Source organism: Lampetra planeri, chromosome 16, assembly GCF_965212315.1.
Source record: "Lampetra planeri chromosome 16, kcLamPlan1.2.h2, whole genome shotgun sequence".
NCBI lineage: Eukaryota > Metazoa > Chordata > Hyperoartia > Petromyzontiformes > Petromyzontidae > Lampetra > Lampetra planeri.
Genome location: NC_136122.1, coordinates 7,947,511 through 8,201,214, shown reverse-complemented (window position 1 = coordinate 8,201,214; position 253,704 = coordinate 7,947,511). Strand labels below are relative to the sequence as shown.

At 45.4% G+C, this 253,704-nt stretch overlaps 3 protein-coding genes across 4 annotated transcripts; 2 read left to right on the top strand and 1 right to left on the bottom strand.

Moving 5' to 3' along the window:
• Positions 1-2,145: 2,145 nt before the first annotated feature.
• LOC144722993 (SPRY domain-containing SOCS box protein 4-like) lies at positions 2,146-7,796 on the top strand. The gene is made up of 3 exons (XM_078601480.1): positions 2,146-2,248; positions 3,014-4,358; positions 5,663-7,796. Exons 2-3 carry the CDS (start codon positions 3,668-3,670, stop codon positions 5,788-5,790), a joined length of 819 nt encoding a protein of 272 aa, XP_078457606.1. The 5' UTR covers positions 2,146-2,248; positions 3,014-3,667; the 3' UTR covers positions 5,791-7,796.
• Positions 7,797-10,816: 3,020 nt separating this feature from the next.
• On the top strand, positions 10,817-84,926 carry EXT2 (exostosin glycosyltransferase 2). Its single transcript, XM_078601479.1, has 15 exons — positions 10,817-10,983; positions 13,883-14,196; positions 20,237-20,488; positions 23,198-23,287; positions 28,298-28,414; positions 39,505-39,700; positions 41,791-41,930; positions 46,420-46,513; positions 51,134-51,265; positions 57,904-58,093; positions 61,231-61,397; positions 74,745-74,888; positions 75,261-75,389; positions 81,824-81,906; positions 83,914-84,926. The coding sequence occupies exons 2-15, from the start codon at positions 13,910-13,912 to the stop codon at positions 84,050-84,052; spliced, it is 2,160 nt and encodes a 719-aa protein (XP_078457605.1). The 5' UTR covers positions 10,817-10,983; positions 13,883-13,909; the 3' UTR covers positions 84,053-84,926.
• A 5,949-nt stretch (positions 84,927-90,875) lies between these two features.
• ALX4 (ALX homeobox 4) lies at positions 90,876-151,044 on the bottom strand. Of its 2 annotated transcripts, XM_078601477.1 has the most exons (5): positions 150,429-151,044; positions 143,598-143,890; positions 108,327-108,461; positions 104,310-104,363; positions 90,876-93,917 (listed from the first exon to the last, which is right to left on the bottom strand). In XM_078601477.1, the coding sequence occupies exons 1-5, from the start codon at positions 150,517-150,519 to the stop codon at positions 93,522-93,524; spliced, it is 969 nt and encodes a 322-aa protein (XP_078457603.1). In that variant the 5' UTR covers positions 150,520-151,044; the 3' UTR covers positions 90,876-93,521. The 2 variants fall into 2 exon arrangements, with proteins under 2 accessions (XP_078457603.1, XP_078457604.1); XM_078601478.1 differs by lacking the exon at positions 104,310-104,363 and having other exon boundaries at positions 90,876-93,920.
• Between the last annotated feature and the right edge of the window lie 102,660 nt (positions 151,045-253,704).

The window sequence follows — 253,704 nt, the reverse complement described above, 5'->3', positions numbered from 1 at the left end:
GTTGTGGTCGAAACGTCGTGAGAATTGTATTTTATTATGTTTAATTTTTATTATTTTATTATTTCCCTTCTACGTGACTTTACCGAAAGAACCAAGAAGATGAATCCCTGCAGTCACGAAAGCTTTAAATCGAAATTTGCACTGATTCTTTGACGGGTCGCTGGTAGACTGGATTAGGAACGAGCTGCAGTCATAGTGAGAGTCATACTGGATGCTGTGTGACGGGTGCGTAAATATTGTGTGGATTGCCGACCCATACCCAGCTGAAATGAAGTCCCGGTTGTATTGCTGCGTTCCTGGTGGGTTTATTTTTAGATTTCAGTTGTACGAAGTATTTGGTTAAGAATTATTTTTATCATTTTACCTTTCATCTATTTTTCTTACATTTTACGAGCGATATGGTCTGTTAGCATTATCTCTAGCATTATCAGTTTGTACTGCGTCAATAGCGTATTACTGAAGAAACAAAACAGCCCTTGATCGCTCGCCTTACCAGCAGAGCGGATGTAAATAGTCTGGGGTGAATAACCTGCCACTTTCGATCTTATCACATTGCTCACGCTAGGTTTTACTACACATTGGCCAGCACGTGGATGAATCACAAATGTATTAAGCAATTCAGTTCAGAATCATTGACTCACTTAGCTTCCGGTGTTATCTGGCGAGAGGAACACGTTGTCCTTATACCTGACATAGCATGCCATCGGCTGCAAAGCTATTTTTAAGCCGTAAAAAATGAAATGTGGTACACTAACGAGCATAAAGAAGAACAGTTTTAATCAGTGTCTACTAGCTGCTATTGCGTGTGGTTTAAAATCGTGGTAATAAAAACATATACGGAACAAGAACAAACGCTTGAAAGTGTTTGTTGGATTTGAGAACATGCTCGGGCTTCATGATGTAATTCAAATTGTCAATAGTCGTCTTGGGCAGAAGTTGCCGCCAAAAGGAATGATGGCAGATGGTCGAGAAGAGTGCAGAGTAGCAGCAAAGTGATGGAACTTGTTCAAGAGGATGCCCACAGAGGAGATGGAGCAATGAAATCAGGTGATTAAAATATACTGGTAGTAACCTCCTGGTTACACCAGCCCACAGGGGATTATTGTGTCCGTCCGTCGTGCAGGGAGGAGCTGGGTGGGGAGAGAGGGGCTGGGTGCGGAGGGTGAGGCTGGGTGGGATAAGGCTGGGTGGGGTGGGGCTGGGTGGGGAGGGGCTGGGTGGGGAGGGGCTGGTCACCCCGTGGTGCCCTTATAAAACTCAACGTTTAACCTACTTACGCCGGCTTGTGCCCGCCCTAACAGTCGGCCATATTTGCGGAATACACCACGCCGCCGTTGACCCTGGCCATTGACCGAGCAACCCAACGTTCCTAACAGCTCCCTCCGCAGGAATGTGTTATATAGTAAGATCATGCGTGATGGACACAGAATGGGAAGGCCGTTGTCCAGCAGTTGACTGGCATTGGCAGATGAGGACCAAATCACCTGATTGTGCCCGATCTCATCAGATCTCAAAAGCTAAGCAGGGGGTTCAACCTGTCGAGGTGTTTGGATTGGCGACCACCTTGCATACCAGGTGTTACAGGCCATGGGGCTACTTTTGTTTGGGCAGCAACATTCAGTGGTGCAGAAAGGTTCACTGTTGTACTTTAATTCGGTGTGTTCCCACATCTATGCTTCCGGTCTACATGAACCTGCATTGACCAGCGAGGTGAAGTATGGTCAAATAATCCCTGCACCCACCACGTCGAGAAGAGGCCTTCGTCCAGAAGGGGATTTACAATGTCCAGGACATAATGAGGGATCATGGACCATTGCCATGGTCTAGATTTACCAAAAATGTCGTTCTGCAATTACGTGTCATACAATGCCATTGGATGATGATTTTTTTATACTGACTGTCATTATTTATGATGACATAGTCATTATAACGCTGGCCAGCATTGTAAAATGTATAAACAAAATAAATCATCCAGCAGTAGATTGACTAAGCCACATCTACAACTGTGGCATTACCAACACTTTTGTAAGGGTAAAAACAAAGTTGATATCACATTGACAAACAACAAAATGACCTTTATATCTATGGCTCTATAAAAGTCTGGGTTAATATATTGCAAGGGGAAGTTGTGACATCCCCTCATTCGGGTGATGCACAGAGAGTGTGGCTTATAAAGGCAACTGGCTGCACTCTACAGACTGGGACGTGTCACCAGGACCTCGTAGCATACACAACCAGAGCGCACAAGGTAAGCTTTGTTAAAAATTTACCACTGATGGATTGTGTTTTGTCTTATGCTGTGTTGGCAGTGGTGCACAAGCACAAATGCTGTATATATATTTAAAAAAACTCTACATATTTAGTTATGAATAACACTGCTCGAAAAGAAAAAAAAGAATTTTCTTGGAAATGGCCCTTCTTAATATCATATCTTTCCTCAGCTTTGAATAGAGCCCTCTGCTATAAGGAATGGCCATTACCCAAAACGTCACATATGTTTCCTTTAAAGGCAGTGTCATTGATGACCTCTTACTGGTAAACATGATAGCGCAATTCGTATTGCTGTATTTGAATGACAATCCTGACACTTGATTGCATTATATTCTATCAGTGTTTTTCTCCGTGTATGATTGCCTCGTTTTCTATATAAATACCACCACCTTTGAGATGTGGCGCAGGAGATTGCACACTGCGGCGGTGAATCCACCGACCTGAGTTCAATTCCTCGCCATGGCTAACATCAGTGCCAAGTGATATCTGAACCAGACTTGTTCCCATCGTTCACCAACTTGCACTATTCAGTGCGGTGAAGAAGTATGGTAAAACAGTCTCCCACGACCAGTGGTGAATTTACGCAGTGCTGTAATTTTGTTTTAACTACCGTATTGTATATCATATGTAAACAAAAAACCAACACGGCTATGATGAGTGATAGAAGCACAAAACAATGTAATTTAACATGCACTCTTTATGAACGTAACAGTGTGCTTCTGTGTCTTTCCATCTTTTCCAGATACTGCAAAAAAAACCGCCAGTCACGTGTGATGAATGTAATCTAATTTATTCTTCTCACTTTGTCATCATCAAGACATTTCATTGATTAAAATTCTGCTCTCACTGGTTAGCTCGTTACTCCCTCGCCCATTGTTTCGATATCTCCGTCGCTTTTACCAAAGCGGCCGATGGTGTTTTACCCGAATAACCGCAACGCGTAACACCACCACCTGCACAATCTAAAAGCTCGTCCGCACGGATGACTCAGACGGGCCCCTAGTTTACATTGTCGTCACACTCTACGACGGAGCAGATTTATTCCTCATTCTCATTCTTACCACGCACAGCTCCATCCAGTTCGCCAGCCTAAGAAATCCACCCTGAACTCAAGAAGCTTGTTAACCCCCCTAACATAACGAAACCTTCATTCGTCGCCGGGGTAAAGTTTGCGTAGCTACTCCCACCTCTTTCCAAGCCGTCTGTCTTGCCAGCGTGGAATAGCAGGCGCAAATACTCCCCTTTAACTCGCGGGAGCCTTTCATCCACCAGCCAGTGGTGTGAACCAACAAGCAAAATCGCACGGCTGTACCGTGAACTTTAATTCGTGGCCACAGTGACGGTACACACTATACCGCTACAAAACCCGTGCAAGCAAGCACAGCCGTATATAGCCATGGGTCTCGGCTTGGGGAAGGCGATTAAGTCCACGCTGGGCAAGGACTTTGACCTGGAAATCTTCCGCCTGGAGCCACCGGGGCAGCGGACGATGCCCCCTCAGCTCGCCTTCCTGCTGTCCCAACCTGCCGCACCGCGTGGCCTTCAGGTCCAGCACGGCTTCAGCAGCACGGACCTCTCCCCGTCCATGTCCCTCAAGGAGGGAGACGCGCTCACCGTGCATCGCAGGCAGACGCGCGACACGACCGACGCGGCGCGCGGACGCACCGCCTACCGTCGCGGCGTGCACACCTGGGAGATCACCTGGCCGACCGAGCAGAGGGGCACTCACGCCGCGGTCGGTGTTGCCACGTCGGACGCTCCCCTCGAGGCCACGGGCTACGTGGCCCTGGTCGGCCGGGGACGCGAGTCTTGGGGTTGGGACCTGGGGCGCTGCAAGGCGTACCACGACGCCGTCGACTGCCCGGGCCGGCCCTACCCGGCTCACCTGCTGCCCTGTGAGAGCTTCCACGTGCCCGAGCGTGTGGTGATGGTGTTGGACATGGAGGAGGGCACGCTGAGCTTCGTCGTGGACGGGGAGTACCTGGGAGTGGCGTTCTCCGGGCTACGCGGCAAGACGCTCTATCCGGCGGTGAGCGCCGTGTGGGGCAACTGCGAGATCAAGATGCGCTACATCAATGGGATTGAGCGTAAGTCCAAATGCATTTGAGTTAAGAAAAAAAAACTATTAAAATTGTGAAACAATTTTGTATTTATTTTACCAAGTAAAGACCACTGAGCTGTATGGCTCTATTTAAGAAGTGACCTGGTCACAAATGACTGCCCAATGAAGTGGCTAATCACGTGGCAATGTATAGCAGCCAAATCCTCCAAGCGCGTATTTTCTAAATGTGGAGGAAAAAAACGGGAGGAATCGGTGAAAAATCCACGCGACCACACGGGGAGAACTTGCAAACTGAAAACACACAGGCGTCAGGGTCGGGGTCGAACCCACGCCCTCCTGCATACTAGGCGAGGTGGTTAACATTTCGCCACCATGGCACCGTTCCGTGTGAACTCTGTGTGTCCGCCCGTTTATCCGTAAGAGGGGGAAGGGCACGATAATTCCCGTGAAGTTTCACGTAAAGTTGTGTTGCTATTGAGGACTTTTCCTGTTGAGGACCAGTTAAATTGGTCAGAGGCTTGCTCCAAACTTGGAGACACAAACCAGAGAAAAATAGAACAATATTTTCCAATATGCAAACGCGTTTTGCTGTAAAGTATAAAAACTATGAATGTCCCTCATATTTCCTATTTTTTTAAAATTAAGTATAGCAATTTGTAATAATGCGCAGTATATGCAGTAACAGTGTAGACTGTACACGAGTATATAAAAGGCATATTTACATTTTGGGCTGCAGATAGCCGTGCGGCAAATGTATTGTTGTACTGTTCTATGATCTCACATTCACCAACCCGAACTGACAAGCGCAGTGAAGTACTGTTACATGAATTGCTACTGATATTAGCCATGAGCAGGAATCGAATTCGAGATGCTTGTTTCATAGCGTCGTAAGCAAGCCACTTCATCACCGTTCCCCATACACGACCATACAAACAACAACAACAACCACCATTCACCACTAAGTAGCAGTGATATCACCAGAAAAATGTTGGCAGGAAATGTGCAGTTCGTTCTGCACAGATGGGTTCACAAACCCGCTTCCTGTACTGTCGTCGTGTTGCGTGTTTAGTTTGTTGTCCTTCCCCAGCACAGTTGGCTACGTACGGTGCGAAAGAAGTTAAACATACCCACACAGCGTTTTTTATTTGTTTATTTTAAACATCGGTGTGACACGCTAACCTTCGCCTTCCGAAAGCGTTAGTGTACAGATGCGGTTGTGCAGCACAATATAATTCGTGGACAGCATCGAACACGACGCGTGTACAGCAGTGTCTACGCTAACTCATTCGGCTTCTGCCTTACGTTGTTGTTATTGTTGTTTTTCTGCAGCTGGACCCTTGCCACTGGATGAGCTGTGCCGACGCTCGATAAGAAACTGTCTTGGAAATGACCGTCTGGAAGAGATCAATGCTCTCGCCCTACCGACTCTCATCAAGAGATACCTGCACTACAATTGAGTCACCTTGGCTCGCACCTTATCGTGCTCCTCTGCATATTTTGAGCAGAAAGTCACAAGTTTAGGGGATCGTCGCATTTCATGAAAGCCGCGGCACCGTACCAGACCGTACCTTCGTAGCATTACGTTTGTGCAGAAGTACACATCCATAAAGATTAGACTTTGGACAGAAGCCTTGGACAGCTTCATAATATTCGACAAAGTTAAGCAATATGCATTATCTTTAAGCATTAACTTTCCACGATATTGTCAATGTTTTGGTGAAACAAGGATAAGAAAAGACCACATTGTGAAATGAAAAGCTGTAAATGTTATCGTGAAAAATGTGTTATTGTGCTGGTCACAAAACTCGACTTTCATAGAGTGCTTGTATTTAGTATATAGTGTATTTTATATTTATACCTGAAGCAGAAAGGTCTTTGTATTAGATTGGCGCCTTGGACACAGATGCTAAATGTACTTAAAGCGTAAAGGTCGCACAACGCTTTTTTGCTAAAACGTGGTGGTATTACCCATTCGGGAACACTTTTCGCACGATGTGGAACGCACGCCGTTAGAACGTGGAACGCGCACCGATATAACGCAAAACGTGCTCGTTATGATGCGGAACGCGCCCATTATAACGTGGGACGCGCCCGTTATAACGCAGGCCGCACCTGTTATAATGCGGCACGTGGCCGTTATAACGTGGAACGTGCACCGATATAACGTGGAACACACCCGTTATTACGCAAAACGCACCACGTTATAACGCAGAACGCCCCCGTTAAGACACGGAACGCTCGCCTCAACGCAGAACACGCCACACCTTAATGCGGTTTAAAACTATTTTCTTGAGCTGCATTGGTGATCGGTACGATCGAGTACGCGGAGTGATACAGTAACCCTCACTTCTTTGTTGCACCATCTCACTGTGTGTGTGTGTACATCGTATCTCACCAAACGTTATCGTTACATTATTTGTGAGAGAAAATGTTTTGCTTAACGTGGCACTTGTCAAGAATGCATCTACCGGCTTTAAACGAGGGCTTACTCTAAGCCTTCACACTGGTCAAATCCTTTCATACAGTATCTTAAAATTGGCTTCATCTCTCCGATGCTCCCATCTGGTGACCCCATTCAGAGCCGGCCCAGCCACTAAGCGACCCTTGCAATTGCAAAGGGCCCCGTGGCCAGCAGAGGGCCCCCCTAGAGTCACTGCTAGCTAGTGGGTGAAAAAAATCATACATCAAAGGGGCCTCCAACCAAATTTTGCTTAGGGCCCCCAAAAGTTTAGGGCCGGTTCTGACCCCACTTAAACTTGACATCTGTTGGCCAATTTCTCTTCTTCCAGTGGCGAGTACATTACTGCAGAACATTGCAGAGAGGAATATTTTGACTCCTCTGATCTCCAGCAAGTATCTGACAACCAGTTTGAGTTTCACAAGTTTCACTTTACACATTTCTGCAGGGAGTACATCAGTGCGGGGTCAGGTAGCAGGTGCTGTCACCGCGGACCTCATTCTATTCTGCGAGGCACACTTCAAAAGTTTGTTTCAATTCGGCTTTCAGTCGGTACATTTAATGCATTAGCACTTGCCTGGGAAAAAAAATCCGTGTGGTCACGTCTGATCAATTTCTCACTGGGTATGGCTCAGTGATTGGTTCTCTGGCCATTATTGCTGTACTGTGCACAGCTGTTCGGGAATAATGTGTGCTGAAGACGTCACCATCTATGCGAGTATATCCATCAAGGCCGTAGCCATGGAGTCAACATTGGGGGGGACCAAATCTTCCAGGGGGTCTGGGGGTCCGAACCAAGAAAATATCTAAATTTCAAAACTAATTTCCTGCCTAAAATATTAAAAAATTCACTAACACATGGGATGGACTTTTTATTTATTTTTTACAATAATGTCTAATAGTGTATTGTATTACATTGCTCTGTTGTTACTGTTTTACCATTTCTTGTTGCATTGTATGTAATGTTTGAGATTAGGGATTAATAAAGTACAACCGTAACCACAATCATATAAACAGAAATCTATGCATTGATTTATATGAAGACAAGTCCAGATATTGTGGCCAAGGTTTAGCAAATTGTTGTTTTTATTTACATAGCATAACAATTATTATTACTTAAAAAAAAATTATAGCAATATATTGAGGGGGGGGGGGCATTTTGAGCATATTTGAATATTGGGGGGGATGGTTATTTTGGGTTATATTATAATTACGGCCTTGATATCCATCTCATTTGAGCTGAATATAATGGGATCAAACGTGAAGCCGTCTGTTGTATTGGCTTTCTTTCAACAGACTGTAAACTTAAATTCTTTTTTATGACAATTGTCAAATACTGATGCGTAAACAAATTTGACTGGAACAGTCAAACTCATCATTCTTCATCAATTTTCTTTCCAACGCCCATCAATGAAACGTGATGGCAACGAACATGTTAACCCATTACGAAATAAGTCCGTGTATTCCATTTGTCTCCTATAACATGCCAATCGTCTGGGCACTGACGTCCCCGGTGCATTTCCCTCATTGGCAGTCATCTCAGCTGCTGTGATATGTAGGAGAGCTTCAACAAAATCAGATGTCAGTCAGCTGTGGCATCTGCGAAAACGAAGCCTCTGTAAGGTGTCCTGCCAAACTCTGACTTCTGCAATAAAGAAAAACAACGACTCTAGACTCTTGGTTTACCTGCATATTAAGCACTTGTCCCATGAACTCATGCTCACATATACATCTACTATATATTCATAATAAAGGTTATTTTGGGTTAGATCGCGTAAATATAAATGTGTCGTTAAACCCGCCACCACCTGACACACCAATTAGTAAGGTTTGTCATGTTAACGAAACGTGCCAATTAGTTACTGCTTCAGCATCCCGGTGTGCTGGAGAGTAAACGCACAACATTTATTCGAGTACGACGTTTCAGCAGGTTTAACGACACATTTCTATTTGCGCGATCTACCAAAAAAAAAACATTTATTATGGATAATATTGGTAGCGAAAGGCCTACGTGTTCAAATGTACTATGTATGTATAAACAGCTCCCAGTTGTGCTGCGTGAGAGATTTGACGTTTTCTCGAGCCGGTTACCCTGCTAGGTAGACTGAGCATGTGTTTGTGTATGGACGTGCTTAAGCCTGGAATGCACGGTTTGTTAGTGTGTCTTGCCCTTTCTCACAACAGCGCTCTTAAAAAAAAATATCTGTGAATGTCGACCTTACAAGGAAATGTAATTGCCTTTTCAGCTGCTGCGTGCCCTGATTAACTTGTATTACTCGGATGCGTTCATTTGGTTCTCTGCGCTTAAATGATTTCCTCCGTATCTTGAGATAGAATGTGAAAATTAGTAAGTTCGTTATCCGTGACAAATAAGGCCAGAGACGCTAAGCCACAAGCGACCAGTGAAGCAGGCGCTACAGACTAATATTTAGAGTAGCACAAACTAAACACTTTTGCCAATAACACAGCCCTACAGAGACGAACGATATATAATCAGGAGACATTTTGGGCAACGTCCCTTCATCATAGCAGAGGTTATTTGGTGATATTGGCAGTGGTGTGCAGTCTCTACCTCTCTACTACATCTCTCTATGTGCTGTTGTTGAAGGATGGCCTTCGTCCAAATACGTTGCCTACACACGTTTTATTTTCTTTTTAAAGGCAGTGTTATTGATGGACATGTTGAGTTTTCTGTTGTTGTTCAAAGCAGAGAGGTAATCTCAGGCAATGGCCCCTTTCAGTTGTTATATGTCCTTGTGCACCACTATTAACACAGTTTTGTATTGCATTGATAATAGTACAATGTTCATAAGATATATGTGGCAATTTTATACTGTACACGTGCTGTGCGTGTAATTTAACGTACTGCATGTAACATGTTTACAAGATGTAATGTACTGAATAAACCTTCGGATTTTGATGTAAAAAGTAGCCGTTTCATCTAAGTGCAGTGTGGATTTTTATATGCTTAATAAAAGTTTGAAGTGTATCTTTTTTGTCCAGGTGAGAAGTCAGTAGACCACGAGCATCTCATTTGCAAGAGTTACCTGGGTCGCCAAAATGACAAATGCAAAACGAATAAGATAAAGTATCGAACTAAAATAAAGTACAGCAATAATTATAAGTGTTATGCATCATGCACTAAACAAAGAGACTGCCCACAATGTAGTCACACAGCCTATCACACCATCTTTAAGACATGGTGGCCACCCATCCAAGCAATCTTCAGACTCAAAACCTGTTTAGCTTCTGAGATCTGATGGTATTGGGTGGATTCGTCACACGGCGTCACAAAAAGTCAGACCCCCCCCCCCCTCAAATATGACGTCACAAAGCTCTGCCCCCTCCCCCAAAAACAAAACATGCTTCAAATCGCTTTAAACTATTGTCATTGTAGTGCGTATTTAATGCGGCGCTGCACTCTGATGTTGTAGGACAACATATGTATTAAAAAGTCTATTTAATTAAGTAGAACGTGTTGTCTATATTTATTTAAAGTTATTTCGGTAAAGTCACGTAGAAGGGAAATAATAAAATAATAATAATATAAAACAATAACAATTCTCACGACGTTTCGACTGCAAACACAAGCAATCGAAACGTCGTGAGATTTTTTTTTATTTTATATTTGTATTATTTTATTATTTCCCTTCTACGTGACTTTACCGAAAAAAACAAGAATATGAATCCTTGCAGTCACGAAAGTTTAAAATAAAAATGTATTTAAAGTTGTGCATTTTGATTTGACGTCACATTTCTCACCCCCCCCCCATCGTCGCACATCATCACAAATGTCTTACACCCCCCTAGGTGTGTGACGTCATTTATGGACGGCCCTTAAACCTCTTCAGGTAAACAACACAGAACTTGCTACAACAACAAAACATTCCCTCTGATCTGGCACGACCAACGAGCCAGGGGCGGGACTTAACGGCAAGGGGCGTGACCTAAACGTATTGACCACGCCCACTTTTTTTTACCGCCTCCGCCAATCGGAGTGCGCGCCTGCCGACCACGTGGTGCCTCTGGACGGAAGGGGGCCCCTCGTGTCGGGAACGAGAAGGGGTGGCCTTGCTGCCAAAGCTGTCGTATATCGCGATTATCGCGGCATTTACCACGAACTTTGATTGCTATGATTGTGTAAACTCACGTAATGGATCTCCAGCCCCTGCCGTCCATCGTTCACTAAGAGGTACGTTCGTAGCGGCGTCGAATGCGGCGTTTTTTTGAGGAGGAATTTGCCACTTGCGTGGCCCGCGTCTTGGTTTCGAGGCCTCTCTCTCTCTCTGCTCCCCGTTGTGGACGGGGTCCCATTGTAATGTGGTGGTGATGATGTTCGTCTTGAACCACGTAAAACACACGGCAATCGCTGTGGTACAACGACTGCCGTGTGTTGGTCTCTGTGTGTGTGTGTGTGAGGTCGACTCAGCCTCAAATGAGTACCTGGTGCGGTGTGTAAACATCGCCACTGGGGAGACAAAGGCGGCCGGGTGTGGTGCCGTGCTGGCCTTCATAGGTGCTACTCGCTAACCACTTGCACCAAAAGTCTTTGTGGGGGAGCGGTGGTGGAGCGGTTAGCGCGCTGTGCTACGAACCTGGCGACCCGGATTCGATTCTCGCTCACGGCCAACGCCGGTGACGATTATCTGAACTGGTCCTGTGCCTCCCCTAGGTCGACTCAGCCTCAAATGAGTACCTGGTGCGGTGTGTAAACATCGCCACTGGGGAGACAAAGGCGGCCGGGCGTGTTCTTGGCCACTCACCCCCTTTGGTGTACCGTGCCGGCCTTCATAGGTGCTCGCTAACAGCACTTGCCCCTACAGTCTGGTAAAGGGATGTAGTATTTTGTGTATTGGTGTGTGCGTGTTGGTGTGTGTGTCTATGTGCCGAGTGCCTCTGCATTGGCTGTCTTCGTGTGTTTGTTCTCGGTGTGGGTAGTACATACAGTACTGTACGTGTATGTCAATGTGTCTGTATCTGTACGTATAGTGAGCGGTGGATGAGTGGTTAGCGCACCAATGAACAATTCTATGAACCAGTCCAGGGCCTCCCCTAGGTCGACTCATCCTCAAATGAGTACCTGATGCGGACTTCATAAATGCTCTGTAACAGCACTTGCCACAACATTCTGTACGGCGATCGGGGTGTTTTTCATTTGTTTTGAATGTGTGGCCGGATATGGAACTTGAGCCCATGAATTGTTACAGGCAATTTCCAGAACGAGATCCCCCCATTCTGCACATAGCACAGCTGTTCATTGTCACACATTGGTCATTTGTTGTGCAGTCCTGCGAGGTCGTTGACTTTCACCTGCTTGTAAATAAAGTTTGTCTTGTTTTGAATGTTGTTCGACCAGCATATAAGGATATGGGCCGCTCGGCTCTGGTAAATACTGTTTTATAATATGCACTGGTTTACCATGGACTATATATAGACATTGGCGTCTAGTTCCTGAATATACTGCCATACGCCAGAGTAGAACGGCGATATGCTGTCAGTCAATACAAAACACTTGCACTATGAGAGGCAACGAATGAAGGCTTGGTAGGGCAGTGTGAGACATGAAAGGTTTACATTAAACACATGCGTGGAATATCAAGAATCAAAATCTTTATTTTTACTGGAGGAGGAATCCGATGAGCTATGAAGCTCTTTTTCACAGATGCCCAGTATGGGCGGGTCAGCAAGTTCAAATCACAAACAATAAAAAACAACTATAGGAGTGAAAAATTTCGAAAAAACTAAGCAAGTCACTAACAAAAGCTTTTGCAAGGCCGCAAAAGCAACTTGAAAGCAGTCCCAGACCACACCAGGATAACACAGTCCCTCAATACAATAGACGGTATAGGATTGGGGCAGTCAATAAAACATTGAGAGGAGCAAGCGGTGCAGAATGAGAGATGTGAACAAGGGAAGGGAGTTCCAGTCGACAAGGATAGCAGAGGAGCAAAGAGTAAAGCCATCCTTGAGCAGGGATACTTATCCCTTTCCCCCCACGTCTACTGAAAACTTGCTCTGTTGAACTAATTTTGGCCACTCTTTTGTACAGCGTCTAGAGATGCGGTTGCATTTAGATGTTGCATAAATTCAAATTGCATTTTTTAATCAACAGAAGACCTTGGTTATTGTCATTTGAAACCGGGGCCACGGGGAAGGAGAGTAGAGGAAAATTAGATGGGAGTAGGTAGACAGGCACAAAGCCATGATGGCCTTTAAATACTTTACTGTAAACCTTATGTTGTAAATAACAGCACTGGCCCTGGAAACCATTTTTAAGTCTTAAAATGCAATGGAGGCACTGAAGCAATTCACTGTGCATGAACCATTGCCTGGCAAACTAATCTGGATATAGGGGCTGTCCAGCCAGCCATATGTTAGAACAAGACTTGTTATTATCATCATTCCTGTAGGAGAGCTAACATTATCAGCACTTTATGCTGCTGCGGTTATTAGGTATTACTTGAAAGCTCATTAAAACTATGATAATATTTTGAGAGGGATGCTTTGTTAGGAGGTCAATCTCGCCGTTATGTTACGGAAGGAAAAGTCCCATTGCTCGTGGCCTAGGATAGCAGGACGGCTCTCACCACTGCTAATAGTATTTGTGATTGTATAGCCCTTTTGTCAATTCACGACTGGATGAGAGCCTATTCCTGGTGGGTCGTTGGGGCTTCTTTGACAACACTTCACCATGCAGGTCAATGTGAGTTGTTGAAGGTAAGGAAGCATAGACTTTGGAGCTTTACAAGTACAGTACAACAATTGTTTTTTCTACACTGCTCTCTGCTGCCCACAAAATATCCCAGAACCATTACAAGGCATGTGTTATGCATGGTGGTTACCCATACAGACACTATCCAAGCTCAGCTCTGCTTAGCTCTTGCGATATAATGAGATTGGCTGCATTCTGGGCGATTTAGGAATAAACACAGATAAGTACACCGATGGAAACGGCTTTATTGTACCGTAGCAAAAATCAGTATGCCACTTTTAAACAATATCCAATGTGAAAATCATGCTCTCTCATTGCAACCCATTTCTTCTCTCCGTTAATATTTTCTTCCAATGTTTTTTGTCCCCCCCTTTCTCAGTTTAACCGACCGCAAGACCCTTCGACTATGTTCACACCGTCTGGCAAGCCAGCGCGGGGCCCCACTCTGATCCCGCGGATGAAGAGCAAGCACAGGATGTACTACGTCGCCCTCTTCTCGCTGCTGCTGCTCGGGCTCCTCTCCACGGGCATCCTGCAGTTCTGGCCACGGCGCGGCGGGGAGGCCGAGGGTCACACCGCGGCCGAGCAGCGCGACATCAACGATGTTCCCGTCATTGGTCTCGGCGACTACAGCCCCATCCCGGAGCGCGGAGACCTCAGCTGCCGCATGCACACGTGTTTCGACGTCTACCGGTGAGCGTCGTGGGCCGCGGCGGGCACATTGATGTTATCGCAAAAAAAGAAATCTGTTTTGTTGTATGAACATCTTAACACCTGTTTTGTGGCCAGAAAGGGTAAAAAAACAACTTTTGTTTTCATCATTTTGATACTGAAACAAAAAGTCCCATAGATGTTATTGTTATTTGTCACCATGCTGCCGTGGTGTAACGCACTCTCAACATCATGCTGATGACTCTTACTTTATCGCACATGGATGTCGTCATATGGATGACTCGCATATGCAAATGAGCAATGTGGAGCTCGTTTACCTGCTCCACTTCCAGTGTCAGCCAGAGAGAAACACACATAATCCTTTCCCCCCTTTGCATTAGCATGCCATCTGCTTTTTGATACTGCCATGGTGTAATAGTTAAAAGTCAACTTCTTGTCCAGTGATACATCGGTTCGATTTGATCTCCCCACGTCATTTTTAACCGTGGGCAAGTTTCTTAAATCCCTCCGCCTCTCTCCATCCAGCAGTATTAATGGGTACACACCATGGTTGATGACTAGATCGTGTGTGGTTGAGTGAAGTAGTAGGTACACGCCACTGCTGTTACGCCAGCAGTGGTTCGAGTAGCTCTTCACCTTTATTTCTTAACCATAAACAGTATTTCCAGCACTGCTGTTTTCATCGTCGTCAACATTATTATGGCACTGTTTAACATCTGCATTGCATGTGAATTGGACACTTGGCTTCTGACCTGATGGCGATGTGGTTGAATCGCTTCACACAGTTGTAAGGTTCATGCGACAGGCGGTGGCGACAGCGTCGCAGTGCTGGCTGCAGTCCCGTGTCGCCCCCACTCTTTATCTACTGTTACCACACCTCTTTCTTCACTATCCCCTGCTCTTTCTTATTATTTATTTTGTTTTATTATTTTCCTCATTATTACTTTGGGAGGTGGCAGAACCCTGCCTCCAACCCCGCCTGCCTCCGCCCGCACTGCACACACCCCGCGGCGCTGCGACAGCTGACAAATGCCGGCTGCGGTGTTACACAGCCCGGCTGACCTGCCGCCTCGCACAGCCGAGGGGCTGTGCGGGTGAACGATGCCGGCTGCTCCCACGCACGAGGCTGGAGGACGATGGCTGCACTGTTTTCTGCCAGCGACGTCCTCACAAGGCACCTCTCCCGCCTCTGTCAGTGAGTGGGAGCTCCACGTGTTCCATTCACGTCTCAACACCACCAGCGAGTGGGAACGTGACGCAGATTGTCCACCGCTCAACATAAGAGAGTGGGTTTGCCTGCTGCCCAGCACCACCAGCGAATGGGAGCTCGGCGAGGTTTATACACCCTGCTGCATCACCTGCGAGCTGGAGCACAGCGCGTGATCAGCTACTCCACTAGACCTCGTGTTCCTCTGGCCGCTCCATCGTACGCGCCGCGTGCGTGCCGCGTCCGCACCCGCCGCGTGCGTGGGAGCGCGTGCTGACGGCGTGTGTCTTGGCCACCACCACCTGGACTTGCTGCTCTGGGCAGCACAGCCGCTGATCGGAGTCCTTCCGAATCCTGGCCCCCCCCCCAACACCACCAACCGTACTGCGTGGGCTGATATAATAGAGCTTCGACATGCACCATTTCTTCATCAGCCGCACCTGGAATCCGCGCTCCTGAGGACGCTCTCTGGCCTCGGGCTTCTTCGCGGTCAACGTCAGAGACTGCATCGGCACCGTGGTTGCAGAGGCGGTTGGGGTCGCTGTTCACAGGTCAACCTTCAACCAGCTATTTCCTCTGATCTCTTGATGCCGCGCCTCTTCGGATCTTCACATCCACCTTTACCTATCCACCTCGGTCTACTCAACTCACGCTCCATTACCGACAAATCAGCCCGCATTCACGATACCAGCTCGGACCACCACATCGACCTTTTGCTTATTACCGAGACCTGGTGCAGGCCAGACTCCCCCACCAGCTATCTCTTTGGAAGTTGCGCCCCCGGGATACAAGGTTCTTCGCAAACCTCGCGCAACTAACCAGCGGGGTGGTAGCTGAGCTGTTGTCTACAACGCTGACTTTTAAAGAGCTCTCTACTGATGGCTTCCGCCACCTTTGAGGTCCAGTCCGTGTCCCTCACTACTAACACCGAGTGCTTTTCCATCATTTCCATCTATCGCCCTCCAGGCTTGTGCTTACTGGAAACTTTAACTGCCCCGTCAATACTCCAGTCCCCATTGATAGCCACCTCGAGTCAACCTTGGCCTGCCATCACCTGGTCATCACCAACTCAGGCCCCATCAAAGATTCCTCAACAAATTTTGAGAGTATGCTCGACCTGGTGGTTCAGGAACCTGACCTGGATTGTCGCATCTCTCCACTGCAAGTTTTCCAAACTGGTTACTCTGACCACCACCTCATCCTATTTTCCCTCCAAATTCCAAAGCCAATCACCATCATAACCACCCACCACTCCCGTAATTTCAAGAGTATCAAGTTTTCCACTTTACAGCACCTCCTCGCAAATTCGCCTTCAATGTTATCCCCATCTTCCGATTGAACTGTCTGCGCTCTTCAGCTAGAAGCTGACCTGAGGGCGGCGCTGGACAAGTTGGCACCATCAAAACCACAAACCACTAGGCAGCCTTCCCACGACACTCTCTGGCTCTCAAGAGACGCCATCTTTCAAATGTTGCAATTGTCATCACCTTCATAATTGCATCATTATTTTCACTATGGGACTGCACGTCACAGTTCTGTACTTGCCATTTCTAGATATGGTCAGTTGCCGTGTGAGAAAAAAGTGTTGTGAGTAAACTCTGAAAAGAGGATTTAGGCAGGCTGGAGAGTGCATGGAATGCTCATGTAGTTTTGGACAAGGTCTTGATTTAACATCTTATGAGCAAATCGGAGCCTCTCACAGCTTGGTGACCCACTAACGCTCTACCTACCTACCGAGACATCTGTTTATATCTACACAAGAGGACAAATGTGTGCTCTTCCATTGGCAGTACCCATAATAAAGGATGCTTTGTGCATGAGACCTCATTCTTATTGTAAGGTTTTCGGTAAAGTTACGTAGGTAAAAAATTTAAATAAAAATTAATAAAAGTAAAATAAAAATAGAATAAAAATCACGACGTTTCGGAGGCAACACAAGCTTCCGTCTTCAGGTGGAACCGTCACAGCACGATAGCTGTATCAAGTAAGAGAAATTCCAAGAAAACAGTCCTTGTATATATACTGGTTGAGGGTGGGAGGAGCCAAGGCAGGCCCTGAATATTATTTGTGTGAGGTTCGGTGCGGCTGAAGCACGCTGTTAGGAATGAGCCTTTGTTGTGTAAACTCGGTGCGGCTGATGTAAAGGTGCGTGTAAAAGGGACTGAGCCTTTTGTGAGACCTCGGTGTTGTCTACGGTCTCCTTTTCAGTTCAGTCATCCTTTTAGCTCAACCACACTTGCATATGGAGGCAGCCAGGTAGCTCTTGCGTTAAAACACTAACCTGGGACACTGCCAAGGTTTTCATCCAGAGAGTGACATGCCATTCAACCGGATTCTTACGTTGTAAATTTATATCTTAGCTAGGTTGTCAAAGATTCTCTGCAAAATGTGGCATTAGCTTTGTGGTTTCTGGAAGAAAAAAATACAATTTAGGGTTGACTACCATGAGATGTAAATCTGTGTATCAGGGCGTCTAGAAGAGTACAACATTGCAATCCTGGCGTGTGGGTAAGAAGTCACCGGTGACGTCATCGCCTTGGCGTAAACGACTGTCATAGTTCACGCTGATGGTTTATTATCAAGTTTTGGTTGAACCTACGTGGCTGGTTTTTGGATTGGGTAATTCTCGAACAGTAGCTGAACTTGATACTCACATTTTATTTACAATGGATCATCTTCACGAGAGTTATCGTGGCCCTATTCTACAGACAGACGGATGGAGCGAATCCATTCTTTGGAAAGTGATAATAAAAAAAGTTAGGCATAGGTTTTCGAGCTCTTGCATAACACATGCAAATTATTGTATCCGGTTTGTCGGAGTTTGTTTCCAACTTGTAATCGCTATTATATATAGTGGGAGGTGTGTGTCTGCTTTTCCTTAATTATTTCCTTTCAAGACCCGACATGCAAACCTGAAAAACCTCCGCTGACTCATTTGGTTTGTAGGTGTGGAGGTCTCCGTGGCCGTATGCCAGACACCCCTGCCAAGGATTTGTCCAATGTATTGCTGGCGTGGTAAATATAGTTCATAATACATTTGATGTAGATTGTAAACTCGACAAGCATTGAATTACTTTCACTGGTGTGACCTGTTGTGCACAGTATTGAAAAGCCATTCCTGCTCATTTATGTAATTGAGATTGCCATCAGTTTATTGAACCGGCCTTGAGTTAATTCAAGTGAGTGCCCTCTATTACCGAAGCGACATCAACATCTCAATGAGCATTGCTTCTAATTAAAGATGCTCATCGATTAACATCACTTTTCAGGAAATAGAGAGTCGGTAAATGGATAGTGGGAAACGTGTGTGTGTGCACGTTGCATGAAGGCGGTCGGGCGTTGTGCTGGCCACCTACCCCCGTGTGTGACGTGCTGGCCTTCATAGGTGCTCGCTAACAGCACTTGCCCCAATAGTCTGTTAAGGCTATACGGGGGGGGGGTTCTTTTGTCTTTGTTGCATGAAGGCATAGACGAGAGTAGAGCAAGTCGAGTTGAAGGGCAAGGAGTCATTTTTGCATTCCCAGTGCTGTACTTTGTATGTCGAATTAGGCCCATTTATTGTGGTGAAGCAATTGCAGTACACTGTGCTACGAACCTGGCAACTAGGCGTTGGATTCAGGACCATTGCGGCTTAACACCAGTGGCGAGTTTTTGTCTGAACCAGTCTTGTGCTTCCCTGCTTCATTCACCTGCACGAAGCAGCAGTGCGAGTAGTTTGGTGAAAAACAAATCACTCGCGGCCTACACCGTGAGGAGGCCATCATCCAGAATGTGTGGGTATTGTAACTTAAAAGTAGGTCGTGTTTCCCTTTTTGGAAGCCAAAAGGCTTTTTGGCGTCCTCTGGTCTAACACCGTTTGAGACTAGGCTCCAAAGAAAGCTGTCTCTGGTGTGGACCAATCAGTTTCAAAGACGATGCATATATTATCAGTGTTTTATGTTTGCATTCTGACCACAAGTATTGTGGTTAATGCAGACATGATTCCTTGTTAAAGGTTTCATTTTGGTGTTTTAACATCTTAACACCTGTTTTGTTGCCATAAAAAAGGGGAAAACCTATGCTCACATTTAGTTATTGTAATTGCTGAGCAGATAAATATGGGATTTCAATGCCAGCCTGACCTTAGCTCAGTTGATTCATTTTATGTGTTTTTCAAATGTTGTATACTGTCCATTATAAGTTTTTGTCTTTTGAATAGAGTTGTTGAATCACAAGGTAAAGTAATCCTCTTATTCTCTCTTTTTCCATAGATAACCAGATAGCAGTAGCTATGAGTGTGGATAATAGGATTTGCTTCAGAATCTTTATTTATCCTGGAGGAATCCGATAAGCCAAAAAGCTATTTCACAGATGTCCAGTTAGGGGCGGGTCAGCAAGTTACAACAACAACCAACTAACAGCGTCCCCAAATCCATGTTAGATCTGTGGTCGACAACCAAAATGACAAATAGAGCCATTTTCTTCGATTTCGTTTCAAAAACGAAGTATTTCGAGCCGCAATGCATGTGAACATATGAAGGTCGTTAATGAATAACGTCAAAACAATGTTTTAAGTTATCCCTATTTTAAGAACAGCACATGCACAATGATTTTTAATGCCACATTGCAAATAATTGTTGGCCTTTTAAATGTTCAGCGTCTATCGAATATAATTAGGAGGGTTTCAATTTTTTACTTTTGCAACCATAGTGTTGCTACGAAGCAGTTATTAAAGAGCCGCATGCATCTCCGGAGCCGCAGGTTGCCGACCCCGGATTTAAACGGAAGGAGTTCGAGTCTAATGCCTTTTTTTGTCTCGCTAGCGGCCCTCACTTACGGGACGCTCGCTCATTCTCCTTTCGCTCGCCATTACAGGTGCGGACACAACGCCCGGAACAAGATCCGGGTGTACATCTACCCACTGGTGCGCTACGTGGACGAGCGGGATGCCACCGTGGCGCACGTGATCTCGCGCGAGTTCAACGACATGCTAGCGGCCGTGTCGGAGAGCGAGTTCTACACGGACGAGCCCAACCGCGCCTGCCTCCTGCTGCCATCGCTCGACTTCCTCAGCCAGGACCGCCTCAAGGTCAAGGAGATGGCGCAGGTGCTGGCACAGCTACCCGGGTGAGTTGAACTTCTTTACCTCCCCACTCTACATCCGCGCCATGCTGAAGCAGCTTGGCACAGCTCAGGAGGTTTTATTTTTCTATCCCCCCCCCTACTGCGGAACTAGAACCGTGCTGCTGATAGTACACTCAATGAATGAGTCAACACACGTAGACCATGCGGTAACGCAGTGTTCGAGTTGTATGAACTTGCGTAACACGCTATGAACACGTCCTTAGCGCCACCTCTGGCCCTGCTTGTACGGGCCAGCGGAACGCGGTTTGATTTCTGGCGTGGCTCGGCAAATAGACAGTGGAAAAACTGAATCTGGCCGTGAGGGCTCTGCACTGACTTGGCCATTGGAATAGGCGGGTTTAGGTTGAACAGCGAGTAGGGACCAGTCGGTGTGCTCGATGCGAGGCTGGTTTAGTGCAGAGCCAGTGGTTCCATTCCCCAAAACATGCGTGGTGAATGATACATGGAATCATTAAAATTGTGCTCACTGCTCTTAGGTGGATGCTCTTAATGGTGCGGTATGATATGTAAATGTAGCGCCATGGAATAGTTCAACCTGAACCCATTGCCTTGTTGAACATTACCTCCAATTAAATTATATGATGCGAGCAAGGCTTGGAGGCCTCAGAGGTCAGAGCACTGAGGTTCCACCGCTGAGATTCTTGGTTTAAACCAAGGCAGCCACCTGTTATTAAACAGTGGAGTGAATTGACGGTTTCTGCCTAATTACCAATGACTGCTTCACATGGCCCATGATTTAAGAGAGAGCGTTCCGAATGGGTACTTGGCCTCGTGACATGATGCCGATGCCGCGGTAATGATAACTAGGGGCGTGAGTTCACTTCAGTAGTTAACGCGACCCAACTGTGTACAGTGCACAACGTGGTCCTCGCTTTTACGACACAATTCAATCCTGGGAACCCCATCTTAAATTGGACCCTGTTTTCCCATTCACAGTACAAACGGTGTAAACATTCCTTGCCGATGTGGGTTTCCTTTTATCAGCCATATTTAACAGGGTTTAATAGGTAAAAAAATCCACAAAAAACACTTTAGAATAACAAAAGCTCCACGCTCAAGTCACATTGGAAACCAGGCTGGCCGTTCAAATGTTTCATTTCAGAAGATACGTCGTAAATCTAATTTCTGTGTCGTAAATTTATGCATGCTGGCATTCTATAAGCGTTGTAAATGTGGAACGTCGTAAATCTGACTTTCGAAAGCTGGAGGCCGCCTGTACATCAATCACAATAATCGATTCTCTGCTCCCACATGCAGTGTGAGATTCAAATGCATATTCCTAGTACCTACTCATTGTCTATGCCTAACTACTGTGAACGTTATTATAAATCTCAACAGGCTCTCGTGGTTAAATCAAAGAAATTATCAAATTAACCTTATGGCGGTTCCCAGGGGTACCATAGTACCCCGGCTTTTGCATAATGTCCGTGATGCAGTCACTGTTAGTCTGTTGATGGTCGGCGATGCGGCAATCGACTCATCTCGACGAGCTGTACACGATGCATCACCACGGTGCGTACGTGCGTTCAGGGTTTAAGGGCAATCGTCCTCGCTGCGTTTCGACATCGCGGAGTGGCAACGATTTCGGATTTATTGGTACCCCAGTCACGGAGTTAAGTACACCCCTGGGAAAAATAGTGTCCCAGAAATAACATATTTTATTGCCTCGGCCATTTAGCATTATTTGGTACCCTGGGGTACCGCCATAAGGATCAAATAAATAATGATCCGGGAATTTTTGAGGAAAGATGACTTGTTTCGTATTTAGGCGAGATACACAAATAGAATGCGAGGTTAATTTCTTGTTATTTTATTTAGATGTTTTTTTTCTCCCTCTGGCTTAATAAAATCATTTGGTGTTTGTTCTGAAACGTGTAAATATTTCAATGGAATTCACAGTGAAACCAATCACTTTATAAAGTGCACATATGCTGCCCCCTACTGTTGTTAGCCTCTCGTGAAAAATGCGTGTGCTTTCGTACCCCGTGCTGGAATTTTTATATTATGTCGCAAATTCAGGGTTATAAACCAGTTTAGCCCACGATTCTTCTCTTTATTTTATTTTTAGTTTTTTACCTTTTGTAATATTCCCCAATTGTATCTCGAGTGTGCTATGGACATCACGCCATGAGACCAAGCACCCATATGGATCTCCCGCAGAGCAGTGCAACCCTTGGTGTTGACAAATGGCCCATGAAAGTAGATACTTACAGAGCTACCGCTTGAGATCCCTTCAAGACAACTCTGACCCACACAGCAGAGGGCAGCACTCTCCGCGCCGGCAATGTTCTTTAAAAAACAAACGGTGATCCCAGTGGTTGGCGTGGTGGTTCTGGTGCTCTTGAATGGTAGTCCCAGCAGTCTTGAGTGATAGTTGCAGCAGTCTGCGTTATAGTTTTGGTGGTCAACTCCAATACCAGCCAACCGATTCGACCAGATATGCCACTCAAACTTATGACACAGAAATCCACACTCGGGCATTAGAATGACTGTTGTCGATTTTGTATTCCATGAATGGAAATGTGATTCCTAGGATAATAATCATGAGATCCCTCCAGCTCTAATGCCTAATCAGGAATATTTTTTTTTAAATGGTCAAAATAAAGTTCCCATTTTTTTCACAGACTTGGCTGTATATGTTATGGCCCTGCCTGGTTGCTCTTTTTGTTAATTTTCGTTTCCTTTTTTCAGATGGAATCGAGGGACAAATCATTTGCTGTTCAACATGCTGCCAGGCAGTGTTCCAGAGTACAACACAGCCTTGGATGTTCCCAGAGACAGGTAATTAATTATAAATGTGCTGCTGCTGCTTTGTTCAGAGACTCCAGCTATACTGACAAGCCAGCGTGGCTTCGCTCATGGTTCAGCAATGTTCACATCAATGAGCACAATTCTTACCCTGCCTTTCTGAGGGCAGCGCTTTGGGCTGTTTTAATTTACAAACAGCCGTGGACGAAATGCATCTCCTCCGATTAGCACGGATGGCCTCGTTCGGTGGGAAAGAAGTTATACAGACATACGACTAATACCCATAATTGCACCACATATCGCCATTGATTCTTTCAAACTGCTAGATCTTGTAGGCCTTGTAAAGTCGACTCCTGATCTCCAAGGTTTGCTCTTACAGGCTTCCTATCATCTGGCTTTAGGTCGACCTCTTGGTCACCAACTTTTGGGTGGCACTGAAATGCCTGTGTGTCACCTGCCCTCCTCCATCCAACACGTTGTGTCCCACCCATAGCAACTTCCTTTTTCTCGGCTATGTGATGGCAGTGAAGAGTCATATTTTGTTTTAATGCAATTTCCACGTTGTCACATCTATGCTCCCCTATTTCACCAAACAACACTGATCATCATGGTGAAGTATGGTTAAGTATCCCCCCATGACCCTCATCCAGCAGTGGATTGACAAAAGGGCCTTACATAATGTATTGTAAAAATTGACACCTGACCTCAAAAGGGTCTGCTCTGGCAGTGTGTACTGCCATCTGAATTTAGGTATTTTCCTTGGTCACCAATGTAATGGAACAAAGCAATGAATCTAAGAATTGTCACTGCTGCGAGTGCTTTATTTGTTGGCAAACTGATGTCTTAGCCGTACATTATTCAGCAGGGGGCAGTCACGCTCCTAGGTTTGCTCAGCTATAGTACATAATTCCTGTTCATTGTAAATCCGTGGGCCCACAGTTATTTCCAACAAATATAGAACCATAAGGCCGAGGTCACACTTTAATTATAACTCATTGACTTCACCTTTAACGTGCCCGTCACAAATTCAGTGACTTTTCATAAACACCGTGAAATATTGCGGCAGATTTTCGTTTTCGTCCAATTTTTTTGCAAAAATGTCTTTGTCTCATTTACCAACAGGGGGTGGGGGGGGGGTGGGTTGTTGTGTTTGGGAAGTTTTTCGCCAATATAGGAATCTGGAACCTTTATATGTGTTTGGTATTCGGATGTGTGAGTTACATGCAGCACAATGTTTACACGTGGCCACGCACTAAAAGACACGTGGCACTGAATAACGCGGTTACTGGCGTAGTGAAAATGTTTATTTTAACTGTTGAAGTGTTCACATCTGTGGCAGTTTCTAGATGTTGTTGAATTTATACAAACCTACGCGGATGTGCTTTGCCGAACACGTGCTATGTTGTGTGGTAGGCAATGTGCCCTACAGGTGTTTGAAGGAGAATCACGTGACAGTCCTCCCATGATGCAAGTGCACTCACTACTAGAGTGACAGATTGCATTGGTATAGTATTGTGTATGTACTTGTCCTGCCATTTGAGAATCCACCGCTGGCTGAGGACCCCTCCCGACACTGTCCGGGTCATGGCGGGATATTTGGCAGTGTTTCACTATGCCGGACAACGCGGGATGGAAGAATAGATCGAGGTGCATGGATATCCAGTACAGTGATGGAATTGCAGCACTGCCCTCTGTTGCCCGCCATGTATCCCCGCTGCTCATATTCTAACTCTGCATCTGTAGTAATGATACACTGCTACGAGAAAACATTAATCTTCCCAAATCCTATCCGAAACGTAACCTTTACACTTACTTGGCATCCCACAGCACTTAGATGATTGGCTACTTTGTTTCCATTTTGAGATAATGATTTATCCAAAAAAAGACTCACCGAGTCTCAAGATTTTTTTTTCAGGAGGGTCCTGCATTGGGATGTTTGACCAATACCATTTAATAGGTGTGTAGCATGCGAGAACTAACTCGGGTACCTTGAGAAAATGCACACACATGAGGGGATGACACTGCATTGCAATATCCTGCCCACACCTTGCAGCCCCATCCAGGCTCAACCCTCTTAGAGCTTCTAAGATCTCACAAGATCAATGCATTAATGGTGATTTGGTCTGTGGCAGCGATGGAGAAGCATGAAGAAACGCACGCTTAAAGATTTACATTGAGTGAGAGAAAGAGGAACGCGCGTATTAAAGGACATATGAAGGTTAGAGACATTTTTATTTTAAGAAAAGTAAGTGAGCTTGGGCTGGATGCCCCACTTAAAGGGATGTTGGCTGGTGGTCAAGACAAATGTTAGAATTGCAGTCAAAGGAGTGAATATGCCCGAGAGTACGTTTACTGTGGAGATTGAGCAATGAAATCAGTTCACGCATTGGTGCTAAATAGGTTGCTTCTTCGCAGGACTATGAGATATGACAGTGGCTTAGGGGAGGCCTTCATCCACCAGTGGATTTATCATGGCTGCTGATGAAGATGATGGCCTTAAGCAGATTATACGAGACTACATGAAGTGACTGTGCAGTACGACATAAGCATACATGTACATATATATTATTTTGGTTTCATTGAAAGTTATTGCAAATAAATGTATCACTGTCCCAGCAAATATAGTGCACGTGCGGCCAAAGGGAGAAAGAGGGGAAAAAAAAAAACTCTATGCACATGTGGGGCGTGGGTGGAAGGTGCCGTGTGTTATGGCGCCATGTGTAGGTGGTGAAGTTGGATGATTACCCCCCGCCGTGGAATGATAAGTGTTTTTAACACAGAAACGAGTGCTGTGAACGTGGCCGCGATTTCGGCTATGTGAGTCGCGTGCGTTTAGTTTTGCTTGCTCTACCACCTACGCGATTAGGATTTTTTCGCCAAGGCAGACTATGATGTAGCACCCATGTACGTGTGCCATACTTGCCAACTCGACGGATTTAAGTGGTACATTGCAGATTATAAACCCTTATTTACGCGTACCAAATTTCAAAGCTATTCTTTTTTTTTTCTTTACCCAGAAAAGCCTCACAGAGTGGTAAATTTTTTTTGCAGGAAGATCCTGCCAAGTTTTTACATTCAAGGGCTATAATTACTAAGTTATATTCCAACTTAGTAGTTTTTTGTCATATTTCTTTTTCAAATTTGGCTCATTTGGACCATGATGCCAGCACACAATGGCCTACTCTTGCGAATGACGTCATTGGATCTTAAACTCCACTTGAAAGCAGACGACACATGTTTGTACGATTACCGCACGGTATTAATCCGGGTAGCTACTGGAGTCGAACTGTGAACCTCTGTAACAATCGGTGACCTCGCCACCGCTACTTCAGGCCATATCACCGCTGAATCAGAATCTTTATTTATCCTGGAGGAATCCGATGAGCTATGAAGCTCTTCTTCACAGATCTCCCGTAGGGGCGGATCAGCAAGTCACAACAGCAAACAATAAAAAAACGATAGTGCAAAATAGAGAAAGGTAAGAAAGTCACGCGAAATAAATAAACAAGTGTGAATTACAAAAGTACATAACAATTTCAAATAAATATATTGCCTTGGAAAATCAGTGTGGCAAGATGGTTTAAAATCAGCAGCCTGCCGATTTAATTGGTAGCAATGGCAAGTGTGCCATACGTGTACCTCTCGTATCTATCCGCTGCCGAATAAGGGTCCTCATGCCGTGCCGGCAGGCGGGGTCATTCGACCATACTTCACCGCGCCGATCAATGTGGATTTGGTGAATGCGACGAGGACAGACGGGGGAAGCATAGAAATGCAGTACATCAATGGATTTTGCTGCACTACCCTCTACTGCTCACCTTGTAACCCACGGCCCTGTGACAAGCTGCATTTGCACGAAGTTCACACATACCAGCACTCTCTGGGGTTTGTTGAGCTTCCGAGATTTGATGAGATCGGGCACATTCTAGGTGAAGGCATGTACCACCCATTGCGCGTTAAATAGCTCACAGGGCACCTCGCAGGTGACAATTTTAGAAATGAATTCTGATGCTATTTGTCTTTATTGTCAGGGCATTGCTTTAGACTTTAAGTTGCACGTGTTTTTTTTTCCTGCAGTGTAAGTACATGGAGCTGCACAATGTACTGTAATGTGTTTTTTCTCAGCATTTTGTTTCTTTATTTTGGATCTTGTACCAATTTATTTTTCTTTCTTACAAATATATGTCGTCTTTTTATGTTTGTGTATTTCTCCTTCGGATTTTTTTTTCCAGTTCTCTCTTGGAAAGGGCGGATGTGTGGTTCTTTCGATGGATGGTTGATGATTAGGCATCTAACAATGCATTGATGCGTTGCTTCGCGGATTAAAATCGGTTATTTCACTCACGATACATGCGTTAATCTTGTCTGGGAGAATCGATCAAATATGATTTATGTCATCTGTAAATGATATGTGGTAATGTTAGAGTAAGGCTAATGGAATGAGTGAAACTGTACAAATGAGACAATAAAGAATGACAAAATCAAGAAAGTCTAACCGACAGAAAGAGAATGAATTACTCGGTTGATTTGTAAGTAACAATCCATTCAATCACCGAGTGAGTGGTTAGTTTACTTTCCTCATGATGAAGTTGATGATGATGATGCTTGTGATGGTGATGATACTAGATTTGAAGCTTTCGTGACTACAAGGATTCATACTCTTAGGTTTTTTCGGTAAAGTCACGTAGGTAAAATAATAATAAAAGAAAATAATAATAAATACGTTTTTTTGTTATTTTCAATTATTTTTATTTTATTAATATTTTACCTACGTGACTTTACCGAAAAAACCTAAGAGTATGGTGATGATAATTAACAAAACACATTTTATTAGGGCTGTGGATAAAGCAGATGATGGTAATCGTGGGAAATGTGGTTATTGTTGATTTCGATGGTTTAAGCTCATTAAGCGCATTCGTTCTGCATAGTACGTGACCAAAGCAACTCTTAATATTGCTGTTAAATTCAATGAACGTCTTGCGACACCAACACAGGTTGTCGCATGCATATTTGTCCTCAGTGCGTTATGTTTGTTGCATTCAGGGCTATACTGGCTGGCGGTGGTTTCTCGACATGGACGTACAGGCATGGCTACGATGTCAGCATTCCCGTATTCAGTGCTTTCTCCACGGAGGTGAACCTTCACGTCAAACCCCCGGGGTAAGTGCGGATCATCGATTGCCAGATTTTTCTTTGCTTCTCCGCATGCCGAGCGGATGAAAGGCTTTTTTTGCCGGTTAAATATTTCATTCCCGCACTCTTTCGTGGCAGGCGTCACATTCAACGCACGAGGCAGGTGGGGTGAAGCGATGCACTGGAGCAGGTTTGTAGATGTTGCCGAGTTGTGAAGTTTCCGTGAAGTCACCAAATCTGCTATTTGTTCAAGTGGGGAAAAACCGTACATTGAGCAAACTGTGTGTGTGTCCCTGTCGCTGCTTGAGCATTTCTCCAATATACTTTTTGATCTGTTGGGAAATTCATGCCATAACAATGTGATATTTTGTATTTTACAGTAACAAGCAGCTGTTTACATTTGGCCCTCCTTATTCTGAGATTTCTGTTTTCAGGGAATGGGAAAGCATTATTTTTGAGTGCACTGAAGGTGGCCAGAAAAGCCGCAATGCGTCCAGAGCCTTGTTAATGAATCATCACTTGCCACTTTGAAGTTGGAATGGAATGATGTCATGCCTTGACAATTTATAGCCCACGTTAAGACAGCTTGTGATGTGATATAGCTGCACTTTTTTTTCCCCGTCCGAGATTTTTCAAAGAAATGGTACCTATAAAGGATGACTGATTTTGGTTCATTCCTTTTTGGATGTATTTTTCTAAATATAAAGTGAGATGGATTTTCACAACGTTGCCAACATTCTCATCGTCTAATCGCGTGCAAATGGGGGGAAATGGGCCATCATGCAATCACATTTGTAAGCATAAGCAAAAGAGTAATGCTCGATTCCGCAATTAAAATCAATTCGTAGACTCTTGGTAAATCTCATTCTGTAATAATAAGTTATGTTTGATTCGTATATCTTGTATGTCATGGGTTCATTTGACAACTGCGGTCACTACTGGCTGCTGTATTCACAGTGATAAAAACAATTGAGCTAAAATCGAATTGCGAACCTGAATTGTGAAAGCTCATCCATGAGCAAGGCGGATGTATCATTGGCCTGTGCTAATTTAACATAACCCGATGCTATTTTTCTAATGTCAAGTGTGTAAGCAATATTTACCACAACCCTTGAAGCAAATTCCACTAATTTGTGTTCTCATTGTATTACGAACATTAGTAACTTTTTCCCATTCCGAGACGACTGCATGTTGCAGGGTGGTGGGTGTTCCGTTCACCGCTATACCTCGGGAATGCGCAAGCTGTTCAGCTTTAATTGTATTTATAGAGGAATAGTGCCATTGTTTTTAAGGACATTGTACTCACCGCAGAGAACTGTAGCCACACGGACCACACTCTTTGTTAGCTGGCGCCAAACTGTGCCACGCGCCCTCCAGCAGCGCGGCCTTGTGGGAGCCTCGGGTCCGAGAAAGTTGTTTTAATTTAATTTATCTTCCGGTTCTGTTCTGATGACGTAGCCCAGCAATTGCTTACTCATTCCACTGCTGGCATAAGATTCTCCACTAGATGGAGCTCAAAAGAGCCCCTCCAGAGGCTAGTTGGTCTTCTCTTTCACACTGACCAGACATTTTGGAATAGTGAGGAGCACCACTCGCACTTTATCCCACCGCACCTGACCTTATGATGTACTCTTTGGTGTACCCATTTTTCCTGCTGGGTGGACAGAGGTGGAGGGATTGACAAAAAAAACTTGCCCATTGTTTCCTCTGCCACTCGGGGAGATCGGAGCAGCAACCTCTGGATTGCAAGTCTAGCGTGCTAATTGTTAGACTGTGACTGCATCCTCGCTGCCGTAATTGTAATTTTAGCAAACTTGAGTTCTGGGCAAAAAAAACAAAATCCCTCCGTTTGTTTTTTTTGTGCCTGCGGGTCACTGCATGACGGAGGGAGGCAGATAGGGAGGACAGAGCGTGGCAGGGGCAGCGGCGCTGGCGGCGGTCTACTCACTCACGTGCGCACGCACGCGCACGCACACACGGGCAATAATCGTTTCCATGCGGCACTCACCGCGGCTTGGCGCCCTGCCCAGCAGCTGCGAGCCAGAGGGCAGTAACGCCACGAAGCCTTGCAGGGGAGTGAAGAGATTTGGAGGAAGATTGCTGATAGTAAACCGCAGCGTTCTTATGGCTTAGAGGCAGCCCTTTACATTTTGTTTGCGCGGCACCAGACATATTGGTTGTTTTATTGTTTGGGGGTACGTCTGAGCTTGGCTTTTAATTTAATTTAAAATTGCGCCACGTGCCCTGCTTTGATGCAGCCTAGTCGGTGGGATTCTTGTAGCAAGGGCTTTAGTATTTAAACGTGCCAGTCTTTTCGGTGATGTAATTTGTGAAGTGGGGTAGAACCGGGCACAGCAGTTAGCGCTGTGAACCCACTGACCTGAGTTTGATTCCGGGCTGCAGCTGTAACATACGTGGTGAGTGTTGTTCAAACCGGAGCGAGTCCATCCCCCTTGACTCATCTGCATTTACCAGCACGGTGAAGTGTGGTTGGTCAAACACCGACATGGCGTGGAGGTACCATTATCCAGCAGTATATTGACAATGGGCTGTACATTTAATAAATAAATAAAAATATAAACCTAGTATTAATGGTTGGGCATTTTGTAAAAATTTGAGCACAATGCTTTCTTCCTTAATGTTTATCAAATCTTAGTGCAACGTGTAACTTAATCTTCATGTAGGCTGTCCAAAAATTTAGTGAGATCAAAGAGCATGCCAGAAAGGTTACTTTAATTACGTTATTGATGACTTCGCCTGTGGTGTCGTATTGCCTGGTTTGATGAGAGCACAGGTACGTGTGATAGGAAAGGTGCCATATATGCCTCAGTGAAATGGTGCTCAGTGAAAACGATCCCAACGTAAAGCTTTCGTGACTGCATGGATTCATCTTCTTGGTTCTTTCGGTAAAGTCACGTAGAAGGGAAATAATAAAGTAATAAAAATAATAAAACAATACAATAATTATTTTTATTATTTCCCTTCTACGTGACTTTACCGAAAGAACCAAGAAGATGGATCCCAACGTAACCATGGATACTCAGGCCTTCCGTGGAAATTGTATGCTTGCGTATGGCAATATGTTCAAGAGCTAAATGCCAATGTCGAGGTCTGCTCGCCATGAGGTCACTTCAGCAGCGAGTTTGTGTGGTTTTTCTATTCCTCCGTTGAAGGAGCTCACTATAGTACAGTGGGTTACAATTTAGTCCACAGTTTGGGTTGCATGGGCACACTCGTACTGTGGCCTGTCCCCCATGGAAATTAAAATAATGAATCTCAATGTGTGCTGTCGTAGTCAAAGGACATTGAATTGATTTCATGTCATGGCTAAAAAACATTGGCAAAGCAAAGTTTATATTACCCCTGTAAGTTAGTTTTAGAATTTATTTATGCTTAGCAAATTTGCTTTCCTTGGGAACAAATATGTTATTTTAGATGGTTAAATTAAATAAATGCAGTGCGTTATACAAGAAACACATTTTTTTACAACGCATAAAGCAGAGCCCCTTATGATCATAAGATAGAACAAACGAATGCTGAACACATCGGCGAAGGCTCTCGTATCCAAAGCAAAGCGGAACCTATAAATCTGATTCTCGGTGTGTGTCTGCAGACGTTATGAGTTCAGTATGACTTCAGTAGCACTGTTAAGGAAAGCCTTTGTGTTTGTAAGCATGGCGAAAAAAAACATTCGTCACCCGGTGTGCCTTCGGCAGAATGACCCAGAAAGTTTTCCAGCACAAGAGCCTTGCCTTATGGAATGCCTTGACAGTGGTTCGGTAGGAGTAATGGCATAGAGTTCTGATGGATTAACAAGAAAGGAAAACGCCTATAATGGTTTTCCTTGTTAGGACGAGGATTATGCTAAGGAAATGTAGATTTGTTGTACTCGTGTATGTATGTGTATGTAGTCAATGTTTTTACGCCTGAATGCGATATACAAAACCATGCCTGCATTCATGCTCCCCTTAACTGCCTTTGTTATACTATGTGTTGGTGGTTTTGGAATATATCTTCCTGGAATGTGATTTCCAGTGTTATTGCCTGCCAGCACAGCTGAAAGCAATATCAAATGACTGCAGTTTTGGTATCTGTTTTACAGGCCGAATTTTAAGAGTATGCCATGAAGTCTGATGAATGTAACATTAAATGAACGGATTTTTGTTTATCTTCATACAAAACAATCACCATCTTTTTAACAAGGCTACTCATTTAAATCGTCGCCAGAAACGTGCAACATATGAGAAGTGCTCTTAAAGTATTTTACTGTATTATACAGGGTGTTTCAAAAAGATGGCCCAATTTCAAAGCAGTATATTTCACGATGCCAACATGTTACAATTACACAAAAGTTACAAACGGTTTAATGAGTTATCAAGTTTGACTAACCATATTATAAATGTTCTATGTTCCCTCCACCTTCTGTACGGACAACATCGAGACAATAGTTGAATTCGTCCCAAACGCCTCTCTTGTCACGTTTTCCTCTGAGGTGCGTGGTCGCCCTGTGCTCTTCCCCGCACATAAACAGCCTGTTTCCTCAAATTGTCGGTTCGGTACCAACGACGAATGCTCTTTGACATTGGAGTATCAATGCCAAAACGCCGTTGAAACGCACGCTGCACCGCAATTACGGTTTCAGTTTTGCTGAACTGCAGAACGCAAAACGCCTTGTGTTGCGGGGTTACCATCTTGCGAATGACTGAGGCTAGGGGCTGTGTGTGCGCTGGGAGAGGCATCGAGCGATAATCATTGGAAACTCTATGCCCCGCCCTCTCTATGCCCCGCCCTCTCTATGCCCCGCCCTCTCTATGCCCCGCCCTCTCTATGCCCCGCCCTTTCAAGTGGTCAGAGTTTCATTCATGGGCGGTTCGTGGTTGCAGAGATATAGCGATTTCACATCGGGTCCATCTTTTTTAAAACACCCTGTATAATCATAATTAAACTGCACACTTTCAATGTTGGCATCATATATCTTATATTGTCATGTCTTTTTAAACAAAAAATTTAGTGATCTTCAATTGCACAGAACAAGAAGCTCTCAACACGATCGCATCCGAGATGGTGGCGAACACCTGGGACACTCTGAAACCCCAAATTAGCTTTTTGCATTGCCAACGGCGTCGCGGGACACGTGAAGGTTTATTGTGCATCTGTGTCGTTTTATTGAACAAATGATTCGGTGATACTGCGTTGGCAGCGGGTGCACAAACACAAATAACACGAAGCGTGTTGTCACCCAAAGCTGCCCTAAAAAGGTACATTGTAGAATAGGTGATGTTTCAGGTCATGGCCTTTCCACACCACACGTCTTACACGTGTAAAAACAAAGCATTAGACATCACACTCCTACCTGCCGTGTACGCGTCATCCAAACCCCGCTCTCGCCTGGCGCGCGATAACGAAGCCGGTGTTGTATTACATTACATTTCTAAGTATACTAATTTTTAGTATACTAGATTTGTGTTTCTATTTAATTTATACCTGATGATGATTGCTTGTGTTGCAATCGAAACGTCGTATGCTAGTATTTAATTTATTTTATTATTTTATCTTTATACGTGATTTTACCAAAAGAACCCAAGAATAATTGGAGAGGTTCTTTATGCATGGGTGTCTCTCTCATTGGATCGTGTATTTGTTTCCCTAGCACGTTTGATTTCTCAGTAAAATTGGGACGCAAGCTCAAACAAATTTTCAAAATTACCCCACTCTCACCATAAATTCCTCTACCTCTCTTATAGGATTGAGGAATGTAAACAGTTTCAAGTCCCTTTGATCCATTTAACCCTTACATTTCTTAAGTGCTACTCTAATCCCAATGAAATTATAATTGGCCTCAGGAAATGCAGCACTGAGTGAGTTATGCATTGACCTCAGCAGTTCTACCCAGAATATGTTGCAGCAGCAACATTTTGCTACGTAAATTTCAATTATAATTATTTGTTAATGTTTGATTGTTGAAAGGGGCCTGTCTGCTACTCAGTAGGTGACTTCATATGCCAAATAAAAAAAAACTGTAAATCGGGAAACATTTTGCCAAGTTTAGTTTTTTGTCAGACCCCATAGTATGGCTTGAAGGCGACATAAGAAATTGGTGCCAGAAGATGCTCACGACTTGAGGATATTGGCACAGGACAGAGGAAAGAGGAAACAAATGATGAAGTGTGCACTGGATACTTACAGGCTATCTGCCCATGGATCGTGATGATGATAGTATAAAGTGCAGTTTCCAACTCGTATTCGCTTTATTACTCTGACTCTGGCAACTCTATTTACGTGATATGATGAATGTCCATTGCCAAGAAAAATGCCTGTTATGTATTTTTACTTGCAGAGCAACACACAGCATTATTGGCGAATGTGTTGTGTTGCTTGCTTTATGGACATCGTCAAACTGTCGTCTAATAATTATAATTCGTGAATAAGGGATGATTCATGTACAGACACGCTGTATAATGTTTCAGAAACTTGGACGCTGAGAGAGAAAAGGTGAACAAAACCTGAAACTTGTGCAAACAATCATGAGAGGCATGCACTTGGAATTCCACGGAGACACTGAGAGAGCAATACTTGGGTTGTGAAAGATACGAACGTTATACACGAATGTTATTAACTACACATATTTGGACCATCTTATTTGACAGGTACTATTCTACTTTACCGAGTGTTGACATCCCCAGCGTTTAACAGTACTGCCTTTTTTGTATTTGGATTGTCAGCCAACATCGGTTACAACAACAAGTGCACCTATTGTTCTCTTTTAGCCCCGCCCACCCCCACAACACGTTCCATTCATTGGCTACCACATTCAGATAAGCCCCTCCCCCCTCGTCCCCCCTTAACTTTTATTTAAGAGCTTGTCTCTTGGAATTTTGCCTCACTTGATACAGTAAATTTAGCTGTGACGGTCCCACCTGATGATGGAGACTTGTGTTGCCTCCGAAACGTCGTGATTTATAAAAATATATATATTATTTCTATTATTTTTATTTATTTTCACCTACGTGACTTTACCTAAAAAACCTAAGAGTATGAATCCTTGCAGTCACGAAAGCTTCAAATCTAGAACGTTTTAGATTTGTTTTAAATATAAAACAATTGGGATTGGGCAGGACAGGTCAACAGAAGGGCCAATGGCTGATGCCCGAGAGAGCGTTTGTGGCAGAGATGGAGTGACGAAATCAGCTCGTGTGTGAGGGCACTACATGGATCCAGTGGCGGCTCCTGCAAAATCTCTCAGGGGGGGCAAATGTCTGGATGATTGATAAGGATAAGGTCCACCCATGCAATGGATAAATTAACAGCTTAAGCATGTAAAGGCAACTTAACTTCTTTAATATTAATGAAAAATAAAGTGACTCTTACAATACATCTTGTTTGTTTCTATACTCACTATTAAAACAAACCACTCAAGTTTATTTTATTAAAGATTCCACTAGGTGGCGACAAATTATATTGTTGGATGAAACGTGCTTACGTATGATGACGTAAGCACGTTAGGGCGAGCCCTCCCGGAAGCCATAGAGAATGCATTGCAGCGCCCCCGTTCGAAAAAAAACATCTTTGAATGTAAGTCTATGGGACCACTCGGGGCGATTCTCAGCTGGAGGGAAATCGCCCAAAAAGAGGCGGTACTCCACAGAACGTAGCATGACGCTGATTGGACTATATCCAGAGGCACAGTGACGGCTAGCGTGACTCTGTGGTTGAATGACATTGGTGGTGCGTCGCCCAATGGCCCTAATGAAGAAACCGCCCCTGCATGGATCGTTACATCGCGGGACCGGGAGAGATTGTTACAGTTTGGGGAAGGCCTTGATCTGAAAGTGGATTGATCATTGGTGATGGTGATGATATATTTAAATGTTACCCATGGTGTGCGAGATCTGGCGTATCTTGTGTTGTAGTTTCAGTGGCCCCTTGGCGAGAAAGTGGTTGCATTTGATTTGTCTCTTCCGCTTAGATGGTGCAAGTGCATGACAATTGTCAGTGTCACTGACTTAAAACGGTGTGAAGTGAACATTTTTGTTTGCCATGGTGTCATATTTTGTTTGCGAAAATAACCGAGGAGTCTAATCTTCGCCGATATGAAGCAGATTTCAACTCCTGCATATATGTAAGAATGTGATTAAACAAGAACATGATTTCACATGAAGGTATTTATGCATGTCACAGTAACTAAAGAGTTGATTGAGCTGTTGACTTAACAGTATCAAGGGAGAGATGAGATTTTTTTTTTAAACTTAGTGTGGCAGTAAAGAGGCTGGAATGGCATTCTGGAATTAAGTTAAATTACAAAAGACACTCACTACTTACGGAGCCAAGTTTGCCAAATGACTCGTGCAATACTTTGTAATCAACTTTGAAGTGTACACATTTCCTGATGTGTTGAAAACATTAAAATTAGGGTTTCCAGCCAGGTGTTGGGAGGGTTTGCACATCTGTGAGAGAGCCAGGGTCTTGGCATCAGGACCCACAAGCAAATAAAACGGCCTTGGCCACTGCGTTGCGGAGATTAAGAGATTCATATTCTTGGTTCTTTCGGTAAAGTCATGTAGAAGGGAAATAATAAAATAATAAAAATATCGGGTTTTTTTCTTATTATGTTTTTTTAAATTTCCCTTCTACGTGACTTTACCCAAAGAACCAAGAATATGAATCCATGCAGTCACGAAAGCTTTAAATCGAAAGATTAAGGGATTGTGTCCCCACTCACGGCCGCGTGGCTGTAGGTCCGCGTCAGTGCTCTCTAAATGAAGACAATCCTCAGCTCTGCCGTGTCTTCATGTCGCACGGAGTTAAATATGTATCCTCCTAATGATGGAGAGACGGAAGCTGCTGTGCAGCAACCTGGACAGCACACGTAAACGTATTCTTAGGTTTTTTTTTCGGTAAAGTCACGTAGGTAAAATTTAAAATTAATAAAAGTAAAATAAAAATAAAATAATATAAACGTGCTTTTGTTGTGCACAATTAACTGTACCCTGAACCCTCAAGCAGGGGGGGCACGGCTGATAGCAATCCGGTGTCGATGCACGGCGGTGGGACGCACTTGCGACGGCACACGATAGCGATCACTGCAATTGATTAAACTCAGCCACTCCCAACTGTGTGGTCTTCAGCGGTCATGCAAGGGGCCAACTCCGAAGCCTGTCGCGTCTGCTCAATTTTAAGTCTCATCTGCTTCCCCTAAGCTGGCCTATTGGCACAATGTGTGAACTTGGTAGTGCACTCAATGGAGGGAAGGGGAGCGGGTGTTTGATTGTAAGTGCATTTGTGTGTTGAGTGGGTGTGCAGTGGTGAATTCACTGCACTATTGAAAGACACTGCGTCATCATGAAAAATATTTAATGAATTCAAAATGTTACTTGTTCCAGTGTGGCAGTGTTTATAATGGCATTTAATTCATTTGTTTTGTAGTTTTTATGCTTGAATGATTTTCTGCATTACAACCAGTGGTTTTATATATATACAAAACCAGTGGTGACTCCTTTTATCAGTATCTTCCTTGTCTTGAGTTCGAATCCCAGCCAGCAGTCGGCATAGCTCATCATCAACTCAGACTACTCGCAAGGTGATTTCCGTTTCTCAAAGGCGGAGGGGTTCCACTGCTTTGGAAGTCAACTGTGTTTCGCCTTTGAGGAGTTTTCCCCTCGCCACGGACACGTGGAATTTCCACCATGGACTCGGTACAGCCAATGGAGATGAGAACCGCCTGACACTTAGATGGCATTCGAGATGATCATTGTAGAGTAAGTCTGCCGTGCATTTTATTCATTTTGTGTTCATCTTCAATTGTTACCCTGGAAATGCATGTATTGAATCTCTTTTTACGTGACTTTGTTGTGCTGGTGTGAGCGCTGTGGTAACCTGTGATTCAGTCTTTCATCAAATCAAGTTTTAGTCTTCCATTGTTCATGGAACTGATACTCGCATGCTAGTGCGTGCCTTTTAATACATCCAGACTCGATTAATGCAACTCCCCCAACTCCTGTTCCCAAATAAATACAGTACTGTCTATTCATTATGTAAAATTACTCCAAGTTGCCACTCTCAGGATGATTACTGGCACATAGACAACTCATCGTACAATGCCGGTCCTGGGACTATTTGGTTGACTTCCAGCTCAATACTCGATGCAATTTAAAACTTTCCTCCTCGCTGTCAAAACAGTTCACAACTTTGTTCTGCATTACCTGCACTATGTGGTTACTCCCTTGTCGGCTTGCAGTACTCGAGGTTTAATGATGAGAATACATTGCCTTTGATGGCGTTTGTTATGGCCATTATAACTTCTTTCAGTTGATGTTTTTTTTACGTGGCTGTTCCCAATGACGATTGATGTTGTTTTAATTGCACTCTGCTGCACGTGTTTTTATTTGCTGTTTGTAAAATATCTTAGAATGAATCCTGCCTAATTATTTTTTTGGTGCATGTTTTTTTTTACAATTATGTTTCAATTGAACTATCAACACCATGTCATGAGATAAAGACATTTCTGTCAGGAACTATGCAGCTAGCAGTGCATTACCCTGTGTCAGTAAACGGCTGTAGAAGATGATCGCACAGAACTGACTGTGAGGTCTGATTAACTGCAATATGGGCATGCATAAAAATTCCTGGAAAGATTGTTCAATGCATTTAAATAAATGGGAATATTTTTTTCACGGGAGCTGAAACTTTTTCCAAATCAAGTAAAAAAAAGACAGGTTTAATGTTTTATTGCTAACTAGGTTGAGACCAGCAACTTACAAAACAATCTTGAGTGCATTATTTAATCATTGGTGGCTCAAACCCATATTTTAATCCAGGATCTCGGAGGTATTAACTTAGTGCTCCGTCTCCTGAGTCTTCCAACCACCGATTTTGTCTTTTATCTTACAACCGGTTACATTCATTACCTATTGAACTGCTTTTAGTTTATCCTCCACTACAGGTTGTATGTATGTTGAACTTATTTCGCACCATACGTAGCCAACCGTGCTAGTCGAAGATGCTGGGGAAGGACAGCAACAGGCTCTATAAAAGACAGAGACCCAGACCTTGAACCCAGGTTCTCAGTGGTGTTGGCTCTTATTATCGCAAGTACAATAATGTTATCGTTTTAACCGCAGGTACCGTGCCTGGTTTGTGGTATCGGCGCAAGTTGGGCTCCACGTGGAGCACCGTGCAGAGCTGGAGACAGTGGAGGCAGATAACGGAGAGCAGATGCTGCTGCTGGAGCGCTGTGCCATGCTGCCGCAGGGCTCCACGCACGCTCGCACGCGCTGCCGCAAGGACAAGACATACAGCTACCCCGAGATCCTGCAGGTGTGCGTCCGCCTTGGTGGACTCCCGCCATGCTTGTTTTTAACCCTTTCCTATGCCCCTTCCCACAACGTTTTTCTTCCGATTCCTTTCCCATGTCGTGCACATGATATCATTCTAACTCCCCCATTAGCGATCCTATGAATTATCACGAATCGACATGGTGGTTTGAGTCACAAACGGATGCTTTCTTGTCTTGTTTTTACAGTCATGGATGTTTTTGTAAATGTAAGAAAAGCACATTGATCAAATGTAAAAAAGAATAGTATACAGATTTTTTTGTCAATCCACTGCTGGATGACGACCTTCCATGCCATGTTAGAGAAAGGGCTTGTTTGACCTTACATCGGTCACTATGGGTGGGTCAATGCAAGGAGCATAGACATGGGTGCATAGAAGAGTATATCAATGGATGTTGCAGTGCTGCCCACGACATAGTTCCACGGCAGCCTAGAGTGCCTATTATTCATGTTGGTCGTCCATCCAAGTGTAATGACAGGGTGCCACCTGGCGGCCTGGAGGGGTAATCGCGGGTTTGGGCAAGTTATACAATAACATACTAGAAGGGGGGCGTATCTGGGGTAAAGGTGAAAGGCGGAGTCAGTCGGGAAGCTCCGGGAACCTCCTCGAAGGTTCTGGAAGGGGGCGTGGCCGGAGGCGGGGCTTGGCCACGCCGGGCGGTATATAAGATGGACGGAACCAGAGGTTCGGGGCTGTTGCGGGTCCTGGCTGCGTCGCTGCTCGCCGTCTTTTCTCTTCGTCGTCTGGCCCCGTGGCCGATACTCTGCACGGCTCTCATTGTCGTCGTCGCTACGCTAGTCACACAGTTGTGTAGTTAGACGCCGACGATGGAGTTGTGTAGACGGGTCGGCTACGTGTAGCCATGTAGATACGTTCTGTATAACGCCCAGTGTTGTGCCCAGTGTGAGAATAAATAAGAAGCTCTCTACACGACGTGTCTCGGAAGTCGCTCACTACACGAGCACTATCCTCACTCAAGCCTGCTTGTACTACATGTTCTGGCACATTCCAGGCGATTTGGTCATAAGCAGGCCTGTACGGATTGCCGCTAATATCACGTGCCCCTGTATGAGCCTAAATGAGGATTTTATTTACCCAACTTTCACTGGAAAATCTGTGCAGAGCATCACAGTTCACAGGTGGTTTTCCAATGGCTTCATTCCATGTCGAGCTGGAACCAAATCATGATTATTTATATAGTTGCCACCGATACGTTTCTGGGTAAGGTACAGATTAACTCCAGCTCTGTGCCGGACACCCAGAAACTTAAACTTCATATTTCAATATTACCTACGTGCGGGGGCGGGGGGGCCTCCCCGGCTCCCTTCTTCCCGGAAGGGGGGAGGGGTCGAGAGGAACCCTACCCACCTTGACCCCTCCACTGCTATTTCCTTCAGAGTTACGTTTCTGAGTTGGCAGTCAAGAGAGTTGTTGTTTCGTACGGTGCGAAAGAAGTTCAACACGCGTGCATCTCCCACTGGCGCAGCTTCCGTGATTTACGAAGCAGAAAGGGGTTGGGGACCCCCCCCCCCCCACCCCCCTTTGCTGTGGTGTCCACCATGTCGCCTTGGTTCCTCGCAGAAGGCCTCCAGGGTGGGCCTGTCAGTTCCTGCGCTGAAGGTCGGAGCTGTGGCTCAAATGGACCATGAAGCAGGACTTGAATAATCTTGTCACTTAGGAAATGGCGGTAGAGGGGTCGCATGGGCCAGTATGTATGTATAGTTAACTTTTTTTGCACCATACGTAGCCAACCGTGCTAATTGGAGGTGTGGGGGGGGGAAGGAAAACAAACAAAACCAAAATCTAGTTATGCTGGCCTCTCAAGATACCTGAATCTTGCTCGACACCAAGCATGTTCGGTTGCTGGCCAATCCCGTATATGTTGTGTTATTACATTTCCTGTGCAAACACGCTATCACCGCGCCATCTGTATGCATCGCTCCGCAGCACGGCTCAACTTCTGCAGCGGACAAACAACCTAGTGCCTTCCACACCATGCCGGGCTGACCTAGCATGACCCTGGCGTGGCTCGGTTTGTACAGTGGAAAAGACGTGTTGTTTTTGTCCTACAGGAGGCTACGTTCTGCGTGGTGCTGCGCAGGGCTCGGCTGGGCCAGTCGGCGCTTAGCGACGCCATGCAAGCCGGCTGCATTCCCGTGATCTTCGCCGACTCCTATGTGCTGCCCTTCTCTGATGTGCTCGACTGGAAGAGGTGAGACGCGTATCGACCGAGGGCGCAGCGCCAATCTTCCCAGTGGGCAGAGGAAGTGTTGTGTTTGTGTGCTGTGTAATAACCCAGCGCAACGTCCCATGAAACTTGTTTTCTGAGTTTCATTTCTGGCCACGGCTTTCATCAATGTTGAGTAATAACAGGACCAATCTTGTGCCACTCCTAGGTCGGCTCTGCTTTTTTATGTCGTGCCTGATGTGGGGTGTAAATACTAGCTAGCACTGGGGAGGCGAAGGCCGTCGGTATGGTGCTGTCCACACCCACTCCATGCCGTCCTGAATAGGTGCCTGTTAACAGCACCTTTCTTAACAACCTGTGCGGGCTACAGGGAGTGTCTTTGTTGTGCTTGTGTTGTGCCTTTCCATCTGTGACGGATAGTTGAATGTTCTCATTTGAGCAACTGGGCACTGGATAAAAGTACAGGATATGTGGTCCTTCCTTTGTTACTGACGCATTGGCCAACCCATTGTTTCCACTTGTCACAATCTTGTGTCATTAGTTAGAGGACAGCAGATAGGCAACGTTTAAATAAATGCTTCAAAGCAAAACTGATGTCGTTTTAGGGTGCCTCTCATTTGTATGGCCTCCTGTCTGCAAAATTTGCAGTTCACCATCTTGTTTTCTGCTCATGTCGGTGGCTAGGAGATGTTAACTACCTTGCCTGGTATACAGGAGGTCCCGGGTTCGATCCCGAACATGACAGCTGTATATTTGAAGTTTGCATGTTCTCCCTGTGGTCGTGTGGATTTTTCTCCGAGTCCTGCCGTTTATCCCTCTACATTTAGAAACATGCGTTAAGAGTATTTGTCTGCTATAAATTTCCACGTGATGAGCCTCTTCGTTGTGCTATCATTTGCGGCCAGGGCACTTTTGAAAAAGAGCTATACAGCTCAGTTGGCCTGACTTGGTAGAATAAAAATAGTTTTATTTTCATTTTTTAGTTTATTACACTGTCTTTGCTCCATTGCTTTGTTGTAGTGTTATCCGAGAGTGCAATTCTAAATGCAATTCTAGCCCAGTGTTCCGATTCTGAGACTTTTAGAGAGACGTACATTTTAAAAGCTGGGTTAGAGTGAAATGTATTAATGAATACAATTTTGCACGTCTGCCACATGTGGTGCATAGACAGGGCCTCGCTAGTTGGTCTGCTAAGTGACAACACGCCGTATTGCGATGGCACCCGCTTATTGTCAAGAGTTGGGAACACCAAATGAGCGGTTATTCTGCCTGCGTCAAGGCGGTTTGCTGTGCATAGAAAAGTGCCGCATGTCCAATTGAAAGCAGCAGTACTATGGCGCTTCCTTTTGACCACCCTCGATGCTTGCAGTGTTTTTGCGTTTCCCCCCCCCCCACTTTCAGCGTTACTTTGTTGTATGTGCACTGCTTGGAGAATAAAAGCATTTGCATTCATGCCCCTAAAAGCGAAACACATTGCTGGATATATCTACGTGCGTACATGCTTCATCCAGGCAGTGCTAGTGGTTTGATGTAGAGTTAAAATGTGGTGAAAGTAAAGGTGCACCCCCTGCAACTATCTGGTAGGAGGGCCTCCGTTTAAAGGGAACGCAAGAGAGTCTTGCAAGAGACTCCTTTTGTCCTGCTACTCCACAGTGGCCAAATGTCTTGGAATGGGTGAAGGTACCAACTAAATATCGAGTGCATTTCTAGATGCAATTCTAGCCCAGTGTTCCGATTCTGAGACTTTTAGAGAGATGTACATTTTAAAAGCTGAGTTAGAGTGAAATTTATAAATGAATACATCCATGCCCCTAAAAGCGAAACAAATTGCTGGATATATCTACGTGCATACATTCTTCATCCAGGCAGTGCTAGTGGTTTGATGTAGAGTTAAAATGTGGTGAAATTAAAGGTGCACCCCCTGCAACTATCTAGTAGGAGGGCCTCCGTTTAAAGGGAGCGCAAGAGACTCCTTTTGTCCTGCTACTCCACAGTGGCCAGATGTCTTGGAATGGGTGAAGGTACCAACTGAATATTGAGAGTAACTTATCAATAAACGTGCCTGGGTGGTGAGCAACAATGCAGACTAAGATTTTCAGATTTGAATATTGGAATTATAAGCCAGCATCTTCATTGGTGAAGCTGAAATATACTAAGTTTTCAGAAGGCTTCCATTTGAACAAATGTCCTTATTTGGTAAAAAGGTAAAAAGCAAAGCTCCTTTGTAGGTTATTCAGTTAAAATGTGACATTTATGTGTAAATAAAAAAAGTTTATTCTTCGCCATTTTACAGTGCCAACGATGGACAGTCAAGGCTGCGAAGGCTTTATACAGATACATAAAGCAAACCCCACTATTCTGAATCCAACCATTTGAAAGCCTCACCATAGCAGGAGGGTTTTTGTTACCATACTCTTACCACACTGGTAATTGTGGCTTGGTGAACGTTGGGGGTGGATAGGGGGGCAGGACAGAAACGGTTTGTATACCACTTGTCACTGATGTTAGCCATGGCCAGGAGTCAAACTTGGGTCGCCGGGTTTATAGCGCATCACACGTACCACTGTATTACTTACGTAGCAAATATATTTCACAATACAGTAAAACCTTGTATTGCGAGCATAATTCGTTCTAGAAACGTGTTTGTAATCCAAAGCACTCGTATATCAAAGCACTCGTGTATCAGTTGTGATCACGTGACGCTCGGCAGACAAAGCGTGTACACGTACTACTCGTATTGCAAGACCTCGCTCGTTTATCAAATTAATATTTATTTAAAATATGTGCTTTTCTTGTAAAACACTCGCAGACCAAGTTACTCGCAATCCAAGGTTTTACTGTACCTTATTTTCAGATTTAAGGGTGGTCACGGGTACTTCACATTCAAAATGCGAGCAGTGAGAAGCACACTTGGTTGGTACTGGCATCATGGCAGTAGGGGGCAGTGGCTGGGTAATTTTAAGCACCCTTCTTCAACATGTTGCAGTCGTTCTTTTGAGAAAGCATGCCTTTCTAGCAATTTGAAGTCCACGAATTACTGCAAATATATTGACACGCAATTTTATACCTTTTTGACGCGCAAATGAATTCGTATTGCGTTGAAATTTGAAGTAAAGAACCCCCAATCACTTATTTATGATGATTATTTTCGTAAGATCTTTTGTTGAAAATGTGCGCTCGTCTTCCGTGACCAACGACGGGACTGAACTCGTCACGGCAATGTGTTGCTGTCATTTTGGTCTTCAGATTTTTTATTTATTTAAGACTGCAGGAGGAATCCGATGAGCTATGAAGCTTTTTTTCACATATATCCAATATGGGTGGGTCAGCAAGTTACAACAACAAACAATACATTCATATTTTTCGATTTAAAGCTTTCGTGACTGCAGGGATTCATCTTCTTGGTTCTTTCGGTAAAGCCACGTAGAAGGGAAAAAAAACATAATAAAATAAGATAAAAAATAAAATAAAATTTTATTTTATTATGTTTTATGTTTATTATTTTATTATTATTTTATTATTTCCCTTCTACGTGATTTTACCGAAAGTACCAAGAAGATGAATACATTCATAATAAACGTTTTTGGGTTAGATCGCGTTATTTATAAATGTGTCGTAACCCTCCATCACCCGACACGGCCAATCAGTAAAAAAGTGTCACATTGACACTTTTTGGTAATTACATCCAACATCATCGGGCAATTCCAGCGAAACATCGTACTCAAAAATTGTAAATGTTGTGGATTCACTCTTCAACACACCGGTGGGCTAAAGTAGTGAACTATTTGTCTTTTGTCAACATGACACTTTTTTACTGATTGGCCGTGTCGGGTGGTGGAAGGTTACGACACATTTATAAATAATGCGATCTAAACCCAAAAACGTTGATTATGAATAATATTTGTCGCGTAAGCCTACGTGTTAAACTAACTAACAATACAATTACATTATGACAGGAGTGCAACATAGAGAAAGAGGTAAGCAAGTGACTCAATATAAATATATAATATATAAATTGTGTAAGTCCGATTCATCAAGTTTGGGCAAGGCAGCAACAACACCAATAAAATAGTCTCAGACTACATCAAGGTAACACCACACAGCAGTATTCTCTCAATTAAACAGCGCATTAACAATTAACTATCGATACACAGGTCATGATCAAAGTTACGAATCACACCGCAATGTTGTGTTATTGTACATGCATGTATTGCTTTTCATTTTCCATAAGAGGTTTTTGGGTTGGGTTGCGTGAACATAAATGTCGTTAAACCCTCAACACAGCCAATTAGTAAGGTTTTCCAATTCGTTACTAATTCTGCTGTACTAGTAATGAATTGGCACGTTTTGCTTACGTAACAAACCTTACTAATTGGCTTTGTCTGGTGGTGGTGGTGGCGAGGTTTAATGACGCATTTATATTTACACGATCTAACCCAAAACCCTCTATTATGGATAATGTCGGTCGCGAAAGCCTACGTGTTAAACTTGCTTTTCATTTGTCCGTTTTCAGGGCATCGGTGGTGCTACCAGAGGAGAAAATCCCTGAAATGTACAACATCCTGAAGACCATTCCCCACAAGCAGATTGTGGACATGCAAAGACAAGTGAGAGAGTGCATTTGTGGCAGTTCCTCTGGAACAATTCTCATGCAGCTGACCAGTGTGTCATTGAGATTGTGCATTTGAGTGATAATGTTCGTACCGCTATTTTCAAAACCCACATGTTTCAAATGTTTAAATAACCTAACGATTGTTAAAGTAAATGACTCAACCAGAATGTGTGTTAATGCTTAGTTACATACTTTTGTAGCGGTAAGACTTTAACAAGGAAGACATTTGTCACAAATAAATCTTGCAAAGCTAAATACTTTCACCTGCGATTAGCGCGGTTGGCTACGTATGTTTCGAAAGAAGTTCAGCACTCATACAAACAAAGCAGGACATGAAATAATACTCCACAAAGTTACTCTGAGACTAAGAGTGGAAACATTTGCCGTCTGCAAAAAGGCCTCTTTTTCTATTGGTTTCTTCTCCGAGCCAATGCCTGCAAAGCTTCTTGTGAACCCATTTAAATATTCAAGAAATAATTGATTGACCCCTTTCAGCCCTGACATTAATCACGGTTTGTGTTCACGTCACCCTGCCTTTAAGAAAGAAGCCATCACTTTTTCTGCGTAACGGGTCCGGCGGCGGGTAAATGCGTTGTCCTAAGCCCGCGGTCTATATATAACGAGAGAGGTCAAGCAGTTAGGAAAACCCTTTTAAGTGGGGCATGTTTCGGCAGCTCGTGGCCCCGCTTTATGACTGACGCCGTGGCCACGGGTCAGGGCCCTGTGTCATAAGGGCCCAGACGAAGCAACCTTCCACAAAGCGGCCATTGGAGCCCTCGGCAAATCGCTCATTCCCCCATTCGTGGTAACCGACGCATGCTGAAGCTAACAAAAAAAAAGAAGAGATTCAGGAGCAGGGAGTGGCCAGGTGGCTTGTTAAGCCCGGCTGCCGTGTCACGGACAGCGCGCTTTGAGTGTGCGCGGACGGCGTGTGCGCTGGGGGGGGGGATTGTCGGGGTTCCATTTCAGTGTTCACTCTGTGAGGGCGCTTTGCAGTCTTGAGGCTGGCACTGTTCACACCAGTTGTCATCACGCCTGGTTATGTTTAAACTAATCAGCACGTTTACACTCGCGCGCCACTCATGCCAGATGCAACGGGGGCGGCGAGGGAGGTTCAGTTGCACTCATGAGCATCAAGACGAAGCGGCTTTCATCTGATTGGCTTGTCAGTTTCCTGTGAATAATTAATCAGATAAATCGCATGTGGTTCATGTGATGCAACAATGAAAACAGAATAACGATATTAATGGCAGACAAGTGTAGTTTTGAACAGGAGCAGGCTTCTTGAATAAACTGGAGAAATCTGTCAACTGCACGCACAGGATTTGGTGGCCATTGCAGTGAACATTTTAGTTTTTCCCATTTTGAAAAAAACATTTTTTTGATTTTTATGAAAAATTCATTGAAAAAGTGCTGATTCTCACCTGGTATATAGGAGGGTGGATCACTCAAAGAGTTAACCAGACTGGTAAGGACTTTATCAAGATGACACCATCCTCTGAAACACCCATATGGTTGGAGAGCGAGCGCAAACAATAAAATGGACCTCTGTCATAACGTGTTAAGGGCCCGTTTTATGTTCCAACAAAAGGGAAAAAAATTAGAAAAATGTTCTGCAGACTGCTGTTGGCCTGGCGATCAGGCAGGGGGTGTGTGCTTTGAGTCTGTTCGGCCGTTGCTGACTGATAAGTTGGGCCCATGCAGACCATCGCAGCAAGGCAGGGCTTTTGTACAACCCATATCATCCATCAAACCCCCGGACATTGTCTCTGAGATCAAAGGGGGCCAGCCTCTTCTCCAGGGATCTGTGCGGCAGGGTCTGGCCTGCTCAGCTTGACGTGGTTTTTAGGCTCCAGAGGCCGTGCAGGACTCTTCTCCCCTCCCTCTCTCAATCTCACCCTCCCACTTACTCACTCTCACTTGCCCTCTCACTCTAAATCACCCGCTCATTCTTGCTCTCATGCGTATATCCTCGTGTCTATTATGCTCTTCCTTTTTTCTCTTCCCGTCACCGTCAGGCTGCCTTGTCTCTCACTCTCGTCGTCGCACGCTCTTCCTCAAGCTCTTATCCACCCTCTCCCATACACCTTCTCCCTCCCTGTCTGTCTCTCGTTCACTCCCTCTCAATTACACTCTCCGCCCCCCCGACTGCCTCTGTGGCTCCCTGTTTTCCTCCCCCATCCCCTCTCTCTCTCTTTCCCCATTCCTTTGCCTCATTCTCCCTGCTTCTTATCACCCTCTCTCCGTTTCTCTCACTCTCTCCGTCTCTTCATGTGACTTTCCCTCGCTTCCCGTCTCCCCCTTCGTTTTTCCATTCTCGGTCTCTCTCTCCCGCTCTCTCAGTCCCCATTTCTTACCTTCCTTGTCTCCCTCACTCCCTTCCTAATCCGCGTTTCTCTCTCCCCGTCATTAACCCTCTCCGTCTCTCTTGGGCCCCGTAGCCTCTCCCCTTGCCAGCCGCGCGCTTTTATTGGAGAGGCTGTCGCGTTGGCAGCGCCACTCACCGCTGTGCCGTGGGGTTGGGCGGCGGCGGTGGAGGAGGCAACATCTGTACAGCAGAAGCTGATCTCTGACTCAGCACCGAAACGAATGCGTAAATACCCATCCATGAGCAGCTGGGACCCATATCTGACAACTTCGTGAGGGATTATTCAACCCCCACGAAAGAAAACACATATATATTATTTTTACGATATTTATTGAGGTGTATTAAAATCTGGCTTGATAGCAAAGTTTACGAAATGGTAACGGTAACTTTGTTCCATTTAACTTCAATAGACTTTAAGCTTAATCAACTTTATTTGGTATGCTAATCAACCATGTTTGGTATATGCAGTGAAATTGGTAAGAAAAACATGTTTTTGTTGCATGTAGGCATGTAAGGAGAATTAACCGAAACTATGAAATCCCGTCAAGGGAACTGAGAGCAGACATTGCTGAATTGACCATGGGAGGAAGTAATAACTTGTGTTTGCATGGACATGTGGTGTTAAATCTGTGCGTTGTGGTTGGGACCTGCTCATGATTCATTATTGGATCATTAAGCATGAATCACAAACCTTTGTTGGGGTCATTAAGAATGGCACCAAGCCATTGCAAAATATTCATTTCATGTCTGGCTATTGAATGCATATTGCATCGCATCAGACCAAATCATGAGAATTGGAGTGATAGCATACCTTCAGAAACATCGGTACATGTACAGCCCTCTTGTAAATCTACTGCTGGATGAGGGCCTCCCTGCACCGTGCGGATGGTGGTTCTTTAACCGTACTTCAGCACGCTGGTCAGTGCAAGTTGGTAAAAGTTCGGTACAGCAAAGGATTGTGATTCACTGACCTCTGCTGCTCACGACGTAGCCACACAGCAGCAGCCGAAAACACCTGTGATGCTTGGTGGCTGCAATCTAAGCAATTTCCAGGTTCCAAAATCCCACTTAGCTTTTGAGATCTGATAAGATGGCATCTATTCCGGGTTATTTTGTCAAGAGGCAACAGAAACAAAGAATGTATAATAATTATCTGTGCGCCATGCATCACTTAATCAAGTTTGGTCAATTATTAAGCATTGATTGAATCTTGTAAGTCTATTCGTTTTTATCCATCTAACATAATTTGTTCATGTGACCCCCTCCAGCAACTAGGGGCTGCTATATTCACCACAAAAATAAACAATCTTGAATGAACACCCTTAATTGTGACAATTAATTCAATGCAATCCATTGAATTGTCACAATTAAGGGTGAAAGACCCAACACAGAAGATCCATGGGTTTGATCTTCCTCTAAGCTCATGGTCGACACTAAACCGCGTCCACGCAAACCATGGCATATGTGGATACCTGATGCACAAATGGAAAATTAAAACTTCTCCAGTGTGCGACTGGTCATCCAGATCAGACCGTACAACATATAACGGCGCAATGCCCGATCCACAAATACGAAGGAGATGTCACCACAGCGATACACTCCTGACACGGTTGTCTGGCTTGACCACCTGAATGTGAAATTGTAGTTGTTCCTTTGCATCGACATCAGCCATTTGAAAGAAGAGGAAGAATGGATTGCAGGGGCTTAAAATATTACGCCTCTGATAATCATAAATTACAGTGTACATTTTACACATTAGAAAATACATTGTTTAGGAGCAGACATTTTTTTATCCATACAGGTTTTTAGGGTTAGATCGCGTACATATGTAAATGTGTCGTTAAACCCACCACCACCCGACACAGCCAACTAGTAAGGGTTGTCACGTAAACAGAACGTGCCAATTCGTCACTAGTACAGCACGCCGGTGTGTTGGAGAGCCAAGCCACAACATTTACAATCTGAGTACAACGTTTCGCCAGTAATTACAACTAGCTTCATCAGGCGACAGCCAGATTAGTGGAGAAGTCCTCCACCTGTTTTGTTCCTTAAATAGAGGCGTAGATGTGATGACAACACTAATTAATTCCACGTGATGTAAAATACGTAAATATTAAAGCTATAGGTTATGAGAGTTGAATTGTATTTCAGTTTATCTCCTTAGACTACTAATGCCCCTTTTGTTGTTGCATCTGAATCCAACTACTCCGGCTCATGTGATGCTGCAATGTTTTTTTTATCAAACAGGTGAAATTCTACTGGGAGATGTACTTCAGCTCAGTCAAGGTCATCGTCCTGAGCACCCTGCAGATCATCAACGACCGCGTTTACCCTTACGCAGCCCGCTCCTATGAGGAGTGGAATGATCCGCCCGAGATGGTAAGTCACGACGCGTGGATTGCCGACCCCGGGCAAACGCCAAGCGCCATCATGATCGACTGTTATTTATGTTTTCGTGTCCTCGATTGGCACTGTGTTGTATTTATTGTGGATGTTTCTCGCCGCCTCATCTGCAAACTTAACAATCCCCGATGATTCTGCGCAGCGTATTGAGATGCCGTCACATTTTGGATGCTTATATTAATCCAATTTGTGTTGTAGTCAAACTTAAATCAAATCTGGTCTGCCACTTTCGGCACCAAGTGCAAATTTGGCAGAAATTCCCACTTTGGACTTATTTCGGTGTTATTTTAAAGGACGATTAATGCTAAGGTGCTATGGATGCGTGCAATGGCGGAGCCACGATTTTCAGGTAGGGGGGGGGGGCAACCCTTCCAGCAATGAAAAATGATAGAGGAGTTGTTAGTAAGTAAGGACTTGTCCCTTGCTTTTTATTTGACGCGTGTGCATCGATGGCGCAGCCATCGATCGAGGGTCGAATTCGAACCGCGTTGTGTGATCGGCATCGCGCTCGCTGAAGGTGAATGCCTTCGGGGAAGTCGTGTCCTGTATACGCAACTGCTCGCAATTCTGTGAGTCACTTATAACTGCTTTGCCGTTACTTATTGCCAATTATGGACTCAGACTATTGTCCTATTATCTCATAGAGTCCCTGGCACGTAATAATATGCTACACAGTGGCAGTGGCGGTCGCAAAATGCCTATTTATTACTAATAAACTCCAATGATCCGATCGAAATTAGGGATTTTGATCGGATCATTTGGGGGGCACGTGCCACCCCACCCCCCCCCCACTGGCTCCACCAGTGGATGCGTGAATTGTTGCACCACTGACAATAATATTTAAACTTGAAACTATGGTACTTGCAATTCATGATTTATGACCGAAGGATATATAAATACGCGAACACACACTGAACTTTAACTTGAATGCACGAGCCACACTCGGTCATTGGCTCTACTTGGACCTCCAATTGTATGAGATTAGCTCTTGTCACCCCCAGCAGAGATTACTTCATGAATGCCAGATCCCCTTATTAGAGTTTCATTTCTGCCAAGGGTCCAATTTGTGTTCATATGAAATGAAATATTATTGAAATAGTTTTTGGTGGCAGTAACCCCACTGACTGCAGTGTATAGACTCACTTGAAGAGTGACCTTCGCTTTTGACAACATTAGAGCGGCCTCAAAAATGACTGAATCGTTACGTTACTGTGCTGGTGAGATTTAGTTCCTCGTATGAGCATTCGCGACCTGAGTTCGATTCCTGGCATGGGTTTGACCGGCTTCCTCGCCCTTCACCAGCCTGCAATGACCAAAGTGGTGAAGTATGGTCAGACAAACTCCCACGATCAACATGGTGCAGGGAGGCCTTCATTCCAGCAGTTGATTGATAAAGAGCCCTACATTATCACTATTATTATGAGCATGAGCAGACCACGTTTGAATGCCACATACCTTAGTCTGTGGTCTCTGTGCCTGTGTTTCCCCTTCCCAGCTAAGGGGCTATATTTAAACAATGTATGGATCACATGCGTATTCAAGCAGTCTCCGATGCCCTGTAGTCATAAATCAACTCTGGAAACGTAGTTGAGGGCAGGGCTGTAATGAGGTGTGTTTGACTTTACAATCCCGTGGCCATATGCATGTGTCTAAACAAGCGATAACTATGTGCTGTGGTTCTCTGTGGTTCATACACATCTGGATTAATAACTTCCGTCTGTCGCTAGCTTGGCACACGTGATGTTGACATCAAAACTTTCATGACATCGCAGTGGCAGATATATTATACAATGCACGATGGCAGATATTATTACACATTCATTTGTGTTTTTGTTTCACGTTTATATTTTCTACTTAAACAGGAATGTGGGTTTGTGTACACACTGCACATCTTAGGTATACATACATGCACACGGAAATATATGCGTTGACACACAGAGCCATACTTGGCAACCGCTGGCATTCCTAGGTTTTAATCTGTGTACCTTTGGCTCGCAGCCAAACCAAGGCACCTGTATGATGCTTGCGCTGTGATGTTCATTCCCGATATAGCCAGTATCAAAAGTTGGATTTTGCGAAGCATATACAATTTTTCTAAAGGCCTTTCGTGGCAATGTGCTTATGAACTTTCTACTTACGCACGGAGATTGAATGCTCGAATCCTAAAAGTACAAAGAAACAACACGTACTCTCACCTCTGCATGCCTGTGCCAGAGACCATTGTTTTGAATTTCCAAGTCCAATACCCCCAACCCAGTTATCCCAGTCCTCAGCAGGACCTCTTTGCTCATTTCCATCGGGCCACGGCTTATTTTTGAATTTGTAAACTGATCTTTCCTGCCCATTATTCACTGCTTTGCGCTTTATACCTCTCTGAAAGCCCTTAGGATAACAGTGTTCTCCCCAAACATGAATTGCGTTCATCACTTCATAGACTCGTGGAGCATTTTGTTGCCTTGGGTTCTCTCGCTGCTAATCAAAACCACATTGACGCCGACCGTTATTTATGGACGGGAGCCCACTTGCTCAAAATACAAAAAAATACCGAGAGAGTGAGTGAGCTGAGTTTGTGGGGGGGGGGGGTGCGTGCGTGCGCGCACAAAGAAGAGTTGGGCAGTTAGGATCGCTGGGGTTGGAGCTGACGTCTTCTGCTATGACTTGGGGAGGATGTCATGCCTGTGGCTTGAAAGTGGAACAGAAGAGATGAGCCGTTTTTTTTAAATTTCTGTTTTTTATGGAGATCTTTCACACTTGCAAAACATCAATACTGCACTTGGTCGGGTTAGGACAGGGCTTCTAACTGTCTGGCATATGTTTTATTCAAATGTAATCTAGAAGTTTCCCCTCCGCCCCCATAAATGTGACCACATACACTTGGGCGAAAGGAAGTGCATTAGTTGGATGTGCTTGCGTTGGGAATTTTTTTAAATCTAGAATAAAATTTGTATAGGCCGTATAACGAACTGCTAAATATTAAAATGCAAGCATGATTTCCCAAGCGGGTGCAAGTAAGCAATACGGCTGTTGATTAATGTGTACAAGGTTATTTAATTTGGAAACATTTTCTTACGTCATCGCGTAATATTGGGTGTGCAAAAATATTCCAGTTTATAAGCTGCCGTAAAAACAACCACTCTTTCAAGTTTCCTTGGTTAATTTTTCATTATTATAAAAAATACGCATTAGTTCTGTGTGTATATGCCTGATATTGAAATGAATTATGGCATTTCTAAATACACTCGGATATCCGTAATTGTTAAGCGTAGCCTGCTATGCTATTTAAGTTTCAGTGTTGCGATTTTCTTGAATGCTCTTCCGCGCCAAGCCATGTAAGCGGCGTCGCATCTGGTGCTCGTACAATGCGTGTAGTGAGTACAACTTGCAAGCATTTCGTTTCAACGAGCGTGATGACCACTATGCATGGCGGAAGAATGTTGCAGAGATAAGAAGTATGTTCTCTTACGTGGCCAATGCGCGATTTCAAGACGAGTTGTGTTTTTTATTTCACTGCGTTGTGTCCAAATGAGGGGGGAAAAAATCCGTCTTAGAACATATTTCCGTCTTGATTATTATATACACGTTTATGAATGTTGTTTGCCCCATCTCCTCCGCTTCGTAATTTGAACGTTGCACATCCCTATTGTGTGTCGTCGTGAGTCCGACTCGTATATGTTTTTGCGCTTTGGTAAGTAAATAAATAAATAAACGGATCAAAGTGTCGCATTATAGCTCCGCAGCGCGGTCATAAATATTTGTTTCTTGGCGCTTTGCAGATCACGGCGACAAAAGTTCCACAGGAGGCCAAATGGTTTTAATCAAAGGCCAGTTTGCCGGGCAATGAAGCACAAGGTCACCTGGTTAGCTTAAAGCACGCTTGAACCGGAAGTGTCTCCATGGTGATTTAGCACCCATTGATCTTTCCCCATTTGCTCCCCCGGCGAGCACCAAAGAATGTTTTATTTTGATAGATCGTCTCTCAAGGGGAGAGAAACTGCTGTAATCACACGCGCAATTACGTGTGCTATTGTGTGCATTGTATATATATACACACACACACGTGCATGCAGGGGTGGAGCAGTGGCGCAGTAGTTAGCGTGCACTGCACCGTGAACCAGACGAACCGAGTTCAATTTCCGGCCTTGGCTTATGTCAATGGCGAACCGTATCTGAACCCCTTCATCAACTTGAATTGACCAGCATGGTGAAGTATGGCCAAATGACCCCCATGACCAACACAGTATGTCAAGGCCTTCATCCTGCAGTTGATTGACAGAGGACCACATTAGAAAAAATATGATAATCAAAGATGAAGTTGCAAGTACTATCCTCCCCTGCTTCAGCAACCTTCATTGACCTGCGTAGTGAAGTATTCTCAAACAATCCTTGTGTCCACCGAGGTGTGAGAGAGAGGCATTTGTCCAGCTGTGGATTGACAAAGGGTTGCAAAGAATGATATTATATCAGCACACGCACGCTCATACGGTACATGTACATTACATGCGATTCATGAGAAGGTTGTCTCTCTATTTCTTGAAAACGTGTTAATAGTGAGCTCACTCACACTCGGCTCCACTGAAATACTTATTCTGCATGGGTTTTTTTAAAATGTAAGCTTATTTTAAAGCCACACACAGAATAATACATATTTTAAAAAATATATATGTTTTTACTTGTGCAAACATCTATACACCTAACTTGCCATTTGTATTTTATTTCTTTAAGCCGATTTAATTAATTATTCACCAGCGGAACTCACCTCTTTTAGAATGTAACAACATTCACAGCGGTACGTTCGATTGGTGCAGCTCACGTTTGCTGTTAAAACTGCATGCGGGGCTAGCCGCGACATCCCCTGCTACTCGCCGCTCCATCGCAAGCAAAGTGGTCGCATGAAATAGATGTATCCAGCGCAAATAAACTACTAAACTAAGCAATGTTATTTTTTTTCACCAGGTAAGGCACGCTGAACCATGTAACCCTTTTTCAGAAGCCACAAATGATAGGTGAACGAAGTGGCTTGTCACGTGGAAATTTGTAGCAGCCAAATACTTTGAATGTATGAAATGGCGAATGTTCACGCTGTCCCTTGTGAGTTGCAGTTGCTGTAATACACAGCAGCGAGCAGATAAATATGAGACTTCAATGTCAGCGTGACCTTAGATGAATGCTCATTTAATTAATTTTGTGTGTTTCTCAAATTTTGTTTACCGTCCATTACAAGTTTCTGTCTTTTTGATAGAGAGTCGTTGAATCACAACATAAAGTCACCCTATTATCATGTCTTTTTACAGAGATAACCAGATATCCCCGCACCTCCGATTAGCGCGGTTGGCTGCGTACGGTACGAAATAAGTTCAACATAGGTGCATATAGCAGAAGTTAAGAGTGTGGATAATATTTTTTTCTTCAGAATCAGAGTATCTATTTATCCTGTAGAATCCAATGAGCTATGAAATTCTAAACTTTTACTAAACAACTTTTATTCTACCAATTAGGGCCCACTGAGCTATATATCTTTTTTTCAGAAACAACCTGGCCACAAATGATAGCTTAAAGAAGTGGCTTTTCACGTGGACATTTACAGCAGCAGCAGCCAAAAACTCTGAGCGTACGAAGTGGCAAAGGTCGCTGTAATGCACGGCAAAGGTCGCTGTAATGCACAGCAGCGAGCACGATCGCTCTGTAGGGGAAAGATCCGGCGTGTGTGACGCGCGCGGCAGGGATGTGCGCCGCTACACATCCGGCGTGGCGGCACGCTCTTTAGCGCTACGAAGCTATAGAGCGCTACGTTTGCGATTACAGCTTGGGTTTTTTTTTTATCGCGTCAAACTGACCTCCATCGCAAGACGCTGTGCACAAACGGTATTTATTTCTAGAGGGAGGCAGTCGGGCATAGGCAGAGGAAAAAAAGTGAAGTCTTGAGACTGGTCTTGTGCAGGGAGCCAACAGCATGGAAGAAATGGGAGTTTTAAGGCTTTGGGGGCAACAGAGGAAAATGAATGATCTTCTGAGAAAGTTAGTGATCTTCCTCCAAGAGAAGACTGACTGGGGACTTGGGAATAAATCCTTTGTTGTTGGTGCGGAGAGTGGGTAGAGATGAGTATAGACTGTTACAAGAGGGGAGACTGAAATGGAGTGTGGAGGGAAGTGAGATAAGAGTGGAGGAGAGGTAGGCAGGGGAAAGTTCATTTCAAATCTTGAAGAAGGTGAGTTAGATTGTTCAAATAGATCCGGGATCAGATTCGGAGCCATTGGAGGGATTGGAGTATTTGTTGAGCTATCATTCGTGGCCAGGTCTCTTAAAAATAAGTTAATATCTTCGTGGGCTTGATCTGGTAAGATAAAGAACCAAAAAAGAACCAAAGAGTAATTCCTGCAGTCACGAAAGCTTCAAATCAAGTAAGATCAAGATAGTTCAGTTTTATTTGTATATTTCAAAGTGACTTGTTTACCTTTCCTATACTTTGTGCTGCTATCGTGTTTTTGTATTGTTTATTGTTGTAACGTGCTGACCCACCCCGACTGGACATATGGGTGAGAAAGAGCTTTATAGCTCATCGGATTCCTCCAGTCTGAATAAATCGTCTGATGATTCTGACTCGTTTTGTTCGCAGAGGTGGAGCGGTGTGAACAACCCGCTCTTCCTGCCACTCATCCCGCCACGGAGCCAGGGCTTCACGGCGGTAGTGCTCACGTACGACCGCGTCGAGAGCCTCTTCCGCGTCATCACCGAGATCGCCAAGACGCCCAGCCTCTCCAAGGTGCTCGTCGTCTGGAACAACCAGAACAAGAGCCCGCCCGCAGGTACAACGCGGCGGGTTCCCGCAGTGCCTGGTGTCGGTGTGACGACGACGGTAGGAAGTGCTCCGCCAAGGCCAATGTGGAGTTTTTTCAAGGATAATGCAACACCGAAATATCAAGGTTGTATGGCCGAGGCTGTCCAACATGAGTTTAAAATGTTGTTGATCAGATGGGATTCTCGTAATGTCTAAACCCAGTGACCCGAGTTTGATCCCATTCACGGCTAACATCAGTTGACGATGATAGCGCAAATGATTCTGGGCCTCCCTTGGCAGTATCAAAACATAAGAATAGGTTTTACCCTCTCTGGCAATGAAACAGGTGTTAAGATGTTAAAACACCAAACTGAAACCTTATTGCCAGAAAGGTTAAAACCTATTCTTATATTCGATTGTGTGCCCACTGTTCACCAACCCGCACTGGCCAGCATGGTGAAGTATGGTAAAAAATTAACCCTCATGGCCACACGATGTGGGGGAGGCCCTTATCCAGCAGTGGAATGAGCAAGGACTGTAAGCATATTTTTGTCCTGCAATTCCTATGGCCTGACATGTTTTAGTACAAGGTTGCAATGATGTTACTCAAGCGAATGATGGACCACTTGACCGTGATTGTAGCGCTTGTTCTGTTATTAAGTTTTAAACTCAACTTTTAAGAGCACGGGGAACACATTCTATATGCCTGTCAACAACACGCGCATAGAGCTGGCATGAGTAAACAACACATTTGGGGAGACGGTAATTTGGCATGAACACTACCTTGATAGGAAAACTTATAATGGCATATTGCCCTTCTTCATATTGCATAACGAAGGGCCAGTAAGACGGGCCAGTTGCATACCTGCCAACCCCTTATCAGTGCCTATCTTATTATAGAGCAATTCAGACCATATTGGTCACCCCCGTGCCACTTATAAATCTCAACGTTCATCCTACAAAGTCCCATGACAAGGGAGAAACAAGCAAATAGACGAAAGTTTTTGCCCGTATTGGAACGGCTGTACGCCGTATGAACCTGAGAACTAAATTTTCCTGTACAAGAATACGGGTAAACCGTATGGGTTGACAGCTATGCAGTTGGGAAAAGTAAGAAATTAAGTCGTTTAATCGACGCAAAATTCTAATCCACCAATATTTTTGTGGTCGATTACTCGGGGGGTGGGGGGGGGGGCCCTTTGAAAATAGTGGCAGCCCGTACAAGCTACAAGCTATGGCCAACGTGATGTGGCTCATGATGCCGATGATGTCAAGCCCCCTCCTCCCCCACCCATTACCTCCTGTCCAGTGTCACAAGTGGGAACATTGGTCCTTTTTTTTGTATCCAATCTATATTCGTGTTATCCGGTTTGTGGCGTAATAGAAATCGGTAGAGCCATCGGACACTTAAATAATTGTATATCCCGGCTGCAGAAGTGGGGTTGAATCTTCAGTTTAGTGACCTGGAATATTGATGGCGATGCACATCTGAAGTCTCGTGACTTGGATTCTAGCTTGGTAGATCACCCTGGGATGGTGTTGTCATGTTTAGGAGGACCCCACCTGCAGAGCAATGAATTGGTGCCTGTTGGAGGCAGTAGAGTTAGAATTCAACTTGTCTTTGTGGCGTTTTAATGTTACCCCCTCGTGTGGCTTTATGGCATAAATTCTGCTTTTCCACCCGAAAAAAAATCCTAAGGAATGAGCCAAATATTTCAACCAAGATCCTCCTGAATTGTTTTATTTGAGTCCCACTGAGGCCTTGCTGGATAAACTGCGATGTTATATCATAAGATATCAAATGTGAGTTAATATCAGCTGTTAGTCTGCCAAAACATGTTCATAAAACAATATAAGTATTTTCAACAGAGCCTTTGGTAATGACACTTGTCTTGAAGTAATTGTAATAATTTACTGTTATGTTTGCCAGCACAGCCATAACTGTTTTAGTTCAACACACATTGTCTGTTTATAACAAAGAAACATGGAGGAAAGTATCTTCAACTGCACATTACAGTTTAAAAGGAGTGACACTTGGGAAGACTGAATGTTTCTTATCTGAGACGATCCGTTGGAAAGCGAGTAATAAGCCTAACGGTACAAACAAATACAGTTATCTATCCATAACGGGTCCACATACAGCTACATCTGCTTTTTGTGTGTGCGTTTTTCACAAAGTTAGCAGCAAAGCCCAGTTCATAATCACATGATTCCATCGGGCTCTAAGCATAGACGCACACTCACGCGGACGTCTGCGGGCGCGATTCGGGAGTAACCGGGGGAAAAAAGATCGCAAAGAATGGCAGAAAAGAGCAGGGTTAATGGCAGCCTCCATCCCTGCTGACCTTTGACCTCGCGTCGGGGAGGAAGTTTTCCTTTAGAAGGCGGAGGGTAGGGGGAGGGAGGGCAGCAGTGATTTAGGTAAGGGTGCGGAGTTCCATCGACATGCATGAAATAGTGCCTGTCTTACTGATTTAATTTGCGATGACGGCAACAGGGTAGGCTCAACGGTAGAACGCTTAACGGTAACAGTGCCCAGCTTCGGCATTTCTTTGAACCTTGGTCTAGGTGCATTAGTAACGTGCCGTTGCTCAGATGGGATTTCATTTGGTGTCCTGTCAATTCGCATTTACAAGAGGCTCTAAGGACATTGTTTTTTAATGTGACGTTTTGCTACCTTTTTGAAAGAGTATAGCTTGTTTGTATAGGTTTGAAATAATTAACTGTTACTCGAACAACACGATAAACTGTTGAACGGGGAGAATGATGTACACGAGTGATAATGTTGGTGATGACAAAAGTTTTGATGTTGGCGAAAGTGGTGGCGATAGTGCCAAAAGTAGTGATGGTATTTGTGGTGACACGGACAGTCGTCATGGTGATGGTATTAGTGGTGATGCTGACAGTCGTCATGCTTGGTGTTGATTATGGTGCTAGTGCTGATAGTCGTGGTGGTGCTGATCCTGTGCGTATGCATGCATGTTGAACTTCTTTTGCACCATACGTAGCCAATCTGGCTGATCGGAGGTGCAGGGGAAGGACAACAAACTAAACACAAAAAGCAGTTCTGAAGAACTGACAGTCGTCACGGTTTTGCTGGTGGTGGTTCCGTGTGACTCACCGCCGATGTCTGCCTTCCCGTGTTGGCCCTGCGCACCTCCGCAGAACCCTTGTGGCCTCGCATCACGGTGCCTCTCAAGGTGGTGCAGACAACGGAAAACAAGCTGAGCAACCGCTTCTTTCCCTACGAGGAGATCGAGACGGAGGCCGTGCTCGCCATCGACGACGACATCATCATGCTCACGCCCGACGAGTTGCAGTTTGGATATGAAGTACGTACGTGTGAATGTGTGTGTGCGTGTCGAACGTCTTTCGCACCGTACGTAAAGTCAACCGTGCCAATCGAAGGTGCGGATGTAAGCAAGATGCGTTTAATTCCACATTGTAAACGAGAACTAAACTATTTTATCTTACCAGGTAAGGTCCACTGAGCTATGTAGCTTTTTTCAGAAGCGACTTGGTGACAAATGATAGCTCAATGAAGTGGCTTATCACGTGGACATGTATAGCAGCCAAATGCTCTAAACACATTTTTACATGTGGAGGAAAAATCTAGAGGACCCGGAGAGCATGCAAACTCCAAATATACAGCAGGCGTCAGGTTCGGGATCAAACCCACGATCTCCTGTAAACCAGGCGAGGTAGTTAACATTTCACCACTGTTGTGCCCCATTGTACCGACCGCAGTGCCTTCAAACCTAACATTAGGCATATTACTCAGTGCTTGTGACTTCTGCCTTGATAACAATAGAAGTATCAGAATCTGAATCTTTATTTAGACTGGAGGAATCCGATGAGCTCGGAAGCTTTTTTTCACAGATGTCCAGTGGGGGCGGATCAGAAAGCTACGGCAAGAAACAACGCAACAAAAAACTATTAAAGAGCAAGATAGAGAAAAGGCAGGCAAGTCACGAAAAATATAAAGAAACAAAGCACACAAATATACATTTCTGCCTGTTTGGCAATACCAATTGCAAATTTGGGGTAGGCAGCATAACAACAACAATCCCAGACCACACACCAAGACAATACAGTCCCGCGATTACATTGCACGTTACATTTCAATAAGCGATACATTGGTAAGGTTCATAGCTATAAATCACGTTGGTAATTGTGGCCGTATATGGCAAAAAATTAACCCGTAAAAATAAAGTTTTTCACTTTAAATCCTTTATATGCGTGGCATCGGTTTTATTTTATTATTCATTTCTGTTTTTCTTGAGTAAGAGTTTCATTTTTATCACATTGGTATTTTAAATTAAATATGAAATTTTTTGTTTTCCTAAAAAGTGGAACATTTTTGAAAAAAAATTTCACGGAAATAAATTGTCACGCACAACGAGTCTGTGTGCAAAATGTCAGCTCGATTGGATCACGGGAAGTGGGTTAAAAAACGACCGAAAGATTTGCACGGTCGTAAGCGCGCAAGCAAGCAAGCGAACTTAATATAAAGGATTTAATAATCTTCTGCTTAAGGATATACTTTTGATAGAAGACGTCATGGTTAAGGGAGGAAACAAGGTTGTTCCAAAACGTTGATGCCGTAATAATGTTAATAATGCTGATGATGGAAAATTAATAATAGAGTAGCATTAATATTAGCCCTTCGTCAATCTACTGCTGGATGAAGGCCTCCGTACACAGTTTGGGTCACGGAGGTTGTTTGATCATACTTCTCTGTACCGTGGTCATATCACTCATCGCTGATGCTCGCTGTAGTTGGGAATTGAACCCAGGCTGATTCATAACGCTCTTTGCAAACCACTGCCGTAATACTCGGCCTCAATAATACTTTTAGAGATCTTGATTTGAAAAATGGCACTAAAATGTCTAATGTATATAGATTATAGTGACTAAGTGACTGATGTACATTCCAATCATGTTCTAGAATGGCTGGAAAGCTGAAATATGATCCAAATGTAATCGAATATAATGATAAAGGCCAAAAAAACATTATTTTACATTTTGAGCCCAAAACAAGAAAGGTCTGGAGGTTGATTTATTTCACTCGTAGACCAGGATCAGGGTAAGACTCGACATTGTTTTCAGTGTTATGCTAAATACTTACAAATATATGTCATCAGTGAACCAATTAATGTTGTCTCCCATTGAGGAGCAAGTAGCAACATAACACTATTGAAGGTACAATAGATAATACACGCATTTCTTGAATTGAAGAAAGGTTATAAAATCTTCTTCTTGGTTCTTTCGGTAAAGTCACATAGAAGGGAAATAATAAAAATAAAACATAATAAAATAATTCTCACGACGTTTCGGCCACAATGCAAGCATCCATCCTCAGGTGTTCTTCTTGAATGACACTTGTCTTTCCGACAGACCTGTTCTTCACCTACGGACGGCTGCTTGCGTTGTAGCCGAAACGTCGTGAGAATTATTTTATTATGTTTTATTTTTATTATTTTATTAATTCCCTTCTACGTGACTTTACCGAAAGAACCAAGAAGATGAATCCCTGCAGTCAAGAAAGCTTTAAATCGAAAGAAAGGTTATAAAACTTTGGTGGGGTGGTGGGATGGGGAAGATAACGGGAGGGAATTCCAAAGTCTGCCAGTGCTAGAGGAGGAGGAGGAGAAGCAGGAAGAGACGCGTGGAGTGATTCGCAGTGTGGTGGACGACTGATGTGGATGGGACGTGCAACGTTCACTCTCTTAGCTCCCGAGTCATCGTCATCGGTGGAGAAATCAACGAGTGAAATTCACGTGAACAGTAACCATGGTAGTATATTGAAAGAAGGGTGATGTTCATAATAATACGAAGCGATAGGTGTACTGTAATTCTATGCATTTTAATGGAGCTCTATAAGCAAAGCATCAAAAGGACTCTCGCATTTCAAGCTGCGATTCACAACATTGTCGTGAATGCAAGAAACTTGAATTCCTTCATCGTTTTTAGTTGTTTAGTTTTTCAGCCTAGTCCTTTCACCCAGTATCACACTGAATATATCAAATGTTCATCTATAGTGTGAGAGATCATTCGACATGTAAGCATGCCAACGTTTTAACAACTAAACTAAACAAGATGCTATTTGCCTCTCGGAAAATGTCAAGATGTTTGGTACATCGTTTGTGGTTATGTGTGTTTCTGTTGGCCAGTGGTTGTAGCTTACAGCGGCTATTTTTCTCGTAAATTTGACCTTAAAAAAAAAATCTACTCTGGAATGTGAAATGTCACAGTGAGAAACTCGCATCCGACTTCTTTTTTCGGTGCGTGTTTTTGTTTGTTAATTCTGAGCTATGCGTGATGTAAGCCATGATTTTAAATAGCAGTGTGAGGTCACAGATTTAAAATTGAGTCTGCAAATGTTTTCCTTGTTTTATTCTTAGAATACGTGTATCTGCGTACGCATGCTGGTCAAACGTTTGACACACTACGCATTGAATATGGCTGTGACGACGCGGAGATTCATAACTTTTTAGCTTCGTGATAGGTGCACCGAATCGTGCGCATGAGAATTGCCGTCCCGATTTGTTCAAGTTCAACGTGAAGGCTCCATGTGACCCTTCCAGCCACTAGAGGCCGCTACCTTCAGCACAGTTAAATCGAGACCATGCATTTCAATAATCCTTGAAATCATTGGTAGTGGGGTGGGCATAGAGAGCAACATTCTAACACACCTTATATGGAACATCCAGAACTGTCCGTGTGATTTGGAAAATTACTAATACCCAACGTAGAGCTTTAATTGGACTGATGCGTTCATAAATGCCTCTGCAAAACAAGTCGATTGTTAGATTGGCACACCTACTTTTCAAATTTCATTCCCAACCACCTTTGATGCCGATTTGCGTACCCATGTGGCTAGTTAAATGGAAATAGAAAAAAAAATATCTCGCTCCGTGGCAAAGTTAAAAAGATCTATATACGTGAGATTTTTGGTATCGTTAGCAGGAGCGGTGCGTGTACCCTCGAGTGTGTTTGAAGAATGTGCGCCGGTTCACAGGAAAGAGAGGGTTGAGCATCGTCTGGAGAGTTCATAAATAAGAAGTTTTCTCACGAAGGCCTTCGACTCAAATCCTTTGAAAATATGGGCGCAAAAATGTTTCAGTAAGCCCGCAAGCAAAGTGTCCTGGCAAGGCGAAGCCCACTGCATGGAAAGAGTTCCCTGTGTTTTCCCACTGTAGTTTGACTTTGGGGGAGCGGCGGCGGTGGGGGGGGGGCAGGGTGGGGGGGGGTGGTGGCTTTGCCAGTTCTGCGCCGCTTTGCTTTACCCCGAGTTTTCTCTCCCCCGCCCCGCAGCCCCGCACTCTTCAAAGCAAGAAGGCTCGCGAAAAAGTACTGCCTTCCGAAAAAAAAAAACCCCCTCCAAAAAAAGAAAAGTTTTTCCAGCCTAATTGAAATCATAACATGTTTGGAGACAGAGATGGATGCTGCGTGCGGAGCTGTCATAGAGGGACGGCTGTGAATGCCGCTGAGAGGGGAGACGTCGTCGCGAGGGTTGGGGTTGAGCATTCTTCCCCTCACGTGTTTCCAATGGAGGCTGGACGGCGCCAACGCCACCGCCCGCCAGAGAAACGGCGCCTGCCAGGAGGAAGCCATGTTGGCCGCCGAGAGAGGGGTGGGGGGGGGCGGCAGCGTGATGGAGGCTGGCGGAAACTGGGGGTGTGTGGCGGTGGTGGTCGTGGTGGGGGGGGGAAGCAGGGGGGGGGGGGAGATGGGGCAGCGGGTGTCCGGTTAATGGGGCGCATTGCGCTTGTGTCGTGCTCAATTACCGAAGGATGGGGTGGGGGGGAGGGGGCTGCGCGTTGGCCCCCGAAGTGCTTCTCGTTAAGCAGGCCGCCGCCGCACGCTGCTCGCCATCGTCCTGGCGGCGTCTTCCTCTTTTAAGTCTTTGTCAGCTCGCCTCGGACGCGTTTCAGATTGGTTTGGCCCCGATGCATCCTGGTTAACCGAATCCCTCCAGGGCAAGGAGGTGGGCGGGGAGCGGTGGGGGGTGGCGCGCGGAATGGTGTCTCTTTGCGAGCCCCCCGGTGTTGCCATCGCGTTGCGCGAGTCTCTCGTGGAGGTTTCTGGCGATAGGAATAAAAAGATTGATATCGCCGGCCAAAAGCTCTGCGGTGGCATACTAGCGATACTAGGGGAGGTGGATCCTGGGGATTGGACTGTCTCGATTACAGAACCCCACGTTTAATATAGAAAAGTTTGTTTGTTCAGGTGTTTGCTTGTGACGCCACTGTGACAGCTGCTAGCGCCCGGCGTGATGAGTGTCAAGCGAAAAATATCCTGCCCGTGGGTCAACAGCACATTGACCACGTGCAGCCTCCGACTATCGTCGTCCGCAGTGCTGCAAAGAGCGCACGGGGGGCGGGTTCTTGTGTCCCATCGCCCCCCTCGCAGGGAAGAAAAACACGCCGAAACCCTTTCATTTATCTCAACTTGATTTCTTTCGAGCCAGCTTCACTGTCACAGACCCGCCTACAGTTGAACGAAGCGACATTTAGATGGACGCCGGGTTTGTCTCGCAAACCGTGTGGTTATAGTTTAACGTTGCAAATTCACATTGTGACAAACGAATTATTTTCGGATGCCGCGTTGGCCGTGGTACACAAGCACCAATAGCAAAAAAAAAGAACTCGATATATTCGTCAATAACAATGCCTTAAAAGGCAGCGTATAATAGCCAACATTTGGCGCAATCGCATTTCTTCATTGCCCTCACAGTCTATTAAAACGTAGTGATTTAACGCGGCATTGCTGCGTGTATAAAGCTGTCGTTGTTGGCCAAGGGCACTAACACTGAAACCTACGAATCCCAAAATGTGCCTTGGTCTGGCTCTGTGAGGCTGGGAAACTCGCGGTAATCCCAAAGAACAACTAAAAGAGGCATCAGTCAGGTTCTCTCTGTCCTACTGCCTCACTCGGTACATGTATTGTATATTCTTGGTTCTTTCGGTAAAGTCACGTAGAAGGGAAATAATAAAATAATATAAATATAAAACAATAAAAATTCTCACGACGTTTCGACTGCAACACAAGCAATCATCATCAGGTGTGAAATCCACAGCTGTGGATTTCACATTAATATATTTTTATTATTTCCCTTCTACGTGACTTTACCGAAAGAACCAAGAATATGAATCCCTGCAGTCACGAAAGCTTTAAATAAAAATGTATTGTATATTCACATAACAACGGGTATAAAAACGCAAGTGATATTATGAATTTGTTGGAGCATAGCTTAATCACAGGCCGGCGTTGAAGCTCAGCGAGTAACATTGTTCACGGTAGCAACGAGCGGGAAGCAAAAGCGCTGTCAAGGAATGTGATGCAGGTTGCAGGGAGCAAAGACTCAAGATTAGACACTTGCGTGCCATTTCCACTACTCTAGGCTGTTTATTTTGCTACTCCGCATCGCTCTTCTCTGCTATTGATAGTTGTGAACCACCGTGCTCATCGCTCGCGAGCTTCAGTTCGGCAAAAGGACGCCGGCTGCTTTCCCATCAAAACAATGGACGGGAGAAATGGATTAAGCCGCCGGAGCATCCAGTCGTAGGCAGTCCGGGATACTCCACGAAGGTTGTTTTTCGCCAGTTGTTCTAGGGACGAAGTGAATGCCCATACATGGGTCAACATATCCATTGGTTCCACCTAAACTAGCAAAATTTGTCGTACCACACATCAGTTGATGCCAAACATTGACCACGCCAGGGCTGTAGGCATTGTTTGTGTGCTTAGACGACTTGAAAGACGATAGGTGATTGAGCACGCTAGAATTAGAAACGGTGCTTTTGCCAGGTCGAATATATATTGACCTCTGGTACTCGATTAGAGCAGTCGAGCTACTTGCTTGTGGTGACAGATGAAGATTGTTTGTGGCCCGTTTCAAAAGCGGTAGGTCTCATGTGACTGTGGGTGCCGTGTGAAAGTGAAGCTTAGCCTTGCGGCGGGGCCTTTGGTTCGTCCACCGCTGTTCTGTGACCGCGGTGCTCATTGCGTTGTTGTTCTGGAGACCAGGAGATCTGTGACCGATGTTCGGTCGTCGCGTTGACGGCATTCATCATGATTTCTCACTTAACAGAGTGGGCCGCGTGAAGGCTGCCATCTTCCACTAATGGTCCACCCTAAACCACGTCCGTACAGACTGTGGCAGATGCGGATGCCTGGTTCACAAAAAGAACGTTAAAACACTTCAGCGTGCGACTGCGTCCATCCAGAACAGGCCGTACAACGTGTCACGATGCAATGCCCCGATCCACAAATACGGAGGAGACATCACAGTGATACACATCGCTGCTCCTGATGCGGTTATCTGGCTTGACCCAAATTGGTGTGAAATTATAGTTGATGATCTGCATCGACATCAGCTCTACGAAAGAAGAAGTGCTCAGTGGTGCACAGCCACAAACCGTGATGCCACGCGGACGTTGCCGTTGTGAAACCGCTGGTTTCAATTAATGTCGGTGCCGTTAAGCTTTGCAGGTGTCATCGTCACATTGAGGCTTCAGGCCGGTTTTTGACGGCAGTGGCATGGAGCTGGTGAGTGGTTTGCAGCTGTGCGCTTGGAGGCCAAGTTTATATCTGGATGAGTGCGTAAAGAATGAATTTGTCATTATGATGAATTGTGGTGACTTTGGTCCAGCGTGGCTGGCAGCTGTGCAGCTCCTCTCTGGTCTGGCGTCGACGTCGACAGCCCACAATATTGCTCATGCGTTCCATTGCGATGCAAACTGGTGTGCACCCGTGCACGCACAAAGACAAAGGTCCCCGTTATAGCCTTTTACAGGCCGTTAGCGAGCATCCATGAAAGTTGGCCACGGCACACGGAAGGGGTGGAGTGTAGCCAGCACCACGCCTTTGTCTCCCCACTACTGATTTTTACACCCCAAACCAGATTTATTTAAGACTGAGCCAACATAGGAGTGGCCCAGGGCCAGTTCAACGCTTCGTCGATGATATTAACCATGAGAAGGAATCGAACTCGTTTGCGGGGTTCTTAGAACAGCGCGCTTCACCACTCCATCCCTGCTGCCCCCCCACCCACACGCACACACACATGCACCCACACGCACCCACCCACCCACACGCACCCTCACGCACCCTATCTGCAGGGGCGTGAAACAAATGCCCGCGTTCGTACCGCCCGCAGATCTGGACGCAGATCTAGACGCCCCAAGTTTTATTCCTGGTGACCCGTGCCCAGATTTTCCTGTGTCTCTCCCTGCGCGTCTCGCGGTTGTATTCTGTTCTCTCCCAGCTGACATGTCGCCGATAATATATTTGGCCATCTCCACCGGCCTGCATATGTTATGATGAGGGTCAAATTGAACTACTTTTGGCACTGGCTTATAGCGCATTTGAGTTATTCTTAATGAATGGACATGTTGCTCTAACATTAAATCTTGTGGACGGTAAAGGGTCAACCCTGCAATTGTTTGATCACACCATTGTTGGCAGATGGGTCTTGACCTGCGGGATGAGCCCCTCTCGAGAGGGTATTTTACAGCTTTCTCTTCCACACTGACCAAACCTTGTGGAAGCAGTGGGAGTAGTACCCAAGCATTATTCCATTGCATGTAACCGGCCAATCTACTTCCTGTGGTGTACTCAATTATACTGCTGGGTAAGGGGGCGGAGGATTTAAGAAACGTCAACAGTTGAACCGGGAGATCCAACTGCAGACTTCTGGATCACAAGTGCTAACCAAAAGCACCCTGCCAGTATCTCTATTGTGGACGGTGACACACTTTCCCAAAAACAGTGCCGCTCAATTCAACCCTTCACCCAGAGCCAATAACCCACGTGTCCTCCTTTGTTGCCTCCCATTCGTTATTTTCCAATACATATTTGGTTTTCTCTTAGCTGCAAAAGTTTACTGTGGTTTAACATCGGGACACATCCAGTAGGTTTTGAAGCAAAATTGGTCAATGTATTTTCTTTACAATCGTACAATTTAAAGAATAGTTTTATAGCGTCGAGAGGGGAGGAATGCCAACTCAGCTAAGAGTTGCGAGGCGTATGAACAAAAAAAAAGTGAATAATTTTGGAAGAGCTCATCGGACGCCTGCGGTTTGGACTGCCGCGCCTCGTGCAAGGGTCCAGGACATTATTTTTATATCATTTGCCAATATTCTGACACGCCGCTCAAAAATGATCCTTCTTGGCCACATCACAGCCCAGCTTTTGCCCCAAAAATACCAACTTCAAACATCAGTGTGAGCATAATAAGGTTTCTTTTGAGTTCTCACCAAGTAACGATTCCATAGGAGTTGGTTTAATCAACTCTTGTTTATTAGGTTATGCCTGGCTTATTTTTGTATGCGCTTCTTACCGCAGTGTTGTAGAACACATAAACCCTCATTGTGAGTCCCCGGAAAAAAAACAGCACAGAATGGCACCAAATATTTTGACGTTTAATGGCACTCGGTCTAATTAGACGCATCGCGAAATGAATCGGATACTGTGTACACACACGTCCTTTAAAATGAAGAGTGAATTGGAGCATACAGTAAACGTTATTAGTATTTGCTTGTGTTAACAAACCACATAAGTGTAGGCCACAGGCTTTGGGATATGCATGTATACGAAATTCCTGTCGCTGCAAAGTTCCGTCTTGAGTTTCATGGTGAGGCCACAGCACATGTTCTACTTGAGCGGTATAAGAAAGATTCTTTCTCTCCAACGTGGAACAAATGTGCGGATGGATGCCCAACATTCTGATAAAGATATACAGTACAACGTCGCGTGTTTGACTTTCACAAAGCTGCCCTGACCAATTAATCACCCACACCCTACTGGTTGTCGTCTGTGAAACGAGAGCTTTATAGGTAAATGGATTCCTCCAGTAGAAATCTGAGTATTTGTGCACGGTGCAATTATCATTTTCTACAGATGTTTACAAGTAGACTTTTTCACACACGAAGTAATGTCCTCTTAATCTCACGTACATTCGCTTACGTTCAAGAACGGTCAGGCCTTTTCCCATATTTAACGCGGTTTGTGGGTTATTTTTTTGTCCATTAACCTTTTTGTAATTTCATATAAATGTTCACATATTTGAGCTGTTGAAATATCCGCCTGTACCTCAGTCCCCCAGCAAGTCAGATATGTGAGTTTGCAACTGTACTTTATACGTTCCTTTATAAATTAAAACCTTGTAGATAATAGTAACGACACTGAACATTTGTATTTTGGCTGAAGGGAGTTGGTGTTAATCCTACTTGAGGCTGCCGTGTGGTTTTATTAACGCTGATACTCGCAGCGCACATTAATATCCGCAGCCAGAAATTCGCCGGGATACTGCACAGGCCTTGCGGCTGCCTCGCTTACGGACGTTACAAAATAGACAGGAATGCGGCAGCCTAAGAATCTGAAACCGTTACACGGTTGTACACAACGTATACAGTGCAACGTCACTCGCTGAGAACCGAGTTGTAGGTTGATGTCTGCAAGGTGTGAATATCACAGAACAAAGTCTGTTGCACCATTTACAAATAACACACATGCAGACAATGTCTCATTGCATGTGTCCGTCTCTCCACATACCAATTTTTTTAAAAAGTATATCTCACAAAACCCATCGGCCGCATGGCTTTCTGGGAGGGCATCATTTCAGCAGCATTTTTTTTCAAGACAAACTCGGTCAGATTGCTGGAATTAATGCTGGCCAACTGCCGATCTTACAGGCAAGGGACCTGCTCTTTATGTCACAACTTCTACTTGAAATGGACAAATAGGCTATTGGATCAAAATAAAGTGCCAACTTCTTTAGACTTCAGAAATGTTTTACAGTTTTGCATGTAAGTGATTGCCATGCGAGATTAAGAATGTTAGTGTCATGTGAAAAGGTTTGATTTGTGAACATCTTTAGAAAATGACTGACAGTTGCATTACGCGCAAAAGATTGAAAACTAATCTTTGTAGGTTTGCATATCAAGCTGATGATCACTGTCATTATATTAGGTTTTCGGTAATTGTCTTTTTGTGATGCTAGTTTTTCATGCTATGTTGATATCAATCGTTACATGCGATATTGTGCACTTGGGGAGCTGCATTCTGAATTGAAGCACCTCATTAATAATAGATTGGAGCAGTGGTGCAATGGTTAGCACAATACGCTATGAATCCCTACGCTATGAATCCCGCTAACCTGAGTTTGATTCCCAGCCGTAGCAAACATCACTGCTGAGTGATATAATCACCAGCCCTACGCAACCCCCACCCCGCCCCCCCCCCACCCCATTATTTCCAGATCCGCAGTGACCAGCATTGTGAAATATGGTCAGACAACCTCCATAAACCACCCAAATTGGCGAAGCCCTTCATCCCACAGTGGATAGAAAAATGTCGGTAAACTATTTTTTTTGGTTTTTTTTCGATTTAAAGCTTTCGTGACTGCAGGGATTCATCTTCTTGGTTCTTTCGGTAAAGTCACGTAGAAGGGAAGTAATAAAATAATAAAAATAAAACATAATAAAACAATTCTCACGACGTTTCGGCTACAACGCAAGCAGCCGTCTTCAGGTGAAGAATGAGACACTGCCAAGCTAGGAGCTTATATATAAGCTGAGTTGGAGGTGGAAGAAGAAGAGAGCCTTAACAAAAGAATGTGCATATCAAGAGGAATTTAGCATATTCATTCATTTTAGCATATTCATTTCCCATGAATATGCTAAATTCCTCTTGATATGCTGCTTGCGTTGTAGCCGAAACGTCGTGAGAATTGTTTTATTATGTTTTATTTTTATTATTTTATTACTTCCCTTCTACGTGACTCTACCGAAAGAACCAAGAAGATATTTTGTTTTGTATTGAAATAAATAAAAAAATTGTGATCATCTTATATAAATAAAGTCAACTTTATTGGAAAAGAACCCACGTGTGGACTCCTAGTGTGGACAAGATGCATGGAACATCCCTTTACTAAGTGGAGCAGCCCACAGTTAATACCCAGCACCTGTGCCTGACCCAGAGGCCGCTGTTTTCGACAGAGTTGATCGTCATCATTATTATTATTATTATTATTTCCTGTACAGTGCACTTGTTCCCAATCAAAATAAATTGTTTTACGTGTGTTGAACATTACACGCTTCCAATTACCAATATTGCAAAGCCGGTGATGGCAAAAATTCAGTTTATAATGATGGATACCCGTTCACAAGTTTAAGGTGTATTTTGTTTAACTGGGCGAGAACTCTAGAGACCAGGATAGAGAGTCCCATTTGCAAGATTGACCCTGGGGCATTTGCCAGTAGGGGGGCAATGATTGTTAGATGTATATTCATAATCAAGTTTTTTGGGTTAGATCGCAAAATTATAAATGTGTCGTAATCCACCGCCCGACACAGCCAGTAAGGTTTGTGACGTAAAGAAAATGCACCAATTGGTTATTAAATCAGCCCACCGGTGTGTTGGAGAGTAAATCCACAACATTTATAATTGTAAAGTTGTAACTAATTGGCCCGTTTTTGTTTATGTGAGAAACCTTACTGGCTGTGTCGGGTGGTGAATATTGGTCGCGAAAGCCTACGTATTAAACAGATATACATATATATAGCCCGTATTAAGTTATTTTCAGGTAATGTTTTTTTATTCGGTAAATTTTAACTCTTGACATTGGGTACACGATGGAAAATGACGTCAGGGGATCTTAAAAAAATTGTTTTTGTTATATTTCAATAAAAGACCGGTACAGAGCACAGACCACGACTCAGGGAGGGGCCTACAAATAAACTCCTTGGACGTAAGTCCTGAACTCTATTCTCCTGGGTTTAGATGAAGAAGGGGATTGAGCTCACCGCCCCACCCAAATGCGGACCGTGAGCAGGGTGCGTTGTTCTTTTGTGTGGGGAGGGGAAGAGAAGGGAAGAAGATCTTAAGGAAGAAGATCGAGGGAGCGGGGAGAAGGATGAGGGAGGGAGGGGTGGTCGTGAAGGAATTGGGGGGATCTATTATTTTTACATCGACTATGTAACAGACGGTGCGTATTATTGGGTTATTACGCTTGGGAGTGAACATCAGATTCTCGGTGTTGATTTCGAATTGACTTGCACTCGTTGACCTTTGACCAAAGCAACCTAAATGCGCCCGATCTCGTTTGACCCCTGGGAAATAAGCGCGCTGGGGGAGCCCTCGTCAGCTACCAGAAGAAGACCCGAAAACAGATCGCAGAGCTGTTCCAGTAAAATCATGATCGTTGCGTATTTCATTGCATCCACTAAGTTGACCCACCACCGCTGCTCCTTCTATCCCCTTTTGTTCCTCTTCCCTTATCTCCCCCCCCCCCCCCCCCCGGCATGTTAAAATGTCCACTCCTGCTTGTAGTCCTCGTTGTGTTTAGTTGTCCTTCCCCCGCACCTCCGATTAGCACGGTTGGCTACGCGCGGTTTGAAAGAAGTTCAGTGCACGTACGTACGGACATACGTACGTGAGCGGAGTACGGAGTCAAGTTTTCTTCCCTCCCCGAAACCCAGGAGAACTGAATTTGTGCTTTTGTCCGTGGAGTTTCCGGGCCTCCCACCCCCTAGTTACAGTTTGTGGTTTGTTGCCGAGCTCTTATGAAAAGTAAAAACAACACAACGCACAAACCAGTTCGTTGTCCCCTTGTACGCTGCGGGAGTCATTGACTGAGCCATCCTTGCCGTCCGTTGCGCGCATTCCACCAGGTGTGGAGGGAGTTCCCAGACCGCCTCGTGGGCTACCCTGGCCGCCTGCACCTCTGGGACCACGAGGCCGCCAAGTGGAAGTACGAGTCCGAGTGGACGAACGAGGTGTCCATGGTGCTCACCGGAGCTGCCTTCTACCACAAGGTAGTGAGGAGGATTTCTTTGTTTGCCGCACTGCTCTGTGTTGTCCCCCCCCTCCCTCACCCACCCCCACCACGAAATTCTGCGCACCTCTTTAACGCCCGTCATGCATGGTGGTCGTTAATTACAAGGAACACCCAGGCTCAAATCCCGCTTAGCTTCCAGGATTTCACAAGATTGGAGCAGCATTCCGAGTGATTTGGTCACGCTCGTGGGTCATAGATGATTTAATAACAGGATTGAATAATCCTCCTTGAAATCCCTCGCTCGTTCTTAAGTCTCATTTTCAGGTACGTCCTGATTTGGATGTTTGAGAATCGAATCTATTCACTGTGAACAATGAACCTCGTGTGTGTGTGTGTTTTGTTGTTGCAGTATTTCAACTACCTATACACCTACAAAATGCCTGGCGATATCAAAGGCTGGGTCGATAACCACATGAACTGTGAGGACATTGCCATGAACTTCCTGGTGTCGAACGTCACTGGGAAACCTCCCATCAAGGTCAGGCCACATGTGGTGGGGGGTTCATTGTTAACAATGCTGAGCACCTGCGCGCGCACTTTAAGTCCCAGCCTCGTGTCCCATAAACCAGCCCGATGTGGAAATCCCCAACGTGCCCTTGACCGCTTGGCTTCACGGTTCACTGGAATTGCCTTTACGATTATTCTTCCCCAGGTCATTGTATAGATTTTGTATTATTTCTTGGTTCCTTATTTGCTCCAACCGAGCGTTTTAATTGTAGTCCTCTGTCTTGCGTTGTGGCCGAAACGTCATGAGAATTGTATTTTATTATGTTTTATTTTTATTATTTTATCATTTCCTTTCTACGTGACTTTACCGAAAGAACCAAGAAGATGAATCCCTGGTAGTCACGAAAGCTTTAAATCGAAATGTAGTCCAATAGTTCGTAACGCATTGTTGCGCAGATTTTAAAGTAACATCACGCAGCTCTGGAAACATGTAACGAAAAACGAAATATGTATAGTGTCAAACGAGGTGGGGTGGTGGCGCAGTGGTTATCGCACTACGCTTTCAACACACCGACCGAAGTTCAATTGACGAGCAATACCAGAACCGGTCCTGAGCACCCACTCCCCCAACCCGCACTGACCAACGTGCTGAACTATCCATAATACAGGCTTTTTGAGTTAGATCGTGTAAATATATAAATGTGTCGTTAAACCCGCCAACACCTGACACAGCCAATTTAGTAAGGTTTCTCACGTAAACAGAACGTGCCAATTCGTTACGAGTACCGCGATCTAACACAAAAAAACCCGTATTATTGATGGCATTGGTCGCGAAAAGCCTACGTGTTAAACTGTGGTGAAGTATGGTCACCCCAACTCCCCGCGACCAACTTGGCGTGGGGAGTCCGTCACCCGCACCTCTGATTAGCGCGGTTGGCTCCGTACGGTGCGAAATAATTTCTAAATGCATACGTAGTGAATTGAGAAAGGACTGGAAAAGTGTCCTGATTATAAATGCCAAAACTGCAATCGAAAAATAAAGCTTGAAGTGCAGTAGGAGGTTGTCTAAACTGCCTCGAGGCAAATTGATACAGACTTCTGCAGTCCAAGCACCTTGTGTCATTTCCATTATTCCCATATTGAAAAGGCATCAACTGTGCGGTGGTGCCTGACATGCGATATTTTGCTCTGGCCGCACCCAGCATTTCATGTATATATATATATTTCCAGAAACGAGAGTTGCGTATGAGTAATGCAGCAACGTGTTTCTTAAAAATCCATTGATATATTTTCTGTAAAGATATTCCATTCCATGTAGCGTACACTTTATTTTGTCTCGGTGAATTGCTGCACGGACGTTATTAGTTGTATTTAACCCTCCTTTATTTGAAGCAAAGCTACATTTACTATATAGCTTTCTTGCCAGTGCACTCGATTGGTTTTCTGATGGTGCGACTAATTATAGCGACTCGAAGGCCAGGTTGTTTGGCATATGTGAGGGGTGTGTGTTCTGAATCGGAAGTTTTTAGCAATGAGCCATGCTTTGTGTGTTACTGTCTATAAAGGCAGTCTGTGTGTTTTTGTGTGTGATACCCAACTTCTTAGCAATGAGTCGGTGTCTGTAAGGGGCTCCGCAAAAAATAGCTTTCTGACCTTCTGCATAGGTCATTTCGGTTGTTGCTGTGCAAGCACTTCAATGTGTTTTCGGGTTGTACCCCGTGTTGTTCCTTGTGATGAACCAAAGAAGCTCCCAGCTCGTGGTGCGAAACGTCGGACGTCACGCCAAACAACACGCGGCACACTCCGATGACACATCGCAGAGATGTACATGCGGGTGTCTGACCCCTGTGTGTCGGGGTCAAAGCGTTCTCTCCTCTCTCTACGTCCACGTTCAGTTTCTTCCGGACACATCATCGCTTCTCGCTATCTTGCATTGAACTCGCACAGAAATTCTGCAAACATCCCAAGCAGGCTCTTATTGATAGCGATTCTGTATTAGCAAGCTAGAAAAACCTGTAAGGTGAATACGCACTCAGTTAGCAGTGAGATTCCTACACAGCGCTGTCAGAACTGCAGGTAGAGAGGCGTTCTGCACCCTGCCGAGGGGCATTTCTCCCACAATTTCCAGAGGACCGCAGGCGCGTCAGCGGATGGGAAGGTGGACCCATCATTGTCCGCACTCCCAATTCACCGCAAAACAAGCGTCCAGTTCGTTTTTACTGCGACAAGTACACACCTTTGTGAATAAAACAGCGGCGTGCGAGTGTGAAATAAATGAAAAGGCGTAGCCCCTGCAATTGCTCGCTTCTCTGCCTTTGCCCGCTGAAGGGACCTCCACTCGAGGATGTATAAAGTCCCCCCTCTAAAGGTATTTGGCCTACTCTTTCACGCTGGCCAAACATCCCGGAAGAGGCGGGGGGGGGGTAACCCACACTTCATCCCACCGCACGCGACCTGCCGGTCGAGCGACTGCGGTGAACACGTATAGAGGTGGAGAGATTTTAGAAACCTGCCCCCCCTTTGTTTCAACTGCCGCGCTGGGGGGATTGAACCGGCGACCTCTGTAATGAAAGTTCACCATGGCAGCATTCTCTCTCATGAAGTGTGTACAGACTAAAATATCAATATCAACAGCTTTTCTCGGGAGAGAAAAAATTGTTTCGGATGAATAAAAAGGGATAGTTGGGTAGGGGGGAGAAATCGTGCAGTCGCAGACCACATGAAAGTAGCTCTTGTCCAATAAAGTTTAATAAAAGCACTGGAGTGGGAATGTTTAAGACTTTCTTTTTTTTTAAGCCTGCTGCGCTGGGCGCCCGCGGGAGCGTTGGCCTGGAAGCAGAATGTGCACACGCAGTGGGAAAATCCAGAGTACAGTGAGACTGCTCATGGATAAGAACTTTACAGTGCCCCAAAAAATGTTAAAAGGGAAGAAGAAAAAGAAGACAAAAAACGTGAAATGAGAGAAAGGAGGGGGGGGGAAATTATGCTGGCACATTTTTGCAAATCGTTTCATCAGAGTAGTTGTAGATTTTGCGTTTTCTGTAATTGTTTGCGATTGTACAGGCGGTGTAATAGTGCGAACAACAAATTCGATACATTTCTTCGAAATTGTAAATGTTGGTTTTCTAAGTGGATGTGTTTCTGGGTTGCGACCACACGTTGTTCGGCGTGATGTCTGACGTTTTGCTCCACGTGCTTGGAGCTGTTTCAGGAACTTCAGTAAACAGCAGCTCCGATTAGCATGGTTGTCGACGTACTGTGCGAAAGAAGTTCTACATACGTACATACAGGAGCACAACCTCCAAAAAAACTATGCAAGAGGATTCCTTTGTTGATGTCATCAAATATTGTATTTGTTGAACTTCATGAGCAATTTCTCTTCTCGTTTACTAAAAACTTCGACAACCTTAAATCTTGACTTAAAGCTTTCTTGACTGCAGGAATTCATATTTTGGTCTTTCGGTAAAGTCACGAAGATAGGTTCAAAGAAAATAACAAAATAACAAAAAAATCTAAAAACTACAACGCGTTTCGATCGACACGAGCGGTGTTGCGATCGAAACATCGTAGTTTTTTTGTTATTTTTAAAATTTTCTTTGAACCAATCTATGTGACTTTACCGAAAGACTCAAAGAATATTCGACAACCTTATTTGATTATCCCTTGAAGATGGAGGGGGGGGGGTTAAATCGGTCCAATAATTGTTTTAATCTGATTTAATTTACTTCAGACAGCGGCTTGTTAACAAGTTAATGCACGTGAAGAGGTTGATATAGTAATTAATTCCTTGTATTATGATGTATTTCCCAGCGAAGTTTGATTGCTGCAACAAAGGATATTTTTATAGCCTGGCAGAGCAATGTTTATTTGTCTACATATTCAATTTCAACAGCATTCAGTTGTCATTTCAGTAATTGCATTATTAAATTCCTAGATCATCAACATGTGACTTAACTTAATAATTCCACGTTATCTGAATATTCAATGGAATGATTCGTAACCCCCTGCTATTGTATTCATTGCTTGAATAACGTGTGACCTTGCAATCCACGAATAGCAAGTAAGTAGTGTAAACATAGCACAGACCATGTAACATGCTTCGAGTAACTGTGTGTGCCTTGCTTGTTAAAAATGATTATTGCCTTGAGTGGCTTTTGTCTGTCTGAGATTGGGACCTGCTTGGTGGTTTTGCGTTGCTGGCCAATGGACAAGGCCAGCCAGTGAGACTTTTAAAGCCAAATTATTTATTGCCGCGTCTGTTGTGGGGGATTTAGTCTGCAGTAGCTATGATGCCTTTGAAGGCCCTCGTGCAAATGATTGGAATTCTTTTCTGGCCTGTTCTGGGTCTCGTCTGCGTACTGTTTGGCTGTGCTTCAGGATAGCCTGCTTCTTCTCCTTTTTTTTTTCTTTTCCGTAGCGCATGCTGGCTCGGCAGCATTTCGCGGTTTATTTAGGTTGTCAGAAGGTGGGAGAATTTCACGTCCGTTATTTTACTTGGTTCCGAGATCACAGTCCAATGTTGTTTGCGGCCGTTTGATTGTATTTTTTACAAAACACAAGGGAAAGGGCAATATTTACATTTTTTTTTTTAGTTTCTACATTTGTTGGACCGTGTACAGGCACGTGCAAGAAAGCCTAACGCCGCTTTCTTTGCCGTGCGTTCGATGGCGAAAAATCCGTGCATTCCAGGAAAAAATTAACTTCCGTGCCCTTGTCGGTTGAATAAAAGCAGCAGGTGCGGTTGGCAGAAAAGCATCGGGAATGCTTGCGGAATACTGTTCAAGCAACTAGTTTGTTCGACGAGATCTCGTGTGGACACTTTCCCAACGATGCGGCGCACATGGTTGATTGTGGATCGTTCAAAGGGTTAGTCTCAGGCCACTTAGAGATGTCTCTCTCGTCAGCTGTGCCGGTTCAAGAGTGCTAAAGAATTCGGTGGACAAGGGGTGACTTTTGAATGCAATGTTAAAATCGCAACAGCAGCATGATACGGTATTCAATTGTCCTGAAGCTTTCTTGATACTAAGCACACTTTTAGTGCCTCATTAGGGTGTTTGATCCAACATTCTTAAGTGTTTCAATGAAAATAAGTTTTATTTATAGTCACTTTGGTTGAAAATAGGCCTGATGCGTTTTCCATATGCTTATTCTGCTAGAGAGTTTATCTGGTTTGTGGCCTTTCAGGTCTAGAGGAATTATATTTTACAGGAGGGGAAAAAAGGAACCTCTTGGGGGAGGGAGAAAGGAAAAAAGTGGAAAATGCGTATAGGATTTTTTGCAGGATGTGTGGTGTTAAAAAAAAAGGAAGCTTATTGTAAAAACATGGTGCTGGGGTACTTGCTGGGGTGGCCTTGCATGTGTGTGTGTGTTCGTTCACACGCTCACCCTTGAGTCAGGGCTTTTGCTCTTCTGGACTCTTGTCCCGCCTGCTCCGGGCGCAAGCTGCAGTGGGAACGCCGCTAAAGAAGTGGCTGTGCGATATTGGCAGTTCTGGAGCGACGAACCAAGAGGGCACGCGCACCGCCCCTTGTTGATGTGTTAATCAGGCGCGGGCCCGTCTTGGGCTCGGGGGGGGATGTGTGATCCCTCTGTACGTGTCGTTGTCCGGTGCGTTTTAGAGTTGCGGCGCGCTGAAAACCTCCTCGGTGGTTGTCCCTCTGTCCGCGGGGAAGATGGTTTTTGTCGGAGGGGGCAAGAGCATTCTCTCCGCGCCGTTTTGATCGGCGCTCCTTGTGCGGATGTCAAAGCGGTGCAGTGTTGAGTGTGATGAATGGCAGAATGTTACTCCCCTGTCCACCCAGTTGGATTCGATGAATTGTGACAATTCAGGGCCGTAGTACCGCATGGTAAACATGCCCCACTGTGTTGTGTGTTGTGCGGTGTCCGGAGACGTGGTTGCGTATGAATGCCAGAGGACTCCAAAATGGTATTGTACGATTCTGTTTTAAGAATTTTTGAAACATTGCCACGAATGTCATTGCATACGTCATATGTGAGCGGAAAAACCATTGATACTTACACATTATTTAATTCCCATATCGTGAGCTTAAGACTCAAAGCAATTAAACATTCATCTTTCATTTATTTGCAACGATCTGCCATAATCGTTCCTCTATTTGAATGCCTCAATTGACGAAAAACGCCCTTGTTTGCAAGACAGCGAGGCCTTGATAATTGAATTTAGAAGAGCACTTGTGTGGTCTTAATTCTGAAGACCTTCCTATGCCGTGAATTACTCGTGACACGAAGTTCTCAACACATCTGCATATTTGAGTGCATACAAAACAACATTGCACGATGCATGCTTATCTGGACGATTGCGCGATGCGTGCAGTTGTAAACATAGCGCCACGAGCCTCAGGATACCCTGCTCCGTCATTGTCAACAAAGTTGTAATTCTTGTGCTGCTGCTGTTCTGTCCGTAGCCTCACACGCGCTCGCCGTTCCGCTCCGCTCTCTCCGCAGGTGACCCCGCGGAAGAAGTTCAAGTGCCCAGAGTGCACGGCGATTGATGGGCTGTCCCTGGACCAGACCCATATGGTGGAGCGGTGAGGCCCAACGCTCGCCCTCACGCACACAAATCCCCCATATAACCTTAACGGACTGTTAGGGCAAGTGCTGTTAGTGAACTCCTATGAAGGCCAACACGGCACACACGGGGGAGTGGGTGACCAGCACCACGCTCAGCCGCCTTTGTCTCCCCAGTTGGGGATGTTTACACACTGCACCAGCACTCATTTGTGGCCGAGTCAACCTATGGGAGGCCCAGGACCAGTTCAGATCACGGTTCAGATAATCGTCACTGTCGTTGGAAGCCGCGAGCGGGAACTGAACTCGGGTTGCCGGGTTCGTAGCGCAGCGCGCCAACCACCACACCACCGCTCCCCACGCACAACATAGACGCACGCACACGTGTACACGCACGTGCCACCACTCTCACCCCACGAGCCAGTGGGGCGAGCGGCTGATCGCTGACGGAGCGAGGCAGCTTCGCGAGCCGACAGGGCCTGTGCGCCGTGACGTATGGGGCACTTACCGGCAATCCTTCACCGGGGGAAGGGGTGTGGGCGGGGTGGTGCTCGCGCCCTTTGCAACATGTGGGCTCCGGAGTAGCGACGGGGTCAAACCGATATTTGCGCTAGCGTTTAATCACGAGTCGGGTGAAGGGGGCTGGGGGGGGTTTGGGCCGCTTTCATGTTGCGACTGTTGGCTGGGCGCAGAGAGCCTCAAACTATCATTTAAGAGTGAGCTTTTGATTTATGGGGGCACGAGGAATCCTTAGCATCTCAATTTATTTTTAAAAGGAAACTGGATGTGGTCATACTCACATCAATCTGTTTTCACATCCCTTTGGGATGCTGTGCATGCTTATGGGCAATTATGTAAAAATAACTTTAGAAAACATAGTTTAGTTTGTCAAAAAAAATTCGTAATTTTTGGACGCCACCCAAACTTTCTGGGGGCTTTTTTTAATAGGCCGTATTTTATTTTCCGTTTCGAGAAATAAATAAATATAGCCACACTCTTGTTAAGTTAAAACAATAGAATTTTTGCACAAAATATCAGCCGACTGTAATCTATAGCACTTGGTGCCAGAGAGCTTTAAAAAAAAAAAGTTCATTTCTAAGGCTAAAGTATGTTAAGTGCCAAATAAGAGAAATGAAAACATATTAATAAAAGAAAATCCAAGCTCACAGCAGTTTCTTTAAGAAAGTGGTGTGCAATGGTTATATTGAAAAACAATTACATTTAAAACTCACGCTTTGCAGTGGGTTCTTATAATAAAGCTTTGCCACATCTTCAACATTTACTTTTCCTTTTAACGCTGAATTGTCTTTCAGGTTATTCGTGACACTGATTCTGTGTTACAAATAACCCGAAAGACAGAACCCTCCCGTAAACATAAATTCCGCATAAGAAGGTACTCATTAAAAAAAAACAACCCCCTTGTAAGCGAGTTTTATGGAACTTAATGAAAGCCACCCTTTATGACACTGTTGAATAAAATAAACAGAGCATCCCGGTAAACGACTCGTGATTAGCCCAGCAGGGCTGCTCCTGCGAATGATGCAAGATGGAGTAGATTAATCCATTGTGTTCTAGTGCATTCTGGGTAAAAAATATGCATAAATAAACAGAACTATGTTCTGGATACATATTCTTGGTTCTTTCAGTAAAGTCACGTAGAAGGGAAATTATAAAATAATACGTGACTTTACAGAAAGAATCAAGAATATGAATCCCTGCAGTCACGAAAGCTTTAAATCAATTTATGTTCTGGATGTTTGCACATACATAAAATAAACTGTTCCTGTTGGAGTTCCAGACCAATATTACGGAGTTTACTTACCATACAAACTGCCCGGTAATATGGGCCTGGAAGGCCAAAATGGGCGACAGACTTAAAATGCATTTCCATGTACGTGTCGATACCCTTGTCCGTTTTTACCCAACATGGAGTGGGTGAAGCCCTCCGTGCGCACGCGCCGGGGTTCATGGCACAACCGTGGCGTTGTCTCACGTGGACTCCGCACCCCCCCCCCCCCCCGCCGTAGGTCGGAGTGCATCAACAAGTTTGCGTCGGTGTTCGAGACTATGCCCCTCAAGACCGTCGAACACCGAGCAGATCCAGTCCTCTACAAAGACGACTTCCCTGAAAAACTCAAAAGCTTCCCCAACATCGGAAGCCTATAATGTGACCATTGCACGCGCACGTGGCTTTGTAAAGTTCCACTGGATTTTTACTCTCCGTCGGTTTACGTATATTTTTCACAAACTCAGTCATTCCCCCCTCCCCCTTTATAAATGTTGTAGTTTCACATTTCATACCCATTACAACGTTCCTTAAATTAAAATAAAATGAATCTTGTCCACTTTAAGTAAAATGAAGTTGCAGAACATATGCATACTAATTGTATCGAGGATGGACGTTACAAGTAATGTAAGCGCCTGTTCATGTTATTACTGCGGCCAAAAGCACAATTGAGAGTAGAGCGCACGGCTCATTTAGTCCGAGCTTACTTTTTAAATAAATTAATACAAATCGCAGCAGCCACACAAGTAATGGACACGCGGGTGTAATATATGTGAAACACATGCAAATGTGTCCCTACACTCATTTAGCTTTCTCGTGCACATTCGTTTGGGCTATTTTACAAACACGTTTAAATGGTACGGGGTTTAAATAATAATAAAATGGTGGCATCAAAATTTGTTAATGTGAAGGTGAAGTTACGTGTCAGATTTTTTATTAACGCTATATGGAAACGTGTCCATTGATGTTAACCTCCACAGGCAGAGTCGAATCGAACCAAACACCAGGTTTGAGCGTTATTGTTCATAACCAAAAACTGAAATGTTTTTTTGGTGCTCCGGAATAAATAAAAAATATCCCCAAAAATGTTTTGCAGTTGCCATTTTAACCGGTTCAATAAATGGATATATTGTGCTTTGCAGCAACTTTGCTATTTGAAGAAAATCTATGATTTTTTCACAGTCGGTTTTACAAAGGTGAGATATAACGTTACCTGCAGGCTACAGCGATCATTAAACGCTATACAATGCTGAAGGATTTGTTTTATGGTTTGTGTCTATTATACATATACTTAGAATTTGCGAAAATACAAACACGCTGAAACAAAGCAGTAAACTGTGCAGAATGATCAAATTTGCTGCTATCCCTAATTTAAGGATTGTGTTGTGGAAACAACAGTTAATACTCCGCAAAACTCCCTTTTGCTATAAAATGTGAAGAATATTGATAATTTAATCTGGGAAAAAATACCTTTGTTAATTCAATTGTACTTCCAAATTTCGCCGATTACATGAATTTCAATACTCTGACTGCACCTTCGATGAATGCCCGGTACGATGTGCAGATCGCCACTGTCGAAGGCAAAGATAGCCGCCGAGTGTGATGGGTGCGGCCACACCACCCCTCGTGTGCAGTTCTGCCTCTAAATAGCAACGTCGCTCGCAGCACTTGGGCCGCCCATCTGCTAAGGGGGGGGGTGGGGGACGAGTGTGCACGTGGCAGTGTTTATCTGCATCATTCATATACGGACAGTCCTTCGGTGGGCATCCTCTAGACCCGTGCATATGAAGAGTTAAATGCTACACCACTCGTGCACTCTCGCACAGATAATCCTCATATCCACACACTCTTACACTCAGTCACACAAGACAGATACCCCCCTCCCTCCTCATGTAGCCGAAACAGACTTTGGGGGCAAGTGCTGTTTCCGAGCACCTTTGAAGACCGGCACAGCGCACGCTCACTACCACGGACTCACACTCACCTACAAAGACAAAGGTAGCACATCGAGCATCTAATTGTCTGTTGCCGCAAGTGCCTTCAGCGAGCACACGTCTAGATTGGCACGGAACACGAGGGGGTGTATATCCAGCACCTCACCAGACCGCTTTCGTCTCCCCCCGACGCCCGTGTGTTTACACATCGCACCGGGTATGCACTTAAAGGTTGAATCGAGCTTGTGGAGGGGCCCAGAAATCCTTCAGATCAACGTCACTGCGATCGGTCCTGGATGAAAGCCGCCCCAAGCCACTGCCACGCCTGCGGGTCTCAGCGCAACAATCCACCCAGCACGTGAACAGCTTTCATCGCTCCCATCATCTTTGATGGACATGCCCACAGATGCATTCCATCCTTTGACCGATATTCATGGTGGCCAACCGTAATCCCTTCTGGCGACATGTCTTACCCAAGCCACTTCAGGGAAAGGGTAAGAGTCCTCCATCGCCTTCATGTCCGAGTCTTTCTGAATCCGTCTGTCGATTTGCATCAGGTTTTTTTAATACCGACACGATGTTTATGTGTTTCTGCCCCACTGCTCATCGTGATTGCGTTATGTCCGTACTGTGTCGTTCAATGCATAGGGGATAAGCAATTAAACGCAACCAAGTATCGGACCGCATGTCTGCATCTACGTTTGCACCTCGATATTTCGGTTGGGAGCCGCTCACCGTTTCTTGCAGGAGGGGAGACCGTGTTTTAAGTGTAGCCTGCCATGGGGGGCTACACAGTAGGTCCTTTGTATTGCAAATATACAATTTTGAACCGTCTTCTTGGTTCTTTCGGTAAAGTCACGTAGAAGGGAAGAAATAATAAAATAATAAAAATTAAACATAAAATACAATTCTCATGACGTTTCGGCCACAACGCAAGCAGCCGTCATCTGTCTTGCGTTGCGGCCGAAACGTCGGGAGAATTGTATTTTTTTTGTTTTATTTATATTATTTTATTATTTCCTTTCTACGTGACTTTACCGAAAGAATCAAGAAGATGAATCCCTGCAGTTACGAAAGCTTTAAATCGAAATTTAATTTTGAACCGGTTTAAAGGTTTGGTAAATGGTTCAACTAAACCACCACGGTGGCGATATATTAACTACCTCGCCTGGTATACACGAGGTCGTAGATTCGATCACACCCAGCGCCTGTATGCCCAGATCGTGCATCTTCTCCCTTGAGTCGCGTGGATCTCTCCAGGTCCTCCCCCCTCCACTTTTGGCTGCAAAAACAAATATCCCACGGGATAGGCCACTTCGTTGCGCGATCATTTGTGACCAAGTCGCGTCTGATAAAGAAGAGTTGCATAGCTCGGCAAGACCTTACCTGGTAAACATGGGATGCAACCCAAAACCGCAACCGAAGACCAATCGGTTGGACTTCCTGCCCACCAGGCTCACCGTTTGCTGGGAGTAAAATTGCCCCCCCCCCTAAAAGAAACGAGGGGGGGGGCAATGATGAATGAACGTGCGTTGTGCTTAAAGTCAGTAATGCTACCTGGACTTTTTCAAAGAGACTGGGTGGGGGTGGTTGTTAGTTCGTCAACTTTCAAGTTTACAAATTGTGAACGGTACAAGAGAAAAAAAAGAAAAGAGTACCTAACGGTGGCTCGCTCAGCAGATTTTTACCGTGCGGTTAACAGGCAACGTGCAACAGCTATGACGACTGTTGTCTTAACTGGCATCTTCCTTTGAAGTTTTTGCAAACTGGTGGGCGCGCTGCAAGGCGCGTCCTTCTGGGGACACGCTTTTAGAGAGTTTCGGTCTGTAACCGCAGCATCGCTGTGGCTTTAGATGGTGGGGCATCCGTTTCACGCGACACCCCAAATGACCGTGCGCGGAATATCAAAGACCACGGCCGATATACTCCAGATTTAGTGGAGTTCACTTACAATGTAACCTTTATACAAGTTCTACATTGTTAAATAGTAAAACAGGCCATGTTACTTCTACGGAGTGCACACATCACAAGCAATTATAGAAACCCAAACATTGCTCTCGCAATAGCACAAACACAGCCAGTTACAACACAACCCGATGACACCACGGCTTCACAGATGTCCGCCACGAACGCTGGTGGGAGAAATCGGCCGACCAACCCCCGAAAGATCACCCGGCTCTGGAAGGGACCAAACAAAAAAGTTGCAAGCACCACACCTCAGGAGGATCACCTCGATTCCTCCTCCCCGCACATGTCCCAAATGTTGACACCACCCCGCAGTCATCACGATTACACTGGTAGGAACCTCTTGGTTACACCAGCCCACAGGGGATTATTGTGTCCGTCCGTCGTGCGTCAAAAAATTGGGAGGGGTGGGGCTGGGTGGAGAGGGGAGGGTGGGGAGTGGGGCAGAGCTGGTCACCCCGTGATGTCCTTATAAAACTCAACGTTTAACCTACTCACGCCGGCTTGTGCCCGCCCTCACAGTCGGCCATATTTGCGGAATACACCACGCCGCCGTTGACCCTGGCCATTGACCGAGCAACCCAACGTTCCTACCAGCTCCCTCCGCAGGGATATGTTTAGGCATGGCCCCGTGAGCCATGCGACACGAAGTCCCCTTCACGGCAGCAGCGGGGGGTGGTGGTTCCCCGGGTTGTCCCAGCCCTGGCTCCAAAGACGATGGTTGAGGAGGCCACCCACTGGTGACAGGACTGCAGAACCCCAGGTCGACCGCGCCCACCGACCAGCCAGTGGTCATCACCCCCCCAGGCTGGACTCCGAGGCGGCGGTTGCGGTGCCGACCCACCACCAACACGGCTGGGCTCCTGGGCCGTAGAGGGTTTTTTTTTCCCCCGTGGTACTGCAGTCTCGCGTCTACCAGCATAGCGGCCACCTCGAGCAGGACGAGACGCTGAATGGAATCTCCACCCCCCCCCCCACAATCTCCGCGGTGGGCCCTTTTATTGAGTCGCACCCTTGGTTTTCTTTCCCCCCCCCACCCCCCCACAAATTAATTAGCACGGCGTGCTCATGAGTCCAATCCCTCGTGCGTCCGAGCTGATCTAATCCCACACACACCTGCAGCCACTTTCGCACAAAGCCACCGCTGCGCGTCCCTCGCTCCTCAATCAAGAGACACCATGCCCCCAGGACGATCACTCTGACTGCCACACGCGCCAAGTGTGTTAAATGTTCCTGCGCCTGTTAAGAATGTCGCCTGCACCCCACCAACCCCCCGCCCAACATCGTTTACTCGGTTAACCTTGCAGGTGTCTACTACGTAAGTAATAACGTTTCTCTTGATGTTTGCAAAAACACGTTGACAAAAGACGCATTGTAATTGGACTGTTGAGATGCAAATGCTCATTTGTCTTGCGCCAGCGTGGACCCCTTGCTTTGTTGGCAGCAAAAATTGTTTTATTATATCAAAGATGAAAGATCCCCCCGTATAGCCTTAACAGACTGTAGGGGCAAGTGCTGTTAGCGAGCACCTATGAATGCCGGAACGGTACACGAACGAGGGGTGGGTGGCCAGCACCACGCCCGACCGCCTTTGTCTCCCCAGTGGCGATGTTTACACACCGCACCAGGTACTCACTTAAGGCTGTGTCGACCTAGGGGAGGCCCAGGACCGGTTCAGATAATCGTCACTGGTGTTAGCCGTGAGCGGGAATCGAACCCGGGTCGCCAGGCTCGTAGCGCAGCGCGCTAACCGCTACACTACCGCTCCCCACACACACAACAGACACATCGCGCAAACGGTACATTGCTATTCTCAGGTTTTTTCGGTAAAGTCACGTAGGTAAAAACATTAAAATTAATGAAAGTAAAATAAAACAAAATAAAATTCACGACGTTTCGGAGGCAACACAAGTCTCCGTCATCAGGTGGGACCGTCACAGCCGAATTAGCTGCATCAAGTGCTGTATATAAAACGTAGCACGTCATTTGATCGTTTGCTGAACGTTTCGGTACGATCTGGTGTAAGCGTGTTGTGCATTCATAATCAAGCCTACGGGAACTCAGATCCGTTACATTATTTTTATCGGGCACGATGGGCTTGAAACTAATGAAAATGGGCCATTGAAAACATTCTAAAATGTTGCTGTTCATTGATGTATTTTAGCCAGTTACTTTTAAACGTGCTTATACTATAACACGTAGGCTTTCGCGACCAATATAATCCATAATACAGGTTTCTTGGGTTAGATCGTGTAATATATATAAATGTGTCGTTAAACCCGCCACCACCCGACACAGCCAATTAGTAAGGTTTGTCACGTAAACAGAACATGCCATTTCATTACTCGTACTGCACAGATTGTAAATGTTGTGGCTTGGCTCTCCAACACACAACCGGTGTGCTGAACTAGTAATGAATTGGCACGTTCTGTTTACGTGACAAACCTTACTTATTGGCTGTGTCGAGTGGTGGCGGATTTAACGACACATTTATATATTTACGCGGTGTAATCCCCAAAAAAAACCTGTATTATGGGTGCTTTTAAGTGTTTGGCTGAGCCTGGCCTCTGCAATGCACAGAGGTGTTTAACTGCCAAGGCAACTTCTGCCCCCCCTCCCTCCCTCCCTTATAACATACCAGATGTTACCATGCTGTATTTAAATGTCGAATGAATACATTATTTTTCAAACTGTGTTTTGCAATGTCTGTTTCTGCCCCCTTCCACCCTCCCCAAATGTATTTTATGAGCCGGCCGGTGATGACGCATGCCTGTAATCCAGCAACTCTTAAACGCGAGGGTTGGTGGATTGCGCAAATGCTGTGAAACTCTCATCCCGCATGCGGTCGAGGCCTAACAGGCAACAACAACAAAAAGGTGAACTCCACTTGCTCCATCAGGATGGGATAGCGTGTTGCTCCCTCGCCCCACGCAACTCGAACGCGTGGGTTCTCTCCGGGCGCTCAGGTTTCCTCCCACATGTAAATCGGTCATTTATTTGGCCGCTTAAGATATTCATATATTGAGGGCAGCAAAGCTTGGGCAGTTGTTGGCTGCAGCCTTTCCGCTCGTCTGCGGTTCCTCCTCGCGCCACTGAGTCGTTCTCCGTCTTCGAGAGCGAGCGAAAACTATACGGCGGTTACGGCGCGCTACAAGGTGACATTATTTTATAGTTGAGACTCAGATATTCATCGTTGAGTCCATCGGATGGGATTTGTTAGCAGATGAGACGTGAGTAAGACCCTTTTTTTTGCATTTTTCTGAATTTATTAAAATAACTTAAGAATAAAATATGCTTGTGACTATTACATATTTCAAAATATTTTAATTACACGTCATTTTTTCCATTTATTACAATAACATTTTTTTCAGTTTATTATAAAAGAAAACAATTCTTATATCTCTATGCAAAATAATCGGGGCGTGGGAGGGGGTGGGGTTAAACATTTCAAAACTTAAGTAAAAAGCTTCTGTAAATATTCTCAGTCTTTATCATTATATATGCAGTTGTATATAAAGGTCATTAATTTTTTTAGTATTTTTTTTTTAAATCAAGTTAATAATTTTACGATATACACACCGTGATTTACTACATCCTAACAAAAAATACTACAACTAAAAATAGTCTTCTTTAATGAAGGAAAACGAATAAGAGTAGGTCAATGCTCGTCCCATGCTGTTGACACTTTAGGCTAATTCTTAATTCCATATCAGCAGTAGAAAATAATCTATTGGCTCCTGTCGCAAACGTGAAGTTCCATACAGAATATGCCCACACACAGTGCTATGCTACGAGTAGCTACGTTACTAATACTGTTTGGAGACATTACATTGACTAAACAACAACAACAGCAGACATGTATTTCTGTTTAAAAAAAAAAAATCTCGTAATTTTAGCTTTACGGCAGTGTGGTAAAACAACAGTAACAACTGTGTAGTGTTTGCATGCCCTATTTATATAATATACATGTCACAATATAGTTATACGTATATACATATATACAACTGGGTCTGTACAGTTACATACATATGGAGTCTGGCGCTGTTGGGCGAAAGTGCAAAACCGCTAAATTAATGAGTCAATAGCCATAGCCATTCACTTAAAGGGATCGTAATTAATTTTTTTCTGAAATCTGTCAAAGCAGTGTTCATAGTTAATGTAGGGGGTGATCCGTTGATAGCCACCCCACTGATTTCCAATGACAGGTGACGAAATTTAATCGCAGCAGGCAATCGAATATTGTGACATTGATGGCTTCCTATTCGGCAGACAGGGTGTTAACATATTGAAAGCGTGTAATTGAGATTTGGTGGGTGAAGTGTAGGGGCTTTGACGTAAAACGTTTGATCTTCAACTTATCCCTGTTCTTTTAGTGGGGGCACATGTTAATGAGCGGGTCTCGGTGTATCGCCTGTTTAAATCCCAATAGCCTTAACGATACCCTTAGGGTTAGGGGACTGATTGAGTTGTGATTGTGGCAGTCCGTTGCAAAGAAACCCGGTTGATTTCTCGTAACGCGTTTTCATTCATCAACCGACAGATGGTTGCTTCATAGACCCCCAATGAAAGTGAGGGGGGTTTGTTTTAATAGCTGTGCGTACATGTGAATGGAATGTGGATCAAACACGTGGGACCTAAGCCTTACAGAAAAACGTACAAAATTCACCGATTATTTGCGTCCATTAGCTAGTTTACATTTTCTGCGTCCAACTGACGGGCTTTCCGGTGTGATGTTTTCTCTCAATGAGCGTTGTTGCGATAATTGAAAGTTATTTTTTTAAAATATCTATTCTGGATTTTTGTAAAAAATAATATTCCCCAAAAATCGTAGCCTACGAGTTGTGAACAGGATAAAAAAAGGTGTGTTGTTTATACAGGCTGATTCGTTTATAGATATCCCACTGATTTGTATTTGATGGCCCTTTGCGATCCCGACAGGTCATTGAATCCATAATACAGGTTTTTTTTTTAATCGCGTAAATATATAAACGTGGCTTCGCTCTCCAACACATCGGTGTGCTTTACTAGTAACGAATTGGCACGTTCTGTTTACGTGACAACCCTTACTAGTTGGCTGTGTCGGGTGGTGGTGGGTTTTAACGACACATTTATATATTTACGCGATGTAACCCCAAAAAAACCTGTATTATGGATGATATTGGTCACGAAAGCCTGCGTGTTAAACAAGTAATTGACTACTGAATTACGAAAGCTGTGTTGGACAACAGTGTACCAGCAGTGTCGTCGCAAGATTATTAATAGGCTTTAGCCATTCTGGCAATAAAACAGTTGTGTTAAGATGTTCAGACGCCAAACAGAAACCTTTTTGCAAGCAATCATGGCTGCATTAACCACACATACTTGTGGTGAACATGCAAACGAAAACATGCTCTGGTAATATTTGGCATTGTCTTTGAAACGGATTGGTCTACACCAGAGACAGCCTTCCTTGGGGCCTAGTCTCAACCAGTGTTAGACCAGAGGACGCCAAAAGGCCTTTTGCATGTTTTTTGTTGGCATGTTCACCACAAGAACCGTGTGTGGTTAAAGCAGACACGATTCCTTGCAAAATGTTTCTGTTTGGTGCTTGAACATCTTACAACCTGTTTTATCGCCAGAAAGGGTAAAACCTATTCTTATTCTTTGATCCTGGCAAGAAAGGCCCCATGTTTTAGCAAGTCTGTTGCGATTGATGGGAGACGTGTACACGTTTCGGGTGCATCTTTCCATCTGGGGAATCCCTTATTTACTTTCAGGAATACTGTCGCAGTATTATTTTAACGGTTGTGCTTAAATTCGCTTTACCATCGCCACACTTTGCCCCCCTTTACAGCGGTGAACGTGGGATGGAGGGATCGAGGGCTGGAGGGAGAGGGGAGAGAGGTGGGAATCTTGGCGCAGAGGTGGTGGAGGAGGCGGGCGGGCGGGGGGTTGGGGTCTCGGGGAGGAGTCAGGTGGCCCAGGAGATGGCCGCGCTGTGCTCCTTGGCCTTGAGCCTGAGCGCCGCGATGCTCGACGTCTTGCGCTCCGTCTCGGGGTGCAGCTCAAAGCCGTTGATGGCCGCCGCGGCCGCGGCCGCCGCCCCGAGGGCGGGCCCCGAGAAGAGGCCGTTCATGCCGGCGGCCTGGCCCAGGTGGTGCGGGTGGTGGGGCGCGTGGTGCGCGTGGTGGTGCGGCGCGTGGTGGTGGGGCGCGTGGCCCGTCTGCTGCGGTGCGACGCCCATGAAGCCCGACATGCCGCCGTGGGCGTGCGCGCCCATGCACGAGGGCGGCATGGCCTCGTGCGACATGACGCACGACGACATGGGCGGCGTGCCGCTGTTGTTGCCCCACGACGTGTTCTGGATCTGCTGAAAGAGAGGAGAGGGGAGGGCGGGGGGAGAGATGGCACGCGCCCGGTTAGCGCCGCAGGATTGCGACCGGCGTGGTTCTGCGTTCGCATCGGGACGATTTGGGCGGCTCGGCTTCTCCGCAAATGCGTTTCGTCTACGCATGTGACGCAAAATTAGTGGTCATGATTTATTGTTTTATAGGCTGATAAACGTGCACGTACCGTCACGATCTCTCTGATCTGCTGATTTTTACATCTGATTCATGTGCCGAGAACTAGACTCTGCACCTGGAGTAAGCGAGGCTCTGAATGTGCTGCACCGTGACTATGGAATGCCCTCTCACCTGCGGTTAGACATGCTTGCCATGTTGAGGTCTTCTCTAAAGATTTGCCTGTCTTGCCTGGCCTACACTTCCCATATATGACCAGTGGACTCTGCACTTTGTAGTATTTCTATTTCCTAACTTTGTGGATGGCTCACTGAGATCCCTGGATGAATTGTGTCTGATAAATGTAAATGATTATTATTAATGTATATTCATAAGATATTTTACCCGAATAATCCTTTGAAATGGAACATGTCATTTGCAGGGGTGACCACGGTTATTATTATTTTGGTTGTGTAAAAATAATAAAAAAAATAGCCAATTCGTGGTAAGTCAACAGTGGATGACTGTTTGATTTCATCTACTTTTCCACGACTTTATCCGAATTGCGCCGTGCCCCGAGGCCGTGAGTCTATTTACAACGATCGCAGAGCAGTGCCGTCACAGAGAGTCGAGCGATCTCTGGTCAGCGCAGTCGGGGGGGGGGGGGGGCAGCACTTTCCAACCCGCTGTGCCACTGACAGCACTGTTCGCCACGTGACACTCAAACCGATATTTTAATCCTCAGGAGCTGGAATTTAGCCACACGAAATGCGGAGCCAAATTTAACGAGGTGGATGTTTGTTGTTGTTGTTGTTTTCTAGATTTGAAGCTTTCGTGACTGCAAGGATTCATATTCTTAGGTTTTTTCGGTAAAGTCACGTAGGTAAAAAACATTAAAAATGAAATAAAAATCACGACGTTTCGGAGGCAACACAAGCTTCCGTCTTCAGGTGGTACCGTCACAGCCACGAAAGCTGTATCAAGTTGTTGTTGTTGTTGCTGCTGCGTGTGTGTGCAGTCACTGGCGACTTGATTTGAGAACATCGACTCGATACACTTGAGAACCCAGTTTCATCTCGGGTGGTTTCCAGGAAACATGAGCAAGCAGAGGAAACCCAAGCGTGTATGTATGAGGGAATCTCTAACACATTGCAACAGATTGTTCGGCGAATTAATTGCGTTACTGCAACTGCTGGCCGCTACATTGTTTGATGTAGTAGCCAGTAAAGTCACTAAGCCTGGCCTCAAAAGCACCACAAAGGAAAATAATGGCGTCACCGAAATAAAAATAATTTTAAAACTCCAATTTGTGTAAAGCTTCTGCCCGTGGTTTGGCTTCCAATTGGAGCAGTCTACTTGCAGGTGTGAAGTTAGGCTTTTGCTTGGCAAAGAGGAAAAGTAACCATGTCCTGACGTTAAAGAATAACTCATGTTTGAGCGCAGTTTTCCCCTCAAGAAGGGGTATTTTCTACGAGGCATAAATCAACTGGGCTTGTGGAAGACTGCCGTTCGTGGGCGGGACTGATGACGAAGTGACAACCAAAGGAGGGATTTGTCCGAGGTTAAGCAATAATCTTGTCGTGTGCAGGCACTTAGATTAACTACACTGGTCAACAACAAAAATAAAACAAATTCTGGCCTGGACTTTTGCAGCTGTTTTAGACTAATTTCAGGGTGCTGATTCCAAATCTGATCTCAGATTTTCTCTATCACATCTCATTTTATGCTATCGGCATACAAAATTTTCATTTATTTTACCCGAAATTAACTCTGTCACTTATGATTGCAAGTTGTTGCGAGTCAGTGACTGCTTTCGTGTTAAAGTATGGTGCTGTATTTTTAGGATAGTGTGTTTATAATATCATTTTATGTAGATATCCACATTTATTTAATATTTTTCTTCTGCAGTTTTTATTGAAAATGCAATATTTGATATCTCAAAAACCTGATGTGATAGACAAAAACTGATGTCAGATTTGGAATCAGCACCCCGAAATTACATTAAAACCGTTGGAATACCTTATGCCAGAAAAGTGTGTTCACCAGTGTTATTAAACACGTGACCAGAGTAGGGTGTCCTTGACTTGTGCTATTTCATCGCAAGACTGAGAGATGGTGGCAGCTTCGGGAGACGTTCATTCAAGGGTGAATTTATCCACGCAGTTGATTTAATCGCATAGGGACCCATCAACTTCAACATGATCCCCCAGTGGCTTTGAATAAAATAATTGATTGATTGGATTTACAGTCCCTCCAGAAAAACGCGATTATGCGATCGCAAGATTCCACGCAAAATCAGCCAAAGTCCGCATATTTATGCGGGGGGCGCGTTTTTTCAAATACGCCGCACTTTCGCCGCATAAATTGCAGATTTCCGCGCGCAAAATATGCGGGCTTGCATGATTTCATAATCCCCGCATTTTCGTTGCAAAAAGTCACATATATCTTAGCAGAAAGTTGAAAAATGTTGCGTTTACTTCACACAAGCGCAGCCATTTCCCCTGTTGCCATGGGAACGTTATCAAGTGACGTCACTCATTACGCGACATCATTGAAAAGCTGCAAACCCCGCGATGCCAATGAAAAAATGATGAAGAGTTTATGCAACTTTACAGTTGTAAGATTGCACTTTTTTGTTAGTAGTATGTAAATTTACATTACTGTAAGACTGTACTGTTACTGTATTGCTTACGTTATTGTGCACTGAAAACACTTATTTTAACAGAAGATGTCTGTTTTGTATAGCTACCTCTGTAAAACAGGAAGCACACATTTTATTTTTTAATATTTTATTTATTCATTTTTACAGAAGTTGTAGCATATTCATTTTGTAAAGCTACAGAACTTGTTCGACTCAATGTTTTGTAAGTTTGAGCCATCTGTTTGTTAAGGTCTGAAATAAAACAAGATGAGAACTTAAATATTCCCAGCACTTTCTGTGATGTAGTATGCTTGCTTATCATAGGAAGTAATAAGAAATGACTCTTTACATTAAAGTAGTAGCCTAGTGAATAAGGGTGTTGGGGGAATCACTTTTTTTCTCTTTTTCATCAAACCGCAGTTTTTGCAAGTTCCCGCAATTTTTGCAAGTTCCTGCAATTTAATCGCATAAAATTGCATAAATATCCCGCATATTCCATCGCATTTTTTAAGAAAACGTGCCGCATAATCAACGATTTTTGCCCGCAACAATCACCAAAAAACTCCGCGTTTTTCTGGAGGGACTGGATTTAGCTTACATAACATTAGCTTATTACGGTATTTTTATATTGGCGTGAGAAAAGTAATTAAAATCCTCCAAACATATTTTGTTGACGCCTTAAGGGGCTGTGAAGCAAAAGAAAAAGTCTGCCAACGTAAACATTTTAACTTGAAAACGTTATGATTATTGACTTTTTTTCGTATGCAATGATAGCCCAATCCACGTGTTGCCCATTGGTGCAGATCTGAACATCGTTCCGTAGATCTCTGGCAGGAATTCAAATTCTATTACTCGCGTCGATCATGTCAGTTGTAATTGCTCTTGGTCGACGGCTGCACAAATACCGTACTTTATTCATGTATACAAATACAATATGTTGAACAGAGGAGTGTATGTTACGTATATTCACGCAGTATTGAGAGAGCCAATCAAAGTAGCTTTTGTACAAGTCTGCCATTTCCTATCCACTGCTGGATGAAGGCCCCCCTCCCCCCGTCCCAGGCCATAGCCTGCTGGGTAGACAGACGCGGCGGGGGTTGAAAAATCTCTGCATGGCAGGCCGGGCACATGAAACGTCACCAGTAGTTACAGATGAATGGAGAGAGAGAGAGAGAAAAAAAAAGGCCAACCCAAAAAGGGAATCAGTCTTACTTAAGTTACAAATTCGCTAAATCAAATACATTCCTAAAAAAAAGACGTAAAAATGACTCTTGCACAAAAAGTTGAAGTAACAGGGATGCGTTGCGTTGTTTTACTCCTAGTCAGGTGAGAACCCATTTGGATGGAACATATTTTTAGCAAGGCAGAATAATGATGTACAGGTCACAGAGGCAGCAAATGAGTAATATATAGCACTGCTGTGCATAATACTTTAGTGAGATTAATTACCAATTCCTTACCTTAGAAATTAGCCGCCAGCAAAAGAAAAGTGAGAACTGGTGCTGCCAAACCATGTGCACATACGGTGTGCATCTGTCCCTTATTTGTAACGTTTAAAGATTGTTTAACGTATTCATTTACAGCACTTTGGTAATCCACTGTTAGATTAAGACCTCAATACTCCTCTCGATCATGGGCGGTTTTGTCCATACTTCACCACGCTGGTCAATGCGGGTTGGTAAAGTGTGGGGACCCAGAATCTGTTCAGATATCACTTCTCATCAATGCTGGCCGTGGCCCAGAATAACACCGCATATTGAACGCTGGGTTCAATATGTGGTGTGCTAACTGCAGCGCCACCACTCCACCCCCCCCCCGCTCTCCCTCCGCCGTTGATATAATATTCAATGTAACAACAGCCCACAATGTGTGCCACTTGCAACACGTTTTCATTTACACATTATAGGACTTGTATTTCAGCCCAATAATTACGCTCGTTTATTAAAGCCGAAACCTGAGCTGTTGAATCTGCAAAAGTGATAATTGTGAAGGAGCCCTCGTAACTTAAACCTCTTGACCATAAATATCTCTCGACATGTGCCTCTCGAGCCGGGAGGGGGAGGCGTCAGTTTTTGTAGGTGGCATTTAATTTAATTTGACATTGCCGCGCATTCAGACACTGTATTTCCGACAGACCTGTTCTTCACCTGAGGACGGCTGCTTGCGTTGTGGCCGAAACGTCGTGAGAATTGTATTTCATTATGTTTTATTTTTGTTATTTTATTATTTCCCTTCTACGTGACTTTTCCGAAAGAACCAAGAAGATTGCCACGCTGCTAAGCCCTTATCACGTCCACGTGGACTGGGCTGGCGACTTGAAGTTGTCGAACATCCTTATTCCGCAGATTAAAATTAGAACGGCCTGCTCATATTGTTGGCAAGAACAAATGCCACCGCTGTTGCCGCTAATGTCACCGTGTTCAGAACAGTTACCAATTTAGTTCCTCTTGCACGCGCGGTATTCCGTATGAGGTTGACGGGCAGGCTGCTTGACATTTAACAATGGTTTTCATTTACACACGCGGCCTCTATCCGTTACTCGCGATGACAGCCAAGAGATATTTGAATCTGGAGTGCGCCTGAAACCCTTTCACGCTGTGAAGACAACGGGCCAAGTTTCTCTTCGGGTTTTAAACGGCGCACACGTGAGATGTAAAGACTGTATTTTTTTATGTGCGAAGGCAAGGCACTTTGCAAACTCTCCGGCAGTGTTTTTGTAAAATATCAAAATATGTGGCTGCCTCTATCTTGATTTAATAATCGCACGATTGGTTGATTGATTCAGAGAAGTATGAAGAACGCCAGTGAAACAGTTGTAGCATCGGCGCTGAGCTGCAGACCTCTTTGGGAGATGGCCACTGAAGATATGTGAGCAATGTTGACCCTTGCGAATCTGACTTTGAGGCATATGCATAATGTTTGAATGCAGGAATGGGGGCACCTTTCCTACAGAGTATTATATTTCAAAGGATGTAGCGTGTCGTTCATGACTGCCTTAAAACCTGTTAATCATAGCCATGCTTAGATTTGCGCCTTTTGGCGTCATCTGGTCGAACACCATATGAGAATAGGCTCTAAAGAAAGCTGTCTCTGGTGTTTCAAGGACAATGCATAAATTATCAGAGTATTTCGATTTAAAGCTTTTGTGACTGCAGAGTATTGTTTTTTGTTTGCATTTGACTGCAAGTATTGTGGTTAATGTAAACATGATTCCTTGCAAAAAGGTGTCAGTTTTGTTGCCAGAAAAAAAAGGGGGAAACAGGGGAAAAACCCTATTAGTATGCTTAGATTTGTTATTATAAGGCATAGGTGCAGCCCTGCAAATGCTTGCCCACACTACTGCTTCTTCACCTGAGGACGGCTGCTTGCGTTGTGGCCGAAACGTCGTGAGAATTATTTTATTATGTTGTATTTTTTATTATTTGATTATTTCCATTCTACGTGACTTTACCGAAAGAACCAAGAAGATGAATACCAGTGATGTACTCATGCATATTGCTCAGTGCCACGCCGGGAGATAGAAACGATGCTGCAACCTCTGCATCTTGCGGGTCTGTTGCGCTAAACCATGACACATCGTGTGGCAGCGTCCCTGCTTGGATTGTGTATTTCTGGTGTATAAAAGCAACTTTCTGTCGCTTGCTGGGCTCTGGATACGAAGCTGGATTTGTTGGTGCTTGGAGAGCCATGCACGCTGGTAATTTAGTGCCCTTCGCCAGCACTAAGAGTAAACATATTTACGAGATCCCATATATTTCTATGATGTATTTGAACATTTATTCGCCCAGAATGTCACGACATTCTTCAGGGTTTATTTGTGGGAAACTTTTTTTTAAATATTCTTTTGGCAAAAAAACAAAACCCGTCCGGGAGATGCTGAACAAACCGTGAAGCCATCGCAAAGAGTACACGGGCCCCAAATGTGGAATTTCTGAGATACGCAGGGGACAAGTTGAAGCCTTACTCTTTTCAATCTCCATGCCTCTTGCCCATTCCCAGTGCCTTCGAAGAGCCGGCTTGTGCACGCGTGGGCCTCCCAAACAAAAAAAAACCGAACATTTAATTTTATCCCTTGGCAGTTGTGTGTCTATTCCGAATTCCTGCCCGCTCCACGCTTGCCAGCCGCCGCGGCCGCGTTTCAAGCGATGGCATTTTCAGCTTGCGATTGCCTGATAGGCAGAGCCAAACAATGCCCCCCCCCCCCCCTTGGATGTCTATGGATTGTTCCCGACTGGGAATGTGGAAAGAATGAAAGAAGGGGGGTTGGGGAGTCGGGTGACGCTCCCGTTGCCGATATGCAATCAACAGCACGTAACGCAGAACTGCCCGTTGCACGTGAGGGAGTAAGTATTGTCATCGTCATTATTACTATACAGTTAGTATCATTCAAAAATGGAAATAAGTCTGCTCTCGGTTGTATTCCAACGTAACGTATTTCACAGTAAACGTACGTGCCTGTTGACCAAGTTTCTTAAATCAGTTGAACACGTCGCAGGCTTTCGTGACTAATATCCATAAGAGGTTTTTTTTGGGTCAGATCGCGTAAACATCTAAATGTGTCGTTAAAACCCGCCACCACCCGACACAGCCAACTAGTAAGGGTTGTCAAGTAAACAGAACATGCCACTAGTACAGCACCCCGGTGTGTTGGAGAGCCAAGCCACAACATTCACAATCTGAGTATTTCTGATTCCACTTCAGCAATGATCTCATCGACAGGGATTGTACGTGGGGCAACAGCAAAGTTAAGACATTTAGACAGGACTGAAACCATATTGCTGGATAATCCAACATTCGTCATGTTGATAGCCGTTTTGTTTATAATATGTTAAATGTTTTAAGTAACTCTGTCGACCCAGCAGTATTAACGGGTGCAACGCAGTCGATCACCAAATCGTGTTGGGGTGCGGTAAAGTGTGGCTACTCCCACCCCTTGCACGACGCCATTTTGGAAGAGTGTGACCCTTCCTCTAGCATTGGCATGAGTAAGACATTGCAGGTCTGCACTTTTACCTTCTATTCATGATTGTATTTGGTAGTGTGACATTCAACATATTACTCTCACCTGATTATCAACATCATTATCATCTGTTATTTGTACTGCGCCTCTCATGCAGTGAATTTCGAAGTGCCGGAACAAAGTGGTATTTGAGATAATTACTAGCTTAGGAAATGGCCTAATATGATGCTCAAAATGAATACAGCTTAAACAATATGCACAACAACCTAAAATAATTCAATTTGACTCGAGTTATCATGTTTCCTTTAACCTTGTTTTTTTTTATTCCATAGTGGTTCTATAATTACATGGAACTGCAGCATCTAGTGGCATATTTTATACTAAATAAATTATTGATGTTTTGTAACAAACGTGTGTATGCTGGATTGATTTACTGAGACCATTGATCTAATTAACTTAGAGATAAATATTAAGATTCCAAAGTAATCACTGTGCTTATTTTCAAGCAAGTACATTGGCATTGGTGCATGGTGATCTATGCTTACAAACATTGCGATAATTTTTGTTTACATTAATATTTAGCATTTACTGTACTGCAGATTGCATGTTTTGGTGTACTAATGATAACAATAGACAATAATCAAAGCTCTATCAATTCACTTGTGGATGAAAACCTCTCCACGACGTGTTCGTCATGGCAGTTAGGTTGACCGTAGTTCACCACTGTGATGGTTAGTGAAGATGAGAAGCTAGTGACCTGTTCGGATATCACCCGCCACCGGTGTTAGCGCGGTGCGCTAACCACTGCGCCACTGCTCCCTTGATTTGATATTTTAAAAAAAGGTGAAGGTGCAGCCCTGCTATTGCGTGCTCACGTCACTGCGGCAGAAGGGCCTCCACTAAAGGGAGCTGCAGAGATTCCATCCAGAGGGTTACTTTGGCCTGCTCTTACCAAACTCATTTAGGCTGCTGAGGCTTAGGGATTTCATTAGGCTCCCCATTGTTCCCGCTGGGGCACCTTTGATACGTGCTTCAATCAACAGATGTGCTACCGGGAGGCTGTGGATTATAACCGCTGACTTCTGGCTAAGTGGCGAGTAAGCGCATCGCATGGCCTGAAGTGAAATAGCCGGCTTGCCATTGTGTGGACATTGGAAGGCTTGTACTCAATTAATGTTGTCGTTGGACTCCAAATAGATACACCAGACGCTGGATGTAAGCACACCGTATTTAAGCACGGTTCTGATATTAGCAACACACACATTCGGTGGGGCAAGTTAAAGGGCGACTTCTGATACAAGCACACTTCGTTTCAAACAAGGAAAGAAAAGACCGTGTGAACAGTACTCAGCATCTGTGCGTTATGCAAAAATAACTATCGGCGTTTCCTGAACAAGTGCATTGTGGTCCTCCTGCCTTAGGTCACCATCAGTATAAATGTGAGTAAATGTCCCCGACTGACAGCAGCAGTGATAAACAACCGTGGACCGATTCCTAACCTCAACTTGTCTATCTGAAAGCTTCAGGGCGTCACTTATGACTCCATTCTCCCCTTGTGAAATGTAATTGACTCTGACCTAACAGTGTTGTGCAATTGTTATAATGGGAGTACTGTGGGTTGAGGTGGATCCAGAAACTTCCCAGCCAGGAGGGGAGGCATTTCCAATTCTGTAAGCTTTTTTTTAAGTGCAGCTCGAAAGTGAATCATAATAATAACGTCACTATATTTGATCTGGTATAGATGAATAAAATGCCAATTTTCAGCGTCGGAATGAGGGTTGGTGGGGGCTGTCAACCCATCGCCCCCTCCCCCATTAGATGTGTCACTGTCAGAGATGGCGACGGCTTGGATGCCTTCATCCAGCAGTGGATTGATTATGGATGCTGATGGTGATAGTGTATTCAATACTTTGACTGTACATCCAATGCGTCCTTGTATTCTTTAAATTATGGCTCAAATAAGTCACTGGCGAGCTACAATTGCACGCTTTCAGTCCGCCCAACGACCTTGTTTCTCTTCTACATGCATCTTATAGTTTTTACCCCTTTAAAATATCCCCAGCTCTCCACGACAGGAAGAACAAAGCAACATGAAAATAATTAAGACATTTCCTTCAACAACAATATAAGACGAGCATGGATACAAAGTTGAGTTTCATTTGTTTGACCTACGCCAAACGTCATATGTATAAACATTGCTTACTATCAGCTTCAGAATATTTAAGACTGGAGGAATCCGATGAGCCATGAAGCTCTTTTTTCACCGATGTCCAGTCGCCCCTGTCAACCCATCCGGTTTACCGGTATTCTTGTACAGGGAAATCGAGATTTCAGGTCCATACGGCGTACAGCCGTTTCAATACGGGAAAAATTATAATATTTGTGTCTATTTGTTTGTGTTTCTCCCTTGTGATGGGAATTTGTAGGATGAACGTTGAGATGTATAAGGGCACGAGGTGACCAATAAGGTCTGAATTGGTCTGTGATAAAGTAGGCACTGCTAAGGGTATGAGTGCCGGAGTACAGAGAATGCCCTCAAAGATGTGTTGTCAAAAGTCTGGCGTGCTACGAATGTATTATGATCCAAAATTGGATCATCAGAGAGAAAGAGGTCGTGGGTCAAGGTAAATACGTATGGGTGTCACAACGCTCACTCACGTAAGAGTTGTTGCTAGGGATTACGTCATCACTCCCACTGCACCAGCCAATCACCTGCCGGAGACACATACCCCGCATGTAACTTGGCCGCAATGACACCACTCGCTACGCGGCTGACATGACATCATCACCCGGTGTGCTTCAACTCGTCTTTAGTGTTGCTCATGTTGTTAATTATTGCGTTATGTTATTCTTTATTATCAGTTACAATCGACTTACGAGTGGTCCGGACCACTCCATTCGCACGGTTTGGCTACGTACGATGCGGAGGAAGTTCAACGTACCTGTCGACCCCTTATCAGTGCTTACCTTATTACGGACCATTTCAGATCTTATTGGTCATTTTCTGCATCACAACGTCAAACAATTGCAAGTCCTAATTTAGTAAATTAATTTTTTGTTTGTTATTGTTGGTGTAATGATGCATCGATTAAAGTCACCGACACACGCGTGGAATCGTGCGTCTACGTATCGATGTGTGAATCAATTCGTTTACGTCGTATGAGTGGGTTAATGGGAGGCCCGCAGTCAACAGATGCCACTGCATTCACAAGATCGTGACCGTGAATCATGATGATACATTATGTGGAGGGGCTTGACAGTCATGAAGATTGTTGCCCTGAGCTAAACCGATAAAACAAACTGTGATCATACAAATAATTCCAGTGAGTTCATGGTGTCGGCCAAGTCACTGATGAATGCCCAAAACAAACCCCATCGCGTTCAAATTAGTCCTGCCCTTAATTTGGCTAAATTCCATCTCCCTTTCACCGTCACGTGATGAACAATACCCTCATTTGTTGAGCATGTGGACAAAGTTCTGCCCCTCTACTGCGTGGACTAGAGGTCACCGTGAAGGGATCGCAGCGGTAGCTCTGTGATATCCACTTCCACGGGCCTTTCTCTGACACGAAGGATTGGGTTGCTCTGCGAGAGATTCGAAGAGATTGTCCGTCTCATGGCACGGGCGGCGATAGCGCAATTTGAATAACACTGGGCGAAAATGACAAACATTGCATATGTATTTTGGTTTAAAGCTTTCGTGACTGCAGGGATTCATATTCTTGGTTCTTTCGGTAAAGTCACGTAGAAGGGAAACAATAAAATAATAAAAATATAAAACAATAATATTCTCGCGACGTTTCGAAAAAAAGGCCACTTTTTTCAAATGTTCTTGCTGTGGTTTTCACACCTGATGATGATTGCTTGTGTTGCAATAGAAACGTCGTGAGAATTGTATTGTTTTATATTTTTATTGTTTCCCTTCTACGTGACTTTACCGAAATAACTAATAATATTGCATATACAATCATAGTATTGTCCCATTTTGTAAAAAAAACACAAAATCTACTATACTTAATTATGGATCGAAAAGGATTACACTTTTTTGGTATCCATCAGTACCAACCTCTCGTTTCAGGCTGAGCCAACTACAGGAGATATCTGACCGTGGGCAAAGACACCAATTTTTCATATAGCAATGCGTGCGGGTTTTGCGACGTGACCGAAACCCACTACATATTGGGTTCCATGAGATTTGAGTACGGCACACTCGGCCTTCTATCGGCCCCTAAAATCCACACGGCCCAGCCACCACCACCTTCGGATAGAACAAAAACCGAAGGAAAAGATCATGATCTTGCAAAGCTGCGCTTTACTGTTTCTGCTCGTGACGACGATCGTAAATATCATCATGGTTATTCCGCGTCGTAAATCGAAGGGAGATTTCCGTGGCGAGCGGACGCCGTTGTCGGGAGACGGAGCGCTGCGAGCCTCTTGGTGGTAGCGACGTTTCGGCCACCCCCCCCCTTCCCCGGTGGGACTCGGACCATGGCACCTGGTTGGTCGCGGCGAGGAGTAGAGGCCCTGGCTTAACCCCCCCACCGCCCCAAGCCAAACACGAAGCGCTTCGCTGGATTGGCGACACGCCTTGCCACCCCCTGGCCTTTTTAATCGCGCACAAGGGATGTCTTGTTTCGCGAGCAGAAACACGACCGTGGATTAGGGGGGGTTATGGCGCTGGGCTCCAGTTCCTCCTCGCAGTGCGTTGCAGCTCTCCCCCCCAACCCTCACCCCATCCGCCACTCAACCCCCCGCCCCCAACCCCTGTAATATTTCTTGACTTCTCAAATTGACGCCAGCTGTCTTTGTACGTACGTATGCTGAACTTCTTTCGCACTGTACGGAGCCAACCGCGCTTAAGAGGAGGTGCCAATGTATGTGCACGTGCAACCCCTTTTGTCTATTCACTGCTGGATGAGGGCAGTCGCCACGCCCTTGCCATTGGGAGCTTGCCCACGTACGGTTGTTTTTGGATTGTTCATGTGTTTTTGTTGTTGTTGTGGCTGTAACCAGGCATCTGCGGTCCTCATCGAAAATTTGCATTTATTGCCCACTGGGTTTTTAGCTGTGCCAAAAATAAAACCTAAACCTTAGAAAAAAACGTGGTGCGGATCACGCGGGTTTGTTTGACCGTAGTTTGACTGTGCTCGACGATGTGGGAGCAATAGATGCTGGAACCTAGTACAGTACAACAATATATCTTGCTGCACTGCCTTCTTGCTGACAACAGCCCCGTAGCAGCCTACAACACCGTGATCATCCGTGGTGGTGGTGGTGGTCGTCTGCCCATCCAAACACATGTCTAGCCTCAACTCTACTTAGCGTCAGAGATCCGACAAGATCAGGGACATTGCAGGTGCTTTGCTCATTGGCAAATGGCCTTTAAGGGGTTACATTGAGAGGGTAATTGAGTGGCGTAGGGAGGAAATGTCCCTCTGTCTTTCAATCGTGTGAATCACGCTCCCCCCCCACATTCCTCAGCACAGCTAATTTGTGAGTGGGTGCAGCTAAATTACGTGTCAATGACAGTGGTGGCGATACAATACGTTTGAACGGAAGACAATCGTCTGCCAAGGAGAAAGTCTGGTATCTCCAGGGTTTTTTCTACATTTGTGTATTTATATATGCAGTACATTTCACGAGAAGGGTTGGAGTGGTGGTAAAGCGGTTAGCGCCCTGAGCTTGATCCTCAGGCACTGCTAATATCAGTGGCAAGAGATTTCTGAACGTTTGCTGGGTGCCCCAACCTCACATTTATCTTCACCAACTCGAACTGACCAGTGTGGTGAAGTATGATCAAACGGACTAAGGGGGCCTTGATCCAGCAGTGGCTTAACAAATACTGTCACTCACCTGGCTCAGCCTGGCTCAGCTCAGCCAGGTGTGTGGGATATTTAAAGTCGGCAGCTGTGGAGCCGCACTACGTGGTGGTCAGCAGAGGGCAGTGAAGGTAAGTCCAGTGTTGTACTGTGTCTCTATGCTCCCACGGATCCCAGCTCCCCGTCTGCACCAGGGCTGACATTTTTCACTCGATATTTTTCAAGACACTGCCAGGCTGACTTGGAGTAGGGATTATCGGCATAAGGCACTACCACTAGAGTACAAGGAATGCACATCCATATTAACCATATGTTATTGTACCCTATATTACAAGACTCGTATGAACAGGTTTATAAAAAGTAGTGTCATGGGCACAACACAAGGTGAGATGGTTATGGCGTGCCAATATAATTTACGGACTGTTATAGCTGATACTAAGCACCAATTCTAATTCTACACGTAAAAGACAAAGATCCCCTGTAAAGCCATCAACAGACTGTTAGTGCAAACACTGTTAGAGAGGAGCTCCAATGAAGGCTGGCACTTCACACTAAGGGGTGGGTGGCTAACACCACGCCCGGCCGCCTTTGTCTCCCCAGTGGCAATGTTTACACACCATTATCAGGTACTCATTTGAGGCTGAGTCGACCTAGAGAGGAGTTCCAGGACCGATTCAGATAATCGTCACTGGTGTTGGACGAGACCGCTCCCGAGAAACACAGCAAATACAAATATTCCCACCCCCCCCCCCCACTCGTATAACCGTAAGATACTTTTTTTGGGGGGGCAAGTGATTCGCACGGACAGTCTTTCGTTCTGCGGCAGCACAGCGTTGTGTCGAGGGACGCCCTGTACCTGTGCGTGGCCGTAGTTGTCGGCTCTGGGCATGACCGGCAGCTCGTAGGCGGCCGCAAAGTGGTTCCTCACTTGCTGCATCTGTCCGAACCGTTCTCTCTTGCGCCATTTCGCACGGCGGTTCTGGAACCAGACCTGATGTATTGGCGGGGGGAGGGATCGAGAGAGAGAGAGAGGAGAGAGAGGAGAGAGTGGGAGAGACAAAGCAAAGAGAGAGAAAAGAAAAAGGACAGAGATAGAGAGAGCGACATGGGCATATGGTTATACAAGGTCCTGGAATTCAACAATTGCACACAAAGGGTATAATTTCATTGTGAAGTGCGTTCTTCAGATTTTTAAAATCAAAGTTAAACATTTCTTTAGAACTGCTTTTTGTGTTAAGTTTGTTGTCCTTCCCCAGCACCTCCGATTAGCACGATTGGCTACGTACGGTGCGAAATATGTTCTACATAGATATAATGTCTTTATTACATTTGATCATTTTGAGCCGGGATCTATTTGCTGATAGATGACACAATGTAACTATTCATCCAGCACCTGCGCACGAGCCGATTTCATCGCTCCATCTCCACAGTGGAATGGTCACTATGAGACCTCCTTTACCAGTGGCAAAATATAGTAATAGGTTTTTACCCTTTAAATGCTTACCCCGAGCTCTCAATACTCTGATAGTGCGCTGTTTTTTAGTTGTACGCCTTTTGGTGTCATCTGGTCCAACACCAATGGAGACTAGGCTCTAAGAAAAGCTGTCTCGGGTGTGGACCAATCAACTTCAAGGACAGTGCATATCATTATCATTATCAGAGTTGTTTCTTTTTGTTTGCATTTTGACTGCTTGTGTTGTGGTTATTGCAAACATGATGCCTTGTATAAAGGTGTCAGTTTTTGTACCAGTTGAAAGGGTAAAAACCTACTAACAGTGGAATGGTCATTTAGCGCAACCCCCACTCTGGGCTGCCACTCCATCAACCACAGGCCATCATCCCAATCTGCTTGTCTTTCACAGTCAATATATCATGTATTTTACTTTACACACGTCACCTACTCTGTGTGTTCCTCTTCCCATCTCGCAGTGAAATTCAAAGCATCCATCTACCCGTGTTTCTTTCAGTCATTCAGACGCTGTCTTTCCGACAGCCATTCAGACGCTGTCTTTCCGACAGCCCTGTTCTTCACCTGGCCGAAACGTCGTGAGAATTGTATTTTATTATGTTTTATTTTTATTATTTTATTATTTCCCTTCTACGTGACTTTACCGAAAGAACCAAGAAGATGAATCCTTGCAGCCACGACAGCTTTAAATCGAAATTTTTGCACATAGTTCAGGCTTACCAAAGTGTCGACTTCTTTGTTGAAATGTACGCATAGTTCTAATATAAGTTACAGTGACCAAAAGCAGTAACAAAATACTTTTGTTTACAAACATTGAAAGCGTGAGTGATGGACCTTGACACGATCTCAATAGTTTGATGGAGTAGTGGCACAGCAGTTAGCGCACTGCACCATGCACCTTGCAGCCTGAGCCATGGATAACATCAGCAGTGAGTAGCAATACCTGAACCGTATTCTTTGGGTCTTTCGGTAAAGTCACTTAGATACGTTTAAATTAATTAAAATAAAATCAAATTACTTTTCCATCGTCATCCTCCTGATGACGATCACCGTCGTAGTTTTTGTGTTTATTTTTTATTAATTTGAACCTATCTACGCGACTTTACCGAAAGACCCAAAGAATATGAATTCCTGCAGTCACGAAAGCTTTAAGTCAATATCTGAACCGGTTTGGGTCCACTCATCCACTTCAGTGTGGTGAAGTATGGTCAATCAATGCAATGTGGGGCGGCCTTCATGAAGCAGTCGAAAAACAAATATCTCAACGATATTATTCATTGTTACGTGAGCCTACGGTATCGTTCGCAGTAGTGTTACTAAAGTGTCACTGTCTACCAACGATACAAACCTGTAGCAAATATAACTGATAAACCTTCGATACAAATGGCATCACGTTGTTTACGTGAATTCTGCTCACGGCCAACACCGGTGGCAATTATCTGAACCGGTCCTGGGCCTCCCCTAGGTTGACTCAACCGCAGATGAGTACCTGGTGCGATGTGTAAACCACCCACCCCCTCGTGTGCCGTGGCGGCCTTCAAAGTTGCTCGCGAACAGCACTTGCCCCAACAGTCTGTTAAAGGCTATACCGGGGGGGGATCTTTGTCTTTGTTATGTTTTTTGTTTAATAAGTGATGCGTTTGGTAATAGTCCACGTTGTATCAACATACGTGTGGACTGTGCCTGTATAAATATTATATTTAAGGTACCATTGGCCCTGTGAGCTTTATGCGTGTGCACTGCACAATCGAGTGCCGGGAATCGCAGTCGACAGCATGTGTTTCAGTCGCGATTCAGCCGTTTGTATTTCTACAAAGTAGCAAACAAAACATAACATTTCGACCTTAAAAGGAAAACGTATGTATGTTGAACTTCTTTCGCACCGTACGCAGACAACCGTGCTAATTAAGAGGTGTGGGGAAATGACAACAAAATAACAATAGGTGACGTTTCAGTCAATTCACCTGTTTGATTCAATCTCTCCGACCCTCCCTATGTCCTGTGAAGGACCATTGCCTGAAACGTCGCCTGCGGTATTCGTTTCCTTTTAATGGCCAAAGTGTTATTGACGAATGAGTTATTTTGTGTTTCGTTGTCCGTGCTTGTGCACCACTGCCAACTCAAGTCAGCAGCCACGGCGGCATCACCAGACAATGCGCAATTCCAGTGCCGGATTAAGCTCGTGCGGGGCCTGGAGCAAATGTTATACTGGTAGGAACCTCCTGGTTACACCAGCCCACAGGGGATTATTGTGTCCGTCCGTCCGTCTGTCGTGCATCCAAAAATGGGAGGGGTGGGGCTGGGTGGAGAGGGGAGGGTGGGGAGGGTGGGGCTGGGTGGGGGGTGGGGCTGGTGGGGCTGAGTGAGGAGAGGCTGGTCACCCCGTGGTGCCCTTATAAAACTCAACGTTTAACCTACTCACGCCGGCTTGTGCCCGCCCTCACAGTCGGCCATATTTGCGGAATACACCACGCCGTCGTTGACCCTGGCCATTGACCGAGCAACCCAACGTTCCTACCAGCTCCGTCCGCAGGAATGTGTTAAAGGGGCCCAAATAAATAATACATATTTTTCAAAAACACATAAATATTACAATAATTTTTTTTACTTGCATAGTAAAGTAATTGTATTTTTTCATTTGCTATACAGCCAGATAATAAGATAAATCGCTAACCTTAAACACCCATTCGTTCATAAAGGTTGAAGGCATTATAGTACAATAGTAATAGAGCAAGTGCAGAATCACTGAACCGGAATTGATAGCTTGAAAGCATTTAGCGCGGGGCCCTTGAAAGTGCGGGGCCCGTAGCTACTACATATGTAGTAACTACGTAATATGTAGTAACTACGTATGTAGTTACTACATATTAAGTAGCTACTACATGTGTAGCTACTTTTGCTACGAGGATAATCCGGCACTGCACAAATGCAATGAGTCCGCTCCGCACACATTCAACGCAGCCTTCAGCTGTCAGCCGTGTCTGGCGTGCCAGCAATATGAACGCGTATTCGTATAATAATCATGATAATACGTTTTGATCATCATCATCAGAATCAGTAGCAGCCGTGATCAATCCACGGCTGGATGAAGATCTCCAACCAAGGCGTCCCCACCTCTCACAGTCCGTCAAACGCACGTGGCCCACGAAACCGACCACGCACGCGCGAGCTGATCGCGGGGATCTTCGATCAAAAGGGGTTTGCTGCGCAATATCATCGCCTTGCGTTGTGCAACCCTCGCCGCTGTCGATGGTAGCACGCACCGTTGTTATTGCAACGCGTGGTTGTGCTATTGCAGCCTTTGGGGCAATGCGGCGCTGAATGTTGGCCTCCTGGTGCACCGTGTAATTCACACTGGGTCGTTGTTGTTGCTGTTGGAGCTATACGAGCTCGACGTTACCACGCCGGTCAGTGCGAGTTGATGATGAAGGGGGCGTCGGGTTACCCAGGATTGGTTCAGAACATCACTTGGCCCACTGATTTTTGGCGGTGGCCAGGAATCGAACCCAATTCGTTACAAATATTTGAACAAAATACGCGCGCACACACAAATAATCACCAACATACATTGCATCTCATTCCGATGTGTACTATGCGTATATGATGAGAATGCACTTAAACACAAGTGCATTGAATGTTAGTTAACTATTATTATATTTCGATTTAAAGCTTTCGTGACTGCAGGGATTCATCTTCTTGGTTCTTTCGGTAAAGTCACGTAGAAGGGAAGTAATAAAATAATAAAAATAAAACATAATACAATTTTAAACATAATACGATTTTATTATGTTTTATTTTTATTATTTTATTACTTCCCTTCTACGTGACTTTACCGAAAGAACCAAGAAGATATTATTATATTATTTGGGTCTTTCGGTAAAGGCACGTAGATAAAAAAAATATATAAAATATTATTATATTGCATACAACAATAAGTGTACATGCACAGGAGTTAATCAATTCGGACAATTGCACGTGCACGTGTAGCGTAACAGTTTGCGCGCTGCGCCGTAAACCCAGCGACCCGAGTTAGGTGCTCGCTAACAGCACTTGCCCCAACAGCATGTGAAGGCTATAAGGGGGATCTTTGTCTTTGTATACATTACGAGTAGCCAGCAGCAAGATGTTGCCCGCATTCCGTCAACTTTAGCGTCACACTCCACCGGTGTCGAACCACTGTTGGGTCACTTATCGGGTGGGAAGGTGTCTCGAGACGCCGAAGAGACGTGGAACTCGAGGCTGACCGCCTTCTCAGCGAAACCGATCATCCTCCGACCTCGTGCAATTGGCGAGGTCCAAATGAGACAATTTCACTCTTTGTCGACTTGCAATCACGACAGACATAGGCACGACTATATCTGTGCCAAATTTCAATCCTGCAGCCATTCCAGAACAATATATCAGTCGTTGTGGTCTATCTATACGAGATACGCGTTTGTGTGCGTGTGCGTTCCAGACGGAGCACCGGTTAGCCCACTTGCGCTACGAACCCGGCTACTCCGAGTTCGACTCCCGCTCATGGTCAACACCAGTGACGATTCTCTGAACCGATCCTTAGGTCGACTCAGCCTCAAATGAGTCCCTGGTGCGCTGTGTAACAACATCGCCACTGGGGAGACAAAGGCGGTCGGGCGTGGTGCTGGCCACCCACCCCCTCGTGTGCCGTGCCGACCTTCATAGGTGCTGCTCGCTAACAGCACTTGCCCCAACAGTCTATTGCAGGCCATACAGATGGCATGTTGTCCGTTAAGAAGAAAAGTAGTTGGACTCTGGCAGGATTCGTCGCTGGAAGGGATGACGGCCGGCGAATCGAGACAAACACCGGAGTGGCAGGCCAAGGAGGCAGAGAGGACCTCCTTTGTGGAGATGGAGCCGTGAAATGAGCTCGTGTACGGAGGTTATACCGCGCACTGTTTGTTACATTGCAGCTTGGGGAACCCTTCATCCGTCTTGGATGACGACGAAAATAAAGTTTGATGTGCTCTAACCCCCCCCCCTCCTCCCCCACCCCTCACCCAGCCCCCCATCTCCCCCACCCCTCACTCAGCCCCCCCCCCTCCCCAACATCTCTTCTCTCTCCCTCTATCGCTCTTACCCAACTCTCATAACCCGATACACAAGCCCCATTTAAGAAAAACAAAAAAAAAGTAGCCTGGATACGTCCCTCAACATAAACACGGCGGTATCACGCCAAGTTACGTAACCGATCATTATAATGACCGTGGTGGAATCCACACGCATCTGTGATCTACACACACACGTGCACGCACTCATGTCGATAAGGCCGTGTGTGAATCACAGTATGCTAACAAATGACTCCGACAAAGCAAAGCCTCAATTGAGTCTCAAGACTCCCTTTCTCGGGAGCGCCCTGCTAAGGTCTGACGTGCGCTCTGTATACGTTTCGTGTATGTGGTGTGTGTGTGTGACTTCAGACTTTAGCAGGATGCTACGTTGCGATGTTTGTGGCCACTCGCCATCATTGAGCTCTTTGACTTCGTTTGGAAGGAATCACCTCGGAGGGAAATCCACGGCATGCGAAGGAGATGACGCTCACTCAAGCACTCCACTCGAATGGATTGAATCATCGCTGCTGCATTCAAATAATATCCTATTCACCTCGCAGCCCCAATGGGTTTGTAAGTTCCACATATCTCTATGTGATCCGCCAATCCTCGTCACCGAGTTCCAACAGTTCACACCGCCGAATTGTGAAATATTGGAACGTTGAAATGCATGTCGCCTAATAATACAAGAACTATATATAGCAAAACAGAATATCAATTGTACTCGTAAATGAGATTTGTTGGCAAGTAATGTCCATGCTTTGAATATATACAAGGACAATTGTATATATACAAGGACAAAGACCACCCGTATCACATTTGACAAACTGTTGGGGCAAGTGCTGTTAGCGAGCACCTACGAAGGCCGGCACAGCACACGAGGGGGTGGGTGGCCAGCACCACGCAAAGCCGCCTTTGTCTCCCTCGTGGCGATGTTTGCACATCGCACCAGGTACTAAGTTGAGGCTAAATCGACCTCGAGGAGGCTCAGGACGGGTTCAGACAACCGTCATCGGTGTTGACCGTGAGCACGAATCAAACTTGGGTGACCGGATTCGTAGCGCAGCGTGCTAACCACTACACTACATCTCTCCACTGCTATACACACACACGCACGCGTACCCATCTACACACGCGTACCATTATTTACTGCAGTAATAGCCCTTTGCAGAGACTGGTCGCAGTCGTGGAAATTTAATTTCCACCCCTGGCCTAGACGCAGTCAGCAGACACGAGACACTTTGACTTAATATGATCACAATTCTTCTTGGTTCTTTCGGTAAAGTCACGTAGAAGGGAAGTAATAAAATAATAAAAATAAAACATTATACAATAATTCTCACGACGTTTCTGTTCTGTTATTATGTTTTATTTTTATTATTTTATTATTTCCATTCTACGTGACTTTACCGAAAGAACCAAGAAGATGAATCCCTGCAGTCACGAAAGCTTTAAATCGATACATTACCATCACCATGCTGTTATCTGTGAATGACATCGTATAATTAGAAGGCCACATTGACGAAATAATTTCCAGACGATATTGGAAAATCTTTTTGACTCATCCGCAAATGGAGGATACGTTAAAAATGCGCTATAATAATACTCATTCCATAACCTGGCAACCTTAGTTCGAGTTCTGTCCGTGAAAGAACGTCAGTGGCGAGCAATATTAAAACCATGAGTCATGCTTCCTCTCATTTACCAACCCGCACTGGTCGGCGTGGTGAAGTATGGTCCAACAACAACCGCGATTTTGGCCGGTACAACGTGCCCAGCAGTGGATTGACAAAGTCTCGTGGTTTGTTGTTGCTGTTATGACCATGTGACATCTGGTCGAACACCATATGAGACTAGGCTCTAAAGAAAGCTGTCTCTGGTGTGGACCAATCAGTTTCAAAGACAATGCATAAATGATCAGAGTATTGTTTTTTGTTTGCATTTGACTGCAAGTATTGTGGTTAATGTAAGCATGATTCCTTGCAAAAGGTGTCAGTTTTTGTTGCCAGAAAAAGGGGAAAACCCCTATTAGTATATTTTGGTACTGGCAAAGGAGGTCCCATGGTGTGGCTGCTCACCCCGAGCTCTCATTACTCTGATAGTGCGTTGTCTTTGAACTGTGCGCCTTTTGGCGTCATCTGGTCGAACACCATATGAGACTAGGCTCTAAAGAAAGCTGTCTCTGGTGTGGACCAATCAGTTTCAAAGACAATGCATAAATGATCAGAGTATTGTTTTTTGTTTGCATTTGACTGCAAGTATTGTGGTTAATGTAAGCATGATTCCTTGCAAAAGGTGTCAGTTTTTGTTGCCAGAAAAAAGGAGAAAAACCCTTTAGTATATTTTGGTACTGGCAATGGAGGTCCCATGGTGTGGCTGCTCACCCCGAGCTCTCATTACTCTGGTAGTGCGTTGTCTTTGAACTGTGCGCCTTTTGGCGTCATCTGGTCGAACACCATATGAGACTAGGCTCTAAAGAAAGCTGTCTTTGGTGTGGACCAATCAGTTTCAAAGACAATGCATAAATGATCAGAGTATTGTTTTTTGTTTGCATTTGACTGCAAGTATTGTGGTTAATATAAGCATGATTCCTTGCAAAAAGTGTCAGTTTTTGTTGCCAGAAAAAAGGGGAAACCCCCTATTAGTACATGTGACATTTGTTTACCGTGCTGCCTTATATTATTATTACACTTGCAGGGTCTTGGGATTTGCCAGCAGATTGGGTTTGCCGGCGTTCATCCAGAGCGTCGGATTGACCATTAAACCGACGATACTACGACTAATGACGACGAATGCAACCTTTAGAGCGGTACCAATAATAGCCCATCACCGTTTATAACACCGCAGATCACCGAGTGGGACAACTGGAAAATCCTTTTACGCATAATCTGGCGCGTATAAGACGCGACCTAGACGGTTTGCGTTCCACCTCCCGCGGGCTCCGCCGCTTGTATGGCCTTGCCGAATCTGCCAAGAAAAACAAAAGCGGCCCGGTCTAATACTGGAGACGATCACTTTACACTCGGACAGCTGAATTGCAGCCGACTTTCATTTGCACCAAATTCCGGGGGACGGCGCCGACATGAAAATTAGCAGAGTCTACGCAGCGTCAGCCCCAGATATGTGTGGCTCGTGATAGAGGCTCGCTTGTGTATATGCGTGCATGCGTGTGCGCACGTGTGTGTGTGTGTGTGCGCACGTGTGTGTGTGTGTGTGCGCTCATTATACAGTTTGCATGCGCGCGCGTGTGTACGTATGTATGAGCGGTGGTGTAGCGGTTAGCGCGCTGAGCTACGAACGCGGCGACCCGGGTTCGATTCCCACTCACGGCCAACACCAGTGACGAATTAGTATCTGCGGCGGTGCGTAAACATTAGCCCTGGAGAGATAAAGGCGGCCGGGCGTGGAGCTGGCTAACCCACCCCATCGTGCCGTGCCCGTCTTCATAAGTGCTGCTCTTTTAGCAACCTGTGATAGGCTGTCGGGACAAGTGCTGTCATTGACCACGATGGTCAGTACAACAGACGCATACAAGCACAGTACAACAATTCATGTCCATAGACTGTCATGTGACAGCCGATTTGTGGTCATCCATATAAAAGCAATATCTCGGCTCAACACTGCTTAGCTTTCTCTAGGATTTGTCGAGATTGCACACATCGGGTGATTTGGGCATATGGCATACGTGTCGTAAGTAGTATGAGATGGCATCTAGGAGTGTGAATTGTATAACTGCGGTATTTAAATTCATAGAGAATGCAAATATAAATGTGCACTCATCCAGTGTGTAGGATATTAGACATTGCTATACGTGCGCATCTAGAATCGGGTGTGTGTGTGATGTACAATCGATGCGTGACATGTTTCGTGATTTGATGTATGGTTAAATCAATCTCAGACAGAACACGCTAAATCTCAACCCAGGTATATCAGGAGATTTAGCGGCAACGGAATTACTAAGGTGGGATATGTTGGAGGTTGGATATATATACACACACAGGTAAGATATATATTAATTAAATTGGATCTTACACCTTGCTCCCAACTACTACCGTGTGAGCGAGAATATTAAAACGTCCCTCTATAGTCTATATAGATTATAGATGATGCACATACGTTAACTTTCACCGCAGTCAGATTCCGTCCCGTGCTGTAATTCTGTTACCGTTGATACGCGTGTGTTCATCTCGACACGTATTTTGTCACTTTATATTCCACCTTGTGCACGTGAACGTTGCACGTGATGCGACAACTTGGTCTTCATGGCTTTGCTTCATCTCTTAATCCACGATTCACGTCTGCGGCATTGTGTGTCGACAACTCATTGTACGTGGTTGTAGACAGAGGATAATAGTTACGTATATAAATCTACGAATACACACATATACAATAGACTTACAAGCAAACCTCAATAATTAATAAGCAAATGGGCCATGTGAATAAATGGCTAATTAATGTATTGATCGATACGCATATTACACTGGTCAACAACAACAACATTTTTTTTCTGGCCTGGACTTTTGCAGCTGTTTTAGACTAATTTCAGGGTGCTGATTCCAAATCTGATCTCAGATCTGGTCGATCACATCTCATTTTTATGCTATCGGCATACCCCATTTTCATTGATTTTACCCGAAATTAACTCTGTCACTTATGATTGCAAGTTGTTGCGAGTCAGTGACTGCTTTAGTGTTAAAATATGGTGCTGTATTTTTAGGATAGTGTGTTTATAATATCATTTAATGTATATATCCACATGTATTTAATATTTTCTTCTGCAGTGTTTATTGAAAATGCAATATTTGATATCTCAAAAACCTGATGTGATAGACAAAAACTGATGCCAGATTTGGAATCAGCACCCCAACATTACATTAAAACAGTTGGATTACCTTATGCCAGAAAAGTGTGTTGACCAGTGTTATCAACGCTTTCACTTGTAACTCGTATGCACGCTTTATATAGACGAGCCGAATATTTATTTACTCAATGCATTTGTCAATAGCAATGTCTTTAAAATAAACATGTAATGTAATCAGCGATGTTTCGGGCCATGCCTCTTCTTCACAGCACATTGTTTTTGACTCGTGTGTTGACTTTGTTTTGTTAGTTTGTGCTCATGCAGCATCGCCAATAACTTTTTTTTAATATTGTATTTTTAAAAGATTGTATTTCTCCCATCGCTCTTTGTCTGCCAAGCGGCTGCAGGACACAGTTTATCCCATGCCGCCTTGATCAGACGTTCTTTAACGTGCGTCTGCTTTGTTAAAGCCCGAGGCGGCCACCGTCTGATTCCGTTTGCACACACGGGGTGGTCAACGCTTTGCCTGCCCTATCAACCCAGCGGCCTGAGTTCCATTTTCGGCCACGTCTGACATGAATTGTGAGTGATAGCTATCTGAACATACCCCCCTGTCTTCAGCACAACCCACACTGACAAGCGTGGTGAAGTATGGCCAAACTACCCCCCTCGGTCAACACTCAATCCAGCCACGGATTGACAAATGCCGGCTAATTACAGATCATCAACGCACGTAGCTCAGATGATATATGTGTGGACGCGCGCTGCATACTTGTAGAATACAATGCTCTCGCGCGCTGTAGAGACATCGTGCCCCGCTCACACGATGTGTCGCAGCCAGTTAGTTTATCCTCTTGCATGTGGAGTCTTGCAAGTTGGCTCAGCAGCAGTGCTCCAGGCGAGACAGTCGAGTGTACGAAGTCTATGGGCGACGTGCGTTACTCAACTGGCTCTCCGCGATGAACGGGTGGGTCACATTGTTACACATGGAGTGCCCTTGCCAACTCTAAACGTCTCGGGCGTTTGTTCAACAAGCCCGACTCTATTTGATGAGAACCAGAAGGTGGAAACCTGTGGCCAGAGTTTGCTTCATTCAATAAATGTCATTGCCGAGATAATTATCGGTTTATGGACTTAAACAATGTTTTACTTTAATGAGTGGGAACACGGAAAACCAAAATCTATATATATATTTTATATATATATATGCTCTGACATTCCACCTCCGATTAGCACGGTTGGCTACGTACGGTGCGAATGAAGTTCAACAGGCGTGTAATTAACGGAACGCGTCCGAGAGTACGACCGTGGAGGAGATGGAGCGATGAAAATCAGTTCGTGTGCAGTTGCTGCCGGATCATTACATCGCAAGATCGCGAGACGTGGCGGCGCCTTGGGGAAAGCCTTCATCCAGCAGTGGACAGACCACGGATTACGATGATGATTGTTACACTTGAACGTGGGACATCGCCCGGGTGCGAACCTGAGCCTGGAACCTTTGCAGGGTGCCACGCAATTCTACGTCTCAATCCGTGCTCACACTCGAAGCCGGGGGTAACAATATCGACACAACGGCGGCGTCTCCGTGCCGAACTTTCAGTAATTCTTGGCACATTTTGTGTTTGCGGTTGAGGGCAGTCTCGGTTGATTATAGTTTATACGTGATGTTGTATTTAGAGGCCACGTGTCTGTATAGTGGATAATGCATGCGAGCCTACGTGTATCTACACTTTCTCTATATATATGCGATACGTGGAAAGCGGTGGTTTAACAGGTTCCGCGCTGGGCTACAAAACCCGGAGATCCCAAGTGTGGTTGCTTAAGCGACAAAGAAGTTGTCCTGGATTTTGTTGTTATTGTTGTTGTTGTTATTCTTGGTTCTTTCGGTAAAGTCACGTAGAAGGGAAATAATAAAATAATATAAATATAACAAATAAAAATTCTCACGACGTTTCGACTGCAACACAAACAATCATCATCAGGTGTGAAATCCACAGCAATAATTATTTTTTATTTTTATTTTCTTGCTGTGGATTTCACACCTGATGACGATTGCTTGTGTTGCAGTCGAAACGTCGTGAATTTTTTTTTATTGTTTTATATTTATATTACTTTATTATTTCCCTTCTACGTGACTTTACCGAAAGAGCCAAGAATATGAATCACTGCAGTCACGAAAGCTTTAAATCAAAAATTGTTGTTGTTGTTAAATCTAACATCGACTCGGGCCTCAAATAAGCACTTGGTTGGGGTGCGCTCATGACATCGGCTGCGGGGAAACCAAGGCTGGCGTGCTGTGACCGCACGGTTGGCTGCTACGTACGGTGCGAAAAAAGTTCAACGTGCACACACTCCAACGCGTGGCCACATCGCACCGTCTCGTGCGCCGTGTCGGTCTTCCATGGGTGCTCGCTGACAACATGTGCCCCGCGAGTCTCTACGGCTATAGGGAATGAGGATGAGGAGGAGGGGAGATTGTTGTCTCATTATTGCTTGCAACCATTACGTGCAAATGCGTTTGTCTTACATGATATTTTACGGTGGTAGGGGTTCTGAATCAATTACAATATCAATTGCTGTACAAGTAACATTGCTATTCAAATGTATTGCTGCCGTACATACGTGCGCTGTGTTTTATTTATCGTTTGTCAAACTCAGAGTGAGATGTTATGATATTATGTGCAGCAATGCTTCGTGTGCGTACGGCAGGCTGGTGCCTATACGAACTCGTCAACCTGCGTTCGATTCCCAGGCACGGCTGACATCAGTGGCCGAACGATATCTGCACCAGTCCGGGGTTTCGCCGGTCACCAATCCGCCCTGACTAGCATGGTGAAGTATGGTCAACCCCCTGCACCCCCCCCCTTTCCTAACACAGTGTGGGCGATGCCTTCATCCAGCAGTGGATTGAGAAGAGCTGTACACTATTCATATTAAGATGCCTGTATTAACATTTATAATAGTATATCCACACAGCGTAATGCGCGTGCATTAACAGCGAGCGCTATTTCTGTCGCTGAAACGAACACACTCTCATCACGTAAATAACACACACGTATAGATATAGTAACAAAAGCAAAGCGGACTTACTGCTAAAAAAACCCCGTGTTGAAATTCTCGGCTGGGATCATTGTCTGCCGTTGTATTCGTCCCCATGCACACCCAGTCCATTATCTTTCTCGTCAACATCCCAAGGTGTGTGCGGTTCTTGCTGTGGATGTGCGTCCGTGCGCGCAGCGCTACGAACCCGGCGATTCGAGTTGGATTCCTGCTCACGGTTCAGCCAACACCATCGACGATTATCTGAACCGGTTCGACATCAAATGAGTGCCTGGTGCGGTGTGTAAACATCGCCAATATGGAGACAAAAGCGGCCTGGCTTGGTTCTGGCCACCAAACCTCCTCGTGTGCCCTGCCGGCCTTTCATCGATGCTCATGAACAGCGCTTGCCCCAAAAGTCTGTTCAGCCTATACGGGGTAACTTTGTCCATTTTCAAAGCTTTGCGCGGCCGGGCTCTACATAAATCACGTGGGCACTCAACGCAGCGACCGGGGTCCTTGAAAGTAAAGCAATATTCCCCGTGTGTTTTGATTTATTAGCGCTCATAATTTGGTGTGAGTTTCAAGTTTACGCAAGATTGACTGTGGCCGTTCGTCTGGCTTAATGTGCGTGCCTGGGTCACTCCAAGACTCGCTTCCTCGCCATAAGCACGTGTCAAGTCACAGCAAAGCGCATTCCGTAAATGAGCCTAACCGCACTATGTTTAACATAGTCTGCATATCATTATATAAAGCCTGTGTCATGCTATTTTAAAACCTGAAAAAATGTGGTTTAGATGTATTCATAAATATATATGGTTTAAAATAAAATGTAATTGTACCGTATTGAGTGTTTGTATTTATTTAGTTTATATTTATCCAATGTTTTTTTTATTATTTTGAAATTGGATACAACCATATAACCATTGCGTATATATTAAGAGGGCATTTTGAATATACATGCAAAGAAAAATTGTAACGCACGAGTCAATAACACTGCCATGAAAGGCTATACATATACGTTTGGGGCAGTAGTCTTTAACAGCAGAGAGATTAACAAAGGTTAATTTAGGAGCTTTCGTGACTGCAGGAATTATTCTTTGGTTCTTTTCGGTTAAGTCACGTCTAAAAATAAAATAATAAATTAAAACGTCGTAATATGTTATTTTATTTTAATTTATTATTTTATTTTTAGACGTGACTTAACCGAAAAGAACCAAAGAATAGATTAACAAAGGGTCACTTCCCGAAACGTCGCCTATTACCGTACACAGCATACGTTTTCCTTCGAGAGCGATGTTATGGATGCACGTGCTGCGTTTGTGTCCTTTGTGATCTTGCAGTGCTCGCAGTTCAAACAAGCAATTGTATTTAACTCATCAATGAAATGATCTCAATAACGCAACGCTCTACTGGGTACTGTATATATATTTACATGTACCCATGTGAAAGTGCATTTGCACCTTTGATTCTAAAGCCGATTAATGTGTGAATGAAATTCATCCCGATGTTAAGCAATTTACAAGCGCTAATAAAATCGCTCACTACATTTAACTTGCAATAATTCGCGTGCAGGTTGTGTGTTTATGGAGTTTATTATAGACTAGCATTAAACGCGCACTGCTCTGCGCCGTGTAAAACATTTATTTGAATCTCCGACAATGGTACATTTACATATTTCATTCGCAACGCCACGGAAGTCAGTTTTGTACTGCGCGACTGCTGTGTAAGCCGCTCCAGAGAGGAAGAGACGCACACCAACACGTGTGCCCGGTGTCAATTAATGCGCATCAATCTGGTCACGCAAACACGCATGCCCCTACCGGATTATAAGACGCACTCACCCCCGGCCCACACACACAGTTTTGGCTTTAAATACAGGAGAGGGATAACGCGTCTTATAATGCGGGAGAATACGGCTAGGTTGTTTAAACTGCTGTTGCTTTGCTATGAACGCATTCATAAGAATTGCTTTAGAAGCAATACAATGTAGGCTTGGCACCGATTCGCCTGGATATGGTTAACGACGTGAATAAGCTGAATGCGCAACGCATTCTCATGTTGCTTGTGGGGTCCGTGATGAATTATCCAGGACAGGAGATTTTTTTTTTTTACCTTCAAAATATATTATTCTCCATTGCCCAATATCGCCGACCTTTCCAAGTTCGCCAATAAATTGTTTTTCTTAATTCAAATGCAGTTTGAAGCTGTTACCTGATTCGGAAAAAAAGAGACACTTTAATTTGCCTGAAGAGTTAACCTGAATTTAAATGTTAAATTAACGCTGTGGGCGGGAAGTCCATATACCGCATGTCCCACACATTTCAGACTGAACTGAGATGAAGGGGTTTAGGGACTTTCTGCCAATTCTCCGATGGAGGATGTATATATATCACGAGTTCACATTACAAGTGGAAAAAAACGTAATAATATATTCCCCGGCTTATCAAACGCACTTTCCTTTCCCCCTGTATTTAAAGTAGACGGCAGGGGTGCGTTTTATGATTCAGGTTATTTGACCATACTTCACCACGCTGGTCATTGGGAGGGGGGGGTGGGTGAATTTGGTGATCGGGGGGCGGCGGTGTTTGGCAGGGACTGGTGCAGAGTTCCGATGTAACTTACCCCCCTGATATTAGCCCTGGCTTGGGAATCGAACTCAGGTCGCTGCGTTAACAGCGGGCACGGTGCTTAACAAATCCACTCCGCCCACCCCTCCGGCACATTTGAGCGACACGCGCACGTACACACACGTGTGCGTGTGTCTGCGCGTGTGTGTCTATCATAAAGTGGACACAGCCTGTGTGTCTTATCGTGGGTCGATGAGCAACCGCCGATGATATGTGCTTAACCACTTTCTCAAAAACACTCAGTCGCCGATGCCGAATCCTTGCGAGACGTCACCTCCCGTGGAACAATCACGACACAAAAGCGTCGCAGCAATTCTGCGCGTGATATCTGCACACGAATGTTTGCCTTTGCCTGCAGTTAACAACGGAGGTAACAAGAATGCCACCGTTTTTTAAATCCCGGCCACCCGCCTTCTCGTACCCTTGATTGGTTCCACGCACGATTTGGTTTCGAATCGATATTTCGTCTGCAGATTCACTGCTCGGGTATTCATTGCGTACGTTGTGTGATTATGCGTCGACGCCCGACACCAGTGATGTGCATTGGTCCTGGGTAACCTTTAAGCGATGCGAGTTCAACTACGGTGAAGCTTGGTCGAGCTGAATGGAGTTCAAAAGAACTCACAACACACCTTCGTGAAATATCGCTCGGTTTGATCTTTCACGGAGCTCACGGTCCACCCTAAACCACGTCCTCACAAACCATCTGATGCACAAATAGCAGATTAAAAACTCTACAGCGGCGTGCGACTGAGGCCATCCAGAACACACCGTACAGCCGTATGACAGACGCGATGCCCCGATCCACAAATACGAAGTTGATACAATCACAGCTGTACACACCGCGACTGCCGACGCGGATGTCTGCTACCTTTGACCACCTGAATGTGAAATCGTACTCGTTGCTCTGCGTCGACATCAGCGGCCGTACGAAAGAAGAATAATGAGAAGATTGGCCCTGATCATTGTTTTTTTACCCTTCTATCTGGCAACAAAACTGACACCTTTTTTTACAAGGAGTCATGTTTGCATAGACCACAATACCTGCAGTCATAATGCAAACAAAAAACATAACTCTGATAATGTATGCAAAAATGAGTTGTTCGCCTTTTGGCGTCATCTGGTCCAACACCATGTGAGACTAGGCTCTTAGGAAAGCTGTCTCGGGTGTGGACCAATCAACTTCAAGGACAGTGCATACATTATCAGAGTTATGTTTTTTGTTTGCATTATGACTGCAGGTATTGTGGTCTATGCAAACATGACTCCTAGTAAAAAAAGGTGTCAGTTTTGTTGCCAGATAGAAGGGTAAAAAACCAATTATCATATTTTTTACTGGCAAATGAGGTTCCAATGGTGTAAAAGATTGGCCCTACTCTGTATGCCGACTGATTGACTAACGCGTGGATTGCGGGAGTTTGAGAGCCGCCCCTTACTGAGCAGAAGGAATCAGAGATTCCTCTTTTTCGTTCCACGTCGCCGTTACCGTGATCTCAGGATTGTTAAACGCTCCGGGGAGGAAGTCTCACCAGTAACGTGCACCCGGTGCCCATAAGCTTCAGAATCAGAAAGAATCAGAATCAGAAAGAGTTTTATTCGCCATGAAAGTTCGCACAGACAAGGAATTTACTTTGGCCGGAAGGTGCATACATTCAACATATAGGAATTTTAAATCTTAAATAAGTGCTTTACAAGTCTAACTATACTAAAGGTATAAGTCTAACTAATACTAGGTTATAACCAAATCTAGTTTGCGCGCACACAACTATCGGATTATCAGACGCACCCAAAGCGTTTGTTTTAAATGTACAAAGGAGGGGCGGGTGCGGTATAAAGGGAAAAGTGCGTCTTATAATCCGGTTATTACTACGATATAATATCGCGAGGCAATCGGAGGTAGGCGAGGTTTAATATGCAATTAAGCTCGGCGTCCCGACTCCTGATGACAACCGTCGTAGTCGAACCCGCTCGGCATTGCTCTGTGCGCACTGTCGCCCTCCATTCTCTTCCTCCTATGCACCGCAGAAGGGCCATCGTCCGAAACGTCGCCTCGTAAATGTATATATATATGTGTGTGTGTGTGCGGGTTCATTTTAAGGCCACGGCGTTATTGACGAATGTGTTTTTGGGTGGTTTCGTTAACCGTGCCTCGTGCACCGCCGCCAACGCAGCTTCGCAGATAAAAAAAACAAAATCATCATCATCCTCGTAAGCGTCCCGTCTACGATCGGTCGCCTGCTCGACCGAAGCTTATTTAAAAAAACCACGCCAGCGGCTGCTTTATTTCTACCCAACTCGAAACGTCGATAACGTTTGGCATTAATTGGTGGGTGGGTGACTTTTACTCGCACACGTCAACAGCTCATCGTCGGCTGATGTACAACCATCCCCGAAATGTCGACCCGGCGTGTTACAGATACGGTCGACACGTGAGCGCGCATCACGAACAAAAGCGTGCGTCATGGTAGCCAACGCTGTCACGATGTCCACACACCACCACCACCACCCCCATATCGCGTGTGCAGCGGGGAGCGGTGGCGCAGCGGTTAGCGCACTGCGCTACGAACCCCGGCGACCCGAATTTCTACTCCCGCTCACGACCATTTTTGTATGCATGTTGGGCTTCTTTCGCGCCGTACGTAGCCAACCTTGCTAATAACAGTGGCAATATCTGAACCGGTCCCGGGCCTCCCTTGGGTCGACTCAGCCGCAAATGAGTATCTTGTGCGGTGTGTATACCATAATCACCAGTGGTGATGTATAACATCATCACCAGTGGTGATGATGTTATACACACCGCACCAGATATACCCTCGTGTGCCGTGTCGGCCTGCATCGGTGCTACTCACTCACAGCACTTTGCCCCAACAGTCTGTTCAAGGCTATTCGGGGGATATTTGTCTTTGTGACAAGGGCCCCAACAGTCTGTTCAAGGCTATTCGGGGGATCTTTGTCTTTGTGGCAAGTGTCCCAACAGTCTGTTCAAGGCTATTCGGGGGATCATTGTCTTTGTGGAAAGGGTCCCAACAGTCTGTTCAAGGCTATTCGGGGGATCTTTGTCTTTGTGGAAAGGCTAACCTACACGCGCCCATGACGTCAGTCCGTCTTTTAATTGTTTTTCAATTAAAACCCAAAAAAAAACCACGCGACATTGTTGCCATGCACACTCTGCGTGTGCTGTTAGTGCTGTGCTCATGCGAGCTTGGTAATGTCTGCATTGCTCGATGTATGTGTGCATATTCCTACTCATTGCGTTAAAGCTGCAATGAGCGTGGGGGTTGTCTCTCTCTCCCTACGCACAACACAGCGGCTCTGCGTGGAACATCGCGTGTCCGATAGGAACAAACGTCATAGCGTTCAGTTGCAATCATCATTGTTATTTTTGACATATGCAATACGCGTGGGTTTAAACTGGCAGCAGTCGGTGATGATTCGCAAGCGATAGCGTAAGACGATGTCGTTGCATGAGCACGTGTATAAAGCCAGTGCCAGCAAGCTAAATAAATTAGCTTTATACGGCGTCTTTCAAAAACAATTCATTAAACGCTGAACAATTACGCAGCAGTATTGCGACCACATGAGAGAGAGGGAGGATAAGACAGAGGGGAGACTTGTATGAGTAGTAACAAACATGGGTGATGTGAGCAGGGAGAAGCGAAAGCAACATGGGACTTGAAGACATGTATTGAAAATATCATCAGAGGCGTGGAAAAAACAACTGATGAAAGCTCAACGAAGGAGCTCATCACGTGGAAATGTATAGCAGCCAAATACTCGAAACGCGTGACGTTGATTCTAAACGTGGAGGGAAAAACCGGAGGACCCGGAAAAAAAACCCCTCCGCGACCACGGGGAGAACACGCGAACTACAAATATACAGCAGCAGCAGGCGTCAGGGTCGGGATGGAACCCACGACCTCCTGTATACCAGGGTGAGGTAGTTAACATCTCATATCCACCGTGATGATGATGAGAGAGAGAGACACGCAAACTCCAAATATACAGCAGCAGCAGGCGTCAGGGTCGGGATCGAACCCACGACCTCCTGTATACCAGGCGAGGTAGTTAACATCTCATTGACACCGTGATGATGATGAGAGAGAGAGACACGCAAACTCCAAATATACAGCAGCAGCAGGCGTCAGGGTCGGGATCGAACCCACGACCTCCTGTATACCAGGCGAGGTAGTTAACATCTCATTGACACCGTGATGATGATGAGAGAGAGAGACACGCAAACTCCAAATATACAGCAGCAGCAGGCGTCAGGGTCGGGATGGAACCCACGACCTCCTGTATACCAAGCGAGGTAGTTAACATCTCCTAGACACCGTGATGATGATGAGAGAGAGAGACACGAAAACTCCAAATATACAGCAGCAGCAGCAGGCGTCAGGGTCGGGATGGAACCCACGACCTCCTGTATACCAAGCGAGGTAGTTAACATCTCCTAGACACCGTGATGATGATGAGAGAGAGAGACACGCAAACTCCAAATATACAGCAGCAGCAGCAGGCGTCAGGGTCGGGATGGAACCCACGACCTCCTGTATACCAGGCGAGGTAGTTAACATCTCCTAGACACCGTGGCGCTCATTATCTGTGCAAGAGTCATATTGAACAAATGCAAACGTTCTGATGTCGGAGAATTATGCAACGTATAATATATGTGTATGATTATCGATGTGATATAGTTGCAGTTAGGTCCACTTGTGAGATGCTGAAATGGTACTGAGTAACAACAGGCGTGATACAAAAAAAAGTGCGTTCTTGGTCTTAATAACAAAGTTGCTCACTGCGTAAATCTCAGCGTAAATGTATCAATATATACTTATATATAATAGAAACAGAAGGGGTATCGATGGTGATCGTAATAATAATAATCAACAGCGTCTTTGTCGATAGTATGTGGGGAGGGAGTTGATTGACCATAATTCACACTGGTCAGTGCAACGTTGGGCCTCGAGGGTTTGGCTCACACGACACTCGCTACGAATGTTCGTGGTGGTGGTGACCGGGAATCCAACTCAGGTTTCCGGGCTCCTAGAGCAGTGCTGCTCCTACCACGCCATCGCTCCATCACATCGTAAAACTAGCAGCGTTGCACACCGCGGACATATCCAAATAACGAGTGTGTTGTAGGTGTGCTCTTCACGGAAGGCGCACGCATTGCTTAACTGCGCAATGAAGACCATCGCTGTATTTAGTGTGTTTACATGTGGAATATAGTCACATGGTATACTGTTTGTTGTGGCCGTCAGTGGCATGTCGTGACATATAGGCAAAGATTACCTGAGTAATTCAGACGAGCTTTTAAATCATACGTATATATATATAAAAAACATGCTAGTTTGTTCAAAGATAAACCGGCATATGCAATTTATAACAGTTACGTGTACGAGTAGCTATTCATATTCAAAACAGATAGTAACTCATTTACGGATACAAATGTAATAATACTCTTCGTTTTTTTTTCGGTAAAGTCACGTCGGTAAAAATAAAAATGAAATAATAATAATAATAATAAATGAAAATAAATCAATTAAATCACGACGTTTCGAAGGCAACACAAGCTTCCTTCATCAGGTGTAAAAAGGCACAGCAAAATAACTGCTGTGCCTTTGTACACCTGATGAAGGAAGCTTGTGTTGCCTCCGAAACGTCGTGATTTAATTGATGTATTTTCATTTATTATTTTTTTTTTTAAATTTTACGTGACTTTACCGAAAAAACCTAAGAGTATGAATCCTTGCAGTCACGAAAGCTCCATAATCTAGAAATGTAATAATATTTTCTGCCATTGAATAGCGATGGATTTTAAGCCACGCGCCTGCCAATCCCAACTTTGCCACCCAAAGTTGACATTTGGGCTGAAAGAAAGTGGAGAGAGACGGGGCAGGAGGGTCAAAACAGTCTCGAGCCATCGAATAGCATCTACCCATGTAAATATGTTTGTGTTTGTGTGTGGGGAGTGGTAGTGTAGTGGTTAGCGCGCTGCACTACGGACCTGGCCACCCGAGTTCGATTCCCGCTCACGGCAAACACCAATGACGATTATCTGAACCGGTCCTGGGCCTCTCCTAGGTCGACTCAGCCTCAAATGAGTACCTGGTGCGGTGTGTAAACATCGCCACTAGGGAGACAAAGGCGGTCGGGCGTGGTGCTGGCCACTCACCCCCTCGTGTACCGTTCCGGCCTTCATAGGTGCTCGCTAACAGCACTTGCCCCTACAGTCTGTTAAGGCTATACGGGGGATCTTTGTGTGTGTATATAATGCGCTACAAACCCGTCGACCCGAGTTCTATGCCCGCTCACGGCCAACACCGGTGACGATTATCTGAACCGGTCTTGGGCTTCCCCGAAGGTCGACTCAGCCTCGAATCATCTCCACTAGGGAGACAAAGGCGGTCGGGCGTGGTGCTGGCCACCCACCCCGTCGTGTACCGTGCCGGCCTTCATAGGTGCTCGCTAACAGCACTTGCCCCAGCAGTCTGTTAAGGCTACACGGGGAGGGGCAATGCTTGTATGCTCCACACAAAGACAGAACACAATCTATGGTGCTTTTGTATTTACATATATATTGTAAAATGCCACAACATGATAGACGACGTATTATTTAGAAATTTTCAGGGAGCTTTATGAAAAAAAAAACTAAAAAGAAACACATACAAGCCTGACACTGCTGATGAGAAGTTGCATGTCGAAACCGATTCAGAGTTTGCTTGTCTTGAAGCCACGCTGGTAAAATGATGCACTGCAGGAAGGCCGTGATGGGTTGTCAAAGCTTGCTTATGTTTGTATTTATTTTGTTTAAGACATATAGAGCATGCCACTAAAACATTCACTCTAAAGAAGGGACTTGTATTTAAATTTGTTGTAAAATCCAAAAATAAACTATCATAACGCAGTCCATTGTGGGAAATCAGCGGTGGCCGTCTTATGGATGGACTGGCCCCGTCGTTGGAATGTGGAATTCCCTTACACACCTAGACATATATATATACACATGCTGCATCCCCAATGCGGGACCTTCCTGAGACAAATAAATAGTTGAGACTCAATAAGACTGAACTGAGTAAATACCAATAATACAAATATGCAGCTTTATCAATCCACTGCTGAGTGAACGCCTTGTGCGTTATGTTCACATAGCCATGTAAACAAGTGGTTGTACTTCTGCTGTTCCTGTTCTTATCACTGCCTAGCAGTCGCCTCCTTGCCTACGACATTGTAGCTTGTAGTTGGTTCTGGCTCGCCGATGACTCCTTATCAAGGCGAAACCTACACAGCAGCAGCCTCTTGCTCACATCCACTGCTGAACATATCAACGCATTGCTTAGAAGTACTGAGGTCCACTCTCTACATATCGAGAGCCAGTACGCGTGTTGGCGAACACAGCGTGCAAGCTGACGCATGTGCACACGAACGTGACCACGAAAATATATCGAGAACGACCGATACATGAACGCACAAAGACGAAACTGCATCTACCATGGGTGGAAAAAACCCGATTTTTCCAGCGGCAGGCATCGGGTTTTTTCTTTAATAGAATTAAACCCGATTTGGGGGAATTAAAACTTGGTTTAATGAATACGAAATTCTGATCCAAGGCTTAGGCTGCATCCTCGTCGGTGCTGCTATCGTACTCGGGGGGGGGGGCGTCGGGCACGGGGTAGTCGTAGAATTGTAGATTTGAAGCTGTCGTGACTGCAAGGATTCATACTCTTAGGTTTTTTTTATCGGTAAAGTCACGTAGGAATAAATAAATAAATAAAAATATTTAAAATAATAGAAATAAAATAATAAATCACGACGTTTCGGAGGCAACACACGCTGCCTTCATCAGGTGTAAAAAAAGTCGTATAATGCGGCGGGCAGGTTGGTCTTGATGAACACTCCACAATCGTGGGTGCCAGTGAGTTCCTTAGCTTGGAATGGATGAAGCCCATCGTTGAGAAGTGCGGTTCTGCAATTAGAACCAATTAAACCGGATTTCTCCCAATCTCAGATGATCGGGTTTAATATAAAAAGACAATTAAACCCGATTGTAAAAAAACCCGACTGTGCCACCCTTGGTCATGGCATCTCCACACCGCACGAGACATTTCCATTGATCTGACGTCAATGTCCACGTTCATAGCTGCTTCATATACAAAGATCCCCCGGGTAGCCTTCACAGACTGTCGGGGCAAGTGTTGTTAGCGAGTGGCACCTATAGAGGCCGGCACGACACACGAGGGGGTGGGTGGCCAACACCACGCCCGGCCGCCTTTGTCTCTCCGTGTGCTGATGATGTTCACGCAAACTGCATGCGACTCGATTGACGTCGCGAAGGAGCGAGATTAAGATAGGATGGCTAAAGTGCCGGATAATTATGGTTCCTTCAGAGTGGCCAGGTAGCAACTTGGTTGGACAGCGCATTGGTGCACGACAGACAAATAATCCCTGGTGGGCAGTGTGGAACCTGTTGTTCCTACCTGGATTATCATCCTAGTAGCACAAGCAGCTACATATGTCGTGGCTACGGGCCCCGCACTTTCAAGGGCCCCGCGCTAAATACTTTCGAGCGATCAATTGATTCTGCACTTGCTCTATTATTATAGTACTATACCGCCTTCGACTTTTATGAACGGCTGGGTGTTTAGGGTTAGCGATTTGTCGTATTATCTGGCCGTATAGCAAATGAAAAAATACAATTACTTTACTATACAAGTTAAACATTTGTGTTTTAATATTTACGTGTTTTATTTATTTAGGGCCCCTTTATGACGTCATATGCTGCAGGCCCCGCATGAGCTAATCCAGCACTGGGGGGCGTTGTCCAGGGGCGTTCGTCCGAGTTGAACCGGGAAATAAACCCAGGTAGAGGGTTTACTACTACTACCCTGTACTACTACTACAGTGTGTACTACTACTACTACTACAGTGTGTACTACTACTACACTGTACTACTACAGTGTGTACTACTACTACTACACTGTACTACTACTACAGTGTGTACTACTACTACTAGTATCACGTGTACTACTACTACTACAGTGTGTACTACTACTACAGTGTGTACTACTACTACACTGTACTACTACTACAGTGTGTACTACTACTACTACACTGTACTACTACTACAGTGTGTACTACTACTACTACAGTGTGTACTACTACTACTATCACGTGTACTACTACTACAGTGTGTACTACTACTACAGTGTGTACTACTACTACACTGTACTACTACTACAGTGTGTACTACTACTACTACACTGTACTACTACTACTGTGTGTACTACTACTACTACAGTGTGTACTACTACAGTGTGTATTGCTACTACTACAGTGTGTACTACTACTACTACAGTGTGTACTACTACTACTACAGTGTGTACTACTACTACTACAGTGTGTACTACTACTACAGTGTGTATTACTACTACTACAGTGTGTACTACTACTACTACAGTGTGTACTACTACTACTACATTGTGTACTACTACAGTGTGTATTGCTACTACTACAGTGTGTATTACTACTACTACAGTGTGTACTACTACTACTACTACAGTGTGTATTACTACTACTACAGTGTGTACTACTACTACTACAGTGTGTACTACTACAGTGTGTATTGCTACTACTACAGTGTGTACTACTACAGTGTGTATTACTACTACTACAGTGTGTACTACTACTACTACAGTGTGTACTACTACTACTACAGTGTGTACTACTACTACTACAGTGTGTACTACTACAGTGTGTATTGCTACTACTACAGTGTGTATTGCTACTACTACAGTGTGTACTACTACAGTGTGTACTACTACTACTACAGTGTGTATTACTACTACTACAGTGTGTACTACTACTACTACTACAGTGTGTATTACTACTACTACAGTGTGTACTACTACTACTACAGTGTGTACTACTACAGTGTGTATTGCTACTACTACAGTGTGTACTACTACAGTGTGTATTGCTACTACTACAGTGTGTACTACTACTACTACAGTGTGTACTACTACTACTACAGTGTGTACTACTACTACTACAGTGTGTACTACTACTACTACTACAGTGTGTATTACTACTACTACAGTGTGTACTACTACTACTACAGTGTGTACTACTACAGTGTGTATTGCTACTACTACAGTGTGTACTACTACAGTGTGTATTACTACTACTACAGTGTGTACTACTACAGTGTGTATTACTACTACTACAGTGTGTACTACTACAGTGTGTATTACTACTACTACAGTGTGTACTACTACAGTGTGTACTACTACTACTACAGTGTGTATTACTACTACTACAGTGTGTACTACTACAGTGTGTATTACTACTACTACAGTGTGTATTACTACTACTACAGTGTGTACTACTACAGTGTGTATTACTACTACTACAGTGTGTACTACTACAGTGTGTATTGCTACTACTACAGTGTGTACTACTACTACTACAGTGTGTACTACTACAGTGTGTACTACTACTACTACAGTGTGTACTACTACAGTGTGTATTACTACTACTACAGTGTGTACTACTACAGTGTGTATTACTACTACTACAGTGTGTACTACTACAGTGTGTACTACTACAGTGTGTACTACTACAGTGTGTACTACTACAGTGTGTATTACTACTACTACAGTGTGTACTACTACAGTGTGTATTACTACTACTACAGTGTGTACTACTACAGTGTGTACTACTACTACTACAGTGTGTATTACTACTACTACAGTGTGTACTACTACAGTGTGTATTACTACTACTACAGTGTGTATTACTACTACTACAGTGTGTACTACTACAGTGTGTATTACTACTACTACAGTGTGTACTACTACAGTGTGTATTGCTACTACTACAGTGTGTACTACTACAGTGTGTACTACTACTACTACAGTGTGTACTACTACAGTGTGTATTACTACTACTACAGTGTGTACTACTACAGTGTGTATTACTACTACTACAGTGTGTATTACTACTACTACAGTGTGTACTACTACTACTACAGTGTGTACTACTACTACTACAGTGTGTACTACTACAGTGTGTATTGCTACTACTACAGTGTGTACTACTACTACTACAGTGTGTATTACTACTACTACAGTGTGTACTACTACTACTACATTGTGTACTACTACTACTACAGTGTGTACTACTACTACTACATTGTGTACTACTACTACTACAGTGTGTACTACTACTACTACAGTGTGTACTACTACTACAGTGTGTACTACTACTACTACAGTGTGTATTACTACTACTACAGTGTGTACTACTACTACAGTGTGTACTACTACTACTACACTGTACTACTACTACAGTGTGTACTACTACTACTACTATCACGTGTACTACTACTACTACAGTGTGTACTACTACTACTACAGTGTGTACTACTACTACAGTGTGTATTACTACTACTACAGTGTGTACTACTACTACAGTGTGTACTACTACTACTACCCTGTACTACTACTACTACAGTGTGTACTACTACTACTACCCTGTACTACTACTACAGTGTGTACTACTACTACAGTGTGTACTACTACTACACTGTACTACTACTACAGTGTGTACTACTACTACTACACTGTACTACTACTACTGTGTGTACTACTACTACTACAGTGTGTACTACTACAGTGTGTATTGCTACTACTACAGTGTGTACTACTACTACTACAGTGTGTACTACTACTACTACATTGTACTACTACTACAGTGTGTACTACTACTACTACAGTGTGTACTACTACAGTGTGTATTGCTACTACTACAGTGTGTACTACTACTACTACAGTGTGTACTACTACTACTACACTGTACTACTACTACAGTGTGTACTACTACTACTACACTGTACTACTACTACTGTGTGTACTACTACTACTACAGTGTGTACTACTACAGTGTGTATTGCTACTACTACAGTGTGTACTACTACTACTACAGTGTGTACTACTACAGTGTGTATTGCTACTACTACAGTGTGTACTACTACTACTACAGTGTGTATTGCTACTACTACAGTGTGTACTACTACTACTACAGTGTGTATTGCTACTACTACAGTGTGTACTACTACTACTACAGTGTGTACTACTACAGTGTGTATTGCTACTACTACAGTGTGTACTACTACTACTACAGTGTGTATTACTACTACTACAGTGTGTACTACTACTACTACAGTGTGTACTACTACTACTACATTGTGTATTACTACTACTACAGTGTGTACTACTACTACTACAGTGTGTATTACTACTACTACAGTGTGTACTACTACTACTACAGTGTGTACTACTACTACTACAGTGTGTATTGCTACTACTACAGTGTGTACTACTACTACTACAGTGTGTATTACTACTACTACAGTGTGTACTACTACTACTACATTGTGTACTACTACAGTGTGTATTGCTACTACTACAGTGTGTACTACTACTACTACAGTGTGTATTACTACTACTACAGTGTGTACTACTACTACTACAGTGTGTACTACTACTACTACAGTGTGTACTACTACTACTACATTGTGTACTACTACTACTACAGTGTGTACTACTACTACTACAGTGTGTATTACTACTACTACAGTGTGTACTACTACTACTACAGTGTGTATTACTACTACTACAGTGTGTACTACTACTACTACATTGTGTACTACTACTACTACAGTGTGTACTACTACTACTACAGTGTGTATTACTACTACTACAGTGTGTACTACTACTACTACATTGTGTACTACTACTACTACAGTGTGTACTACTACTACTACATTGTGTATTACTACTACTACAGTGTGTACTACTACTACTACATTGTGTACTACTACTACTACAGTGTGTACTACTACTACTACAGTGTGTATTACTACTACTACAGTGTGTACTACTACTACTACAGTGTGTATTACTACTACTACAGTGTGTACTACTACTACTACAGTGTGTACTACTACTACTACAGTGTGTACTACTACTACTACAGTGTGTACTACTACAGTGTGTATTGCTACTACTACAGTGTGTACTACTACTACTACAGTGTGTACTACTACTACTACAGTGTGTACTACTACTACTACAGTGTGTACTACTACTACTACAGTGTGTACTACTACTACTACAGTGTGTACTACTACTACTACAGTGTGTACTACTACTACTACAGTGTGTACTACTACTACTACAGTGTGTACTACTACTACTACATTGTGTACTACTACTACTACAGTGTGTACTACTACTACTACAGTGTGTACTACTACTACTACAGTGTGTACTACTACTACTACAGTGTGTACTACTACTACTACAGTGTGTACTACTACTACTACAGTGTGTACTACTACTACTACATTGTGTACTACTACTACTACAGTGTGTACTACTACTACTACAGTGTGTACTACTACTACTACAGTGTGTACTACTACAGTGTGTACTACTACTACTACAGTGTGTATTACTACTACTACAGTGTGTACTACTACAGTGTGTATTACTACTACTACAGTGTGTACTACTACTACTACAGTGTGTATTACTACTACTACAGTGTGTACTACTACTACTACAGTGTGTACTACTACTACTACATTGTGTACTACTACTACTACAGTGTGTACTACTACTACTACTACAGTGTGTACTACTACTACTACAGTGTGTACTACTACTACTACAGTGTGTACTACTACTACTACAGTGTGTATTACTACTACTACAGTGTGTACTACTACAGTGTGTATTGCTACTACTACAGTGTGTATTACTACTACTACAGTGTGTACTACTACTACTACAGTGTGTATTACTACTACTACAGTGTGTACTACTACAGTGTGTATTACTACTACTACAGTGTGTACTACTACAGTGTGTATTACTACTACTACAGTGTGTACTACTACAGTGTGTACTACTACTACTACAGTGTGTATTACTACTACTACAGTGTGTACTACTACAGTGTGTATTACTACTACTACAGTGTGTATTACTACTACTACAGTGTGTATTGCTACTACTACAGTGTGTACTACTACAGTGTGTATTACTACTACTACAGTGTGTACTACTACTACTACAGTGTGTATTACTACTACTACAGTGTGTACTACTACTACTACAGTGTGTATTGCTACTACTACAGTGTGTACTACTACTACTACTACAGTGTGTACTACTACTACTACAGTGTGTACTACTACTACTACAGTGTGTACTACTACTACAGTGTGTATTACTACTACTACAGTGTGTACTACTACTACAGTGTGTACTACTACTACTACAGTGTGTACTACTACTACAGTGTGTACTACTACTACTACAGTGTGTACTACTACTACTACAGTGTGTACTACTACTACTACAGTGTGTACTACTACTACTACAGTGTGTACTACTACTACTACAGTGTGTACTACTACTACTACAGTGTGTACTACTACTACTACTACTGTGTGTACTACTACTACTACAGTGTGTACTACTACTACTACAGTGTGTACTACTACTACAGTGTGTACTACTACTACTACAGTGTGTACTACTACTACTACAGTGTGTACTACTACTACTACAGTGTGTATTACTACTACAGTGTGTACTACTACTACTACAGTGTGTACTACTACTACTACAGTGTGTACTACTACTACTACAGTGTGTACTACTACTACTACAGTGTGTACTACTACTACTACAGTGTGTACTACTACTACTACTACTGTGTGTACTACTACTACTACAGTGTGTACTACTACTACTACAGTGTGTACTACTACTACAGTGTGTACTACTACTACTACAGTGTGTACTACTACTACTACAGTGTGTACTACTACTACTACAGTGTGTATTACTACTACAGTGTGTACTACTACTACTACAGTGTGTACTACTACTACTACAGTGTGTACTACTACTACTACAGTGTGTACTACTACTACAGCGTGTACTACTACTGTACTACTACAGTGATGTGTGTACTACCTACGACACATGTATACAGTATTACTATTTACGCGATCTAACTATATTATGGATATTGTTTGCGAAAGCCTCTGTCTTGAACTTCTTTCGCACCGTACGTAGCCATTGCATTTGAACAGAATGTAAAAATAAAATCACCAATGATTCAATAAGAAAAGATAAAAACACGTATCCTGGGTACCCTTTCCATTCGGCGGCATCTCATCATCACCATTAATATTATCATTGTTAATTGTTGAATTACTAATATCATAAGTCAAGAATGTGCGTGTCCCGCGCGTGACGTCACTCCACATGCCACACCCCTCATTAATAATCATGAGCTAGTGACGTCACTCCAACATGGGGCAACCACCCTCCTCATTAATTATCATGAGAGGGTGACGTCACTCCAACATGGGGCAACCACCCTACTCATTAATTATCATGAGAGGGTGACGTCACTCCAACATGGGGCAACCACCCTCCTCATTAATAATCATGAGAGGGTGACGTCACTCCAACATGGGGCAACCACCCTACTCATTAATAATCATGAGAGGGTGACGTCACTCCAACATGGGGCAACCACCCTACTCATTAATAATCATGAGAGGGTGACGTCACTCCAACATGGGGCAACCACCCTACTCATTAATAATCATGAGAGGGTGACGTCACTCCAACATGGGGCAACCACCCTACTCATTAATAATCATGAGCTAGTGACGTCACTCCAACATGGGGCAACCACCCTACTCATTAATAATCATGAGCTAGTGACGTCACTCCAACATGGGGCAACCACCCTACTCATTAATAATCATGAGAGGGTGACGTCACTCCAACATGGGGCAACCACCCTACTCATTAATAATCATGAGAGGGTGACGTCACTCCAACATGGGGCAACCACCCTACTCATTAATAATCATGAGAGGGTGACGTCACTCCAACATGGGGCAACCACCCTCCTCATTAATTATCATGAGAGGGTGACGTCACTCCAACATGGGGCAACCACCCTACTCATTAATAATCATGAGAGGGTGACGTCACTCCAACATGGGGCAACCACCCTACTCATTAATAATCATGAGAGGGTGACGTCACTCCAACATGGGGCAACCACCCTCCTCATTAATTATCATGAGAGGGTGACGTCACTCCAACATGGGGCAACCACCCTACTCATTAATAATCATGAGCTAGTGACGTCACTCCAACATGGGGCAACCACCCTACTCATTAATAATCATGAGCTAGTGACGTCACTCCAACATGGGGCAACCACCCTACTCATTAATAATCATGAGAGGGTGACGTCACTCCAACATGGGGCAACCACCCTACTCATTAATAATCATGAGAGGGTGACGTCACTCCAACATGGGGCAACCACCCTACTCATTAATAATCATGAGCTAGTGACGTCACTCCAACATGGGGCAACCACCCTACTCATTAATAATCATGAGCTAGTGACGTCACTCCAACATGGGGCAACCACCCTCCTCATTAATAATCATGAGCTAGTGACGTCACTCCAACATGGGGCAACCACCCTCCTCATTAATAATCATGAGCTAGTGACGTCACTCCAACATGGGGCAACCACCCTCCTCATTAATAATCATGAGCTAGTGACGTCACTCCAACATGGGGCAACCACCCTACTCATTAATAATCATGAGAGGGTGACGTCACTCCAACATGGGGCAACCACCCTACTCATTAATAATCATGAGAGGGTGACGTCACTCCAACATGGGGCAACCACCCTACTCATTAATAATCATGAGCTAGTGACGTCACTCCAACATGGGGCAACCACCCTCCTCATTAATTATCATGAGAGGGTGACGTCACTCCAACATGGGGCAACCACCCTACTCATTAATAATCATGAGAGGGTGACGTCACTCCAACATGGGGCAACCACCCTACTCATTAATAATCATGAGCTAGTGACGTCACTCCAACATGGGGCAACCACCCTACTCATTAATAATCATGAGCTAGTGACGTCACTCCAACATGGGGCAACCACCCTCCTCATTAATAATCATGAGAGGGTGACGTCACTCCAACATGGGGCAACCACCCTCCTCATTAATAATCATGAGAGGGTGACGTCACTCCAACATGGGGCAACCACCCTCCTCATTAATAATCATGAGAGGGTGACGTCACTCCAACATGGGGCAACCACCCTACTCATTAATAATCATGAGCTAGTGACGTCACTCCAACATGGGGCAACCACCCTCCTCATTAATAATCATGAGCTAGTGACGTCACTCCAACATGGGGCAACCACCCTCCTCATTAATAATCATGAGAGGGTGACGTCACTCCACATGCCACACCCCTAATTAATTATCATGAGCGGATGACGTCACTGTACATGGAGCTCCCTCCCTCATCAATAATCAGGAGCTAATGACGTCACTCAAGTGGACCCCACCCCCTCATTAATAATCATGAGCGGGTCATTATTTTCGTTTGAATATTTCAGATAAACTGCCTTGGACATGGCTATAGGCTTAGTTATCATCATTAGTATTACCACCATTCATTGTTGTCGCCAGTCACATTGTTACACATGTACCTGCACTGCTACACGCAGGTCTCCCTTGATAAAGGGGTCGTCCATAAATGACGTCACGCGATTTTGGACGATTTTTGACCCTCCCCGCCCCTCGTCACACGGCGTCACAAAAAGTCAGACCTCCCCTCAAATGACGTCACAAAGCTCTGCCCCCCCCCCCCCAAAACCATGACTCCATTTTGAAAATAAAACATGCTTCAAATCGCTTTAAACTATTTCATTGTAGTGCGTATTTAACGTGCCGCTGCACTCTGATGTTGCAGGAGTGTTGTTATAACAATTAGTGTTGTTATAAACAATTCTATATTTATTGATTTAAAGCTTTCGTGACTGCAGGGATTTATATTATTGGTTCTTTCGGTAAAGTCACGTAGAAGGGAAATAATAAAATAATATTAATATAAAATAGTATGTAATTCTATATTTATTTAAAGTTGCGCATTTTGATGTGAAGTCACATTTCTCAACCCCCCTCCCCCCTCGTCACACATCGTCACAAATGTCTGACCCCCCCCTCCCCCCTAGGTGCGTGACGTCATTTATGGACGGCCCCTACACATGTGCCTGCACTGCCTGGCCCAGGTCTCCCTTGACAAAGTGACGAGTATCACGACTGCTCAAGCTCCCGAGTTTGTTGCTAGACAGCTCTCACCCCCCCGCCACGCCCGACATATATTAGCAGTACTCCTCGGTGTTTTCGGTAAAGCCACGTATGTGAAAAATTACAATTAATAAAAGTAAAATAAAATAAAAATCACGACGTTTCGGAGGCAACACAAGCCTCCGTCTTCAGGTGGAACCGTCACAGCACGATTGCTGTATCGAGTGAGAGAAATTCGAAACGTCGTGATTTTTATTTTATTTTTATTTTACTTTTATTAATTTTAATTTTTCACCTACGTGACTTTACCGAAAAACCTAGGAGTATGAATCCTTGCAGTCACGAAAGCTTCAAATCTAGAACATATTAGCGGGTTTCACTGCGCGTTGTTCAACGCGACTGACGTCCGATGTGCAGCGAAACGTCGGACAACCACGCGATAACAAACCGAAACACAAGGATAAGACAAAGATCCCCCGTATAGCCTTAACAGACCTTTGGTGCAAGTGCTGTTAGCGAGCAGCACCTATGAAGGCCGGCATGGTACACGAGAGCGTGCGTGGCCAGCACCACGCCCGACCGCCTTTGTCTCCCCAGTGGCGATGTTGTTGCACACAGCACCAGGTACTCATTTGAGACCGAGTCAACCTAGGGGAGGCCCAGGACCGGTTCAGATAATCGCCACCGGTGTTGGCCGTGAAGCTTGAATCGAACCCGAGTGGTCAGCTCCCCCACACACACAACGGGGAGAGAGAGCTGCAACTTTAACACCAACGAGTTTTCGAATTCAAATTTCTTTTCCCCGTTACCTCCATCGATTGCATCCCCACCCAGCCCCCCACCACCCCAGCCCCCTAGCCCCCCAGCCCCCCACCGTGCCCTTACCTGCACTCTCGCCTCCGTGAGATCCGTGCGCAATGCGAGCTGCTCTCGTGCGTACACGTCCGGGTAGTGGGTCTTCTGGAAGACCTTCTCCAGCTCCTCGAGCTGGTAGCTCGTGAAGGTGGTGCGGTTTCGTCTCTTCTTGGCCGCCTTGACGCCAGGCGCGCCCCCCCCTCCGTCTCGCTCGGACACCGATTCGCCGCTCGACTTGTCCGGGGAATCCTTGAGCGACGACTGCTTGAGAGCCAGGTACGAGGAGGCGTCCATCGTTGTCGACTGGTTCATGGCCGAGAGATCTGGTGGTGGTGGTGGTGGTTGAGGTGGTGGTGGAGGTGGTTGAGGTGGTGGCGGTGGTGGTGGAGGTGGTTGAGGTGGTGGTGGTGGAGGTGGAGGTGGTGGAGGTGGTTGAGGTGGTGGTTGAGGTGGTGGTGGAGGTGGTTGAGGTGGTGGTGGTGGAGGTGGTGGAGGTGGTGGTGGTGGAGGTGGTGGACGTGGTGGAGGTGGTTGAGGTGGTGGTGGAGGTGGTCGAGGTGGTGGTGGTGGAGGTGGTGGAGGTGGTGGAGGTGGTGGAGGTGGTTAAGGTGGTGGTGGAGGTGGTGGAGGTGGTTGAGGTGGTGGTGGAGGAGGTGGTTGAGGTGGTGGTGGAGGTGGTGGAGGTGGTTGAGGTGGAGGTGGTGGTTGAGGTGGTGGTGGTGGAGGTGGTTGAGGTGGTGGTGGTGGTGGTGGCGAGGAGGAAGAGGCGACACGAGAGGAGGGGGAGTGGGGTGGGGGGGAGAGACGTTGTAAGCTGGACATTTACTTACGTCTGAGAGGCAACGATTGCACAGTCCACTGGTGATAAAACAGGAATAGGCTCTTTATATAATTCACGGGTAACGGCAGTCAACAAGGCAGACTTGTTCACCGGTGGCGAGTTCTTGGCGCTCATCAGCAAGCCATTAATTCGTTGGTTACGCAAATTTGCCAGCGTGCGGACCTACAGGTGTTATGAATTCGAATGCGGCATTGCAAACAACAGAACGCATGGATGGATACGTACACACGGTCAAACCGGGCAAATATCCACAACAGCCAACTCCTACAAGATTGGCCGTTTCCTCTTGTCCGTGCTGTGTTCAACTACCCCGTTATTGATTGCAGGATGCAAGCCTCATTGTTTTCCTCCTTATTTCTTGGTATTGCCCTGTCCTGGAACGACCGCCCATCTCGTCTCTGGTCCAAGTCACCCACGAATTTGCTGAATTCAAAACGCGTTCGTCGTTTCGTTTCACTCAAATCTGCGTCGCAATCGTTCGTTGCTTCTCGGTTGGCCGCTCCGAGTGAGTTACGGGCCGCTGATCTTCTAACTCGTTGAGCGTGGCGGGAATATCGATCTAATTTTGGCAACAATCAATCAATCAAGCCTTTATTTCTATAGCGCTATTTCGTTGCAAAGGATGCCATTCAAAGTGTTGTACAGATATAATAACAAAAAAGATTAAATCACAAGAAGAATAAAAGCAATTTCCATGCAAAACAAAATTGCATTATAATAAATTGCTGTCGAAGGACGTATTAAAAAAAGAACACTATACAATAATCTTAAGTAAAAGCAAGTTTTTAAAAGGTGAGCTTTTTAGATGGAACTTAAAATCGCTTAATAATTGCTGAAGCCATCAAGATCCCCTTGGCAGGCTGTTCCACAGGCGATGACCACGCACACTCAAAGCCGGACAACTGGTGGCTGCTGCTACGTGCGACTGATTGGGCTTGTCGCGGTGGATGCTGAAAAGGCTCTTCGAGTGGTGTTTTCGTGGTTGTACCGCGTCGTGTTCGTCGTGATGGCCGTCGTTTCGCGACACGTGGAAACGAATACCGCACGAAGCCGCTTCGAACAACGCGCGGTGCGACGTGGAAACACGACGGAAGAGATTTTTTATTTAAAGCTTTCGTGACTGCAGGGATTCATATTCTTGGTTATTTCGGTAAAGTCATCACGTAGAAGAGAAATAATAAAATAATATAAATATAAAACAATAAAAATTCTAACGACGTTTCGACTGCAACACAAGCAATCATCATCACCAGGTGTGAAATCCACAGCAAGAAAATTTGAAAAAAAGGACGGAAGAGCTTCGCTCGTGGCGCAAGTTCGGTGTCAATGCTGCGATTGACAAGGGCTCAGGGCGAGAGACATTTCATCGTCACGAGTCTCATCATCGCCACTTCATCATCATCATCATCAGCAGCAGCAGCAGTTGCTGACCCCGCTTGTGACAGTGACCTTTGGAGAGTGCTCGACGTGAGAAGACGCGTGGGACAGGACCACGTGGCCCTGTTACTGCTGCTGCTACTGCTGCTGCTGATACTGCTACTGCTGCTGCTATAACAAGTGGCGCTAACGTGACGAGACCGCGGCTGGCTCTGACAGTCGAGACGTGTTCAGTGTCAACTCAGTGGCAGGCGGGGGCAGAGGAGGTCGCGAAGGGGGTCGCATTGGAGAAAAGTGTCTCAGCCAAGGGGTTAACAAATGTTGCCATCGCTCGCGTGGCTAGAAGGGTGGTGGGGTAGGGGGGGGGTAAAACGCGCAGACCTCTCTCCCTCTTTCTCTCGCCACCTCGTTAAGTAGCTCAAGCGCAGGATGCGTGTTTTTTTTGGAGGCGTTCGGTTTAAGCGGAGGGAAAATAAAAAACACATTAATATTGCACAAGCTTGGCGGAATTTTGAAATTAAATGCCGTCCGTGCAATGTAAGCAAACAGCGAGTTGCTCGCTATTAATGAACGAACGCACACACACACACACACACGCGCGTATCGTGTTCAACATGTATAAGACGTGAATGATTATTGTTGCAATTCTTATTGTGGATTATTTTACACGGGAAATCCTCAATGAGTCTCAATACTCGGTGAGCAAGAGGGTCCTTCCGCATTGCGTTGTTGAGCTAAGATGATTCATTCATCAGCGCGCGGCACTCTTTACGCAGATTCGCTATTAAAGCGATGTTAGTCTCCCCCCCACCCACCCCGTTTGACCATTCCAGTGTTCCCAATCACGACTGATACCGCATTAACCTCTCGCTAAAAAACAACAACAACGGTGGGCGTTTGCTGTTCTCGATTGAAAATGTTCAATTCGAACACCGCTCGCATGTGGCCGGAGTAGCTGACTGTGAAGGTTTGAACGTCACGCTCCCCTCCTGTGTCCCGATAAGAAATCGTATTCTTCACAGGCGCGTCGATGTTACGTTGGGAATATTGCCTCTTCGTTGTTTTATTTTTTTTAAACGCGAAACTTCGGCAACAGCACGGACAACAACAACAAAAAAACTCACGCCTCGACTGCTTCGGGACAGATTTTCAACGCAGTCGTGGGTGCATCTCAGTGCTCAGCGGCACATAAAAATTCCCGCTCTGCCCGCCTGCCATCGCAACCCAAGTTTCATAAATAACCTTCGCCCGTTGACTGCGTAATGCGTCAAAATAACGTTGCAGCAAGGTCCTGTATGGTGTATAATTCGCGTATTACATATACACCCACAGTTTATCATTTGTATTGTCTGAGCGCGGAACGCAAATACGAAGTTACCCTCCTCCCCGTGTTGCCTGAACGGTGGTGTGACGGCATGTGCGTCTATGAAGTCCGGCACGGCACACGAGGGGGTGGGTGGCCAGCACTATTCCCGACCACCTTTGTCTCCCCAGTGGCGATGTTTACACACAGCACCAGGTACTCATTTGAGGCTGAGTCGCTGAACACATACGCGCTTAATATCATGAACGTGTTTATATATATATACGTATCACCTAACACGCGACATGCACCTTTGCGAGATTCCAGTTGTGTCATCAACTCTATGGCGTTACAATATCAGTCGGTCGGCCGAGCTTGGTGATGGCTCTCACGCTTACGCCAAAATGCTGGAAAGAAAGTCTGTAATGAAAGCAAGAGCCTCTCGTGATTTCTCTGTTTTTGTTTGACACTCTTGAGAAATGTCGAGCCATTCATTCGCCGCAAAAAAATAACGTAAACCACGCCACCGCCGGTTCTGTACACCCGTGCATCTTAGACTGAAGATGACACGCCAAGTGAGATGGGGCATGTGTAAGAGGCAGTGATTCATACAGAATGCACGCGCGTTGTGAGTGGTGTGTGTGTGCTCCGTGCGTGAGTGGTGTGTGTGTGTGAGTGATGTGTGAGTGGTGTGTGTGTGAGTGGTGTGTGTGCTATGTGTGAGTGGTGTGTGCGTGTGCTCCGTGTGTGTGAGTGGTGTGTGTGTTACGTGTGTGTGGTGTGTATGTTAGTGTGAGTGGTGTGTGTGTGTGTGGTGTGTGTGTGTGAGTGCTGTGTGTGTGTGAGTGTGCTCCGTGTGAGTGGGGTGTGTGTGGTGTGTGTGAGTGAGTGGTGTGTGTATGTGGTGTATGTGTGGTGTGTATGTGTGGTGTGTGTGTGTGAGTGGTGTGTGTGTGAGTGGTGTGTGTGTGTGTGGTGTGTGTGTGTGAGTGGTGTGTGTGGTGTGTGTGTGAGTGGTGTGTCTGTGTGAGTGGTGTGTGTGTGAGTGGTGTGTGTGTGAGTGGTGTGTGTGTGAGTGGTGTGTGTGTGAGTGGTGTGTGTGTGAGTGGTGTGTGTGTGGGGGGTGTGTGTGTGAGTGGTGTGTATGTGTGAGTGGTGTGTGTGTGTGAGTGGTGTGTGTGGTGTGTGTGTGTGAGTGGTGTGTGTGTGTAAGTGGTGTGTGTGTGAGTGCTGTGTGTGTGTGAGTGGTGTGTGTGTGAGTGCTGTGTGTGTGAGTGGTGTGTGTGTGAGTGGTGTGTGTGTGAGTGGTGTGTGTGTGTGAGTGGTGTGTATGGTGTTTGTGTGTGAGTGGTGTGTGTGTGTGCTTCGTGTGACTGCTGTGTGTGTTCTACGTGTGTGTGTGTGCTACGTGTGAGCGGTGTCTGTGTGTGTGTGCTACGTGTGAGCAAGGTGTGTGTGTGTGGTGTGAGTGGTGTGTGTGTGTGTGTGTGCTACATGTGACTGGTGTGTGTGTGTGAGTAGTGTGTGTGAGTGGTGTGTGTGAGTGGTGTGTGTGTGAGTGGTGTGTGAGTGGTGTGTGTGAGTGATGTGTGTGTCAGTGATGTGTGTGTGCTACGTGTGTGTGTATGCTGCGTGTGTGTGAGTGGTGTATGTGTGAGTGGTGTGTGTGTGTGTGCGAGTGGTGTGTGTGCTACGTGTGTGCGAGTGGTGTGTGTGTGTGTAAGTGGTGTGTGTGGTGTGTGTGAGTGGTGTGTGTGTCGTGTGTGTGTGAGTGGTGTGTGTGTGAGTGGTGTGTGGTGTGTGTGTGTGTGCTACGTGTGTGTGTGGTGTGTGTGTGCTATGTGTGAGTGGTGTGTGTGCTGTGTGTGTGTGTGCTATGTGTGAGTGGTGTGTGTGCTGTGTGTGTGTGTGCTACGTGTGTGTGTGTGCTACGTGTGTGAGTGGTGTGTGTGCTACGTGTGGGTGTGTGAGTGGGGTGTGTGTGTGTGTGCTACGTGTGTGTGTGCTACGTATGTGTGTGTGAGTGGTGTGTGTGAGTGGTGTGTGTGTGCGCTCCGTGTGTGAGTGCTACGTGTGTGTGCTACGTGTGTGTTTGTGCTACACGATGCTGCTCTCTTGTTGCGTAACGCAACGGTGGTTACCGGTCGAGTCGCACGGCTCCGTCGCCTACTTTGTGCACTAAGTTTCGTGCCACCGCTCTAACGCGTGCGCCGCGACTCTCGCTGCAGCTATGAGTCGCCTTCAAAGCAATAACATAACGCGCAGAGAACAACATGTGGTAAGCGTTACGGGCGTGGAGAAAAAAAAAAGAGGTTCTTCAAACGCACACACACATACGCACACACGCGCGCATACACGCACACACAAACACACACACGCATAATAACACACGCACGCACACACGCACGCACACACGCACATACACGCACGCGCACACACGCGCACACACGCGCACACACACGCACACACACACGCGCACACACACACACGCGCACACACACACGCGCGCACACACACACACGCGCACACACGCACACACACAGGCACACACGCGCACACACGCACACACTCACGCACACACACGCACATACGCCCACACACACACGCACATACGCCCACACACACACGCAAGCATACACACGCACACAAACACACACACACACACAAACACACACACGCACACAAACACACACACGCACATACACGCACACACACACAGGCACACACGCACACACGCGCACATACACACACGCACACACGTACACACACGCACACACGCACACACACGCACACACACACCCGCACACACACACACACACGTACACACACACACACTTACACACACACGCACACACACACACAAACCCGCACACACACACGTACACGCATGCACACACACACGCACACACACGCACACACACAGGCACATACACACGCACACACACACGCGCACACACAGACACACACACGTACACACACACACGCACACACACGCGCGCACACAAATACACACACACACTCACACACGCACACACACGCACACACACACGCGCACACAAATACACACACACACGCACACAAACGTACACACACACACTTACACACACACAACACACACACACTTACACACGCACACACACGCACCACACACACACGCACCACACACACCACACACACGCACCACACACACACGGACCACACACACACGCACCAGACACACACACACACACGCGTACACACGCACTTACACACACACACACACTTACACACACACACATGCACACACACACTTACACACACACACACTTACACACACACTTACACACACACATAAACTTACTTGCAGTGGCGCACGAGTCGGGTAACGGTCGAGAGGAGGACGATGTCAGCTGCACGGAGTTGAGAACGCACAGATCTTCTCGACACTGCATCTAAAAGCCGACGGCGGGCACCACGGCCACGAACTCAAACTTCTCCCTGAATGTCTGCCTCTGCGGCGAGCAAGAACTCCCCCCCCCCACACACAACCCTTCCCCACTTCGTATTGCACGGAGCGCTACAGAACAAATCTGCGCTGACTTCACTTCGCGGTCGAGCGTTTGAGCCGTACTTCTCAAGTCGTGAAAAACGCTGTCTCTGTCTCTCTTCCTCCTCGTCTGTCTCTCTCGCTCTCTCTGTGCCTGGCTGTGCGAGCCAAGACTCTGCTGCTGCTGCTGTAGAGCAAGGCTGCGTTGCAGCAGGCCGTACCCAACAGGCACAGGAGGGACAGGGGTGGGTGGGTTGGTGGGTTTGCTGTCTTCGTATTAATAACGCACGCGTGCGCACGCCGCGGTACCGCTGCGACTGAGGCAATGCAGTCGCGGTGCTGCTGAGCTATTGAAGGGGGCGACCTCCGGGCCAGCCTATCTGATGCGAGGGATCGGAGATGTCATCTCCTGCTCTGCGTCAGGCCACGAATCGCTGCCGGCCCTTCCACGCACCGCCGCATATATCCGAGCAAGCGCGGCCCCGGGAGAAATCAGCCCTCCTCAATTAAATTTCACCCAGAGTTTGCAGAAAAAAAAAACTTTGGCACATTTTTGGTTTCTCCTCCTCCTCCTACTCTTCCTCCTCCTCCTCGTCTTATTCTCGCCCCCACCTCCTTTGCCCGCCCTCGTCCTCCCCTCCCTTCGTCCCTCCTCCCTCCACCTCCCTCCCTCCACCACCTCCTCCTCCCTCTCTCTAGCACCATGCTCCTCCGCCCTCTCTCTCGCTCTCAGTGCCTCTTACTTTGTGCTGTGTTGTTGCTCTCTCTCTGTGTGTGCGCACGTCGAAAGCAAATCGCGGAGCCTCCGTTTCTTGGCACAAGCAGTGTCGGGGGGGGGGGGTGCACAGCAATCGCAGTGGCTCCCCGCACCCCGCAGAAACGCAGAAGCGTCGGCCACGGGGGGCTGCCAAGGCGCCGCCAAGCGGGCAAGAGGGGGGAGGTGGGGGGGGGGCCTTTCTCGCTGTGACGGCAGCCTTCCACGTGCCGCATCAAACATGCGTTATCCAATTAAACGGTTCTCCCCGTGATTCCTTAAGCCCGCCGCCGCCTCTCAGAACAACGCGTACCCGCGCACGGCGCGCTGCGAGCGCCTCTGCTCTGGCTGACTGCGGGGCGGCTACGGTGCGACTGGGTTCTGTGATGTGTAAAGAGCTCCGCTGGTGCTTTGGACACACACACGGGCACACGGGAACACGCGCGCACACTCGCGCGAGTCACGGTGGATAAGAAGGGGCCATTCAAGGCGGCGCTCTTGCACACCTATACGATGTACCGCTTGTGTGCGGTCTGTGTGTGTGGTGTGTGTGTGATGTGTGTGTGTGTGGTGCGTGTGTGTGTGGTGCGTGTGCGGTCTGTGTGTGATGCGTGTGTGTGTGTGGTGCGTGTGTGTGGTGCGTGTGTGTGGTGCGTGTGTGTGGAGCGTGTGTGTGGGGGGTGTGTGTGTGGTGCGTGTGTGTGTGGTGTGTGTGTGGTGCGTGTGTGTGGTGCGTGTGTGTGTGATGTGTGTGTGGAGCGTGTGTGTGAGGTCTGTGTGTGGTGCGTGTGTGTGAGGTCTGTGTTTGGTGCGTGTGTGGTGCGTGTGTGTGCGGTGCGTGTGTGTGTGTGCGGTCTGTGCGTGTGTGTGGTGCGTGTGTGTGTGTGGTGCGTGTGTGGCGTGTGTGTGTGGTGCGTGTGTGTGGTGCGTGTGTATGGTGTGTGGTGCGTGTGTGGTGCGTGTGGTGTGTGTGGTGCATGTGTGTGGTGTGTGTGTGGTGCGTGTGTGGTGCGTGTGTGTGGTGTGTGTGGTGCATGTGTGTGGTCTGTGTGTGTGGTGTGTGTGTGTGGTGTGTGTGTGTGGTGTGTGTGTGTGGTGTGTGTGTGGTGTGTGTGTGGTTCGTGTGTGTGTGTGTGGTGCGTGTGTGTGTGGTGCGTGTGTGTAGTGCAGTGTGTGGTGTGTGTGTGGTGTGTGTGTGGTGCGTGTTGCATTGTGACGCTGCTGCGCATGGCAGCGATCGGGGCTGCCATGCGCGTCTCTCTGTGACCCTATTCCTCGCAAGCGGGGTATTTATAACGACGACGCTCATATTGCATACGTGATTAATAAAAGTTGCATTACAACGCGCAGCCTCACTGGAATTGGTTATGCGATGCCCGGCGATTTAGTTTAATGCGTAAAAAAAAAAGTAACGATTGGATTTGGGCGACTATCGGTGTCAATATTCCTGGGGGAGGGGGGGGATCGGCGGTGGGCACGCTGCTGACTCGCTGTTGCTGATGGTGCTGGCCGATGTCTATCGCAGCAACTTGCAAAAGTAAATAAAAAATCTCGTTCGCGCGGAAGCCACAGCGTGGTAGTGCGACTGCGCGCGGATTTTGCTGTTTTGGCACCGGAGCGCTGTTCGACCGAACGGGCCCATTGCAACCACGCGAAACAGGCGAGCACAAGCGAAAGGCTATGCATTCGATTTACGGGAGCATGTGTGTTGTTGTTGTTGTTGTGGTAATTATGTCAACCCAGGGTCTTAAGAGCCTACGAATCGTATGCAGTTGCCGCAATGGGAGTGTGACGCTTATGCGCTTGTACATTGGCAACGTACGTACGTACATACACACGCACGCATGCGTGTCTGGGCTGTATTATTGAAGACGTTCATTCATAATTATTTCAACGTCGCTTTGGAGTTATCCAATTCTAAAGCCTAAAGAGCATCATTGTTGCAATGGCTGGCCAGGTTTGTTGTTTTGTGAGTACTCCGTGTATTTATTCTGCGTCTCGAACTTCGTCGTGCGCTCGCTTGCAAAGGTTACACAAGAAGTCAACGTTTTACATACTTCTTCAAATTAAGGTTTGCGTTCATACGCGATATAATGCTGCCCAGCAGCGTTGTATAGTAAAGGTGATGTCGCCGATGGACGGTTGCGTCAAAGGCGAGTTGTGTGCACTGCGTGACAATTGCACAAATAGGCCACTCCAAGACGCTTGTGAACACATTCAGAAGACAGCGGTGAAGATGTTCACACTCTTTGTGGAAGCGTTGTGATTTCAACTCGAAGTTGACATTCAAATATCACCTGCGACGTTTCGAAGCTTTGCCCGATTTGTGTTCGTTCAGAAATGGCACATAAATATAACGATATTGTACAAAATGTTAAAATCCATCCCCATAAACACAAGTATACGTTGAAATGTCGTGTTGGCTTTAAATATATATTCTTGCAAAAATGTTACGTTGAATTTGAAAAAAACATAACTAAAGGTAAAATTAATTAAAGCGTAGTAGGCACATGCATGCACTATGCATACCTGTACGCAATCACAACAATGGCAGTAACATCACTCCCTTGTCAGTAAATGCATGTTTGCTAATTCGTAGGAATTTGTGTGTATATGTATATGAATGACCGATATTGCTCAATTTTCAGCACACAGGCTGCCTCGTCTAACCTTCATATCTGCTCTGAATAAGGGCTATTGCCCGAAACGTCACCGATTATGTGTACATGTTTTGCTTTTTAAGGCAGGGTTGTTGGCGAGTGTGTTGGGTTTTTATTTTTACACAGCTATCAATTGCTGCTTAAATGTAATATGCAACTGCATTCACGAATCAATACATGACGATGTCATTCATAGATGTTAGTCGAATAGCTGAACCAACAATTGACCTTAAATAAAAAAAAGAACATGCAGCAAAAGTGAAAAAAAAACATATTACAACAAAAAAAATCGCATTTTACGAAAATACAAAGACTGAATGTAATTAACGTTTTAGACAAAAAACCCTCTGGGGCAAGTGGTGTTAGTGAGCACCTATGAAGGCCGGAACGGCACACGAGGATGTGGGTGGCCAACACCACGCCCGACCGCCTTTGTCTCCCCAGTGCTGATGTTGTCACACCGCGCCAGGTACTCATTGAAGGCTGAGTCGACCTAGGGAAGGGCCAGGACCGGTCCATTTTGTCGTGAGTAGGAATGGAACTCGGGTCGTAGGCTTTGTAACGAATTGCTATAACCACGTTTTACACGTATAAAGACAAAGACCCCCCGTATAGCATGCGCTGATAACCCGGCCACCTGAGTTCCATTCCCGAACACCAGTCTCGATTTTCTGAACCGACCCTTAGGTCCGCTCAGCCTTCAATGAATATCTGGAGCTGCGTGACAACATCAGCACTGGGGAGACGAATGCGCATACACCATCGTGATGACATAGCAATCACGAAGCATGTTTATCAGTAATGTAAGTGTTCCTATTTGTACGCATGTCCCTACATGCGCGTGTATAAGCCTGGTATCTTAAGCAGTTTCCAACCCACGACGCGTTTTCTGATTGTTACCGCGTGTCCGGTGCCGACCGGCACGATGTCCGACGTTTCGATCCACGTGCCTCCGGGGGAGCTTCTTTTCGGAGACACAAATTCAGATAACGTCGAAAGGACGCGGGGGTTGGTGCGCATGCGCGTCCAACGTCTTTCGCACCGTACGTAGCCAACCGCGCTAGTCGGAGGTGCGGGGCACGGACAACACGAACTAAACAACACAAACTAAACTACAAACTAAACACGACAAGCAGCGAGCGAGCCGCGCATCAGTCGCCTTGACCCCCCCCCCGGCGCGCCCATGCCCATGATTAACATTTTGTTGTTATTCGTGCCAGCACCGCGTGTTGCTATTGTCCATAGTTTATACTCAGAGCTGTTATAATAACAATGGTTTCCGCTCAAACCTGAACCGCGTAACAACAACAATACATAGCAGAGGTATGTTCATTGGTAATCACAAAAATAGATGGGAGGGGGGAGGAAGTGATCAAACATACACAGCATTTGTGTGCACTCATCATTATCATCATCACTCGTTGTTTATCCACTGCTGGATGAATGCCTGCCCGCGATGCCACAGGAGATAGCGCTCACGGCAGCGCCTCCATTGAGCTCAAGCCTCCATCTCGGCAGGGGTCGTCCTCTCGGTAATAATTCCGTCAATCGCAACTCAATCCGTACGAGTCTGTGAGTCTCTGCGTGAGTTTATGGGTCTCCTTGTGGGTCTCTTAGGGTAGGTCTCTGAGTCTCTGCGTGATTTTATGGGTCTCTATTTGAGTCTAGGGGTCTATGTAAGTCACTCAACTTGAGGACCCTGTTTCATCACCACTCAGTCTATATGAGTTTAGGAGCCTCTAAGTGAGTTTATGGGTCTCTGTTTGCGTCGATGGTTCTCTATGTGAGTCCATGGGTATCTTTGTGAGTCTGTGGGTCCCTGTGTAAGTCAATGGGGGTTTTTAAAACCACAACTCAGTACATATAAGTCTATAGGTGTCTTTGTGAGTCTATGGATCTCTGCTCATCCGATTAGCACAGTTTGCTCCGTGCGGTGTGAAATAAGTTCAACATACACACAACCCTCGTCCATTGGCCTTACTTGTGTCTAGCCAACAATGTATCCTGCCCACACATTACTTTCCTTAACAATCTGTACGATGTCCCTGGTTTGCTGTTGTTATCTTAATCAATGCGTTCTTCTCTCTGTCTCTCGGTGCAATGCCAAGCACGTACCTCCTCTCCGTGCTCGTTTGCACGAAACAAAAACAAAAACATCCTCGTTTGTCAATCCACTGCTGGACGAATGCCTCCCGACAGCGTGTTGGTCATGTTGGCTTTGTAGGAGCGTGTTTCACCACGCTGCTCAGTGCGGGTTGGTGGAGGTGTGGTGTGGACTAGTGTAGCGGTTAGCGCGCTGCGCTATGAACCTGGCGATCCGGGTTCGATTCCCGCTCACGGCTAACACCAGTGACGATTATCTGAACCGGTCCTGGGCCTCCTCTAGGTCGACTCAGCCTCAAATGAGTACCTGGTGCGGTGTGTAAACATCGCCACTGGGGAGACAAAGGCGGTCGGGCGTGGTGCTGGCCACCCACCCCCTCGTGTACCGTTCCGGCCTTCATAGGTGCTGCTCGCTAACAACCCTTGCCCCTACAGTCTGTTAAGGCTATACGGGGGATCTTTGTCTTTGTCTTTGGTGTGGACTTTGCCTGGACCATTTCAAATATCACTCGCCACTACGAATCTTTGCCGCGACCAGGAATCACACGCAGGTGGTTGGCTTCATTGCGCAGTTGCGCTAATCACCGCCACGTGGCTCAAGGCTTTACGCAGCAATTGATTCGCTCTCGTTACCAAGCTCATTGTCGGTCAGTCGCCTCCTTGTTATTCCTCTAGCGCTACTACTGCGATTCATGTTCCCATCGAATTCACTCAATGATTTAGCCGTCCATGTTTGAGGACCCAGTCTATCAGACTAGTTCGTCTCGTCCACGCGCTGTGTTGATCCACCACACTGAGGGTCACAACAACACTCACTCGTCCACTCACTCACTAACACACTCACTCACTAACACACCCACTCACCACACTGCAGGTCACAACAACACTCACTCACCCACTAACACACCCACTCACCACACTGCAGGTCACAACAACACTCACCCACTCACCCACCCACTCACTCACCACACAGCAGGTCGCCTCACTTCTCTTTCTGCTTTATCACTCGCACTGCTCCGCTTCGGAATTCCGTCCCATGGTCTCCCTCCCTCTCTCGAGTTGGTATAATATTTCTCAAATCGAGAAACGTATTGTCGTATCCTCGGGATTACGAGACACTCCAGAAAGTAAGACGCACACCGACCTCGCACCCGGTATCAATCAAGTCATACCATTCTACAAGCACACCGGATTATAATGCGCACCCCAAATGTTTGCTTTTGAATAGAATTTGCGTCTTGATTTTTACGAAGAATACGGCAAGTCTCATTATATTATGCCTGTTCGTTTCACGATGGATTTCTGGGTCAGATCGTGTCAGTGAAATGTGCGTTGTGGACCCTCCGCCAACCAACACGGTCAGTTAATCAAGTTACAAATCGTAATATTTGTCTCGAAAGCCTGTGCTGTTTGTTTCTGGCAGCTTGGCGTTTTTATATATATTATATTATTTTTTTTATTTGGTCGGGGACTTTTTGACCCTTTTGCTCAGCAACCGTCGTTTAAACCAACAAAACAATGCAGCCCATCGCCGTAGTCAGGGCATTAAAAATGAACGTTGGGGCTTTCGGACGGCGTACAATGCGAAACAAGCCGCGCTCGCTTGATTGATACCCAAGGCAAGTCCCTCTTCAAATGTCACGCGCGTTCTCGCCGTTCGTGGCGCTAATTCGGACGCCAGGAATGCCAATTGCCACCCTCGCCACGAGCGCGAACGGGAAACTGCCACTGGTCGCTGCTCGCCGCCGGATGATCGATCGCTTGTTAATATAACCCCGGGCAACGCGTGTTCTATCACGGCCAAAGTGGGGGGGGGACGACGACACCGGAGAGACAAGAGAGAGAGAGGCAAGGAGATTGAGAGGGCGAGAGAGGAGTGGGAGAGGCAGAGAAGGGAGGGAGGGGAGGGGAGAGAGCCGAAAGCCTCAAGTGGAGCCACTAGGATACGACGCGACTATGGGAGGAATTTATCGCGTGCTAATTGGGATTGCTGAAAGAGATGAGACCCACAAAGGCATTGCTCGTCGTTGGTGATTACACGATGTGTAGGAAACTCCGGGCAATGGCTAGAATAATCGTTGGCGTGGGTGGTCAACGCATGCATGTATCCTATGCATATGATCTATGTGTGTGCACGAAATATATCAGCATAGCTACGCGCTGTTAATGCGCAGAGCACTCGCCCGCGCGTGTGTTTAGATTAGCTTTTGCATGTATTCGGTACGTGGATTGACGGGCATGTATCATATGTATGGATAAGCTAAGCTTGTCGCTTGCGCGTAGATGCACCATAGGCGCGCTGCTCAAGCACAAGATCTAGATTGATAATGGCTGGCACATGTCTCACAAGAGGTCGCGCATGTATCACAATAGCTTGCGTTTGTATTGACACTCGCTTCGTATGCGTTCTATTACGTGGCCTATCCATGTAGCTTAGCCATACGGAGTTTATATATATACTGTATAATCTTAACTGTAGCTTGTGCATGAAGCCGAAATCCTGTATGGTTTTTTTTATGCACAGGGCGTGTATATTTCAGATGACTATTTTGCTGATGTGTGCGTGTGTGTATCCTTTGAATATGACTGTCGTGTGTTCCGGATTATAAGACGCATCGGGAAGTAAGACGCACCCCAAAGCTGCTGCCCGGTGTCAATGATAGACCAATTTGGTCACGCACAAAAAGACAAAGACCCCCCGTGTAGCCTTAACAGACTGTTGGGGCAAGTGCTGTTAGCGAAAGCCTATAAAGGCCGGAACGGCACACGAGGGGGTGGGTGGCCAGCACCGCGCCGGGCCGCCTTTGTCTCCCCAAGTGGCGATGTTTACACACCGCACCAGGTACTCATTTCAGGCTGAGTTTACCTAGGGGAGGCCCGGGACCGGTTCAGATACTCGTCACTGGTGTTGGCCGTGAGCGGGAATCGAACTCGGGTCGCTGGGTTCGTAGCGCAGCGTAGCGCTAACCGCTCCACCACCGCTCACACTCGCTCACTCGCACAAACCGCATCCCCAACTCTTCATTTAATATAATTCGGTATAAACTGTTTAATGATATCAACTACAGCGTGCCTCTCCGTAAATAACGAGACATAAAAAGCAATTTTTTTAAAATATAAATATCTTGTAATGCAAGTATAGTATGTGCTATTGTCGTATATGTATACACAAATACAGTCGTGCACGAGGACATTTTGATCCAGCAATCTTCACAAGCAGCTACTGTTCGCGTGCAGTATATAAGTTGTAGTAGTCGTAGTAATAACAGCGAATTTACAGCCCTTCGTTGAAAGGAAACCTTTCCACGCAATATCGGTCGTGGGTTTTTTTTGGGGGGGGGCCATACTTCACCACGCTGGTCAGTCAGCACGGACTCTTGAAAGCCGGGGGAGCAGGTTAGGTTCTGATATCAGTCGCCACGGACGTTAGAGTCGTGAACAGGAGCCCAGCTTGCACGATCCGAGTTCAGTGCGCTAACCACTGCGCCACTCAGCATAGTAGTACAGTATATAATGTCCGTACAATTTAATTTTGTTAGGTAATCCTTCACATGCTCTACCGCGTGTTAACTAATTATATTAATAATTATTTAATTGACTCATAGTATTTTTTTAAACAATCATATTTTTTTATATAATGGCATTACGGATAGGTGACATTGTTCCATTAAATTTGACTACCTTAAAATAATGTACGAGCGTCTATTAGCAATTATACATTTATACAAAATCTATATAATAAAGTACACAATCGTGCCCCTATGTATATGCATGTGTGTGTATTAATTATAGGATGATTAGTAATTCAATTCAATATGCGCTTAAAAATTATTACCATATTTTCCGGATTATAAGACGCACTTTTCCATCATATATATTTTTACGCAAACGTTGGGTTACGTGCGTTTTATTACAAACGGTGAGATGTTGCGCAAGCATAGAGTTGTACAACTTTATTTGAGTATAATCCGGAGATCACGTTAGTCATCTTAATCGTGATAATCGTGGTGAATGAAAAAAGAACGAACTGCATTGAGCCGATTTAAATCTTCGGAGAAAAAATAATGGCAATATTCTTCTTAAAAGCGGTGGCTCATGTCAACACCAGCAGCACGTGATGATTCCTACGCGGCACGTGTGCAGAATGCCCGCGCAAGTTATCTGTTAAACGTCTCGATGTTGAAAGTTATTTATAGTTTTAATTTAACCTGCAGCGCAACCACAGCGGAAACAATGACTCGTGCTAAACGCGTCCGTGATAGTCCCTGGCACGATCTGAAAAACCTCTGCGCAACTGAGCTTTCGGGGAGCAGCGGTGGGAGGCAGTGGTTCGATTCCCGGTCACGGCGATTGATATGAATGGCGCTTGACGTCACTCATCAGAACCGCTCCTGCCACCAACCCCCCCCCTCCCCCACGTTATTAACCCGCACTGACCAGCGTGGTGAAGTATGGTCAAGACAAACAGCGACTTTTGGGGCAAGTGCTGTTCGTGAGCACCTAATGACAGCCAGCACTGCCAACCCTACGATCGGCCTTTGTCACTCTAGTTCAGATATTTAGACCAAACACCATGTACGTACTCATTTAAGGCTGAGTCGACCTAGGCGGCGGGGGGGGGGGTCTAGTGAAGCATGGGCAAAACATCCCATGACCATCTTGGCGCGGGGAAAATGTTCCATCCATCCATTGGGAGATTGGCGAGTGGTTGGAGTTGGCGTTGCGCTCGCTTCTCTGTTAGTCGCAGCTTCGGTTTGCGCGACGGGACACAAGCAGTGGGGTCGCCTTTGACGCTGCGGCGTCAAGCTGCACCTCGTGTCGCGTGCTTCGCGAGACTGTCTGCGCTCGCAGCAGACACAAAAAGACACGTGTGTGGCCTGGCTGTGCGGCGATGTTAAGTCGCAAGGCAACAAGCCCCTCTGACCGTGATGTGGTCTCCACGTGGGTTTTGCGCGCGACTCGATTCAACGTGCGTGCGTGTGTGGGGAGCGGTGGTGTAGCGGTTAGCGCGCTGCGCTATAAACCCGGCGACCCGGGTTCGACTCCAGGCTCACGGCCAACACCAGTGACGATTATCTGAACCGGTCCTGGGCCTCCCCTAGGTCGACTCGGCCTCAAATGAGTACCTGGTGCGATGTGTAAACATCGTCACTGGGGAGACAAAGGCTATGTATGTGTTATCAACATCAGCCGGCATCAATTAACTCCCCAAGCCTGGCATTTGTTTGACAATGTTACACCATGCTCGTCAGTGCGGCTTGGTAAGGATGTGGTGTTTGCCAGGCTCAGTTCAGATGTCGCCGTGGCCGGCAATCGAACTCAGGTAGCCAAATCCGAATGAATGTACAGTAGGTATAAATAAAAATGACTGTATAGGCATGTGTGTGTCATGTTACGTACATTTAGTATTTTTAAAAAAAACACGGAAAGGTTGTTTGTTTTATATATAGGTATACATATCCGGGTGCCTGCCGGAATTCACAATATTATTTCTGAGTGTTCATGTCAAATATTGTGGCTTCGTAACGCTCGCGGCATGCAGATAATGGTGACACACATGCACCGTTTTAGTGGAAATTGCCTCCGTATAATGTTGTTGTTATTGTTGTTACATTATTACACCTGATATCCACGTGATTTTATTTGTCAATGACCAGTTTTCATTCGTGCTTTTGCAAAAAAAAGTTAAGTTCTGTCGGTTCAATTGAATATCCCAGGGACATCTATCCATTCACATCAAACCCACGTGGCTTTATTTGGCAACTGACAAAATAGCTTCATTCATATTGAACTCATCTATGGATATATTTTTTTGGAACGGATCCCGTATTGTATATGGAGTATTCTTGCCAATAACATATGGCAATCCAGCAGCATTTGTTTAACAAGCGTGACTGCTGATGAGGCCCAGGTGGTCAAAACCGCAGATTTTGTTGTTTTTGCTTAAATAATTTCTGCGTAATAATATTGCTATTGCAAAACCATTAGACTGATGGGATAAAATATATTTGTGTATGTTGATACACAGAATAGAGTTCAGCTTATGTTTCTTTTTTCGATATATTGTGTCGGCAGTGGTGCAAAAGCACAAATACAAACAAAGTCAACATATTCGTCAATAAAACTGCCTTGAAGAGGAACGTGGTAAAAAAAAATAGGTGACGTTTCGGACAATGACCCTTCTTCATGACGGAGAGATAGAAGGGCCAGAGAGATTGGGTGAATAATAGTTGGACACTGAAGCTAAACTTCATGAGGTCCTGGTAGAAATGTAAAGTTAAGATTGTGTCTATTTGAACACTTTTAAAAATTGGCGTATGAACAGATTCCTATTAATAGGTATTCACAAACAGAACAAAAACCTTACAAAAGTAAAAAAAAAGCATGGACTGATTTGTACTGAGAGAACTGGTATCAAAACTTTCCCTTGCAAAAACGAAGAGGAGGGTATCGTCTTTGCGAGTGAAACCCACGTGCGTACGAACATATCAGCAGATACTTGTTCATAAAATACACGGGCCTTTGTCAATCCACTGCTGGATGAGGGACTCCCAAGGACGTATTAATCGTGGGTTTATTATGAGCGCACGGCAGCATGCTGGTACACACACCCGTATCGATCTAGATATAGGTACAATGTATATAGGTATATGTATAGGGCAACTGGCTACATTTGATCATCCGTGTAACAAATAGAATGAACTTAATAAACCTAAACATGCGTGTTAAAGTAATTCTATTAAAAAACACAAATATATAGCACAACGTTAACACATTTAATTTTAAATCCGACATACTCTAAATTATTTTAATGTGCGCCTCCTGTGCGCGTGGTTCACGTAGACAGCAGTGAAAGAGTTGAATCTATCATCAACACAGGCGACCCGGTATAATCTAAATCGCACCTCCGATTCGCACGGTCTGCTACGTACGGTGCGAAAGAAGTCCAACGCGCATACATCTCACGCCTCGCCACGACGGAGATGCGAAAGCAGAGGAGCGAAACGCAATTTGCATGCGACGGATTTGACATTGACCGTGGGTGGCGATTGATGATGGACAATGCGTGTGCACGGATGCCTCGTCTACGCACGTGCATTCGAACACTTCTCTCTTTGTTTCCGGTCTAATTATTAGGCAAATGTCAATTAAAAAAAAAATTAATCCGATGACTTGACCACCCTCCGTCGCCGGTTGTGTATATGGTTATACCGGGTTGCGGTTTCTCTGCGCGTTCATTAACTAAGCGCAACAACGTCGTCGTATTCGCACAGTTTGGTGCTCACAAGCAAGAGAACGTGTACGTACAAAAGGTAGAGATCCCCCATATAGCCTTAGCGCACCCCTGGGGGCAAGTGCTGTTGGCAAGCACCCACGAAGGCCGGGACGGCACACGAATGTGTGGGTGGGTGGCCAGCACCACGACCAGTCGCCTTCGTCTCCACAGTGGCGGTGTTTTTACACACCGCACCAGGTACTCGTTTGAGGCTGAGTCGACCTAGGAGAGAGCCCATGACCGGTTCAGATATAATCGTCGCCCATTGTGTTGGCCGTGAGCGGAAATCGAACTCGGGCTGCAGGGTTCGTAGCTGCATCCCGCTAGCCCTGTGTACATAAATACAAAGATCCCCCGTATAGCCTTACCATGTTGTTGGGGGCAAGTGCTGTTAGCGAGCACCTATGAAGGCCGACACGGCACACGAAGGGGTGGGTGGGGTAGCCAGCACCACGCCCTACCGCCTTTGTCTCCCCAGTTGGGATGTTGACACATCGCACCAGCTACTCATTTGAGGCTGAGTCGACCTCACCGTTTGCACACGCACACATGCATACAGGATGTATTTATATATCTTTCAAGACAGATGTTGGAGGTCGCTGCCTGTCTACTGTGACAGCAGCAGCAGCTGCTGGCGGAGAGCGGCAAGCGTTGATGGTGAGGTGGTGGTGCGGTGGTCGAGATCACGATGAATTCAACGACATTGGCCATGGTGACATCTTGATCTTCATGGACACAGGCTTGTACACACACCCCGGTCATCCTCGCTGCAGCGGCTACTGACGAGCCATCGAACAAAGACGGTGGTCACCGCGCCGCGGCGCTTTCAGATGCGCTACTGCGGCCGTCTGGAACGCTCTGCCTTCCGCTATTAGGAAGCCACTGAAGCTGCGCGCTTTTAAATAATCGAGATTGACGAATCTATTTCTTTAGAACCTATTTTTGGGTTTGGTTTGTTGTCCTTCCCCCGCACCTCCGATTAGCGCTGTTGGCGACGTGCTTTGCGAAAGTTTAACATACATACGTACACAGGTACAGTATATACGTGGATTGGTTTGTATCACACACACACACACATAGATCACGCTATGTTATTTAATTGATCACACCGTTATAACAAATAACAAAAAATGCTTCACATCAGTGAATTAAACTATGGCCTTAACAGGAAAAAGTATATACTAAGTGACGTTTCGGGCAATGGGCCTTCTTCATAGCACATATATCTACATGCCGGAAATATCGAGCGGTTAAGTATTTGCGACTGCACTTTACACCCCACTGCACTTGAACGAATTTGTACAGCAACAATATATTTCTAAAATAGATCGTGTAAATATATAAATTTGTCGGTAAAACCCGCCACCACCCGACACAGCCAACTAGTAAGGTTTGTCACGTAAACAGAACGTGCCAATTCGTCACTAGTACAGCAGGGTTAACGACACATTCATATATTTCCGCGATCTAACCCAAAAAAATTCTCTATTATGTATGATACTGGGCGCGAAAGCCTGCTACGTGTTAAACAATATTATATTTGTTACGATGGTTAAAAAGGAGCACCGATTCCAATCCCTCTGAAATATTTAACAGCTATTTTACCGAAATAGTTGTCAGTTGGTTCAAGTTTACCTTTTGCTGAAATTTGCGTGACTGTTGTGAAATCCATAATAGTAATGATCCAATGAAAGTACTTTGGTAACAATTAAAAGTGTTGAACCGGCTCTTAACATTAAGCTCGCGGGTTCTTGATGCACGTGGATGGGCGCTCTCAGTGCTGTTGGCAACGACCTCGCTTTCGAGGGGAGTTGAGCCAAGTCCTACCACGTTGGCGAGACGGGCTGCGTTGTTGCTGTTGTTATTCCATACGATGTTGTGCAATTCATGAGAATGAATGAATGTTCGCAAAATAAACCACTACCAAACTGCCTGTTCGTCTCATATCCATGATGGGTTCCACCACCACCACCAAAGACCCTCCCATATCGCCTAAGCAAAGCGTTTCGGCAAGTGCTGTTAGCGAGCAGCATCTATGAAGGCTAGAACGCCACACGACGTGGTAGGTGACCAGCACCACGCCCGACCGCTTTTGTCTCCCCAGTGGTGATGCTTACACACCGCGCCAGGTACTCATTTGAGGCCGAGTCGACCTAGGAGAGGCCCACGACCGATTCAGATCATCGTCACCGGTGTTGGCCGTGAGTGGCACTCGAACTCGAGTCGCCTGGTTTGTAGCGCAGCGTAGCGCTAACCGCTGCGCCACCGCTCCACCACCATCAATCACACTCCAGGTAACGTCACCTTCGCTCCCACAAAGGCGGCCGGGCGTGGTGCTGGCCACCCACCTCCTCGTGTGCCGTGCCGGCCTTCATAGGCGCTCCGCTAACAGAACTTGCCCCAAGAGTCTGTTTAGGCTCTGCGAGGAATCTTTGTCTTCGTGTTGGGGCGGTAGTGTAGTGGTTAACGCTACGCTGCTCGACGAACCCGGCCACCCGAGTTCGATATCCGGTAACGGCCACGACCTCTGACGAATATTTTAACCGGTCCTGGGCCTTCCCTAGGTAGACTCATCGTCAAACGAGTACCTGGTGCGGTGTGTTAAACATCGCCACTAGAGAGACAAAGGAGGCCGAGCGTGGTGCTCGCCACACCACTTCCTCGGTGCGCCGTGCCGGCTTTCATAAATGCTTGCGAACGGCCCTTACCCCGACATCCTATGGAGACTTACCCGGGAGATCTTCGTCTGTATGCGCGCGCGTGCGCACGCGTGCCTATGTACTAGTGTGTGTGAGTCAATAATACAAGTAGTGCGAATCTTTGTGCGTGTGTTCCCATTGATCTTGTAAAAAAGAAAAGGGGATATATACGCAGGCCATAAATCAGTGGATGCTTTTCATTACCGAGGCAACAACTATATATCAAACTTTGTCATTCCTTGCCGCTTTTAAAAGGGGGGGGTGGGGGGTGGTTTTAGGACATAAAAATTCCGGCTACAGAAAAAAAAGTGCTCCGGGAAAGTTTGGTCTTAGGGGGGGGGGGACACGTTATGACATCTGGTCTGACGCTCAGCCTAACAAGCCCTGAGCAATGCCTTGTTATTCCACATTTGGAGGATGTGTTTGAACCGCCGGCGGCGTCACGCACTTCTAAATTAACACGTTCGCCAAAGAGACTGCGACCTTAACTCGAATGTAACGTCCTTAAGAGGGCCGAGTCAGACTTTAACCTTCATTAATTTAATTGAAAGCCAAAACATCCTGGGTTGCATATCATTCGGACGTGAGACGGGGGGGGGGGCTAACGAGAGAGGAGAGGTTGAGTGGTGGGCAGGGTTGTGGAACGGATGGGAGGGGAGGGAGAGAAGGCAGAGACGTGGGGGGGGGGGGAGCTGCTTGTTGGGGGGACTTGATATGGTTACCAAGGCTGAGTCATCGGCGTGAGCCACCCTCACTCACTTAAATCACTTCACCCGTCTCTGGCAGCGCCTCAAACCAATGCAGTGGTGACGTTAATAAGGCGCAAGTTTGTCTGGGCCTTTCGTTCCCCCCCTCCCTCCCTCCCCAATGTTAATTAGCATTGCAATTTTTTCTCATTACGTTTCTTACTACCTTAATATTTACACATTTACTTGTTAGATACGATCCAAAGTCTCTGTCGATTTCTTAAATATTCATGTTAAACAAAATAAATGAAAATAAATATATACGAAATGCAAGACCCTGCTGAAATAGTTTTGAGCGCTCAGTTAAATTTTCCTGGGCCAATCGATAAAAAAGAATGCCCATCTGTCAGTCAATCTACTGCTGGATGAAGGCCTCTTCGAGGCGATATAGGTGGGTTGGGGGGCTTGTTTGACCATACTTCCCCATTCTGGTCATTGCGCGAGTGGCTGAAGGTGGGGGGCAGCCGGGATTGGTTGAAATATCACTCGCTCACTGATATCATCAGCCCGTGGCAGTGAAACGACATCAGGTTCGTGGGGGTCGGCAGCGCAGTGCGCTAACCACTGTACCACCACTCCACAATTTGACCGTATTTTATCTGATATTAAAACACAAAGCAGCGCAGTATACCCATGAAACAATGCGGCGCTCCAAATATATCTCGTGGACCGATGCTTCTGATGGAAATTTCGTTTTAAAGAAGACATTATTTAAGCATGTTGAACGTCGCTTAGCAAACATTGGGAATCTTACAGTAAGAACAAAAACCGTTCCGTACTTACCGCGAAGAGAGAAACGATTCGGTCATTACGCATACACGTGCGTTGAACTTCTTTCGCACCGTACGTAGCCCAACGGCGCGGATCGGAGGTGCGCGCGCCCCGAGGGGGGGGGGATGAGGAGTGGGGGAACGGACGACGAAACAAAACGCACAAAGCGACTCACATTTGGCGCGTCGCCGATCGAAATCGGTTTAGTTTTGTAAAACCCCGCTCCAAACGTCGCTCCTCCCTGGCGAGCGACGTCTCTCTCGCGCGCGCATTCGGGCGGGTGGTGGTAGAGGCGGGGGGGGGGGTGGTGGAGGTGGGGGGGGCTGTGTGGTACAGGCGGGGGGGGGGGTGGGGGCTGGGTGGTAGAGGCTGGGGGGGGGGGCTGGTTGGGTGTCACAGCGAGCCGTGGTTTTTGGGGTTCGGCAAAAGTTGGGCGCGCGGCGGCTGCTCTCCACGTGGGTTGTGTTTGTTTTAAGCGGCGACTTGCATCGGCGTGCGGACTGTCGAATGGGCAGAGGTGGGGCGAGAGAGAGAGAGGAGGAGGAGGGGGGGCTCCGTCTGTGGAGACTCCCCGGCCCCCCACTGGATGTGCAATTCGCACTGCGCACGGGGGCAGAGACCCGGGGCGAATCACTTTAATAACAATGCCGACACGCTAAGGCAACAACGCCGCCGCCTTAAGATAGAAACACATCTATGTGTGTAGTATATGTGAAATATAGATAATCGCAGACGTTCCAGGCAATGGTCCTTCTTCATAGCACATGGCAGTCTCATTGGCTCATCACAAAAAGGGCCATTGCCCGAAACGTCGCAGAAAGAAATAGTTGACGATATTAAACATATATTTATAATCGCCGACGTTTCAGGCAATGGTCCTTATTCACAGCAAATTTCTGTGTTATTTTAATTTTAGAAGGGCCAGTGCCCGAAACGTCGCCTGTTATTATATTTGTGTTCTTTTAAGGCCACCGTGTTATCGACGAACGTTGAGAGGGTTGTGTTTCTGTGAATTCTATTTGTGCACCACTATCACCGACACCGCGGCAAGTTCACCAGACAATGTACCCGTCGTGCTCCTCGTCACAGTCACAGCGCGCCACGATCAATTCACTCCTGCTGATCTTAAAGGTGCATTGAAAAATGTTGACACTCCGACTGATGCTCCTACTGTTGTGGAGTGACTTATGCAGCCAGCTATGGCTGCAGAGTTTGGTAGTACATGTTGTTCACGTCGTTTATTGTGAAAATTCGGTCACAGTTCCTATGATCACTGTTTCATTGCTTTTATGGCTTTATCTTGGTGATTTTCGAAAAGTTTTTCGGTTTGGCCATGTTTGTTTGTTGTAGTACAGAGTTAGACTGATGGCCTTAATCTAAGTTGTCTTGTGGTTGTTGTTGTTTGACTTGCATTCCACTAGGATTTTTGCACACAGTGTTGGTGTACGGTGCTTTTTCTGCAATATTTTGCTGTCTTTTCTTGGATTTTCTGTTTGCACTTAGTCACATAGTCACTTTAAGATGTTTTCTTGTTCATGTTTTTGTTTTTTTGTTTGTTGCGGTTGCACCCGATTCAAGAGCCGAATGGCTCACAGGGCTACACCTAATAAATGAACTTGAACTTGGATGAAGGCCACAGAAAACCGCCGCCGTCTCTTTCGTTCCCTCCACGCAACGATCAACCAAACTTAGCTGCCGAACACGAGTGGATATCATCGCTCCGTCTCCGTGGGACCCACGTCCCTTCGCTCGGGTCCCCTCCATCCCGAGAAGACACGGATGGTGGTCCGTGCTAGAGGCCATCGTGTGCGCTTTTATTTTTGTGTTGTGTGTGTCGCTATTATATTCTTAAGTTTTTTCGGTAAAGTCACGTAGGTAAAAAATTCAAATTCATTTTAATTTTAAAAAATAAAAAAATTAATTACAATTTTAACATTTTTTTACCTACGTGACTTTACCGAAAAAAACCTAAGAATATGAATCATTGCAGTCACGAAAGCTTCAAATCTAGAATGTGTCGCTATTGTCAAATTTTAATCACATTTGTTGGGAAAACTGTTGCGTTGTTTACATAGCATTGTTTTAGTAAGTTTTAGAGGGGCTTGGTTTGGGCCGATTTTTTTGATTTAGTATAGATTTATACTTAAAAATGTTATCCGTATTGTATTATGATTGTTATTGGGATCAAACATCGAAATTGAATGTGTTTGTACTTTTTGTGCGCAGCATGGACGGGTTGTGCTTTTTCTGTAGGATTTTATTGTTTACGTATGTCATGTTTAGATTTGTGTACAATGCATTTTAGGTGTAACTTGTAATTTTATTGTTTGTTGCGGTTGAACCCAAATCAAGAGCCGAATGGCTCACAGGGTAAATCCTAATAAATAAAGAAAGATATAAATAATAAAGAAATACATTTTCAAACACATTTTTTTATGAAGTGTCATTGTAATGTTACGGATATCGCAACGTTCGGCTTACACGTCAGCTAATTGACATTAAACATGTATGCTCCTCCAGTGACAAGACACAGCATACGGAAACGCTGTGTGCGATTGAGATGACGTGAAGCAAGATTCACTGAACCAGTGAACTGATGTTTTACTGAACGCAGAGATGAATTTCGAACTCGAAATTTCCATGAACGCTGCTAGGCTGGTTTGGAGTAGGAATTATCGGTGTAAGGCACTATCACTCGAGTGCAAGGAACGGCCTATTCATAATAACACATTATCGTTGCCTATAATTATATGAACAGGTTTATATAAAGAAAACACAAAGATGCAGGTTCATACAAAAGTGGTTTTTGTCCTGCGAAAAACAATTCTTGGCACAACCTTCTAGACTCTTCCGGGTAAAATTTAGCACCGAGCGAAGCGAATGTTGCATTCTTAGAACAGTGCTTGCTACATTCTGGCGTTTAATATAACCACGTCTGAACATACTAAAATGGAACTGTAATTCATATTAATATCCATATGAGAGGCTACACCATGTTTATGTTAATTTCTGTTATACAAAAAATTACATGGTGATGATGATGTAATAACAAATAAAACTCGTTGACGGATGTTTTGAGTTTGTTTTGATGATGTTATGAGTGAGGCTCCCTCCTTGTAATCAAACGATTCCGAAGAATAACCGTCGGTATAGGACGGTGTCAATGACAAATGTGGCAATTGTTTGTTTCTATTTATTTGTGCATTGTATATATATTAATTAAAAAAATAACGACCTGCATCGGAAGAGCATATGTTATTGAAAGTACAAACAGTGTCATGTTATACGATTCTACAACGTCTTTGGTTCCCTGCCTTCACTGACCTGCATTGACGAGCGTGGCGACGTATGGTTAAGGGTGGTGGGGGGGAGGGGGAGCTCATCCAGCAGTGGTTAGACACCATAGCATCCACATGAAGAATGCAAATATTTGTATTAATTATAGATTTGAAGCTTTCGTGACTGCAAGGATTCATATTCTTAGGTGACTTTACCGAAAAAACCTAACAATATGAAAATGCAAATATATGTGTCTGCGTGAAACGGCCGGATATTACCATCGTCAAAAGAGTAGTAGTTTTTAACCTACAGTATGTTAAAATGACGATAAGTCGCGTGCTCGTCTACTTAGCCAGAAAAAGTCTCTACTGAGTCTCACGACTCATTTTCAGGAGGGCCCTGCCAAGTTGCCCACAGCAAGGGGCGATGATCGCTCATATCCAATTAAGTGATTGCCCCCTCTCACCTTATTGACAGAGCGACTCCATCATCATATCAGATGCCTGGGTTTGATCTTCCACGAAGCTCATAGTCCACCCTAAATCGCATCCACTGCACAAGCCGTGGCATACGCGGATACCTGATGCACAAATAGACAACTCAAAACTCTCCAGCATTGTGTGTGGCTGCGGTCATCCAGAACAGACCGCACAACATCCAAACGACGCGATGCCCGATCCACAAAAACGAAAGACATCACGGCGATATACTCCGCGACTCCTGACGCGGTTGCCTGCTGGCTTGATCACCCGAATGTGAAATTGTAGTCGTAGCTCTGCGTCTGCATCAGCATCGGTACGAAAGAAGAAGAAGATTGGCTCTGCTCTGTAAGCCGACTGATTGACTAACGCGTGGACTGCGGAGTTTTGAGACCAGCCCCTACTGAACAGAAGGAATCAGATATTCCTCTTCAAGAATCGGTACCGTATTCATTCCACTCCCGTTACCGTGTTCTCCGGATTACGAAACGCTCCGGAAAATAAGTCGCTCCAGAAACGTGCGCCCGGTGTCGATAAAGTTGCAAGAAAGAATATTATCACATCATATATAGTGTTTATATTCTGTGCATGCCATGCCGTATGTACATCTCCAAGTGCCAGTATTTGAGATGGAAGTGATTGCAGAGCAAATACTATGGTTAAAAAAACAATGCAGTATAGACAATATACAGTATACACAACAAAGGAGAATAATCGAGATCGCGAAGCTGAAATGTGCTTGAATCTTGCCCGAGTTGTTTGTTTTCGCGCTTCGTGCGAGTTATTTGTACGTTATCTCACAATAATAATTTCTCGAATTCCGTCCCAAATTGATCAATTGTGGGCGCATTGATAATATTTGCGGAGAAGCTGGATCTCGCAATGCACAGATGACGTGCGTTATTTCCACATTGAAAACTCATTTCTTTAAATCGGATTTTTTGGTGCGTTCTGTTTCTTGTCCTTCCCCCGAAACTTCCGATTAGCGCGGTGGCTACTACATAGGGTGCGAAAGAAGTTCAACATACACACTACATACATACAACATACATACAACATACATACAACATACATACTACATACAAACTACATACATACTACATACAAACTACATACAAACTACAGACAAACTACAGACAAACTACATACACACTACATACATACTACATACATACTACATACACACTACATACAAACTACATACAAACTACAGACAAACTACATACACACTACATACATACTACATACAAACTACATACATATTACATACATACATGCGTCTGTCTACCACACGTCTACCCGCAGTAGGAGCAGAGTAAATCGACCTATGATGCGTTGCAATAGTTGACCCCTCATTGTTGCGATTCCAATTTAACACCTGCGACTTCAATGCGACCTTGCCTTGAAATAATTGGCTGTACGAAGTGGGCATTTCCTTGTTTAGTCATGCAAAGTAGCCACGATTTAAATAATCACGCACTGCGCAGCCCCCGTGCATTTAAAACCCTCCATTCCACGCCGTGTTAATGATGGGGTTGTTTGTTTGACCATACTCTTAGGTTTTTTCGGTAGTCGCGTAGGTAAAAAATAAATAATAATAATAATAAATAATAATATAAATAATAGAAATACAAAATCACATTTCGGAGGCAACACAAACGTCGTGATTTTTTATTTCTTCTATAATTTTTATTATTTATCTTTTATTATTTACTTATTTTTTACCTATGTGACTTTACCGAAAAAACCTAAGAGTATGAATCCTTGCAGTCACGAAAGCTTCAAATCTGTTTGACCATACTTCACCACTTTGTTCACCGTGGAGGGGTAGCGACTAGGGCCAGTTCTGATATCAGTCGCTGCTGATATAAGCCCGTGGCTGGGATTATTACTCAAATCGGAATTTCTTTCTAAATGTTTTTTTGTGTTTAGTTTGTTGTCCTGCCTCTCCCCTCGCATCTCACGCTACGTCGGATGCGAAAGACGTTAAACATACATAACAAACATACTTTGTATATTTAATTTATCATCACGAGTCAGGATCCATCTGCCTGGATGAAATCCTCTCCAAGCTGCCAAGATGTAACCGTCCATCCAGCACCTTCGCACGAGCCGATTTCATCGCTCCATCTCCACGGTGCAATGATTCCTTACACGCGACCTCCTCTTTACGTTATTATTAATACTATTGATTTTCAACCTTATTTTAATACATTTAACTTGTTATGATACATCGTATTGTTGCAATGTAGTTAACCAAATCTCCATTATTCGACTGAATTTTACGAATCATGTACATGGTTATTTGTCTTCTTGGTTCTTTCGGTAAAGTCACGTAGAAGGGAAATAATAAAATAATAAAAATAAAACATAATAAAATAATTCTCACGACGTTTCGGCCACAACGCAAGCAGCCGTCCTCAGACGCTGTCTTCCCGACAGACCTGGTCTTCACCTGAAGACGGCTGCTTGCGTTGTGGCCGAAACGTCGTGAGAATTATTTTATTATGTTTTATTTTTATTATTTTATTATTTCCCTTCTACGTGACTTTACCGAAAGAACCAAGAAGATGAATCCCTGCAGTCACGAAAGCTTTAAATCGATGGTTATTTGTCGTTGCAACACAAGGATTCATATTCACACACGCACAAGTTCAGTGGTTCTTAACCTCTACTGCAGCCTTGCACCCCTTTGGTTCTCGATCGCTAAAAATGCGTAATAAACGCGTGAAGAAGTTTGATGAAACAAAGTCGTTGAACTTGCGTGCCCCGTGCTTAATTTGCGTTCCGACGATTTACCTTCTTAAGCAAATCTGGCCACGTCTCGCACCCCCAGAAAGGGCATCTCGCACCACCAGGGGGATTCGTGCACCCCAGGTGAAGAAGAAGAAGAAACAGGAGGAGGACCACTGCACAAGTTCAACATGCGTTACGTACAATTGGCAAAAGGTTGTTAAGCGCAGTTCGTTTCACGGCCGCGCCACCACTTGGGCTTAATATTATATCTTTTTTCTATTATGGCTAATTTTTATTGAAAAATTATATACCATCACGCTATGTATGTTGAACGTCTTTCGCACAGTACGAAGTCAACCATGCTGGTGATAAACTAAGCTTTAATTTCAAAATAATGTTTAATGTTGAAACTCAATGCACCTTAAGTGTGGCTATGAAGTTAACATCATCCAAAACGTTTGTTTACAGAAATTATGTTGTATAAAATAAGACAGTAAAACTGGAGCGACATCCAAAGACTGCAATTCTACAAAATCACATACATTTTTTGTAGGTTTTTCGCCTCTTCCACTTGGGCTTAATGCGTGAGCTCAATCCACGTCCCTCCACCCCCAGTCTGACGCGTGACTCACCACGTGTTTATTATCGCATTCGTCATTAATCGAGCGCACGTGGGAAGCACATGGCGCGTGTGGGAAGATTCGAAGCGCGTTACGATGATTAATGTCAATTAACTCTGATTAGGTCGAGTGTCGTCTCGTTTAATAATTATCGAATTATTCTGCGAACGCAAAGGACTTGTAATACATTCCTGCGGAGGGAGCTGGTAGGAACGTTCGGTTGCTCGGTCAATGGCCAGAGTCAGCGGCGGCATGGTGTATTCCGCAAATATGCCCGACTGTGAGGGCGGGCACAAGCCGGCGTGAGTAGGTTAAACGTTGAGTTTTATAAGGGCACCACGGGGTGACCAGCCCCTCCCCTGCCCAACCAGCCCCACCCCTCCCACCCCCTCCCCACCCTCCCCTCTCCACCCAGCCTCACCCCTCCCATTTTTGGATGCACGACGGACGGACGGACACAATAATCCCCTGTGGGCTGGTGGAACCAGAAGGTTCCTACCAGTATAAATGTTCTATGTCTGGGTGGGGTAGAGGGAGTGATTCCACCTCGGATACGTGTCTCTAAAGGGCGCCTGTGTTGGTCCCGGGATGCCGAATAATGCGGTCAACAACATCGTACAAGGAATCTTCAACGTTCCTTTTCGCAAGGGTCTCCTGCAGTGGAAATCTTTGGCCAATTCCATCAATGAATAAACACGCTATGTGCACGCTTTCGCACTAAACATGATGTATACGCACATTGTAAAATAATAGGCTGCAGTCATAACATGTAATGTATTGCTGGACAGGTATACAAAACGAGTGTAAATTTAGTCACTGAATAATTCACAACGGCCCGTTTGAACACGAAGAATGTGAATACAGCCATCGTCATCATTGGCCATGATCAGTCCACTGATGGATGAAAGATTCTTCCCCAAAGGAAGTCTTCATTATTTTTCACGTTTCTGCGATGTGATGATCCATTTTGAAGCCTACGCACAGTAATGAATAAAAGATACAACTGGTAAGATTATCGTACGCTTTTTAAACCTTGACCAATATTGGTAAACAATTGGTATGCACCAATTCAACAACGCGTTGTGTATAGCCTACCAGACTTAATTTATATTTCTGGATGAGATCTCAATGCACGTATTTGTCCAGTGGACGCGTGGCTAAACCACAATCGCCGTTTGAAACCGTATTACGGTGTACTCGTCATGAAAGTGTAATTCTGACGTCTTTAAAGGTTGTCTACAGCGGTAGTCTACACTGCTGGATGAAGGCCTCTTTCCCACGCCGTGTCGGCCATGGCAGTTGATTGACCATACTTCACCACACTGACCATTGCGGATTGTGAAGGGGGGAAATGTGAATTATCCAGGGCCTCTCCCCAGATATCATTCGCCACCGATGTTAATCGTAGCCGGGAATCGAACCTAGACGTTGTGTCTGGCCTTGGCTGCGTTGCGAGCAACAAGGCGGTCCACCCGCCCCCGGTGCGTTTTTATTTGCAACAAATATTAAATGAACACAAAAATATATATAACACGAGACGCGGTGCGTGCAGCTGCGTGATGTGAGCGTTTTGGCAGCCAAAATTACCACGCGGCCAATGAGCGAATTCCTACAATAATGGAACATTGGATCATAGAGGATAACAACAATCATTAAAAAAAATAGATTTAATCAATCCGCTGCTGGATAAATGGGATGCAGTATATTTAAATAAATATTTAGTTTCTCACTTAATTATGCAATGCGGTTGAGTTGGCAGTGGTGCCACGCGCGCGCACAGAGCACACGGAACTCAACACTCGTCAACTGCACTGCCCCACAATAAACATACATCAGAATCTGAATTTGTATTCATACTGGAGCGATCTGATGAGCTATACGATGTCGAGTAGAGGCGGGTCAGAACGTTACAATGACAACCAACAATGCGAAAACACGACACGAGTGCAAAGTATAGAACGGGTGAACAAATCGCAGCCCACTGAACTATTTATTCTCTTCTCTTTCGGAGGCGAAGCGACCTAGGCCACGGATGATGGCTCAACTAAGTGGTTTATCACGTGGAAAGTTATAGCAGCCAACAATTTATCGGGAAATTACCCTTCTTTACAGCACATGAAAATGGGCCTTAACCCGAAACATCGCCAATTGTGCCTCTCAATGCGTATATACACTATACACTCCAGCGTGCTTGTTCGTTCGCTAAACGTTTACGTGATTGTTATGACTTTCGCATTTCTGTTGGTTTAGATTTCGATGATCAAATAGTTATTTTTAAACGCATCAACCTGTCTAACATTTGTGGAGTATTCAGACCTGAAGTTCATTTCTTTTTCGAACTGCTTCTTGGTGTTTGATTCGTTGTTCTCCATCCCCTCCGTCGTCCGTGAACGAGATGCCTCTGAATTATCAAAACGTCATGGGAGGCAACCATGTCCACCTGAATCGGTAATGATATTTTACATGAACAGTAGAGACGGAGCAATGGAATCGGCTCGTGTGCGTGATCTGGGTGGATATTTTACATTGCAAGACTGAAATACACCTTGGGTATAGCTGCATAGAGCGGTGGATAGATCATGGCTGCGGCTGATGAGGGTTAGACACCAACAATTTCATTCATTTAAGGGAAATAATGAAGACTTTGCTTTCCGAGTAAAGAATCCACAGAAAGTTAAAACAGCCTCACGTCGAGATGTGTTTCGAGCTTTGTTTGCCTGCAGACAAATAGTCTTTAAATGAACTGCATCGTATCTTGGACACGGCATCTTAGCAGAAGTTCATCTACTTCGCTATTGAATGGGGGGTGACCACCTGGGCGTGCCAGGAGTTGTACGCGTGGTGGCCAGCAGACGGAAGTTAAAATCTGAATATTTAGTTACACTGGAGGAATCCGATGAGCTATGAAGCTCTTTTCCACACATGTCCAGTCGGGGCGAGTCAGAACGTTACAACACCAAACAATAAAAAAAAAACGATGGGAGTGCAACGAATAGGAAAGGTAAACACATCACACACAAACCATACAAATGAACTTAACCATCCCTATAAAGCTCACCGGGATATTAACTTATTTTTTGAAAAGCGACATTGGCCACAAATAATAGCTCAATAAAGTGGCTTATTTCGAATATCTGTCAACCCGTTTTACCCGTATTGTATTTAATTGAGTTTTCAGGTCCGTACGGCGTACAGCCGTTTCAATACGGGCATTAAAAAAATCTTATTTGTTTGTGATGGGACTTTGTAGGATGAACGCTGAGATTTGTAAGGATGAACGGGGTGACCCAATACGCTCCGAATTGGTCTGTCACAAGGTAGGGCACTGATCAGGGGTTCACAGGTAATTTCGGCGGCTCGGGAAGAGTCATCCATCCAGCAGTGGATTGAGAATGTCCGCTGCTGCTGCTGCTACTGCTGACGACGATGACGACGGCGATGATTTGGATGACCGGGCGCGCGCGTGCACCCGCCACGCGCCGCCTGATGATTTTGCGCCACGCGATTGGTCAGATTTACGTTCGCCTGAGCCTTATCTCCCGCCGAGCCAGCCTCGCGTGATCACAGGCGGTTCCAGTCAGATGTGGGGGGGGGATGGAGGGGGCCCAAGGGGAAAAAATAAGGGGGGCACGGGGCACTGGGGAGGGGGGGGGTAAGCTCCTGGAATCCGATACGCGGTGAGCAGTGGTTCTCAGAATGGGGCTCGCACTGGGGATTTTGACGGAGGGCTTTTCCCTCCCCACAGTGCAGACTGCGTGAGCGGTTATAGAAACCCTGGATCTTTTTTTAAATATATAAATCACCCGCCCCCCCTCCCTCTCCTCCATCTCAATTGCCATCCCACCCCTCGCCATCCACTCTCATCAAATACCTCCCCTCGCTCTCCATGACGCTCACCATCCCCAGTCACGGACCATCTCCACCTCACCAGATAACTCTCCACCCCATCACTCTCTCCATCCCACCTTCACCACATACCTCTCCACCCCATCACTCTCTCCATCCCACCCTCACCACATACCTCTCCACCTCATCACACTCTCCATCCCACCCTCACCACATACCTCTCCACCTCATCACACTCTCCATCCCACCCTCACCACATACCTCTCCACCCCATCACACTCTCCATCCCACCCTCACCACATACCTCTCCACCCCATCACACTCTCCATCCCACCTTCACCACATACCTCTCCACCCCATCACACTCTCCATCCCACCCTCACCACATACCTCTCCACCCCATCACACTCTCCATCCCACCCTCACCACATACCTCTCCACCCCATCACACTCTCCATCCCACCCTCACCACATACCTCTCCACCTCATCACACTCTCCATCCCACCCTCACCACATACCTCTCCACCTCATCACTCTCTCCATCTCAACTCACCATCCAACATCACCCAATAGGTTCTCCAACCTCAAGCCCTCTCTCATCGTTGCTGTACACGCATCTCTGCCCCATACCACACACCCCCTCCTGTCCTGATGTTTGACGAGGTACAGGAGCCCACTCTCTGTGAACACGCCCGGTTACTTACCCAGCCCCATACGCAGCACAGTGCAGCGTGCGCTATGTTGCATGCGAATGTTAATCTCTTTCGTTTTTTTCCCTTCCACCTTGTGGTTTGTTGGCTGTTATCTTTGTTGACGTTTTGTTCTCTTTGAATCGTCCTAAGGCTGCTTGTCAGAGTCCGACAGTTCTTCCTCGGGGGGCTGGAGAAGATAGACGTCTCAATGGTCTCTAAGTGGCTTCAACGAGGATTCGAGTTTGATATTGCACCACGGATTTATTTTGTACAAGAATATGATCGTGCCAATTTAACATCGGCAGTGGTGGAATGTTGTTTAAATTAATAGATGTTTGTACGAAGCTCATGAAACATGAATCAAACTGCGCGCCCGTATGTATCTTTAACTTCTTTCGCACAGTACTTAGCCAACCGTGCTGATAGGAGGTGTGTGTGGGGGGGTAACACAAAGATTTCATCTATTTCCCAATTAATTTACACCAAATTGCGAAGGTATGGGGACACGTCATCCATGCGGCCACTTCAGGCCCTACCATTCACCCGCGATGCGAAAACACTGAATCGGTTTTTGAACCCCAATCCAATCTCGTCACTGAATCTCACCCGTTGCTCGCAATGCCAGAGCCTGGGACGAACGGTCGCACCCCTCCTACGTGACCAACATTTCCGAAAAAACAGCAGCAACAAGGTTTTGAGAGTCTCTACTCAGGTGACGTCATCTCAGTCGGTCAACCCATGGCACCTGGGCCTGTTCCGTGACCTCCTGCTACAGCGGGCGTTCGACGCATCCACGTGACCTTAAAGTGCACGTAGCCTGGCACAAGCGCCGTGATGACGTCGCCACCACCAACACCATGTGGCGAATAGCGGTTGTTGTTGGTGTCTCTGCATTACATCTCTGCTGCAATTAGGAGATTTGTATCGCGACCCTAAAAAAGTTAAAGGCGCAGCCCTGCAACGTCTTGCTCACGCCACTGCTGGCAGAGGGGCCTCCACGAGAGAGTGCGAGAGAGGCCCCTCCCTAAATGATATCTGTGGCCTACTCTGTCTGCACCGACCCAGGCGTCTTGCGAGAGATGGGTGTGTGACCGCACTTGACCTCCACCACACGTTAACTGCCGATTCACTTCACCAAAGTGCGCAGAATTTTATCTCCTGTTGGGTGTACGGACGCGGGCACAAGGTGTATGTGTGTGGGGGGGATGGGGGTTAAGAAAAACACGCCTTCTAACATTGTTTCAACTGCCGTGCTATTGAATCGGAAGGCCTCTGCGTTGCAAGCTCCGTGCGCTTGACCCACAAAGGGCTGCTGTGAGGAAGCATCCTCGGCGCCCACACCTATTTAACATCGACCCATTGGAAGAAAAAGCTTTACTTCTGATTGTTTGGGGTTTTTTGCACCGTTAATATGTCTCTACCTTCGGTTAATAAACTACGCCAAGTTCCCCCTTTTTTTCCCAGAGCCTGCTGTGGCTGTGTGGCTTAAGCAAGTATGACTGGTATGAGAGCCGTTTCTCATTCTCTTGGATTGTGTTGGCCGCAAGTGCGATGAGTACATAGAAGATAAAAAAAAAACCCCGGAGTTGGCTTCTTAAAGAAATATCAAAGGGAAGTTTAATCGAATTCCATGGCACTTGGCATTGACCCAACGCAAGCGATATACTGCTGTCCCATCATGGTAAAGTAACACCGGGTATTATTTAGACTTTGCCAATGTTTATGAAATGAATTAAATGACCCCCCCCCCCCTCCCATACTGCAATGTGGAGAGCAACGTAGAAAATAGGGCAAATAACAGCCAGAAATAGCGATCGTGGCACTCGATCTGAAAAGGAAATCGTCATTGTAACACAAATGTGTTACAATTCTAACGACAAGAACGCCAGGGAGGGTGGAGTGCTGTACCCGCTATGGTGTTTAGCACGCTGTGCTATGAACCCGACGACCTGGGTTCCACTCCTGGCCATGGCTACACATCGGTGGCGAGTGACATCAGAGCCAATCGTGGGCCCTCCTCCTTCCTACCGGGCCTCCCTTCAGCAAGCCAGTCGTTGCCAGCCACGGTCAAAGTGTGGCCAACATTAAGCGGAGGCCTTCATCCATTGTTGGATTTAATAAAGGCTGGAATTTATTGCGTTATTTTAGAAAACCCAGCGATAATAATAAAAAAAAATCTCAACTACTTTTCCAGTTGCTGCAAGCGTGTAATGGGTCTTGTCTCGTAAAACGTGTGTCACTCAGAGGACTGGAAGTGCAGTTCTCTGCTGCTGAGGCTTTGTTTGTATTGGACGTGTGGCTGTGTTTTCCAGCCGTGCTGGGGAATTCAGTTTTAATGGACTCGCTGTGCTCAGCCATAGGTGCGTTCACATTTGAGGGTTTATTTTTTATCTCGCACCCCAGTGGACCTGAATGACCCCCCCACCCCCCACACACACCCTGTGTGTGGTGTCCCTGTGCTGTAAATGAGGCCAACCTCAGGTTTTGCAAGACATCTCAAGTCAATGAAGCCCATGGCACCTGGGAATGATCCGTAACCTCATGCCAGCGGTCCATCGAAACTTCACGTGGCCTCAAAGTGCAACTAGCCTGGCACACGACGTCACCGCCACTTGGTGGTGAACGGCGGTTGTAAGTTAGGCTCTGGGTCGGTCACCACTGCTTATTTCATTTTATTATGTTTTATTTTTATTATTTTATTACTTCCCTTCTACGTGACTTTACCGAAAGAACCAAGAAGATGAATCCCTGCAGTCACGAAAGCTTTAAATCGAAATTTACTGCAAGTTGTTACGCTTCTTGTTGATTTTCTAGGTTTTTTTTACAAGTCAAATTTATATCTGTAATATATTAGATATAATTAAACCATGATCTAGCCACTGCTGGATGATGGAGACACCCACCCCCACCCCCGACCCTCTCCCAAGCTGTTACATCTCTCACGATCCTGCAATGTAATAATCCATCGAGCACCTACACGCGAGCAGATTTCGTCGCTCCGTCTCCAAGGGGAGCGTCTCCCTCGTCCACGCTCCATTGTTTGATTGCCACGCCATCGATATTCCCGTCTCGTGATAACGTGTCCTGCCCCATCCCATTTACTATTTCAAACCGGTTGAATGATGTCAATAACCTGTGCGTGTTTTCTTAGCAATGCGTTTCTCTTTTTCTCTATCATTGTAAAATTTAATTCTGCAACAAAAACATGAAATACTGTCATCAATCGGCCCATAATTTTTTTTTTCATTACTCATAATGTTGCAGCAACTACACGTTCCACATTTTTGGGTTTCAATTTAATATTGACTAAAAATGTAGCTAATTTCGTATTTATACGTACCTTTCAAACGTAAATGAAAACAAACTAAAAATTACTTTGAAGAAAACGCATGTAAAGTTTTGCACTTCGTAATATTACCGTAATGATGCATGATTGCTATTCATGGGTTTAAAAATAATATTGCCTTCTGCATAAATGTTTTTTTTTTATCCTGAACGCGTTTCGTTTACACTGGGTGCTTGCGTTCAACTGGGTCGTCACAGTAGTTTGTTAGGTAGAGCGGCAGCGCCCTGTTTGCATATCATGCATCACTCGCCTTGCAAGGCGACCTTGGCAGAGCCTTTGGCACGCATCCGTCGGAATACGCAACGGATCTCGCGGCTACCCTGCACAGCACTCTGCGCTCTGTATCCAAGCGACGGCGGATTTCGCCTCACCCGGTGCTCATCGGTTGAAATATGTATCTTGTGCCTGGAGCAGAGTCGCCTTTTTAGCTAATGCAGAATGTCAACACCGCATCTGTTGTTGACACGCACAGGGCACGCAAGCGCAGTACTGGCCACAACGGTGTGTATTAATTATAATGAATAATTATATTATCATAGTCGTAAGGCAAAAAAAACATAACTCTGATAATGTATGCACTATCCTTGAAGTTGATTGGTCCACACCCGAGACAGCTTTCCTTAGAGCCTAGTCTCACATGGTTTTTTGTTTGCATTACGACTGCAGGTATTGTGGTCTATGCAAACATGACTCCAAAAAGGTGTCAGTTTTTTTGCCAGATAAAAGGGTAAAAAAAACAATTATCATATTTTTTCTTCTGGCAAATGAGGTTCCAATGGTGTATTATCATAGCCACGATCATCAATCCACTGCTGGATGAAGTCCTTTCCAAACTGTTGCCAATCGTCCTCATCCCTGAGATGTAACAGCACCTTGGGCATACGCTGATTTCATCGCACAGTCTCCACGATTGCGGTTTTCATCAAGGGGTTTGCTCTCCCTCCTTTGGCTGGCACTCTGTTGTTAGTCTCGACCGCAGACCGGCCGTCGTCCCCTTTTGAAGCAGCTTGCGCTATGGGGTCGTCACGTTTTAAAGGATCTCGCCCACGTCTTCTTGGGGGTCGTTGCAGCACACGTAGTGTTTGCGTGCGCGTGTGCACACGATACGGTAAAAAAAATTTGCCTCTTATGGCTTGCGTGATCCTAGTGATGGTGGTAACGTTTTTATTTATCTGACGAGTGACTCAGAAGCTTAAAAATTGTTATTTTGTTTTAAGCAACAGTTGTCCGTGCTGAGTAGTCATTGTTATGACATTTATGAGACATGGCCGATGCATTACTTACGGCAGGTGTCACGGGATTTCCATACTCCACTCATCTGGGACATGTTCATGGACTGCGTGCGTTGCTCTGTGCCGCATGCTTGACATTTATTGGACAAACGGTGAAGTGCATCGCTTGAATTAACACGCTTAATTTGTGAACGAAACACATTCCAGCCATTCTTAATCCACAACTTTGGTGAAGGCCACTCCAAGCCACGTTGGTTAGTGGTGGGTGTTTTAAACCGTACTTCACCACGCTGGTCAGTGTGGGTTGTGATGGGAGTAGTGGGGGGAGGGGGGGGGGGGGCAAGACAGGACCAGTGCTGATTTCACTCGTGGGGGAACTGAACTCAAATCACCCGGGTTCATTGTGCAGCACGCTAACATTGTAACCACTTTCATCTTCTTGGTTCTTTCGGTAAAGTCACGAAGAAGGGAAGTAATAAAATAATAAAAATAAAACATAATAAAATAAGTCTCACGACGTTTCGGCCACAACGCAAGCAGCCGTCCTCAGGTGAAACCAGGTCTGTCGAGGCAACAGCGTCTGAATGGTTCATTCAGACGGCTGCTTGCGTTGTGGCCGAAACGTCGTGGCCGAAACGTCGTGAGAATTGTATTTTATTATGTTTTTTTTTTAATTATTTTATTACTTCCCTTCTACGTGACTTTACAGCAAGAACCAAGAAGATGAATCCCTGCAGTCACGAAAGCTTTAAATCGAAATTGTAACCGCTGTTACTACCTTTGTTTCACTACCCTCGTGTGAATATTTGAACAAGTCGGCGTGCACTTTGTATACTCGACTTACGGGGCTGCCTGCTACTTGTAGAAATCTGCTGTAAAATAAAACCATTCATTTGGCAATTTCATTACCATTTTATATGGCCCCTGCAATTTAGATTGAGATGTTTTATACGACAATCCGTGTTTCTGCCCTATCTCTTCTCTACGGCCCACTGCCTGAAACATCAACCAACCCGTTCCATGTTCTTATATTTATACGACGGTTACTGACGCATGTGGATGTTTGTATTTGCGCCCAAAAACTTACGGGCACATTTTTTATGTACCCACAGAGAATATTATTGCATGTCGTTTGTAATGGCATTTGTTCATTATCCTTTTTAAAAAAAGAAAAGCATAATTTTTCAAATGAGGTGGGGGTGATTTTTTATCTCGTTATTTATGTATATTTCGTTGTTGAATTACTAAAAAGTGGGGTTTTGTAATGTGCGTAAGGGACTAGCTAATTGATGTGCAGCGTTGTGGGATGCATTTGCTTGAATGACGCTTTGTAAATGGAAATTATTATGGTGGCACCGAGGTCAGTGCACTGCACTAAAAAAACCCGGAGTTTCCGAGTTATATTGTCCGGTTGTGGCTCATATCATGTGGTGAGAGCTCACAACTGGTCCTGCGTCTCCCCCCACCCCCCACAATCAGAATCGGAATATTTATTTATACTGGAGGAATCCGATGAGCTGTAAAGCTCTTTTTCATAGATGTCCAGTCGGGGCAGTGTAAGAACGTTACAACAACAAACAACACAAACACACGATAGCAGTGCAAAGTACAAGAAAGGTAAACAAATCACAAAAACACAAACAAATAAAATTAAACCATCCCCACCCTACCAGACAAATCCCACTGAGGTATTAACTTATTTTTCAGAAGCAACCTGCCCACAATTGATAACTCGACAAAGTGGCCCATCATTTGGCCATGTATAGCACCAAAATAATCTAAATTATATCCATACATCTTTCTAAATGTGGAGGGATTAACCGGAGGACCCGGAGAAAAATCCAAGCAACCACGGGCAGAGAGGCACGCAAACTCCAAATATGCTGGCGTCAGGGTCGGGATCGGGATCGAGGCCACAACCTCCCGCATACCAGGCGAGGTAGTTAACATCTTGCCACCGTGGCGCCACTGGCTGATTCGAGAATGGCTGAACGTTTGACTTTTGACGCTAATCTTTCGTGTGCCGAGCTGCGTCTCGGCGTTGAGATAGTGACCCGCGCCCCCTCCCTCCCCCCAACGGGTTTTGCCAACCGACGCTGCAGATCTTGCGAAGGTTCCGATCACCACTCACCGCATCCGCCTTCAACCGTCGTTCACAAACACCATACCCTCACAGCCAACCCGTCTCTCTCCACCGAGGGGGGGCAGAAGAAGAGAAACGTAGAATGGGTGGGTAGGGAGAGGGGGGGAACAAAAACTAAAATCTCTCCTGAACGAGGAAAGAAATGATTAAATGTAACTCAAGCCTTACACCGGTGGGGTTTTCCACAGAGCGAGCCTCTAGACGCCCTGAGCTCAAGATGAATAACCGCTCTGAAAGTGGCTTTCTTTATATATTTAGACATGGAAATACTCGTTTCCTGGCAACAGAGACATTTCATTTCAAATTATGGCGGGCTCCCGTCACGAAATTCTGGAGAGGGTTTTTACTGGCACCGTGCCAGGCGGAAGGGCCCCCAATACCAGGATTGTGAAGGTGCACGCAAGCGGGCCAGCTCTTTGGGCCCTTTCATGGCGGCTGATGGTGAACCGACATCAAAGTGAAAAGGCAGTCGCTGCTGTTGATCCCCAGTGCGCGCTCGTGGCAGAATTATCCTTTTCGTTTTGGGTTCTGGTCTCGTGAAGAAGAGAGGGGGCGGAAAGGGAAAAAAGACCCTTTCAATTGTGCTGAGAACTTGAAAGGGAGGTCATGATTATATACGAGGATAAATAGAGGTTTATATGTATATAGATAAGAAAAAGTCTGGACTTTATGCAATTTAAAATATCCAGTAAAGTGCTTTTTAATGATATTTTTTTCTGTCTGGCAGAGGGAAGCCATTGGCATTTTGGGGGTTACTGAGCAAATTCTGAGCGGTGAGCTGTTTTTTGCAATCGGTAGTCAAACTGATACTCCATTTTGCATGAAGGTGACAAATGGTAAAGGTGCAGCCCTGCAATTTCTGTTCACACTACGGCTGGTAGAAGATCCTCCACTAGAGGGAGAGCTCCTGCAGAGCCCCCCCCCCCCCCCCGTCTTGAAATTGCAAAAATGAAAATAAATTTGATTGAAACGTTGCAGGATTTTGACAATGACAACGGCTCGGGGCTGAGGCCGTAATCAGTTATCGGGTCTATCATGGCTGATGATGACTGATTATGGAGAAATATAACACGAGTGATAATGTTGCCATTTCTATGGAGAAAACGTGCGTTATTCTAGGCCACTCCTGAGCTGTATTGACAAGGAAACGTATTTCGGCTGTTATTTTGTTATATCCAACGGATTGGTGTCGAAACTTGGGCTAGAAAATATAATTGAAAGCAACAGTTTTTTTTTTAAATCGATGAAAATCAAACCACTTGCTTCCGACCCCAGTTGTGTTTGTTTAATAAAATAACGTTTGCGAATATGTAAGCACGGCATTTTTCAGTGGAGTTCTGACACGGAGTGGGTGGTGGTGGTTTTGAAGTCAGTTTAACACGTAGAGGGGCTTTCGCGACCAATATTATTCAAAATAAAGGTTTGTGGGTTAGATCGCGTAAGTATAAATGTTGTGGATTCACTCCTCAACACGCCGGTGGGCTGAAGTAGTAACTATTTGTCGTTTTGTTTTGAAGTGTTGTAATAAAAAAAAATATTCGCCGAAAAATATTTGCCAAGTCGGCGAATTGCATTTTAATTGAATTTCATCATTACCACGTAAAATTAAAAGGTGCCGAATTCACACGTATTTTGCACGTGTGTTTTTTGTTGTTGTCCTACACAACCAAAGATGAATAGATCCATCGGTTCTAATCCAGGCCTACAAAATCATAAATAATATCGACTGAGTCAATCGACGGACGAGTACTGGCACAAACTCAACGCAGAGAGGAGAACCAGAGGCCACGGGTAGAAGCGTGTGGCCAGGAGGTCATTGTTTTATGCAGAACCCAGCTGCCCATACACGTCGTGCATGCAGATTCACTGGGACTCTTCAATATGTATTGATGAGATTCTAGAATCGATCCACTGCTCACAACCAAACGGACTCGTTAGACCGAATGGTCCCCTCTAATGTTACAATTTCATGTTCTTATGATTACGAGTATCGTTATCATTGTGCGTGTATCTTATCGCGTATGAAGGACTTTACATTTTCAATTCATATTTGTTGTATTTAGTGGCTTTGCGTGACCCCTCCAGCTACCACGAGAATGTCAAAAAGCATAGTCAAATCTGGAATTGAATTGTGACCCTGAATCATGACAATTCATTGAATCTGCCGTGGAGGCGATGGAAGGGGTGGGGGTAGTAGGTCGTGACTTGGCCAACCTATATATTAAAAAAAATCGATAAGCGCTGTGCCATAAGTGCTCTTGATTGTTCCCACAAACACACGCAGTATATGCAAGTGAAATAGAGAATTCGCAGTTATATTTACGCATTGACGTTGCACGTCAGCGTTCACACCGACGTAAAATAGTTGTGAGGCCCGGGCTAAGCGGCGAGTAAGATGCGCGTTCATTGCAACTTTGGGCCGTACACGAGAGTCACACACGACGCGACAAGATGTGGGGGGGGGGGGGGGGGTGCACTCATACCCAACTGTGTGAGGCTGTGAGTGTTGTTTTTTTCTGTTGCTACTGGAACACACAGATGAGATCAATTTGTGACCGATGGGTGACAATTACCGTTTTCAACGAAGAAGCGCCATGGGCAGACGGAACGTGCTGTCTGGGGGTGGGGGGGCGGGCTGGCTGGCAGACGACGGCCCAGCGGCGCCAAGCCACCGCCCTTCCTCACTCCCTCCCTCCCCGGTGTCTGTTTGCTCGAATCCCCATTGCACGTGTCCCATGCACGACGGCAGTCCCCGTTCCACGTGTTCTCCTCCCAATTTAGAAAACAACGCGCGTTTCAGAGTATTTGGCTGCTGTACATTTCCACGCGATACGCCACTTCTTTGGGCTATCGTTTGTGGCCAGGTCGCTTCTGAAAAAGAGAGATTCAGAGTAGGTGGGGGGTGTGGGGGGGGGGTAACACGTTGCGTGATTCACGCAGGCTCGAGCAGTATGGAGATTCGCTCGGTGCGGTCGCCACTTGATAGACGTTGCCGTGCTCACCAGAGACTTATTGTTTTTATGTAACTTTCCAAATAAGTAAAGAACTGATATGCGTGTGAATACACATTCACGAGCCATACAACGCACATACATGAACAACAGAAGTGACATTTATTGATTTTAAAGTTCGCATATTTTCCCCCGTCTATTGTACATCTCCAGCCCCTTCGTCAATCCACTGCTGGATGAGTGCCTCCCCACATCGAGTGGGGTTATTCGACCATACTTCACCACGCTGGTCGGTGCGAGTTTGTGAAGGCAGGGGACAATGGGAAAACATTTTGCAGCACTGCCCTCTGCTGCCCGCCATAGAACCCGGCAAAGGGCCGATAGCAACCTGATATGCATTGTGGTGGCCAATCCAAGTGTAGTGTAATAGCGCCGGGTGGTGCCCAGCAGCGGCAACTGCGGTGGACAAACAGTTCACACGCCGGTGAGCAGATACTGTGTGTGTCGGCAGGGCAGAGGAACTGGGGCAAGGGTCATGGAAGACCCCATCTAGAAGCCCCTGGAACCTGCTAGTGGGTTCGAGAAGGGAGGCGTGGCCAGGGCGGAGCCAGGCCGCACTGGGCAGCATAAAAGGAGCTGAGAGCGGGAGCTCGGGGCTGCCGGTTCTGGGAGTGAACTCGTCTCGTCGTCGCTGTCGTCTCCGCCGCCTTCGTCGCTGCTTTCTTTGCTAGATATTGCGAGGCCGGATAGTTGTTGGCTGTCTCGGTCAGCGCCGTCGGTGTTAGGCGGTCAGGGTTGTGTTTAGGCTGGGCTAGACAACTCGGGAGAGTGCGAGGGCGAACCTGTGGAGTGTGAAGGTGTGATTAAAGAAGGTGCCTCCTGAAAACCCTTGTCTCCGACTCACTGACACTGCACAAGTATTTTCCAACCGTGGCTTCGGTGATCTGAAAAAAATATTCGCGGCATATTCCAAGGTGTTTTTATCTTTTATTGACGACTATATTAACTTGTGTTCTTGTTGACAGGCTTGTTATTAGGCCAATATCAAAACTTCTATTTTAATAATAGCAGCCTACAAAAACGATTGCGTTTGATTACCATGCTTTGCAGATTAGCATACCCTACAAAATTTGAGACAAACCCAGTTACGTATGCCCGGTGTCAATGAAGTTATACAAATATGGGCTCTCTCTCACACATACCCAAACAGCAGATTATAACGCCAGGGGGAGGGTAAAAGGTGCGTATTACAATCAAGAGAATGTGGTAATTGCCTATCCCTATTCTCGAATTCCCCCCTCCCACCTCCCCACTGCTGACCACCCTCGTCACATCTCCGTAATTGCCCTCTATCAGACTTGGCTTCTCCTGCCCTTGATTAGCACACGGTGGCCTGAGACCTCCCTGCTTCATCCAAAAGAGAGGGGATGGCCCGCCCAGGCGTCGTTTTTGCCCCTCGGGGTATCATCCTCTCTTTCAATCCCTCCCCCACCTCCTCCTCTCTCCACCCAGCCCCCCGCGTGTGCTCTCTCTCAACAGCGAGGATCAAGAGATGAGAGGCCGTCTGCTGGCCCACTGGCGTTAAACAGTTTGTCGCCAGACTGCTTGACCTCCCTCTGTTTGAGCTGCCTGACCTTTTACCCTGCGCGCTGTCTGCCGCTGGGGTCACCAAGGGGTGACGCGGCTGTGTGGAGCCGCCGGCCAGGCCGTGGTCGAGTGCCGACATCCGCACACGATGGCCCGCCGTGCCTCCTCGTCCAGAACTTTGTTCCTGCGCCGATGAACCTCTGCAGCATCATCATCATCGTCGTCATCGATAGCTATCGATCCACTGCTGGACGATTGCAAGCTTGCAAATCTCTCACGATCGCACGATGTTACAATCTCTCAGCACCTGCCCGCGAGATTATTTTTTTTCCATTGCTCAGTCTCCTTGGACACTCGGAAATAATTTCATTCGAAGCGCCTCCAAGATAAAATTAATTTGCAGGGAGATTCACAAGGTCAATACATCATGCTGGCCCGTGCCATTGGAATGTGGAATTTATATCAATGGTTCAGGGGCTGCCATGGGATTGAAAATCCAGTGCAATTTCCACGATTTCATAATTTTAGGATCAATACGAAAGCACGACTGTGATTTTTACCGATCATAGTTGATGCCAAGTGGCAACCGGTGAAATCACTTTACTCTTGAAATCAAATTTTTATCTAAACTGAAATAAAAAAAACTCCTTGCAAACACGTGCACGTGTCTCATGTAAAGAACAATATTCAGGGATTCTGCCGTCGTGCAATGGGAAGGCGACTGTCTCTCTGTCTGTGGACAGTGGTGGCGTGGTATTTTTAAGAAGCTTGTCCCATTGTTTTAACAGCTGCACCGGGAGATTGAATCGCACTGACAACCTCTGGATTGCAAGTCCAGTGTGCGATCCCCATTACACCACGACACAAGTCCATATTTAGATTAAAACAATTGTAAATACATTTTCCGTTTAACTCCATAAAGCATTGTTGATTGTTTTGTTGCTGTTGATGTGCTATAAAAAAGAAAATCTGATTTTTCTACCGTCCCCCAGGGGTTTCTGCTTGGCATTTAATTTAACACGGCATCGTGAACCTTTGCGACCCAGTGTAAGTTACGCCTGTTGTCAGGACACCAAATGGAAAGGCCTGATTCGAGATACGAATTTTTCAAGGTGAGCGCAGAAACGGCGCGAGGTTGGACGCTTTTTAATTCAAATCTGCTAACGACTAGAAAACCCAGGCCGGAAAATACATGGTTACATGCACTCCATGTGCAAAAAGGCTTGTTAGTCTACTGCATTATGCAACACCACGTGTTACTGAAGAACTTCATTGTGGTCCTTTCGTTTCGAGTCACCATTTAATACATTGAGCAAATGCGACTGACCAATGGGCAGCATTGAGACCAACTGTAGCTTTTAATTATTGTTGCATTTGGCGTAGAAGTGGGGGGGGGGGGGGTCTCTCTCCACATGCGAGTTTGTTGGACCATACTTCAACATTTTGGTCTGTGTGGGTTGATAAAGGGTTGTGGGTAGCCCAGGAACGATTTGGAAAATCGCGCGGCCGCTGATGTTAACCTTGACTGGCAATTCGACTTGGAAGGTTGCGTTCATAGTGAGATGTGCCAGACCAATGTGCCAACGATCCGTGTGGATGATTGGACATGCCAGGAGTTTACCATGTCACAAACATGAGCAGCGTTTCGCTGTTAAGCTGCTTACTAGTTTAAATCTGTTTTTAGTTTGTAAATAAGTGAAATCAACACCAAGAACCGAGAAACGCCAACTCTGATCGAGAGATGAAGGCGTGGCTTTCAGTTCCCTGAAGAAGCTCCCAGCACGGGGCAAAACGTCGGACAATGTCAAACAGCACCTGGTACAACTCTGAAATCACTTTGGAGATCCTCAACGTACTAGCAATCGCTAGCTGCGATTTAAAAGTCCAGTATTTCAAAATAATATAAATGCGTGTTTTAATTCAGATGACTAATGCCCCAGTCTGGAGCATGGGAAAAGATTGACATTTGACTGAGTTTTTTTTTTAAACAAACATCTTTTAAAAAAAAAAAACCTACCACCGCGTGCCTTAGTGTTGTAGACGTGTTGTGAAAGAGCAGTGAATGTTGTAATTGTTAATTCCTATCGTGTGTCTGGACCGAGCCGGCATTGCCAAGCTCTGCGATTGCATGGAGAGAGAGATTACTGAGTGTAAAGTTCATCCGACGGAAATCCAATCCGCGCTCTGGTTCGCTATGGCGAGGGGAGCATCACACAACATGTGCCCGACTGTGAGGCTGGGGCCCACAGCCTCCCCCACTTCACATTCCCCTCGCTCGTGCTCAAACCATCGTTCGACTCTCTCGGCGAGAACGGGCCACGGCGGTCACGTGCTCATCGTGTGGGTCGACTGGTTTGACCTCGAATATCCCCCTCGGCTTTATAAGCCAAGCGGTTCGCTATTAACGGCCACTCTTTTGATTTGCCACATATTTTTTTACCCCGTTACGCTCTTTACAATATGTACTTCATTGTGTTTTGTTTTGAACAATGCGTTAATTTATACAGCATCTGTACAACTCCCACTGCAAGGTTCCTCACCCGTACACGAAAATGTAATCGCGTCACTCCATTGCCTTCCTGTCAACGTCTCAGATCTACTTGAAGATCGGCAGTGACTGATTTTTATTTCCATTTCCACTTGATCTTGCGTGCTTCTCCTCTCTCGTCTCACTCCTCTCCAGTACATCGTCTCCAGTCCAGCAATAAAGGGCCGCCCTTCTCACAAAGATGCCCACAGTCAACCTTCAGTCCATGGGAAGGTCACGCTCCTGCTTGGCTTTAGCTCCTGATGTCTGAAATGATCGTCTTCTTGAGCCTTGCGCAGTTGCGAGACTGCTGCCCTTGTTGAAGTCGAGACCCATTTGCTTTTATGACCATACAGACACGTAATATGTGTTCCCCCTGCGACTCATCTGGAGATGCTGTTGCACTTGGACACTGTATGAATGTAAAATGGTTTTGTTCGTGTAGTACAACAGGCGTAATATGCTCTGGAAGGCGTCTTCATAGCACCGTCTTGTACAAGCCCTTTTGCCGGCAGTGGCACAAGTAAACAATTGCAGGTGTACACCTGAAATGACCTTTATATTTTTACCCAAATGTAATAATACCTCGCTTTATTGTGAACAATTCCACCCCGGTCGACCCAGAGACTGCCTATTCTCCACCTTTGTTGGAGCGGTCGCTTATTCTTAGTGGCCACGTCTTTTGTCCGGAATCATTTGACTGCATTCCAAATCGTGTATTCAATCCTTTTCCCCACTTGAAAAAAATATTTTTCACAAGCTATTATTTTTAATCTTGATTTGAAGCTTTCGTGACTGCAGGAATCCATGCTCTTGGGTTCTTTCGGTAAAGTCACGTAGGTAGAAAAATAAAATAAAAAAAATATATATATTTTGTTTTTTTTTCGACCTACGTGACTTTACCGAAAGAACTAAAGAGTATTTATTTTTTATTTTTACGGGGGTAGGGGGTCTTGTTATTTTGATATTTTGCTACTCTCATGATGTAATGAGATAATCAATTCAGAAATCTCACAACAGTGCATCCATCCAGGGTATTGTAGACCAGCTGCGGAAACGATGGACTTATTTGGTCAAAAACCTCTTCAAAGTGTTCTTTTTTATATTTACACGGCAGGGGGCGCATTTTTTTTTATATACTTTGAGATTATCACATGCTCGTTAAAGCAGTGTTTATTTTCATATTCGCGAACTTGAATTTTTATCCAAGTTGTGATGAACCAAATTCTATATGACGGGGTTATTTAGCAGTCATTGACCACTGTGATACTCGCTACACTTGCCCAAAAAAACCCATGATTTCATCCGTTTGCCGAAATCTGGATTTAAACCCAGAAACTCAGCAGTGGGCAGCTCTGTACTCTGACCTCTGAGCCACTCCGAGACCCCATATACCGTGTGTGCTGTACAATATTCCCTTACAGTGCCATAACCTACGGTGTCTACCTCAAATTGTGTTCGTAATACCGCAGCCACACTAATAATGATCCATCCGCGCTTCAACAAAAAAACACCTCCCGCGTGGTCCGTGTCAACTCCTCCGAAATTGCGTTGGGGGTGGAAAGTCGCCCCACAGTTCACAGGGAGATGGAAAACGAGGAGAGTCGTGCAGCAAAGCAAATCACGCTCGCAATCGCGCGATACCTACACTCTACGGCACACGTTCAAAGTTCAAAGTTCATTGATTAGGTATAGCCCTGTGAGCCATTCGGTCGGCTCTTGAAACGGGTGCAACCGCAACAAACAAAAAAACAAAAACATGAACAAGAAAACATCTTAAAGTGACTATGTGACTATGTGCAAACAGAAAATCCAAGAAAAGACAGCAAAATATTGCCGAAAAAATCATCATACATAAACCCTGTGCAAATATCCCAGTGGGATGCAAGTCAAACAACAACAACCACAAGACAACTTAGATTAAGGCCATCAGTCTAACTCTGTACTACAACAAACAAACATGGCCAAACCAAAACACTTTTCGAAAATCACCAAAATAAAGCCATAAAAGCAATGAAACAGTGTACGTACATATGCAATGCATTATGTTGACCACCAACTATACACATGTATGTAGGTTGACCTGAAATCTTGACTTAAAGCTTTCGTGACTGCAGGAATTCATTTTCTTTGGTTCTTTCGGTAAAGTCAGGTAGGTAGGAAAAATAAATAATAAATCACGACGTTTCGATTACAGCACAGGCAATGGTCATCAGGTATAAATATACAGCAGTCGAACTCATAATCAACGTTCTCGGGTTAGATCGCGTTATTTATAAATGTGTCGTAACCCTCCACCACCCGACACGGCCAATCAGCAAAAAAGTGTCGCGAAAGCCTACGTGTTAAACTGAGCAGTAGAACTGCTGAACAAGAAAGGGCTGCTGCAACAAGAGGTTTATACAGGTGTGAGGTGGGTGTCACCCAATGGTAAGTAGGCGGGGCCAGAGATGGAAAGGAGTCCCGTCGCTGCACGCACGCTCAGCAGCTGCGTTAAAGGGAGAGATTGGCGTAGACAGGTTCAAAGAAAATAACAAAAAATAACAAAAAAACGACGACGTTTTGATCGCAACGCAAGCGTTCATCATCAGGAAGAAAAAAGAGGTGGACAGCTGCTGAGGCAGAATGTGTAGCGCAAGGGTCACGGGTGTAGCCCAAGGGTCACGGATGTAGTTCAAGGGTCACGGATGTAGTTCAAGGGTCACAGGTGTAGCCCAAGGGTCACGGGTGTAGTTCAAGGGCCACGCGTGTAGCCCAAGGGTCACGGGTGTAGTTCAAGGGTCACGGGTGTAGCCCAAGGGTCACGGGTGTAGTTCAAGGGTCACGCGTGTAGCCCAAGGGTCACGGGTATAGTTCAAGGGTTACGCGTGTAGCCCAAGGGTCACGGGTGTAGTTCAAGGGTCACGGGTGTAGCCCAAGGGTCACGGGTGTAGTTCAAGGGTCACACATGTAGCCCAAGGGTCACGGGTATAGTTCAAGGGTTATGCGTGTAGCCCAAGGGCCACGGGTGTAATCCAAGGGTCACGGGTGTAGCCCAAGGGTCACGGGTGTAGCCTAAGGGTCACAGATGTAGTTCAAGGGTCACGGATGTAGTTCAAGGGTCACAGGTGTAGCCCAAGGGTCACGGGTGTAGTTCAAGGGCCACGCGTGTAGCCCAAGGGTCACGGGTGTAGTTCAAGGGTCACGGGTGTAGCCCAAGGGTCACGGGTGTAGTTCAAGGGTCACGCGTGTAGCCCAAGGGTCACGGGTATAGTTCAAGGGTTACGCGTGTAGCCCAAGGGTCACGGGTGTAGTCCAAGGGTCACGGGTGTAGTCCAAGGGTCACGGGTGTAGTCCAAGGGTCACGGGTGTAGTTCAAGGGTCACGGGTGTAGTTCAAGGGTCACGGGTGTAGCCCAAGGGTCACGGGTGTAGTTCAAGGGTCACGCGTGTAGCCCAAGGGTCACGGGTATAGTTCAAGGGTTACGCGTGTAGCCCAAGGGTCACGGTGTAGTCCAAGGGTCACGGGTGTAGTTCAAGGGTCACGGGTGTAGCCCACGGGTCCCGGGTGTAACCCAAGGGTTGACCTTCTTTCGCACCGTACGTAGTCAACCGTGCTAATCAGTGGTTCGGGGGGAAAACAACAACCTAATCCCAAAGCAGTTCTCGCAGACATAAGTTTTCACTCTGGGTTTAAAAGTGCATAGCTCCAGTGACTTTCTAATATCGGAAGAAAGAGCCTATGCATATACTGTTTCGGCAGAGCCAATACCAAAAAAAGATACGACTCTTAACAGCTGGTACATGTATTTGCGTCTTGGCGTTGTGCAGTAGAAGGCCGGTCAGTGTCTACACACAAAACAGTATTGGTTATGCAATCGGCCTATTTGCCTTCCAGACCAATGTCAAACCTGCAGTATTTGTTCAAGCAAGCGCACACTCTATGTATGTATGTATGTTGAACTTATTTCGCACCGTACGTAGCCAATCTAGTCTGGACAGGGTTAGACGTTGTTATACCCCGACTGTTATTTTAAACTATCTTGTGTGGTATAATCAATGTTCCAAATACAGCATACCTGTCAACCCATACGGTTAACCCGTATTCTTGTACATACAAATGGAGTGTTCAGGTCCATACTGCGTACAGACGTTTAAATATGCGCGTAACATTTTTTTTATTTGTTTGTGTTTCTCCATTGTGATCGGACTTTTTGTAGGATGAACGTTGAGATTTATAAGTTTACGGGGTGACCAATAAGGTCTGAATTTATCTGCAATAAGGTAGGGCACTGATAAGGGGTTGACAGGTATGAAACAGATATGCCTCATGTATACATAGACAACAAGTAAATTATACAGTTTTATGACAAAAGGTCAGTGGAGGACTTTCCTATGATAATTTTAACACTTCTGCAAACTCGATTCTTGTTGTTGTTTGACTGTGCAGTGCTCGGCTCGGCTCATGCCACTTGTGGATATTGCTCGACGTTCCGCGCTTATTCTAGATAATTGCTAACACCCCCCCCCCCCTCCCCCAACTATTCCTTACGAATCGATGGCAAAGAGTGGGCCGTCAATAAATAGATGCCGTACGTTGTTGGCTCTGTAAACCCAGGTGGTAGCGATCATGGGCCGATCATGCTATTTTCCGGTAGAGATGGCATCATAACATGCGCTCTATTAATTACACCCACGTGAAACAATAGACATCAAAACAATCCCCGTCTAAAACCCAAACGGAGGGCAGCTCACTTCCATGCATTACCTCTTAAAAGTGTGTGTCGGGGGGCAGGGGGGGGGGGGGCAGGTTCCAGTGCTAAACGCCTCTTACCTGTGCTGTTGCAATAGCGCAATAGTGGTTGCAACGTGAATCTGTGGGCAACGTGTGTGTGTGAGCAACGTGTGTGTGTGAGCAACGTGTGTGCGTGGGGAGCGGTAGTGCAGCGGTTACCACACATCGCACTGCGAACCCGGCGACCCGAGTTCGATTCCCACTCGTGGGCAACATCGGTGACTATTATTTACATGGGCCTCTCCTAGGTCGACTAGGCCTCACGAGTACCCGGTACAGTGTGTAGTAAACATCGCCACGAGGGATGCAAAGGTGGCCGGGCGTGATTCTGGCCACCTCCTCCCCACTCCCTCGTGTGCCGTGCCGGCCTTCAATAGAGGTGCTCGCGCACAACTCTTGCCCCAAAAGTCTGTTAAGGTTATATGGGGTGGGGTGGGGGGGTGAATATCTGTCTTTGTGTTTTTATCGTGGGAAATTTAGCAATGAAACACTCTGCCCTTTCGAAGAGGTGGGGTATGGATGTGAACCTCCCCTCTGTTTGGGTTTAACGTACGACACTATGCACGTGCATTTTGGGGGTGCGTTCTCGATTTTCTGATCAATACGAAAGCACGACGGTGGTGTGATTTTGACCCATCGAAGGTGATGCCACGTGGCAACCGGTGACATCACTATTATTCGCGGGAATACTTTTGGAAATCTAAAATCCTGGCTAAACTTAAATCCAAAACTCTTCGCAAGCATGCGCACGTGTCTCATGTGTAGCGCAATATATTCAGGGATTCTGCCGTGACGTAATTAGATGGTGACTGACTGTCTGTGGACAGTGGTGGCGTGGGGTCTTTAAGAAACTTGCCCCATTATTTCCACAGCTGTGCCAGGAGATCAAATCGAACTGGCAACATCTGGATTGAAATTCCAGTGTGCTATGCATTGCACCACGGCACAATTCCATATTTGTATTAAAGCTATAGTATATTCGTTTTCCATGTTCCTCCGTTAAGCAATGTTGTTGTTTTTGTCTGCTGTTGATATCGTGCCGTAAAAAATAAGAAATCAGATTTTTCCGCCGTCCCCATGGTTCTGTTTGGTATTTATTTTAACACCGCATCGTGAAGGTGTAATACAAGTGTAAGTTACGCCTGTTGTCAGGGGCACCTAATGGAAAGTCCTGATTCTAGATAGGACATTTCAAGGTGAGCACAGAAACGGGGGGAGAGGTTTTGATGCTCTAAAGTAAAATCTACAAACGGCGAGAAAATCCATCCTTGGACGAAAAGAAATAGCGTAGGCCAGAAAATGAATAGTTTAAACAATGCACAAATGCGCATAATAAAAGTTCCATGTGAATTATGCAAAACCATTAGTTTCTGAAGAACTGCATTGTGGTCACCTTGCCCTAAGTCGCCATGAATAAAATTGAGCAAACGCGACCAATCGATAAGGCAGCATTGAGATGGACAACTGTGAACCCAGTCTGACTCATCAGTACAGCAGTCGCCAATGCTCGCTACTGCCAATGCTCATTTGTTCCCAGATGCAGATTTGAATCGTTGCATTTGTGAAGCTTCTGGGTCCACATTGTGTAGAAGCGAGGTCTCTACATATGAGCTTCCCAAAGGCAAAGGTGGTAGCAGTGAGCATTGGCAATTGTACCGTGACTGCTGAGGCCAAACTCAGTCTACAGTTGAGTGTCTCATAGGTGTCTGTCAATTGGGTCATAGTCGCTCAATCAATTTGTCGTTGGGATTAATAATAAATGTTTTTGGGTTAGATCGCGTTATTTATAAATGTGTCGTAACCCTCCACCACCCGACACGGCCAGTCATCAAAAAAGTGTCACGTTGACAAAATACAAAATAGTTCACTACTTTAGCCCACCGGTGTGTTGAAAAGTGAATCCACAACATTTACAATTTTTGAGTACGACGTTTCGCTGGCGAATAGCCCGATGATGCTGGATGTAATTACCAGCGAAACTGGACAGCACACATCGGCACTACTGCTGATCCTTCGTACATTATTGTGATTATAACAGCACTATTGAACGTGCCGGGGATAAGAATGCATTTTCTTGATGAATTGAGCAAGGTTCTAAGAACTTGGAGCGGGGGGTGTAGGGCAAGAGACGGGAGGGAGGGAATTCCGAGGATGGAAGCAGACGGGGAGAAGTGGTTGTGTGACCTGCAGACGGGTAGTTGAACACAGCAGGGGACGAGACAACAACAGTCTGCAAAGGTCCGTTTGATTTATCCCGGAGATGGCGTCTGTCTGTCTGTCTGCAAGGTCGCAAATCGTTTTCAATGACGGGACGCGTGTCAATTTAAACGCAGCGTTGTTGCTCTCTGCTCGAGTGTAATGCGTGTGGGGGGGCGTATTACATATTGGGGTCTGTCCTCCGCTGGTTGATAGTTTGGAAAAGTCAGACAACCCGTCTAGCGTCTCAGCAGTGGTGGGAGGGGGAGGCTGGGGGACAAGGGGGAGGGAGCGAGTAGGGAAGGAAGTCAGATTAGGGGAAGGGCTAAAAGCAGCCCATTTGAATTATCGGATAATTGTGGGCAGAGATTAAATGTGGGAAGAAATTAGCCCGAATTGCTTCTAATACAGAACAGAAGGGGCAGCCAAAACATATCGTTGAAACGGCAGTGCGAAATTTATAATTAAGATACTGCTCAACCCCCTCATAACGTGGGTAGTGTTTCAAACCTCGTGAATTATTTCATTCAGAGATATACTTGTTTTGATTTTAATTTGCGAGGTCAGGGACATCGGTACGAATGTTTAGATAGTGTTGTAATATTTTAACCATTCTGTTGCAATATCACCAAGTCAAATCCCTCCGTTTTACAGACAAATACTGCAGCGAAAAAACGATACGGAGACGGGAGTAGATGTTAGTAATTTATATTAATTGAAACTACACACCGTGCACTGGCTATTATAAACACCATTTGGGTTATTGTCTGTCTTTCAAAGCCCTCTGTGAATCCACTGCCGAATGAAGACATGTTCATGCCGTGTGCATCAATGGAGGCGTGTGACCATACTTCACCTTTTGGGGAGTGCCGGTTGGTGAAGGGGTGGGGGGGGGACCTATGACTGGTTCAGGTGTCACTCGCGACTTGCCATTAGCCGTGGGCAGGAATTGAACTTGGGTCGCTGGGTTCAAAGTTGAGTGCAGCTAAAACCACTGCACCACTACTCCCCCCCCCCTTTTTTTGTTGTCAGACGTTCTGAATAGAAACTATATAAATTACGGTTTCTAATGTAAAATCTCCAAATGATCACGTGATACATTTTTAACGGACGGATAGAAAATTACACTTAAAATGTACTTTGGCAGGGGAATTAAACGAAATACAATGTCATGTTTTGTTAACAAATGCTTGATGAAGACACAAGTTATCTTTGGTTCCATCTTCATCTTTACCTCCCAAGTGCATCGCAAATATGGTCAATTTCAGCCAAATATTCTCTTTTTTGTTGTGTACAGCCTGCGTGTGTGTGTGTAACTTAATATCTTCCGAGAAAATGGATTTGCATGAAAGATCGTGCGACTAATGGGTTGCCTCAAACAAATGCAATGATCAGCATTTCAATGGAACTTTAAAAAATAAAGATAATTGTGGAAAAGATAATTGCACAATGTTATTTTTAGGGGGGGGGGGGAGGTGATGTTAATGACTGCGTAAAAAACTGAACTCTGCTTGATATGAACTGTTGCGATGTAAAAACATATCCCAGGCGTACTTGGCACGTCGAGTTATGATATTGGTAGTTATCATTTTATTTCAAGTATATCCAAAATGTTAATATGTCTTAAACTCTGTTGTGCAATATGGGGAAAAAGAAAACAACAACAATAACAACAATGGTCTTTCAATGTAACTACATGCGACTTACGTGTTGCATAGCATGGGAACGACACTGTATCTGTGTTTTTTTTGTGATACGTGTTTCCTATCAACTGTAATTGAATTGTAAAAACTGATTTGAAAAGGCTGAAGCTGCAGCAAGGAACAAATTGTTTGGATATGTTCCATTTATCAGTGTGCTTAAGAGTGTCTGAATCTCCGACTGATCTAAACCGCTTTCATGTGAGTGAACAGACTGCAGACGCATTTAAACATTACTGCTAATTGATGACACACTGCAGGATACTGGTTTTCATGAAATTGTGGGATTTTTTTTGCTGCTTTGAAATAACTTGGCGTAGTGACATCTGTCTATAATCTGGATGCTTTAAAAAAAACACACACACAGCAGCCGTGTTACGCAATGCGTGGTGACCACTGCGGAGGTTTTAACAACGTTGCTCCGCTGGGCAGTTCTCAGATGCTGCATTTCGAGCCGTACAGCCCGCTTGTTGCTCGGGCGAGATGGTCCGACGTTTCGCTTCGTTTTCTGAAGAAGCTTCCGGTTGCTATACAAGCGAAGCTCTACCTGGTTCAATAGGGAATAAAGGAAGATGGCATTCGGCCGATGCATATGGGTAAAGGGCCAAACATTGGCCCTACGAACCTGATGAACTAACCATTTTGTCAAGACGCTCTTCGCCCCTCCAACCCAGCTTAAATAGTCGCTCCAAGCCTGGGGCGTGCCATTCAGACTCTGTCTTCTCGACAGACCTGTTCTCCACCTGAGGACGGCTGCTTGCGTTGTGGCCGAAACGTCGTGAGAATTATTTTATTACGTTAATTTTTTGTTTATTTTATTATTTCCATCGAAATCGAAATCTGATGAACTAAGTTCAATTCCCGAACAAGGCGCGTGATGTATTATCGTATGTAACTGTCCAGGCCACCACTGCTCCCTACCCACCGACCAACCTGCACTGACCGGCATAGTGCAGTGTGATCAATCAACCCTCAAACTGAATAGGAAGGCTTTTGATCCAGCAGTGAGTGTATAAATGGCGGTAAATGACTATGATTAAACAGTCGTCCATCGTGAGGTTGGCTGCATGATGTGGTGGGATAGTATGGCTACTCCCACCTCTTCCAACACATCTGCCCAGCGTGGAAGATTAGGCCAAAATACCCTCGAGTGAGCGGTGGGGTGGGGGGGTGTGTGAGCAGAGCTACACCTTTGTATGAATGCATGTTGAACCTGTTTCGTACCGTACACAGCCAACCGTGCTATACTCGGAGGTGCGGGGAAGAATTCTAGATTTGAAGCTTTCGTGACTGCAAGGATTCATACTCTTAGGGTTTTTCGTAGGTAAAAATAAATAATAAATAATAAAAATTTGAATAGAAATAAAATGAAAAGTAGTATACATTTTTTATATTATTTATTAAAACTAATAATAATATAAATAATAGAAATAAAATACAAAAAATTATTTTAAATTTTTTTACCTACGTGACTTTACCGAAAAAAACCTAAGAGTATGTGGGGAAGAACTTTTGGGAAATAAACTTTTACCAAGTTTTAAAAGTTTTTTTTTCCCGACCCGGAGTCCCACGTGCAAGTTCTCTCACTCGACGGCGATCCACCCTCGCGTCTACGTCACGGACATGCTGCCTCTTGTTTTGTGAACCGCCGATCGCCAAGGCGAAAGTTGTGAATGTGATCAGCAGTTGGGGGGTGGGGGGGGGTGGTCAGGGCAGCTGTGTGTTACTCCACCACCGCAGGGGCGAACTTCAATCGTAAAATAAAAAAAACAAAGAGCACGAACAATGCCAAGAAATACAAGGTTACCATTACTCGCGGTATTTGTTTTAACATAGTTTTTTTTGCCAGAACGGTAATGCAGGCAAACCAGCTGCTTGAATCGAACAGGGAGCTGCTAATCGCAAGTGACTTGGCATAAATCACATGGCAGGTTTTGTTTTTGTTGTTGTTAATGTGCTTTTATAATGCCCTCCTCTGCAAAACGGTGCCAAGGCAGCTGAAATCGTTATACGAATGTTCTTCACACGCTTGCGTTCAACCTCGGCCGAACTAAAATGTGTTCGCGCTCATGTGAAAGGTGTCTTTTGGTCAAACCAACGGTGCCTTTAACAGGACAACAATAAAATAAACCACAGTGACCACATCCTAACCTTGCCGCAACGGCATACAGCTACAAGCGGCTGCCAACTCGGGTGAGAAATATTCGTGACATTTCACGGTGGAAGAAGAAATATCTCACAACACCGAACGGGGGGAGAGCACTACACCATTGCGATCGCGTCGCCTCGAGTTGGTGAATTGTTATGCAAATAAAAAAAAACAGGATTTTCTTCGGAGAGCTATTTTCCAAAAGACGATGAACCCGGCCGGGGGAAAACCAGAAAAAACGGGACACTCCCCCCGGTACAAATCCGAAAAAAAGAAACCCATCTAAGAGCTGATCGGCACAACCGCTGGAATGTACGCGTCCGCTTCCCCGCTACGTTTTGCCCTCGAGAATCGTGGCCATTTGTGTTGAGGATGCACTAGTGGCGCTGCGCCTGCTATTACTGGCCCGTTCTTACCTTTGCCTCGTGGTGTAAGAGTAAAGGGGGCTGGCACAGCAAGACGCAGTTGCAGACGCACCTTTGAGTGGGGCCAGCCCCGCGCAGCCGTGGTGTGTGGCCTGTGCGATACAGATCCATAGGGGGAGCACAAGGCACTTTGGTACATTGCAGTGTTGAGTTAAAATAGCAGTGGAAGTATTACATTTGAATGCGCAGTGAAATGGCACTAATCGGCACGTTAAATGTTACATGCGGTACGCTTGCATATCGCGTGCAGTGCTTGCATGGTGCTGAAGGTGCTATGTGTGGATGCATTCACAATTAATATTAATCGTGATTTGAAGCTTTCGTGACTGCACGAATCCATACTCCGTGGTTCTTTCGGTAAAGTCACGTAGGTAGAAAATGAATAGATCACGACGTTTCGACGTTTCGATTGCAACACAAGCAATCGTCATCAGATGAGACAAACACAGCAGGAGAAACTGCTGAGGCTCCTGCCTCCGCAGTTTCCCTTGCTGTGTTTGTCGTGATCTATGAATTTTCTATCTACGTGACTTCACCAAAAGATCCAAGGAGTCATGAATATTAACTTAAACAATGACAGCCTTTTGCCACTCCACTGCTTGGATGGTCAGCAAAGAGGGGCTTGTTTTTAATTCTTCTTCATGCCGCTGGTCGGTGCGGGTTGGGGAATGAAGGGGACAATCGCCAGGTCCGGCTCGGACATCGCCACTTGCCAGCGACGTTTGCCGTGGCCGGGAATCGAATTGAGGTCTCGTGGTTCCCGGCGCACTGCGCTATCAGCCGCGCCACGGCCTCCCAACCCACGTGCATGGCTAGAGACGAAGACGAGTACGCAAGCATTATCTTCTTGGTTCTTTCGGTAAAGTCACGTAGAAGGGAAGTAATAAAATAATAAAAATAAAAATGAAACATAATAAAATAATCCTCACGACGTTTCGGCCTTCTACGTGACTTTACCGAAAGAACCAAGAAGATGAATCCCTGCAGTCACGAAAGCTTTAAATCGAGATGCGCAAGCATTAGTTAATGAAATCGTCGTAGCACACGACACGTAAGCTTCCGGACATTTGAGAACTCGGTCCTGACTGTAGCAATGATAGGCGTGCTGTGATCCGTGAGTGGATTATCAGTCCGGTGTAAATGTGCTCCGCTAACAGAAAAAAAAGCCTCATCGCCTGTGTGTTCATGGTCAACGCTCTATTCAAAGCAAAGGGCCCTTGAATGATCGATTTTCTTTTTCAGTTTTAGCGCTAAAACCACTTCACTTTCCCCTTGATTTGTGGTGTTGGCGCACACACCTGGGAACTGCTTCCCCCCGCCCCCCTCCTCCCGTGGCAGATGCTTGACACAAGTTCGTAAAGTCCCGTCTTTCGTAGAAAACCGTGAAAGATGCCACCTGCAGTGAGGCAGGTGTGTGTGGGTGGGTGTCATGGTACGGCTGACGAATTTGTGGATGGCTCAAATGGGACACATGGTGAGCTTGCAGGCCCCTACCTCTTGTCAACCAATACCAATACCCGCCATCCGCCACTACGGCGCCTGTGCCAGGCCATGTGCACTTTGAGGCCACGTGAGGTAACTAATGACTGAGACGACGACTGGCAGACGCACCAGCTTAACCCCCCAAATTCTGCCAGCCATGCTTACTTTGACATAGCCACTCCCACTGTGATATAACCACGCCCAATCTATTACTAGCAATGCTCACAGGGAGTGTGAGCAGGGCCCGTGATTGGCCCTGCCTTACTATTCACACTCCTCGCTAACTCAACTGCACAACCTCGCCATGTAGTCCTACCATAAGCCCAGAAATTGCAAGGAACCCGGATAAAATCCAGATTTTTTTGCACCTGGACAGCTTTTCTTTTTCTTTTCATATTAATGAAACATCTTCTTGGTTATTTCGGTAAAGTCACGTAGAAGGGAAGTAATAAAATAATAAAAATGAAACATAATAAAATAATTCTCACGACGTTTCGGCCACGTCGTGAGAATTATTTTATTATGTTTTATTTTTTATTATTTTATTACTTCCCTTCTACTTGATGACTTTACCGAAAGAACCAAGAAGATGAATCACCTGCAGTCACGAAAGCTTTAAATCGAAATTTAATTAAACATGTCGCAGCCAGACTGGCACGATGGCTAGCCTTCGTGGCATCGTTGTTGCAAAATAAAATTCCCCCGCCTTGGCTCGACTGTTTCCACTCTTGTTCTCCTTGTCCCGGATACACTCCCTCCTCTCGAAGAAGGCAAATGCTGTGCTTGTCCCCGAAGCCGCACGCACCAAGGCAATTGGTCATATGGTATTGCTTTTCAACTGACCTATAAACTGAAGGTTTGTTAGCACATTCCTAGTCATACCTCTACCATTCAGCACTTGGAATTTTAACTCCACGGCAAGACTTTGATCAATGACATTCCCAAAAAACTTGGACATTAACAAGAACGGAGTTATTAATGGACGCAGAAACGTCTGCGCTGCTTTTAATCTCGGCAAAAGGAAAAATATAAAGGGGAGAATAAAAATGCACAGCTTTGGTTAGAGTTACCCATTAGAATAACAATAATAATTAAATATGAAGAAAGCGAACATTCTGAAAAAAGGCCTTCATTTCTCTTTTGAGGGGGCGGTAGGGAGGGGGGGGATGTAGCGTGTTGTAATCATAATCGCATCTTGTTACAATGTTTGTTTTGCAGTGAGCAAAAACGGAATCTTGCTACATGATCCAGCTTTGCACATGAGGCTGGATTTTGTCTCCCAAGTGACAATGTATTTGTGTGACCACAGGAAATTGCATTTGAGGCATCCTCCACAGTCAACTACTTACGTGCGGTTCTGATTTTTCAGTTGTTTTAACGCAGCCGCTGATCACAGACTCACTAATGCAAAGAAGCCGGCGGTAAACATCACCTGTTGAATGTTTAAATAGACTTTTAAACAACTTTTATTGCCGCCAGCAGCAACAGCGTTGGAGGCGATTTCGATATGAAATACACAAAGTCACCAGCAAACAAATGAAAATAAACGCTACAAATCTACGCGCTGTGGCGCTAAAAGCACCGTGCACAACACGAAAGAAAAGTCACGTGGTGGTGGTGGTCATCGCGCACGCCACGGCGACGAGCGAGCGCTTCAGAAGGTGAACACGAGGGTGCCGTCCACGCTGGTACAGAGGGCTTTTAAATCACTGAGAGAAATTAATTAGAGCAATAACTGTAGCGGTAGCAACAGTCGAGTGATGAGTGGCGGTCAGTGAGTAAGCGATTGGAGTAAATCTCCGAGCGCTCGATCTGTTTTTAATATAATTTCATGTACTTTTAATTAAAAATAAACATGTCTCGTTGTTGGGAGAAAATGGCTCTTGAGCTTTTTTTTTAATCCAAGCACAAGATGCATATTTAATTTTCAGACAAAAAACCAACTTCTCTTTCAAGCATAGCTGCCTTAAATAGAGGAACGATTTCCTCTTGTTTAAATGTGTGTTTTTTTTCACGACACATAATACACGCTAATGTCATAGCACTCATACTCTGGGTTCAAACCTAAGGCAACCACAAGGAATTAAAGCAAGCTTAGCAAGTTTGATGGTCTCGGTCAAATCGCGCTTAAGTCACACGCGATTAACGTGAAGTGGGGCAAGAGCATCGCAGGTCTTGAATCCAGTGGGGGGGGGGGGGGTGTGTTAGATCGCGTAAATATAAATGTGTCGTTAAACTCACCACCGCCCGATACAGCCGCCAATAGGTAAGATTTTTCACGTAAACAACGCGTGCCAATCCGTTACCAGTTCAGCAATTTGTAACCTTCACCCTAATTAGCTGCGTCGGGTGGTGGCGGGTTGTAGGACACATTTATATTTACGCGTTCATACCCAAACAAAACTCCTCGTGGATAATATGGGGCCGTCCATAAATGACGTCATGCGATTTTGGACGATTTTGACCCCTCGCCCCCCCCCCCCCTTCGTCACACGACGTCACAAAAAGTCAGGACCCCCCCGCCCCTCAAATATGACGTCACAAAGTTCTGCCCCCCCCCCAAAAAAAAATAAAAAACATGCTTCAAATCGCTTTAAACTATTGTCATTGTAGTGCGTATTTAATGTGGCGCTGCACTCTGATGTTGTAGGAGAAAACATTCATTAAAAAGTCTATTTAATTAAGTAGAACGTGTCGTTTATATTTATTTAAAGTTGCGCATTTTGATGTGACGTCACATTTCTCCCTCGTCACACATCGTCACAAATGTCTGACCCCCCCCCCCCCCACGGTGCGTGACGTCATTTATGGACGACTTTACAGCACTGCTTAGCGGATGGGACCTTCACTGCCGTTGAGACAACTGCGCAAAGAGTTCCACGATTCCCCCAAAGTGTCTCAGTCGGCTCTGCGGGATTAGTGCGCACACCACAGATAAGCCGGTCAGCAGAGTGGCGTGTGGTATGGTGGGGGGGGGGCAGCGTGTGTACTTCCACCTCTTTCAAGAGGGGGGGGGGTCTGGTCAATGCGGCAGAGTAGGTCAAAGATTACCATCTGGAGGTGGAGCTCTCCAGTACCCAAGTGGAGTGTGCTAACCACTACACAGTCACTGGTGACATCCACTATCAACAAGATATACAGTGATCCCTCGTTTATCGCGGTTAATGGGACCGGAACCCCTCACGATAGGTGAAAATCCGCGAAGTAGGATTGGCCCCCTAGGAATTTCCGTATATGTGTGTGTGGGTACCAGAATGTTTAAAATATGTATATTTATACTTTATATATATATTTTACTTAAATCTATTTAATTATAAAACCTTAATATTATACATTCACTCTCTCTCTCTCTCTCATACGATACGTATTATGGTGTTCTACACTCACCAATGACACTAGTATCTTGAGACTTGACTCCAGTAATGACGACGACGACGATGACAATGACGACGATGACAGACCTGTGCAGTTCGATGAATGTGATGATGAATGATGAATGATGATGGTGTTACTGCACAGGTATAATGAGGCCTTTAAATCAGTTCGAAAAATCCGCGATGCACTGAGGCCGCGAAACTTGAACCGCGAAGTGGTGAGGGATTACTTATAATATGGAGGAAGGGCTCTCTAGTACCTAAGTGCAGTATGCGAATCACCGGTGACTGATCCACAAGCGTCAGGATATACAAAATATAAAAAAGAAAATGTGTCCCTCTGTCTGATGATATGCTTACACAGATAATGACTTCAATCTTCATTTGAAGCTTTCGTGACTGCAGGAATCCATACTCTTTGGTTCTTTCGGTAAAGTCACGTAGGTAGAAAAATAATAGATCAGAGAAAACTGTTACAGCAGTGTGGTGGTGATGCTGGCGGTGGTAAAAGATGGTCCGTTGGCAGATGCTGTGCAAAATAACTGTGTGATTGTGATGTAGCTTTATGGGTTATTGACGTTACATTTGACTTGGCTGTCGGAGAGAGTAACACGAAGGAAATTCTGCCGTCCGTTGCGTGCTCCGTTGCCAAAATGTGCCAAGTTGAATTGTCCGTAATTGTTTAACAAAAAATGCAGAGCATAAACTCGACCCATCGTTTGTTAAATTAAATGTGCTATGTTAACATTAACTCAAGGTTTGGATATTCAAGGATAATTTAAGTTGTTTAAGCATGAATCACCGGTATTAATCATTTCACTGCATGGGGTTAATTATCTGGAAAATAACGTTTGATGTTATCTTTTTGCCCAGCAAAGAATTGCGCAGCACACCACGGAACGAAAGTAAAACAACATTATTTATCACTACAGCGATTGATGTAATATATGCACTCAACGGTATATATGCAACATGCATTTGTGCGGTTACTGTATGTCATCAACCCTGGTCTATACACTGCTGGACGAAGATGTCCTCATGCTGTCGTTCATCTCTCATGGCCTTGCTGTGCAAAAATCCAGCCAGCTTCTGCCACACTCGCTGAATTCGTGTTTTGCTTCATCGCAACGATGAACGTTCTCTCAGCCGTGTTACCGCCTCCTTAAGCTGATATATATATTGACATTGTGATAACGAACTGCTTTTTCAGTTCTTGTAGGCTGAAAGTATTTTTTTTTTATATAATCATATCAACATCTAACGTTGCCATGTGCAGTGGTGGGTACAGCGGTTCATCGCGCACTGCCTTACGAACCTGGCCAACTGAGTTGCATTACTGGCTGTGGCTAACACGCGGCTGACATCAGTAGCCAGTGATATCTAAACCGGTGCTGGTGCTCCACCACACACGTTTGACCAACCCACGCTGAGCACCCTAATGGTGAAGTATGGTCAAACGAGCCCTATGGTCAGCGATATTAGAAAGCCACCGTAGCGATGCACTTTCAAAATCTAAATTTAAAACTATTTTCGTTAGAACTGCTTTTTACACACTTTTATTCAACTTGCCCTGTTTTCTGTTTATTTTCAAATATTTGAGAGCGTAACATCTCCGCATCTACGAATGTAGTTCTACCTGATGACGACTGCTTGTGTTGCAATCGAAACGTCGTGTTCTATTATTTGATTTATTTTCTTTCTACGTGACTTTACCGAAAGAACCAAAGAGAAGCGAAACCAGCTAAAATTCTGTACGCGGACTCTGTCTCGCGTGACAAATCAAGATTTAATTTAAAGAATCGGTCCAGGTCCTGCCGATCCTGGGCCTCTTTGTGTTTTTTATTTTGTGTTTCATGTTGCCCTTCCCCCGCACCTCCGATTAGCACGTTTGGCTACGTACGGTGCGAATGAAATTCAAACACACGTGAAGGGGCCTTTATTTGGTAGTGGCTTTGACAGAGGGTCGTAGGCAGATTAGTATTATTAATCTGCCAAGCTCTGTGGCTGTTTTAGAATGTTGTGAGCATTGCTCGTTATTGGTATTTTACACAAGTTGATAAATGCATTAGCGCACGATAGAAGTACACCTCTTTAACGGTTTGTGAACTGAGAGCCCGCTTAACGTTCTCCATATGATCGGTTTAAATACAATGGGCACGGAGATCACTGCTTAAGGGAACATTTTAAAATTACTTTAATAGTTCTCTCGTAAACAATATTGGAAATAATGGTTGTGCGCATAACATAATCGGCCTGTGTATTTAGAAGAGTCCATCTGGTAATGTAATTCGTGCTCAAGTAAAACAACCTTTAAATATTTAATTTGTGTACGCATTTTTTTCTTAGACATCCCCCCCCCATCCCCACCCCTCCCCTCCTTCCCACCCTCGTGGTTTCGTTATTATTCTAATGCTGGCTGTCTATGCAGAAAAGAAAATAATCAGTTTGTTAATGTAATATCTCCTCTTGTGAGCGCCACGCAATTCGCGCTGAGAGTGATGTTTGTGTGCGCCAAATTTTAAAGAAAAACCATAATTTCCCCAATATCAATGTGGAATATTGTGCGAGGAAGATTGATTTCTAGCTCGGTCGAGGCCAATTTCTCGTGGCTGCTCACTACCAAATGCGGTTTTTCAAGTTGAATGAGGCTCTGCTGAGGGGGCGGGGGCCCTGGCTGCACTAACAAAGTGCTTGACAGTGTTTGTGTTGTTCTGTGGCCACTCTTGGCAGCGGTGAACGCAGCAGGCTCCTCCTGCTGCTGCTGCTGCTGCCAGCCTCCTGCATGAGCAGAGCCACTGCCATGGGCATTCCCGTGAGGAATTGCTTAACGGGAAGATTTTTTTTTTAAAGAAATGAAATAAACGCAAAGTGAGAATTGAGACCCCGGAGAAGGAGAGAATGCGGATCGTGGCGAAAACGAGAAGAAATGATCGTGTGTGTATACCGCCCCCCCCCCGCCCCCAATATATGTATACGGTATATATCGGGGGGGGGCGGGGTAATGTAGTGGTTGGCGTGCCGAGCTGTGAACCCGGCGACCCGAGTCCAATTCCCACTTACAGCCAACACCAGTGATAATGATCTGAATCGGTCCTGGGCCTCCCTTACGTCGACTCAGTCTCAAATGAGTACCTGTTGCGGTGTGTAAAACATCGGCACGAGGGAGACAAAGGCGGCCGGGTGTGGTGTTGGCCACTCATCCCCTCGTGGCAGCCTTCATAGATGCTACTCGCGAACAGCACTTGCCCCAACAGTCTGTTAAGGCAATACGGGGAATCTTTGTCTTTATATATGAAATAAAAGCCGTTTGTTAAGCACATGTTAAATAGGAGCATACAAAGTTATGAGAACTAGATGAAAGGACAGTTATTTCATTGGTTATGTTACATTGGTTATGTAATACAAATGGCTAAAATGATAATATGAAAGTCGAGTGCTATAAGAATGGCCACGAATGCCAGAATGTAAAACTTTTTATTGTAATTATCATTACATCTATAAAGCAACTTTATCCAAACGCATCTGTCAAATTAAGCAGCCACACAATCCACACCTAACCACGTATATAAAAAAGTGAAAAGAAATGCAAGGAAAATAATGAACATAACTTAAAACAAAAACGACAATAAGAGTTCAGAAGAACGCAGCAGTAGTGTGTAAGCTGCCGCACCCCACAAACGATTCTTCGATAATTAGAGTTGTTGTGATGATTGCACTGAATTGTGGGCGCCACGGTGGCGAGATGTTAACAACCTCGCCTGGTATACAGGAGATCGTGTGTTCGATCCGATCCCGACCCTGACGCCTGCTGTATATTTGGAGTTTGCATGTCCTCACCGTGACTGAGTGGATTTTCCTCCTGGGTCCTTCGGTTTTTTCCCTCCACATTTTGAAACATACGTTTATAGTATTTGGCTGCTATAAATGTCCACACAATAAGCCTCCAGTTCATTGAGCTATTATTGATGGCCAGGTCACTTTTGAAAAAGAGCTATATAGCTCAGTGGGCCTTGCCTGGTAAAATTAAAAGTTTAGTTAACTTAATTATTAATTAGATAATCTTGGTTCTTTCGGTAAAGTCACGTAGAAGGGAAATAATAAAATAATAAAAATATAAAACAATAAAAATCCTCACGACGTTTCGACTGCAACACAAGCAATCATCATCAGGTGTGAAATCCACAGAAAGAAAATTTCCCTTCTACGTGACTTTACCAAAAGAACCAAGAATATGAATCCCTGCAGTCACGAAAGCTTTAAATCAAAATATTAATTAGATGTTTAGCTATTAACAATCTGTTATCAGTATCCCACCATAAACCCCCAACAGCAGCTATAACCTCATTAGTTCACGGTTGCCAATTAATTAATTACATACATTCCCTCTCTGTAAAAATAAAACCTCAACGTTTCATTTTTAAAATGTTTTTACTGGAAAGAAGGAACATATTTAATGGCTCAATGGGGGATTCCTATTTCTCACAATTTTCTCGAGATTACAACCTACTTCCCCCCCCTTGTATTTGATAGCAAAAGTTATAGATGTGTATAAGTGTGTGTGAGCCGGATTTGTGAAAATACATTGACACCGGGGCACAAGTATGGTGTAATCCGGAGAATTTGATCAACACAATCGATGTCCATCGGGATGTGCAGCAGAGTAATGGTTTTTAAAGACCCTTGATAAGATCCCATTTGCCTAAGCATTTGTTCATCTGCCAAGCTTATACTTCTGCTGAATTTGCTGTTACGAACACGGCACCACACAGCGCGTAAGCTCAATGGGTTTCCCCGGTCGTGTTGTGATGCACAGCTCTCCGATGCGCTCTGGGGTTATCCTGCCCCTGGCTTGACACGGTGCCTGACGTTTCTTGCTCCAGGTGCTGGCAAAGTCTCGTTTCTGAATAAGCTCCCCAGTGTGGGGCGCGAAAAACGTCGGACATCATACCGAACAAGACACCTGAAGATACGTGGAGCTGTAACAGTTTGCGTGTTTACTTGCAGTCCGTTGTCAATCCCACCACTTGATGAAGGCCTGCCCCATGCCTTGATGGTCACAGGAGTATGTTGACCATAGTCCACTCGGCTCCTCGGGGCGGATTGGTGAAGGAAGGTGTTGTTCCTTGCCACTGATGCTGAAGTTCAAGTTCATTTATTAGGTACAGCCCTGTGAGCCATTCGGCTCTTGAATCGGGTGCAACCGCAACAAGCAAAAAACAAAAACATGAACAAGAAAACAGCGTTAGCAGTGTTTTTTTAGCCATGGCCAGAACTCAAACTCTGCTTTCTGGATTCACGGTGCAATGTGTCAGAGCTAATCGTGTCGCACTGCTGTTGGTATTTTTCTCTAAGAGAAATGGCCGCAACTTGTTTTGGCCCAGGACGCCTCAAGTGCCGCAAGAAACCGACGCTCACTGTAAAATGACATTTTAATTCGCGTTAGATTTACAGTTTATTTATTTTGGAGATTTCCAAATAACATCAAACCTGCGGTTGTCATGCCCCATTGAAATGGTGCAGGCTATGTGCATAATAAGTTAATGTGATGCACTCTGGCAGCACAGAAGAACAACCTTCCTTGTTGCAGTTTCTGCACAGTGGCCTAGAATGGGTTTCATTAAGCACTGGCAAATGCGACCCCCAATTAGAATTTTTTTTTCTCTCCTCCAAAAATGCCCACAGCTAAATGTGACTAAACATGTTCATGCCAATTGCAGTAGAGTAGAATGGCTCTCCTCGAACTTTGATGTCGGGAGGGGATAAAATTAAGTCTCCGCTTTGAAGCACAGCATAATAACGCGATTGTTTATAATGCGATGCAGCACATATAGGCCTAGGTTAATAACGTATTGCTAATAACAGTGTTTATTGTTATTATTATTATTATTGCTGTTCATGCTCTTGCAGCTCTGTGGTCATTTTACAACATCGTTTGAATGATTGTCTTCCTGAACATTAGTCGTGTTTGTTCAATGTGTTTGTACGCTCACGCTAATCACCGAGGTATAGACTCGGAGACCCGAGATTAGCACCTGCAATGGTGTGCAGACAGCGGCACTGGTGACGCAAAGCAGGCTGGGAAGAGCACGTTGCACCATGCTGGCCTCAATTTGTGCTCACTAACAACAATTTACCCCTACAATCGTGTTGTTTTTTTACGTATGCGCGTTACGCTTTTGTTCAATCCATGGCCCGTGATGCACGCAGTGGCGAATGGTGTATCTGAGTCTGGGCTTCCTCTAGATCAACTCGGCCCAAAGATAGTGGCGCACCTGATGCCAGGGGTTGTCACGTGAGTTGCGATAGACGCTCATCAATATCCTATTGTGCTTCGTCTGTCTTGACAAGGTTCGAATGGGGAATCTGTGTGTGTGCGTGCGTGTGTATGCATAAAAAGCTATGCTTTATGACCTATTAACTTGACACCCCCCCACCTCCTTCCTGAAAATGTCTGTATGTATCTAATGTGCAATAACCCCTGGTGAAGTGTCAACATTGTGCCGTGTATGACAAAGAACACGCGTCAAAAAATTAATTCGGACCAGTCTCAAGAACAGCTGCCTTAAGTTGCGCTGATAACAAGTGGACTGCAACCCATTAGCGCGACAAGCGGGGATTGGTCGCTGGCGCGTGCCAGGTCTTACTTAGTAGATTTGGGAAATGTGCAATCGGGTCCTAGCGAACCGCTATTTGACTTGGCAAGTGGCGGACAGGCCATAACTCTACATTTCATCTAGTACGAGCTCGTAAAGGGACCGAAGACAAAAAAGTTTTGCTATTTTAATTTATTTATTTTTCTAAAATATTTTTTTCCCCCCCACTCCGAGCGAGCGAGCGTGCGTGCGTTGCGTCCGGGGAGGCGAAAAATGTGGCGTGTGGCAGGCTGCACGTCTGCTGTCAGCCCCAGTCGCCCCGGTACTCCTGGCTCCACGGTTATGGATTACAGCCACCCAACCTCTCCCTCCCACCGCCCATCCCCACCACCACCACCATGGCAAGTAGCGGCGGTGGTGGTGGCGGCAGCAGCAGCAGCTGCGATCCTGCAAGCTAAGCACCATTTGTCCTCCTCGTGCTTTGGCCAAGTGCGGCAGGCAAGCGGCGTTGGCGGTTCGAGTGCTCTCGCAGCAGAGACGAAGCCGAAGGGAGCGAGGGGGCCTCGACAACGGAGAGAGCGCGAGCGAGCGGCGTGCCGTAACAAGAAAAAAGAAAACAAATAGGGCAGTTCGCATCGCTTGTTCTCTCACCCACCAAGGTCCTCCAAATAAGCCGGGCATCAATTGTCAATAATAAACCATCGGCGGCATTGCATTTGAACCGTGTGCCAAAAAAAAGTATAATGGGAGTGGGGAGGAGGGGGGGGAGGAAGTGTTTTTGTTTTGTTTCGCAATGCGATTGAAGATTTGTCGTTTCTTTTTGTAGTGTAAGAATGACAACGTGTGCTAGGGACCTACAATTTGTTTTAATGCATTTGCGCGAAAAATATTTGCGCGAAAAACATTTGCGCGAAAAATAAGCGGAGAACTTGTCCAGCGATGTTTTTACAAATGAAGTTCCGTGTCCCTATTGCACCCCCAAAATGAGGAAATGTTGACCAGAAATAGGAGCTTAAATGCTTTATCTGTGCAAAGTGCTTTCTAAATGTTTGTTTTGCTGCCGCTTTTGGAACTCTGAATGGATGACAACGTAGCCTCATTGAACCCAAGTGAATACCCCGTGATTATTGAAAAGTACAACTGCCATGAATATGTAATGCGAGAGCTTATGACCTTATCACACAATACATGATCCATAGATGGTAATCACAGCATGTTGGCAAGTTATTGATGCTGCTAATATTCCCGTCGAAAATCAGAGCGAAATAAACCCAGCAATCCAATTGGGGGGGGGGGGGGGGCAACGACAAATGCTCGTGAATGTGTTTGCAATTAATATTATTTATATTTGCTCCCACATCGTTATGCATTTACTGCAAATATAGCATCTGTATTTTCTTTAGAGCTGGAGACTTTGGCGTTTACATTTTGTGCGCGCGTTTCAGAGGGGGGGGGGGGGGGGGTGATACTTTTGATGAATACGCGTCGTGCGCAGATTAGCGGGGAGCCATGAATGCACACGCAAAGGGCACATTGCAGTGATCAGATGTAAGTGCTGCGTTGCCACTTGGGACGTAGAGAAACGATGAGTAATTGAGAAATTGCCTGCTTTGGGTAGGACGTGGAGCGAGGGGTGGTGGGGAGGAGAGAATGAGCAGTTGTTGAATTGTTCATCCCCAAGGGCTGAAGTTTATTATTGTCCAATTTGATGTACGTTTCTTGTAAAAAAAAAGTATAAATGTTGTATTGTTTGACTCTCTTGAGGCTAATGTGTTTGGGATTTTAAAGGCGTCGGTCCATTTGGAACATAAGACAATTTTTTTGTTATGTTATATTATGTACGTGGTAGCGATTGTATTATTGTGCTGAGTTTGCACCAGAAGTGCAAAAAAGCTAAAGTTAATAAATAAATAAATGTGACACTATCATGGGTGTACTTTTGTTGATGCATTTTACAGCCTGATATAGTTTAACGTTTAAGAACTACGCTGTTGTAGCAACACGCAAATAACAATACCATTACTGATTTATTTTATTGCTGTTTGTAAACTCTTGGCTTTTTTGTTTATGTATTCTTGAGATTATAAGAGGCCCCAGAAAATAAGACGCACCCAAAACTTTGCCTGGTGTCAATTAGGTTACACAAAACTATAAACTATTTTTATTTTACCAGGTAAGGTCCACTGATCTATATAGTTATTTTTCAGAAGCGACCTGGCCTCTAAATGATAGCTGGAATTTTTTAGCAGCCAAATACTCAACGCATGTTGATTCTAAATGTGGCTGAAAAGAACCGGAGGACCTGGAGCAAAATCCATGAGACCACAGGGAGAGAGACATGCAAACTCCAAATATACAGCAGGCGTCAGGGTCTGGATCGAACCCATGACCTCCTGCATAGCAGACGAGGTAGTTAACATCAATCTTCTGTGGCGCCACAAATCAGTAAACATGCAAACTCACAAACACAGCACGTATTTGATTATAAGCACCACAACTTTTGCTTAAAAATACAGTTAAAATAGTTTGTCTTGTGTGGAGAATAGTCACTCATTTAAAGATCCTCTAAATTAATCTCTCACCATGGGCTCCAATGGCTTTCTTGAATCATCCTACCCTGAATGTTTACGCGCAATGCAGGGTAAGCATGTTATTTTTGTAAAATTATATCTTCATCCATAATAATTCATGTTACGCTCCTTTATTGACTGAGGATAATCCGTGATTGTCAAGGCTCTCGTGAGTTTTCAAGGGAAAGGGGTCCTTGCTTGAAACGTGTGGCCAATGCATGTGTTTTCTTTTATAGCATTTGAAGAAATACCTCAACAGCTGACTCTACCTTCTCTGGTGCCTGTGTTATGAAGAAGGACCATTTCCCCAAAACGTTGCCCATTATGTATTGTTTTAAAGGAAGCATTATTAACGAGTTTTTTTTTGATAATTTGTTTTTTACCCTTCTATCTAGCAACAAAACTGACACCTTTTTTTACAAGGAGTCATGTTTACATAGACCACAATACCTGCAGACATAATGCAAACAAAAAACATAACTCTGATAATGTGCACTGTCCTTGAAGTTGATTGGTCCACACCCGAGACAACTTTCCTTAGAGCCTAGTCTCACATGGTGTTGGACCAGATGACGCCAAAAGGCGCACAACTCAAAGACAATGCACCATCAGAGTATGAGAGCTCGGGGTAAGCATTTACACCATTGGAACCTCATTTGCCAGTAAAAATATGATAATTGGTTTTTTACCCTTTTATCTGGCAACAAAACTGACACCTTTTTTTTACAAGGATACATGTTTGCATAGACCACAATACCTGCAGTCATAATGCAAACAAAAACATAACTCTGAGTGTTTTTTTATTTGATTAGTTTACTATGTGAGGGGTGTCCAAGAAGAAGCTGATAACCCACGTGTAGATGTATTGTCCATTGCCCATGCTGGCTGTGTTGAAATACTTTACAATCCACTTGTGATCGTTTGTATTGTACCACCTTCCTACAGATGAACTTGAAAATTAATTCAACGCTTTCACTCAATCTTGACTTGCTGCTTTCGTGACTGCAGGAATCCAGACTCTTTGGTTCTTTCGGTAAAGTCACGTAGGTAGAAAAAAAAATCACGACGCTTCGGGCGCAACACAAGCGTCCGTCGTCAGGTGGCTTTACTCGATTTAAAGACCGAAACGGGAAGACTTCTTTACAATTCTGGCAAATCGCCTGATGAAGCTGGTTGTAAACACCAGCGAAAAGCGGTACTCACATTGTAAATGTTGTGGGTCTACCATCCAACACTCCGGTGTGCTGAAGTAGTAACGAATTGGCACGTTTTGTCTACGTGACAAACCTTACTAATTGGCTGTTTCGGGTGGTGGTGGTGGCTAACGACACATTTACATTTACATGATCTAACCCATGAAACCTTCATCAAGCATTCACTTTATCCACCTACTCTGAACAAACCCCTACTTTGTGGACTATTAACATCTGTGGGTGAGCAAGCATTTACTTTTTTTTCATTCAAAGAAGCCCCTCATTGGTCCGTGGAAGGATTCATACTCTTAGGTTTTTTCGGTAAACTCACGTAGGTAAAAATAAATAATGAAAATAATATAAATAATAGTAGAAAGGATAACAGTTTCCCCGGAGAAAACCTGTACATATGACGGGCATACCGCATTTATATTTACACGATCTTACCCAAAACCCCCTTTATTATGCATGATATTAGTCGTGAATGCCCACGTGTTGAACTGACAATGACTCCTTGCTGTACGGCCATCTACCACCAACTATCGTTTCCCGAAGCATCTGATGGGCTGGATCACAGCAGGTGAGAAACATTAAACTTAAATAAAGTTGTTTTTTTTACTTTACCAGGTAAGGCCCACTGAAGTATATGTGGCTCTTATTCAGAAGCGACCTGGCCACAAATGACTGCTCAACGAAGCGGCTTTGACACGTGCAAATATATAGCAGCCGAATATTCCGCAAGCATGTTTGTGAACGTGGAGAGGAAAACCGGACGATCCGGAGACAAATCTATGCGACCACGGGGAAAAACATTCAAACCCACGACCTCCTGTATACAAGGCGAAGGAGTTAACATTTTGCCACCGCGGCACCCCAGTCCAATAAATGAATGAGGAGGAGGAGGCGTCACCACCGGCAAAGTATTGCGGACGCGTGTGATTGGATAGGGGTACTTAGCGCGACGAGACTTCGCTTGCAGTGGGAGCAGCTAATTGGTCAACTTTCTCACGCGAGTTCACAAAGCAAACGCGCAGCGCTCCATTTGCATGCTGCACGCCAAGGTGAATGCCGGCCACGGGGAGGCCATCTGTGTTGCATTGTCAAATGTTGAAGGTCACAACGATTAAACGGAAAAATGTGAGCTCCATTAAAGCAATATTAAACCGAAATGACAATTGTAAACCATAAAATTAACGGCAACTAAAGCAATACCATGTTGTGCTCGTACTGAGCTTTGTCTTAATCAGAGCGTGGACCACTCTGACAATGCCCCTTATCCGCTGCATTCTTCATGCTGCTTTGCTCGCAGGCTCCTTAATTGCTGGAAGTCTTTAGGTCAAATCCACTTCTCCGTGTCTTTTTTTTTCGTGCTACGACGGCATGCTTTAATTTTTGTTTCTCCTTGCAAAAAAGACAAGTACATTTTTGTTGTTGTTGTTGTTGGTTTAAATGAGTTGCTTAGAAAAAAAAACAGAACTCCGTTTTTAGCGGCGTAAGAATACGACGCGGTGCCGTGACGCGGCGCGGGCACCGTTGTGCTGTGGTCGTCTAGGAGCGGTTAATGATGGCCTGCGCCCGTGTTTTCCAGGATATACGCTTAATTTTCTGCCGCACAAATGAGTGCAAGTGTCCAGCTTAATTGGTGCCTGAAAATGGGCTGCACGTGTGCGTGTGTGTTTTTGTGTCCAGGGGAATGAAGACCATTTGGAGCGAACGGCTGGACCGCATGCTGCAAAGCGGCGGTGGTGCCTAACGGAGCAGCAGCAGCAGCAGCAGCCTGGATAAGTGACATTCACCGCAGGGGCATTACTTCCTTCCAGGCCTTCCAAATTTTCCTGTGATTCTCTCACAAACCCCAACTTTCTCCTTCCCCCATCCCCTCCACCTCCACCACCCCCACCACCCACCCACCCACCCACCCCTCCTAAAAAAAACTTGACTCGACCGATCATCCCTCTGGAGAACATTTAAAATAAGAACCGATTTGTGTAAAGTCAAAAGTGTGTTTGTCCTGTTGAGAATGGCCCTTGATTGTTTTTCTTTTTCTCGGCCTGAGGTCACCAACTGAGATGGGTATCGCCCCCCCAAATGTTCGTGTGAGCAGGCTTGTGACGGTGACTTTTTATCTATTTGGTAAATTTGTACCGTTTCAATGTTTACAGCCATTTAGGCTTCGCTGCTGAATTAAGGCCCCTCTCCATGCGGTGATGCTCGTGAGGGTTGTTTCAATGAATGTTAAACTTCTTTCGCACCATACGTAGCAAACCGTGCTAATCGGAGGTGTGGAATATACTTCCCCACATTGGTCAGTGCGGGTTGTTGAAGGGATGGGTCAGGGCCCGATTCAATTGCTGCTCACCAATAGAGTTCGTCGGGGATTGTACGCAAATCGCTGAATTTGTAGGCCAGTGTGCCAACCACTGCCACCGCTCCACCCTAGATTTGCTCTACTAAATAGTACTTAAGAGCAGGAAAGGTATGGACTATTTATTTTTTACTATTTTCGTTTTACTATTTTATATACAAGGGTCACAATTATAAACGTGAAACATTTCAGAATTCCAAAAAAAACTTCCCACCATACAAGCTGCATATACGCACCGTTCTGATACAAACAACGCGTGCTTACACTACACTGGTGATGGGTAACATTTGATAAAAACATTTTAATGCAGATAAAAGGGTTACAGCTGGACTTGCTCACAAGTTTGTGTGCCTGCATTCAGCTTCTACTCGACAGGAATTTGCAGGCTTGTGGTGTTATTCATAACACAGTGTATCTTGCATTGGTCGCTCAGACTTTGGTTAGAATTATGAAGCCTTGTGCCTTTAGTCTATGAAGTGTAAACTGTGAAAAATGGGTGTAGAGTGAGGCATTTGTTCATTTCCATGAGGCCGCAATTGAAGAATGAGGCTAGAATGTTTCTTTGTCAATAACTCGTAGTTTTGTTTAGCTGTATTGTGTGTAGAAGCACACTATGAATTATAAACTAAAAATAAATTATGTAATTTTTAATTGACCAAATACGGCCCACTGAGCTATATAGTGCTTTCCAGAAGCCACCTGGCCACAAATAATAGCCCAATAAAGTGTCTCAACACGTGGAAATTCATCGCAGCCAAATACTCTAAAATGCATTTTTCTACATATGGAGGGAAAAACGGAGGACCCGGAGAACAATCCACGCGACCACGGGGAGAACACGCCAACGCCAAATATTCAGCAGGCGTCAGGGACGGGATAGAACCCATGACCTACATACCACCGTGGCGCCTTCCTCACTGACGGCGAGAGACTGATTGGTAGGAGACACAATGTGCTCCGTAAATCTCGGCTTCCCCCGTGCCATCCTCACTCTGGAGAAAACCCCAAGGATCTGTTTCTAGTCGTCTAAACTGTGCGATTTTTTAGCCAACCCAGCCATTGAGCAAATCGCAAAGCTACTTGAAGTATCTCTCATCGACAAAGTGAAAACATGAGTGCCCATTTATTTTGCTGTGAAAACACGACCCATATTTCCCCTGCTTATGGGTGTCCCACAAACACAAGCATAATAAATACGAATAGTTTTTTTTTATATTGTAGTATCATTATTATTATTTAACCAGAAAGGCCCCATAGAGTTTCAGTGCCCTCTTTCAGAATGCTCAAGCAGTTGCTTTTGGGGTATTTTGTTGCATGTGTAAGGAAATTAGAGTGCCCAGAATGAAACTCCAACTCACTTGCTGCACACACACACAGACACAGGCCATCAACATGTTTTCCGTTCTGCATTGCACGGCCATCTCGGTGCCCTGCAGGTTGGCATCGTGAAAATAAATGTCACGCAGCCCGCGCCCGCGTAAGCCGTAGCACTTGGAAATTATCCGCAAACGATATTTATTCACTACTGTGGGCGTCTTAGCCACGTGAATCTGATACCAGAGAGGGAATATTAAGGACCAGGCAACAGCACTATTTGTAATTGCAGCACGCTCAGTCGCTTCTGTCACTGCATGGGGCCTCTTGCCGTGACTGAGGTGTCACTGAGGGGTGTTTTATTGTGTGGCTCACCCAAACGCGTCATCAACGATTCATGTCAAACGGGAAATATGCCTACGCCCGGCACTCCACATCCAGTATAACTTTCGCTGCGGCTATTAGACACGTGCCACCAACTCCACTGCTATACCAAGCGACCCGGAAAATATTCGGCGAGAATATCTTCGAACCCCCGTCGATCGAGATCCACCTACTCGGCCTCCAGGCCGGCGGAATGCAAACGACACTTGGTGGAGCCTCCTGTCCTCAGATACAGGGGCTTGAGCGAGCGAGCGTGAACGTGAGTGCGAGCTCGGATGTAACGGCAGCGTTCGACCAGCGTCCCCAGCTATCTTCAGGAGCCCGCATTGCTCCACCGTGTGCAGTGCACACAGCACACGGTGGAGCAAAACAAAGCTTTGATGTCAGCTGTATCTGTTCCACCTGATGATCGAAACGTCGTGATCTATTATTTTTCTACCTACGTGACTTTACCGAAAGAACCGAAGAGTATGGAAACGGCACTCTTTGTCTGCGATAAATGCCCACGTCATACGCCACTTCATTGGGCTGTCATCTGTGGCCAGGTCGCTTCTGAAAAAGAGCTAGATAGCTCAGTGGGCCTTACCTGGTCAAAAAAAAAATTAGATTTGAGTTTTAGTTCATAGTTCTGCGTGTGCTTCTACACACGATGCAGCAAAACACAACGACGAATGAATGACAAAGACATCCTCCCAGCCGCCTCAATATGCTAGTGGCATATACATCTTCAAGTGTGGCCTCGTGGTGGAAATGACCAATGGGGGGGTGGTGGACCAGCGCCCCCCACGTACATGGTTTTCTTGTTGCTAATCGGCGTCGCCGTTGTACCGGCTGAAGCGTCACAATCCTGCCGAGCGGCTCGAAACAGCTGGCGAAAAGGATGTTTCGGCATGCCCTCGTAATTACCGAGGCATGCCCCGCAGAATGTTGACACCAATGATTAATTTAACATGACGATATAATGGCGGCAGCGGCAGAACGCGTTTGTGACTGACGGTTTCTTACTCGTGTGGTGGTGTGTGTGTATGTTGAACTTCTTTCGCACCGTACGTATACAACCGTGGTAATCGTAGGTGTGGCGGTGGTGTCACGCGTTTGGCAGAGGGAGGGGGGAGGTCGTCAAAGGGACCTTGTTTTCGTTTAGTGCTAGAAGTTTTGTATTGTGTAGCAGATGCATTGTTGGGACCTAGTCTTTGCCACATGCCGCCCTCCTGGTTTGTATGTGTGTGTTTGTGGCATGTCGGAATCAATACCAATAAACACGTTTCAGTCCTTTATTAAACCACTGCGGGTTGAAGGCCTTACGGACGATGTTGTCATTCACAAGTGCTGTTTGACCATACTTCACCATGTTGGTCAGTGCGGCAAAGAGGGTGCTCGGGATTGGTGAAGATCCCACTCGCCGCTGACGTTAGCGGTGCCTAGGAATATAATTCTGGTGTGATCACCACTGCAACGACCATTCCATCCCGTGCGTGTATGGCATGTTGATATATGCCGAAATGATACACGTGAGTAACATTGAAGGTAATAATTGTTTTAAACGGATATGTATTGACACAACGGTGTTTTTAATTTCCTAAAGTGCAGAGTGAAATGTAGAGTAGTGGTTAGCACACGCTGCTTGATCCCGTTGACCCAGTTGTGAATCCTGGCCATGTGCAACGTGGGTAGCGAGTGGTAATGTGAACTGCTCGTCAGGTCAACTTGGCCCTGAGTGATCACCTGATGTCGTGTGTCCAATATTGGAAACTGGGGAGATAAAAGTGGCTTTCTTGTGCGCTCTCCTAGCTCTTGTGCATGCGGCGGTGGCGCTTGGCCTAAGTGAAACAAGACAACTCCTCGGGACCCCAAACGGATGAAAGGAGTTCCAGATTCATGGGGAGGGGGGGGGGGACAGGCGTTTATCAAATATCAGCTCAAATTAAAATACACCACGAGCCATTAATCTCTCTCATCATGTATTCTCTTGTCGACATAACGACTATTATCTTTTATACATTGAAATGTGGGCTTCTCAAAAAAAATTCAGTTTGGACATCCCCCTCCCTACCCCCCCCCCCTAATGGGCTATAAACACAACCACTGTTTCCAGAACTTTCCTTAATAGGCTAGACTGGCCAACGCATGCATGCGGCGCGTGCTCGCGCACGCGTTCGCCGTGCCACTCATTACACAGAGCACCACACCGCTCTGTGTTATTATTATTTCTGAGATGGCCCCATGCTACGGGGGAAGTGGTTTTTTTTATTTCCGCGGCACGCAATTGGTAAACCCTCCGACAAAAGAGCCACACGTGGCAGTCCGCCTGGAGCCCCCACCACCCCCACCCCCCCGTGTAATTGCGTAATTGTTAGGATAATTTATTTGGAGCGTTCCATTGTGTACAGGGATAACGTGAGCCCATGAAATTCTTCCTTGTTAAATAACAACGGGAGTTAAGTCATTTAACCTGGTGGACTTGTCCGTCTTTGCCCCCCTCCTCACCCTCAACAAGCGTTTACAAATATACGCATTGTTGAGTTAAGACGTGCCTGTGTATGTGTGTATGTATAAAGAAATAACTAAATACGGTAAAGTCACGTAGAAGGGAAATAATACAATAATAAAAAGAATACATAATAAAATAAATTTATGAAATTCTTATTTTTGTACTTTTAATTTAATGGATTTCTTTATTTTATTATTTATTTTATAATGTTTTCTTTTTATTATTTCCCTTCTACGTGACTTTACCGAAAGAACCAAAAAGATGAATCCCTGCAGTCACGAAAGCCTTACATCGAAAAAATACGGTAATTTACAGCCATCCATCAATCCACGACTGGATGAAGGCCATTACATGCCGCCGTTGGACGTGGGGTTTGATTGACCGCACATCATCACCTTTGCTGGTCAGTTGCAGGTTAGTGCAGCGGGGTGCACAGGACCGGTTCACATTGCAGTCGCCACTGATGTTGGCTTGTGGCTAGGACTTGAACTCGGGGTCGTCGGGGTTCATGGCGCAATGTGCTAGCCACTGCGTTGTCCCTGGTAACGACTCATGCGCGTGTAGGCATTTCATGAAACATTGAGTATAGGCACAACGCATCGTAAGGCTGGGATTTTGCGCCCCATTGGTGCGGAGAGAGAGAGAGCTCTCCGCTCTATGATGTGCTTAAGATGTCCGAGTGATCTGTGTAAATCAAATCTGCGCGCAAGGTTGTCTTTCGGGGCTAAGTGTACGCATATTTCTCAAAATGCAATCCAGAGGGTCACCGCTTTGTTTCCCCCAGTGCGGCAGTGGAAACAACGGGGCAAGATTCTTAAACGCCAGCCCCCCTATTTCCTCCAACCGCCTCTGCCCACCCACCAGTGTCAATGGGTTCACTCACCGTTCATTCCATCAGCAGGTCGCTTGCGATGGGGCGCAAGGTTTTGGGTAATTCCACCTCTTCCAAGCGATCTGGCCAGCACAGGCCAAGTGTACCCCAACCGGACGAGCTCTCGAGCGCTCCGTGTACTGCAGACTCTTTTGCTAGCAGTGGCGTGAGCAAGCAATTGTAGGGCTGCACTTTTACGGCTGAATCGTCGCATTCAAACGAACCCGTTGCGATACAGCGACGGTATGGTGATATATTTGTATTGAGCATATTGCTCCACTGCAACACGATTAATTTGTATTCGCGCATTGCTAGTTGTGTTGAATGGGTTTCAAGTGTTAATGGGGAATGATCTGGCCAATAACGTCAGATAAATCAACACTATTCGTGTGGCATGTCCGACTGCCAATGACACCCAGAACGGCATTACTAATCCGTTTGCTTTGACTAATGCTTCCGATTCACATATTCTCTGTAGAAAATGAAACCGTTATTATTATTATACTGGTAGGAACCTCCTGGTTACACCAGCCCACAGGGGATTATTGTGTCCGTCCTTCGTGCAGGGAGGGGCTGGGTGGGGAAGGAGGGTGGTGAGGGGCTGGGTGGGGGGGTGGGAGGGGTGGGGCTGGGTGGGGAAGGGCTGGTCACCCCGTGGTGCCCTTATAAAACTCAACGTTTAACCTACTCACACCAGCTTGTGCCCGCCCTCATAGTCGGGCATATTTGCGGAATACACCACGCCGCGGTTGACCCTGCAGGCCATTGGCCGAGCAACCCAACGTTCCTACCAGCTCCCTCCGCAGCAGGAATGTGTTTCTCAGGAGCTGAGGTGTGTATCGTCTCGTCTGATTTGTGCTGTGTCCACCTTCGCATCCTCGGTCAAACCTCTGGAGTGCAAGTCCAGAATGCTGACAGTGACTCCACCGGCAGCTGAACATCACGCACAGTTAATGAATGGGGGGGGGGGGGGGGTGACTATTTCTTGAATGAGCGGTATTCGTCGAAGCCACATTATTCCAGCACTACTCCTCCGGCCTAGTTAGTGAGTCGTCGAGTCGACTTTGGGGGTGGAGGGGTGGGGGACAGTGCTGGCTGTCCGCTTTGAGTTGTATTTATAATGCGTGGCAGGCGAGACTAATTGGGTCCAGGCTGAACGCAGCACTGTAGTTTACATTCCGTCTCGAGTTACCTCAATTGGCCACACGTGGCTCGGCTAATAAATACAACGGCAGCGGATGGCGAAAGTCTCCCACCGCTCCGGCCCCCTCCCTCCCGAACCGGTCTCTCACACCTTCGCCTTCCACTCGAGGCCCTCCCCAGCATGACAAAACCACAGCCTCAACAGCGTGCTCATTTAACAAGGCGCCCCAAAGGACGAGAGAGAGAGAGGTGCGGTGCGGCTTTGGTAGGTAGGGAGGTAGACACCCAATTGGTGGGGGTGGGGGGGGTAAAGAAATCAGAATGAGGTGTCACATCGCTGGGTTGAAACCTGGAGTGCCGGGGGGAGGAGGTGGTGGTGGTGGAGTTCAGGGTATTGCCCAGCCACCTTGATCCCCTTTGACCCTGCAGCAGTAGCAGCAGCAGCAGCAACAACAATAAATAGATAAAAACTGGCACGCAGCCATAAAGAATGACTCCGGCTTCTCCCTGTGTGTGTTTTTTCCGCTGACCGTTGATTCATGCGCAAGGTGAGTCGTTGTGTGGTGATGCTCCGTCCGTGAGTTTTCCAGCGGGGCTTTGGCTATCGGCTGCAGTCATTCAACTGAGATGCCGCCGCGGTGTTAATGGTGAAGAGTGCTGGGCTTGCAGTCCACTCCCCACCCCTGGTTCAATTTCTAACTCCCGGCGTAGCAGCTGAAACTATGGGGCAAATTGTTTGGTAAAGTCACGTAAATGATGACGACCGCTTGTGTTGCGGTCGAAACGTTGTGAGTGTTTGGTTTTTATTACATTATTATTCTTATTTTCTTAATTTCTATCTACGTGACTTTACCGAAAGAACCAAGAAGATGAATCCCTGCAGTCACGAAAGCTTTAAATCGAAATGTTTGGTTTTTATTACTTTATTATTTTTATTTTATTATTTTCTATCTACGTGACTTTACCGAAAGAAACAAAGCATATGAATTCCTGCGGTCACGAACGTTTCAAGTTAAAATTTAACCATGGGGCAAGTTTGTCAAAAGCTCCCCCCGTCCCCCCATCACACACCTCTGCCCTGCCAAGTAATATAAGTGGGTAACGCCGCAGTCAGTCGATCGGGCAGGTGGGGTGAAGTGTGGGTTTCCTCGCCGCTTCCAAGTCGCGACCACGCTGGAGAGGCTGTCACGAGCTCCCTCTAGCGGAGGCCTTTCCGGCTGCGGTGGCGTGAGCGAGAAATCGCAAGGCTGCACCATTTTTTTTCTACCTTTGGCTTTTTTAATTCAATTTGCGTGGTTTTCTGACACCAGGTTCCTGCCCACGGACGCGTCGACTCTGGTTTATCTCAAGAACAGGGGCCGCCGATGTGAACGCGCGTTCACCGTGTTCCTCTGCGCCGAACGTCTTACAATGCACACCTCCGGATGTGGTATTCAAGCCCTCGGTGTGCCCACACGGCTGAAGCCATGCCATTGAAAAAGCTTGCCCGCTATATTATGCATTGACCTGGGTAACTCGCAGCAATACCTCGCGACGATAATATGAACATAGCAAAGTATTGCTTAATCCATAACACAGTTGTTTTTTTGGTGTTAGATCGCGTAACTATTTTAATGTGTCGTTAAACCCGCCACCACCCGACACAGACAACTAGTAAGGGTTGTCACGTAAACAGAACGTGGCCAATTCGTCACAGGTACAGCAACACCGGTGTGTTGGAGAGCCAAGCCACAACATTTACAATCTGAGTACGACGTTTAGCCAGTAATTACAACTAGCTTCATCAGGCAGGTTTAATGATACATTTTTATATGACACGATCTAACCCAGAAAAACTGTATTATGGATGATATTGGTCGCGAAAGCCTTCGTGTATTGCTTAATGTTTCGTGTTTGTGTATTGTCTGTTGTGTTTTTGTTTTGTTGTAACGTTCTGACCCGCCCCTGCTGGATATTTGTGAAAAAGAACTTCATAGCGCATTGGATTCGTCCAGTATCAATACATATTCTAATTCTGAATCGAGTTAATGCCTTGACTCTGCTAAAAAGGTGTAAGTATTCCGAATGAATTAGAAAATACACTTGTACTGAAAACAATATTGGGAGGTTTTTTTTAATGGAGAAGACAGACATTCCATTATCTATTTGATCATCATCTGCTTTTTTTCTTTCGTACGGCTGATGTAGATGCAGAGCAACAACTAAAGTTCATTCTAGATTTGAAGCTTTCGTGACTGCAAGGATTCATACTTTTGGGTTTTTTCGGTAAAGTCACGTAGGTAAAAAATAAAATTAAAATTAATCAAAGTAAAATAAAAAAAATAAAAAAAAATAAAAAATCACGACGTTTCGGAGGCAACACAAGCTTCCGTCTTCAGGTGGAACCGTCACATCACGATTGCTGTATCAAGTAAACTAAAGTTCACACTCAGGTGGTCAGGCCAGCTAACCGCAGCAGGAGCAGTGGAGTGCATCGCTGCGACGTCTCCTTCGTGTTTGTGTGTCGAGGCATTGCTTCGTCGCTACACGTTGTACGGTATGTCCTGGGTCACCACAGTCGCATACTGGAGAAAGTTTAACATTTTTCATTTGTCCATCAGGTACGCGCAGCTTCCACCATGGTGTGTGCAGTGGATGCGGTTAAGGGTGGACCATGAGCGTCGTGGGAGATCAAACCCAGGAATCTACTGCTCTGGGGTGGTCCGGACTAACGATGGAGAAGTCGTTCAACGGAGAACCTCCACGGGAGAGGTTGAGCAGAGAGCCCAGCTACAGATCTTAGCACTCAACCCTAACGCTCTTCAGGTGAACTCCTTGAGACATATCAGGCGTCGGTGCAAGGAGCCCCTACTCACAGCGATAGCGGCTTTCTCCAAACCACGGCCAACGTTTTTTTTGTTTGTCGCCCTGACCTCTGCTTCCCTAGAGGCGTAGTTTATTTTTTTCAGTGTTTTTTCTCTTTTTGCCCCGTCTTCGTTCCGAGCGGCGATGGATGCCGTCGCTCTTCGCCAATCTCGATTAGGCGCTGCCCCATACCATGCCTCTCGCAAAACTCCTGAAGCTGGGGTTGTCGAGATGGGAATGTCGAGCTCTCCGCAGCCGTCACCGCCACCTTTGGAAGGTTTGGAAGGCAGTTGGCGGGCGAACGCGCGGTCAGGCAAGAGCGTCGATTGGTATCTGCCGGCAGCGCCCGCCCTCAGCTCGTTTCTTTTTAACATCTGAAACCGGCAGTTTTCTACGTGACCCAGCCACGGTGTGTCGCGAGGTTAGGAGGTTAGAGTAGTTAAGGTCTTGCTTTTCAAGGGTTAAGTGGAAAATTGGCAAGGGCCAGCCCATAGCCTATTGAACCCTGTTGTAGTCAAGCGCGGAGCTTTCACAGCAAGACCAAGGAGGCCCCCTCGTCCGTGGGCAAACATCGACCGAAATTAATTTGTAAAATCCCACCCCGTAGTAGTGCGTGACTCGAGCCCGTTCGCGTTTTAACCTTTTCGATGCAAATAAGTGCGACGTGAATGCCGGAATGCGCGTACCGGAACGAGCAATTTATTCCTACGTTCGCAATTTTGACGTCGGCATTTTTTTTATTTATTTAGCAAAACTTTTTGCGAGGACGTGCTCATGAAAGAGCCGTAGAGATCGCCCAACAACAATCTTCCCCGCTTTTTAATGCCGACAAACAGGAGTTTGTTGAAATGTCGACGCGGAAAATGTGTAAGCTCGCGTTTATCGCCTGGCCGCACAAGTTGGAAGGCTCTAAGGCGAGTTTTTTTTATCAACGCTTTGAGGGAATTTTCGCCTGTAAATGTTTCATGCCCACGGTAACTGGAAAACACCATAAAACATGGACAAACAAACATGCACGTGACGACCACGCCACATTCAGTCGTTGTTCACGTTCCCACGGGCGCTGTGAAGGGACAGCTCTCTGTTTGATTCAATTAAAGGGTCGTCAATTTTAAGGCGAATCTACACCCCCCCTTCTTTTCCTCGTCAGCGGAATTAGCAGCCGATGCCCGTATCTACGAAGTAAAACATGCATATTTGCACAAACCCCTGAGCATGCGCTGTAATTCTTTTTTTTCTTGAGCAGCCAAAATATTTGCTTTAACTTCATCATTAGAACCTTGAGTGCTGTGTGCCGTTTTAGCGATGTGGCGGCTACCGTCGAGGAGGCATTCATCAACGGCGTATTTGTTTTTGCTGGGAGGACTCGAAGAGAGGGAGATGCTGGGTAGTGGAATGGGCAGCAACATTGGCGAACAAGTCGGTTCACTCTGGGTCAGTGGCTTTGACTCCCTTTCGTGTCCTGGTCATTTGTACGAGGCAGAAAAAAAACACGACGAATGGTTGAGTGGTCATTTAAGGAGCGAGCGGGAACGCTCGCTTGAAATTTTCCCGACAAAGTTATTTATTCGAACTTAAAAAAAATATTTATCTTAGCCATCCTTAGAAACCTTTTTGCGATTGAAGGCATGCCGTGGAAACCGGTTCGATGACGCCGCTATCGTTGCCTTGGGCTTTCTAAAATACAACAATATAACAAATAAACACATCGTGACTGCAAGGATTCATACTCTTAGGTTTTTTCGGTAAAGTCACGTAGGTAAACATTTACATAAATTAAATCACGACGTTTCGGAGGCAACACAAGCTTCCGTCTTCAGGTGTTGCCTCCGAAACGTCGTGATTTAATTTATTCAAAATTTTAACCTACCTGACTTTTCCTGAAAAAACCAAAAGAGCATGTTAAGTTTGTTGTCCTTCCCACGCACCTCCGATGAGTACGGTGTGAAAGAAGTGCAACGTTCACACATAGAACCCTGTGCCAATATTGGCAAGAGTGCATTGCCCCAGGGAGCCCCTGTCACGAAGTTGTATCGCTACGTTGTACAAATGTGACAATGTTCTGGATAAATAACAAGCCCAGCTCATATACGCCTTTTCCACTGGCACATCTCGGCCCAAGCTGGGTTGGTTTTAAAACGTACGCGCGAACTAAACAAGCCAACACGAATACATAAATGAACACAAGCGGTGCCAGCGTACAATTCAAGATGTTGCCACGTGCACTCATGTGATGGTGCAGCTGATGGGGTGTGGGTTACATAGGATGCAGGAATTGAGTGTGTGTTGGAGGGGGGGGGGATACGTTACTGAATTACATCGCAATTCATATCTAGAGAAGCATCAATTCATTAGCTGAGCAAACAACCCGAGCCGTGTTTGCCCTTGTTTTCTCAGCCAGCACATTTGTATGTTCAGCTTGCTGCAAACAATATTGTGTTTAAGCGAAGGTAGTGTTTTAATTTGAGTCCAGCTAACAAGCCGAGAGTGTCCTCCAGTCGTGATTGCAAAGTGGTTTATAACGTAATCTCTTTAACTAAGCAAGACAACCTGTACAAATGCAGCACCGATGTAAGAAATGTTGTGTTCATTTAAAACATGGGGAGCACTTCTTGTTGTTGCTGTTATTCAAAAACATGTAACGTGGTAGAAAAACACCTATCTATTCGCGCGGTGTTTTACGATTACGTGTGTGGGTGAAGGTGTTCCTACGTGCGTCACGTCAAGAGTAAAGTCAGGGACAACTTTAAACCAAACTTAATTCTTTCAATGCCAGAAATGACTAAATTAACGTGTTTTTTTTGCTTAACACTTTACAAGCTTTACCAAGGGGAAAAAATCGTTACATACGCAAGGTTTTCGTAACGCTTTACAAAAGCACTTTTTTTCTCCCTCGGGAGGACTTAATTCTCGAGAACGGCGTTACGTTCCACGATGCTAAACAAGGGAGCGTCACGCAGCGCACGGCGCTGACAACGATGGCTGCATCGTGGTCAATTTGGGTTTTTGTGCCCAAGTTGATTAAAATTCCAGTTCTGGGTTAACAAAACATCAGTTTGACTGTCGTGCGACAAACATTTATCCGTAATCCGGCACGTAGAAAAGTGCTGCACCCACATAGTTGTGGTTAAGGGGGTCACTTAAAGTAGTCCCTTGCCATCCGTTTCTACAGACCATTCTGTAACACATGGGCGAGATTTTATTTTAGCTTTTGTAATCTCGCGATGCCGATAGCACAATTGGAATAAATTGGAGGGGGGGAAGACAATTTAATAAAAAACATGAACATCAAGATACACAGTCGGTCACTGCATCGTGTGCTTTAAGATGTGATTTTGTGGCCGTCTGGACCGCTCTTTCTTACGACATTAGGAAGTCACTGAAACTGTGTACTCTTAAATCTAAATTGTAAACTGATTTCTTTAGAACAGGGATCCAGGAAACGGAAATGCTCGTGAGGTGTGGTGGTATCAACGACATTTGACATGATGATCTCTTGACCTTGGAAAGAAATCATGATGGAGATTTAGAAATAAAAAAATCAGAAATAAGATTCGTGACATACACCACTGAAATAGACTTCCAGTGAGTGACTTTAAGTTTAAAATATTTTTTTTTACAATTCCAAAGATCTTTAAATGCTCACTTATCTAGGCTATCAAGCTGCTTTGGAGCCTCATGTCATGTTAACGCACAGACCTCTCTTCTGAGAGACACTGTTCTAATCCGGGCAATAACCTCTAATGAAAACAAATTCTCAAATAAAATTGAATCGATGTTTGTCGACTGAGTCACAAATGGCTGTTTTCAAATCCACGATCTAACATTTAGATTTTTTTTCGTGTCATTTTCAGCATAGCAGCTCTGAGAATTTATACAAAAAAGCTGCTATTGTTGCCATGTGGTGAACACCAAATGAAGAGACTTCTGCAATTGTTCCGTGAAGCCATGTATTTATCTATTTATTGTGACTCTTCTAACTGAAACCGCTCCAAATGGATGCTTCTTTGTCTCATAACATGGCGCCGATAGAGACATCGGAACGCAATTTTACGGGAATGTTTTTTTAATCCTTAATAACAGAGCTCATTGTTGGAAATTTCACAGGTTTTGGCCGTCCTATCATTTTAATAAAAACGATGGCTGCAGGGGAAAGAATGGGAGGGTGAGAGTAGTTCATGTGGGGGAAACATTTAAGATCTTTTCAGTAAAATGTAATTTTAAAATATCGGACAAAAAACACAACACCTGCGCTTTGTCTCATTCCATGTGACAATTCTATTAAGACGTTTGCGCGTGCGCGTGCTGTGGGGAGCGGTGGTGTAGCGGTTAGCACGCTGCGCTACAAACCAGGCGACCCGGGTTCGATTCCCGCTCACGGCCAACACCAGTGACGATTATCTGAACTGGTACTGGGCCTCCTCGAGGTCGACTCGGCCTCAAGTGAGTACCTGGTGCTATATGTAAACATCGTCACTTGGGAGACAAAGGCGGCCGGGCGTGGTGTGGGCCACCTACCCCCCCCCCCCCCTCGTGTACCGTACCGGCCTTTATAGTTGTTCGCTAACAGCACTTGCCCCAACAGTATGTGAAGGCTTTGCGGGGGATCTTTGTTATGAATAGCTCAACACCTTTATCAATAACGGTACCCTAACAGAGGAAACTATAACATATGGTGACGTTTCTGAATGTCGTGAGAGACACTTTTGGCACTGTGCCCCTCTCCATATCAGAAGAAGCGCTGCGGCCTGTAACATCATCTGTTGCATGACGCTGAATTATTTTTGTGACAAGAAAATACAAATACACTCGACGACATTATGGGGCATTTGTCTTGCTTCATCGTCATGTTTGCTTGTGCCGCTACTGCCCGCACAATCAGACGCTGTGTCGTTTACATATCAGTATTTCTTCAGGTCGTATCCTCTACCCCTCTCCTCCTTCTCTTTCCAAAAGTGACAATAATCGGCTTAGAGAACGTATGGCCAAAGCCAGGATTACCAATCACCCTTATTGCTCTCTCTCCCACTTGATCAAATACAAATGGCAGTACAATTCCAGCTCCAAAGCCTTTCAGACGCATGAACGCAGCAATATGTACCTCGTGATATGTCATTGCTTGCGCTCGTAGAGAAAGAGAGAGAGGATTGTGTTTAGGGAACTCTTTGGGCCAAACATAACGATAAGTACAGAAGGTTACGAACGATTCCTTCAGCATAGGTTATGCGCGATGCATAAATTGCACAAAATGATTTTTTTTAACCACTTAAAAGCTTGCAAAGCTTCAGTCTTTAACAAGTGTTGCTGCTTAAAGTCGTGCGGTTGCGTCATTTTAATTGGGACAAGCTGTTTTAGGGCTTTCCGCTGTCAGTGTTGTTCGTCAGTCTCGTTTTTTAACGTCGGCCATATCACGTACAGCAGTGTTGACAAGTGGAAGAGTTATTATCTGGAGTTGGTGTGTTGGGGGTTGGGGTTGGGTGAAAACAAGAGATCTGCAATACAATACAATGCAGAGCTGGCTCTGTTTTTAGACAGTCTTGCGAAATCCAGACGATGGTGCGGGACACGGGGTTGGTGCCCTTATGGCGATCGCTTGCACAACGCGCAAACCGGCGGCATTGAAACGCAGCGGTGACCACGCATCGGAGGTTACGGTTACACGGGGAGCCACGGCTCTGTGGAGATGTATAGAAAATGAACGGGCGTCGCAATTTCTGCGGGTTTTTTTGAAAATATTTTTTTCGTTTACGAGGAAGCAATCGTGGTAGAAATGTTTGATTGGAAAAGCGTGTCTCCAAGATCATCGGCGTGGCATTTGGCCCTCGCCGTAGGTTAGTTGAAGTGCGGTAGTTTGTGTGTTTTGTGTGGAGTTTGCCCCCCCCCCCCCCCCCGCGGACAACCTCGCGTTTCAACTCGCCACTTGCATGATTAATTAACAAGAACAAGGGCTGGATGGCTGAAATGGCGAGAGATGAGTGGTGTGGTGTGCGATAAGAGGGGTCCCAGTTTGGTTGAAGGGAAAAGTGTTGTACGAGACGTTGCTGAGGCCGGTTCCTGTTGTATGGGGCCGAGTGCTGGGGCACAAGCAAGAGGGAGGACTAAGCTGTGGCTGTCGCAGAGACGAGGATGTCACGGTGGATGTTGGGTTCAACAAGGAAGGACGGCGTGAGAAATGAAGAAGTGAGAGGATGACTCAAGGCGGTTGATGTCACGGAGAAGATGAGAGAGAGAGAGAGAGAAAAGGCTCTGGTGTGGTTCGGTCATGCGGAGAGACAACAGGAAAATGATGTGGCTCAGAAGGTGGCAAGTGATGCAAGTGGAAGGAAAGAGATGAAGAAGAGGAAGGCAGAATAAGAGGTGGTGGCGGAGGGGGCGATGTAGTGCGATCGGACCGTGGTGGCCCGAAGAGCGGACAGAGAGATGGCGCAGGACAGGGCAGCGTGGAGAAGGTTGGCAAGAACAGCGGAACAATCCACACGAGTGGCACAAACGCGTGGACGAAGAAGAAGAATATATCATTATTAATTAAACTCATTACCAGAAATATAGACATACGTGTCAACCCATACCCGTATTCTTGTACAGGGAAATTGAGATTTTAGGTCCATACATTGTTTAGTCGTTTTAGAACGGGGAATTTTTTGGGCTATTTTGTGTTTCTCCCTTGTGATGGGACTTTGTAGGATGAAGGTTGAGATTTATAAGGGTACGGGGTGACCAATGAGGTCTGAATTGATCTGTAAAAGGTAGGCACTGATAAGGGGTTGACAGGTATGTATATGTATAGAACAGGCTGATATTCCGAGCCATCTATTTTAAATAAATAAAAAATCACCTGGGAAATCCCTTGATATTGGAACATCAATATTCTTGGTTCTTTCGGTAAAGTCACGTAGAAGGGAAATAATAAAATAATGAAAAATATTAAACAATAAAAATTCTCACGACATTTGAGAATTGTTATTTTTTTATACTTTTATTATTTTATTTTTTCCCTTCTACGTGACTTTACCGAAAGAACCAAGAATATGAATCCCTGCGGTCACGAAAGCTTTAAATCAATATTGGAACATCTAGTTTGCAAGGGTGTCTAACGTATACAATTCGCACTTATACAATACATATTACACCGAGTAAAACTCACACGTGTGTGTGTATTTGTAAAATTAAAGTAGGGAGCGGTCGTGCAATGGTTAGCACGCTGCGCTATGAACCCGGCGACCTGAGTTATGTTCCCGCTCACGACCAACACCAGTGACACCAGGGCCTCCCCTAGGTCGACTCAGCCTCAAATGAGTACCTGGTGTGGTGTGTAAACATCGCCACTGGGGAGACAAAGGCGGCCGGGCGTGGTGCTGGCCACCCACCCCTTCGTGTGCTGTGCCGGCCTTCATAGGTGCTCGCGAACAGCACTTGCCCCATCAATCTGTTTAAGGCTATGTGGGAAATATGTGCATTTGTCTTTATAATTAAATAGTGACCACTGCCAGTTCACGCAGAATGGACCCTAGCTGTAACCATTGCATATATTGTGCAAGTACCTTATAATTAAATAGTTAAACAAGTTCAGGCGGGCCGGTGTATGCTCATGTGTCTGGGGGATTGTTCCTTGATGAAGCTGCTCCGTGCCTGTGCGAGAGTGCGCGTGTTTGTGTGTTCCACTCATGGGACGCTTAAATTGTTTTGATTTTGCGACCCAAGAGCAGAGTTATTGTTGGAGTCGAATGACATGTTCTTGAGCGAGTAGACAAAGCCAAGGTTAGATGCCCTCAATGCCCAGATGGAGGCAACATTCGAGGAGGCCGAGAAATGGTTGAATTTATTTGAAGATCACATTTTATATTGTTGACGTGGGTGCTCGACGATTGATCGACAAAACCGTGGCGAGTCATTCCTTCTACAATTTTTTTCAAATGTCTCTAGGTCTTACATGAAAAAAAACCAACACACAACCTGGTCTCCAACATTGAAGTCCATCGCTTTTTCCAAACGCTGTTCATAAGTCTCGTCTCCATTCCACTCAACCATCCCTTAAATGGTCACGCGTCCAAGTTCTCTAATTGCCCGCGACATTAAGTGTCTCTTCCTTCAGCCACTTTTTGCACGTTCACCTCCCTCCTCCACCACCACCACCACCCCACCCACGCACACCATCTCCTGCCCCCCTCTCCCCATTAAAACAATATCCCACTTTGTGGCAACGCCACTGTGCACGGACGAAAAACAAGTTTTCCCCGAGTCTTGAAGCCCAAGATGGTTGCGCAGGAATGTGCTCGCAGATGGCCACTATCTGCCATGCTTCCCCTCCGCCAATGCCTGTTGCACGAGGAAGGGGCCCCCGTCGCAAACAAGCTCCTGCTGTACACGAGCCGCGCAGCAAGATGGTGTCGGCGCAGGTTATTCGTTGCAGATGTACGGTAGCTCCATACCTTGCTCCTTAGAGGCAGACGCGTCGGGGCGGAGAGGATGAAAGGGGGAATGAGCGAGCGAGCGAGCGAGAGAGGGCGACACAGGATGCTTCGCGTTTGCTACCCAAACACTCTCCCGATCCCCCCCCCCCCCCCCGATTATCATTTCCCACTCTCCGCCAGTTGAGCAAGCCAGAAGCCAGATTCGAGAACAAATTATCGTCGGTAGAGAAATGCGACTGGAAAACATCAACGGCTGCGACTTGCACCCGAAACGCGGGCAACGTGTCACGTTGAGAGCCGCTATTGTTTTGGCGATTCGCGGATTAAAGTTTATGGACTGGAAATGTAATGGCTTGGGAGTAAAATGAACACTCAATTAATTGCCAGCGAGCTCTATTAACGATGGGCGCAACCTCGTTTCGAAGTCGTCGCGAGTTCGTTAAAAAATGTTCGACGGCGTGCGAATTCGCTTTTGGCGCTTTTCAGCGGTTTGCGGCGCAAATTAAAGCGGTGAGAATTTAAATGAAAATTGTGCTGCAATTCAACCGTATGTGTGCGTGTGTTCGAGCCATTTACTCCATCAATTCTAAGATTGCGTTTTTGCGTAAGGATGTTATTAATTCTAGAACACCACGCAAATCAAAACCCTACATGATGACGGTAACATGAAGAATTTCTTGAACATACGGCAACCACCGCTTCGTAAATAAATTCAGTGCATGTGATTTTGTCTCTTTTTCAGATGTATCAGCTTTTCTTGGGATGAATCTGAAATCCCATGACATCTGCCCAAGGTGTATGCCCTGCTGGTTTTCCCTGTTCTTTCGTGTTCAAGTAAATATTACCCGGCACAAAAATAACATTTGGCTTACATTTAAGTGCTTGTACATTTTTTTTGCGAGATTCATGAAATGCTGAAAACAACTCTATAGGGGAACGTTTTAAGAATCTTATATCGCACCGTAATATAAACATAAATCATGAGCAGGTGTATCCACGTTTCGTACGTGAATGTTTCCATGAATATCAATATTGGAACATCAAGGAATTTTGTACTTGCTAAAAGTTGTGCTTGGTTGGACACACACACGTGATGCACTACCCCAAGCACGTGTGTTCACGCACGTGTGTTCACGCACGCACACACGCACGCTTGCTCTGGAAACTCAAGTAGAAAACTTAACAATTTTCTAGTAAAATTAACTAGCAGTTTCTACCCTGAGGCGATTTAAAAATTTGGCAGTAAACGACCAAAACGTAGCAGTTATTTATTTATTACTTAACATGGGCATGGCGGTGAGCGCCATTGGACGTGAATTTTGAATGGTCCGCAGTGAGCATTTTAATAACTATAATTAGCCTATTTTTAAACAAGCACCCCAATTATTTTCATTTATTCTGTGCTTATCATTATATTTTTTTACTTAATGGAGCATTAGTGTGTGTGCACGTAGAATGGCCACGACTATTATATTTACGAGAGGGCCAATCCAATGACAGTTGCGCCGCATTCCCAAAATGTCAGAAATTAATAAAAAAAAGTAAAAACCGAAGTTTCAATTTTCAACTTCCAGAAGGCGCTAATGAGAGACACACTGTCTGGGGTACAAGTGCCCCATTATTTAGGCGGGTGGCAGAGCAGATAGCGCGGAGCGCGATGTGTTTCTTGCGTGCCATCGGACACAGGCATTATTTGTGTAACACAAGCCCCCTCGGCAGCGCTCTGTTTTATTAGCTGGGAATTCGTTGCAGATTGCAGCCACTGACCCCGTGTTGCGGCATACGAAACAGACAGAGGAAGAAAAAAACGGCGGCACCAAAGAGGAGAGAGGGAGAGAGAGAGCGACGAGAGAAAGAGAGAGACGGAGCGGGAGACGGAGAATTGGAGAGACGTAGAAACTGAGACGCAGACCGAGGCGAGTGGACAGGAAGACGCAGGCAGACAGACAGACTGACCAACAAACAATCTTCGGGTCAGTTTTATCTCGTGCAATCAATACTATGAGCCTATCTAAACGATAGGTCAGAGTATCATACCGGGGATGCTTTAGTGTTTAGACACTTGGTAGGCCAGTTACCAGGCCATGACCTGAGCTAGTGATTAAAATGAAAGAAAAAAAAACCCAATCATGTCTTTGCTTCAGTTTTGCCTTTCTTCTCCACTGCTTATCTGGCCTAGGGGGCTGATCCTGGCCTGAAGGAAGTTTCCACGGCTGCCGTGCATCCGACTGCATGGGGCATTCTTAGGGCCTGTAATCCTCCTAATCCATGACCCCATCACTTTTGTTTCAAAGACAATCTGACCTCATCTGTAGCGATTTAAAGCGTGCCAACGCAGGGCCTCGCTCATTCCTGGACGAGCAAATTTTTCAATTTGAAAATGAAAGTGACGCTGAATATTGTGATATCTGTATGTATATGAAAATAAATAAAATGTATGATGGTAACGCAAAACTGTCCGTTTGTGATAGTTGGTGGCGATTAACAGACAGAATGCATTTTCTCTCGGCGGCTCCAATATATATGGGTATCAGTTACTCATTTAGTATCATGATCCTCGTATTAATTTGTCTTGTAAATGTTGATGCTTAATTTGTTTTAGTGTAAAACAAATGAGAGATGCATTGCCTGCATTGCTGTGCAGATCTTGAGCGCGATTCCGCTGTTTCAAACAGATTGTTGAAATGCTATTTTATATTTGCAGCACAAACCTGAAGCCATACATTTATGGTTAATATGAATAAACCTGCCTTGTGCACAATTTATTCTACGTGCATTTATTACTGTTCAGACTCTTATCACATACCTTGTCCATAAAGGACCAAAATGTATTGTAGCCAACCTACGGAAATTGGTAATGAACTATAACCTAACCTTAACCCCAGATAACGATGGCAAAGTTAACACACATCAACAAATTCATTACATTCGCCGGCATCTGGCGGGAAGGATGTGATTTAATTAATAAATTATCAACCATGTTTTTTACAAAAAAAATATTATATAAATGCTGGCGAATGTGGGCAAGATATTTTTTGAGGGGGGATGGGGGGTGGGGTCTATTTTTAAACCCAGAGGTGTGCCGGGTCACGCTGTGTCCTCACCGTGGCACCGAAAACTTTCCACGAGGACTCCGCGGTGACCGCCGTGGTCAGCCGCAAGAGGTCAAAGGTTCCCCGCCTCAATTAACTGGCGACCGTCCCCTGAAAATAACCCGAATGGGGGGGCGGGAGGGAGGGGGGGGAGACACGCCAACCACCCTCCTTAGCAGCGAGAATCCACCGCGACTCGGAGCCGCGTGCATTTTCACTTGAAAATTGAAAGATTGTGGCAAATTAGTGAAGCGGTCAGAGGGTGAAAGGAAAAAAAATAGGCTCTCGGCAACGGCCCTTGACCCTGAGCAAGCCCGTGTCGTCCGCGGTTTAATTAAATTCCGCAAAGCGGCCTCACGCCATCTCCTGCAGATCGTGCGTTTTGCTTGTTAATGCGTTGCGCGATGCATTCAACTCGCAAAGGGCCCATGAGCGTTAATGCTTGGGGGGATTATTTTCTTTAATTGCAGCGCATATAACAGAATTTTAGGAAAAAATATAAATGTTTAGAATAATTGTGACGAATGTGCCGCCATTATTGACATGCCATGGCGCGAGGCCTTGATCCAGCCGTGGATTGATCAAGGCCTCAAATTATTATTGCCACCATCAATAATCTGCAGGTATGTCCATGCTGTTTAAAATATAGCTTGTTGCAAGAAGGAACTTATCAGGAAGTTAAGAAAGGGGTTTGAACAATAATCAACCAGTCCCTACAAAAATGCAAACACAAATGCCACAATTTCCGTAAGTGTTTCTTGTTATCAATACTTTTTTTGTTTCGTAGAGTCGGGCATCGGTCTGACTTCACACTGTTATTCTATTTAATCCCAAGCGACAGCTTCACTCAAATTTACTTTCAGACACAAATAAGCAGAATGAACAGGGCTCTTACAATAAAGGAAATTCTGAAGTCCTAGCAGGAAGCAATTAGCAGGAAACATAACCTGGCTAACCCAAATTACAAAATTACAAGTCCCAACTCCAAAGAACGAGGACTTGGCCTAAATTGAGATTGTGTATTGATTTCACTGAACCCTCAGTCTGGGGCAGTGCCCACTGGAGTGGACATGCGAGGGAAGGGTAGAGTAAAGCCCTCTCTCTGGGTGGGCATGCTGGTCAGGTGTTGTGAAGCTAAGCCAAGCGGTGCTGCTCCCTCGGAGGGCCGGAATTTAGAAGGGTTCTCACATCCCTCCAAAACACGACGCGTTTCGTAACCCCAATACCACCCCTCTCATCAGCACCCTGCACCCCACCCACCTCCGTTTACCTTCTCCACGTGCCAATTAACATGCCATTTACACACGCGCAAAAAAATGCCCCACTTAGTTGAAGACTTGAGAAGAACCACAGCTATTTTGGCATGCATATTTCTCTTTGCTTCTTTTTGCTTGTTCAATGTAATCGCCTCATTTTTGCACCAATGAATCGGGACATTGGCTGTATATTTTTGGAGCGTGTAAATTGATGGAGCAACAGCACACTGGGCTCTCAATCTGGCGGACCCGAGTTCAATTCCCACCAATGGCTAACATCAGTGGCTAGTGGTGAAGAATGGTCAAAGAACCAACATGACCGACACGGTGTGCAATTGACAAATGGGCTCTACGTTATCATCATTGTCATCATCATCATCATTAACTATAAAGTTAACGGTGCAATTGCTTGCTCACGCAACTTCTGGAATAATGGACTTTACTGGAGCGCAGGGCCCTGCTGGAGGGTATTAAGGCCTACTATTTCACGCTGGCCACATGTCTTGGAAGAGGTGAGAGTACCCACACTTTACCCCACCAGATGTGACCTCATAATCAACGTTGTTGGGTTTAGATCGCGTTATTTATAAATGTGTCGTAACCTTCCACCACCCGACACGGCCAATCAGTAAAAAAGTGTCACGTTGACAAAAAACAAATAGTTCACTGCTTTAGCCCACCGGTGTGTTGATCGCGAAAGCCTACGTGTTAAACAGATGTGACTTACGGATTTGCTACAAGTGGTGAACGAACCCGTTCATGCCGCTGGGTCGATCCGGCGACCTCCGATTTGCAAGTCCAGCGGACTAGCCGCTACGCGTAGTGGCAGCGTACCGTTACGCGCGTGTATTGTGATTATGAAATAGTCTCAATATTTAGAGATTCTATCGGTCTTTTATTTGGCTGTGGTGACGTTGCGGTGGGATGAATTGCCTATAAAATGCTCGCAGAAAGCGAGCACTCGTGATGTTAAGTAAGTTTGACCATGTGTGATCGCTTGCGGTACAGAGTGTGTTTCAGGCTATTGGAATGATGCAACGCATCTTTATAAAAGTTCAAAGGGGTTGCTTTGTTTTTTAATAGCATCGTATTAAAAGACAAAAATTACATTAAGTCTTTAATGATAGAGTTACGCTTGATGGTCCGACATCTAATTTCCAGGGCTGCTGTTGTTTTTGTCGTCGTGCTTAATAGTTGCATCGGTGTAATTATAGCAAACAAGGCCGCGTCTTCGAGAGAAGAAAAGAACGAGAGACTTAAGAACAGCAGCGCTGCACCACGAGGATATTCCGAGCTGCGGAGGAAGTTTGATTGTTTCAGTCAACGGGAGTCCAACGGTAAAATCGGTGGGCACATACTTTATTGGGACCCCAAGCGCTTTGTACACCAGCAGTCATCCTGTAAAATGCAACGTTAAACGTCAACGGAGCCCCCCTGACCCTTTAAAGGCCCACTTGAGCAATAAAAAACACTCGTCAATATTTATATCAATGCACTAAACAAGTAGCACGGATAATGAATTAGCAAATGCAGCGGCTAATAACTAAAGGCTCGTGTCTTGCAAAAGGTTTGCCTACCCACGGACCCCATCGAGATTCGCTGTGAACGGGACATTAAAAGTAGGGGGGCGGAATGATTTCGCTCGCAGAGAAATGTGATGAATTGTCACAATTCAGAGTCTAAGTTTTATTCAAGAGTCGATTGGTTTTTTTCGAACGGTCGCGTCTCCAGTGGCTGCAGGGGTGACATGAGCCAATGGGATGCAATATATACGGACAAGAAAATGTAAATTCTTACACACGCGATTTTCAATATGTATCTTGAGCTTGAGAATCGATGTTAATTAATGAGACTATGCAGCGTTCCACCTTTGGTGAACAGTAAACATAGGGCCCAATTGAGTCATTCATTTAGATAAGGTAAATTTATTTCAGCCATTGTCAATCCACAAATGGATGGTAGCATCCATCTCCACACCATGTTAGTTTTTTTTACCATACTTCACCGTGCTGGTCAATGCAGTTGTTGAAGGGGGGGGGGGAGGCAGGACTGGTTCTGACATCCCTTTCCACTGACGTTAAAACCGTGGCCAGCAATCGAACTCGGGTTGGGGGGGGGTCCACGCTGACCACTCACCAGAGGTCGCAACCGGGTACCCGATACCCGTACCTTACCCGATTCCCGGCTACGACCCCGGTGCGGCCGGGTACGGGTAGACCGTGAGTCACTGGTGAGTAACTGTTTGTCACTCATTTCCCAACGTCTTGTCTCTTCTCACAATTCAAGTTCCTAGAATCAACCCACCCGCGCCTGCAACATGGCTTCATCCCAGAGGTGGCAATCAGGTACCCGATACCCGGGTACGGGTAGGGTACGGGTACGGCCGGGTACGGGTACCCGTTTGCGACCCTGGTGCGGCCGGGTACGGGTAAGGAATCAAAACCCGTTTGCGACCTCTGCCACTCACTGCTCCACCCACACTCGCGCGTCTGTGTAAATCGTTACGCAGCCAAACCTGATATTGTTAGCTCTCACAGTGTTCTCCGAAGAAAAATCTCCCATCGGCTCTCACCTGGTTTAAATAAAAGATACGAATTAATTAGCGATGTAGGAATGTATTTTAACGCTGTGGGTTGCCACGATCGCGCAATAAAATGGAGGTAAAGTTAAAATAAATTGGTGTGACTTTCTTGATGTCTCATTTTCTTATTCTCTTGACCACTTCTCATAAATATATCGCATGGAACACACAATGGAGTCTTTGATACAAAACCTCTGCGACGGTACATCTGCTACGAATGATAACTCGCCGTGTCATTTAGCCCACGAGCTCACGTGCATGCGCGTGCGCTACGCAATGTGATATCGATTTCGCAGTACACTCATAGGCAGGCGTTTTTTCACATGGAGAGAGAAAAGAAGGAAAAAAACATCTTTCTAACATCCATGAAAGCAATTATCATAATAAATTAGGATTTACGGCAGGTTTATCATCCCCGTGGTAGGGATGAGCGCGTGGATTAAACTTTTAAACTTTCGTATATGTTTAACTGTTGGTTGTGTGTGTGTGTCATTTATATTTTAGAGCTCAAATAACATTTTAACTTGCAAGCTTTATTGTTCATTTGCTGGCACAGACGTAATTATGAGCTGACGCAAAAATGACCGTGCGCTTGAAAGAAGACGTTTTCCCAGCAGTTGCCAAAACCGAAAGCCGCATTTAACGGACTGCTTTTGTAGGATTGATATTTGTACCGTTCGTAACCAAAGGTTGGAGAGTGTAACAATGAAAACAGAACTGTAACTCATTGGGACGGGTTTTTGCAAAGAATTGCATTCCAAGTTAAACGTTTTCATTATGGGCTATGTGATAACATGGTCTGTACAACTTTACATTTTATGATTAAATATTGTCGTGACTTGGCCCGAGGAAATATCTTATTCCAACTGGTATTACTGAAGTAATGTTTGCAATGGATTTATAAATGTGGTCTGTACTTAACTATACAGTTTATATACCCTTCTTAATGATGTACATCAAATAGGAAACAAGTAAGGGACTCTAGATTTGAAGCTTTCGTGGCTGCAAGGATGTATATTCTTAGGTGTTTTCGGTAAAGTCACGTAGGTAAAAAATTAAAATTAAAATTAATAAAAGTAAAATAAAAAATAAAATAAAAATCACGACGTTTCAGAGGCAACACAAGCTTCCGTCTTCAGGTGGAACCGTCACAGCACGCTTGCTGTATCATTTGCTTATTTTATTTTTTATTCTACTTTTATTAATTTTAAATAAAAAATGTTTTACCTTTACTTGATACAGCAAGCGTGCTGTGACGCTTCCACCTGAAGACGGATGCTTGTGTTGCCTCCGAAACGTCGTGATTTTTATTTATTTTTATTTTACTTTTATTAATTTTAATTTAATTTTGTTACCTTTACTTGATACAGCAAGTGTGCTGTGACGGTTCCACCTGAAGACGGAAGCTTGTGTTGCCTCCGAAACGTCGTGATTTTTAATTTATTTTTATTTTACTTTTATTAATTTTAATTTTTTACCTACGTGACTTTACCGAAAACCTAATAATAAGTAAGGGACTATTGTGCTGCTTAGGTGTACCTTCCATTCCGAATATAATTGCAAATACATTTCCTTTGTATGATGTTAAATGTGAGCGACAAGTCCATTGGTAATGTTGCGCAGTGCAAAGCGGCGCACGATCTCAGCGTTATACAAACAAGCGCAGTGAGCTTTTGGAGGATGGGGGGGGGGGAACAAAACGTTGCATACTAAATGAACCGCGGAAAATTTCCGATTAAATTGACATTTATTTTACATGCCTCGTTAATACGAATTTTTATTGTCACAATGCTGTGGATCTTGTTGCAACAAACAAAGAAATGGCAACATTAATCTTGCGTCTAAATACACGTCGCTTTTTTTTGGCATTCATATGCTCTCTGCGTAATCCTGGAAGAATTAGTTTAACAAGAAATATTCTGCCGATGAGACTCAGAAAGTTCTAAACCTGCCCAGAGTTTGCTAACTTTCAACAAATGCTGCCGGACCAGATTGGTTTTGGAAAGCCAAAGAGCCTGATGGACCAACGAATGTTTGTATTTACACGTGGAAACACAGAGCACAGCTCTGCTCGTAACATATGCTTGTACACTGCAATGAACCTCTGTTGGACTGTCGGTATAGAGATCACATTCATTAGGGCTGCCTGCAGACGGGTCGAAGTGGGACCGTGTTTGCAAACATTGCGTTCCGTTGGCACCGTGCCATCAATCGTCACACTTATAAATGCCACCAGTGGCAATTCCATAAAGGAGGTGACATCTGAAAATACTTAAGCTGGGTAATATCAAACACGCCCCTTCGCCTCTCCCCGAAGCAGCTTCAGATATTTGCCAAGTGCCTGTCTTGTGGTTTGCCTTGCTCTCTCCACACGCCGCAATTACGACATCTGAGTGAAAATGATCAGCACTGGCACGGATTCTTTGGCAAGGACGAGCTTAATGAAATGTGGCAATATTTGGTGGGATTGGGGAAAAGGGGAGAGGATGGGGGAAGATGGAGCGGGCCGGGGGTGCGGGGGGGTGGGGAGTGAAACAGAGACGTTTCAGGATTATTTTATGAACGGGATAGTGTTCTTCGCGTTATTGCTATTATTGCCTAAGAAGTCATGAACTGCATCAGTCGCGGAAATTGGCGGGTGTTGTTTTTTTGTCGCGATTATTTTTGTCGCGATTATTTTTGTCGCGATTATTTTTGGTGGGTGGCTCGACGGACGAAGCAACGTCTGTTGCGCTGCCTCGGAATGTGCGTCGCTAAAACACGTGGCGGCGATAATTGAGCTCACATTTGGAAGCGTGACATTGGACGTTGAGTTTCGTGCGCGACCCATTCAAGATAACTCATCGATGAAGGTTCGTTCATATTGAAATGTACAGATATATATACTGCCATCGGGGTGTTGCGGTGGCTGGCACACTGTGCCCTCAACTAGGCTACCTGACCAGCGCGGTGAAATATGGTCAAATAACCCCCATATTCATCAGTGCACTTGACTATGAAGCATTGTGCCCAAGTAGAGATAACGTGAATACACGTGACAGATCGTGCACTGCCCTTCTCCCCATCATAATAAGTCACAGTAAAGGTACCTTCACCACAGTGGTGCTTGTTAGGACATCGTCATCAGTCATGATCGATCCACTGCTGGATGGAGGCCTCTCCAAAAGCCCCCATCTGTCACGGTTCTAAGACGTGGAAATCCACCCGAGCTCCTGCACGCACGAACCTGGTTGTATCGCTGCGTCTCCTCCGTGGACGCGCCGCCAGACACGTTGCAGTCTGTGGCTGGCACTCCCGTCACAAGTCTCGCTCGGGAGGGCACCCCAATGTTTTTCGCACCGTGCCTTGCGTAACATTCGCTGGCCTAAGCAACGCAGCACATTTGTGAATCCTGGCTGGCCTAAGCGATTTCTGCTCCCTTTAGCCAATCTCTTCCGGTGACTGCCCTTGGGTATAGCTCATCTCTCTTCTCAACAAACCCCTTGTCTCTTGTCCTCCTCGCCATTCGTCATTATAAAAGGACAGAATAGATTCCATTGTTCGCATTACCAAACATTTTATTTCGCCTTTCCCCTCCACCCCCTCCAGCCCAGCGTATAAAGTTACAAAACTATGTACCATACCACCCACCCGTAATCTCCACATCTTTATTTTCTTTTTCTGCCTTAAATGTATTTGTTTGAAATGTATATTGCGAAGTTGGCCATCCCCGAGCATAAATTAAGCAGCTCACCCACATATGTGTGTCGCTGCATTCTGTTGTGATTATCCAGAGTTTACTATAAACACGCACTGCAAATGAATCTATAATGACCTGTGGCCATTCTGTGACAGCACCCAATAATAGAAAAATATTCATTCCCGACAGCAGAGGAGTGCGGTGGTGTCACGGTCAGCAGGCCGGACTTGCAGCCCAGAGGTTCGATTCGATCTCCTGTCGCAGCGGTTGAAACCATGGAACAATCCCGACTCTGACGCCTGTGTATTCGGAGGTTGTATGTTCTGCCCGTGGTCGCGTGGATTTTTCTCCGGGGTTTTCCCTCCAAATTTAGAAACATGCGTGTAGATAGATAATTATTCGGCTGCAATGCATGTTGATGAGCCCCTTCATTGAGCTATCATGTGTGGCCAGGTCGCTTCTGGAAAAGATCTCTAGAGAGGTCAGTGGGCCTTACCTGGTAACATAATAAATATAGCGTGCGCAAGATTGGAAGGCTGCACCTTTATCTTGTACGATACTGACAACATGTAATAATCTCAGTGGGTGCGCTTGCTTAAATAAACTTGATCTATGTGCATCTAGCACCTTAAGGAACATCTCGTTTGACGTGAAGAATGTGTGGCGTTAATGGGAATATTGAAATAAGGCAATGTCATAAAGTCAGGTGGGCAAAAACAACAACAGACACACCGATGCACATGCGAGTGTGTATATACGCCCACGTGCAAAGACAGACACACGTACACACGCGCGTGTGTGCAGTTCATAATTTTTTTTTGTTACAAAATATAAAACTCCAATGTCATAATACTGCTGTTTCATTGTGGAGCGAAACCGAGAAAAATGTGGGGGTGTAGGACACGAACCAAGCCAAATGTGAAAAAAATAAAAATGTTCCTCCTTAATGCTTTTCAGCTTTAATTCCCCCGCATGCCACGGAACGACGAGCACGAGTGTAATTTGTCCAGGTTGTCTGGAAGACCACAAAGTGGTACGACATTCATTATAAAAATTTTGCCAAATATTTTTGCCGGGTGGTGGTGGTGGTGGCGGCGACGCACGTGGCCTGTGATCCAGCACTGCGGAGGCATCAGCTAGGGTTGGTGGATCAGCGCGCACATGTTTGTGGACCTCTGTTCCCGTGGGTGTCGACGTGCCATACCCCTGGCTCGCCAGGAGAAGGCAGGAGAGAAAAAATGTGGACTCCACCTGTTGTTCCGTCTGTGTGGGATAGTGTTACCCACAACCCCAACCATGTGAGGGGTTTTCTCTGCGTGCTCAGTTTTCCTCCTACACGTAAACACTCATTAATCGACTGATAAACATCTTAATGTATAGAGGATCGCAAAGCTTGGGCAATTGTTGGCTTTGGCTCTCCCCGTCGTTGCCTTCCTGCCTCGTCCGTGGGTATTCACATCTCGGAGTCGTTCTCTGGACGAGAGTGAGCGATCACCGCGTGTTACAAGTTGACACAATGATGATTTTGATTTAAAGCTTTCGTGACGGCAGGGATTCATGTTCTTGGTTATTTCGCTAAAGTCACGTACAAGGGAAATAATAAAATAATAAAAATATAAAACAATGAAAATTCTCACGACGTTTCGACTGCAACACAAGCAATCATCATCATCAGGTGTGAAATCCACAGCTGCAGTTGAAACGTCGTGAGCATTTTTTTCCCTTCTACGTTACTTTACCGAAAGAACCAAGAACAATGATGATTATTGAATACTCATTGCGTGTTATGTTAAGGCGTTCCAATGCTGTTGTCAGTAGCGAGGGATTTGTTTGACCATACTTCACCGTGCTGACCACTGCGGGTCGTGTCAAGGAGGCGACTCGGAACTTGTTCAGATATCATTTGCCACCGATGCTAGCCACGGACAGGGACCAATCGCAGGTCACCGGGTTCCATCAACAACGTGCGCCCGAATCGCATGTATGGCTGGATGTTATGGGTGCCAAGTGTGTGGGCGCTATAGGTATAGCTGCGTGATGTATGTTGAACTTATTTCGCCCCGTACATAGCCAATCGTGCTAATCGGAAGTGCGAATGCACATTGTATGTTGTACTTTCAATACCGTGGATTGCATGTTAGCTGTGAGTAACTTTGTGGACAGTAATATCGTTGCTACACTATTAATTATTCTTTCTGAGCCAGAATTACCTTGTGACTGTTTTTCATGAGGGTTCTGCCAAATTTTCACGATAAACGGCGATGATTGCTCTGCGTTACCAAATCAATTTACTGGCCATTGATAAAATTCGGCAATTTTTGACCGAGGTTGTCAGAGTTGTGCGTTAAAAATGTACTTACGTAAACTTTTCTTCGAATTACGCGATGGGAATCTTTACTCTCTGCTGTGAAGCAGACGGCGTGCATTTAACGGGTTAGCACATTCGCAGTGTTAACCGGGGCGGCCCGCCAAATTCAAACCGCGAATGTCCGCAACGAGCAACCACTGGGCAGTGTCATCTCCTGCTGAATGAACTCGCGCAAACGGCGCATTTGAACGAGTTGCATATAAATGTTTTATTTTGTTGCGTGGAACAGCACTTTTTTCATTGATGAGTATTCAATATACAACAGTTTCAGCGTGTTTTTTTTGTTGTTATTTTATTTGAGCCTATCTACGTGACTTTACCGAAAGACCCGAAGAATATATTTTAAATGTGTATTTATAAATACACGATGTATTTATAAATACACTGATAAATAATTATATTGATGTGTTTATGAATGCATACGCTATTAGTATGCGGTTTTTGTAAAGGTTGACATTTGTATTACGTCTCAGAGAATATTTTAGAAATTTACGCCATGCTATATATTTTTTACGGCTTCAATAAAAATGTCCCGTCAGCATAAATTCGGAATCTCTATATTTTACAGCAAACATAAACAAAATACATTTTGCCATAGACTTTCGGCTCAGAAATAGGCAACAAACCAACTTTGCAAGAGCACTTTTATACTACAAAATATTAAAAAGATCAGTGATAGAAATACTCAACTGAATGTTTTAAAGCGGTGGCATTATAGTGAAAAATAAAAAAAGATTCTATCGCTATTCAAGCGTGAAAACAAGGAGGCTGCTTCGAAAAAAAAAACACGTACATATTTTTTTGAAGACGAACTCTTACTCACTTGCCAATTTTTTTTTTACACTTCTCCTCAGAGAGAACAAAACCACGCAGAGTTAGGGCCACGGGCCAAGAACGGCCTGTGAAGTGCTCATCTTTCTGAAGCCCAGCTGAATAGTCTTAAAAGGAACCACGCTACCGTGAAACAGTGTGGGCAAAGTGAAAATTAAAGACAGTTTTCCGAGGCTCACAGCTTGGCGTGGCGTGTACTTAGCTCTGACTTCCTGCTTCTCAAGAGGAATCTTAAAACGTGGCTCTCTGAAGCCCTGGGTGACATCAAAGAGAATCCAAATCTTCGTCCACATATGCAAGCACATCTTTTATCAGCGCTCACATCTGCTGTGCCGATACTGCACACGGAACAGAAGAAGAAAAAAACGCGAAGTAACATCACACGTTTATATTCCAGTGGTGTGCTCGGGAGATATTTTCGGCAAGTTCCGTCACGGTGTTGAATTGTTTAACACAAAAAAATATATTGAGGGAGGCTGCTCAGAAATAAAAAAAGGAAAAAACCCTCCGCTGCCTGCGGTGATGGCGCTGCGGATGAGACCGCTTCGTAGCTGGGC

Bases quoted from the DNA above. Each gene is read 5' to 3' on its own strand.
- LOC144722993 (XM_078601480.1), top strand. From the start codon at position 3,668: ATGGGTCTCGGCTTGGGGAAGGCGATTAAGTCCACGCTGGGCAAGGAC. The intron at 4,359-5,662 runs GTAAGTCCAAAT...GTTTTTCTGCAG, and splicing joins CTACATCAATGGGATTGAGC to CTGGACCCTTGCCACTGGAT.
- ALX4 (XM_078601477.1), bottom strand. From the start codon at position 150,519: ATGCAGTGTCGAGAAGATCTGTGCGTTCTCAACTCCGTGCAGCTGACA. The intron at 143,891-150,428 runs GTAAGTTTATGT...CACCACCACCAG, and splicing joins CGACTCGTGCGCCACTGCAA to ATCTCTCGGCCATGAACCAG. The intron at 93,918-104,309 runs GTGAGTGAGCGT...CTCTTTCAGCAG, and splicing joins TCCCTAGCAACAACTCTTAC to ATCCAGAACACGTCGTGGGG.
- EXT2 (XM_078601479.1), top strand. From the start codon at position 13,910: ATGTTCACACCGTCTGGCAAGCCAGCGCGGGGCCCCACTCTGATCCCG. The intron at 51,266-57,903 runs GTAAGTCACGAC...TTTTGTTCGCAG, and splicing joins GGAATGATCCGCCCGAGATG to AGGTGGAGCGGTGTGAACAA. The intron at 74,889-75,260 runs GTAGTGAGGAGG...TTGTTGTTGCAG, and splicing joins GAGCTGCCTTCTACCACAAG to TATTTCAACTACCTATACAC.